The following is a 288,358-nucleotide window of genomic DNA, read 5'->3' as shown; positions in this document are numbered from 1 at the left end:
ATGGACCTCGTTTCCTGATAGTAAATTCAATCTATCTTAGATAAAGTGTGATTTTTTCAATAAATAAAGCTAGAAAACCGTTGTATCCATAACGGTTCATGATTAGAGGAAATCATGCCTGAATGAACTTTTAATTGGGACTTTTACAATTAGAGCCAAGTAAACTGAGCTCTGTAGATTACTATAGTCGCTTTTATTGCTTTTATAAAAGTGGCATGAAAGAGATTTTGAGTCTACATTACAGCCGTACTTATTATTGACTTCTCATTTGGGAAATTATTGTAATAGGTCTGATTTTTTTTCTCTATCTAGCTATAATTCTCCTGAAATCAAAATTTTCCCAACTCAGCAGTTAAGAAAGTTCGCAAAACAAAATTCGTTACGATTATCTTAAAATTTTTTTATTTATCCTTGGTAGTATTCTTAACACATGGGGAAAATTCAAACTCACATTGTGGTGTTCAAATTCAAAATAGGGGTAGGTGGGGTAAAGTGGGATACCAAGAAGAAACGTAAATCAACAAGTTAACTGTTATATTGACAAATGTTAATTATTTTTAATGCAATAGGCGTTTTTAAACTTATTTTAATAAATTAGTAATAAAACTAATTAGTACTAAAATATAAATTCAATCTATGAGAGTTAGTTAATTACTACTTCTAATATTTGATCATGAACACTTTAAAAATATGTTTTCTTTATACCCTGGTCGAAAGTACGTGCTTTCGGCTTCAATTTTGAGGCAGAAAGCCTAACATTTATGCTTCGCTAGAAATACTCGCGCGCCATCTACAACAGCAGGCCGGAAGAAGCTAACAGCGGAACGAAAGAGTTTTCTCGTGCATACTGATACGTAAAACTGCCGCCAGTCAGTAGTAGTTAACAACTGTGATTGCATATAACCTCAAAAGTTATCAGTCTTTTTTTTAATGAAGCTGTAGTTATTATTTAATAAAAAAAAAAAAAGAATGAGAAATTAGAGAAAGATTAATATTTAATAATATGACAATTTTATTACATAACTACTTAATATTAAATAATATTATTCTATTTTATTTATAATGAAAGTAAAGATATATTTGGCAATTAAAAAAGTTATTCTATTCGTTTTTTTATGAATTGATCCCCCCCCCCGACCAGCAACACTTGCTTCGCTCGTGCCACAAATGTCGGGGCAGGGATAAATTTTTTTTAGATGCGATACATATAATTTTTTTTCGACCGGCTATAAAGAAAAGTAGTATACACCACACAAGCAGAAGTTTAAAAGCCTTAAACTGCGTGCCGTTATGTCGCGCAGTGCAGGAACTTCAACTTTCTGCCCTTGTAGTGTAATATACTATTTAATAAACCGCAGCATATTTATATGTTCCAAAAAATAATTATTAACAAAAATAGAAAGTGGTCGGAACTAGGAAAGTGGTCGGAGATAGGTCACTTTACGTTACATTCTTTCGAGCGTTTCACTTTACCCTCCGTTTTCCTATTATTATTTAATCTTTCTATTTCAATATATGATTTTTATAAATTTTATATCGATTATATATATTATATTATAATATATGACGAAAAATAATTTTCTCATGATTTCTCTAAAATGTTAGAAATTAACAAAAAACATTTAAGTAAACGTTTTGAATGTAAAATCGATGAAAAAAGTGGCATTCGTTTTTCTATAAAAAATGTTTAAAATCAGTGAATTTCAGTTTCTTCTTCATAACTTTTTGTTATTTCAAGCTTTCATCTACTTCCTAAAGAGCGTTATTCAACAATACAGAAAAAAAACCTTTACGAAATTCCTTATGCTTATTATACATGTTGTTATATTATACATTAATATCAACTGAATCAAAAAACTTGCATATTAGAATGCAGCCAAGAATGTGTGGACCTTTTAACACATTAGCAATGTCATCATAACACGGTAACTTTAATTTCTAAAACCCCTCTAATATGATACCTTTCTCCGCGTCATAAAGTGGACAGCACCACAGGACATGCTCTGCATAACTTGATTTAAGTGAGGAAAATCTTTTGGTAGGTTAAATACAGCTGATTTCCGGAAAACTCACCAACAAATAGATGGTGCACTTAAAAATTTGGTCAAAAAGTAGAAAATCATTGTAATGTAACAAAATCTGTTAAAAGAACTTGAGGTTTTTTTAATTAACCTGAACTAGTTTATTAATCTCATCTGTAATTCATTTAAAAAAAAAATATCGTACATTCAATAAATAAAATCATTCTTAATTTATAAAAAAAAAGTAAGTCAACTTTGGCTTCATATCTTGAAGAAATTTATGATGAAGGTTTATCACATAAAAAAAAGCTCAAGCTTTAAAAATTAATTTCTTAGGGCGATAATCCTCTTTTGATTATGACTCCAATATAAAAACAAATGTCTTACTTTGTCTGAATAATACGAATATCTGATAACTTATTCCGTCTCATGTTTTTGTTATAAAAAAATAATGAAGCACAATATTTTGATTTACCCAAGATATGAAAGATTTACTTTATCGCTTGCGAAATTATGTATGAATATATGATACGCAACAATATTTCAAAAGAGATTTAATGTATATTTTTTAATATTGTGAGCATAATGAAATTGTCAATAACCTTTAGTGGTTACACAAAATGATAAGGAAATATCTCCGTTAAAAATATGGCACAAATAATCCAAATGTATAGATCTTTCTGCAGCGTTTGTCTTACAGTATTTTACACTTGATAGTTGTTTGCTCATGGAATTATCACACTATTTCATTTTATTCAATTTCGTAGCTTTAAATTCTCTCAAGAGAAACTGAAATACTTTTTCGAGTATTCTCCAACAGTTGATAAAATGAGAAAAGCTTTAAATCTTAAATGACTCGTTGGACAACTTACGGGAATTAAATTATAGAAATCGGTCACAGGAGCTAAATTGAAATTGACTTTTTGTTACACATTCTGTGATATTGGAATTTCCCTCTAGTATAACTATTCTATTTTTATTTATCTATTATTGTAAAATTAACAGATATCATAAAGTATTTAATAATTTTTTTTTACTTTTCTACTTCAATCAAAAATTAATGACTCCAAATAACCTGAAAAGTATTTCGAAGAGGAAGGTCTAAACTTCAAAAGTTCATACTTGACTTCATTCCAGGAATTTTGTTACGCCAGAGGGCTCTTCCAAACTTGGAAAACAACTCAGGTGTTAATTTTGTTCTTTTTCAATTTCTTGCTAAAGAATAGATAATTAAATCAATTTTTTTACGGTAGGTATTAATAATAGGTATTAGAAAACAGAATCTTTATTTTGTTATCTTGTCAATTTTATATGATGTAAAAGTTATTGATTAATTGCAACTTATTTAAATTTCTCCTATAATAAACATAATATGATAAAGAGCTATTCTAAAATACTTTCACAGATAAGCCATAGATTAATCGTCTGTTTATGACTAAATTATAATGTGACCATAAAGATAAAAATTATTTGACAATATAAATATAATTCTCTGAAAAATTCAGTCATATTAGACAATGGTTGGTAATTAAAAATTTTATAAGAGTAAGAATTGTGACTTTGTCAAACTGTTATTACTTTAGAAAAAAAACTCTCTTTTAACTGTATTCAAATGAAATTATCTGATATTAAAAGAGGTAATTGAATTAAATAATGTTTATGTATTTTCACAATCTATTCGTTAACAAGAGAGAAATTCATTGTTTACACTTTAGTTTCTCTAGAAGGAAACACAACTGATTATTTTTAGCCCAAAATGTGGCCACGGTTCATTTAGAGTATCTCAGTGTAGAACCGAAAATCGCTAATTGTGCTTTCCTGAGCGTTGCTGGTCTGATGCTAGGGTCTTCGTACAAAAATCAATAGATAGATTATTAACTAATAATTAGTTTATTGTACATTTTTTAAAACTTGTGAAAAATTTACTATTAGTTTATAATGAATTCATATTGTTGATTGATATATTGACCATTGTTGGAGTGTATTACGATAATTCTAAAGCAGTTTTGAAGCAATTTTATAAACAATATGTCATGGCACTTAACTGCCCTAAAAGTTTCTTGTAGTTTTTTTTTTATAAATGTCTAGATATTAATCAACTAGAAATATTGTTACAAACCAATTTACCAATAGTCGATTAATCACAGGTTTAAAAAATTTATTATCAACAGAGAATTTGTCAAAAATTCATTTTTGTATAGGTGATCCTAAAATTTGAATATGTATCTTCAATATATGTACATGCATTTCATAGTGATAATAAAAATAACAAAGTTTAGACATCAAATTGATTGATTATTTGTTATAAATTTACTAATATAATAAACGAATTCACTAAATTATCAAAAGTCAATTATCAAAGCTCTTCTTGTTTTAGAAATACGCAAGGTAAACCAATGAGTATAAAATGAATTTTAAAACTAAAATTGGGAACGGAAATTAATTTTATGAACTACTTACTATTTACTTATTAAACCTATGATTCAGAAACAATCACTTTAACGAAGCATTTAATGATTGTTAATATCCTGGAGGGTTTTACCAATTATAGATGAGGATCGTATTTCTCATTAATCTTCGAATCATGAACAACAATGAATAATACTACTCAACTATATGCATGGATGTAATAAATTCGTATCACAACTAAATTGAAAATTATAACTAGTGTCATTAATAATTCGCCAATAGAAACATTTATATGATTCATATTATAATTGTGTCAAGCCAACAATGTCTAGATAATTGTCTAAATAAATAGAATTTCATAGTCAAATCGAAATAAATAGAGCTTTTTCATGACATTTGACACATTAATAATATAGACGGGTCGCTCGTCGTGAAATTACTATAATTTCATGTCAACCTCGTAAAAAAGACTCTGTATAACGTGCTAAAACTTGGGGAATGTAGTATATAAATATTGATTTTGGAGCATTGGACTGGTTGTTATTCTTTTGTCTATTTAGTAATGAGTTGAAATAACATGGATTTTTACTATGTTAAGTTTCATGAAATGAATCTTCATCTTTTCTTGTCTCTCGTTTTAAAAGCTTTTTCTCATTGTCAGTTTTTTACTCCAAAACGTACGCGAACTTTAGAGTATCTAGTATTTTTTATAACTCCATATTAGTTTACTCACTATAATAAATTTCTATCAATTGTTAATTCATCTGTTGTTGAATGATGCATCATTCCAAAATATGTATAAAATATCATATATTTGTGAAAAATAATCGGTGCTTTTTAGTAAAATATTGAAAAGGAGATAAAAAATTGGAATTTGATCATTTTCTGGAGTTTAGAATATCTTCAAGCTATAGAAAATCTAAAAGGTCTAGAATAAGTACAGGAGAAGTATCTGAAACTTCAATTTAAAAGCAAAAATTTCGAACAAAAAATTTTTTTTTATAAATTCATTAAAAGTTCACATGTATATGTAAAATAATCATACAATAGAGAACAAATGGAGGCTTTTAGAACGGATTTTTTTAATCTCCATAAAGTAAACTAGAATAAACTATTAACAAAAGTTCAGAGCTCGTGAATTTATAACCGCATAATGGCTATACTAATGTCATTCAAAAATTTTTGTTTTAAATCAAATCCATCAATTATTCAATAATAAAAAAACTCCATACTGCTATTTTAGTTTAACAATTAATATCATTCTAACTGGTTTTTTAATCAATTATCAACTTTTTTTTATTTTAAGCAAAATGTAATTAAATTTAAACGCTTTTCGATAAAAAATGATTTCAATATTACAAAATATTTTTTTATCTTTTTTTTATTCTAAAATTTTTATGAAAATTCATAAATATGTCTTAAAAATAAGTATTAAAATATTTTGTAAATAAAATTTTCATTTAAAAATATATTGATATTAAACTCAATATGCCATCAAAACTATCAGTCAAATTTTCTGGAAATTTTTAATAAGCGAAGCGTCAAAGAAAAATCTGAAATATTAAATAAACTGCTTGAAATCTCCTGAATGATAACTTGAAAAATCCGAAGCAAAAGAAATGATATTGATGGGTCACGAACTTCGTCAAACACTCGGTCACGTGAGTATTAAAATAAGCATGGCGTGATGAAAATTACTTTTGGTATAATGTTTTTTCCTGCCTAACGTGTAGCTACTGAGTAGTTTTGTTTGCGAAAAGTTCTCAATTGTGTAACAACCAGTATAGGGTTGCTCTAGGGCTTGTCACTAATGTATGAGTGCATTTCACAGAACCACTTAAATGCCACTCTGGCGTGCTACTTATATAGGCCTACGTGTGTACTTTTTTGACTTATAATGTTTACTTTTGCAACTTTGCCATTTTTTCATATCTTCAACGTTACTTACTCCATCCCTCTTGTGTATTAAAGACATTATATTTTTCTTCAATACATCAAATGTCACTTTGGATAAGTTATAAAAAATATTAAGTGAATCATAAAATCATTTATCAAACTTTTCTGACAAGTCTTATGTATTGTAAAAACTTCGTTATGACGTATGATATATTAAATGGTACTCTTATCGAAACGATCAAATCATATGTATTAATTATAAAATAAAAAATAATAAGTATGTCAGCAATGAAAAAAATTTATTATAAAAAAATATTGGAATTTATTTTTTCACAGATATTTATAAAGATTAAAAAAATTCAACACAATATATTACTTTATTAATACCGATTTTTGACAAAATATATCGAATCATTATGTAGGTAACTTAACTCAATGTGTAAAAGTGCAATACCTACTCTAAATTGTCAGTTTGCAATAATTACCATTCGAAAACGCCACTCATATATTCACAAGTCTTAAAATTAAATAGTGAATTTTATTATTTCATAAAAATCATAATTTAAATTCCAATGATATTATAATAATGCTGTTATCGCTCATTTTTACACCGTTTATGAGAATATGTGAGATCGTGACAGCTTCAGTAAAGTTTTCTGTTAGATCAATAAGGATTATGATTAAAATTTGATTCGTTCGTTCATTATGCATTAGTAGTGTTTATGAGGCGTTAGACTCCGAAGTAATGGAATGAAAACATTAAGTAACGTAATAAAGTAATACTTAAGTAGTGTCTAAACTGGAGAAGAGGATAATAAATATCCGAAAAATATTATCAATCTGTAATCGTTTATCATTCAAAGATCTTCCTTTAAAAAAGACCACTCAGGTATACCTCATTTTATGAATATACTCAAAGATATATAAAATTAGGATTAAAATGGAAAACTTACCTTTATTTACTTCTTAGCTATATTTATATATTTTTATCACATTTCATTGCAATTATCATATTTTTATTGTGATGTATCTTAAAAATTTTTATCGTCCCCTAAGTCATTTTACTTTGTGCTTTTTCATCCTTAAATGTTTACACTTTAGATACTCTATATTATTTTGAAGGGATCAGGAGACTATCCAACAAAAGTGTGTGTACAAAAGTAGATCAGCTAGTCACTCTGTGTTGATAATGTTATGATTTATTATAAATTTTTTAATAGAATTTTACTGCATTTAAATTAAGTAATAGAACTAAAATATTAATAAATATATAGATATATTTAACATGAAGAAATAAGGGAATATGGGGCAAGACGGCTTTTTCGATTTTAGGTAACCTAGTGAGGCAAAATAGATCCTCCGAAACTGTTAATACGAAAGTTAACATTAATTTTAAAGTATGCTTATCACTCAAATTATATTATTATACATGTAAGTCATTTTGAAATTCGAAAAGCCGTCTTGCTCCGTATTCCCTTATTAGTTAATCATTCATTAGAGCAAATACCGATTGCCATATATTTTTTTGACAATGATCTGAGTCTTGTTGAAGAAATTTTCCGTTGTATTCATAAAGATGTAATTATTTCATCAATTTTTTTCAAGAATGTCACGCTATACATCAGCTCAGAATCAAGACATTATGAAATGTAATAAAATAATATCGAAATATAAGCATCTAGTTTTAGATTTTATTTTCAACATTTAATCCATAATATTTCAAAACGTTTTATTAAATGCTATAAAAGTCAAATAATATTTATTCAGCAGCTTTTATATTGCTTTCAATACTTTTATAAGATCTGGAAAATTTCAGTTTATTTTATTTTACTTTTTTTTTTAATTTCAAGCATTGGGATTTAAAGTTTTTTCATTCATACAAAGTTCAAACAAGTGTAATTTCGTAAATTTTCCTACTGTTTTTTGATATTATGTAAATATTATTTTTGATGATTCGTGATAAATCACAGTACCCTTCACTTAGATGATATTCAAACTACTTGCTATGGCAGATATCTGATCATACCCTGGTTTGTGTTTTGATGAGAAGTAACCACAAATGTTTCAATTAACTCCGTATTCCTCATTAATTTGCATATAAAATGCCAATAAATGATGAGTGTTCTTTTGTTTCTTTCTAACAAATACTAAGTTATTAATTGAATTCTCAACTAAAGTAGATAACAATCGAAATGTAATAATAGATCATAAATATAACTCTTTTAAAATGTTTTGCATTAATTCTTTCGTTTACTAAAAAAAATCATAGGTACAAAAAAAATTCTTACTAAAAGATATTATTTCAATTAAAAAGATAGAAAAGATTGACACTGATTGATTCAAATAACAATTTTTCTTCAAAAATTGTAGCAGATAGTTGTCATTTTGTAAAAGCTCCTTGTACATTGTAACACATAATAACCATGATAGCTTGTCTATTGTGTCAAAATCTAACGGGTTTAAAACCTGGCAATCATTATTTGGGATCATATTATAAATTCTTATTTGTGAATGATCAATTTTATCATAAAAAACTGATTAAGCGCAATCTGCCAACAATTAACAAATTCTTTACAGTCAATTTTATCTTGAGACGTAACTTGGCTTTAATAAAAAAAATTATATTGAGACTTTCAGAGTATGAGTTTAATAACTAACAGGCTTGATATGACTAATCATCATAATTCGAAATCCGGTCGAGCTTATTAATATAATAAAATACCAATATTCGATTTACAACAAACTGTGATTAGTAATTATGAGTTTAAGAATAAATTGCAATAGCTAGTTAGGGTCTTATCATACCAAAATGACTCTAGCGATCTCGAATGTGCTAGAAGGATTACGGCAGCGGGGTCAAGTCGAGCTTCCTAAAAAATCAGAGTGGCCCGGAGCATACTCACTCGCACAATCCATGTAACGTGGACCACATCGTTACCGACCTGGAACTGTTTCTCTACGAGAAATTCGTCGCTACCAAAAAAGTACTGAGTTACTCATTCGTAAATTGTCATTCCAACGGCTCGTTCGTGAAATCGCTCAGGACTTTTTGAAGATACCAACTTGTGTGCCATTCACGCTAAACAGGTGACCATCATGCCCAAAGACATTCAACTTGCTCGTCGTATTCGGGGAGAGCGAGCTTAAGCTGCTTCAAAGACCAATTCCACGGCGCACACACACATCCAATAATAAATATAAAATGATCAATACAATTAACTCATACGCTATAATGACTAATACAAATTAGGCGAGACCAGTACAAAAAGAACTTAGCTCATGGTATCCCACATTGGGTCAGCTGAACTGGAGAGTTCTGCTTGGCTTCGTTGACAATATGACGGCTGCATAAGTGTAAACTGCCGTTGAAACTTTGCAATCCTTGACTTGGAGCGCCACTCAGCTTCTACTTGGACTGCTAGAGGACACAGTTGAAGATCGCCACGTCTTCGAACAATAACGAGACGATAGACGCCGTCGGAAGAATCAGCTGACAATGTTGAGTAATTGGTTATGGCTGATTATCCTGCCCAAATGACACGAAAAACTTCAGCTGACATTGTCGAAGCATTGTTGACTGACTCTATTTCACTGAGTAACTGTTAGTAGCCCACTTGCTGACTGATTGTTGTCTTACTGACTAACTCACTTAGTAATGTAATGTAGTGTCTGACTGAATGGCGTCGATGGTCTTATATCTAGTGCGATCCCAATAAATGACCAATAAAATTCATCTATTAAAGTGATTGAAAAATTTTGGTGGAATGAATTGCAATTTTTAACGTTCACAGTGTTCCTGTAGCTCACGTAGAAGGCTATAGAATTCGAATAAAATCGTTGATGAATTATTTAAATGACCTACTACAAGGGAATGTTCAATGGCGAAAATCACCTCGTTACAACATTTTTGATCGAAATTACATTTTGTTGATTGACAGTCTATTAGTAGTGTATTAAAAAAAAAATTGATTTTTTCGATATTCAATTGGAAAATATCAGAAAACATAATTTTACTGAAATCATTATTTTGAATATTGATTGAAAAAAATATAAAACTAAAACTGAAAAAATCAGTAAACATTCAAAATTAAATTTCGAAAAGAATCCCCATGTTCATACTTATGAAATTTAACATAAAAAAATTTTTAATATTTTTGTCCGACTACATTGTTGGCACAAGCAATAAATTTTGATATTTGCCTAATAAAAAATGAATATTTATGTATTTTTATAACAAATAGATTAAACATAGTCTGTAAAGGCTATTTGAGATATTTCTTGTTTATGCACTAAAAGAATAAATTTAAAAAATCATTACTTTTAAATTTGGTATGTATCTTTATTAAGACAATTGCACCTTCCAAATTACTACCAGTATCCTTAAAGTATTTCTTCTCGTTTACAATCATTTCTCCTTCAGTAAGACATTTACTTCAAAGAAGTACACAATCAGATAAAAATTCTTTATTACGTTTCTTTTCGTTAGGTCTCCTTATACAAAATGACTTTGTTGAAAAAAAAACTCACAGATTTGTACGTTATAATTCCCTTCAAATTATTTATCAACCGAATTACAATTTGTTATTCCCTTTACAATCAAAATATTTCAAAGAATATTTGCATAAAATGGTTCTAAACAGAAAGAAAGTATAAAGAAAAAGATTCCCTAGTCGATTGACTGAATTATTTTTCAATCAGAAAATTTTAATCAGCGAATTATTCTTTTATTAATTAGTAAATAATGTTTGTTATTTATTATCAAAATAAAAAATAACTTTAAAAGGGAGGAAATATAGAGAATTCAACGACTGATAAGCACTAAGGTACACATTTTTAAACAAATGCTTTTAAAATTGTATTTGGTAGGTGCTTTGGCTTACGTACTACAAGCTAAATTCACCTGTACTTATCTTTGTACCTTACTAAAAATATACTCATAAAAATACAACATAAGTAATTTAGGTTAAACGATCACTATAAATTCCAATGGTTCAACTAATAAGAACAGATTTTTATTTCATGAACTGAATTTTTGCTGATAAAAAACTTGAAATCTTGCTATTGATTGCGTATTGTAGAATGAATGAAATAAAACTATGGTTCAATAAAAATTAGGTTAATTGAACACATAAAATTTCCACAATTTTCTTATTTAAATATTTATGTCCATGAACTTTTATATTTAATATTGATTATTGGATTAAAGACTTTCTGTCTTAAATGTGGCATTTTTTACTGAGGATATTCAATAAAATAATGCCTGACCAGTACGATAATGTTTCCCGATATTGAAATTTTTATCAATTGAAAATAATTAAAAATTACTATAATTTAATTTATAACTATTTAATATTTTAACAATTCTCCAATATTTGTTCCGGTGGCATGCCGCCGGAGTTCCAAATTTTAATGTCACCGCTGAGATGGAGCGGTACAAATTACGTTCTGACAGTTAAAGTCTGAATAAATATTGTCCCTTTAAACTCAATAAACGCGTAACCAGAGAAACAATACAAATGCGGAAAAAAATGTTTTCAACTGTCATTGAGAAAAAAGTCGAATTATCTGAATTCAAGAAAATTTTCAAGAAAGTCGTCAAATTTTTATTTAGTCAAGTGTAGTGCAATATAAAAACATTTTTTTTACATTAGTTATTGTTAAACTAAACAAAATAGTGATATGTAAAGACAAAAATACTACTTACTACATATAATTACATAAATAATGAAGTCAATTTATTATTATTAACAAATTTATAATAATTAGTTGATATCAATTATAATTAAAATAAAATTTATGACAATGAAAATTTCTTTTTGTGAAAGACAGAATATCATTACATTTCACATCTAAGTGCTATAGTTGTTTTATGATGTTTAAAATTGTAAATACTTGGGTATTCAATTATTCAACCCTTCAAGTGTTTCATTATTAGTTACTTGAATTATTTTAGATTTACCGAGTACAAAAATTTACAGTGAAAAAATTCGTTACTCTGCTCAAGTTATTGTAATTGTATTTATTATATAAAATTTTATATTGTCTGAAAAAAATCACTGCGGATATTAGCAAATTAAAGAAATCAAAAACTTAAATTTTCATAATGAGTTACCGATCTTTGTTTGCCTGTCAGAAGTGTCAAATCAGACATGTAGTAAAAGCTTATTCTGCATGTAACGATGAATTTATTTTAATTATGATAAAGTGGTAGATTAATAAAGCTTACTCTGCGTTAAGCCATTGTTCATCATCATTCTGGAGAAACTTGATGGAAAATTCTAGAAAATCTAGACGTTGTAATATGTAACTTTAGTAAAGAGTAAAGCCGATATTAGCTTTAGTGATTTCATAAAAAGGGTTTTGAATTCAATAAAAATATTTCACATTCGTTTTTTACCGTCATTTCTATGAAGCTACAGGGAAACACTTTTAGAAGTAATTTTGATTTACACGATTTTTTTTCAATTTCAATGAATTTTTAACAACAGTAATAACTCAAAAAATAGTAGATTGATAACCAAGGAAGGAAAGTATGATATTCTGGCTTAGTTGTAAAATTGTATTCCGAATCAAAGGCAAGGGTGGCAAATACCCAAGTTAGAATATCTTACTTTACTCCTTTGATCAACATTCTATCTTTTGTCATATTATCGTCCAAAATTGAAGTTTGTTCTTAGTCTAAAGGTTAGAAAGTTACGTTCTTTCTCTCGTAGAACATGCGCATAGACAATTTTTTAATTTATTTTGTTTAAATGAATTAGTTGAATAGGCAAACTTCTTTACAAGTAAATTTTTTACTAAGAATTTTCGCCTAAAGTAGTCTAGTGCGTAGAAGTGGATTGTATAGACACTTTGAAAAGACCTTCCAAACTGACTGAAAACAGAGTTAAAAAAGGATTATAATTAAAAAATTTTTTTTTTCGAATAACTACTATATAACATAAAAACCTTCTTCCTATTAATTGTTTCAAATCAACGATTAATTTCCGACTGAGTTTTTTAATTTCATCCGTATTTCAACGTAAAATGTGTCATTTTTCAGTTCTTCTTCACAAAATTATCCATAACTACTGGTTATTATATGAAATTTTTGAAAGGATATGTTACAATGAAAAAAATTCTCCATTCGGCTATTGAATAAAAAGGAACTACAAAATGTCTTCAACCCAATTCATTCATACTTATTAGTAAGTATGATTACCACTAAAATTAAAATGTATAGTGAGTTTCTATCTATATTTGGTAAATATGAATTACTTAACTCAAAGAATATCTCTCTTAATTTACATCAATTCTTCAGTCCTTCTCTCTCTGAAAAGCTACGATTCTTTGAACACGATTCTCAGAACTACAACTCCTAATTTTTAGTCTGTTGAAAAATCTACGATTCGCAGTCCCCAGTATTGAAAAGCTACAATTCTCAAAAATTCTCAGAAGCTTTGACTTCTTCGTTAGGGCTACAACTCTGAATTTTATTTTGGGAGTTTCTCTTCCTTTTAATCCTTTCAGCTGAGTGCCTCAGAGACTTCTGATCACCTACTGGAAAATTCCCCAATATATATGGGTTAGTACAACTGAGTGGGGATATTACCATGGCAACAATATCAAATCATTTTGTATCTCATTCTTATTCTTCAACTTTCCTATCTAAACTTTCATTTCTTTCTAACTCATACGATTTTCTCGTTATTCTATTCTTTTTCTCTCTTTATTATATTTTCTTTCTCATTATTGTCTCTCTTTACTTTACTCTTTCCTTTCTTCATTCTGTTATTTTCTATTTTTTTTTTTTTACTTTAGCGCCCTCTACTCTATTAGTAAGTATTTTTTTCTTCATCTGCTTTTGGGGTTCTATTTCAATATATCTTCGGTTGGAATAGATCCTTTTTTTTATATTTGTCTATATCCTTATTTTCTTAAGCTCATTACGGATTAAATTTCATTTTGTTCCCTAACTTTCTATGTTTCATGTTGTTTTCTTACACTTTTAATCCAACTGTATCCTTATTACACACATAAACGTATTAAATATGACGTCACCCATTTGATTAACATTGTAGTCACTCGTTACGCATTCAAAAAAGCATTAAAAGTGATTATAATGTTAATCAAGTGAGTGACGTTATATTTAACACATTCAAATATGTAACAAGAATGCACTTGAATTTATAGTGTAGAAGCAAAAAATTTAGAAAACTTATTGAAACTACAGGTTCTTTTCCATGTTATTGGAGTAATTGATAATAATTAATCAAGTTTAAAAAAAAGACTAGGCTCTGTATTTTTACCAACTCTTACAATATTAATCTCATCAATTATAATAGAAATAGTTCAACTTCAACGTTCATTTTCAATGAATCATCATAAATGCTTAATAAAATATTTAATGCATTTCGAACAAAATAAATTATCCTAAAGTCTATTAAATTATCATCATATTTACTTAATTGTGATTAAGGGTAATAAAAAATCTATTTTCATAATGCCCATAATTTTTATTAAGGAAAGAAAGCTCCTATAAGATATATTATTTTCTCTATACACCAGTGGAAGCCATACAATGAAAAATCGAAATACAATAAAAAAAACCCTCAAAATGTATAACATTGCGTGAGAGAGGACTACCTTAATCTTTTTCGAATTTGACCATTTTCTTCAGTTATTTTGGTATATTTTTATATCTCTAATCATTAGTCAATACGTCAAATCCAGTATTATGTCAAAATAAGGTCAAATAAACACCAAAGTGATTTTTAATATCGTTTTTGGATAAAGTATTTTACAGTGGGATTGAGAAAGAACATATCAGAATCCAGACGATCGATTAATTCATTCCAAGTTTTTAAATAATGGAATTTTTTTTTCTATCATTTATTCTTTTTTTAGTCGGGTTTTTTTAAAAAAAAATATCTAGCTATCGTTTTTCTACTTATATACATGACACTAGACTAGAGCTAGGCGAACTGCAGTCCTACCCTCAAACATATGTTGCATTCTACTATCGTCAGAGAAGAGTGACTCCAAAGTTTCGACAGTCTGGTGGCTTCTACCACACCGATTGTAATAAGGATAATAGGGAACTTTTCTCTCAATTAAACTATTCGTAGAAAAGCCTATCAAGACTGATTTATTATCTTAATCTTTTGCTATTGTTTTAAAGTTTTTTTTTTTTTTTAATCATCCAAACAAATTCGCTAAATTTTTCGATAAATTATAATCGATTCCTATCGTCTGATTATTCAGTTTATTTTCTATTCACTAATTTGGAAAAATTCCTAGAAAATACTGTATTTCCAATTCTTTTTGGTTTTACCGTACTTTTTAAATACCTGCTTTCAAAAATTCTAGAATATTCAACGTTAGATATTTAATTTTATAGAAAAAAATGCTTTCTTTGATTTCTTTGACATATATTTTTCGTTTCAACGTGTGATGTCATCACCAAACTACGTGAGAAGAGTTTGAAAATAGGTAACAATCAAATCAGGTAGTAGAAAAAATTTTATAATACTGAAAGAGAAAAAAACATAATCCACTACATAATACCGGATATCAATGTATTGAATTGCAACAAAGATTCTAGAAGAGATGTTTATTTGATTTGTGCAATACATACCAGATGGCTCACGTAATCTTGATCAGCTATTATTTATCGTTTAAATTCAATCGATCCTAAATCGATTCTAAACTCGTATTTGGTTGTTTCGTTTGAAAATTTTTTATTGAATTAGTCAGAGACACAGCCACCGATACACAGTGTGTCTCTTATCAGATTTAACTGCAAACAAGAATTGAAGGTTTGGAAAAAATTGTTCTGACGCTTACAGAAGACTAGATTCGCTTATTGTTTGAAAATGAAATTATTTTGACGTTTTTCTTCCCTTTTTCATTTATTATAGACCCTCGTGACTTTTCTACAACACACCTATTTATTTTTGTCATCAACCAAAATCCCGGAACACCCTGGTGACAGTGATTAATGTTTGATGAAAGTATTATAACTTCCAAACAACATACAATCAGTCTATTATTTCGACACATACACATTGCGATACAATTCTCTCATGTTAGCTTATCTTTATGACTTTTGATTTTTTTTTCTGTTTTATGGTCATGTTTTCTTTTTGATTTACAAAAAAAAAAAAAAAAATTACTTGCAAATAATTTCTTTTTTTTTTTTTTGGTGGAGGAGTTGTAAGATAAAAAAGCGGATAATTTTGTGTTAAACGTTTAAAAAAACTTTATTTAAATTTCTCTTCGATTTTTTAAAATTGGAACCTTTTCTACATTAAACATGAATCGAAATTTTATTAATCAACAATGAGTTTTAAAATACACTGAGGAAAAAATTTCGTTAAATGAAAGAATTTTTGATTAAATCAATAAAAGGAACTTGAAGTATTTTTAAGATAATATTTTATTCGATTCTATAATATTATTATTAAAAACATATTTTGTCATTTGTTTCAATGTTACAAAAAGCTTGAAAACGAATGAAATTTAATTCATTTGATTAAATAAAATGGTTTTAATAAAATATTCATAATTTCGAAGAAATATTTCATTGCGACTATTAGAAATTTCGATGTTAATAATCGAATGAAATATTTGGTGTATGAAGTAAATTTTATTTCTTAGTATAGTCGTAGGATCTAAAACTACGATTGATACTATCAGCAAATCAGCATGTAAGTACAATCCTGATGACGAAGTATCAATATATCAATGCATAAAAGCTACAATGGGCCAGAAATGAACTAATTTGTGTTTAAACCAGGGTTTTTCAATTTCTTGTGCAAGTACTTTAGGCAATTAAAAAAAAAATTACAAATGCTCGAGTAATAAAAGAAGAAAGAATTGCTAAAAATACTTTTAGCATTCAGAACTATGTCGAAAAGTCTAATTTTTCGCAGAAGGTCTGCAATGTTCAATAAATCGGTCGTTTTTAGTCTTAGTTAACTAATATTCCTACAATTCCGTCTATAAATGTCACGAAAGGCAGACGATGAAATCGGGATTCACTGTGTGAAAAGAATAATGGCAGGGTAACAGCGAAAACGGATGGGTTTTAATATCCCCAAGCGGAAGACTGCTCAGGGTGCCAGTCCGCGTGGACTTGCTAAGCTTTACAGATTGTGGGTTCGAGACTTTGAGGAGTAAATCATGCCACGATGGCCTGTGCTATCCTCTTGGTTGTGTATACTCTTGCTGGAGTAGTTTGTATTTTATGCCAGCTAGCTCGTCGAGTGAGCCAGAGTCCCAGCTGCAACTGGAGGTGGAGAACACCCTCTAGGATTAGCGACATTTTGATACACACCGGCGCCCCAAGCGACAGCCAGTAACCATCCGTGCGTTGTTTTAGAGTACGGATTCACGAAATCTACTAGCGGTTTGTGAGTGGTGGGTTTTCCCTTGAAAAGTTGGATAACATAATCTGTTCTCTTAGACTCTTGTCATTTAAATTTAAAATTATTAGACGTTGAAGGACTTTTTCTTGGTAGACTTTCACGCATAGATTATTCGAATAATTATTTAATGCATTATATATGCGCCTTTTTTGGGATCAAAGAATGCTTTTTTCTCTCTACTGTTGAGAGAATAAGACAACTGGGTTTCACATAATGTTGTTCAGAGGTTCATGCATCCACTTGGTGAGTAAAGTGAGCAGCAAATTAGGGATCTTGCGAATACAAACCACACAAGTACCACAGCCTCAGTCAAAGCCCTATAGAAGTTTGCTCTGGCGGACACGATCAACACATCCAGAGTTGCATCGAGGGTGTAACATTAGCCGTCGAAACAGTAAACATGCTCCTTTACATGCCTAACGCGCTCTCTGTCTATTTGTATCGCTGTCTCGCTCTCCTTTGCCACATTAAATATGTGGTATTTGCGTGGCATAAATTGAATTATTAAATAACTATGCGTATGTATGTTACGAAAAATATGAAGAAAATTATTCCACTCGTTTTCTATAATGACAGTTATAAACTCGTTATTAGTACCTATACGTGTGAATGCTACTTTTTTTTTACTATCATCTGATTTTGTTAGAACTGATTTGACTTTCAATTATCAACATTAAGCGCTTTTATATTGTCAAGACACAACATGAAGTCACACCTTCTATCTGTTCGGTAAATAGGCGGTTCTAGTCTGAGATTTAGGTAACAACTGCACTAGAAATTTGTAGTGTTATCTTACATGTGTTGAACATCCCTAATTAACACTTTGCTTTGAGTTTATATTATAACACTGATACTTTAGTGAAAAGTTCCTTTAATTAAAAGAACAAACATTTAAACTTTGATTATTATTTTCTAGATTAATCATAACATTGTAACTCTATCTATAAGCTGTTGTTAAAGCATCAAATAAGTTAATATTTATTGGGCTGGAAATGGCTACTCTAATTCTTATTGTCTAATTATTGAAAACTATTTTCATCAATATCAAATTTAGAAAATGTTTAAACATTACATTTTAAATTAAATATGATAATTTAGTCATCAACAGTGGAATATTTATTGTTTTATTAACTTCTCATTATAATGAAGTAGATTTCTGAATTTAAAATTCCGTGACATGATATTTCCACGCAAAATTATACTGACAAGTTTGTTAAAAAAATGTCTGTATATGTTTGTATGTCAGGGTTTTTATGTCAACAGATAGAACTACTGACTTATAACACATTTAATTCAACAAACAATGCCATCAGAAACATCGGAAATAATTTTGAACCAATTTGGTTAATGTTGTGAAACGATCACGTCAATATTAACAGAATATCGTTGTTAATGATTACACATGACTATTAATAATTAAAATTTATTATAAACAATTGAAAACCATTTTTCTTGATTAAATGATGAATGTTACGAACAAACTTGGCAAATATTAAGAAGATGTTGTTGAAAATGACTAGACATGTCTCCAAACGATCAGATATTGTTTATAACAATTTTGTTCTTGCTAGTGAAAATGCTCCAATGGGAAGTTCGTCATGTGAGCACTTCAAAGTGTATTCAGGCGTATTGTTTATTTATTTTATTGTCAATTAATGCAATTATTAGTACCTGATAATGATAACGTCTGAATGAATATTGAAATATTAATTTAAATCATTTTAATGCAAATATGTAAATTGAAACATTTTTTAAAAGATTAGAAAGAGCAGGAAATCAAAAGACCAAAAGTGGTAAAATGTCGTAAAGAATTTCCAAAAACATTTGCCAAGACTTTAAATAAATTGGACTTTGAAGAAATTTTCTGTTATAATCAGCAAAGATTTAAAGGGTTGAGAATAAATTAGGAGATTCTGATTTTTAGTAGGAAGAAGGTAAATATACGATAAATGAAGCTTGATTCGGAAGGCTTATTTCCTTAAAATTAAATGAAATAAATTGAACAAAATATATTATAGAGTTAATACTAGATGAAGTTAATAAATTAATTAAGACATAGAACTCTATCTACTCTATTCAATACTTGACCCCAGGGTAATGGATTTATGTATTGCTTTGATAAATTACAATACATACTGAAATTGATTCAATTAATTCCATGTTCAGTGAGAGCACATCGTAGGTCTATGGTGAGCATTTACAGTGATTCAATTTTTTATGAATCGAGTTCACAATGGATCTATTCCATAGATTCCCATATATGAACCAGTTGGTTGAAAGTCAAAGCAAATCTATTTAAATAATTTTAAGTTTTAGGTTTCAAGAGAAAATATTGTTTCAAAATTTATTTACTACGAGCATAAATATTTTGCTTTTATTTCGAATAAATATGATAAAACTTTAATCAAGTATATAACATATAATAAAGTGAAAAAGAGAGTATTTTTCTTATAACTCAATATTTAAATTGAGATATTTGCATACTCTTACCATAACAGTTCTCCAAAAGCACATATTGAATTTCGTAAAAGTTATCAGGTCATTAAATATATTGAACTTGGAATTTATTCAGCATCAGTTACCAAACAGTTTATTTATTAGTAAAGTATATCATAAAAAATACGTCGTCTATTTTATTTCTTGTTTGATCAAAATAAAAAATAAATGGGATATGTTAAAAAAGAATAATTTAAATTTAGATCTCTTTAATGCTAACTTTATAAATATATTTTCAACATTCATGTTAATGACTTTGATAAATATTCTGAAAGAGATCTTACTTAAGTAGAAGAATTGATAGTAGGAATAGCAAGAATTTTTGCAGAATAAATTTTAATTATTTTTATTAAAATAAAACTTTAAGACTTGTTGTTGATAATAAAATAATTGATGATGACTTGGAAAATAATCCATTTATGAAAACCTAGACGATAAGGGTCCAAAGTATCTCAATTTCATTCTAAATAGACTACTATTGTTCTTAATTAAAATAACACGATAACTATGTTGAAAGTAATAATCATTAATTATTTATAATATGGTGCTAAATAGTATGTTGAAACTTCTTCATTAAAAGAGTTTTACCAACAAACAATAAGCAAAGTTCAAATAGCGTTACTACTCACTTTAGATGAGTCGTCAAAATATATGTATACATTTGTGCTCTTTGCCTTCAGAGAAAAGGATTTAAGTAAATACTGTTACTTCGTCTCACTGTACATTTAACATATTTTACAGACAAGTAAATGGTACAAGTTGAATACGATGGAATGAGTAAATAAAACTCTCATTTGATGAATTTGCTAAAAGGGAAACTTACAAAACAAGATCAATAATGGCTTTATTAGTAACGTTTCCTGAAAGAAGTTATCCATCAACTAAGATGTATATAGCTGTCACATGACAATATTAGAAGTATTCAGGATGTTGTTATCATTGTTTCAAAGGAAGCTTATTCCAGAGTTGTATTAATAATCCAACTTCATTAATGCATACTATAAATACTATCCTGGATGTCGTTGGATAATTGGTGCCAATGTAGCTAGAGACGTGCATTATTCTTTCAAGTAAACGATAATTAAACAAGAATATACGCCTGATGTAGTCCAGGTAGTAGACCTAATATGTATTTTCGACAGACAGACAGGCAGACATTTAAGACATAAATGATAGATGGAAGAAATTTAATTTACAGTTGTCGTGATTTTCGTATAAAACAACCCATGTCTTAAAGCGAAAAGTGATTCATGGTTTCAGAAGGGATTTTAAGGGCCTGTTAAGTCATTCTTCAAGAAAAAAATAATACAAGACCAAAGACGATGACACAGTTAGCACGTTATTAAAACTCCCGCTGAGTTTTTTATTAACTAATATATCTTTAATAATCTGAAACAAGAATATTAAAGTATCACTTGAAAAACATTTAATGCAAAAATGAACGACTTAATGATATGAAAGTAATTTCATTGTAGTATAAATATGTCTAATATCAAAAAGTACAATACTTGTAATTGGTTTTTGAAGATTATCCTTAATTTTTAATCAAATAAGAGCTTTCTAGTGATAAACGACCAGTCAACCAATGTATCCGGCGCTTTTACGAATGCTCTTGAGTGCATCCGGTCTAGTTCAATCGTTAATCGAACGGTGTGCAGTTTAAATTGCCCCTATTTTTCTATCCATTTTCTATCCCATTAACTTTTATTTTTTATCCCGTAAATCCATTTACCGATTATTACATGCAGCTTGCATATGAAGTCTAATCAATACTCTTGAACATTATAATTCATAATTGCACATTCTTGCTTAAAAAAAAGAAGCATTAATTTTCCTTTGAAGCTATTTCCTTGTTGGCATATTTAAAATTTTACGTCCAAACATGTTGTTAGCTTTTGCTATTAAAATCAATTATTTATTAATAGCATAATAAGTCTTGAAATTTTTATCATATTGTGTACATGCTATTGCATTTTATGTATCCTCTTTATATACCTGCAGTTTTACCTTATGTTACACTTTCTCTGTGTATATATATATATATATATACATGCATATATATAATATGGCATAGACACAAACTAGATATACTACTCATCTAGTTTACGTTATGCCGTAAACATCAGCTATGTACTTAAATGTCCTTCAAGTTCATAACTAAGTCATGATGCTTTTATCCCCAAACACCCCAACGTAGACCTTACATCTTCTCATCGTATTCCTTTACGACCTTTCTATCTACTTTTTGATTCTGTAATATCTACGTTTCACACTCAATACTCTTACTATTTCCTTTGTTCTCCCTATATTACCACCAACTTTCAGTACACTACCTCTTTGCTTGCTAAAAAAACCTGCCTACTTTTCGTCCCCTCGTGACCGACATATCCAAATACTCGTTTTTATATGCCGTACGCATCGTCGATTTCCTTCTGTTTCCTCTAGGTTTTTTTTATTTATTTTCTTGATGCGGTGAATACTTGTGGATTTGAATTAAGGTCACGACTAAGTTACAGCGTGAGAGTCATCAGAGTATGAAAGTTAACGTTTGATAACAATATCTATATTGTATGGACTCTAAATAGCGTGATAAGTAATGTAAAGAAAAATAATGTAGTCACGAATTGGAGGCATTTTATTCGATGGTAAATATTATAGAAGTTTTATTTTTAAAATGAGAATGAAAAGTTTTATTTTGTAATTTTTTTCATCCTTTTAGGTAAGATGTTGAGAATTGAGTAAAGTACTTTGCAATTTTTGTGCATAAATCTAGTAATTTTTTATATATTAGAATGAAATAACTTGACCTTAGTCTAAAATAAATTGTAAATAAAATTACTGTCTTATCATGAGATAAATAATTTTTATAAACTTTTAAGATATTCAAATTAATAAAATATGGAGTTTTTCTATAAAGTACTTTAAATAAAAACAGAAACTGTAATATTTTGTTCCATTTTACTGAAGTAACTTGGTGCAATTAAAAAGATTCAAATAGCATGGAGATAAATCCAGGCCAAAGATGTTAAAAATATTTCAGATCAATGAAAAAATGTGAATAATACATAAATATTCCGAAATCAGTAAATGGTAAAAATAATCATCACGAGGTGAGTTAAATAGGACAAATGGATTAGTATAAGTATGAATTATATATTACGAAAAGAATAATTAAATTAAAATAAGCGTTTTCTTTTGTATCATTTAAGAGTTATGTTTAATGATAATTGAAGTAATTTTTATTATTACTTTTGCATAAATATTTCAATAAGATGATACTGGCCATACATATAATAAGGTCATTATGTAGTTAAAAGAACAATTTTTTTAGTGCGACTTTGATTATTGTAATACTAGAAATAGTAATACATGAATAATACACCAAGGACTAACTATAATGAATGTTTTTTTGATTCTTGAGTTTTGCTCTAAATCTACTCAGGTTACGATTCTTAAATCATTTTTAGTTCATTAAATATTGTTTTTCGTCATACCCGCGCGGAAAGTTCATCTTTCGACTCGGGTCGTAATTTTACACGTAGTTTCCCTCCCGAGGTCTGAAATATTCTGTTTCTCACACCCCTGCTCAAAGTCAAAGTCTACTCCCTATTTTCAGGCCATAAAAAGACCAAAAATCGTCTGTGCGCATGCCTAGACAGGTGTTATTTTTCTCTGCGAGAGACAACGTCACTTTCCAACCTCAAAACAGACAACAAACTTTAATTTTGGACTATGGTATGATAAAAAAATTATATGTTGGCCATGGGAATAAAGTAAGATATCCTTGCCTGAGTGTTTACCACCCACGTCTTTGTCAAGATGCAATTTTACACCCAGTTCAGAATATCATACTTTGCTCCCTTGGTTAACAATGTACTATTTTTTCAATTTTTTTATCAATCCAAGTGGAAATTAGTCCATTCAATATGCTTTAAAAAAGAAGAGTTAAAATTATGAAAAAACCTTTTGTTATGGCAATTTTTTTTTTAATTTCCTTTCTATTTTTTATTCAAAAAATCAATGATGCATATTTAATGCTGAGTTGTTTTATATATCTGACATAAATGTAGCTTCTGATTACAAGAAAAAAAAGTTTATTTGTTTACGAGCTACGATCAATTGTTTAAAAAACAGTGACACTTTTGATATAAACAATTAAATATTTCGAGAACTATTAATTGTAGAGTTGAGACTGGTCTCATTGTTTTTTTTCGTGAAAAGCTCTAAAAATAATATCTTTCATGTCTCAATATCCGATGCGTTGTCTTCAAGATATTTAATGAAAAAAATGATAAATAATTCAAATTCATAATTCAGTAAAACAGAATTTTATTTCAGTTATAAATTGTTACTGATTCATGATAATAAAAATAATAATTATGACAACTGTTTTTCAAAGAATTTTTAAAAAAGAATGATAGTAAATTCAAATGAAAAATTATTTTTAAAATAATGTATTCAAAATGATACAATAATTTAATTTTAAAAATTACCCCAGTTATATGGATTAACTGAGTAATAAAATCAACAGCCTCTTTTAATGAACAATTGGAAAAATAAACAATTTATAATGCTTGAGTTTTATGAAAATAGCAATGTTAGACATACACAGTAGTAATATAAAAGAGTTGAAAAAATAACATACGATAAGTAATTATTTCAAGTTTCATGCAGTATGAATGTTTTTATTTCGCATTATTCGTACAATACTTTACATACATGTGTGTACCTACTTCATTGGAATGTATGAAGAAATGAACAGTATAACATTTTCACAAACTTGAATTAAATTCTTTTTGCAAAAGTATATTGCCGGTTCTATTGTGTTTTTATTATGTAATATTTTTTCATACTACATTAACAGGTTTTCAGATATTTTTTTCAAATTGATAAATCCACAAAAAATTTATTAGTTGATGAATGTATATTTAATTTGAATTTATATCCGCCAAATAAATTTCTTTTAAATGAATATGGTAAAAGAGAGTTATTAAGATATCAACGAAATTCATTTTATTTAAATCATTCTCCCCTATTGAATAATAAACATAAAGAAAAAAATATAAAATACGAAAAGACTTACAGGATGTGTTGTAGTATTTTTATCCAATAAAAAAATACTATTTATTTCACTAAATATTGTTTTTCTTTTATTACTAAGTATTTTTAAATGATATATTGATTCTATAATTTATTGTTTACTCATAATTGAAAGAAAAAAAAAGTGAAACAATTTTCTGCAAAATAATTTACAGATAAGACAATTTCAATAACAATAATGTAAAATTCACAAATAGTATTGTCAGATTGTTGAGTTTCAGTCTCTAGTGAGCCATATAAGAATATCACTAAGTAAAATACAATATAACATTACAGTTAAAGAACTGAAAGTCGAACAGGGACTCACAAGTTCTTATGTGGAATAGCTTCCAACTTTTCCCATGGTAAATTGTACTTTATTATTACATTAAAGATGCATTATAGTTATAATGCGATTAATAATCCAAAGCTACGTAAAAATTTATTTTCTTTATTAGAATGAATTTATAATGGAATATTATAAACACTGACATTATAAAGAAGAAACACATGAAAAGATGATAACGTTATAAATGTAAAAACTTGAGCTCGTGACCACTAAGAATCACTAAAGCTAAACACTGGTGGGGGAAAAGTGATAAAAGGTGAATTTCACCGTATACTGTGATTTTGCCACTTTCACATCCTACACTCTATCCAACACAGCAGCTTTATAGCATCTGTGCTATAAAATGGATACAAAGAGGCTGTATTACTTGGAGCATAGTGTTGCAAAGTCAAACCAGAGACGTGAATATGCATATGGAATGTGTATTAAATTTCACCTCGTTCAATTTTAATATACTAATAATAAAATATAAGTTTACATCCCGACAATGGAAGCCAATTTGGCCATTATTATTATCTATTTCATGCCTTATATTAAATTCTCGATATATCATGCTTCTTTGTTTCATAAAGGTTTATAATTAAAGCTCGTTAGTCATATAAAATAGTGTCAATTTATGTAATCATTACTTTAGAATATTTATAAATTTTATGAGAAATATATGAATCAAATTTTCAAAATTTTACATCATTTGAATGACTGTAAATGACTATCAATTAATTGCAAATAAAGCTCCAGTGTTAATTGAATCCAATAATTATTTTGCAAACAGAATTTTATTTTCTGGGGTTTTATTATTTATTTGAAAGTAGGGAAGGCATATTTGTCTCATGAGAACACATAATTTCTTGTTGCTTTGAAACTACAAAAATATTTAAAAAAAATGTAGTTTCATGTTTAATTATATGTAATTATCGTCATAATTTATGATGTATCCAAACAATAAAATTAATCAATTTAATAGCATTTTTGAGCACAGAGTTTCAAATCATGTTTAATTACATTAGAAATTGAAATTTTGAATATTTCTAACGTTAAGGCTTTCGATTTAAATTAAAAATTACTTTTTTTCATTGCAAGCTCATTATTAATATTTTTTAGAATTAAACTTTCAAAGTTTTTTCTTAAACAATTAACTATATACAAATTATTCTGACATAAAAAGTTTTCAACTTCTTTTTCACAAAAAATTCCAAATTCACTTTTCTCTCATTATTATTTGATGTTTTTAACGAATCGAAAGAATTCTAGCGCAAAAGAATAAAGTAAGGTTAAAATTATAAACAATGACCTACAATTTGGTTCAATATTGGTTACAAATCTCTCATTATCAAATCTTCCTTACTAATCGATTTTTTCAGTCCTTTAAGAAACTTTATCCTGAAGTATTCCAAAGTACAGTAGAGTTCCCATAATTTGGACAGCTTGAGGCTCTGAATTCGGATATCGACCATTTTACAGAAAACCCTACTCTCATTACCGAAAGCGGCCAAGTGAACGTTTATTTCCTTAACTGTCTATTTAATGGAAGACTAAATTATGAAGACACTACTGTAATTAAAAAAACTATATTATTTAAATGTTTAACAAATAATATCTCTGAACTTTCAAAATATTCCGATTATTAAAAGAGAAGGTAAGATTATGGATCATCCTTTATTTTACTAAATCGTATTTTACTCAATTAAATTATCACCAATCTCGTCTCGAGTGTTCTGTTTATTTCCAAGAAGTTATTTTCCAATTTGAGAATTAACCGTATTACTAACTCAACCATAGTACTATCTTCTCCTTCACATCCCCCATGGAAATTTGTATATATATAAAATATATATAGCCCATATGTGAATATATATTGAAAATAAGTTCATTATATAATTTTATGTGTGAAATGTATGAAACTTGTAACAGACATATGGTGGACACACACAAATTGGTCATATTTAGAATGATAAAAATGTAGGCAAAATCTATAGCATTTATATGTTTTGTATAAAAGATACATAATAAATAAATATTTACCTATATGTACTAAAAATGAATATTTAAAGTAATGGAGCTGTTTTTACTATGAATAAAAAAACATTCATAAAAGTTTTAATCCCCTTTAGCTAATTTGGAGCGACTATGTACCTGTAGAGGGACGAGAATAAATAAAAGAAAGTAACTCTAAATAGTTAATAATTCCTGATTATAGTGAAAAATCCAATTTTTTGTTTTTTTATACGTGTTCCGTGTAGTTAAAAACGGATAATGGTACCAATTTGTCGATATAAGAATATGAATTTTTATTCAATGGAGAAAATAAGAAAAATAGTAGTTGAAAGAGAGTCTGAGAGCTTACGATAGTTGGTATTACGTAGTTCAGTCGGAGAATACGTATGTTTTTTTTATGAACGTCAAGTGTGATTGTTACGGGGGATGATGTTTCTAACATTGTTAGAAAAGTGTACTTACAAATGCCACAAAGTCTGTCGGTATTCATGGAAGCTTGTTTACTTGTAAGGAAAGAAAGTGCAAGAAAGGTTACATTTCTTCGTTATTTACCGTGACAGCGAAAAAAAATTGGTTCTGGCTCTTCATTCAAACTATACGGGGAATGATGTGCAAAGAATACATTGAATTAAAGAAAAAAAAATAGATATTCCATTAACTATGTACTTTTTTTTACTGATAAAAATGTTTTAAAATGAAATAAATTTTCTCGATGAACAATTCAGTAACGTTGAATGAAATCTGCAATTGATTTAAATCTAAGTTGGATTATTAAGTTTTTAATTAATTTAAAAGATAAATACGACAAAAAGTGAATAAACAAATCAAAAAGTGAAAAAAAAGTCGATTGCTATCATGTGTTGATAAAGGAGATCAAGAGTAAATTTTCAAACAGACTTTCGTTTTTTAAAATATATTTTTTCGACCTTTTAGCTGTGTGATCGGCGTCAATTCCCCACTAAAATAGTTAATTTAGCCGTTAAAAGCATGTCAAAGGTCGCTTTGTGAATTTACAGTGCGGATAAGTAGGTGGTACCCCACTTTCAGAATATCACTTTCGATTTTTGATCAATTAAACACTTATTAAACTTTTTCTTCTACACTTCTTTAATATCGTTTGTCAGTTATTAGAAAAGTGATTAAAAATTATTATTCATTTAAAAAAATTGTTTTTAAACCAAAATCCCACTTCAAAGGTAAATGTTAACATTACATTAAAAAGTCTATCTTTCCAATAGAACGGGTTAAATAGATCAAACTAATAGGCTTTCTAAAAATAATACTAAGAGCTCGTTAGACTGCGGTCGATTAATCAACTCGTACTACTAATTCCCAAAAAATTATTTGATACTCGAACTTGCACTATTCGATTTTACTTGCCTGAGTCGAACCAAAGCTATGAAAAAGTGTTCGGTATTAAGGTAGTTATCCCTCGAGAGTTCGTATGAAAATTCGTTGTGCCTCTGCCAAGTGGAAATAGTAATATGTGAAAAAAATATCCAAACTTCTGTAAATGTATATTCAAAAATTATTTATAATACGATATAAGTAATATTCAATAGTAACTAAAAAGTATTGTTAATCGTTTATTTTCTACAATTTGAAACAAGTTTTTGTACGGACCTGTACCAATACATCGACATTACTTATACGTATGTATCATTACATTACTATTCTTCCATTCGGTGTCGAAAAATTTATTTTAATAATTTTTTGTTCATTAACTGAACGTTAAATTTCTAAGATAAAAAGGTTCATTTTTGGTTACTTTATAAAAATAATGTGATTGGAAAAAAATATTGAGTAAAAATGTCAACTATTTCGGAATAGTTGAGGTGTTTTATTGCAATTCGACTTTGGAGATGACGTTGATCGTCTCCACCATTTTTCAATCTTTTCATTATAAATGTCTTATTAAAAGTATCTACGCCCACATAAGAGGTCGGTTTGAGAATACTTTCAAAGAAACTCCATCTTCTAATATCTTATGATTTAGTGTTCCTGATGCAGGTACCTTTAAACACTGTAATATAACACCAAAGTCGATGCACCAGTGCAAAATTAAACTTCCCTGGGTACTTTTACGACCGTTAATTTTCTTAGTTTTTACCCATTATCTTGGTGTTTTAATATTTTTTTTCTTCTTTTCTAAGGCAGATCAACTTTTTCTCGCCTTAGATTGAAAAGTTTTTTATTTTTTTAAGTCTCATAAAACTCGTTAAAAAGAAGCACATTAATAATCATCATTATTAATATTATAAAATATCATATTACATAATAACAAATAAAATATACCGACTAAATATCGATATTCTTGAAAAGTCTACCGACAAAAGGGAAATGCGAGTGCCAAAAAAAAAGAGAGAAATGAAAAAAATCGGATAGCATCGTTTGTCAGGACGCTCGCGTCCATTACACTGAAAAATCGAGTGGCGGACCAACCATAAACAAACAGAATTATACGGCGAGCGGCTTGCTTCATCCTCTTCGTATCGCATTTGGTATACACCCTAGTGAGGATATACGAAAGTACACCTATATGCTGAACAAATTTTTGTTTCTCTCTGGAAAGTACGTATATGCGTGAACTACCTCTTTTTTTCTTTTTCTGCCTCGTTTGTATATCCAGTTTGTGACCGCGTCTCTTGTAAACTAGAACATTTGCCACCTGACTGAGAACATTTTATTTCCGGTTCTAAGCGTAAAATCACTCGTTCTCAAGATTGACGAGACCCTAGCAACGCGTTCGATTTCCCGTCAATCGCACTGCACCATTAAGAGCTCTCTACTCACGCATTTATCCATGAAATATCCTATTTCCATTACAGAAATTCACCGCATTTGATAACTCTTTTCCATGCTTGCAAATATTTTTTTTGAGCTTGGCATAAACAAAATTATTTGGAATAATAATACCTTATTGTTTATATTGAATATATTTTTCACGTTTATTTTATGTATGTTGCTCTTTTAACAGTTTTTATATTGAATATGTAGTTTACACTCATCCTTTTTACTTTAGAAAGATAACTTTCCCAGGGATACCCTATATTTATTGAGTCTTTTATATTAAAAGTTACTTTCAACCTTTACATCATCGCACACTGGTAAATCATACCTCGCTCTGGAAACATTGACTATTTATAAGACCCTGGTTATTACGTGCGTTCTGTTTTTTAGTGGAAAAATTTTTTTTGCAGAATATCACGTTTTTATTAATTTTTAAACGCTTAAGTTATGATTTTACCACGTACGATACAACGTATTGGATTTTTTTTTAATCATCGTATAAATATAAAAATGTTTGTGAGTAGAAAAGATCAATGTCAACTATAAATAAATTGCAACTTTGTATCGAGTCGAAAATTTAATCCAACTTATGGTATTTGTTTGAAAAATCTATTGGAAGCTATTCGACAGAGATCTCTATTTTTCCAATAATAATTATCATACTTATCAAAACGATTTAAGGTTTGAGCTTTTTTGGATTTAGAAAATTTTATTGCAAAAATCAAAATTTATTCCTTCGATTCAGTAATAATTGTTTGATTTTATTTTTAAAAAATTGTCAGAAATATTTATAACAGAAAAATATTACCGCCAAGTATTCAAAAATAAATGAGAGCACCTTTGATTTTAAAAAACTTTTTTCAAATTATTTATCAAATAAAAATTGCTCTTTTCTTTAACAGTCGACAGCTCAATTTAATAGAATAGAGTCGGTTTGAAAATTTAATTTTTTCAGTTTTAATTTCTGTTTACATTGAGAAATAGATAAAAGAACAATATTTCTTGGATGTCTATTTTTCCTGTCGATGTAAAAAGAGAAAAGCTCCAAAATATTTGCAATGGAAAAACTTATTACGAATTCTATGTATTAAAGATACTTCTTATTCCATTGTACAAACTATGACAGGAATAGATAAGTACAAATATAAATTTGCATGCACATTTATTGTATTCATGCTGGTGGATAAAATATTCGTCATGCATAAACTCGAAATAACTTATTACTATTCAAAATTTAATATCTCTTTAAAAATAAATTTTTTAGAATTTTTATTCAAGTTTTGAGTTGGAAGTATAAAATTACAAAATGGATCTAGTAACGGAATTTTGAATTTTTACATAATTTATTAAATTACTTATCTATATTTAATCAGTAAAAATCATCAAATAAACATTTCTAAAGCATTATTATAAAGGTTATTTCAATGTTAACAATAATACTGCAGTAATGTTGTATATTGTTATTTTATTTTTCTATAAAATACACAGCAATACATTTAAGAACAGTTTCTTTGAAGATAAAAGATCTCACAGAGAGTAATAAACTAGCAGACTACATTATTGTGCCATTAAAAGAGAAAAAGAGAGTGAAAATGAAATAAAGAAAATTGTGACATTATTTTTCATTTGGTAAAGAATACTTGAAAGATTAGAGGCTAGTATATTGTCAACACAAATGTTGTCAAGGTGACGTGTAATAAAAATATACAGTGAAAAAAGTAATAAAAAGCCGAGAAGGAAAACAAATCGTCTTCAAGTGTTGTGGGGAAGAAAATTACTAACGGAAGAAAAGAGTTGAATACGTGAAAAGAGCAAGAGGGATTTTATACTCCTAACCACAAACAGTGTCGATCGATCATCGCCAATCAAAAATGGATTACGCACTGAATATTATTGCTACGAATACAGAAGCTGTGCTTTCGAATTTATTTTAGCGATTACAATTTTTCATTTGACTTCCTTCCAGATGCCAAGAAAAGCGTTTGATAACCGTTCAAAAATAAATTTATTTACCGTTTTTAGACGGGTTTTAACGTATATATCGTCAATACTTATTTTTAACAAATTAAAAAAAACAACAAATGATTTTATTATTTTTCCAATGAAATGTAAAATAAAATAAATATTGGCAGTCCAGTTAAACCTATTCTTGAAGAGCTCGCACTAATTCCCGAAGTCATTTTTCCAACTCTATCTTGTAGAAAATTTTGAAAAAAATAACATTTAATTTTTGATTAAAAATAATTTACAGTTGAATTGTTTATTCATAAATAAACATTTCAACGTCAATTTTCAGATAGATTATAAATTTGTTATCCAAAATTCTTTACATATCGTCAAAGCTCGGAAAAAAACGATTTAAATGATACTATTTTGAAGTATCTTACAATATTTTGAATATTCTTAATTTATTTTTTTAATATATGTATATATACTATATTATACTATATACTAATATATAAATTTCAAGTGTCTGTCTGTCGGTCTGTTTGTGCTAATCTCTAACACGGTCAATCCGATCGCCACGAAATTTTGCAGATGTATAGAAGGTTGTTTGGAAGATTATAGGCTACTTTTTTGTTTAAGTAAATTGTTTATAACAAATCCGACTGTTATAAACTATGGAAAATGGGATTTATGCAGTGTATTTAAATTTTAAGTTGAGTTAAGTTTATTTAAATTAGGGTACTGACTATGTAACATGAATGAAAACGAACTTTCTTTTTTTAACAATGAAATCGTTTTTGAATGAGCTGAAATTAAATCTCACAATAAAATTCAAATTTTTTTCCGTTCGTTAATAATACCCACAATTCATTTTTTTTTAATATCATTACAAAGTAATACGTATTCAGAATTGGCTCATTCAAATTACAAAGTACTATTTTAATACTTTGTTCGATTAATTTATTACCATTTCATGTAATTGTATACATTACACGAACGAAGTCGTGAGAATCAGCTAGTATGTATATAATATCTGATAAAACATTTATTATTCATCTGAAAATCGACATTGAAATATTTATTTATAAATGAACAATTGAGCTGTAAATTATTTTTAATTAAAAATTGAATGTCATTCTCCTTAAAATTCTCTATTCTCTTAAACTGAATCAGTGAAAACTACTGCGAATCAGTGAATATTCACTGATATCCAGTGCCAATCCAATGACTGATTTTTGATTGACACTGACAATGAGTGAATATTCACTGAATCACAGTAGTTTTCACTGATTCAGTTTAAGAGAGTACAAAATAGAGTTGGAAAAATGACCCCGAGAATTAATGCGAGCTATTCAAGAATAAGCTTGACTGGGCTAAAAGTAATTCTATAGCAATCCATCTGAAATAAAAAGTATTTTGCGAAATTTTAAGAGATCCTTATTCTGGAGCAAAAGCTAAACAGACATACCTACGTCCTAAAAATAAAACGACGATAATCATTGACAATTACACCGAAATAGTAAAATACAGTCATATCTTGACTTACGCTACCCCGTTTTACGTAAATTCGGAAATACACGGTTTTTTATCTGCCTTTTGATGGTATAATTGAAGAAGTGGTTGATATTGCCAAACAATTGAACCCTGACTTACACGGCTACACATAAAGAATTTGTCACTGCTCGGAAGTAAAAAGAATGAGAAGTACACGATTTGAAGTTCAAAAGTAAAATGTGTGTACACAGAAGTAAACTTTGACTTACTGTAAGTAAAATTCACTTCTGGATACACACATTTTTACTTCTAAACGTCGAATCGTGTACTTCTCATTGTTTTTACTTCCGAGCAGTGAAAAATCCTCTCCGTGTATCGCTTAGTTCCACCTATCGCGTAAGTTCATTACTGTATAACTGTTTCAAACAGTTGAATTATTATAACTACAGAGTCAGTAAATATTTATTATTTCCCAGTTATTTTCTATGATTTTTATTGTATCATTGTAAGAAAGTAGAAAAGATGTAAAAAGATTGGTTATCATAGATTGATACCTGTGTTTATCCTTGTCTCTGTGGTATCATAGTTCCTCAACAGATAAATTAATTCCAATATGATATTTTATTAGTAAGACTTAATTTAATCGAGATAATTCCTAGCTATGTCTGATGATAATCACTTGAACCATTTCAAGATCATTTGTTCATAACATGGTTAGTGCAGGGATCTTAATTAATAACACTTAAGGATCTACCTAAGATCGTTGTGTCACGGATTTAAAATTTGATGTTATACATTGATGGGTATCAAATGTTGAGCAAGTTTGAATGTAATCAGCGTTTAAATCAAATAGCGCATTTAGTTTTAGATCAGGACATCAACAAGTAATATTACTTCAAATTCATAAAAAATCTATGTGCATCAGAATAAAACACAAAGTGCATTCATGATGAAAATTTCATGCAATAACTACAGTATATTGTAGTCAATTGTTTAAGACTTGAAACTGAATTAAACTTTATAATTTTTCTGAGTCCTAAAACAGAAATTTAACATTGAAACCTCTAGAAATGAATGACGACTATTTCAATTGTCAATTGGAATTTTTTTTAACATTAAAGACTCAAAATTTTGGTATAATGGTCGATTTAATTATAGAATATATTTCACAAATATCTAAAATATTTCTAAAATAATAATTATAATATCTACTCATTTATTTCTCATTCACTCAACAAGTATACTTCACATAATCCACGCAATCTCATTATATAAATAAGTTCTTAAAAACGTAATTAAAAAACTCTCAAAATAAGTTTTGAGGTTAAAATTTATTCCTACATTCATCAAATTTTTCACCTTAGCAGAGATAACATTTGTTTTTTTGAACAGTATATTTTTTTTTCAATTTCCACTTTTATGTATACTTAATAACCAAGTATAAGTGAAAAGTTAGTTTTTATATGAACATAATGTAACTTCTTAGAATTTTACTGGTTTTTACGATGTCTCACTGTTACTTTCACCTTGCATTTAATTAACCATGAGTTCTAAATCACGCAACGACGTTATGAACTCCCTTGGCGCGCAACGATCCCTATTACAGGAATTTCACCCTATTACACTACTACCCCCGTCTACTCGTACGCGCCCATCTTTCTTCTGCTTTTAAGCCCGTTAAATGACTATTGTTCACTAAAGCATACTGTATACGACATCTTACGTAATAATGGAAGGTACAAAATATTTCAAATTCGAGAAGAATCTCATTAATCATCATTTATCAGTCACTAGTATAATTAATGGTTGCTAATGATACACTTCATCAAATAATCTCGCAAAAAACACAACAAAGAGCATCGGAAATTGGTTGTGCCATGATGATTTATTTCGTCGTGTCTAGGAAGAATTAAGCTAAACTCTCCCTAAAATATACGTATCCTAACTGAGCAACAGGCTGTCGTGACATACAAATTCTTATACTACTAGTCAATGGTGAAAATACAATGAAACAAAAGCTAACGATAACATTTTAAGTGTAGATGTTATGGATGTTAGATATGTTCGCTGTCACTTGAAGAATCGAAATATCTACTACCAGTATAGTTTGTGCTATGTTCGTTGAAAGATAACTGAGGATTTATAGTAAAAAAAACTTTAGCAAAAAATTATCACAAAAGTAAACAAAAGAAAAACTGAACGAAAACTTTTCCACAGATTTATTGTTAATTCCAGTTTCGATAACTCTGCACAAAACTGTCTCTTTGGAGGAAGGAATTGGTGGAGGAGTTGGGTTGAAGTAGGAATCATTTTTTCCTGCTACGACGTTATATTATTGACTAACGTTCGACACATTTTATATCTTGCTAAAGAAACGGTTTGATGGAGAAATAAAATTAATGCAGACTACTTGGAAACATTTGATGGATATTGAAATTGGCTAGATACATTGTCACTGATTTTATTTTGTTTTTTTTTCCTTGTTGTCATTTTAAAAAAATGTATAGACCAATTTTCATCAAAAAAAAATTGATTATGATTTTTTTCAATTTAAGTGATTGATAAAATTTACATTTTAAATATCATTAGCTACTATTTTTAAAGAATTTTATCAGCCAACATTTCATCAAACATCATAGTTTGAATGTGAAAGAAATGGATATCAGAGAGGAATAGTTTTCAATGAATTTTCATCAGATTGAAAAAAACAAAGTAAAAAAACTTTTTTTCGTTGAAGAATAAATAAAATGGTTCAGTAGAACTATTTCATAAGAGAATTTTTTTTTAATGAGGTATATAAATTCAATATGATGTTTTTTAAATAATAAAATCTTCATTATACGACTAGATAATTTTTCTTTTTTTATAAAAAAAAAAATTCAAAACGAACTTTGTTGATGTTAACGAACATCATTATAAGTACGATTAATGTTAAAGTAAAAAAAAAATTCAATGGTTTAAATTTTACTTCATTTTAGTGAATTTTTAATATTTTATCTTCCAATCCTAGTGAGAGGTAAGTTTGGCTCGTTTCTGGCCTCATATAAGGTCAAAAATGATCAGACTGGTTCAATGATGGGTCAAGAAGAAAACAACTTTACTTCTTACTAGGAGAATTATCAGAAATGAATTTAAAAAAAATTATTTCTTGATTTTTTTTTATTAATTTAATTTTCTAAATTTGATTCGACGTCATTTAGAAATTTTAAAAATTTTTCATTCCGAGCTCTAGCAATTCATTTTCTTGCATACAATGATACATTAATTGTAAATGTCATTTTTCCAATAATCTGCTGTTAAACACAATGTGAACACTTATCAGAGGCAGAGCTCGAGTGAAATTCATTACCTTTCGTACCAACAGCTAACATTTACGCGAATTTTTTGATTAATAAATAAGGTAGTATTCTTCTTCTACAATGTCATGGTTCTACAGTTAATCACATCGGTAATTAATGTTGGTAGTATATCAGATTTAAAGACTTTCATGTAAAATATCGTTATATTAAGAAAGCTTCACTATCGCTCCGCAAAAGAATCACTTAACATAAATTTTTCCCTTTATGAAATCAGTCACGCAGTTAACTTTACTCTTTCATATTTTTTAATTTTTATTTTCATAATTAATAGTTGCGTTTAAAGAGAAAAAAATGCCACATTATTCAGTACATTCAATGTTGTCATATTCCTCCGCAATATCTAATTTATCGTTCAAATGAAAGTGACGTTGCATCAGTTATTTATACACGATGATGAAAAGAGCAAGAAAAGATAATATGTGTTCACATCTTCCGTGTCTCTCATGTCATTCTGGTGAAAGCTTATCCCCCTGTCCATCTACTTTGCCACGTTGACGTTGTTGTCTTGCTCAAGATCCTCTTTTTTATAAATTATTCATTGTCGGTATAGGCAAAGAACACCAGATGAGAAAAGAACAGGCTGCACAAGTTGCTTTTAGAGTAGCGAACGTTTTTCATGGACCAGAATGAAAAAGAAACGAACGAGAGAGGTCTTTTCACTGTTGTCTTACCCACAAATCTGGTTGCTAAGTTGAAGTTTCATTGTGTGTAAAAAAAAGACCACCAAATGACTAGGAAAAGTGTCACGCAAGAATTATTCGCTATAAGTACATGTCGCGTTGAGATACAATGTCACCATACAACAGCCCAACAAGAATATCATTCTGTTTTCTTTCGTGTCGTTTGTTCATGTGAACCACAGAATATATTTTACTCAATATGATGGTGGAATGTGAGAATAATCTTGTTGAATTTTAACTTTTCTAGTTCAATGAAAAAATGGGAAAAACGAATTTAGAGTATCATAGAAAGCGGTAGTTGAAATTAAATTTTGTAAAGTTTTTACATTTTACTGACTTACATCGCGAGTTTGAATTAATCATTGGTTTTAAAAAGAAGATAAAAATACTTGATCACTTTTAATGAATCTTTGAATTAAAAAAAAAAATTTAGAAACTTTGTTTTTAAGTTTGTAACTCTGTGAAAATAAATAAGTAAAAGCCAGTGAAAAATCTTGCTAAATAGTAAGAATATTCAATTTTAAAAAACATGATCCGATGTCATCTATTTTCTCGGGATAAATCAGTGAGAATGATTTAAAATTAGTGACTATTGTCAGTGCTGAGTTTACCATTGATGGAATTAGTAATTGAATTAGTGCTGGGAATCAACGTGTTGTCACTGGTTTACAGTGGTTTTTGCTGATTCAATTCAAGAGAATAAAATCATCTTTTCATCAGTCTATTCTCTATTTTTTTTTTTGTTCTAAAGAACAAAAAATTAAATAATCTTTTATACTCACGATAGGATCATATTTGGATAATCAACTCTATATAATTATTAATAATAGAAAAAATATTTCTATGTTTTGCAAGTTATTAAATAAAAAATACCACTCACATAGAGTATTCCTGGTATTCATCCAGTCATGACCCCCAACTAGGTCAGCATTGATTGCCATGCACAATGATGGTTCAGTCATGGGACATGACAATGTGATGACACCATACCAGGAATGTCCTATATGGATATAGCAGCTAGGGTAAATCCGAAACAAGTCAAGAGTTGAGATGAAAATTAGCTACTATAGCTGAATGATTGATCACTATAAATGCAGACAAATGATTTAAATGAAGTAGTTTTTCTGAACCTAACATTTGTTTCTTTCAGTGTAGTTTTTGGAAACTTTTTATTACAATTCTTGGCTTATCTTGGATTTACTGAAGATGCTATAGTAATTTTTACTCAATAATTGTTTCAATTATCACTCAAAATAGTTCTCACCAGAAATAAGACTGTCCCTTTTCTGGTTTAACTTTAGAGTAATCTGATCAATCTTAGTCAAGAGCTGGGCCAGAAATGAATCCATCTTGCTTTTCTCTGGAGAATAATTAATTAATTAAACTAAAATCTGTAGATTTTATGTCATCCTGAAGCGATTTTAAATAAATCTTCAATCACATAAAGCTTGTCAAGATTTTTGTGCCAAAGGTCTGAAAAATATAAAAAAGGAAAAAGTCAGAGTCCTGGAGGGTCAGCAAGCTTAAAAATTGTTTACATCAGCTGTTTTCTTTGTTCTTATTGCTTTAGTTTACTCACAAACAATTTTCAAAGAATTATTTTTCATACATCAATAGAAAAATCTCCTTGCTGATCGGAGCAAGTATATTAAAAACAAAACCAAGATTTGTTTTGGTAGAATCAATAATTTATCTAAATATTTGGAGGCCAAATCGTTGAATATTCGGAATGAAGGAAAACAAACGAACATATTGAGGTAACAAAACGACCATGATATACATATCTATTCAGTCTGGCCGTCAAAATTTTAACCACGCGAATGTTCCACCGATCGATGACGATTCATTGTGACATTCAAGTTTGAACTAGTTGTTCGTGAAATGAAAAAAAAAAAAGGCAATGAAGCAAGAAAAACAAACAAACCCAAAAGAAACAAAAAATTAATAAGAATAAAAGTTGGAAAAAAATTTAAAAACGATATGAGTAAAGCGATAAGTAAAGCGAATATGGTGAATAACGTGCGAAATAATAGTAACATAAAACGTGAGATTGATAATTATTCGTTGTATTTTATCTTTCTTATCATTTACTTTTCTATTTCACATAACTATTTTTACTCATTCTCACTCTCATTAAGCTATTCCATTCAACTATGTAGAGCACATCATTCACCGTTAATTCACTTCTTACTTCCAGTCTCCGTAAGAATTTAATTGCTACGATTCTGCATCATCATTATCCCTAACTATCATCTGTGAGGTGAGTTTACTATCGTCAATCGTCCTATTTTTATCTTTCACTTTAACAAAAAATGTGAGTTGTCCCTATTCAAATTTCTTATTTCCCGTACCTCTTGCTCGTATGACAAAAGAATTAATGGTTGTGAGAGTCTGTGGATCAGTAAATTTGAATAAAATTAAATTCTGCTACACGATATTACTACTTTACATAAAATGAACTAAATCACTACTGAATTTTCGAATTTTTTGTTGCCTTCTTCTTTAATTTATTCAAAAGAATTATTCCTTTTTTTTTTAAATAATTCTATTTCTAATGAAATTATTTATAAAACCTACTCTTTCATTTAGTTTATTAGCAATAATCACTGTTGATGATTAATTATCAATAAATATTATTGATGGATAATTTGATTGTATTGATTAAATAAATTGTTGATGAGTAACCTAATTATTCATACAATAAGGTTTAAATTTTAAATAATTGGATATTTAGCAAAATTTAATAAAACTAGTTCAGTTAAAATTAGACAGTTTAATTACACAATATAGAACACAAGTGTAAACTTTAATATATATATTTTCTCATTTACAGCTTGACATAGTTCTCGTATATATTTAAATAAAATAGTTAATAAAACAATGAAAATCATATCAATGGTAATTTTGTCATACTTATGAGAATAAGAGTAAGAAAGTTAATTTAAAAATTTTTACCAATCAATTAGAACTTTTGTTAATTAATATATTCAAATTCTGTGAGTTTTCTTTAAAACTTTAATTACTTCGTAGAATACATTTTATCTTTAACCGATAGAAGTGACAAAAAAATTATTTTTAATTCCATATCATTAATGTCTGACCAAATATTGAGTTGCTCTACTTAAAATTGATTTTCTTCGATTAGTAGGTAAAAAGCAACCATTGGAATAATTTCAAAAATAACAGTGCATCCCATATACAATACGTCAGAATGATTTTATTTTTTTTTTAATTAAAAATGTAACCGTGGTGAAAAAACCTTCTGTTGAAATAATGAATAATTTCAATAGAATATAGAAATGAATGTATGAAAATTATAGCTATTGACTTTTCTGCAATAATTAAATTTGTTCAATTCATGAAAAAATGTCTGAATATAAAAAATACTTAATTTCAACTCTGGAAAACATAAAATTAAAATTAACACAGTATATATTTTTTTATATTCCGTTTTTGAGTTTTAAAAAATAGCGAAAATATTTTTTAAACTGGGAATTTTTGTTTTTCCCTGAAAAACAATAAAATTTATGAAATTCGCGTGTCAGCAATTGTGACCGGAACAATTTGTTGGTTGATATATAAAATAAATTCACTAAGAAAAGAAAGAGACAAAGTTCTAGCAAAGTGGTCGACAAATCAGATTGACAACCGTCGTACAATAAGACTGCTTTTTGAGCAAGAAAAAAGAGACGAAATGCTCTCTTCTCCTTCATCAACGTTTTCGATGTCGGTTTTCATCCCAGGAGACGAGAGTACTGTCGCAATATTCCGACAAGTGGTCGACCACAGGGAACGAGAAATAATAGGTAGCGCCACGACTTCCTGTTTGATTCAGGTGGGCTTAGCGTCAATTATAGAAGTTGTGACAATTTCATTTGAAGAACATTGCCGGTTTTACTGCTAACATTTTCTCTACTATTTCCTTATTATATTATCTTTTGAGATTATTGATATCACATTGTGAAGAAATTTTATTAAATTAAACAAGCGTAAATTATATAAATTGTTTTGTTTTGATTATTTGAAATGTAAAAGTTTAAAGTAAACTAAAAAAAAATTTTAACCGATTTCTACATGGAAATTTTTTTTTTCAACTATAACTGAAAATAAAACAAGTACACATTTTGAAACATGACAGTAAAAGTATTTCTGATTGAAAATGGATTTGAAGTAAGTAAGTAAACTCAATTGGCTACGAACGAATTCAATTATTTTAGACTGCAAAAAAAAGACCAAAATAGTCGAATTTTCAATGTAATATTCATTTTCTATTAAAAATTCCATCATTCAGGGTTTAAAAAAAAAGATTTCACTATGAGCTATTATGTAAATACGAAATTACCATATCATAATAAGTTCAACTATTTCGATTTTATCCAGTGAACCTTTTTCTTTCAAACAATTTTAATTCGTTTATATTAGTTATAAGAATAATTACCACGAACATTCCTGTCGTGTAATAATCATGTGTATCCGAACACTGTAAATAGTGGTATCTTATTTTAACGCACTAAAAATGTTTGAATATGAAGTTACTCATTTAATAAACATTATAGTCATGTTTAATACATTTGATCGTGATTAATACCTTTGATTATGATTAAAAAGTGACTAAAATGCTAATCAAATTGGTAATGTCATTTTTAACACACTTAGATGTAAAAAACAACACGTGTTTAAAAATCAAGAATTGTAGTGCAGGAAAACAATACACATTCGGAATAACATTGACTTGAAATTATTTTTAATTTTCTAAATTCTTTTTTGAAATTGATTTTATTCTAATCCCCCCTCCCCTATTCCAAATGTCTTATTCTTTCACGGGATTCATTTTGGCTCAACAAATTTTCTTCCTTGCACTGCAAATCCAATTGCATTCTTGTCACACATCTAAACGTGTTAAATATGACGTCATCCATTTGATTAACATTGTAGTCACTTTTAATGCGTTTTTAAGTGTGTAAAAAGTATGTGTAACAAGAATGCACTTGGATTTACAGCGTACACACATTGATTTAAACACTTACACGCAGAAAAATGTGTAATAAAAATTATCGTAAATTTTATGGTAATTTGGTGACATTGGAGTGTGAGGGTAAAAATTACTATACAGGTTAGTAATTTTTATCATGTGTATAGTAATTTTTACCCTCACACTACAGTGTCACCAAATTACCATAAAATTTACGATAATTTTCACTATACATTTCTCTGAATGTATCATTTTTAATTTATTAACAGAAAGAAATAACTTTTCTCTACATTTGTTGTATTTTTTCTTTATTTAAGAAAAAAACATTAAAAAATTGATGATTGTTTTACTATTTTAAACGAACTTGAAACTAAGTTTCTTAAAATAAAAAATGACTGAAAGTTTCATAGAATTATGTAACGTTCACATGCAAACTATGTGAATTAAGTATGTTAATACTTCCTGTTGCAGTGATAAACCTGTTGCAGTTATTTATACATCCTCATAATTATGAAATTTGCCAAATACCAATTATAGAAGAATAAAATTACATTATTTTGGTTGATGTTAACTTTAGTTGATGATTCAAATATTTTGTACTATTTAGATCATTTCATGCACACGAATTGCTAACTAGTAATTTATGATGAAATAACTTTTAGCTCGTAAACATTCTTTTTATTTATCTCATGAAATTTAAGTAATTGTTTCAATATTTAGTTATCAAATTCAATCACCGGAAAGACTACTTCGTTTGCATAAGTAAAATTATCATTTTTTCATAGTACTTGAAAAAAACTCGATCTCTATAATGAACAATTTTTTTAATAAAACAAAAAATTTCCAAAAAACTAAGTCATTTGCCTATTTAATAATTTATAAGATTCAATTGAATCATCATAATTGAATTTTTTTATGTTTTAAAATAGTCTAAAACGCTATTACATCCAATACCAAATAGAAATACTGCTGAAGCAGACAAAATATTCAGATGATACAATTTAGATAGCTTTTCTCTGTATCAAAATGTCACATTGAAATCCTCAATCTGTTATCGGTCTTATATAAACTCTTTTTGTTGTTGTAATAAAAGTTGACAGAAAATTATTGATGGATAAAAGATATTTAATGACATTTCTGGTGTGAAGTTGGAAATGTGACTGTGACTTTCATTAAATTTAAATATTGGAAAAAGAAATAAAAATTGAAACAATTGCAAGAGAAAAAATTCAATAGCAATTTCCAGCTTCGACATCTGAAATCCCTATTCCTTTTGTCTTTTCATTATTTATTAACATCTCAGTCTTTACTGACATTAAAGAGAGTTTATTGTTTTACATTGAATAGTCTTTATCACAAAACTGATTTTAATTTTTTATTGTTTACTAAGTAGATTAATGATATTTTTAATAAATAAAGAACGTAGTAATGTTAAATTAAATTCAAAGGTATAATGGATGTACAACCATCTCGAGAGTGCTATAAACTGGAAGCAAGAGTGTAATTTTGTGAATAATATTGTGGTTTTAATATAAGTAGATGATATGTTTCATCAGTAAAAATAAATGAAGATAAGTGTGCTAGTGGTGTAATACAAGTTCTGTCTAGTATTCACACCATTCATAAATAACTATCCGTTTTTTGTTGCGTTGGCTAGTTAATAATTACACAGAGAGAATTTTTTCATTAAATGTAAGTACAAAAATGATAAGTGCACGTTTCGAAATTTATAAGTAAAAATATTTATATTCAACAGTAAATTTTGGATTATCGTAAGCAATTTGTAAGTTATCCTAAGTAATTATTTTACTAAGACACCTTTTAAGTATCAAGTTTACTTACGACAACCCAAAATTCACTAATGGACATAAACATTTTTTTTTTCTAAATTTCGAAATGTAGACTTGTTACTTTTGGCACTTACATTTAGTGAAAAAATTCTTTCCGTGTAGGATTTCAACTAAATTGGACATTTCCTAACATATGAGAGTAAAAATATGCCTGGAATCATGGAAACTCTTCTTGATTAGAAAAATTAGCAAAGTGAAATTAACATATGATTTTATGAATAACCATTTTAAGTTATTCCAGCAAGAAGCAAGAGTATCATGACTCATTTCTATTATAACTCAAGTTCACTAAACAAATTCTTAAAGAAAATATGCAAAATGTTTACACAAATTGTATTATATCTATTAAATAGCTAGCATTCCAGAAGATTTTATTCGTTTCGTATAGAAAATGCACAGTAACGAAAATGAAATGAAAACAACTTTCAAATAGGAAGTTTAAAAAATTCTCATTAATCTTCAGTACTTTTAAATTGGAGTGAATTTCAAAATTAATATTAAATACTCCATAAAGTTATGTTACTGATAATTGTGAATATTTTATTTTTACACTTAAATTTACGAAATTATTTTATGATGGTTTTCATGTAGAACTAATTTGCAGTTGATTAAAATTATAATAATTTCCAACAAGTTTTGAATAATTTGAACATTAATTGGCTTTTAATTAAAAAGATACATCTGAATTATTTGTGTAAATGTGAAGTTATATCTACTGACATGAGTTGATGAAGAGTCTATTAAAAATATCAACAGTATCAATCTGCCAGTAATAGTTTAGTTATCTTTATCAAGTGCTCATCATTTAATATTTGTTTAAACTCAATATTTTTTAATTAAGCCAAAAAAAAAACTTCAAACATTAGATTACGTGTTTAATCTGACTAATCTACATGCATATATAAACTTAGGTTGAAGGTTCACATATAAACTTGAATGAAATAACTGTATGGAAAGTTGATTAAACCCAAAATATATGAATTAATTAACCCACTAAGTCTTATTATAGCCTTCAACAGTGACATTTTTAACTCTATTATCTCTTAATACAAAAAATTAACTTTTATTTAAACTAATTTTCTTTTTTTTTTTACAAAATGTATTGTTTGTAAACTAGAAAGAGATGAATAAATGAACAGAAACTTAATAATTCAGTTAAACTTTCCACTAAGAACCAATAAAATAGATTGCTGTGTAAAATTTCTATTCACTTTCTCATTCTTTACTCTATACTGTTATTTTTGAACTTCTAAGCTGTGTACATAAGGCAATGGATTTTTCAACTAGTAAAAAAGTTACAAGAAATCCGCAAAAGTTTCTTAAACTTTTTCTTTCTTTTGAAATTCAATGACAATAGATGCCAAAAATAATTGATTAGTTGTTATTACTGAAGATAAGTTACTTATAAGCTCAACAGTTGAAAAATCATCTGGACTTGATTGATGCATCACCATGAGAGTGCTATTAAATATTAAAGAGACTAGAATGTTATGGTGAACCTGTCAAGATTATCCGAGACAAGTACTTGTTTAATTGATTAATTTTCACAGATACTAAAACAATTCAACTGTTTAAGGTTGTTGATGAATCAATTAATTTTGAAAATGAAGATTAGAATTGGTTGATATTGAAAAAACCTACATGAAGACGTCAACTCCCAATTTAACTTTCCTTTAAAGAATAAAGTATCCAATAGATGAATTAATTTGATAAATGTCATGTTCGACATCTATTTCTTCTCTTTCACTCATTTAATTCTTTTACACTTTAGCTTCTGTTACTTTCAGTCTTAAATAATCCATGAAACGTGGATTTACGTGCTCCAACTATTCCTTCTGTATATACTCGTAATATTCGGTTCACGTGACTGAGTCAGTATCACGAAATCCTGAACACAATACTTCCGTCTTCAAGATCGCTAGAAGGTACTTCTTCTCAACTTGTGCAAACTCTTTCTGTCCTCATTTCGCATCTTTTTCTATGGTTTCTGACAATTGAATTTCCTATGTTACTCTGAAAGAGTTACAGATTTTTCCTTCCCTTTTCCTTAGTGTGTTTCAAATTTCTTTCAAGTTCTTGCACTTCAATTCATGCTTTTATTTTTATTTTTACAGCTTTTTTCAACTTTATACTTTCTCTTAACTATTTAATCAATTACTCGTTTGTGCGATTGTATTATTTATTGACAGATCAATTTTTGATGTTAATTAGTGGAAGTTACATTATTTTCTTCATTGGAGAGAAAAGAATTAAAAGACAGTAAATTGGCTTTAAAGTTTTAAAATATTGAAAAATACTATTCTGTGTAGAAAAGATTACAAGTCGTTATGAAGAAAAATGTTTATTTTCTACAAAGGAATATTGATAATAGCGTTCAAGGAATCCATTCCAATTTCAGAGCCAGAATTTCGAAAAGTGACATTATAATACCTAGTGTTGGAAAAAAAATAATTTCAGTTCAAGACAGTCCAAAATATTGAATCTAAAATGAAAAGTACTCCAAAATTCTTATACTTTTTCAAAGTTTTTTTGAAAATTAGAGTCAATAAATTGATATTGAATGAAAGTCTACTGAATTTAAAATAAACAAAATAAAATTAGCTTACATCAACCTAAATGATTCTAAATTTTTTCAAAGAAAGTAGAAGTGATTCCTTTATCACTAGCCTAACATTGGACTAGCGTCTCCAAGCTTGGTCGAATGTTGAACAGGAATAAGTCAGTCACTCTTGTTCTCTATTAGACTTTTCAAATTTATTTGAACATTATAATAATTGACCACTCATATTTAATAGACTTAATACTTAATTATTTAAACATAATTATGTTTAAGTAAGACCAACATAAGTTTGACATTTTGACTGAAATTATTATTACTTTTTAAATAAATAATTAAAAGTAAGGTTTTATGTTTTTATAACAAGTGAAATTTTCTACTATAATTAAAGTTTACAACAAATAGATCGATATAAATTTATACATGTATATTTCATTTGTGAGAAAGTTAGGAGGGTAGTTATAAGGTCGCGTGTCGTCGATATTAATCGGCCAGTCGAGACGCGGTTCTCGTTATGGTAAACGATGCATTTCATCGAAAGAGCAAAAAAGAGAGTTAAAGTGTGCAGTAAATACAGTAAAGAATGCTTCTTTATATTACTTTATAACGAATATCTGTAAAATACAATTAGTTTCTGAAAAAATTTTGAAAAAAGAATACAAATTTCCGTGTATTTTGGTTGAAATAAGCTTATTGATATGAGAAAAAGTTTGTTTCAAGTGTGTATTACTCAGTTATAGCTGCACCTTGATTTCAAACGACTTTCGTGATCAAGACCATTAAAAAGAGTAAAGTAGAACGAGAAATCATAGTCTAAATAAAGGATACAAATGTATTTAGTAGCATAAGTTGAACACCACTGTTTGAATTGCCAGAGGGCTCGCGAGTCTCGTGAGCTTCACATTAACTCCCCGACCTAGCGATCAATCAAATGGTCCGATTGATTAAGTTTTTATTTCAGACGTGCTTGTACGTCTTTCTGGCTTTGTCTGTATGTTTTTTACAGTTTCGGATAAGAGTTTGGAAATGCCTGGTTTAATTGATTTAATTACAACCGCATTTCATGGAGAAAAAACTTTCGGGTTGAAAAATAAATAGATTTTACTGATAGCTACAGATAATTATTTCTTTGCTAAATTATCGGATAGTAATAAAAATAATTTTTGATAGCCAATGAATTATTTTTTAAAAAAATTGTTAATAATTTGAAGATATTTTTTTTTCGATATTGTAATTTATAATTATTTTTAAAGTATACGAAGAAAATAACCAAATATGAATAGAAACAGTATCCTTCATGAGCTTATTCTACTATTTATTAATATGGAAAACCCCTTTCTTTTTTGTTCAAATATTTTTTCAGTGAATCGAAGCATTTTGTTTATTTTGTTTATGAAATAATCCAATGTATTCATTTTTTTTTGTAATTTCAATTATGCAGTAATCCTGCTAGTGGTTTTGGCTCTTATATACTTAAATAAATAAACTGACATGGCGCTTCATTATTCAAGATACTCAAACATTGTATATTTGATCATTGATATCGATACATATTTATCTTGGAATTTTTCTGTTTTTAATTTCTAAGCTTGCAACTTTTTATTTACAATACGTTGAAATGTCCTATCAATAACGATCATCCATAAAATAACCAATACATAAAATGTTTTTAATTACAAACTTCTAAGTTCATTCATTGTTTATGTTTGCAATATTAACTGTTTTTCTCATTTTCGTCAACACTAAATAATCAATAATAAACTTAGAATCTTATCATTAATAATATTTTATGTATGGATCATTTATTAGACAATAATGGCTATTTAAAGAGAGCATTTTTCCTTACTCCATTTGAAATTTAAATTTCCAATAAAATCGATATATTTTGGTCTATTTTTGTTTACTCTACAACGTACTTCTTTTAATAATTAAAGAATATCAGTTTGGAAATTTATTTCAATAATAACTGGTGAATTCTAAGTTCGTTTTGGTATAATGACTTATTTAATATTTATTTTTACACTCCAATACACATTCTATTAATCAAAAAAAAAAAAAAAACCTTTTTATTAAAAATGAATATTTTATGAGCTTATTTTCGTCATCGAATAAAAAATTACATGAAATGTAATTTTTTAAAATTTTTCACAATTCATCATTCTTTAACAATTTTTGAATCATAAGTGAACAACACATAATGCTTGAAAGAACTTAACTGAAAGTGATTTCAAATTTTCATTTTCAATTATTAACTACAATATTATTCAAGTAAGAAATTTATTCGAGTAGTTGCGATAACAATCTTTACGTTCTGTTGGTTTTATTTATTTATACCTCGAGACCAAGACGCAAGTAATTAATCACGGTCTATTTTGATTAATGACTTTATTCAAAAAAACCTCCCTACACTAAGTGATTAAATGTTACAACATATTCGGTTGACCATTTGATGTTTGTTTGAGAAGAGAAAAAAAAGCTTACTAATTCATTACTGCTAATTTAAACTATATACCACTAAACATTATTATTATTATATCGTTTCTGTGTACTCTTAATAAACAAAATTGAAAGGGTGCGATAGACATCAAAGAATGTAAATGGATAAATCAATTAATTAGAAGTCCAGAGGTTATTTTCGAAAGTATTTCTGATTGTACCATTAAAGTCAATGAAAAAAATAAACCTTAAGATATGAAATGGTTTATCAATAAATTAATATTTATGTCTCACTTGGGAAAATATTAAGAATAGATTGAGACTATTAAGAATATTACGTTTTTAAATCATTTTTCGAATCAAAAGGGAATTTTCAGATTAAAATCTATTTTTCCCATGATTCTTTATAGAAACGAAAAAGTTTAACTTTTTTAATACAGAGTATATGTTATCCTTTAAAAAAGGTTAATAAAAAAATTATTGTTAATTGAAGGTATTCATAAATTAAGATGAAAAAAAAAGTATATATTCTTGTTGTTAAGTTAATGAGTTTTGATAACTGTTCAACAACACCGATTAAAAACATTCCAAACTTCAAGTCTTTCTGTCATAAAAGTATCATCTCTAATAGTTGTACTTTTTTTTAACTTCTAGAAACAAATCTAAGTTGAAAAAGTTTACTATCACGAACTCCAAAAGAATCTTAAATGTTATTTTTACGTGTTTCAAAAAAATTCAATATTTCCTGCTTTCTATGGCAAGTAATTCATATAACAGAAGCTCCCTAAAATATATCTCCATATCATTTACTCCAACTCGAAGACAAGAGAAATGTGTAAGAAATTTTTTTAAGCCACCATATGAATGGAAATAGTAATGTTTGCCAAAGTACGATTTGATAGATATAGTGATAGAGTGTGCAAACACACGACTTAACTGGGAATTGGTAAGTTTTATTGATAGAATTAGGATTTGAGACTAAGAGTTGCAATGCGGATTCACTCTGAGCACAGAGAAAAGAGGTTTAACAAGTATTACATCTTGATGAGAGTCATAATCGACTGGATTTAGGATGGCATCAATTAAAATTTCATCTAATTATTTAACAGAAAATCTAATCTTCAATTTTACCGTAAAATATCAATTTCTAAAGTAATTAACCCTAGAAGAATAACCTTAAAAAATTATAGTTATAATAAACTGATAATATTATTTTTTTTCAGTAGAAAAATTAATCACTAAAAATATATTTATTCTTTTAGTTTTATAACAGATTATAGACTAAAGATCAAAGTAATAGATAAAGATCATTTGAAAAGTGAGCAAATTTTTAAAATAAAAAAAAAATAACAACAGGTAAAAGTAGCAAATACCGACCACCTAAGTTTCCTGAAAATAAATTTAATTAAACTAAGACAATGGTAGAACAAAATAAAAATTGGCCAATGCTTTTAAAATCCAAAAAGGTCTTTGAATCATGATTTATCATTTTATATGACATATATCTATTTATAACATTGAAAGATTAATTTTTAAAAAAAACCAAAACGTTCACTTGACTACGACTCTATTAACGACCACCAAACTTTCGAATTAGTCTTTAGAGTAAAGTTTAATGAATAAAAAAAATGAAACTTTTTCTTCATTTTTTAGGTTTAGTTATCTATTTATTTTCATGTTAACCTTATCGATATTTTTTCTAGGGTGAATTGAATAAAACATTTATTTAAAATATCATTTAATAACTTTTTCCGACCATCGACATTAATTTTTCAATAAAAATTAAAAGTTAAAGTTTATCTATCAGTTTTATTAACTAGAAGCATTATAGACCAAAATAATTAGTTGGAAAATAAAATGGATTAATATCCTAAAAAGCACAAACATCCGGCCGATGAGCTTTTCACAATGACATTTTGTGTAACCAAACAAAATAAAAAAATAGCAGATAAATAGTACGAGATAAGCAAAGTCTTAGCAAAGTTTTATAAATGATGTTCTGGAGTAGGAATAGATAAGAGAGAATTTTTTAGAGCGTTTAGAAAGCAGTCAAGTTGAGAAATCCCATAAAAATAATAATGACTTTATGAAGAAAAGAAAATACAAAGTGCGTCCACTATGACCTGTCGGGTTTTTGTATTTTTACGAGTAATTTTCCGCCAGTTTATTCTAGAAAATGTTTATTCATATCGCTTGAATGTACTGCAGCACACTATAGTCCTACTATACATGCCCAACAGGCTGATTTTTTTTTATCTCTTTTAAGCGTTAATCTGACGATAACACTAGAAAAGGGTTTTCCTTGTAATATTGACAGAAAAACAATACTTTCATTCTAAAAATTTTCTATTTATTTAAAATTTCACTAAAATATTCCACGAAGAAGAAATTTTTTTTTTAAACTTTTACGGTGTAGTTTTTTTAAATATCAGTACGTATATGTAATTTGTATAAAAGCCTCCTATTTTTTTTATTAAATGATAAAAGTAGCTATATATCATATTACTGACCTACTCTAATTATAAAAACTGCTTAAATTTTTAAAAGTACAAAAAAATTAAAAAACAACACAACAAAACAGTCTAAAAGTAGATGAATTTTTAACTCACTGTTCTTTTACTGTTTTAGTTCAACATTTCACGTCAATCCTTCTGAGTTTCACAACTTACTGATTTATTAATTTAAGTATTTGATAACTAAATTATTTTCCCTATTTTATTAACCAATTCGAGAACCTTTTTGTGACGTAACGTTCAATTATTTATAAGTCACGAATCCGAGAAAAAATAACTACACAACACAATATTGAAAGATGTATCTCATCAAAGAACTGGATCACTTTTTAATTTGTTTATGTTTGAAAAATTATCTGAATGAAATAATTTTCGTGCAAACACTCATGATAATAGATAAATAAAAACCTACATATATATAAGTTACAATAAATATCGTGCAAACATATGTGAACTCACCGTTAAAAATTCTTCGATTTTCTTTACAAGTCTAGAAACACGATGAAGAACTTTCGCAGAAGTTGATGTTTGCACCCCCGTATAAGTGCAACTTGTCGGAAGAGTGCGCGCGACCTCGTGCACACCTCAATTGGGAGTGTCGTCCCTGCGCGTTGGACACGGACAAACATCAGACCAGAAACTGCGATACTACGACCGACGAGCGCACCCCAGATACCCTACTACGTAATTGAACGCATGCGCTTCATTTAAGCGCCGAAATTAGTCTTCCCATTGTGGATCACTTCATTAATAATTTTCGAAATATTTATTCTTATACATTTAATCAAAAGTTGCTTTTTTCCCTTAATTTTATAAATTTTCTTCAGCAAGGAAAAAAATGTCTAGAAATGATTTTTATTTCTGTTAGTAGCAAGTTATAAATTGGTAATAAAAGAATAAAAAATAATTGACATGGAATTTAACGAATGAATTGAATCACCGAAATTTTTAATTAAATTCATAAATATATATTAAGATAAAAAAAAAATAGAATGAAATAAGAGGGCGCATGCGCTAGGGTCAAGCTATGGAATGGTGGCGGCAGCCAAGGGGTGCACGGGGGTGTGAGTCAGTCAGGCCGCAGCGCGCGCTCAGAAAACTACCCGTATGGGAGTCTACGATAACGCTAGTCGCTTGTTTTTTTCTTCCTTATACGATTCTCGTTTATTAATATGATTTTTGATTGTACGATTTTTGACATCAACCAATTATGAAAAGACAATTAGTGTGTGAAATTATTGTTACGCATTTGGTGGATTTAATTAGTTTTCTTCAATTGTTTGGATCATTTGTGACATCTGACTGATTTTAAAATAGTGACTAGCGATCTTTAAAAACGTGTAGTGACGAAATAATTTATTTAAACTCAAGTTTAGTTTTAAAAAGTTACATTTTACGTGGAATATAAAACAAAAAAAATGATTTTCGAAAATAAGTCAATAGTGAGACAGTTGTAATTCACAAGTACAGGAAATGTTATTTAGTAAATTTATTGAAAAGCTTACAGTAAAGTAAACATTTTTATTTTTATTCTGTAAAAAATGAGGATCCAGAAAATTTCACGCTTGCATGGTAATCCTACGGATTGACGTGAAAAGCCATCTGTATCTATCGTGAGTGGCCATTGTAAAAAGTTTGCGTTAGCGAGAAAAGCTCGTGACCTCGTAAACCTGTCGATACATTCTTTCTTGAAACTCGTGAGTGAAAGAGGCTTTCGATAAAAAGCCTGCTTGGTCCGTGCGGACCCACAATTTTCTGACTTTGTGGAGGTCGAAAGACCAAGTCGATGGGTTAAAGCTCTGAACACTCTGACGTTAGAAGGTGCAGACCATTAACAGCGTGCACAGACAGCTAACCATCGACGAACAAAAAAAAATATCAACTAAAGAACTGAAGCAAACGTGTTACAAAAAAATAAAACTTGAAAAAGTTTGAAAAAATAAAAAAACACTTGCGAATTTTTTTCTGACCAGTGGAAAATGAAAATTTGTATCATTCGTTATAGCAATCATACAAGAGTTTTACACTATTTCTCCTACCGTCTTAAGCGTATGTGATGTAACTAGGTAGTCACAATTTATATATATAGTTGCGGATTTAACCGAAGAAGTAAGAAAAAAGACTGGTACGCTATTGAAATTTTTAAGTGTTGGAACGAATTTGTAAAAGTTCACAGAAATATGGGATGGTCGTGGAATCACAGGAAGAAAGCTGAGTCGTGATAGCATCAATGCGAATGAGGTGACGCTTGTCAGTGGGAATGCGGGTCCGTTAAAAAGGAACGAATGAATCTTACGATAACAAATATTTAACAAAAAACAAAAAGTATTGTTATTAAAATACAAAGAATAAATTTAAAAAAAAGACTGCAACAGACTATTTATCTACAAAAAAAAACAAATTGCCAGTGACAATATTTATTAAGTTATTAACTATCATCACCATATCAACGACATCAATTCAAATTCATATCTTCGTTAACAAAAAATTCTTTATCTCAAACAAAGAATAAATGTGCAGTGTAATTAAAGTTTCATAGTATATATGGTAGATTTGTAAATAACTGAAAAAAATTCATTAAACTATTTGAGTAGTTATAATATTTGTTGTGTTGATGAAAACAAAAACAAATAGAGCAATTGATGATCGTATTTCTACAGAGTTTCCTAATTTTCAGTATTCAGCCATAAAACCTTTGTTTTAGTAAATAATTATCATTTCAGCGATGCACGTGATTTGTAGTTGAGTAATTGAGCGTATTCGAACATTCCTTGCATTCGCTACCAGTGATTTTCTCTATAGAAATGTTTTTTTGTAAATAATACTGAAAGCTATATGTATATATATATATATATACATATTATGAATAATCAACTTATTTTTGTATTTATTCAATAAACTGTGAAAACATTGAACTAGAGTAATTGAGACTTTAGTGATTAATTTGATATTTATCAAATTCAACATCAGTTTCTTTTCATCTCTACTTTTCCTTTATATTCTTCTGCAACGAAAAAAACGGATCATAATATTGAGTGGCTCATCGTTTTATTGAAGAAAATCCCGATTTTAATAATAATTGAGTGGTGGCATGCTTCTGATAAAGGTGAATTTGCTTATTTCTTAGGTGCTGAAATACCACGAGGGAAAGGTGGTAATTTGTGCAGTGAAGCAATCGAGGCGGGAAAGAGAAGGTGGTCAATATGACTCCTATCTTCCTCGTCTTATTGGTGGCGATCGACACGATTATCGCGCAGAATCATGGTGGTGAGTAAAAATAAAAAGTTTTAGTGTTAAAAGAATCTACAGACTATGGAAGAAATCAACCCATCTTTTGAGGACGTGTCAACGAAACATGGGTGTTGTGATAACATTCTAAACTGCCGGACACTTGAGCACTAATTAAAGAAATGACTGTTTTTCAAGTGATGGCATAAAGACAATATTTAGAAAAAAAAGCTCATTTAAAAATTTTCATTATTTTTTTTGTTAAGTTTTTAAATTTAATTTTTTTTCGGTTTTATTGGTGGGAATTTTTTTTATTGCGGAGTAAGAAAAGTATTTGAAATTGGAGCGGCAGACTATTGATAGCTGAAGAGTATTTGTTTTAATTTATTAAGTTGGCAGTCAATTAAATTAACACACGAATGTGTTCGCGTTTGTGATGGACTTTAGGACATGTAAAGCAGACGGACCAGTCTATCACTGTCATTCTTCTGACGATTTTATATTTTTATAGCGAATACTGTGATTTTTTTTTCTTTTAATTATTATCCATTTGTCACAGTTCGATTAAACCTGTTATCTTTTCTATCACAAGCAAGCATTATTTATTGTTATTGTAACAATGCAATCTTAAATTTGAAACTTCTCGATATTTCTATGTACTCACTGATTTAATTGATCCCATTGAAAAGTACTGCTGTAATTCCTGATGAATTTTCTAGTAAAATAGAAATGTAAATTATTGGGATGAAATGAGACTCAGAAAAGTTAATAGACTTTTTAAAGAAAAAAAAACAAGTACTTTATTTTTTTTTTATTATCAACATTACTGCAAAGCAGACATACATTAGTGTTACAATATCTTTTATGAGGATAATTAAATGAATTTTAATATTTTTAATTTAACTAATTAAATTTTTTCCTTTTATTACCATCACCGTTATTAAAATTATAATAGTAACTACAAACGAAACGAAACTTTTCTGTAATAAAAATATTTTCTGGTTAATCAATGCAATTAATAAATATTTCATCACAACTTATTTTCTATAAATGAAATTCATTGATTAGAATAAAATTGTTTTTTACAATACATTTGAAAAAATGAATCTTTATAATTTTCAAAAGACCATGAGACTTCAGTATTTTAAATTCAAAAAAATTTTTTAATTATGGATAATGACAGTAAGAGAAAAATAATTATTATTTACAATTGAGGATCCAACTCTGAGCTACTTCGAAATTTTTTCTTATTTAGGATAAGAATTTTACGTTCAAACATAACTTAGATAGATACTATAAAAAAGTTTGCAACATGCGGAAGAATGTTGATAGCAGTTTAAAGCTAGACCCCTAATTTTAAATGATTCTATAAATGAATCATTTTTACCGTTAGTATAGAAAAGACACAAAACCAAACATCTTTATATTATTATCATTATGTAATGGCTGCAATCAAAGGTATATAACTCATCGTCTGAAGGCTTTTAGGCATACATCTTCATATTTGTCATCTCGAACAGCTCGAGAATGTTTTAAAATCATTTAAAAATCGAGCTAAATGATATTCCATTTGTGAATTTACGTCCTAAATCTATTAAATGGTGAAAATATATTGATGCTTTGTCAGCTTTTGTTGGTACTCTGTGACTAAAATTAACGAATAATTAAATTAAATTTCCTATAATAAGTGTAAATCTACCAGAGAATATACTTACTATCAAATAACAATTAGTGGTATAAAATGAAATCTATTAATTTTGATAAATAACGCGGTGAATAATTAATAGGATGATTTGAAACGCATGGATCGAGATGATTTGTTCACGCAAATATGGTTTTATTAAATCGAAATTCGGGTTTATTGGCCTGTGATGGTACCGATATTACACTCGGGACAGTAATCCATCGAGCTTTGCGCTGACTCTGTCATAATGACAATACGTCCCAACTGAATTTCAGTTAGTTAATTATGGAAGGACGTAATCCTGATATGGGAGCCGTAGAAATTCTCAATGGACTTAGGAGCTGATAATTTAGGTGTGAGGTGCACGACAAAGGTCCTATATAATGCATATTATCGGTAGTCAGCCTATGAATTTTTTATTTTATTGGATGCTTCTTATTATGACCTGCTTACTTCTTCATAGCAGAAAATACATTAGGAGCTTTTATTCTTAGTTAAGGCTCTAAAAAACTTTTCTTATTGTTTCGGAAAATTTGTCCACTTAGATGTCTAGGGAAGTAGAAGAGAGAAGTAAGAAAAAAAACTGGAAAATTTTTCTGGTTTATATTTTCTAGGGATTTTTTTGTTTTAAACAAAATATTCAACTTATTCTAGGAAACTTTGTTTTTTTTTCTTACCGGTAGTCTAGGGTAGTTTTGAAGCATCTCTTTGGTGAAAAGAATTACCCAGGACTTGTTATTTTATTATTATTATTATCATCATCAATGTTTAATACACCTAACGCGTCGAGTTATTGAAAGTCAAGATGAATGTTGTCACATCAGCTTTACCATCGTAGAGAGTGACTATCAATATTTTACACCGTGTCTTGATTTCATTTTGGTTACGTCAAACTCATAAGCGATGCAAATTTGTCTACGTTCGATCAATACCAAATTTACTTCATGATTGTGATCAACTTTAAATATATTTTTTCAATACTTTACTAAAACGGTATTGGGAAGAAGTTAATTGAAAGACATCAAATGAATTGGTACAAAAAATTCAACTAATAAGAATAAAAATGATGAATAAATGTTGAAAGTACATAAAAGTGTTGTCATATAATCGCTTTAAACAAGATGCCTTTGAACGACATTTTCGTTCTTTAATCTTCTTGAAAGCAAGAAGAATTTTTTATTTGATTTATAAATAAAACTTTTTCATTCAAATTAAAGATGTAATTAAAAGTTCACGACGATATGATGTAGCTACCAATAATTGACATTCAATATAAATCAATATATATATATTTGAAGTTTGTCTGGTTGTCAGTAAGTAAATAAGATACATCGAGACCAATTAAATTAAAATATTTTTAATTTAATGGAATTTTTAATTTAAACAATGGAATTACTTTTAAACATTTATTCATTTTAGTGTAATTATTATTTGATGAAATATTTCAAGTAAAACTGGAATTATGATTGGAGTAATAAAAATAGTTATAAGTCATGGTTATAATCCAGCTTCGGATAAACACTACCTCCCATTTGACTCAATCCAAAGGGATATAGAGAAAACGCGCAATGGATATAAAATAAAAGAAGTTACTCACATTTTATGGCATCTCCCAACGGACTTTCGTCGTCGTGACTCTCCGCGGGAATTCTAGACACAGTAGTAGTTTTACCAACTAAACTATCGAATGAGCTTTTCTCGTCGTGCTTATTCGTCATCCCTAACTTCTCATGTCATGACGTTTCAACGGGTAAAAATTTTTATGAAAGCTTTGCTACCATCAATAACTTAGTGTTATTTCACATTATCTCTAATTTAGACAGTTATTATGTATATTTCCAATGTAATTTGTCATAATTCATTTGCTTAATTCGACCAGTGCTATTCTGTTGGCAGTTTCGGAGAAGGGAAAATAACTTTGTATACAAAATTAGTTGATCAATTCAAATTTTTTTGTGGAAAAAATCATATTCAAGTTTGATATTAATATCCTGTGGTTAATTGGTCAAATAGATTGAATTTTACCATAGAAAGCTTTTCAGAATTTTTTAGTATATTTTTAGTAACAAATTAATAAAAATAAATATTTTGTTTATTTTATAATTTTATGGAATTTAAATGAAGTTGGAATAATTTTATAAATTAAAAAGAAAAAAATCAAATCAGATTATTGGATTTCTTTATCTAAAAAAGAATCAGTTGGTTGTATTTTTTTTCACACAATCTTATCAAAGGGATTGTACGTGGTTATCATCTACCCCTTGACAAAAAACTAATGAGACCTACATTGTGTTAAAAGCTAACTTGGAATTTTGTCAACAAGTTGAATCAGTCGACTAAAAAAATGACTCAGACCTCAGAGTTGTAATTCACAAAAATCAACAGAAGCTACTATGAAGTATTTGGGAAATAGTTGCAAACTTCTAAAGTTTCTTTTTTTGCTAATCAATTTCCTTAGAACTTCAACTTGTTGGGTGCATACTAATTAAGGTTGTGCTATTTAGGAATTTAAAAAAAAATCAACATAAATTACTGTTTGCTTTTTTTTCTTTAAAAATCAGATTCTATCTAAAAAAATTAATTGTCATTGATAGACTTGAGATTTTATTAAGCTTTAAAACTCAAATGAAATTTTAAATGAACTTTTCTATATTAAAATAATTGTTATTAATAAAACGTAAGTTGCTAATTTGTGTTCACTAGATTAGCATATTCCTTTAGTTAGTTTTATTAGTTAATATTTTAACTACACTCTATTTTATTTAACGAATAATTTACAAGTATTCTGAGTTCCAGAATATTATTAAACTTTGACAAGCTATGTATTTCAATATTTTATTCCGTCATATCATGAAGAAGTCATTCGTTTAAATTTTATACCATGGCTTTAGAATATATTACAAAAAAAAAATAGCAAACTTTGTTCTTCATTTCAACATTTAACTATATTCTATGAAACTGTACGATTTCCAGCCGAATCGTATTAATATTATAAAAGCTCTTAGTCGCAGAGACGTAATTTATGAAGGTCCGGAGTGCAGTTTGCTGTTTTGCCGAGTTCGATTTTCATCAAGTATATACTTGGTGTGTTGTGCACAGGTCGTTGGTGATAGTATAGAAATCTAGGGGAAAAGTACTTATAATTTACGAAACTTGGAGAAATTCCATGACTCCATGTATGTTTTCATTCAGTATTGTAGCTGACATAAAAATTAAATCGTGGAAAATTACTCGAATGCTTGTAGTAAAATTTTAGTAGAGTTCACTTATGACCTTTGCACAGAATTATTGATTGAACCTAAGTTATCCATCTGGGTAACTCATAAAAATTATATATTGGAGAGTTTTTAAATATTCGCTTGCTTTTTTCGTAATTATAAATAATTTATCCAGGAAATCTCCTATTAAAACGAACCATTGAAATGATCCATTTAAAAATTGAAAATTAGTTACTCTTTGTTTATCTTTATAGTTAATATTTATTATGATGAATAAAATTACAATTAAGGTGCATTCTTAAAGGTTGTACTTGATAGTTTATTAATTTACTTTTTCAATGTTTCATGTGATCTTATCACTCCCTAAAAAATTTGAGAAATGTGGAAAAAAATTCTTAACTTTTTATAAAGTTTAAAATCGTCTTTAGAGCAAAGAAAATTTTCAAAAAATTCATCATTTTGAACGTTTAGCTTGAATACATATTGCTCTCTAAAATGCTTCTTTCCAAGTTTTTTAATGTTTTTTTTTATCGATTTAACCACTATTGAAACAAAAGTGTCGATTCGGAATTTTATTATCTTAAAAAAAGTAGAACTATAAATTAAAAGATTATTTGAGAGCTTTAAGGCATTATCCAATTGAAAATGAATAAAAAGAAATACGAAAATTTTTATTAAATATGACACATTAGAGTTTTTGTGTTATTTAACCATTTTTTCCATCTTAAAATCATAATTTCTTAATAAAGTTTGTATCTACGATTAATAAATTAACGCGCATGAATGAGGAAAACAACATTCAAAGACACAATTATCTACAAGCAATCTCTCGTTCGTTCTTATCAAACTTTATTTAATTTCAAAAGACTTACAGAAAGATTATCTTTGTTATTTCTTGTATTCTCGTCTATTTAGCTTTTACCCTAATCTGAACTTCTAAATGCTCTACAATTTTTTCAGATGACTGCGATCATCTCTTTTTTGGTAATAATTTACAAATTGACATCTATTATGATATATATATCTGTTACGAATTATCAGTCTTTATCGATCGTTATTCAATAAGGCTATTTTGGTAGTTGAACAGTACCAAACAATTAATAACAATCTTAAAATAACTGATTAATAATTCACTAACATTGTTTGAAAAACTATGTTTCATCTCAATTGAAAAAGAATCATAAAAAAAAACTTGTTTCCATCTTTATTTTCATATTATTTTTATCGTTGTTCATTATCCAGGGAAGTATAGCTTCAAAATGAGAGTGAGGAAAATTGCATTTATAGTTTAAAAATGAAGAAAAAAAGCTATCCAACCATGTGTGTCACGAGCAAAGATATACAAGAATATACATTCCACTCACATTACTTTTCATTCCATTTTTAAGGACAACGAAAAGCCTGAAAAATCGCTCCAAAAAATTATCTCCATCATAAATTTAAGCATTTTCACGTAAGTAGCTCATTAAAGGAGTTCTAATTTAAGTACTTGATGTTTTTGTTCTAAGTTGATTGCATTAATAGCTTTAGAATTATAGGGCTATTATATTCAGGCCAATTGACAGACAGATAGGTAGATGGAGGAGCAGATAAAAATATGAGAGTCATGTCGGAACCGCAAAAAGAGTTATTGTATCAGTAAAAAATAGGTGAATATAATGTTTTTTTTATTAAACAATTGCTTGTGGTTGAAAAGGTCAAAAATATTCTAGATAAATCAGAATTTCATTCCGAATAATTGATCTTTATCACTTGATATTATCATTTAGAATACTAATCGAGTCAGACATGAGTAAACAGACACTATTGTGAAAACAACCCTGGAATATTGAGTGTTTCTGACTATTTTGCTGTACGAAAGAGAGAAATAACGTTGAAGAATGTTGAATAAGAAAGCGGTTTCATAGAATTTCAATTAGTTTTCATTCATTTATCAATTCATAGAAACTATTGAAAAATAAAACGATTATTGATAAGGACATTGAAAAGCTCCAGGTGTATTATTTCTCAATAATTTCACCTCCACTTCGACATATACGACACGAAAAATTTATTAGAATGGTCATGGCTGAGCTATTTTTTATCGATCAATTGAAATGCTATTTAAATAAAATTGCGCACAGCTCGTGAATTACGTAGACATTAAAATGCAGTAATTGTAATAAATGTAGTCATTTTGTAGGTTGAATGATTTGTTTTACACATCAAAGTATTTTTGTAACTGCTTATAAAAGTGGTTTATAGATACTATGGAATTTATTCTCATATTATCCATCGTATTACTGGAGTAAATGGTTTTTCAATTAATATTATTCCAATTGGAATCGTAATTTTTTGATCATATTCTATTCAATAAAAAAGAATGATTATTTTCAAGATAAGATAGATATATTTGTAAAAGCATTTTGAAGGTTGAGTTTTAAAGTACGCATAATCTTTCGTTGAACATCGTACGGCAACATAACTCGCTATAAATGCGGTAATAACCGTACTTTTTCACCACCAGGAATAATATTGCAATAATTTTTCCGATAAAAATGCCACCTAACTTTCTTTCCTATCTTGCATACCATTGCAAATTTATTTATTTGAGAAAAAATATCAAAAAATCATCGGATTGAATTGTTTAAGTCTTTTCTGATTTCTCTTCGTATTAAAATTTTTAATAAAATTAGTTGCATGAAAAATTACTATGGATTTGTAGTACTAGCACACTATCTCTAAAGTTTTAGTAAATTTAATCAAATACAATTTAAAAAACTCTGGTCATTATGAATTTCTGTTACAGACCATAGTAAATTCTGTTTCGAGTTTGTTGTACAAGAAAGAAAAAGTTTCCCATTGACCTGGGCTTGAAAATACTATCAGCCACAGTAAAAAATCTTACGGTCAAACATACTTTTTTTCATGTATTTGCAATTTTCTTAAAAATTGTTCGAACATGGATTAAACATTCATTATTGATTAAAAAGAACAATAATGCATTTACAAACTTACAATAAAATTCAAACTTTTATTTATTTTTTAAGAACTATTCATTCAATGTGACAAAAGTGACTAATTCTGATCTGGAAAGAATGAGAATAGATTCACTAGTAGCTCATTTTAAGCCTAACATTGGTCTAATAAATCCAGTTTCGATAAAAACCAATTGATCTTCAATCAAGAGAAAAATGAAAATTTTAAATACTATTGAAGACTTCATGTTGCTGATAGTCTTTTTTCTATAAACACACTTGAATTATTTTTAAATTGCTTTTGTCTTTTATTTTTATTCGAAAGCACAAACATTTTTCTATCTAGACATCCTGAGAATTGGTAAGAAAAAAAAGGAGATGATCGTCAGTCGATAGCGAATAACAACGGAAAATCGAATAGCGCAACTCAAGGATGTCGGAGCCTCAAAATCGTCTCGCGTTACGAGAATCCAATCCTGAGGAAGATTAGATTCGAGTTCTAATAGAACGAACGACGAAGAACGGAAGCTCGCACGATTCTCTGCTTTTCGAAACGGTGCGCGTTCTCTTTGTCTATTTTACTGCCTTTTTCCAATGCGTTTCTTAGTATTTCTTTCAAGGCAAGTCTAAATTTTTAACAATGATATTTTTTCTTTTACAAAACTACACTATTTAGAATCAATTACGAATTCGATATTTTGTTGAGTAATAATGAAACTATCTTGTATTGATTTAATGTAACTTTAAGGATTTTTTTTCTTTTATTGTAATTTTGTTGTTTTAAACTACCGAATGATTCAGTTCCAAACTCTCTACACTAGTACACTTTCTTCACTTCCACTTTATTTCTTCTTTGGCCCTGTTTTTTTTCCTGCTTTATCTTTACAACCGATCTACATTGTTTCGGTTGTATTTTATTTCTCTTTGTGGTTTTTGCTAGCCAAAGTATATATCGCAAGATTAAACAATGAACACTCTTTTTATACCCTTGATAACATGAGATACATACTAACCTTACGACTCATGATACAGTTGCCACTTTATGTATATATAGGATAAAGTCCTTGATGCTGGTATTATGATGTTATAATTCTGATTATCATATTTTCTTAAAGCAATATCTTCCATCATAATTAACCGATCGAATGAGCGTGTCAATACATCTGATCGTAATTATGTGAGAGGCTCGTTCAAGGAAATTAACAATATAACACTTTCTGTGTACAGCAGATGTTTTAAAAAAGAAGGCGATAGATAGTGGCAGCATGGGGGCATTTGTATCCTGAGCTATCATAACATAAATCTATTATTATTATTATTAAGATAAGAAAAAAGAAGGGGTAACCTATGGCTGTCATGCCCTCACTCAAGTCATTTTTTTTAAAGTAATTGTACGATATAGAATTGTTCATTTCGCAGGGTAGGAGTATAGCAAAAAAGAATTTTTTGTTGGTGCTTACTTTGGTAACTCACATAGAACTTTTTTAAGTTTTTCAAACTAAAATAAAATTTTTGTTTATTAAAAGAACATCAAACTCCCTTTCACAACTACATATAGAAACACTAAACTCACTACTTTTAAGAAATCTGAAATACTGAGTTTATAAAATTGTTATCATCAACTTGGATAGAGCAATTATATACTCTTGCGAATATCTCTGACCCTTTGGACCAATCTGCAGATTTCCTTATTACTGCTATATTAACTTCTTTAGCACATGCCATTAGAGTTGCAGCATTTCTTGTTGAGTATTAACTGAACATAGTGATGTCAATTTCACTATTCTAAGTATGAATGTAATTAATACTGTTATTTATTTATTGAACAACAATTTAGCTATTGTTAATTTTTATTGTAATAAACATTCTCTGATCTGTTCTACTACTCGTATAGATACTTTTGACCACTTATCACTATCAGATTCATTTTCTTTATTATCCTCTGATGTGACACCACCTTGTTCATCTCCTTCATCAGCTTCCTCATACACATTCAATTGTTCTTACATTTCCTTCGTACGTTTTCGCCTTTCCAATAGAATTTTATCCTTACTTCACTTCGGCATTGTATAAATTTCTTCTAACTCTCCAAATAACCACAAAAAATACTATAAAAATCTATCAATATAAACTGAAAACTATTTACGTCGAAAAAATCGACTTTGAACGTTGTACCATGTACCGTACACGAAAGGTACTACATTGTTAATCTTAAAAACAAGGCTTGAAATATAATTAAATAATAGAAGCATGAAAGAAGTTTTTCACTTAAAAATTCAAATGTTAATTCTAACATTAAAAAAATGAAAAATCAAAATCCATGTCGAATCATTTAGAGTTGGCAATTCATGGATTTACAATTTTCTTCACACTGATTCCAAATACAAAATAAAACTCTTCACCAAAGTATTTCTTTGAAAAAAAAATTTATAAATGTAGGGCAGCTCCAACCAATGCTACCCCATGTTGGATCCAATCAATAGAAATCTGTACCCAATGTCAAATTATTTATCAGTCGAATCTTGATTTAATAACCCTCTATTCTTGGTGGCATACCCTCCTGTCATTAGGACACAACAATAACAATATCTACCGTGAAAAGAAAACATGACGGCTGTCGTCCTGTACCAGGTGTTGGATATATCCGTGCTCTAGTATACTCTACATTGTCACTACTTGGAGGGCGAATCTAGCCATCTATAGATCTATAGATAAAATTTTATACAAATGTTTAAACGGTATTCTTTAATGTAGCAATATTTGAAGTAAAGTGTATTGAAACTTTCTTTTAACTATCAATAAATACTCATGGTTATGAATACTTTAGACATTGTTTTTAGTAGGAAAAAGTTAACATGAGCTGCATACATAACTGTCTTTTCTTTGATCTATATTCTGTAAATTTTTTATAAAATAGCGACAAGTAAAGATATAATGTTTACCTTTATTGTTATAAAAAGATGGAAGTTCTTTATAATAACCTGACAGACTTTTCTTCTTTACCTGTCTGCAAAAATACCAAGGAAAAAGAATTATGTGATTACCTTTTGTGCTGATCCATAACAGTTTATATGTAGGTTTTGGGGTTTTTCATGTTCATAAAATCATTTTGTCAATTACGGCTGTTGGTTATTATTTCTATTTTCCTCTAATATTTCATAAGACGTTATGAAGCTGCTGAAATAAATTCCAAGCTGAGAGATAGAAGTTGTAAAATATTTTTTAGATCATTTTTCGATGAAACATAAATATACTGGCCTGTGTACATTGAACAAATTCTTATCTTGTTTTCATTTGTACCACATTTGTTAAACATTTATAAATCTTTCACACATCCAAAAGTGAAACTGTTAAATCATCATCTTTTTGTGGGATTGACGTTAATGTTACGCCAAGTGAGGATTTTCATTAGCGAATTACGGACCACACAGCCATTAATGTGAGTTAGTTGCGCCACAATCCAAACGTTGGATGATTGGATAATCGATAGTTGAAGCTCACACCGTGGCTGCTGATAAATTCTGTTCATTCATGCTTCAATGGAATGAGCTGACTGGGCGTGCGGACATAACGATATCATTCGCACTCCTGAGCCAGCCCATCAGCATTTATATTGCAGTGAATCTGATATTTCTGACGGCAGTCATATTTTTTACAAATCTACTAGTCAATCATTCTATTAAATATTTACTTTATTCTAAATTTTAATACTCACCAAGTCATCATACCATTTATTATTGAGTTGTCAAGTTTTCCTTTGCACCGTTGATTTCATCAACAACGAATAACTAAATTCATTTAATGGTCAGTGAGAAGTTGATCAGGTAAAGCTTTGATAGACTCTGTCAAGTTTTGGAGATCTATCAAGATCTAGGTAGGGTCAACTTATCCTCATGGGAATCACTGAACCCTCGATAAAAATTTCTTGAAATTCCAAATGTTCGTTTTGGTGATAGTCGTTCTTGTTTTCATCAAGATCACAACCACATGAAAATGACGTTTGAAATGTAAGGCCTGTGTACACAACTTCTTTTTTTCCCCATCACGTTATTTGAAATCCCAAAAGGTCTTCTTATAGTACACCAATTAAATCACCCTGGATCCTTTTTTCTACTTTTCCTTGTACTATTCTACCAAACTGAATTCCCTCTGAGAACCCTCGACGTTAGTATCGGCATACTTATTCATGTTTTACGCATCAATTTTCCTTATTTTCTCTTCCTTCAATGTGTACACCAAGCTTATATGTTTTTCGTAATTGATATTGCATGCTTTATTGCTTTTACCAAGCAGTAACTTGATAACTTGACAAAATAATTGGCTCTCAAGTTGATCATGCTATTTAATAACAAATGTGTATGCCTTCAATTATGTTACTTGATCTTTTAAAGCATTCATTTGTCGTGGTAAGACAAGAAATTGGATTCAAAGCATAACGCAAAGCTTACTTTAACACTAAATTCTACCAGATAATTCTAAGCTTTACTATACCTCCGGGAGATCGTACCAGGATGAACGTTAGGAGTAGTTTAGATTGGCGACAATAATAACATTAATAATGGGTTACCACTAAAGCAGTATATTGTAATTTCGAGTTTCCTCTCCGGCGTTTCGATGTTTGTGTATATATATACGTTCACTGAAGACACTACAATACTTGCTTGTAACTCGAATGCTTTCTAAGGTGGTGAGAATACTAGTGTTTGCATTCGACCAAGACGGGAAAACATGTGGGGTATGTGGTTGACCTCGTACAAGGTGTTAGAAGGGAGCTACTTAAAAGCTAGTGGAGAAGACTGAGAAACATAAGATGCAGCTTCAAGCACAAGGTAATGGTAACATAATTGCTAGGAGGCACGTTATTACTCATAACTTCCTAACTTGGATATTCAAGCCTCATTTTTTCCAAGCACCTACATCTGACCTGTTTACATTTTAATCTTCGTGTTAATAAGTAATGGGTTAACTGTAATGTGACATGCATACATACGTATTAATTTATATTCAAATGTGATACTGGTTTTGTTTGATGAAAAAAAAAATCAATGGAGAATAAACAATTTTGCTTTTGTTTTTAAAGTTGTAGGGAATCGATCCAGGTCTAGAAAATTGTTGGTTAATGTTGGTATCAGTGGAATGATCTTTTTATCAGCAGAGTACAATAAATGGTAGGTTTATTGATCAACAAGGAGATTTTGCTGAAAAGATGTTGAAATATATTTACTGAATAATAATTGTTTTTGGCAAATTATGCTAGGAAATTGAATAATTTAGTGATCAATTGAATCATGACCTCAATAAATTACAGGAAGTTAATTTAGAGATAAAAGGGTAGAATAAAAAGATTATTAACATTGTAATTATACCTCAAAAATTTAAAGATCTTATCTTGACATGTGCGTGTTTTTCATATTTTTTAAAATCAGATATATTTGGAATATTTTTGATATTTTCGTTCCAGTTCATAGTTTACAGCTGATAATTATGTACTGTAATTTTTCTTTCATTACTTTCTAGATTTTTTAAAGAATTCCAGTAACATAAACTAAAAAGTGTTGGCTTATTGATGTTAAATTAACCACAGAAACCCGAAGAATTTATGTAAACAAGACTTTCTAATCGTTTGCTGTAAAACTAAAAAGACTGATTATTGGTGCCAAGTGTGAAAAATAAAACAGATTAAAGTACAAGTGGTTCTTGGAGAAATAAGGGTGTTAGTTGTATGTTAGGAAAAAGTCATTAATTTCCACAAAAAAATAGCTGCTTAAATTGTCACTGGAAGATTTTTCTTTTTTTTCTAGATATTATTTTTACAAGTGAATAATCGTCCTGATATGAAACTTTTTTTTTTCTTTTAATTTTATTATTTTCATTCCCTAACTATTTATTAAATCTAATATTTATTCAGAAATGCTTCATTTTGTAAAAATTAGCAACATATTACTCTAAAAAGATGAAAAATAGGTTCCAAAGAACCAAAAAGAACAGTTTAGCCAACTTTTCTCTATGAATTTATCATTTTGATTGAAACAATACATTTTCAAGCATAGAATTTAAATCTATCATACATGAATCATAAGAACACCACTGTTAAAAGCAGTTCCATGTGAAACGTAAAAAAGTTTCCCTTGTCATTGGAAGGAGATATCTCTTGCGTGATATGAATACTATAGTTTCATTTATGAACCAGCAAATATATAACTGGCACAACGCCTCTTTCAACTTGTTTGTAAAATGCGGTCAGAGATATGGTTTTTAGGTCTTGACAACCTTGACCAATATATCTTAAATATATCTCAAATACCTAGCATAAAAAATGACAAAATTGTCTTCATCATTCTATCACTTTTTTATAATTTTTTCTTTCGTTTTCCTTCTCTCGCTTTTTTGTCTGACTTCGATTCCCCAGAGACACTTACAGAAATGTTCAGGCTTAAAATATAGATTTTATTATTCTTCGCTTTCGTGAACGCCCCGTTTTATGATTTATAAAGGGGTCGTTAGTCTTGCTTTACTCTGTCGCGTCATATGTATACAATAATTCATTTCCAATTTCATTTTAGTTAGATCAAACTACGATTCATTGATTTTGTGATCGAAATAGTTTCTCATGAAAAATTTAGCACGATTTATTAGAATAATTGTTGAGGAAAATAGAACACTTTTCAAAGACCACATCTCTGAATTTTTCCATTTTTATTTAATTGCTATATTTAAAAATAGATTTCAGCAGCAATTTATTCAATTGAAGTTTGGCATGATCACCAAAATATTTTTTCAACAAATTCATTTTAATTTATAACTATCAAGTTGATAAATTTATCACTTGGTGAATGAAAAATAATGGAACGAAATACTTTTAGAAATTATTTACAAATCATAGTAACAATTAATTTGTATAAACTTTGAAAATATATTCATATAAATATGTTGTTATTTTTTTTATCTTTATCTTTTAACACAGTAATGAAGAATAAACATACCTTTTTTTTTAGTTATTAACGCATTTAAATCAAAATTTGACAAAATACCTAGTTCTTCTTGTTTCCAATATTAATTTTCAAAGTCTTCAGCAGAGCTGGTGTTGTTGCGAGTGTTTTATGATAATTTATTTCTCTTGATACGTATTTCTATTATCAATAATGAAATTTAGTGACAATTCAGAAAGATACTATCGCTAATATATTTATTCTTCAGAGATTTCATGATCGTTTCTTTACCCAATAGTGTAGAACTTCAACAGACGGGGTTGAGAGAAGCTAGCAAGAAAACTTTGGAAGCCTGTGGATGATCTTGGGCAAGTTAGGAGCATTTACCACGACACTGTTTGCCGGCGGTTATCCCCTTCTCGATTACCGATTTTCGATGTCTCGGGAGAATCACGGGTGAGGAAGATCCGGGAAGTTTCCTTATCTTTTTGTCTCACGTGTATATCAGCCCGTATTTCTCAAAACTCCCCAGGGTTATGGACTGTAGATTCAGTACTCCCTTCTTTTAAACTTTTTTCCCCTTTTTTCACTAAGTCCATTTCCCTTTTTTACACTAGCTATTTATTTGTTATTCTTGTCTTTCTTCATTATGTCCTTGTACATTTGTTAGTTAATTTTTTTTTTCATTTTTCCTCTTTTTATCTAACACATTTTTTCCAAATGCTTTGTCTAGTGGTGGTTACACAGCTTCCAATGCCTTACTGAGAAAATATCATTGTCGTAGATTCTCCAGGTAAAAATAAAGAAGAGTGTGTCTGAAAGGCGACATTCTGGTTTCGTCTCTTGAGTGTATCCTGGACAATAACATCTAAACTTACTGTTAAGAACTGCTACTACGCCAACGTCACCATACAGTATACAAAATTTACGAATTGTGAAAACCAGGGAAAAACGTAATGACTTTCATTTTTTCTAGTTTGCTTTGGTGATGATATGGCATAATACAAATGAAATTCTAATCATAGAGGATGTTTATAGGTGTTAGTGTAGAAATATATGGTATAAAATCAACATTTACATAATAATAGATACGTCAATGAAACTTTTTTTAAAATAAATTTCTAATTAAGTTTCTCTCTGTTTAGAACCAATTGTACCAGTTCATTTTTAACTTAAACATAATTTTTCCACTGCTCCATTAAATACCACTGAGCCACGAGAAAAAAGATTTCTAGGATTCAAAAACTACAATTTGCAATTAAATAATCGTATTAATAAAAATGAGGCATTTTTTCATCAATATCATCAATAAATACTTTTAAAAAAATATTAATTTTTGAATAAATTTTTTTTTTGTTGATAAAAAATAACGAATGACCATGTAGAAATATTTTTTTTTGCTCTTATAATATACTTTACGACAGTTGAAAAATATAGCAAACAACAATTTTACAGTTGACCACGATCTTTGCAAGCTTTGCTATCAGGTACCAGTGGCTTACTTTTATAGTACGCGCAACCACTGACGCGAATATAGAAGGGGTAGAACTCGGTCCTGAACACGCCAAGATCGCGTGTCGAAGGTTACATCGACCGTATACTCTGTGAACGACTTCTCATTGGCTTATATTTCTTCCTCTTTACCATTTGCTCTCCTTGACTAGTTTCATTCTTCGTTATCTTTCACGATGCTTCCGTTATACTCATATTAAACCATCCGCTATTTTTCCACGCTCCATTCTTTTTTGACTTGACGAGAATATGAGCAATTCACCTGCATGCATGGCAAAAGTATCACAAGAGAGAAAGCTTGACTTGGATAAACCAGACGCACCCCAACTCTGGCTTATTATTATGGCGTCCACCGACCTCGTTTTTTTTTTGAGTTCGTTCACTTATTTCTCTCTCTCTTTCTCTCTTACCCTAGGATTGCAGAGAATGCGCAAGTCTCACAAAATCGGATTGAAAAATTACGTCAATTTATGCGCCTTGGAAAATGCTGAGCTCTTCTTCATTTTCTTCCTTTTTACTTCAAAAAAAAACTCCAAGAAGGAAAAACCACCTTCCGGTCGTCGTTTCAAAGACTGTAATACGATCTCCAGCAATTCCTTATAAGTCAGAATGCCTATGTACATTTCATTTTTAGGATTTTATTTTAATTGTTTGTTTTTTATTATTCACTAAATCAACACTAAGACAATTTCGATGCTTATTTCTGTTGAATAGATTTGTGTTTACTTAATTCCGGATTTTTTTTTCCTTAAAGAATTTAGTAGGAGTGTCTATGTAAGAACAATTGAAATGGTATCATTTCTACGTAAATGGTGAACTATAAAACTTTACCTGATTTATTCACTTCTATTACATTAGTAACATAGTCATTACTTTAACGTCTTCTTTCCCTCTATCTTGAAAATGAAGTAGTGTATTATTTGAAGTTTGCAATTCTTTTAGTTGTAGTGGTTTGGAATAATTTTCAGCAGGATATCGAAAATCACGGTGAACTAGAATGGTTTTTGAATACAAAATGGGTTCATTGTTCGATTCAAAAAGTCTTTTCTCAAAAATTCTCAGGAAAGTATCTTGGATAAATTTTTATCTAAAGAAGCCAAGATATTTTTTTGATTTTTTTTTCAATAGCATTTAGCTTTTTACTTTTTTTTGTGTAGAAATATTTTATGAGCTGTGAGTTAGAGATAAAGATATATAGCATAGGATGCATGGAGAATAAATGTATAAATAAAATAACCTCAGAATAAACTTTCTGTAGTTAATTGTTCACGAGATATCGATTTTTCAAGCTAAGCACGTAGACTACAGCATTAATCGCTCATAAACAAATAACTTTATCTTAGTCATAATGTAATTAATTGAGATCAATGAAATTTTAGCTTTAAGAGACTTTGACAAAACTGGAAAAACATTTGTGATTGTTCAATTATTAACTTTGTTTCCTGTCAGCATTCATATTTTTGATAACTTGACTTTATCAACACAGTTTGTTTAATTTTCAACAAACTCATATATTTTTTTCTATAAAAATATCATTATGTCTAACTAAATTATGTTTTCATTTGTTTTTGTGTTTCACTAAATTTTAATAAAAAAAAATTGAAGGAATGCTAGAATAAAAAATTTTTTTATTTGTTAGACTGAAATATCCTGAGGATTAACAATTGGAATTTCTGATAACCTAAAATAGAAGGAAGCCATTCATTCATGAATATTCTAGGGACTAAAAAATCACAACAATTTAATCAATTAATTACATCAAATTGAATCATAATCTACCATCAACTTTATTTGTAATATTCATCGTTCGTTTTCCTAATCATTTCACCATCTCAAATAGACATTAATACATGCAAACTGTTGCCAACACTACCTACACATTACAGATTGTTGGTTGGTACAAATGAAATCCAAAATAAATGAAACACAAAGACAATCTAAAACGTGCGAAATATACAAATAAAAATATTGAGTGTTACAAAAAAGCAGGTCGTTCGAACAGGTTAAAATGATTGGATTCAAACGATACATTCATTGATTGGACTTTAACGACGCTTTTCAGTTAGTCGAGAGCCATTAAAAGACCCTCCAGCCACCATCCGCATGACCCCTACCCTTGGCTAATATAGTTAAAAGTCTACGATTTTATTTGATCGAAATGGTGCGAACGCGAATTCCAACGAAGGTTTCTCTATTGGAAAACATCGAAATGGTTGGGCAAAATGAAAGAGAGTATTTGGCAGCCCTTGAAATAAAAATAAAAGATGCTAGTGTCGAGATCGTATCGTGGTGATGTAGCCATCATACTGTTGAATTTTTTGAAATTGCCTTCAGGCTTAAAACTGTTTTATTTGTAACACTATTATTCATCAATTACTAGAGGAAACTCGCTAAATATTTGATGGTTTTGGGGATGATTGATAAATTAATCAAAATTTTCTTTCACCATAGGATAGGATTATTTATCAGGATATTATAATATTTATTGAATACCACAACATAATTTAATAACTTTATGATAATCTTATATATTCGGGAATCTTCTTAATAGCCTAAAAACGGAAGATGAAATTAATCCAGTGGTTTCCAGGTCTTCGCATCACCACAACATATATAGCCACAGTAAGGTACGGAAGCAACATCACATATCCGAGCTCACTGAACTAAGTTAAACTTCACTCTTTACCTCCCTAGCAACCCTATAGCACTGTCTGCCAACCTCTTGAAGCACTTGGATCACCTTAGGGGATCTTAAGAACCCATGATCGTAATTACCTAACATTAAACGATGTTCAAGTCGCTTCATGGTTTACAAATCCAATTTTCGACATTAAAACAATAATATCGTTGTCTCTTGATATTAAATTTTACACAATACATCCAGTTAAATTTATTGAAAATTGTTGTGTTTTTTGTTTGAAAGGTAGTTTATTTGCATGAGGGTTTATTTAATTACTTTCTGCCTAGATATTTAAATGACCATATTGAACAAACTGCTTAAATTAATGCCTTGTCATGATGGTTGATATATCAAATTTTACCTACTGTTGTTCATTTAAATTTTTAAAACAGCTGAAACATCACGACTTGCAATTTTTTTGAGGGAAGATTATGTAATGGATTTAAAATTTAGGGCATGACTGACTCATTGATAACATACAGGTTGTGTGGTAATATTTTATTCTAAAAAGTCTCTAATGAAAAAAAAGTGAACGTTTTTTTTTTCCTCTTATTAAGATTAATGTTAGATTTAAAATTCTCTTAAAACTAATTATAATTAAATATCAAGTTGTGATAATATTTACTGAAAAATCAATCGTCAATTTTTGATGTAAGAAAAAAAAAGAACAATCATTGTTCTAATGAGGAGCAAGACTGGTTCATTCATAGTTTAACACTAGACCAGTCTGGTCAATCATTATACATGAAAATCAATATTGGTTCAGTCATGGAAAATGGCTGCTTAAAATTATCTGTATTACTATGAAAAGACTTTTCATTAATTTAATTCTTATTTAGCATTTTTTTGTTTTACTTAACTGGTATTATTTATAGGACACCCTGATAATTTCTATTTCACCTGGTACGTTGCTAGTTTTCAACACCATGATTTTTCTATCTCATAAAACTTTGTTTTGGTTTACATTGGCCTCTATTTCATTCGTATTATTACAACTTCAACAATATTATATCAATCACTTCAATAGAGTCACGAATTCGTGGACTAAATGATATTAATGACAGAAGCAGATGATGGACAGCAACCAGTCACGGTTGATGAATCCAGGTAAACTATAAAAACAATGTCTCCACAAATTAGCCAAGACCAATTTAGACTGTAATTAAATACACATTAGGGATAAAGATTGAAACCATTTTTAGCTGATTCATAAGAAAATGATCAAACACAATTTTCAATAATAATAAAAGAAAATTAATCTAAATCCTCCCCATATGTAAAATAATTGGAGAAATAAAAAATGTAAGCATTTTATCAAAATTAAAATTTCCATTTGTGACTGATATCTATTCGTTCCCCTTTTGAAAAAAATCCCAGGAAATTAAATACACATAATAATAATATATCGTTTTTTTATTTAGATTCAAGTTAGACATATATAGCTGACAAAAAAAATTACTGACTAATCGGCAAAGGTTATTAGTTCCGCATCGCACAAACGTTGATAGCAGTTCTCCAATGAATAATAACCCTCAGTAAAACATAAAAAAGTTATCCAAACGATCGAAAGAGAAAAGAAAGAAATAGAGAGAAAGAGTAGCACCTTATATTCCTAAAAAAACTTTCAGGTCGTAACATTTTAATGTCCATCTGGCAATAAAATAATCAAACACTTAAATGTATGCAACTTACTTTACCGGCGTAAAACGATTTTTCTTTGGACTTTCGTGTCACTTACTGACATCTACTCATACATGTTTCTGTATTTTGTTTCCATATCACACCCTGAAATTCGTGCCTGTATTTATTTTCTATGAACATGAGTTGAGTAAATTGTTCTTCGGCGAAGGAATAAAAGAGGGTGGGAGGGGGAGACAAGAGGGTGAAAAGGAGGAGCATTAGAGTATATTCAACCCACATCCGTGACGGTAGACACGAAGTGCGGTCTTGCATTTGTATTGCATAATGCACCTTTAATGAGATTAAATCTACCCTGATCTTGCATCATTAGAATTGTTGATTGTTCCGGCAATAAACCAGTGAACAAAAAATACTGGGGTCAAAATCCTATTGATGTAAACTCATATTATTCGACACTTCTAAATTTTAAGATTTTTGTAGTGCTCTTATTTACTGGGTAATTGTTTTATAAAGAGATAACAAAAGGCTGTAAGAGAATTCATAAATTGGGATGAAAGAAGTTGAGCTTTGGAACAGAGATTTTGGTGGAGATGGAAAGAAGACTGGATATTGATCTAGTGAGTTTATTATTCATCACAATTTCTTTATTTAAAATGCTTCAAAAAATTTTTTAAGCTGAATTTTATGATTAATTAAAAAGTATAATGCTGGATATGATCTGAAAAGAAAACAAAAATAACAAAAAATTTTTTTTGGATCAAAAACAAAAATTATTAAGAATGATAGCACACTTATTGAATAATATAAAAAAATTTTGAAGACCTTCCGAAAAAATTTTCGTCACTTAAAACTTTTTAAATTCAGGAAGAAACTTTTATCAAAACTCAAGCTGAAGTCAAAGTTCAATAAAAATCACCAACAAATTAAATAAAATTCCCCAAAGAATCATAAAAAAATTGATTTAAAATTTTTTTAAAAATACTGTTACTCATATTCTATCCCGTTTCAATAAATATCCAACTCCCCAACATCGCTTCGAGTATCTCCAGCAGAAAATATTAGAAAAATAGGTTCTCTTGTATTTTACTTCAAAATTTCTGGCAATTCAACATCAGATTACATTTGATCATATTTTGTTGTATATATTATAAATAAACGTTAAAAATGGAGAATTTAGATTCGTTTTGGTATATAAATTGCATCTATAAAAAGAGGGGTGACTAGGGATTATCCGACTCTGATCTGATCTGTCTATAATACAATCCTGATTGATGGTATTCTACACAGCTTTTTCGACTCTTGTTTTTTTTATTTTAGATCATTCGAAAGTTAAAATAACTGGAATGAAGTTTACTTCACAATATTTTTAACCATCTATTCTATTGCCAATCACCAATTCTAGTTAGTAATCGTTTTAAAACGATGTAATTTCGAATAGAAACTCATGTAATACGTTGAGGTCCAATAAAATTATTGTTCAATTCAATTCAGAATTGAATAATCTTTCTACTAATTTATTAAAAAAAATCAATAAAGAAATGAACAATTGATGAATACATTCAAAATACCTTCACAAATAAAATTCTAAATAGCTTTTCATGTATTTAAAAAATCAACAAGATTGTAAAGTTGATAGATTTGTTGAACATCAAAGTTCTTCTATATTGGATTCGATTTTGATTTATAAATAAAATGAGATAGTTTCTATAAAAAGGACTGTTATCTGACGTCTTTTACATTCAATCAAACTGCAAGAAATAAGAGAATTTTTGTTTAAATATAACATCAAGTTTTCTAATGAATTTAGAAAAAAAATACTTCATGACAACTGGGATATTTTTTGCGATGTTTTTTAAAAACAATTCAGCTTTATTTGAAAGAATACTATCTCTGATATCACATGATTTGTTGATGGTAGCATACACAAGAAGATCGAATTCAAAGATATTTTTCACTGCATCTAATGTAAATAACAAGTTCGATTCCTTTGAAACAAATACTTCTCTTTATTTATCAACGTACAATAGTATTTTTTTTGCAACCTGGCTATTTCAATATGATGTAACTCACTTGACAGAATGTTACATTCAAAGAACCGCATTAAAAATTGTACAAATATTGATCTGAATACTCGAGATAGCAGTGAAGATACTTTGAGTTATTTTTGAAAATCTTTCTAGCAGGATTTTTTTTATCCCAAAATAACTAGAACAAAAAACGAAGAATATAAAAAAAAAGTAGTACCTCTAAGTAATTAAGTTCAGTGAAACTTTTTGATACTCCAATCAACAATTAATTTAGGAGAAACCACAGAAAGTCCTTCTTGTTAGTGCCCTGAGAGATGAGAACTGATGTTCAAAAAACTCTTGCTTTACTCTGGTCAGAAGCTATTCTAATAAGGCTTCAATCCGGACCTGAGCAAGTTGTGTCGATATAGTTGCATGAAGGTTTAAAGTTGACAACAATATGAAAGGCTTCATCATGTACTTACATACCAAGCAAAGCTTTTTAGCCACACTTTTGGATTAATCTGTCTGCACAAAGACCTCTTGCTCCTCAAATGTTTGTAGAAATTTGGACATTAATAAATCAATATGTTGGTGGATCTCGATGACAAGCAATATTAATTATCTGTGCTTATCTCCTTCCTCAGCTGACCCGCTATGTAGTCTTCGTTCAATCTTGCTGTGCCATCCTTTGCTCTTGGGAATATCCCTCTACTCTCTCTCGGGTTCAGATGACCCCTCTCAACATTCTTGCTCTGTTATCTATGTTCCATGCAGGGGTTGAAGTGCGATTATGCGCCCAAGGCAATAACTTCACCTCCCCCCACCAGGTTTACATTCACCAGCTAAACGACCATTCGTGGTCGGCCAAGCACCATTTTGGAAAGCTGAATTCTAGACGATGTTCGTTACACTCAATAAGAAAATGCGAATACAAGACGTTGATGATGACAAGTCTAGCTCTCTGACATATTATAGAGTTTCACACTCTTGACTTGCAACAAAGTAGCTATCCAACCAACCACTGTCTTCCTTTCTGTGTACACTGTTTTCATCAAGAGAAAAGTCCTCTTGCTTCGTTCGTGAACTCTCAACTTCATACAGCCCTGAAGCTATAAAAGCTTGACATGCCTGCAAGCTACGCTTCATTCAGCTATTCCAAGTTTTCCAGACACTTCTTCACTTCTTTCTGACTATGTTATTGTACAAGAATTTATACGTTTGTACGAATATACATCCGAAAAATACATGTGCATACTTGTTGGAGGCATTAGACATTCTTTTGAGAAAAAAAACTTAAATTGAATGATGTGAAAACAACAAGAAACGAAACTGTGTGGCCGAAAAGAACGACTTTTATCTAATTAAGACATCTCTTCAACCATGTCGAGTGCTTGACACATAAAAAGAAACTTGAAAACACTAGGGATGTGAGAACCCTAGTACTGAGTCAAGTAGTTCCAGTCTGTTCTGGAATAAATTGTTGAATAAGGCTGTTGCACATTAATTTAGCTATTCACTATTTTATTCAAATTGGAGAAGATTTAACGAGTATGGATCGTCGCCAATTTTTGAACCGAGAAAATGCACCATTTCTAGTTATAGCTGAATAAATTCGGGTACTTTTATAGCAATCAAGAAATTCTGATCTTTTTTTATTATTATGAGCATAATTTAATTAAAAGTTTCTTCAAGGAAACATCATATTTCACTGGAAAAAATAGCTACATTTTATGCAATTATTTACTGCTCATATATTTATCATCAACTTCCTATTTCACGTTTTTTTAATAGATAAAGCACTGAAACTTTTTTCATCTAAAAAAAGTAAATAAAATTTTTCCACGTATTTGTTGGTTCATAGCAGCTCAATCCACCCTATTTTCACGTATTCAATATTCACATGACAGCCCTTACAGATTTGCACTTTTATCCAGCTCACCAGACGTTTTTGAATGAATAATATATATATGATCATTCAGTTACACAAATGATTAATGACATCTATACTTTATCAGCTCCACTGGGTAGATATCAGGATATTGCATTTCTGTTCCCAATGATTACAAAATGAGAATTATAACACTCGTGGAATATTTTATGGGTGTTGAAAAAAAAAACAAGATCAAAAATTAATCTGATATACCATGAAACTTATGAATAATAAGTGAATAAGTTGGAAAAGTTTTTATCTAATGAAAAAAATCATCAATCATTCAATTAAAATACTGACACTATTTTTACCTACATTACTTGGTCCAACAGAAGCTGAAAATCAATTTAAACTCGTCACTAACATCAAATGATTGACTGAGAGTAAGTTTAACCCTTACTAAATCATGTACAGCACTTTAGAATACACCGAGTTTCTCTGTATGCAGTGGTTCAGATCTTCCAATTCACTTTAGGTCATGAAGCTTCACAGTTCGAGTTGTACCGGTATTCATTGTACAGTATATCTTGGGAAAAGTCAGTGTGAACTTTGAACTAAAACATTAACAATAGCAAACTGATGTTCACACGATTGATTTATAAATATTTAAGCTCGATGAAACTGGATAATCTGATTAATCAACCATATTTGTGGAGTTTGTAGGATTTTTAAAACCAAAAATATATTTTCCTGTCTAACAGTTTTAGAACAAAGTTTACGAAAACTCCAAGTATTGATTTTTATAAATAAAATCATAAGACTAACCTTAAACAATTTTGAACCGGATAAAAATATCAGGGTTTGATATGATGTTGTTTGAAATTTGCTACGTAACCAGACTATTTTTTGGAGTAAGTTAAAGAATGAAATGTTTCATAAAAATAAATTTAAATGATTAAGAAAGTTTTTTAGTACTTTTTAAATCATTTTTCAAAATGTAACAAATTCAATAATCACACAATACCATTATGAACCTAGAATAAATATTTCCATCCATTAAAACAAGGTCAATAAAAATTGGAATAAATGAATTCATTAATATGATTATCTTAAAAAAATTCCGAAGATTTTTTATCTGACCACTTATTAAATCACATAATAACTCAATAATTAGAGCACGTTTCACTCTCAATATTTTAACTATGAATTTTTTTCCTTATCCATTTCAATATGAATCAAATTCCTTAATTAACTGAGTTTTTTTCCTATTATGCATAGACGAGGGTGGTAAGAACAGTATTTTCACAAGTAGAAGGGATTAAACGTATGAGCGATACCTCGACAGCTCGGAAAGACTTGGTCGGAGGAATGGGTAGCACAAGACGAAAGTAAGGGAGTATGAGAAACCAAGAGAATCCGTACCCTCATAAATATTCACGATGAAATCTACCCCTCGATAATAACCAGCACTGAAATATACCACGGTATCAGACAGCGTGCCAAGCTTTCCAAGGTAGTGACGCAAAGCAAGAGTAGAAAATAGAGAGAAACGACAAGTAAAAGACTAGCTAGATGTAGAAAGCAGTTAAGTACTTTCTTTTATACACTTTATTTCTTCTATTTCTATCATCATTAAATTATTCGATAGTTAATTCCAGTTTAAGTTTCAACGTATACTCCTAATACATACTATTAATTCCTAAATCAGGAGTATTATATAGAGTAAATTGGAAATCTGCCTTCAATCATCTAAGCACCTTGAAGCTATCAGACTATTGTTATTAACAGAAAATATCGACAGCATTAAGGAGGAAGAAAATATAACATGAACATAATTTTTAGATAATTTAGTTAGTCTTTAATATAGTAAACATTGTATTGGTTAATAAAACTTTGATCATTTCTAGTTTTTTGAGATAATTATAAAGTTTCTGACGAGAACCAATTCAAATCTACTAATTAACAGTAAAATTGATCTGATTTCAACAATATAAAAGGTAGCACTGAAAATCATTAAAATTTAATGAAGTGAACCAATAGAGATGGAGCAGATTAAACTTAAATACGCTTTCATAATAAGTAGAGTTCTCCTAGCATTTAATGAGTAAACTACGTTGACTCAATAGTTGATATTTAAATAGTCAAAGCTGATTGAAAGTTAATTTGTTAAAAAAAGTTGTAATCAATGATAGTTATCAATAAGTACAACAACATAAATCTAAGTACTTGGGAAATATCAAATAAGAAGCTATTGCCTTAATGAACCGCAAGTTGATGAAAGTGTAAGGAGAGTTCTATGACTGTAGAGTGGAATATATAAAGTCTGGCATTCAATCAATAACATCCTCTGTGAGACTTGAATTGAAATAAATGTTGGTAAAGTTGTTTGAGGTATGGTAAATACGAGTCAACTGTTTGGTATTGCTTGGTGGAAGTTTTGTATGCATATTCCTTTTAACTAAGGTATCTTTATCTTCTGTACATACCGTATAGTTCTAATTTCATTGGTTTTTTTTTTTAACAAAGTGTTTCACTATCGAGTCAGTCTCATTCTAAAATTACTTGATACCCTTCACGCCAATTGCATTTCCTACTATCTTTCTTTTTTTATTTTTGACTCTCATTCTAGTTTGCTTCTTGGCTTTAGTCCGAGAGAACGTCGCTATTTGGTCGTACCAACTCTCTCACTAAATCGGGAGGGGGTGTATTCAGCCAGGAAATTGAGTGTTCCGTTGAAGTTGAGTGAGAGGCAAGAGGAACAGAGAAAAGTGGGAATAGAGATTGGATGTAGTACAGTGTCCTATGCTATCTCTGACTTTTTTTAGCAGTTGCTAATGACTTTTCGTGGTTTAAATTCCTCAGAAACGGAATCTCTGTCATCTTTTTAATCTACGGCTGCTTTTCAATGAGTGTTACTACTCACATTTCGTGTTATTATTAATTGAATCATTTTATTATCAATTTGGTTTGATTTATTGATTATCTAAACTCTCTTATTCCATCAAACTAATATTGTACAACAATTACACGGAAAAAAATTTCTCGTTATTTTTAGTATCAACATCAAAACTCAGGTAAAAAGTATCACATCCGTCTGTATTTTTTACTCAGCATTTTGTAAAATTCCTGTTCATCTGACAATAATTCTTTTGTTAAAAAATTTGTATTGGAAATACAAACAAAAATGGGAATAAAATTGAAATTAAATATTATTTTATGTATTATTAAAGGAAATAGAGATAAGGAATTCAGAATCAAACAAAATCGTTTTTAAATATTTCATTGATTAAAACAACTTATCAATAATGTATTGTTTGCCATCATTTGTAATTACTTAATACGTAATAGTACAATCATTCAATGATTTTACGTTGATAACTGACCATTACTTTTCATCATTCATAATTACAAAGGTATCAAAAGTTGTATCATAATAAACGTCTTTAAATTTTAAAATATCTTGAAATATAAATATATGTAACAGAAGCTGATCATAAAAAATGCCGACACTTGACAGTATGTGTGATCTTCAGGATGATTCCTTTCATCCGTATCAGCATTGTACACATGTTTGTGATAGACTTATGCAACTTTACTTTACTTTTGGGTAAAAAATATTATGAAATTTAAGTCTTTTTAAATTAATTTTTACTACCGCTTATTGATAAATATTATTATAACGCATAGAACTTTTTACGCTAAAGTTACAATTATATTTACAATTTGAATCGTTACTTTTTGCCTTAAAATGAACTACGGAACGCGATTACCAACGCAGATGTAGTAATTTTTACTAAAAATATTTTTTTCACATACTTATTATTTCCATAGATACAAAAATTAATTGATTGGTTTTATACATTTTTGCTTATTATAAATAATATTTAATTATTTAATAAAGTAAAAACTGAAAAATAATATTTATTCATTGCATTTTTTTACAATCATTGATAAATCTAGATTGAACTTCATGAAAGTCGTCCACAAATTTAGAATAGAAAAATGTCTTTGACTTTTATTGTGAATTACATATTCCGAATGCTCAATTACTATTTAAGTAGACTATTATTGTTTCACAATTTAAATATTGAGTTCATTATGATCTTTATTACTTTATAATGATAAAGTTTGATATCCAATAAGAGTAAATAAGACCAATTCTGAAACTTTGATCTAATTAATTTTTCAAAGATGTATAATACTACCTAGATAGTTTGACATCTTGAAAACCAGTTTTGTGTCGAATTATTGAACATGCTCAACTTTTGACTATGCACAGAACCGATAAAATTCAAAGTTAAAGTTTTTCGTTTGGATAACTGGATCGATACTGTGCAATAAACATGTCACAGTCCACATGCAAATATAATATATTTGAACAAGCAAAAGCCTGTCTCATTTTTTTTCGATTTGCTATTTATGATTTTTAATGGATATACGTATATTTAATATACAACGATATGTTGTTTTCTCCCCCTTGTTCTGTTTTTCTTATAAGTCTGACATTTTTTATTATATCTTTATACTTTTACATTAGGAGAACTCATGGCTCCAGGCAAAGACAATTTTTCCTTTGCTAAGGAAACCTTTTAAGAATGAATAAAATTTCTCGTGGTGAATAAATTGATAGGAAATCCTATATGATATTCTTAAAATTTGAATAATCAGATCAGGTTTATTGTCTAGCTTTTATTAATAGATAAAAAGCTTTTTGACAATAGTGAATTAATTTTGCAAAACAAAAATATTTTAATTTAGGTTTTATTCTGTTAAATGAATTATTCAATCTTACATCTAGAGTCATCAACATCAAGCAAAACTTTTATGTTACAAAACATAGCAAGATCAATATTTATGGAAGAACATAGAATCGGGTTCTCTTTTGCGAGTGGCATTTCAATGCAGATCTCGAGATAATTTTGTGACAGTAGACAAAACCCTATTTAGTCAGACGCAGCAACAAAACGTGCAAGGATAAACGGATCCACAATATGGGTTTCTCTTTCTTGCCAAGAACTATATCGTATAGCTTGGTCGAGCCGCAAAACCACCAACCGTGACAGTATAAATACTGAGTATGCACGTCCAGTGAGTTGCTACTTGCCCCGTTATGGAACCCGTCTTTCTTCTCCCTCGTCTCTGTTCCTTTCCCTTCTACCCTACAATTTCTCCCCTTCTGATACATGACTTTCCGCAAATTATTGCAATGCTATCCTGGACGATATTCCAGCAACCACGTGCTAATTAACTCTTCGATTACAGAATTGCGAAGTAACTCGAGAGTAGGCGTCCACTTCCGTTCGCACTAAATTCAAATCGCCAGCCTCCGGAGAATTTTGGAATCGGCCAACCGCTAACGAGCACGCCGAATCAGCTTGTTCATTCTGACCCTTTCTCTTCATTCTCTATCCCCACCAAAGCTCAACTAAAACCACCGTAATCGCACCAACTACCCCTTGACTTGATTAAACACACTATGTTTCTATCATAGCAAAGTTTTGAATTTCTATACCCCTAGATACGTGGATAAGTCTAGAGAAATCGTTGGGATGAAAAGGATCGGATAAAAGCTGCAGATTTTCCTGAATTCGCGTTCAACCTCTCTGGATCTCTCAATTTCTCTATTTTCCGCTTCTCCCTTAATCGCTCCTCAATGCCTGCCGTTGCCAGCATCTCGACAGGTGCCGCCTTTTCCAGAAATATGTCCGTTAAATTATGCAGGCACATCGAGACGACACTGTCGACCTATCTACGTTTCCAATGTATAACGCCTGGGGTGAACGTCTGCCAATATTACAGCGACACTATTTCCACACTCTTGCACGTTTATCCCGTGAATTTTGCACCAGCTTCTCGCTGTCATGAGGTAACATACCACTAAAGTATCGTAAGTTTTACTCACATGACTCTTGCTGCTTTTACCTTCATGCCTTTAACGATTTTTAGTTACCTACCAACTTTTTATCTGACCATATACATGTCTAGTGATGAATAATGTAGATATGTGGGTATTACTTTTGCATGAATTGCTAGGAAAAATTGTGTTTTAATTAAGCTTTGGATTCCAAGAAATTTTTCTATTTACTAGTTATTTGGATAGAGTTTATTTAACACTTTGTGCTCTGCCACATAAAACGATTTAAGTACTTTAAAATAGCGACAATTGCACTGTATTTCAAGACTCACGAATACCATGGTGTAGTTTATTTATGTAATAGTTTTATTACTACTCCGTTTTATGTTCGTATGCGATTACAAGGTAACTTTAGCTGCCTTCACACGTTTTTACCTTATTTATTTCACCAATTTTGCCATTATTCATCATTATTTTTTTTTTAATTCTCGATAAAAACACGAAAGACATCGTCGAGACATAAATGTTCTTCATTGTTATCAATTTTTACGATATTATCATTGATAAACTGTAAGATAAATAAAAAATCCAATTCAAAGAATTTTAAAATTTAGCAATTTTCGGTAATTAGTTTAATTTTGTAAATTTTATTCATAAAAAAAGAAGAACCAAAAGTAAAAACAATGCGATAAAATGCTTGAATGAATGGAATTAATCCACAAAAACAAGAAAAAACTTTACTCATGAAAAGTTTCAAGTGTGGCTCATTAATCTGTTATAAACATTAGTGGCACAAAGCTTGCATTAAATCAGCAGACAATACTATTGAAAAGAACAAAAAAAGCAAGTTTATTGTGTTTGAATATTTTATCTCAATTTGTCCCTTTTATATAGCATTTCTCTAACGTAAAAAATCTAGCAAATAAAATTATTGTGGTTTTTACAATAATTATCATTGTAATTATTGTATATATGGCCTCTTTTAATTTACATATATCAGTGTTTTCTTTTTTTGCGAATGACTCATGCGGTTTCATAATTAAGACCATCAAGCCACTTAACTTTTATTTGTTTCGCTCTCTGCCAGACTTTTTAGTAAAAATAATTAATTTACATCTCATACCGGCTAGCGTAATTAAAACTCTTCATTTGCATCACTCTATTCGAGCACTCTAGTATACTTGGCACAAACAAATGCGAAATAGAACCTAGCACACTTTTGATCATTATTTTTCTGAATCTTTTCTTACTTACTTGCAATGAAATATTTTTCATCTCAGTAGTTATCGTATCTTCTTGCTTCACTTGAGATCTATATCCAAGTGACATACTGCTTATGAGACGAGCCTTCGCATCACTGAAAAAGTAGAAGGGTTGTTCATTTCATGGGCCGTCAGGTTGCATCGATCTAACGGTTATATACGAAGTGGATTTTTTTCTCGGGAATTCCGGTCAGTTTAATAGAGATACCCCAACAAATCCAAGTAATACCTACAAACTGACAGCTTCGATCTTGTCTACCACTCTTTTTATTCCATTTTTTTTTATCACCTCGTACTTCTCTGCTGTGTATACACTTTTTGCAGAATTAACGAGACTAGAGGGTAAGAGTTTTTTTTTTTTTGGGGATGAGTGATTATAGTCAAATATTTTGAAAGCTTTTAAAGATTTTATCATATTTATTAATATTTTTTTATTAGGAGATAATGAGTTGATGTTTAATTTTTGCACTCCATGAATAAAAGCATGGGCGCTTTTGATTCTTCTTAGAACCTTTGTTTTCTACTGAATCATTATTAATTTTCTGTTTCGGAAGCTGTCACAATGGGTTTGATTTTTCGAATTGAAAATGTTCATATATTTTAATTACACATTTTAGAAGCCATAAATCAAATATCTAAATTAGTCGATGTATTTATTCATTTGTAAACTTTTTTTCATCTCAGATATCTTAAGAACACATAGTAATATTAACTCTGAAATATTTTATCTCTTTTTAAAATTTGCATTTACATCAAATGGGAAGTTGATAACATGAGCAGACCAAGTTTCCACCAAATTTATCATTTTCTAAAATTTTTTTCTTACCCTGTAGAAGATTTACAATTCTATCAGGTAACAATCTGACTTACTATTTAATTATTCATTCATTTATATCAAAAATATCGACACCGAACAACAATAGTTATCCGAAGAACCTCTTTTATATTATGAAGTGATGCAATAATTACAACTATCATTAATTCATATCGTTGGCTTAGAATGTAACCCTAATAACCGTCATGATAGGTAAATTGAATATACATGGAAATATATTTAATTTAAACTGTAAGATGTTATTTTAAATAAACAGCACTCTGAAAGTAGTCTTCACTTGATGAGTTTGGTCAGGAGAATGAACCAAAAATAAAAACTAGAGACTTATCTTGACTAAATATTTTATTGAAACATCTAATTTCTAAAAATGGATTTAGCAGATTTATGTTCGAAACCAACGATATTCTTCAATCCTTTATTTTGATCTTAACACTGCAAATCTCAAATTTGGAAGTGTTTTAAAATGACGTCGTCCATTTAATTACCATTGTGGTCACTTTTTAGATACTTGGAAGTGTATTAAAAGTGACTATAATGTTAATCAAATGGGGGACGTCATTTTAAAACACTTTAAGTGTTTTAAATTGAAACATTATGATTAGCAGTGAATATTTATTCTTCTTCCCATTAGGAAGTTATTGAAATTGGGTCGGTTGTTGATATTTGAATTTTCATCATATCTCCACGTTTCATGGTATTTGCAAGCATACTGACCAATTTTTAGAATGATGTGGGTGTGTACGTACGTATGTATGGACGTCAGTATTTTTTTCGTTTTCGACATCTCAAGAACGGATTAAGATATCGACTTCAACCAAAATTAATACGAATTTGTTATAAACAATTAAAAATTATATTTATTGAATAAGTAATGCATGTTTTCAACAAACATTGATCATAACTATTTAAATTTGTTATAAACAATTACTAATGGGAAGTTCATAGTGTTAGCACAGACAAAGTGTACTTAGACCTATTTTTATTATTAATTATTCAAACACATATGACATGAAAGATAGATATGGTAACGAAATTCAGGAACTAATGTGACGGAATTCTGGACATAGATAATGGATACTTTTAAAAGTGTTTTTAAAAAATGAAAGGACAAATGTCTTGAAAGAATCGTAAATCTTTTTAATGGATTCGAAAACTCGACTTTATTATATATCAACTCGGTTGTTTTTTTTAGTCGCATAAAGTCATCTTAGAATTTGCGATGATAATAAAATTAAGCTTTATTTCAATGTTTGTAACAAAATAATTATTAAAACTAATAAATTGGTTAAGTTTTTCTGATAGTCGATATAAAATAGGTTATTCCAGTCCATATATTTTCCACTTTGACATATTCAAAAAATAATTTAACAAAAAAACAACGTGTGTATTTTTATCACAATAGAAAGTTCTGTTTGATGATATTGATAAAAAAATGATTTTATTTGAAACATATTTCCAAAACATGCAAAAGTAACTTGGAACCAGGAAAATAATGGACGAAATTTCTCTAATAATTTCACAACTAAATCAAAACAATATTTTTGTTATAAAAAATAAAAACAAAACAATTCTGCGGAAATTTTTAAAAAATTATTCCAAGTTTATCTTAAAGCTTAAAACATACCAAGAAATATTGCCGAAAATAAAGTATATCTCGTTATCCCAACGAAAAAGATTCTCGCCCAAAGTCACACTGAAACGACTCACAACTTGAACATATGTAGATAGCCCTGAGGTAGAAATTTACAAGGGATGTAAAATCTCCAAATTCCTTTGTTTCTCCCTGCACGATTCTTCTCTTCTCGTCTCGAACTACAGATGTACGACTTAATCTTTTCGTTACTTTCACCCCTCACAGCATATCCAGCCAATCTATCTTGAAACTCAGACGTATTTAGCCCCTTTATCAGTCCATTTGTTAATAGATATTGCGTTCTGTCAGTCAAGAGTCCGAAGGTGAGTGAAATTAGTGTAGTATTTTCGTTGTAACAGGAAGAGAGTTAAAATGTTTGTTTAACTGAGAAATCGCAAAATATCTATCTGCAATCGACTTGTAAGATAGAAAGGAAATAGAATAAAAGCATTATAGTACTGAGTAGAATAAGAAAAATGTGGGCGTGACGAAGAAAGAAAATTGAAGGCACTTTAAGTGTGGCAGGTACTTCGTGCAAAACTCTACCTCAATGTAGACATTGGAAGAAGGATGGTTTCGTGTAAAGGCACTTTGCTTCCAACTCCAATTTCTTTTATTATTGTATCTTTTCTTTTTCTTTCGCCGTTGTCTTTTATTTTACGTTCCTTTTTGGATTTCAAATTTCCGCAGTCCCTCAACTGATATTCAATCTTTCACGAGATGTATCCTCTACGTTATTTCATATATACGGAGACAAGTGCTTTATCAATCGCAGCCGGTGCATATTGCTTCTCACCGCACAATTACGTTCTAATTATTGCGTTTCTATCGCTGAAGGGTAGAGATGAGGGGTGAGAGAGGTACCACAAGAGATGCATTCGCGGCAATAGTCGCGTGACGGCTGGCAACCGCCACAAAGCTATTGTTTTCTCGACCCTCGTGTGTGCAAGAATAATTAACGTCCATTCGCGTAATCGAGCAGTTCACTATTACACTGTAATCTTAACCGAGCAGTTGATCTATTTTATTGTTTCAATTTTTAATTATGTCTCATAATATTCACAAATATTTTCGTTTTGTTGACCTCGTTTTTATATCCATCTCAATGCTCAGGTTGTATAACAGGAAGGGAGAGAATTACGGATATAAATATTGATTTTATATTTTAAGTATTCCCGAAATTGTAGAGGAGGCTTTTGTAATAAGGGTCAGGTCAGGGATGATAATTAGTTATTTATTACCATCATGAACAGTGATTCATCTGTTTTTATATGAAGAGCAAACTTTAATTGGGTTTTATTCAGTGTTCGGTCAATTGGAGGTGACAATTGGAAATCTATAATTTTCACAAATAAAGTAGATTGATATTAATTTGTGGAATGAAAAATTACCTCTTGTCGATTTAGTTTCTTTTTGACAATTTATTGTGTAATTTGTTTTTTTTTTTTTTAATTGTAATTTTTATCTGGAAATTCTATTAAACATGGAATGTAAAGATTAATAAAAAGCAGCAAAAAAAGAGAAGAAATAATTTTTTAATTTGGTAAAAAAATTTTTTTGGATGAGAAAATTTCATAAAAAAATTCCTGAGGGTTCATTCCTTTGAAAATTATATTTCACAGTGATTATTCTTCTTTAAAGTCATCAACTTGACTTGGAATAATTATGAAACAATAAGTTGAAAAAAAATGATTTAAAACAAAAGTCAACTTTTTAACTAGCTCAGGTTGGTTGAAATATTTGTCTGAGCTCACAGTCATTCTTAAATTTAAAAATGTTATGAATTTGTTTTTAAACATTCTTTCGGTAAGTAAAAAATCATCCAAAATATCATTTGAACCGAAAAAATCTACAAAGTTCCATTCAACCTGATGAGTTCTAAAAAAAATTTCAAATCTTGCACGTTTATTGATATAAATATAAATAACTTTACCCTAATCGTTTAAAATAGTTTATAAGTACATGTAAGTAGATTATTTAATGACCAAAATTTAAAATAGGATTATCTCAGCTCCTGCGCAGTTCATCTTTCTCATAAATGATAACAAAAATACAATTAGTCATGATATGTAAATTTTATTTTTGCCAGTAAAATTACGAGTGAGTTCATAATTATATTACATTTTAAAGAGAACATATTGCAGCAACGCAAAAGATAACTTACTCCATCATGTATTAAAAGTTCTCAAATCGACGTCGCAGTAAAACGAAGAAAAATTGTCGACACCTGCAGCAAGATTTTGTGCCATTACACGTTCTACCATATTCTTGTTCGTGTTCTATTCCTCTATTCCACATTATTCATATTCGCTTTTCGACCGGTGGACTATTTTCTTTGTCTTAAATTTTCACAGACATTTTTCATCTCGTATAATCGACTTTTACCGCGCATATAAAGACTGTGTTTAAACTAAAAATTTTTATAGAATATTTTCAATCTAGAATTTATCATTGTATACAATTTTATTATCAGCACAGAGTGAATAGAATTATTGAATCAATAAATGAAGTAATAAAATAGTAGTTTGATAAGATCACAAGGTACTCTATTTTAGTTCTTCGCTGTAAGAAAAAAAAAGAAAAGTAGATGAATGCTACTATTCAACAGGGAATACTATACCTTGTCTTTATTGCACTTCAACTGGTTCATTTTTCCTCAGTGTCTCGTCTATCCAATTTCAACAACGTCACACAATAACATCAAGTTTCACATTTTACCGCTGTTACCAGGATATTTAATTTTTGTTCAGGGAGTATCTCTATATACTGATCACAAGCTCTTTGTGATAAAAGGAAAGATAAAAATTGCTACAAGACTCTAGTTGTAATTTTCTAAATTCTTTTTATTCGCAGTTAAATTTTATTTTATCCAACAATTAACTGGATATTAACAGTACACTCTCATGTGACTCCCCACTATAAATACGTTGATAAACGAGATAAAATGTACATACCTACTTGTCCGCATTAAATCTGCAGTTGCGGTGACAAGTGTATATGATGTACCTGAGCAAATATGAAAACGCTAGGAATTTACATTATTCATGAAAGACAAAATATCCTTGCAGTCGTTCTGCTATTTTCTACATAGCCTTTAAACCAGGAAAATGTTGATGTTATGAAGTCCTTTTTATCCAAGCAATCTTTTTTGCCTTTATCTGAGTAAAAAAGGGAAGAGGGGAAAAAAATCGCTCCATTCAAGGAATTTCTCACTTATTCGGAAAAAGGAATTGCGACAAATCTTTGGGTAGAAAAGCGATACCACAACTGCCGGACATTGCGGTCCAAATTACAGTAGTTGCTAGTTTGCCAATTGAAACTAAAACAAAAAAGAAAGGCGTCTGAAAAGGGGAAAGGAAAAAAATGCTTTGCGGATTTCGAAACGACAGGATAGAAATTGTCTTGGGCAAAAGGTGGCCCCGTGAAATAGAGATACTGGGATTCTCAAGTTGTCTTTCGCGTTTCTGCCTTCGTACGTACACTGGGATTTAAGAGACGACGTTGTGACACTCGCAATTTAGTGGCAATCAGTGGTGCGAAGGTTTTGTGGCCACTGTGGGAGACTCCGGATATGCCATTTATTTGGTGTCATACTGGAGATTCATGAGTTTTTACATTCTCTTTTCACCACCTTTTTATTTTTTTTTTTTCATTTTCCCCGTTATATTTCTCTTGAGCTTCATTTTTTCACAAAAAAAAGATTGTGCATTTGCTATTGTATTATTAAATATAATTACATGAAAATGACATACTAAAACATAAATTCCACTTTTATCTTTATAAAAATTTAAATTACTTTGTTGGTAAACCGCAATATCATACATTTCATAAGACGTACCCAAAGAGCTTGCCTGGGAAGAAACTACGAGTATGTTATAGAGGAACTTTTAATATCTTTCAGTGTGACTTCTGATAGCTTCTGGGCGTCCGCTGAGACTGACTAGCTCATATTCCAATCTTTCCTTTCGTTATACCATCTTGTCTCTTCTCTTCAAAATATCTTTATATATTCACCTATCGCCCATTTTCCACCAAAAATTGCCACGATATTTTTACACCACAAAACCGACAGGTTTGAATCATCAAATGCTCCCAATGTTTAAAATAAAAATAATTAGTTTATATGAAATTACCATGGATGGTAATAATACCTATAGTTCTTACAGAACTCTATAAAATTTAATAAATCTTTTCAAGGCCCAACTGAAGTTTTTCTTGGGGTTATTACTCTTTTCCATCAAAAGTTTTGCTTAAAAATAAAAAGACTCAATTAAAAATTCGTAAAATATAAAAAAGAAGGTGAATTGTGAAATATTTCATTTTTTTTCTTCACATACAAATATATACCATTTTTTCCCAAAGAAATATAAACTAATCAATTATTTTATCTTCATTTATTTGAAAAATTCATCATATTTGAGATGAAATTTCTCTGCTAGTAAATTAATAACTCATTGAACGAAATATTTAATTGAGTTCTAGATCACAAAAATACCTGGTTGTTAATAAAAACTGAGTGAAAATTAAACCGAATCAATTCACAACAAAATTAGTGACAGTAGTACTACAATGTTTTTGGGTAGACCTTACGGTGACCTCTTGACGTTTTAATATCTCTATATAAATACTAGCACACGATGATCGAGGTCACATACTGCTCCATTCTATCGATTTATGTCATCGGGGACACGGCACTTTGGCATTCAATATCTCAAACACTTATCGCTCACAGCTTTCTGTTAGATTCAAAAAAAAGAAAAGCAAGAAAGGATTTAGTGATTCGCAACGACTGAGAAAGACGAAGACTAATAGAGGTAGCAGGTCGATCTTTCTACGATGGTGAAATCACCCCTTTTCATCTCAACCCTCTCTTCTGACTTCTTCCTCGTTTCGTATAATAGTCGCATTTATATCATCTCCGGCTCGATGGTTTTGACTTTATAATTTAACGCAGAGCATCTAAAGAGGCTACACCAGAGAAAGATTGTGCAAGAGTTGAATTATGTGAGTATGTATTTGATTTTGGTCATGAAGATTTTCATGAATGAACTCGATATCTTTCATAATATTTTACTAGTCAAGTATTTATAAATCTATACCAGAGAATGTATAACGATTTGAGATTAACGGTGTGTGAGGTATTAATGCGCATATCGTTCATCTTCTAGATGTGACTCATCTTCAACAGTTGAAAATTCGATAACACATTTTCCTCTTCAATCTATGGCAAGCTAAGAATGCAATGAGAAGAGATTTCTCTAGCAAATGTGCTAACGTTTCCCAAAGATTTCTGTATGTATTATATGTATATGTGATACATATGTAGTGTACTTACTGGGGTGACATTATAGGGTACATTGGTACTGTTATACCTGACGATAAGTTATAGATATACTGGAGGCACTAGTTTTCCAGAGAGACTCGTACCGAGACGAACATTGGAAAAACCACATGATACTCTGAAATATATGCAGTGCAACTTACAATTTTTCCTTTTATTTTTTTTTCTTATTTCAATACCGGTGCTGGAAAAGGTTCTATGTTAAAACTTATTTTGTGTAAAGTATGTGAGTGCTAGCTGTAACAGTCTTATTTTACATTTTTTAATTTTTCATTTCTACAAATAAGAACTATGGAAATTTTATTTATTAGCTAAAAGATTGCACTATATATTAGAGTAAGTAAATGGATTGTAGTTTTATAAACATTACATTATTCAAGAATACAGTTAGTGAGTTAGAACTAGAGAATATAAAAGCACAAGAATATATCAATAGAAGCATTATTGTGAAAAAGAATTGCAAATTGAGAAAATTTATTTTCGAGTCTATTTTTTTTAATAAGTTCTTTGAAATGAAATTTTTTAATAAATCTCCTTTTTTAATAAAGAGACAGTTGCTCTTCCTTTGAAACAATCTTTACAGAGTCTTTTTTTGAAAATTTTTCAACTTTTTCATCTACACAAGAATAGTTTCTTTATTAAAAAAAAAAAAAGAAAGAAAACCTTTCTATCACATTTTTTTAAACTGTTGATTCCCAAAATTTATGTGTTAGAAAATGAAATAAAATGTAACATTATTTGTAAAAATCCTCAATCACATTTTTTAGATTTTTCAAATCCAATAAGTAAAAAAAAAAAAAACTCGTAAGTCCTGGACTGCAGGTATTTAAGTAGATTTAGAAAATAAGTTTTTTCTTTTGCAGATGTAATGGTTATATTCACAAATTCAATCAGGCATTTGAAAGAGGTATATTGTGCCTAGAAAGAAATGCTGGAAAGATACGTGTGATCGTGAAAGCGAATTTACTCAAAGGAAAGAGAATTTACCAAAACGAAAAGCGTACTATACTTATATATATATACCCAAGTATATATCAGTACAGTAGACTTGTAAGATTCTTAAGAAACAGATTAACCCTTTAACGTGCAAATCGGATTTATGACAAATCTGCTTCATCTAAACATACGTTATATTTATGGTTGGAAAACGAATTATTTTTGTACAAGCTTTGAAAAGATTTGAACTCAGGAAAGATTCATTGCTTTAATTTCCTATATTTGCTGGAAGCTCATATAAATATATTTATTAAAAAACATGATAAATCTATACATTTCTTGCTTTGATGAATATTTTATAAGATTAATATTTGCCTTGAACGTATTTTCAACGTACACAGTTTCAGTAAGACCGTACTACCGATTACATAGAAGAGATGGTGTATCAAGCAACACGATGCAATATTATTCTGTGTAAGTAAATACTGTTGCAGGCAACCTAACATGTATCTAAGATCCATAGTTTCTATATTTAAATATAAAGGAGAGAAATAAACATATCTACAGATGTTCAAGTTACAGTTTCTAATAATTTTCGTTTAAAGTAAATTCTCATGGACTCTAATATCAACTTGGACTATTTCATTCATACAATACAGATGCTCAGACAATTTAATCTTCTTTGTCATTACGAATCTCTAAGATATCTTAGAATAGTTTTTTGATGCTAGTTTTGATCATAAACCATCAGCTGTTGCTGTGTTTTTATTCCAGAGGCACGAAATATTAATAACAAGTGATTTTATTAATTTTTTTTTATTTTGTTGGATAATTTTTCTTACTCCATCAATACCTAGAAAATTGGGTACTGGGAATATGAATGGTTTCAACTGTTCTTTGTAAATGAAATTAATATCAGGTAAATTTGAACAAATGTCCAATTATGACATTTGACATGGGAATGAAAAAATTTATAAACTTTGGTATTTAATGAAGAATGTTATAAAATTCAATGGTATGAAAAAATTTTGCAAGAATGCAAAGTATTTCTATCCTAAGCTATCATTCCTTGATCTGAATCACCTCTTTTCACCATTACCAATTAAAATGAAATTCATTATAGTTTTTATCAGAGAATGTTTTCCTCTCTTTTTCCAAGTCACATAGCTTTATTACTCCCAAAAAGAACAAGTATCCACTTAGAATTGTTCATTATAGCTAAATCAAATCAAGCTTAATTCTATAATTAAACTTTATTTTTCAATGATTGATGTACGCTTGAATTTTCATTTGCCATTGATCACATTTCTAACTTTCTTTTTTTTATTAAAAAAAAAAAGTTTCTGCAACTTGTTTTTATCAACGTTAATAAAATGTTATACGAGTACGAACGATAGCAAAAGATTTGTTAGTATGGTGAATCTTTTCATAAAATATACTTATATTGGGGAAGGCTTAACACCCTGCAAGCAAACTCATTCGCTTTCATATAGCTTGAAAGAGTAAGCTTGGGTTGCGGCCAGCCGCTCAGCTCTACGCTCTAGATCTTCACTCGTGCATCACACCCTCACAATGCAACAGTATTTACGACCATTTTTACAGCCTACACTGGCTCGTCGTATAATTAGCTCCAGCATTTACCTGCATTTTAAGAGAATAATAAAATGACATGAGCAAGGAAAAATGGTGCAAGTTATATGAGAAAACATTGTACACTCTATGTATAACTGACGTTGCAAACAATGCTTTGCTAATGTTAAACCCAAATAGTTTTGTGCTGTTGTTTGTATAACTATGCAACTGTAAAAACTTAGAAAGAAAATTTCTGGCCTCAAACGGAAATGTAGAACCTGGTAAAACGTTACCTTCTAGCACCTGCCTCATTACCCCCTTTTATGCCATCTATTCTTCTGTCTCATACTTTAAATGTCTACAACTCAAGTAAAGAATATATATATATAGGCAGCAAGAGTAGTCCTTGATAAACTTGGATCTTCTATTCTTCCCGCTCAACTTGGCTAAATAGACGGAATATATTAAATTTCAGTACAAACATAAAAAGCTAAGTTCATTCAACTCTCCATTTTGATTTTAAATTCCATTTAAATATGGATAGTATTAATTGCTTTTAACACAATGTACGGAAAATTTATGTACACTTTGTTACAGTTTCCACTTTCTTCTGCTAAATGAAACGTATTGTACGATTTTATCCATTCTGAATGAACAATTTTCATTGATATCAAGAGCTAATGAAAAATAGATTCATAAATATTATTTCATTAAAAATGTTTCAATTAAAGAATACGAGTATTTTTATTTTTAAATATTTGGTTTTAATATATAATTTAATTTGTAAACTGTACCACTTATGTAACATCAAATAATTCATCCAGATGACACATCTCTCATAGTATTGACATCCCCATTGTGATTAGATGCGATCAAATCAGATGATTCTATTGAGCAAGTTAGGTTTGAAACAATCAGACTATGGCATTTGTCGTGTATGTTAACAACCTAATTAAGCTGATCAAAGTTCAAGAACCAACAAAGTTGGATAACATTTGTGCTTTCCTATCAACTACATTACGAACTGAATACTTTGAGTATTTTGGAATATTCTAGTCTCTTGTTAAAATTACCAATTGTTTGAAATCAGTTTTGATTAGTTTATTAAATCATTCACAAAAACTCCTTTGTAAATTACATATTACAATATTTCATGTAACATCAAAGACTATGATAATAGAGTAATAGAGCATCATTTGATATCATTGATGACTGCTCGTTATTCTTTGATTAACTAGTAACAATATTGATTTTCCAGGTGAATTTGTAATTGTTTATTGAAATAATTGATGTCAACGTTGGTTTAATTATTATTTATTCAATTAAAGAGGTCAAGCATTAGTGTTGGAAACTTGAAAGTATTGAATCATGTTTTGATGCGTTGGAATAAAACTAGGTATATCACCAGCAACTGGTTGAGTATTTTTCTATATAAAACTGCAAGGCATTGTACTATTTTAAAAGAAGCGGAAAGAAAATCGTCATATCTATCGTATAATACATAAAAATATATTCTTCTTATAAGCAGGTTTGTATGAATTTCTCTTTGTAGCTTCTTCCTCTTAGCAAGAACGTGCTATCGATACTTTGTAAAGTGACAGAAGCGCCTGAGAGTTCGCGATATCAACTGGCCAAGAGAGATTTACTTTGAATCGTAAAACTAGTATGAAGAGAGCTTGTTCGGTTTTATTGAAATCTTTCAGCTATAAATTTTATCAGCACTTACATTATTCAAACTGCCTAGTGAATACACTCACTCGTCATTGAATATCTGGAGTGTAAAATAAATTCAAATGTAAAATAAATTGACAGTTTATCTACATATTGAATTACCAATTACTGGAATAAATCAGCATATTTCGTTTATTTCTCTACTGTCTTCACATATAGATCTATTTTATTGACTTAATCATCAACAGCAAATTAATATTTTATATATTGAATTATTCTAATCGCTTGTTCCAGTAATTTCCTTAATGGCTAAACCACATAATTCATTGACTCATAAATGCTTATGCGTTTGGTGTTCTGGTCAAAGCATACACATATAGTCAATGAAAGTATACCAAAGGTATAGTGAACATGCACATAATTTTATTGTTGCCATCATGAATTAATATAATAATAAATTCAATGATTGATTTTCAATTTAGATAACTTCCACGTGTGACTGATTATTATACTAGGGACATGTATGAAATAATGGTGAAGATTAGATTGAACAATTAAGGTGAGTGACCGTAAAAGATCATGTCAGATACCATGAACTGAAACAGTTATCACATTGTAAAGCTTGCGATTCCTGGTTATACGTCGAAGACAATGGAGTCTGGTACACAGACTAGCCTAACGCATATCTCTCAACCCATTCACTCAACCTAGCTTGCATTTCCAACAACTGGCCCCTATACATATATACACATATCTCTGCTATCGTGTCGTCTGAATAATGAGGAATGAGAGAAAGGAATACTACTATTCTATTAGAGGCTCTTTTAACTCAGTTTTGATCTCGATAAAGTTAGGAAGAAGAAGAAGAAGAATAAGTCGAGACGACTTTCAGCAAACGAATAAATTTATTCATATTCAAGAATCTGCATTCATTACTTCCTTCAACTTTGCGTTTTGATCATTCACTCGACGTATCTTTTAAAATTTCATTACTCTGTTGCGTAAATCCAAAATCGCTTTATAATGAATTATGACTATTTTACGAAAAGTAAATGTCGTCTTTGATATTAATAAATGATTTAGTAAAGTACGAGGTAAGAGCATTCATCTCGTGTTGTGCATATAATTTATGTCTACGAGGTCGATTCGATGCAAAGTTGAACGCACACGAAGCACGTTCAGACTTATATATCCGATCGCAAGCAATCACGTACAAGTACGCTAGAGTAAGGTCGCCAAGTTGAAGCTGCAGTGGGTACGAAAGAGGGTGAGCCGGTAGTTTTACGAATAGCGACAGTCTCCGAATGTCCAATAATGGAAGAAACTACGGACAATCTTTCAAAAAGTTTTCTGACTCGGATGAGTCGTGTTTCGTAGTAACTTTTCATGTGGAAGAAATCGAATGAACGTTCAGTGTGCACTTTGCCAAAAGTATCAGTGCAGGAGGCCAAAAAGTATAGATCAGTACAATAAGGCAAATATAAATCTCGAAAAACGGGGCAAATTCGATTAGCCGAGTGTAATTTAACATGTCTGCAAGATCAAGTGGATGGTTGGAGACGCACTTGCTTCTCAACTCTCGTTGGAATTCGTTGAGTTCGATGAAAACAATCACCAATAGGATATAAATTGCGAAACCGTACATCCGAAAATCTCATAGGGATTGTTGGCCTCGTGTACACCACCACCAGAACTGGCCTAGACTCTTGGACCGTTCGATATTACGTTCTCCGAAATGTTCGTGTATTTCCGTTTAATTGAACTCACTCGAAAATTAATCGCAACACGATCGAGAGATTAAAGTGGGCACACTGATTGCTATAGAAATAAGTTTCGACACTTGAATAAAAGAAAGATACACCCGGATAAAGGAAACAGCCAAAGAGAGAAGGAAAAGGAGGAATGAGTTTACGTGGCGACGAGCGCGTCGTCGTACACAATAGCTTGTTACGGGACAATAGTGATAGAGGGGGAAATTTGACCGAATTTAATTATGAGCCGCCTTGGGAAACGTCGACGAGCAATGTGCCGAGGGGTTCCAGTCTACTCCTGCCAAGACGAGCTTCCTACTACCACCACCACTATCATCACCATCACTAGCTAGTAGTTGGCAAGGATGTAGAGAAAGACGATGAGGCAAAGGGAGTTTTTACCTGTGAGAGAAATTGAATACGGACTAATTTTACTTGCAGTTCTATCCTACGATACTAGTGTTGGAAATTTTCTGCGTTAATCTTCTTTTTTGTCATCATTTTTTCATTTATCCACCCCTGTCTCTGTTTTATACCTACATGTTTCAAAGATTCTCTTTTTTCTAGTTTCTCTTCTTGAATCACTAGTCAATTCACGACTATTCAACTTCTTTCGCACTTTATTTCTATTGTTAAATATAATTATTAAATAAATAGATTACAGAGAAGATACTTACCCCGATGGGATACTTGTCCTAGAATCAGTATCTCTGGAATTACTTGGATTATTCTATTATCGTTTGCGCTTAGAGTTCATGTTTTCACTATAAGTTCAAATAATAATAATCATAACAGTGAGTTATATAATCTGTATTTTGATTATTAGAACAATTTCAGTTGAAATAATCATTTTGATTTGTTTTATTAAAAAATGGGGGATATTTATTTTTATTAAAGTTTGTTTACTTAATTAAAAGGGAAGCTGGGTAATGACTGCTATAAATTACACTTGAAGTAATTATGCATTAAAGAAAGGGAGAATTAAGATGAAAAAAGCTAGATGATAATGAAAAGAGGGTGGATTGATAAGCATGATTATTACTCTATTAAGGAAAAATACTATGTATCTAGTACATACAATATTTTCTTTGATATTTAAAAAATTTTTACAAAAAAATGTTTATATTTTTTTTTTTAAATTTAAATGCAAGCGTTAAAAACTTTATGAATTTTTAATTTATCAGAAAATTGAAAAAAAAAAAAAAATCAAAATGATTGATAATCACAGTTTTATTTAGAACATAATGATACTCAACCACTGTTTCCAATATTTTAAATATTTAACTTTATTGGTAATTTTTTATAAAATAAATTAATTTCATATTTTAAAAAAAACTCTATTGTTAAAGATTTTTTAACCACTCGTTATTAGATTTCACAGTAAATTTTCATGTTATCACGAAACAATAGAGTATTGGAGGAATAATAAGGTACACTTAAAAAATTGAATCGCGAAGGGATGCTTAATTAATAATAATTATAGAATCATGAAAGTTTGATCTATTAAATAAATCGTGTAATTATTGGAAAAGAAAGAAAAGTAAATACTTGACCTTAAAAAAATATTTTGAATAATGTATTAATTTCTTATCTAAACGGAGCTATAAAATGTATAGTTGGTGACCAACAATTTATGAACGAGCACTTATTTGCCTGTCTTACAAGATTGTTAAAAGTAACTTTGTAATATTTTTTAGTATTCTCCTTAGAATCCTCACTGGAGAACATCAAGTGGCTTTAAAAATCCGAAAATTAATTAAAAAATTTCTTTTCTCAACTAAAAGTAATATTGAGAAGATCTTTAGAACTATTCGTCATTAAAGAAGAATAACACCATAAACTTAGAAGACAATAAATCAATTATTGTTTAACTATTTTCACTTTTCGGCTATCAGCACAAGAATACTAACTTTCTTTCATAATCAATTTCTTCAAAGCTTACAATAGTGGAAAAATTAAATGAGCTTTCTATTGAAGCGTAAATTTTATAATTCACACTATAAAGAAATCAGGAAAACTCGATTCACTGAGTACAGAGAGTGGACAAGGCTTTACACAAAAAGCGAGATATCCTGTGAAGAAAAAAAAGGTAGAGGAGATTTCACCACAGAATGAGACCGACAAGAATGATTAAGAGAAAGAAAGCAGTGAGTTGGAATCGACAATACCGGAGAAGAATCGGAGACGAGTAGCAGCAGACAGTCGGCAATTCAGTGAAGCAACTTCACAAACTCAACTTCAAGTCGCTCTATTATAGTTGCCAAGTCTGCAGTAATCATGTTAGATATTTTAATAAGCGAGAACCGCACGAGAAAGTCGGATTTCTCATTCCTTCCATTTCTGAGTTAGTTTCGACGGTTGATGCCTTCACTCTATCTCACGTTGTCCGTTTCTTCAGTATCCGCAAACCTACAGCTACATTTACATTGCCAATCTTTTAACTCTGTTACTTTTTACTTGAGACTTGAACTCTCACTACCTTAACAAAAATTTACTTGTTAATTAAACTAATAAAAGTGTCTTTTATTAAAGAGTAATTCAATGAAAATGATGATAGATGATAAAGCCACAAAGTAGAATATTTTTAAAATAAATCAGTTTGGCTGAAGATGAAAGCTTTTTTCAAGTCTCACAGATTCACACCTTTTTATGTATTCAGTATCACTGTATCGTAAATTATACGGTTTGATCCGTTGTATTGGAATATAAATTGGTATCGAATGAGACTCGACTGCAAGCATCGATTCTCAATCTAAAGTTGCATCATGGGTAGAACAAGAAAGAGCTTCACAATTTCCTTCTGGACGAACATTTCCCTATGGACGAATTGTCTTAATAGAAATACTCGTACGGCGCAAGATCGTGACACCTGTCGGAAGATCCAGCCAAGAGTGATGGTTTTTCCAGTCCCTACAAGCCCAATCTTCCCTTGTCTTTACACCCGTTAAATGCCATCGTAAGGTGAATTGTCTCATTTATTTTTTAAAAAATGAACCCAATTCTAAATAAATGAGCTTACACAGTGGTGAATTATTTTGGATTAGAAAGATGAGGCGTAATGAGAAAAATTTCTAGGGTAATGCTGCTATGAATAAGCAAAAATTTTGATACTGAAAAGCTTTTTTTTATTCATTTATGCATTGTTTTTTTTTGGCTGAATTTTGATGACAGGTGAAGTAATGATGATTTATAACACTTTGGAATTTTCTGTTTCATTGAATTACTAAGCTCGAGCTTGTAGTAACTAATCTATTCCAATTTTTAGATTTATTATCAAAATAAATAAATGTGAATATTTTTATGAGCATTTTTAAATGATAGAAAAACACATTTATATTTTATCATAAAACAAAAATTTTTTTCCATTCTTTGTTATAAAAGATTATGAGCATTAAATTTTACTTTTGTTTATAGAAATCAAAACCATTTGCTTAATTAAAATGTAACACTTGGAATTTTAAAATTTCATTGACTTAATAAAATGAAGTAACTTTATTTAATTTCAAAAAATATTGTATACAAAAATATTTAATAATGTTGGGGCTAGAATGTTCGAAGTAAAAAACACAAGATTCATGGTATGTTTATAAATTCTATTCTAATGAAAGATTCGAGATATATGTTTAAAACTACTTATAATACACAGATTTTTGTCGAAAAGTCTTTTCTCTTGGGAGGTTCTTAATTAAACCCTGACGATGAAAAATGGCAATAATGTCTTTTGGAAGTGAACAAACTTTGTTGGCCTCGCTCTCGCTTCACCTTTTACTGCAATTTTTTGCTTTAATCCGTTTAATATGCACAAGCGACATTGAAATACCGAAGCTCAACTAAGCAGAGTTGCCTTTAACTACGAAAACTGAACTAAGTGAGATTACGTTCTTCTAAGATAGAAAAATGAAAAACATGTAACAAAGAAAAATGAATCTCGTGCAGTTTTCATTCTGCTGGATAAACTTGTGAAAATGATTTAAAAAGTTTCCTATATAGAAGTGAAATTTGATTTACTGATATTTATTCAATTACATATAGACGTCCAAATTTAACGTATAATTATAACAGTATTCATTTGAATATACTTGTCATATTTAATTAATTCAGTATGAAGTGTAGACATACTTGACTTAAAGTTATACACTATAGTACTCAGAGATCTAGAACAAACTCCTCAAGCTATATCTTAGTGACAAAGATCACGTGATTATCACAGCAAACAATGAGACACAACATTGAAGGATGTGTACACTTTGGTAACAAAGGGGGTAAGTGAGTACGGTCTTTCAAGCGTTCCACAACACAATAATAGAGATCAAGGTAGACCGGAAATATAATGCGTACAAGACAAAATACTTGACACGTAACGAGCTTGAAATTTAAGCTTCAAATAGACCTAAACAAAAGCTTTCCTTCATTATGGGTTTAAAATTTCTCTACCACGTTTTTTCATTTTTTAAAATGAGTTAATTATTTTCATAAATAGATTGTTGATAATTAATCATTTTTAGTCCACAGAAATTAATTAAATAAAGGTAAAAATTGCTTTGAAAAGATCAATTCAAGCAACTCACACCACTTTCTATTTTCTTAAACAACTGGTAATTTTAAATTCCACTACATATTCGATTTGTCTTTAATTTGGAGTAAAAATTGATTTAAGAAAAAAAAGCCATCATTTTCTATTTGATTGAAGATTATTTTTATAGAATAAATTTCATCTTACTTTCAGTCATATTTGCGAGATGTTTGACTTATTATTAGTTGCTGTAAATATGTCACATTGTCAAAATATTATTTTTCTTATTTATCATGAACAAGAAAAAAATATATCAAGTGAAATTTGAAGTTTTAAAGCTATATGTTATCAATTAGATACATAATAAGAAAAAACTATTTTAGTCGCAAAATGGATAATTTCTCTTGATAAGAACTATTTTTATTCCGAGTATCAGTTACGATAATAGATACCCATTTTCTCTTTCTTTTTTCACTCATTTTAAATGTTGGGAACTTAACAATGGTAGAGATCCTCCGACAGAAAGTCAAATTTATCTCACGTTTTTTTTCCTTTCATGTCAATTGGTCAGGTGGTTCTCTCGATTAGTAATCAAGGTCTAACTAACGATGCGGCTAGGTTACTTAGAGAATGAGGTAGGGGTGAAAGAGAAGATTCCGCTACAAGTACAGTTTTTCGTTGAGCGAATAGGAGGTACCGTCTGTGTGATAAATTAGAGTTAATGGTAGTAAAGTTGAACGAATCACGACTCTTTTCTCTTTTTTCTAGAACTTTCGACCTATTTTCTTCATCATTGCTATTTCATTTCGTATTCAATTATGACTCACATTTATAAATATAAAAATATATTTATTTAATAAATTTTGCTTATTGATTAGGTAATTTAAATTTTTGCAAAGAAAAAAAAAGATATATCACTAAATATAGATAGTTTTTTTTTTTTACCTTAGCTTATGTTAGCTGAGTGAATAGTCTGTATAAGATGATTAATTTGCAGTATCTCAACTAGATGACCCGCTTGAGACTGGTCGGATCGATTATCGATCGATTGTCGTGCTCCAGCCAACTGTAGCCTCAATGACTGAGTGAAGAGACACCGGGGAGTGCTTGACTAATGGACGTTTTATGACATCAATTATTATATACCGTTATAAAATATGGAGAGCCTATTTCATAAACTAAACTATGTTTGAATTTGCTCAGTCAACAGAGCGAATGGATTTTTTGGCTTATTTCAACTTCGAGAGGGCTCTGAGTTAGTACTAGTACAATTTGCACGCACCCTTCTCTTTTCTTCAAAATTTCTCCTCTTCTAATCATATTTAAAGTTATTAGATAGTTACTTCACGAGCACATCAACAGAGAGTACATTACTCTCTAATGACATTCTCAGCTAATCAAATCAATAAGAAATTGAATGGTTCAAGTCTAGCCTTTCTTCTTGGTTGGAGTCGAATTTTGAATTTATACACTTTAAAGTGATTATACGTGATTTGATTGTCTGAAATATTTTCATGAGCTTCTCTAGTAGGGTATACCAGTCTCGCCAATAAATGAAGTTATTATTCAGTCATGGCTGAGTACAGAATCATTGTTGGATGAAAACTTCCTGCCAGTCCTAATACTGGTTCAATAATGGATCTGTCGTATGTTCCTACCAAGGTTATAGAATTTGAGTTTGCTTTCTATCTCGAGTATTCAAATTTTTTTAAAGCCTTCACAGCACACAGTCGGAAATTTTTTTTCTAAAAATTAACTATTTAAATGCTAGCTGATCAGTCATAAATTTGTAGAAAATATTACTTAATGCTCTTTTATAGTTATTTAAATCGAAGTTTTTATTTTTGTGTAGTTTCTATTATTTGAATATTGAATTATTTTAGAGCTTTGATGTATTTTCAAAGCTTGAAAACTTTTGATTGAAAAAAATGTTGGTTGGAAGTTTATTATTTAATTGATCAGTAAATTGCAAAATTTGCCTATGGTAATTTCATTTTGGTCAGCAAAAATTATGTTGTGCTCAGTCGAGTTTTAATATGTCCGGGAAATTCGCCAATAAGGGAATTATTTCACTCTTTATGTAATTAATTTTGAGACAAGAGTCATCAAACCAATTTATAAAAATTGAAAACATGTCAATAATCTTTTAAAAATAATTCAATTTACTCAGTAATTGCATATTTTAAATTGAAAAAAAAAAATATGCCAATTTAATCATGAAATATCTTTCGTTATTCTCAAATAAACGAAAGATTATAAAGTAGATCAAAGCATTATAAAATCGCTAATAAGAATACTTATCCTAACTCTCTTCATTTTCAACTAAAAAAAAAAACAAAGCATTCCACAGCCAATTGCTTAAAGACAGATGAAAAGAGAATTTTTGGCCGTCAAAGCAAAGCTTCAATATAAAAACGTGTTAGATGCGAATTATCTAAGAAAATAAAAAAAAAACTCTACAAAAGCGTATTTATTATCCAGGTTTTTTCTTTTACGTTCATCACGAACAAAATCAACTACACCTACGGAATCCTCTAAAGATAAATTCTAAAGACAGTTCGTTATCTCCTGTTTTCCAATTCTCATTTTCTGCTTCGAGTATACAGGAATGCTATTCTTCCTACAAGAGAGCGTACACTCTCACCCTCCGGGAATTCCAGACTCGACATTCAAACGTGCAGAAATATTTTGTTGTTAGCCCGCGAGTTGATTACATTTTGCTTTATGACGTCATAGTCAGCCAAGCGAGCAGACTAGTACGGCAAAGTTGCAACTTAAAATCTTTGACCCACTGTTTTACTCTTAACGTAAGTTCCTAAACTAACAGATTATCAACTTTTATTCAAGTTTTTTGTTTATTATTTTTTTATATACTACAACTTTTCATAGATATTAACAACAAGATTAAGTCATTTGTATTCAACTATTGAATAAATTTTTTTTTTATTTAAAAATGATTGAATATCATAAAAGAAATTAAAGTTTTAATATATTAAAGGTAATTGACGGATTGAAAAAACGTATGTGTCACGAAAGACTGATCAGTGGTCTCACCACGTTATTCGACAGAAAAATTGCATTCATTGAAATAAAAAAAAAAATGGAGCAAAAGGGAGAAAGAATGACATTTTCATCATCAAAGAGTAATCCACACATGGTATGCTAGTGCATAACATACAAGAACACGAAACGATCTGCAATCAACGAGTTATAAAGCTGATTGAACATTATAGTTATTTTGAGAAATAAAGAAATATTTTCATTTATAGCCAGAGGAGTCTTTTGTGTTAAACTTGTCAATCAGATTGTCATGAAAATCACTATAAAATCGTTCATCAAAGAAACACACAAAAAAAGATAAATATACTAAACCAATTTATTCACAGATCAAAAATAGAAGGTGGAGAAATAAAGATAAATTGATTACAGTATATTTCATGATCTATACATATAATTGACGTTGACAAAACATTTTAGTTGATTATTATCAGCCTAGTTGAATATTATTTGTAAACTAACTGTGACAATTAGCACTGAATAAAAATATTGTTTTGAATAAAAAACTTTTAATTACTAGAGTCTGTCAGCCTGAAGGAAAAAAGTCCATTTTGGATATTCACTGTTTTATTATACACAATGAGATGAATGTGTGAAATCGGATAACAGTTAACATTGGGGTTTGCACTTTGAATAATATGCTATCATTATATCACTTCCATTAACATTGCATTACACTGTCATGCAATAAAACCTCTATGTTTCATGTAAAGCTGTTTTCCATGTATTTTCTGTGCTATTGATTGCAATATACGTTCTTCAGAATGAATGAAATTCAATATTTTATACAAAATTGATGTACCGTCAATCATCATCCAGAGTCTAGTCCATTGAATAGTGAAATTCAATTCAGTCTTATCCTGTAAAAAATACATATATGCTAAAATGTGTCGCAAAATCGTGTTCAGGAATTGGAAGATAAGTAAACGCACAAGTTTGAAATTCCATATTGGTAAATAGATGCTCGTAAGTACTCCTGGGAACGAATTGCTTGCCGCGCTGAGAGACGCGTCTCGTGTACACGCTGTAGCATATTCCCATGAGACTACTACGATCTTATCTCACCGGAAGCTCTTGCGGTTAATCCATTACCCAGGGCAAACATTTCGAAGAGGGCGAACGAGGTCCGCGATTAAATTTCATTTCCATGGAGAGCCCAAGGTAACAGTAAAAGCTCTGATGCTACGTGGTTTCTCTTTTTGAATCTAATGACTTGGAAATGCCATTAGTCGATTGCTAGAAAACTGTTTTTGCCTAGTGGCTTCGTTCAAAACTACCTTGATTAATTGCAGTTACGACATTTAGCCGACAACAATTACCTGCTTACTTAGAACCTACTTTGCATCATTACTTGAATTATTTTCTGTAAAAGTTTTTTTCTTTTACTTTAAAGATAGTTCTATACTGCTGATTAAGAAACTTGGTTGATTCATTAGAAAGGTTTCATGGTTTGATGGTGGATTTAGTTGAAAAATGAGTATTTGAATTGTTGAAGAATGTATTAATTGAAGATATCAATTAAAAAAAATATATTATTGAAATAAATGACGTAAATAAATTAAGCCAATCACTGGATATAATGGAGACTATGTCCTTCGACTCGAAAATAAGAAACTAACATGAGGGTAATTATCAGTTCTCAATAATTATACAAGTACATACTGGAGCCCTGTCTTTCACCCCCTTGAAACAAGATCTTTATAAGTAAACGGTTAAAAATGATAAAATCTTCGAACCTCTATTGAAATTTTATGGAACATTTGCATCGAAAATCCTTTAGGAGTTTTTCATGTTCCATTAAGATCAACGAATTCCTTATGTTTCATTCCAATCGAATGTGTCTTTTCATTGAAATTATACTCTATTTAAAAAACATTTATTTTTACTGACGTATTCTGTCAAGAACTTTTATATTCATGTCAATTTTTTGAAAAGACTCTTCTTAGAATGAATAAGTATCAGCTGTTACAAATTAGTATGCATAAATCTCGGTTTAAGACTAGATCAATCTAGCTAATAATTCTCAATGTAAGATCAGGAATTGACCAATCTTGCTTCCTCCTTGGAAACCATGAAAATCAATCAAACCTATTGAAATAATCAATATTTGAATTTTTTTAATTCTAAATGTTCTTTTTTTCTAATCATGAGAAATCACTTTCTTTTAATGTTCCAGTTAAAGATATACAGACAATATTTCTTATAATGGCACTAAAAATGGTTTTACAAAAACCATAAAACAGCTATAAAGTCAAAACGATTTGAACAGAAATATAAAACATCTTTTATTTCTATTCTCTATCTCATTATGTCTTCTGGAATTGGGTTATCTATGGTAATGTAACGATACTATGTTTGTTAAATTGGTACTGCTATAATATCAATACTGTTTAGTCGAAGTGAGATAGGGAAGAGTGTTGCTAGAATAGTTAGAATTATTGCTCTACAATCAAATATTTTTTTTCTTTTTTTTTTTGATATAGCGTACCGAATTTATGGAATGCCATCATCGATGGATCCTGATAAACGTCATAATTTTAATCTAAATAATCAGTTATCGAAATTATTAAGTGATTCACAACAAAATTAAATAAAAAGAAGTTATTAAAATTTTTTTACATCTTTAAAAAACAATTATGAATTAGTAGAAAGAAAAATAACTGAGTAATATCATATATATGAAAAGTAAATTTAATACGTATCTAAGTACAGTGAGAACTTTCAATGTTTCTCATGTTAGCAAACATTCTTACCCTTTGTGAAAAACCACTTTATTATTCATATAGAATATTTATCGAGTATCATCACCCACTTCTCCTGTATTAAATTACAGAGTGCTACAAACCTTTTAATTAGTATTTGAATTATTTTCATTTACACATGAAAAAAAATTACCCCAACTCAAATTAATCCTCACCTGAACATTTCCAATAAATTACATCAATGTTCAGAGTAGTAACTCTGCAAAAAAATTCTAATTTATTCGACGCAATTTTTTTGTAATAAATGAAATATAGTAATCTGTTAACATAAACTTCATTATTTATAAATTATTCTCATTCCTAATTTTATTTTTCATCGTACAATGTTCTTCGACCTCATATCTACTTTAGATAATGAAATGGGTTTAATTATTCTCTAGTATCGAGTCTTCTTTTTGTGTTGACCACATTGTTAGTATAAGAACTCTTTCATCTTCAAGTATAAAATAATTAAAAATGATAATTCACAAAAGTCTCTTGAAAATTCTTTAATCTTATAGCTATACCATCAACTCCATCAACATTCCAAGTGCTAAAGTTGATATTCGACCAGGATAATAATGTGAAATCGAATCATTACCCTCAACTATATAAACAGCAACTGTTTATACCAAGACTAATATTCCCATAGCTCGATCTCATTTTATGATTTCCTCATTTAATCCATTATTCCACGGAGTAAGCAGGTTTACTCTAGAGAAGGAAGCAGCAAGATACCGATTAAATCTTTCATGTTCTACGTTTTAGCATATCAAAACTATTACTCTGTACTTCCTTTCAGTAATGAGAACTATAACCAATTTTGCTAATGACTTGAAAATCATGATTTATGTGTGATAGTTGGTTTCCAAAAGTTTTTCGTGTAAGTACGAGAGATTTCGAAGCGAGTAGTGTATATAGTATTACAGGATAGTACGAGTAAATTTCATTTGTGTTGCATTCATTCAAATATAAGCGTAAGCAAGGCAAACACTAGGGTGGATGAGAATCCCACGAGAATTGGGGGAGCTACTCCACAAGTTAATTTTATCTCCAACTGGCCGGAAAAGTTTGGGTAGGTCTTCTTTGCGCCGTAATACCTCTCGAGTACTCCTAATTTATCTTTCATAGCTCCGGCACATTGCATCCGCTTGACTTTGTCTTTTTCTTTCTCCATGCATACTTTTTTATTTCCGGACTTACTTTTTCTTAGTGTATATTCCGGACTATTGTTGTGTTTGTGACTTATTTTTCATGCTCTGTCTCTTTTCTTCTATTCGCTAACTTAAATTTTTTTATTCTGAAAATTTCCTATGTTCTCTGTACCACATCTGATCTCTTAATTCGCAGTTCAAAATTGAATTCACGCGGATTACATGAAATCCTATTTATGTTGTTCGCATAGTCTGAGCAATTTGCAAGTCCTACCTGTCCTGTTTCATTGTATGAGGAAAAATTCATGTTGACAAACGTGTGCATGTATGTATATACACGTGATTACAATTAGCTCACTGTAAAAATTTTCCATTAAAAAAAACATACCTTGTTGGTGAATGTGGTATAAACCAATTTTCTCTTGTTTTCTCGCTTTCCCGTTCTCACGCTACCATGTAAATTATCCAATAATAATTAATGTCGGGTACGGAAACTCTTGCAGGATAATAACTCAGTGGAACTGCAAAGAGGATCAGATTTTAGACAGCCGGAAGCTACATACAAACCTGCCAAAAGAGCCGTAGACTATGAGCAGTAGCAAAATAACCCAAAATTTAATTTCAGGTTACAACCGTATCTGAAAATCTATACAGAAATATTATGCAAGTACAATACTACAATGCTCAGAAAAATTAACAGATACCCTCAGAGCATAAATAAGTTTTTAATTATGTTCAGAATATTCTGCTTTGTTGAATGAAAAATCAACTTTTCAAAATATAACAAAAACTTTTGATTTTTATGTCAAATATTTTATTATAAATAGTCTATTCATCTTTATTGTATTGTATAATTAAAAAAGCACACAACAATAGACATTCAATTACTTTTTTTGAAAAATTTTCATATAAAAAAAATTTTTTCGTTCAATAATACTTTTAAAAAGCTTTGCCAAAACAATTAACTATTTTTAAAGATATTCCATGCTATTATGAATTTTGAATAAAATCACTCTTTTCTCCTCTTTAATAATGTTTCAAAAATAAACAGGGAATTGTTTTCAAAAATTTTTCATCTAAGGCAAATAAACTTTTAATACCGTTCTTATTTATTGAAAGTAAAAATAGAAAAACATGAAATCAATTTCAATATTAGAGTTGTTATATTAAAACTTAATCGTGAGTACCAGCAAAAATAATTAGCATAGCCAATAATAACCCCATTGATAAATAAATCACTAAACTCAACTATTTTCCTGATAAAATTCAGCAATATAAATTAAGCTACAGCTGCTACATAGATGTTACTTTCATTAATTCCATAGATTTTATTACAAGTGTAATAGGTCTTTCTGCATTATCATCATCCAGAATTTCTATTTACATTTCCTTTGTGAAGAAAAACACTCTGTATGTAATTTAATTTTAAATAAAGCAGTAAACATTAATTTCAACAAAGCTATAAAATATACATAAAAGATCGAAATTAATAACATCTACGCACTCTGGTATATAAACATACAACTTTTGCCTCGGGCTTAGAAACGTAAAGCGATATTAATATGTAGATGTACATATATTTATACTTTTTATTATAATTTCATCTATATTTATCACATTTTTATATTAATTTTATATTAATATTTAATCAATTGCATACCAATTATATATAAAAATATCAGTGCTCTCTAGTGGTTTAGATGCCACCCGAAAAGTTCACACGACTACACTGCAAACCGAAGTGTTTAGAAACTAAACACTTACGGTGTTTGCAATGTTAAACATAATAAACGAACTATCGTAATTTTGTAGACGATTTATAAACGTTTTTTGCCGTTTATTAATATGCTATAGTTTGTTTGAGGTGTTTAACATTGTAAACACTTAGGTGTTTAATTATTAAACGCTTTGAGTGATTTATCATTAAACACTTGAATTTTTCCAGATTTGCCGTGTAACTTTCTAGTAAAAAGAATGGAAAAATTTTTTTAATTTTTAAAATCAATTGTTATTATTATTATAATTATATGAATTATAATCATTATTAAGAGATCAAGCGTAAAAGTTTTGCATAAATTACAAAATGCAGCTGGTTTACCAGTTTTTTAGTTTTTCAAATCAGTTTCGTATCGTTATCATTTTTTATTCGCGAGATAATCGAAATGAAAAATAATTCCGAACGCACATACCAACATTTGCTATAGATAGTCACTAAAAATCTTAGTGTTTTATTTTAATACATTAAAATTGTTTTAATATGACGTCACCTATTTGATTAATATTGTCTCGTTTTCAAAACACTTGGAAACATTTCAAAAACGAGACAACTTTAATCAAATGGTTGACGTCATATTAAAACACTTTTAATGTATTAAAATAAAACACTAAGATTTGCAGTGGTTATATTAAATTATTTCTCATAAAGTTTTCAGATGTATATTTAAGATGATTTAATTTTTTTCACTGAGAGTTGGCTCTCTCAATTTGAAATAATAAACAGAAGTTATTACAAAACTTGATACTAAACTGTTTAGCAGGTTATTTAGTATATTGACTTACTTTAGTAAATGATTCGTACGTACATAATTTGCTTATGAAGTTAATGCAAAGAGAAATACTTGGAGTGTAGTTGGACTAATTTCTTCCTTACATTTCTGGAATATCGTACACAGTAACATCAACATCCAGTAGTGTTTGATATTTAGGGGATGATTTTTCCTGTAAAATAACTGAGAGACGTAAAATTTGAAACTCTGAAATCCTGAGGATTTCTTGTCTCATTTGTTACGACACTCGATAACCCCAACAAAATACGAGGGAACAAAGTAGACATATAGCATCGGTTGGATTAACGTACAGAGGTGGCTTTAGTGGGTGAAATTCGCAAGCGAGTGGCTAGTGGGACTGAGCAAACTAGCCGCATCTAAATCCGGATATGGCTGTAAGGGATGCACGTTCAACTACCGAGTAAAGGCGCCACAGAAAGAGAACCAGAGGGTGGCTAGTGACCCAGGGCTAGCTCACATCCAGCCCAAAGTTCTATACATATGAGAGATCTATATAAGCATATGGTTATAAATTATAACTAAAATGATCTATTTAAGCTGTGTAAAGTTTAGTTGGCGAAAAGGGAAATGGTACAAATTTATGTATGAAAAAAATTGCTCTTTTGGCGTAGGCTATTAATTAATAGCTAAAGCTGAATAATAAAGTGGTATTAGTTCTTTAAAAAATAACTGTACATTAATTTCAATTATTTTTTACTCAATTACGATTTTTTTTTATATCCTAGTTAAGTCTATCAATAAATATTCATTCCAATCCTATCATTTTATTTTTTTCTTACAAATTTATTTTTCATTATCACCATTTCTTCTTGATAATCACTCTGTACAATAAAAATTATTATTGTTTATCGTCACTATAGTCCTATAGGAAGCAAAACTGCCTCATTTCTAATTTGGCATTGAGTCATAATTGAATCTACTGGTCTTATGTTGAACCAATAATGTGCAAACTTTGTTTCATCTCATTGATCAAATTATTATTTTGTCCCTTCTTACCCTTTCAAGGAAAAACGGATAAAACTGTTTAGATCTATTCAGATTTAATACAATCCAATTATATCTGACTTAATATTTATTTTAGAAAAAAAAAGTTTTTGAGTTATGACCTAATCTACAGAGACCTATAAAAAGGTTCAAAGATCTCTAATGACAAAGTGTAAATATTTTAAATTATCAGACTCCAGATTTTTGAAGATCTACAACAATCTCCAAAGATTATTCAAGACCATTCCAACTAGATGGAAGTTTTTAATTAGAGTAATTTTTCTTCAAAACTTCTCCAATGTACTGTTTCTTATAATTTGTCATTCCATTATAAAATCTTTTCAATACATATAATAATAATTCTAGGATTTTCCTATCAATCATTTCTCTGCTAAAGTTTTATTTAAGCAAAGCAAGGACCCAATTGTGACTACATAGCAGTAAATCAAACGATTTGAAATTATCTCTAAAGAAAATTGTACAAGAAAGTTATTTAAAAATTAGCAGATTTGGCTTACAACTTATGTTTCTGTCCTATTCGACAAACTAAGGATAGAGATCGCGGATGGAATCTATGCGACTTACTCACACTTGGAACGTGAATTTGCGACGTCGCTAATGATTTATCCAGGCAAGCGGTAAAGAGGAAATGGTTTCAGGCAGTAGAGGCGGCAAATTCCAGCGGGATTAGTATGGTTAAATCGGAACTTTGTTTCCTTTATTATAGAGAGAGAGAATATCGAAGGAAAACATGAGAGAACTTGGTGGTAAGCCAAATACTCTTGTTGGCGTGAAACTATTGGACAATCAATGCAAAACGCGTCGGCTAAAATATCTTTTCATCACATTTCTTCTTGCAAAATAACCAATTAATTCAAACAATATAATCCGATCAATGTATAATTAATGCATAAAAAAATATATCAAGTAATAACAGAAGCAAAGTTTGAAGAAGTACGTTAAGAAGCTTAACGGTTTCGCTAACTTCTTTTTCTATCTCACTCTTCTAATTGTATCGGAGCTTCAGCTTTCATCAAATCGTTATTCTCATATGTGTTAATTTTTTCTGCTGTAATTACGTGCTTTAACTATCCAATTAAAAATCCAGTAACCCCATACATCTAATTTTTTTCTCTAAAAAACAATATACTATTCTTTGTGAATATACGAAAGCAATCGATAATTTCTCGTTACCGAAAATACGAGTGGTGGCTGTTGGGAATGAAGCTCTTGAATATGCGCAGCAATGACGAATCGCGTAGGCGTGCGCAACCCCTTAGAACAGCCGTCAACGTAAAACCCCTTATGAAGGGGTATATTTTCTCTTGCTGCACGCCATTGAGTAATTACCTTTCCTCGTTAGGAATATTACTTTCTCCTTAAACCTTTAATCAGTGTATAGGGATCGGCACTGTTTACCAACTATTGTCCACGACCCAATGGTCCTCAATTAATCGATAAGTCGACCTTGCGATTATGATCAAGACATCTCGGCTCTATAGAGAATTACCTAAAATCCTGTCTGATTTTTTTTCTTCCTCTTGTATATCAAATCTCATTAATATTTCCATTTAAATATTCAATGAGATAAATTATGTTGCTACTTTGTGTATAATTATCGTCGGTTTTACGTATCCATTATATGCTAATTTCTCACGAACGAGAAATTATAAAATAATAAAAAAAAAGAGCAAGGCCATTTGCTTGATTATAAATACAACGTTCGGTCAATGTAATAAAAAAAATATTTACGCTTTGCATATAAAACTTAAATATTTTATTATCACTTTTATTGGAGCTACACTTGTGACCGGTTGGAATTATCATATTTGCTGTGGATTGTTTGCATTTTTTTTTTAGAAAATATTCTGATGGTTAGAACTGACTGATCATGAATAAGAAAAACATTTTTAATGATCTTTAAAATGTTACTTTTTTTTTTAATAAAAAGTAAAATATTCAGAATATTTTTAGGATTTTGTACCACAAAATAAAAGAATAGAATCTTTAGAAGATCACTTTGTTGTTTATCTGTCTTTCGAAATTATGACTGATCATTAAAACTTATAAGGTGCATTCAATTGAATTAGATCCTTGAATTGGAAATTAAATATCTAAAGACATTTTCAGTCAGGCTGATTATTAAAAATGGAGTAAGCTAAATTAAAAAATTCATTAAGGCCTACACTATAAATCATAGTGTTTTAACTCAAAACACTTAAAATGTTTTAAAATGACGTCACCCATTTGATTAACATTTTAGTCACTTTTTAGATACTAAAAAATGTCTAAAAAGTCACTCCAATGTTAACCAAACGGGTAACGTCATTTTAAAACATTTTAAGTGTTTTAAATTAAAACGCTTCAAAAATTTGAGATTTGCAGTGTATCAGTTGGGTTGTAATAACTATTCTAATGTTTACTGTCACTCTTTTCCTAATATTAAATAATTATAGAATGGTTTATTAATGTTTTTTATCATTCTAAAAATGGTTTCAACCGGGAATTTGATCCTTTATATGAGTTTCAATACTTTCGACAAAAAATGATGACGCATCACCACTGAAAAGTGATTTAACAGCTGGAAACATTGTCTCAGAAATAGTTTTTACAAAAATTTTTAAAGTTTCAATTCAAAACTCCATTTTCTTCACATTTGAACTTTAATCTAGTAAATTTTCCCTGTTTATCCCTAGAATAATGACAACACACTGTGATATTCATATTTACATATAGTTTTTGACATTTCATCTGTTTTCAGATAAAAAATAATACATTGGCATCTTTATGTGAACATCTGTCGGGTCGACCTCATTCGAATTGCAAATATTTAAATTGACCATTGACGTTTCGCTTTACCGATGTTTCGTCAAATTTTTCCATACAACGAAAAATATGTTTTCCTTCATATTACGGTCCTTCGAATTTTTCTTTTTCCACTTTTACCACAGTACCATGGGTGAAAAACTTGCTAAACTAAATCCCAATACTCGAATGATGCTGTGATTGAAATTAAGTTCATAAATTTTACTTCTTTTTTATTCTGGTTTGGACACTCTTTTCTCTGCTTTCTCCTCATCCCCATATTCTTTTCATACTGTATACGCACTTGCACTCTATTTCTCCGGCTTTTTTTTCTGTTTATTTCCCCAGTGTGTACTCTGGCAAACCTGGTTGCTGGATAAAGTAGTGAGAGGCCGAGTTTTGCTGGTAGCCTCTACTGGCCAATGAATAGCAGTCTAACTAACTATCCGACTGTTAACGGCACGCGTGCGAACTGCGTTATGAATCGCTTAATTTCATTTGATTTTCAAGCCACACCTACCTATTCTCGAGGGTTTTTTGTTATATCTGCGATTTTTTTTCTCCCCAAGACCTGGTTTTAAAATAAAATTCATGCACACCGGAGAGAATAACGAAACTTCCTGCTCGTTAAAAATAAAAAAAAAAAGTCAAATCATCGCAAAAAAAAATTATTTTAAGAATTATTGAAATTTCTCATCCACCTCGAAATAAAACTCAAGTTTTTATTCATGTGCTCGGAAAAATAATAAAAAATGAACTAACGAAAGTATAAAATTTATACCTGCAATCAATCATCATCGTTGTTTCAATATTACTTATGGGCAGCTAACGAAAATAAAATATAAAAATATGTGAATTTAAGAAATATTTTATTTCTCAATACTTATCTCTTTTAAAACAGTTTCTACAATCGATTTTGTACTATAAGTAAACTTTTTCGCTTGCTTACTCAACCGTGTAAATTTGCCAATGAAAAAAAAAGTAACTCCTTTCTTTCTGGATATTCGAGCAGATTTCAACTAGGATGGAAACGTCCAAGTTTTACCGGAAAGCTCGACTAACGAGCCGTAGAAAAATAAGAAGGAAACCAAGATGACTACTAGCAACTAAAAGATTCACCATAGAAAAAAAAAAGATCTGAGAGTTCGTAGGGAGGATCGAGGATAAAATATATATCTATATACACATTCACAGTTGTTACATATACACACACATACAGAGATATCCAGTGAGTAGTGAATTTTAGCACAACTTATTTACTGAGCAGTGGTAATGGATCTGTAAAATGCCTTTGAAATCAAGAGGCCGAAGATAGATACGTAAACGAGTCCCTTTTAACGCAAAACTCACATTTCCGCTAGTACTCCTCAGTTCCGTTAGATACACTTGAACATATGAGGAAACGGACCTTATCATTAATCTCAAACCGTTTTGCGTTTTTATCACACCAACTCCTTTCACCTTCGAGGGAAATAAATTTATGGGTATCTAGGAAAACTTGATACTTTTTTTCCGTTTCTATACGAGTCCACTTCGCCTACCATTATTTCAGTATCCCCCAACCGATCGACTTCTCACGGAAATTTTATCACTCTTCCGCATTCAGATCATCTTATTTTTATCTCCAACTATCATCGAACGTTCGGACTAAAAATATTTACAGATACGACGTCGTTTCCTTTGTGATTTTATCGGAACTTTAATGGCTTAAGGTTCTTTTCTTTCTTCTTAACCATCACACAGATTTCGAATTTTATCGGCCATCTTTAGGTTATAGTTAGAAAAATATTTATTGATATTCAAGCTTTTGAATCCATATAAAATTTCTTGAAAAATACAATTGAATGATGTAGTATTATATAAATTCGCTGGTAGAAATTTTTGATCTGTGAGCGAATTAAATTTTGCCCCAAGCTGCTAGTATCGGATGTGCATCAGAAGATACGTTATTGATGGACGTTGAACATAAACGTATTTTTTTTACCTATTATATTATGGATAAGCCCACGAATAAACTAGAAGTACGAACATTTTATTTACTTTGTACATGTTAAAAAAAAAATATCCGATACTCTTTAATATTTAATTGAAAAAAAAACGTTTAAATATTTTTATTTAATTTCTTATTAACTGTTGAAAATTAAAATGTTACAAGATAAATTTTTTTATTACTTTTAAATTGAAAAAATGGATAACGTTTATTTATAATAGACTTTTGGACTGTTTAATTAAGCTTTTAAAACCATTGAAATTAAATCTGTAGCAAAATAATTGTAAACATATTCTACACATAATAAAGAAGAATCTAGAATGTTCAACATTCATACAATAACAAATAATAAACTAAACTCAACCGCAATTAAATGGAATGCATTTGAAAAAAGCATGTAATTCATTAATTAATTAATTTTTCGAATAAATAAAGTCTCCCTATAAATTGTGAAAGTCAAAATTTTATATTACATTAATAGTACCGAAATAATCCAAACATAAATTAATTTAACTGACCTCAATATTGTATACATTATCAAATATTTAACCAATTTATTAACATTAACATGCACATTTTATCCAATCACCAACTAAATCCATCACCACCCCAAGTACATTCAGTTAGCAATTGGACAAGTGACTTAGTTCCAATTCTTCTTGGGTTGTTACCTTATGTCTATATTGAATTTTTGTGTCTATTGATTTTTTTTCATCAACGACAGATATATAAATTGGACGTGAATTTATGAAAACTATAAAAACTTTTCATTACATGAATAAATTTCAAGTATTGCATTTCACAAAATCTACCCTGTAAGTATATTGATATGAACTGACTCACTGCTATGTGAATACACACATACACAGAAAGAGTTAGTACAGGTGCAAGGCTGATGGTATACAGGGGAATTGCCGCTCCTGGTCCCGCAGGTGCTCTTCGTCATCATAAAGCCTATACTAGCCACGATGTATTGTATCAAACCCAGACTCTGCTCTTGTTTCACCCTTCTCCTCTCTTCACCCTCGACCCATTAGTTATACCACACAGACCTCAACGACCATTTCCACCGGACCGCCAGTCACTATCCATTTAATAATCAGTATTTATGGTAAAAAGTTGCAAAAATATGCACAATGTTAATGACTTTCTACCACCTTTATTCAACGAAATCCGTTGTCCTTTAAATTCAATTTCATTGCAATTAAAAGATAATTCGTAAAGAAGAATCGACCAAGAAATAAAAACTAGGTAAAAAGTTAAATTTAGTTACTTGGGTAAATTTAAACTGCTTGTTACCTATAATCAGACAAAAGGTTTTTCACGTACACGTTGAATTCTCGACACTCGTTGAAAACTATTTGAAAGTTAACTCTTCTTACATTTCTGCTGCTATCTTCTATTGCCTTCTTATTCTTCTTGGTGCTTTGCAGACACGTCGATTAGCTCGATTTCTTTCAAGTCACGATACCGATCTTCTGACCTACAACACGCAACTCTTTCTCGATCCTGTTTACTGCTAAATTCACAAGTATCCCATATTCTCTAGTAGATTGCCGTTTTGCTATTGTGTGTTATGACTTTTACCTTTTGACTCTGTACATAAATCGATGTACTCTTTCTCACGACATAGCCTTTGTTACAAAAAAATGTAATAAGTTTAACGATCCTAAAATCGATGTGAAAATGTTCCAAGTAACTCTCCTTTTTTGTATTTTTAAATAATAATTTAAAGATTAAATTCAGACCTAAGTCATGCACATTAGTATTTGAGTTGATGGTGAATAATGTGGTTGATAGCAACCGAAATTATCATCAATCATGATTTTTTTTTCGGCATCTAGATTGAAATCATTACAACTCAAGTAGTTGATGCTATTTACAAAAGAATTCATCATTGAATTGAATTCAATCAAGTTTATTCATGTTACTAATTAAATTAACAATAAAGTAACTGAAGTTATGAAAAAGTTAAATTAAAGTGTTCTAAAAGCTTTTATTTTTTACCATTTTTTCATTGGTACGTAATAAAAGATATTTTAGTAAAAAAAGTTGCTTGTTACATTTTCAACTACAACATTACTTTTTCAAGAAAGAAATGTAATTTTAAAAACACTTTTTAAAATTTTATCTTCTTTATAATAAATACTTAAATTGTTTTGAGTTTCCACGTGATAAAGTACATCTTGCTGAGATGTTTTAATGCTAAGAATAAAAAGATAAATATTGGTTCTTAACATTAAGTAGAAATATTTCTTATACCCGAAAAGCTCCTCAGATAAATCAATAAAAGTTCAATTTATATCACTTATTCCTTACCAATTCTCGATAAAACTATTTACTCACATCACATCTGAAACTTACAATTGATTGGATACAAAATTGCCAGAGTAAATATCCCAACGATTAACTTGGTAAGGGATTCTCATTTAAGAGAAAATCATTCAACGTGACAGCAAGCAATTTATCCAAGTCAAATGACGATGTTGTGGCCTGGATTAAAAGGTTTCTCTTTGGAAACCCAGTTGTCATCCATAGTCTGGTGGTATAGGGATAATCAAAAGCTCAAATTTATCGCAATTAATATTGTTGTCATTGATGAATTGTCAATTAAGCCAAGTTTCCTACTTCAATCCCCCTTGGAAACTTAAACTTCCTGGAAATGATTTCCTTGTCATTCAAAATGTCGCTTATTTATGAACATACGTTAATAAGAAGATAATAGTTTAAAAATGTAATGAATACAATACCTATCAGTGTCAGTCTAGCTTTCAGTTTTCTCTCCATATAAAATGTTATTCACATTTCTATTGGTGTGGAAAGTCGTAAGGTCTCGATAAAACTACTAACAAAGTAGAAAGCAATTTTGACGTTGCCGGAAAGTGGACTTTGCTTTGAATTAAACTCCTATCTTGTTATTATGAACTTTATCATAGATCATTCCTCAGAGAGTAAACTTTCGAAAATATAAATTCGGTTGTAGGTTACTTTACTTTATTCTCTTGAATTGGTAGTAAATATTTTAAGTAAGGGAAAGTGGAGTAAAATGGAATACCAAGAAAAAAAAGTAAATCAACAAATTAACCATTATATTAATAAATGATAATAATTTTTAATGCATTAATAAAATGGAAAATTGATAAACAAAAAGTGTGATAAGCCCTAAATTTATTTTAATAAATTAAAACATTTTACCCCCGTGTTTCACTTTACCCTCCCTTCCTTTTCTTGAAAATACCTCTTCATCATTATCATCTTTTACACTTGCTATTAGAGAAGATATCCAAACTACGCATACAATATCATTAGAACAAAAATAAGTTTGAAATTGTTTGACCTTATTATGAAGTTGTTTCAATGCAACAAGATATTAAACTGTTTTCGGTCCATCGTATTCATATTTTGAAAGTCAACTCAAATAAACATCATCAACAATTGAAACAAATTTGCATGAAGAACATTGTTTTCAATTCAACCTAGACTAAATTAGATATCATATCCAATCATCCAATTATAAATAAAGTAAAGTAACTAAATTTTAAAAATGCATGTCATTGATTTCATCAATTTTTCCAAGTAAATTATATCACTTTTCCACTATCGACTCAATTGCTAGACGTCGGTATAGCTTGATTCTCGTGGAATAAAATGTAAGTAAACACTTTCACCCAAAGATCAAAGAGCAAAACTTTATTCTCAGTAAAAGTAACTAAAACATTAACGCTTTGTTTTTTCACTTAGCAACGTGACAAGAGCATTTCGAACGTGCTTTATTTCTGTAGACTTGAAATCAATATCTACTCTCATTCACCATTCCCCACATACCACGTTCATTTCGCGCAACAAATAGCGTTGAGACCACCGATCGTAATCGAAAATAGAATATATTCGCACGAATGTTGACATGCTCTTTTTATTTCTCTTTTAATTTTTTTTTTTCCATCAAAACTCTCTTCTCTGTCATTTCTATTATTTTTAGACCGTCTTCGGTGAAGATATTCATTTGTCGATTCGGTATCACAGAAACTGGTGTGGCAAACATATGAAGTATAACTAATGAATTGTATGAAATGTCGTACAAGTTAAAAAGATACTCTGGCTAGTTTTTCCCAATTATTGCTGAATGTGATATTTTTTCAACTTCAAACTTGATACGAAATGACCAATCTATGTCTCTTATCATCACACCTTATCCTGCTATCACAAACCATCCATAATTGCTGCTGGTTAACTGGCAAACAAGCGTCAGAATTTCAAGCCTGCCTTTCAATTTAGAAACAATATCCACAGATGGATGGAGACGTCTACGTGATTTTCTAACTCTATTCTTGAGTAGACCCCAGTTCATGCGTCCCAACTTGGTTAGTATAAGGGCAGCAGGCCTGCACGTACTACCATAAAAATAAAACATAAAGTCGACTGCTGACTCGATTGCTCTCGGTAGAGAGAATATGCGGAGTGTGCGATTTAAATCATAAAACTCGAATAAAAATCCAAGCTTTTTCTCTGCTATGCCATGTAATGACTGCCCGTCATACTCCTCAGATGTTCTCTCATTTCATCTTTCACTCTTTGCCAGTTCCTCTATTTTCTAAATTTCTCAGTATATTATATGGCTAAAATCTTTAATTAAAGAAAATTCCTTTTACTTTGTGGTGGCATGCCATTTTTTAAAATAAGAAAAATCCTTTACTTCGTCAAAATTATTTTATCATTTCTCTATTTCTTTTTATTTTTTATTATAATATACGGTTAAGCTTCAATGCTTTGTCATTTTAAATGAAAAAGTCATTAAAAAACAAAAACTTTCAGTAATGTTTTGTACTATTTTGTTTTTACTTCATTTTTCTTCAAATCACAAATAATTAACTAACGTCAATTCTTCATAATTTTTTGTAGATCAGGATATCAAAAGTAGAAAATCGTGGAAACTTATGACCTGGCATAGTTTTAAAGGTAGTTGCATTCTAAAACAAACATTTTTTTTGAAGTGAAATAAACAAGTTTCAGAAAATAGTTCAGTCCATTGAGTTGTGATAATTTTTTATCAAAAATAGAGCTTTTTTAGAATTAAATAAAATTGCTGATGCCTGAAATCGAATCACTGAAGTTTTAAAATTAAAAACAATCTGAATAATGGTTTCAAAAATATACAAGCCATTCAATCTCGTTTATTAATAATAAAATGCTTTATTTAATAAGAAAATCTTTCGTATCATCGTTATGTTGAGTTTTAAAAAATAAATAAATGAAATTTAAAAGTTTCAGTATCAATATCAACCATATAATTCAATTTCAATTACGCTTAAAATGATACCAACGAAAGTTTGTTTCAAATTCTGTATTCTAGATGTAACATTAACAAAGACAGAGTAATATTTCACCTTATTATGACTATGAATAATAGTTTACCTAAAACTTAGAAATTGAATGAATGATTTTTAACAAAATCTATCATTCTACATCAATGTAGAATCCATTTTAAACTATTACTTTATTATTAATAATGTTCCTAACATTTAATTAAATTTCATGACTATTAATATTGTTTGAATATTCTAAAAACTAACTTTCAAATTATTGATAATAACTTTGCTGAGAATGCTCATCATTAATTTTACTCATTAAACCTTTTTATAGCCAATCTATCCCAAAATTTTCCAGCTTTTAAATCATTCAATAGTATTCATGAAATGGTGAAAAAGTATCTATTTAATATGAAAGAAGGCTCTTTCAGAATGTCATAAATATTCTCATTTATATTATACTTGTCTTAGTAGAATCTCTAAAAAATATCAAGCAGGTCAGAAGTTAAAATTGAAATAGCAGAAAAATGATGACGCGTACAAGTAAAATATCCTCAGGCAAGGAAGACCCGAGAGATAAAATACTAAGCGATAATATTTCATTCACCTGGCACTTCGGGTATCATTTTTCAGTATCTCAGCTTGTCCCGCAGTCACATATCAGATCTCTATATCGTAGTGACATTAAAGCTTCCCTTTATTCACTTTCCTTCTTTTTTTATTCCTATGATATTCTTCTTCTTCTATAGCCAAATATACTAGTCTCGAAATGCATTGCCCAATGTACATTTTCAATGCAAATGAGATTCGCTGATACACGGTGAAATATAAATTTAAAACAGCCAAGGAATATTTACGTCTATTATCAGACGACCTGTACTTTAGCATTTTGCAGAATTTTTACCAAGTTGTAGACTAGGGTAGGTGAAGGGTTAGCTACGGTTATTATCATATTGCATAGAATCTTGGATGTAAAAAGATTTAATCAAACAGTAGATTTTATTATATAAAAAAATCTGTTGAATCATTTTTATAGTTCATAAATTCAACAATTTAGTATGTATCACTAGACTGATGAGTAATATAGACATTTTACTAGTTGGAGCAAAGTTACTGTAAGATATTATTCTTGTACTGAATAAAAAAAATTTTTAAATCTTCTAGATTATTCCAATATCATTTGTAGGTGAACATTAAATACAAGTTAGAAGTAGTCAATGATTGATATCAGTAATAGAAACTCAATCATTACTTGAAGTTAGTGTCAATTCCAAGTGTTGGGAGCTAAATCTTTACAATTGTTTAAAAAAAATTCTTAACACAAAGATTGACACTGTCAGAGAACAATAAATTCTTACTTGATTAAACTGGTGCTCCTTAAACTAATAATTATCCAAAAACAAGTATTAAACCTTATTAACATTTTCATTTTAATTAATCATTCAGTCCTAAGACTTGACTCATCTTATGATAATTCTTCAATGAATTAATTTTTGAAAGTAGCACCAACTGCCAAAAATGATTCTTATATATTTCTTAATCAATTTCAACTCGAGTTTATCTTTCATCTTCTAGCTGACTCAAAGACTCATTGAGCAAAGTTAGAGAGCTAAGAATAAGAGAGTGAGTACTTCTGGTAATACTTGTCTCGACAACCACATTTTCCACTACTCCCAATCAAAGCTATTATTGAGTCGTCTTCCACCTCTTCCCATTCCAACTAGTGCTTTGTCCCAAACGATTGAAGGAGCTGTAGAGGGAAGGATATGTAAGGAGAGAAAGGAGAAGGTAGTTCGCTCTTGATTCTCAACTCTGATGTTGGCCCTGTGCCAGTGTATTCATTCTGGAAACTAGCCCCCAATCTAACGGGCCAATTATTTAATCAATTCCACCCTCTTTAGCGGTCTTGACGGCGTACCGGTTCTCGCTTGCAAGACTGTATGGTGAGAAAGGAGGACAGATACAAGGGAAAGTGGAACCAAAGGAGCCAAGAATAAGACAGAGAGAACTAGAGGGGAAAGGGCAAAAACCAGACGGAGAAGTCGACAATTGAAATCGCTTCTCCCTGTCTGTTTCCCAGTTTGAATCGCTGTCTCCGGTGAATTCCGAATGGTATGCGATTCTCTTTTCCGGCTCTTGTGAATCGATTGAATTGTTGGCACTTTCCGGTTTTTAAGAGTCATTACTCTGTTGTAAAATACATCAGAAATATTTTCCATCAAACACTTATTTTTTTAGATGATATTATGCATATATGTATTAACTACTTGATTTTGCATTTTAAAATGAGCACAGGTTTCTTCTCACGTGCCAAGTCTCAACTACGCTCACATGAATTTGCATTTGGATTATTTTCCATCTGGAGGATTATCTTCCCAAAGACATTTCCGGTCAATTTCCCACTTGAAATTGGGCTAGGGAGCCTCACAGGAAACAAATTTTCCACAGAACCGGTGGACTCCCTTCCGAGTCATTTCCCGCTGTATTCTCAGTTTTATACTCGTCTATTTATTACCTCCAACCTACGTCAGCTACTGCGATTCTATATTTGATTTTTTGCATTAACATAAATTATCAACTGTGCTGTCTAATGAAGTATCTACAATAAAGACAAATTATTTCAAAATATTTTATATCATTAATAGAATGAAAAAATTTTCTCTTCAATACTTCTTTTTCAAAATCATTTTTTTCATTGTTAGTTAAGATTTAATAACTAGACAAAAGGATCCTTATTAGTTATTTATTATAATATAAATGATTTTGTCTTGGTTTTTATAAACTAAATTTATCAATATTTCTTATAATCTCCAACATTAAAACACTTCACTTTGTTTCTTCATTGAATAATTAAATTAAAATCTCCACAATATTTCATTAAATTATGAGTAATTATTAAAACAGCCACAAATCATTAAAAATTCATGAACTAGAACGAGAGTTCTCCGTGATAATTGACCTTCCTCTCCACTTTATATTCCAATTGTCGTCTAGGCATTACAAAATGTCATTGTGAAATTTCTCGAAAATAATAATCTAGTGTGACCCAGAAGTCCAACGAAATGAATGCAAACAATTAGATACAAAGTAGACGATGTGACGTAGCCACTCCCCTTAAATTTAAAGGTTGAGTTCATACATTTAGATATAAAACCGTGTGGTAAAGAGGAAGACCATAAGCATGAAAGAGAAAGAAAGAGCGAGAGGGAAATCCTGCACGACCTAGGAGCAACTCCAGTCCGGGAGCAGTAAATCAGTCGGGTGGCCCACGAGGAATCATCCCCTACCGTGTTATGGATGCTTAACCCCACCGACCCAACATTAGGTGAGATTTTAAACGGAGATTGCGCCGCGTGATATATCTCGCCGATTTCGTTGTCTTTGAGCCTGTCTAAAATTAAGGGTTATCTATTCAGAATCCCTGAGAGAATCGTTTCCCCTTGAATACTCTACACTTTGAAGATTCGAAAGCCAATCCAATGTATTTCGGATAATCGAGGAAATTCGATATTGTCAAGCTAATTACCAAAGGGTATGATGAAGAATACATATTAAATAATCCAATTAGATTCTAACAATCGAGTGTACATGAGCACATGACCTCGTTGAACATTTTGTTGCATCCAATTATTCCTAAATAATGTTATTCCTATTTCTATTTATCTTGCAATAGTTACTGAAGTTGCAACCAAATTATGTTACTCAGTTCTAATCATAAATCCATTAACACAATGAATAGCTTGATGATAAATGCAAATTCTCTGAATAAAGCATCATTTTTGGGGAAACTTTTTAATTATTTTATAGATTCATCAAAAATAATCAATGTACCAATCTACTAAACATCAATCATATTATAACATAGATATGAACTAGACTGTTGCTTGAAAAGTAAACATGCCTATTTTTGGTAATGTTGATGACGTTGATACTGAATATGGCAAAAGAAAGTTTGAAATACTGAGCCAAAAGCTAAATTGAATCACGTCAGTAAATAGAATGATAGAACCTGTAATTAAAAATTTACAATTCTTATTACGATAAATTAATTTATTTTAAATATTCATAGAAAGATAATAATTTCTGCTGTAGTTTCATAATATCAAGATTATTAAATTTTAATACGCACAATAAAAATGAATATTTGTAGACTTTTTCAATACAAATAAGATTAATTTATCATCTCAAATATACTATATCAGTTGTAATGAGGAAGATGGAGATGAAATTGTCTATAACTTGTACTTATATACAATTTAATATTCCAAGATTTGAAAATATTTTTATCTTCTCTACAAAGAGCTTAACATAAATAGAACATTCATCCCTTTGTATTGGAATCGTAAATAATTTTCATTTTATTTATCAATTCAAATTTTAGAAAAAAGAATAAATCATTTTTTCCAAGAGAATACAATAACAGAAATATTATAATAATTATTCTCTTATCGATCATTAATTACTCATTTTCATCCTTTTTCAAAGTTCATGAATTAATAAAACATTTATTACTTCATGAAGAAAAAGAAATGATCATTTCGTAAACATTGTCACAATATGAAACCAAGACTTTCTTGAAACAATATCTCTGATGAACTCCATCAGCTATTGAGTAATTAAATTATTAATTGATGTAGTAACAATATCTCCAGATAGTTAGGACCATAATTCAGATCAGACTTTGGATTTAATTCTTTAAAATATTTTACTCGGATATTAAACTTCACATTACATTTGTAATCAGAGTAAAGCCTAGATATCCAGACCAGAGTCACTATCTCTAAATTTCGATGCCATTTGCACCTAAAGTGCACATTAAAACCGTAACTTGGAGTCACGATAGATCACGTGACTATACATATCCATATTCAACTTAAAAGTGATCAATAATTGATATCGACGAAAAAGTGATTAATTGAGCTTTTAGATCTGAAGCTTTCGAAGTTTGAATTATTGTTGGAGTCGTTTTAGGAATTAATAAGGATTAATTTGTTGAATTTTAATAACTTTAGTGCATCAAATATTTAAGTTTGGAAGAATTTATAGCAGAATGCCATTTATTTCTATTTTTTCAGGTATTTGGAATTAGTTTTTAGGTCAACAGTTGATAACTATTTCAACAAAGGGTATCCAACTTCGTTAGGCAATACTAAGTGTATTTTTAACTGATATTAATCTTTCAAAAAGCCAATTTTGGAAAACAGAAATATTTTGAATTTTATTAAATTTTTAATATTATTTAAAAAATATCTTATCAGAAATATTTCTAGTAAAAATTACCTATGAGTTAATAAGTCTCAACAAGTGTTATTTTTCTTAATTACTGTGAATGTATGATAGGGAAACCGTCTCTAATAAAATTCTAAATCAAACAGATAAAAATACAAATTAAATAATAAAAAAACACAACAAAATATCATAAAAGAAATAAAATGAAACATAAAACTTTTTACAACAATTTTTTTTGTTTCATTCTGAAAAAAAAAATGACTGAATAATTTTGTCTTCATTAAAAAAAGAGATAGGTGTGTGTGGATAAAAAGAAAAATTTAATTAACTCTGTATTTATTATCTAAAAAGCACTAACATGTTTGCAATGTAGTAACGTTAACTGCATTAACTATGACTCAAAAAAAAAGTTTCTTGAAACAGCTTATTCATTTTCAACGTTCCAATTGAATAAAATTATCAAATCCTCGTGAAAGGGAAGGATTAGTAATTACAAATTCAATTACAATATCAACTATTATCGAGAACTTATTCAAAATTTCTTTTTTACTGGTTTTGTCTATCACTGATCACCTTTTTCTTGCTAAAGTCATAGCACTTATTTGTAGCTGCATTAAATTGTCATAGAATAATAAACATATTTAAAAGATTGCTTTTATCACATCTAAATTATGAGAAGTTGGATTAAATTGGCGGTTTTTATGAAACAGCAGTTGATTTCGATACGCGCAGTTCTTTTGCCATATTGTCAGAATTTAAAACCTTAGACGAAAAATATTGGGAAATGGGCTACTAAATAATATTTTAGAATTAATATTTTAATTAATGAACAGTATTTATTTTTATTTAGAACTTTAGAAAGGTGTTGTACAGTAATTTTACCTATTTGCTATGATGTTCTCTCTTGGAGAATCTGCCAGAGACTGATCAACAATTATCCTAAAGTACTTATCCTAACTAGAAATATGAAGTGTAGTCCACTGATGCCAAACAGATTTTTATTACTATTAGAAATTTCCCTGAAGTATTTTTATCATCCTTTATGTTGGGTATTCCCTTAAGTCCTAACATCTTTAGACTATTCGTCAAACTTTCAGTAGAATAATTTTTGATAAATAAATATTTCAATAAAAAAAAAGTTTTAGAGTAAAATTAATAATCATGAACCTTGATGATGTCGTAAAGATTCCAAAAATACAAACCTTGAGATTGATCTTCACTGTCGAAAAGAATGAAGTTGAATACTGGATATGGTGGATATTTTGCGGCGTCCATCTTATTCATTACTACTTCACTATCTCCCAATGTATCAAAATTCTAGCCCTTTAACAATTAAACTTATATTTTAATTCTGTTTAAGATCTGCTTAAAATCAAAAGCAGTCTATTTATTTTTTAACTTTGTTGAGCAAATAGCCTAAACTCGGATGTAGGTCAAGTTCAAGAACTTGAGAAAAGCCAGAAAAACGGAAGTTGCTTGAACATCTATCTTGTGGGATTTATACAATATCTGTGCCTGAATCTCATGAATTATGAGTCAGGTTCGTATTTTCACTTTAATACCATTGTACCATAAAATAAAAGCGGTGTTCAATAAATAAGAAGAATGATAATGTTGTATTTACGTAATAACAACAAAAAATATTTTTCCTCATATTCTTGCCGAAAGTTAACATTTCTCTCCCAGTTTTCGAGCCTACAACTTAAGGAGTAATAACATGCCCAAGTAAAAAGCGCTCTATCTTGTTCTCTAGGTTACAGTATACTATTATTTATTGGCATTTTTACTCAAAGATAAGTTATTTTCATGCAGCTAAAATATACTTCATCAGCAAAATTTTTATTAAATAAACTGATGTACCGAAGTAATTATTGAAGAATATTTGAAAAAAAATAATAATTTTTTATATAAAATATTGAAAACGTTTTTCAAAATTACTTTTTAATTAATCTGAAAACTCTTTATTACAAATTGATTAATTAAAATTTTATCAAAATGTTGTTTTTACACTAACCATCATTTCCCTTCATCCATATTTCAGTCCAGATATTAAATACTGATGAAAAACGGTTTGATATTTTAAGTCGCATGTCGAATAAATTTTTAAATTGATCAGTACTTTCAGATTACATACACGCATTGATAAATATGTAAAGTATTCAATTACTCGTACAACGGAATGAAAGTATAACGATAATCCTCATGGTATTATTCAGTATTAACTAAATCCTCACAAAATTTTAATGAAAATTATTATTGCTAATTTTTAAGCCCATAAAATAGACAGCCGAACTTTTCGAGAGGGTCGACAAAATTGTTTTCTACCACAAGACTTATAGTCAATAGCCTCTCTTGCCAAAGAACCCTCCTTGCGATCACAATCAACTCAGTTTACGAGGCAATCACCGTGGGGATAGATTTCAACACCCTCCTCACTCCTGTACTTTCAGTTTTTTTATCTCCCTCTCACTCTTCAAGAGGTAGACATTACGCGTTCGTACCTCTGACGATAAGTAGGGTCATTTTCACGATTCACGGCAAACTATAGGGAAAAAGAAGAACGTTCACAAGAGTGAAAACAATAATAGTAAAGAAACAAAAAAAGAATGAAAGAAATAAAATTCACTATGGCAATCATAACACAAAGGGATGATGAAACACAAGCGAGAAAGCCTTAAAAATATAAACTCGTACTTCTACAGCTGTAATATTCTTCAGATTATCCGTTCATTCCCTTCATGTTTTTCACTAAGGCAGAGTGAAAAGTCGTCGATGAAAAATCGTCTGAGCTTTCAACAAGACACGTTGGGATTTTACTCTTTTCTTTCCATCTTTTACTTTCACTGGGGATATAAGACCTTACGGTAACTTTGTAGACGGGTTATAGAAATCTCTCTCCTTTGCTTCAGCATCTCCAACACATGCAAATGTATGTATGTATAGCCGATCAAATTGGTGATTCTAGGCTCAATAAACAGGCCTCTGTGTATCAACCCTCACATCATCAAATGTTACTTGAACACTGGTCATCAAGTACACGCAACAATAAAGCTACTCTTGACATTTTACCTATATGTCAATGAATAAAAGTTGAAGTATTTTTGTCTTCCACTTCAAGTCTGTAGGAAAATTACTTCGTAAATATTATTCAGTTTTTATTTGCACATTCTACCAATGGTATGAATGAGTCAATAGCTATTAACGTTTTTTTTCTCTATTGTTTTCAATGATTTTTGTTTAATAAATAAAAGCCAAATTTTTGGAATTATTTGAATTAGTTTGTAAAAAAAAATACATTTTAATTGAAATTGGAAAAAGAAGATGATTAATAAACGTTGGTTACTACTTTTGTTCCATTTTCTCATTCATTACATTAGTAAATAATAATTTCAAAAATGAATGATTAAAAATTAATGAAATAACTAGTTATGAACTGATCTCATCAATTCTAGAAATAACTCATTGAAAGAAGAATATTTACAATTATTGAGTTAATTAAAAAAAAATTTTTTAATTTGATTAGATAAGTTGGTGAAACACTTTAATTAGTTATTTCAATAAAGATTAGTTTATTTAATTAGTTACTTCTTAATTTGCACATCTGAATATGAATTAAAAACAATTAAATTTAATTTTTCCCTTTATTTCAAACTATTAATTGACATGAAATTTTATTATCAGAAAACAATAACAACATCTAGGATAGATTGAATTAAACCTTCAAACTAAGAATGGATTCTAGAGATCTAATTAAATCTGCTTTGATATATTTAATTTAAATTCAAGATTTGATGAGATCTATTCAAATCTCGTCATCTGTTTTCAAACTTTTATCCAGTTCATAGTAGAAACAAATATAATTTCCATTAAAATAATATAATTCATGAGCATCTAGATCTGTTTTCAGAAAACAATTTGCATTATCTTGCATAAGACTGATAAAAATGAGTAACATGTTAACGATAGTTGTAAATGGACAAGATCAATTATTTTAAAGAGCATGATGATAGCAACAGTTATATGTAATGTTGCCATGAGGGGTAAAATGGTGAAGGTTCAAACGTTGGTCATACTCTAGCTGGAAGCCATACACGTACTATGATAATGAAACATATGGGTTGAGTAATAGATTCACATTATGCTACACTAGGGACTCACACGATTCATGACGTATTGCTGAAGCTCGACGAGCTTAAACAGCTTGCACTAATTTAGCATCACTGTTTCCCCGTGTTATGAAAGCTTGTCACCGTAAATGTAAGACGTAGTTTATGCCACTTCGATTCCATCTGGTATGAATTCAACTCAAGAAACTGAATTCACTAAACCACACACGATACAGATAGTACCAGGGTTAATCGTATAGCATGAGCATTGTAAGCATCCATCAGATTCTACCTTGATGGTATATATTTGCTAAGCCGGATCATAATGAAGTACATATGCGATTGACGAACAGCATCATAACGTTCAAGAATCTTGCTAAGCAAAACATCCAAATGAAAGATATTTTGATGCTAAATAAACTACAGATAAGATATTCTAGTTATGTGAATCTCACGTCTTCGCTATTACACAGCAACTTAACGGCAAGATTGTTTCACAAAGTTCATTTGCATTTACGTGCGTAGCTTAAGCCGTTTTACCCAATCCACAACCACCATTTCTCTTTCTTATGTCGGTGAATTCGTACGCGAGTTATATATCTTAGACATAAATACGGTATGAATGTACATCTCTTGATCGACCAAGATACTTGTACATCATTTGCAACATGTGTAATATCTTGTCGTGCAATCACGTCATTCTATCAATTTACTTGAACTCTTGGTTTCAGAGTAATCTGATATTTTGTAAATAATAATAATGATGAATGAATTCATTATTGGCAGAAAATTGGGTAGGGAAAAAGTAGAACAATTACCAATTCTTTAGGGAATTTTTCAGTCAAATGGAAAATTATCTAGAGAATTTTTACATTAGCTTATTATCATTATCTCTTTTTTTTTGTAATTATTTCATGTAATCATGATTGCCTAAAAAACGATAAATAATTAGCTGAAGAAATATTAGTTGAAAATATTTTCTTTCATGAATTGCATTTTTGCTTAATTTATAAATTATTCTTTTTTTTATACATTAAAAAAATAATTTAATTACCTACCTCATCATTTAACGATCGAAAAATGCATAACAATCAAAATTAAATCAGATCTCAACTAAACGTTAACTTCAAATGAAGCTGTCTAATTTGAAATTCAATTGTTAATTATTTTAATCGTTTAATTTTCTTTTGAATCAATGAATTAGAAAAATTGAGCAAAGAATGAAAACTTAAAATATCTACAGCTTCTTCATTTAACACATATCAACAAAATATTCTAACGTGTTCAATAGCATAACATTATTAGTGAGATATGTAAATGTCATAAATATGTATTTAGATAAAACCACTTATATTACGTACAAATATCTGGCAGCTGAGATGCTTCTGATAGAAACCGAAACTGATGCAGTTTGCATGTCAGCATGACACGTTCTGTCGACAGCTAAGAGGTTGAGAGCCACGAAAGTTACAAGAACTCTTGAATTCCTTCATTCAGGAATTTGACTCAATGTCATGATGGTAATGGGCATTAAAGTGTTTGAATTACCTTCACAAATTTTTTCATTTTTTATTCTCCTGAATTTTCAACGTTTTATATATCTTGAAAAGAAATGTCGAGCGTAAGATTGCATTGTAACCATATAACTGTGCACATTTTTCATGAAAAACTATTTGTCTTTCGTTTTATTCACTTTAATATTACATTTGTAATTTATAAATACAGCAATAACCATTAATAAAATAGTATATTCTCACAGTAATCGTTAGAAAAAAAAAAAATTAAATTTAATCAATCGTCAGAAAGAAGACTGTGATAGATATCAACGAACGACGAGACTCAAATATCTTCTTTCAGGAAATATCAGCGACTCAGTTTTCATCACCTACATGACAAGTAAGTGGTAATGACAATGGTGTTGAAGAAATTAATAAAATTATTAAAAATATCATTTTATTTATTTATTCTTTAATATTTTTAACAACTATAAAAATCTTAGTTTTAAAACAAAAAATGCACTCAATGTTTTAATGAATTTTCCATCACTTTTTGAGTTGTTCAGAAAAAAGTAGGGTAAGATGGCCATGCTAGTTTATTATGCCATGTAACTTCTTTTAAATATTGTTACTTCAACATCTAAAAAATACATTTGTAAGAATTAATAATCAAAAAAAGATCTTATTATTAAGATCATTACGTTAAAATGTTTGTTAAAAAAATTTTTGTAAATATTTAAGCACTCAAACACTAGCATGACATCATTCTCCTACTTTCTGCTAATTCTATTTAATTCTCATCGAATTAAACAACAAAAAAACATTCACTGGGAATTAAACTAATTAAATAACTCAGTACAAATCGATCGGATTAATAATAAACTACTAATTATCAGTGATAGACACTACATTGCTTAAATCAATGATTCTCAACTGATTTATTTGGAGTGAGTAAAGAAGAAATAGAACAAAGTGCACATGCATCCATAAATAAATCGATAAATGCATTATCCTCCTTTGTTTAGCTCCATCAAATACTAATGTAAACTTATAAATTAATAAAACAATGGCAAATTTTTCATCCTATTAAATTAGAAATTAATTTAACATTTTTAGTCGTTTTTTGTAGAAATATGTCTTGTTTAACATATTATTTATCATAAATTATTGAAAATACTTAACTTTCCTTGCGACATAAGAACTTTAATCGGTCTGTTTGGGTGAGCGCACAGTTTCGTTTCTCTCACATTCAAGTATAATCGTACTTCTCATCTAAATTTCAAATTTTCTAATGTGTATTTTTGACCTGGCGTTGCTCGTTCTTATCGGCGAGAGTGTAGTTTGAAATTTAAATCTGCAAACCTCCGGTTACGAACTTTCAAATGTTTTCTATACGTTTCAACGCGCACCTCTTTAATTTCCTATGCACACTCTATTGATTTTTTTTCCTTTATTTACACTTCGTCAATTTAAATTCCACAAAAACTAGCCGAAAATATAGCCCCACGGTTATCTATTATATACGGTAATAATATTTGTTGAAATAGTGATTATCTTTTGATAAATTGACCGAATTCTATTTTGTTTTTTTTTTGTGAATTGAAATGAAATAATATTAAAAATATAAAAATATATATGACAAGAAGTGGTGTATATAATTAATCTTTGTGTTGGAATGAAAAATGCATGACCAGAATAAATCAAAGAATTTTATTACCGAAAATTTGTGATGCATCAAATAAATATGAATGAACTAATTCAATTGAGATGCCTTCAGCTATTTTCATGATTTTTTTTTAAATAGATGAAAAGTACCACTTAATAAATTTTTAAATTATTTCTCAACACAAAATGACCTGACAATATATTTCAATCATAATTATTTTTTAATATTTTATCCATTGTAAATCTAAGTGTTTAAACACTCAACACTTAAAGTGTTTATAATGTTAAACGCCATGAACAAACTATTGCAATTTTGCAGACGAATTTTAAACGCTTCTTGCCGTTTACCAAAATACTATAGTTTGCTTATGGTATTCAACATTGTAAACACTTAGGTATTTTATTATTAAACACTTTAAGTGACGTATGACTAAACACTTGAATTTTTCTAGATTTGCAGTGTCCTTTACATTGTTATCTAATAATTTTTAAGGAAGAATTCTTTATGTTATACTCATATAACGTCTGTTCTTTTTTTTTTTTTTTAATTTAAAAAAATAATTATCCATTATTTTTTAGTCAAGAAAAGGTCTTTCCATATCATGATTACAATGTCTCTTCAGTAACTAGTTTATTGATAAATATGACTTTTAGGTAGAGCAGAGATTTCAGAAATATCAAAATGATTTATGAGATTTCATTTATTAACTGTCCATCTTCTCTAACAGAAAATATTCCATGAATGGGAGCAATATTGTATGTTGTATAAATAAAATATCACAGATGATCGTACAACAAATGAAAATAATATGAACCGTACCTCCTTCTATTTTGAATTGAGCTAATGAAATTTTATAACACTTGAGTTCATTTCTTTAATTCAATGTTTTTTATAGAATAAAATGTGATAGAAACGGAAACAAATGCATGACAAAGCGCATTGAGATAAAGAATAAAAATCAAAGTAAAACACAACACAATCAGTATTTCGTACTCTAAAATCCGACCTCAATCATTGTATTTCAAAGAAATGCAGACGCTAATGCAAAGTACTTACTAGTAGTTCTTGCACTCTCGGCATTGCTCTACAACTATATTATCAAGATCTGGATAAAGATTAAATTAGAAAAATTTATGCGGGCCTCCTTTACTGTCCTCACTACTTTCCCGTAATGAATTCTTTCGTACCGTTTCGTTTCTCAAAGAGAAATACTAGGCTTGGTGTCTGCGAACAAAAAGCAGTAATAATTGGGACATGGCTTTATTCGACGACAGAAACAAAGTGGATTGTCCTTATTCTCTTTGTTTCCCCAAGCTTAGTTTTCTCTCTCGGCTGTTTTCAGACGTTGAATTCCTTCAAGTGTATCCAAGAAAACTCGTGCAATAAGAACACCTACTGGTACTCTAGGTCTTTCGCCTCCTCAACGCAAAGACCCGCGGGCTGTTAAATTGCGGGGCGGCGAATCGTAGTGTTGGCTGGTATACAATACTGCCTACTTATTTAGAATATTGCCAGCATACATCTGCATAAATTCAGTGCAGGTTCACCAGTATTCTTGGCCCCGTGTTGTGGCTCCCTTCATACACTGTAAATCTCATGGCATCGTGTATAAAAAAATGGGGGAGTTGCTTTCCAAGTTGATACAGACTGCGCATTTCTACTTCCATTTACCATCACCATCTTCATGAGTCGAAAGAATAATGCTCTTTTTATGTTCTCTTCTTGCCTTTATTATATCGATTCTCTGTAAGAACCAAGCCCATAAAATATCTTTAATACCTGCAAAAACGTCATTGCTCCAATCTATTGATCTTATTATTTATATTATGAAGTATGTGTTGGAGAACATAAGAACCAAAAAAATTTAATGAGTTTATATCAAGGTTGTTGGTTCATGACCGTATTTATATATTACAATAAATATCTTTATTAAAACGTTACAAGCATGTTTAATTTCAGATTTGAGAATAGTTATTTCGATTTAGCTAACAATGGTTAAACAGTAAAGTAAAATAATAATCAACTTTCTCAACTTTCATCTTGGATTTAGAATATTGAACTTTTATTCAGGCATAAAGTTTTCAAGAATACCACCTTTACTTACATGATAAATTTTTCCATTTCAATTCCTGATAGTTTGATGACCCGAAATAGGAACGAAGATTGGTCTATTTCTAATCCAATATTGAATCCAAACTTGAAAATCTTTATTCAATATGAAACCAGAAATAACTCAATCTATGTTACCACTAGGGTGACTATACACCAAATTTTATTTTTTTCTATTTTGAAGTTATACTGACTCACCATCAATCTTCAGATCTTAGACGAATTGGTAGCAATTAACTGAGAAAAAATGTCAATAAATAAATTATTTCTGAACAAAGGAAAGCTTCAAATTTCGGCATTTAAAGAATCAATAAATTAGTGAAACAAGTTTTATATTCAATATTAGGAAACATGAGAGTATTTTTTTATTTGTTTTTTATTCAAGTATAATTATTCCAATGGTTCCATTACATTAATTAGCAGTTGAATTAACAAAAAACATTTTAATTGAAAAGTATTAACTGTCAATTTTAATCAAACAAATGGTAATTAATTAATAATAGCGGGTTTATTAGTTCAGTAAATTGATTAGTGACAGCAAATCATTTTAAACAAAGCGTAAAATTAATTACAAAATTACTTTATTAATTTAAGAGAAAATTGTTACATAAATATTTATAAAAATATTGTTAATAATCTAGTGATAACTTCCCACTCTTGACAAATGAAGTTCGATGAAAATCATCATCAACTATAGTACATATATGTTTGAGAATACAATTTAAGCTATCCAAATACAATATTGATAGAATACAACAAGGGTTGTAATTTGGCTACAAAAATTTTTATCATTTTTGCTCATAGCGTCAACAGAGTTTTTCATTTTTCTTTTTAATTTGTTAAATACTGCCTTTTTTAAAGTATTTGTTTGTAAATTTTTTTTTCAATCAATTCGGTTATTGTTAATTAAAACTTTTAAATTTTTTATTTGTTTTTTTTATATTTTGATTATCCACATTTACCGAAAGTATGATAAAATATTCCATTATTGGTTATACAAAATTGATTTATCAAGAATGAATAAAAATATTTATTAGAAATTTTCAATAAATCACACATCTGAAGGAAACCAAAAAATATCAGTATTTTATGTATTTTATCATCAAATATTTTTAATAAACCACAAAAAGCTTATAATACAATGTAACCATTTTATCTTTTGTTACGTTGAAAATTTTATAAGTTCACAAAGTACTGTTTATTTTCTATAAAGTAATAAAAAAAAACTTCCCGAATAAAAACTAATAATTCTTTCACTGTACCCAAATTTATTATTTCTCCAATCATATTTATTCTGGCCCACATACCAAAAAAAAAATATAATCTCTTCTATTTCACAATCCTTTCATAATTAAAATTAAAAAATGAACTTTAAAAAACGTTTAAATAAAAGTGAGTATTAAGAACCTAAAACTAAAGCTCTAGATTCAGTGCAATAGTAGGTTCCGAGTTAAAATACATATTCAAATTGAATTGTACGCGCTACCAGACACGTTGATTCGAAATCATTCAGTGGCTCAACCAAAACTGCTTTTCGCCTATGATTCCCAAACCTTCTCATCTAACTCTCTCTCTCTATATATATATATATAATTCGTCGCTACGAACCGACTAATCGAAATTCTCGAACGAGAAGTCAATCTAACACGATCACTTTGCATATGTATCAGAATAACGCGTTAGATTATATGCCATTCAAACTGGAATTTAGAATTTTTGTCATTATTTCATTACTCACACTTAGATTACAATAATAATTATTTTATGAGTTTAATTAATTCTTTATTTATCATGTAATAATCTCAAATTGACCGACCTCATGATGAAATATTAATCGTAAAAATAACACCTCTCATTAATTTTGCTGTAATCAAAACGCCGATAAAACCACAGTTCCATTATTGTTGCTGATTCCATTTACACTCAATAATTAAATATGTATATGTATAAATGTATATAGGTGTGGATGTTGATGTAGTGAGAGATATGTTCTCAATGAAATGAAAAGATGAATACAACCCTTTAGCTTCAAAATAGCTACAGAATTAATTTCCTACGTATAAATATATCAATCAATAACATAAATTCGGATCACATTTCAATTACCCATTCAAAATGGTATACTACCATGTTGCTCAATTTTTTACCCACAAAAAATCCGTCTGTGCAATGAAACCTGAAAACTTTCAGTGAATTTTAATTACATGATTGATAAAACAGCAAATAATATTTATTCAAAAATCTATCTGTAGGACGTAATCAACTGGTTTGATCAATTTGAATTTTTTTTCAATTGTGTGAAAAAATATTTTTCACCTTTCAAATTATTTCTCTTTATGCACATTTTCGATATATTTTTTTTTTATTAAATTACCATCATTTAGGTCATACAATAACATTAGAAAGGTAACTAAACTTTTTTTTAAAACCATTCCAAAATAATCTACTCAAACATTTCATCTCTTTTTTACTTCTCTGAAGAACTAAAAATTGAAGCAAATCAAAAATCAATAATAATTTTATTTTTAATAATAGAACTTGTAGTGGTTATTTCCTGAAATGTACCACTTTTGCTGATAATGTAGAGTTTTAATACGAAAATAATATTCACTGAGATGATCAATCTTATATTTACTAAAGTTATTTTTCATCAATTACAAAACAACATTTTATCGAGATGATCCCTTGAAATGAAATTAATATTTGCCAGAAATAGAATACACATCTGTGTATTTCAATATATAGTTGGTTATTCTGTTTTGTTGTGATATTGGACGAATATCAGCATTGCTGCATCAATGTAATTTGTGAGGTAAAATTCGAGTAAGGTCTGTGCAATTATTTATGATGAACGTACGCTCACAGTGTACATATAAAATAGAGTGAGGACGAGCCAGTCATTCGTTGACATGACACCATCATATATGTCCTAACATTTACAATCAATGATGCAGCACATATAGTATCTATATTATTTTCTCCAACTCATACATCTCCTCTTTTCACAATGTGACGTTTGACATAGCTAACTTAGTCTTTCAGTACATCCCTCTATTTAGTTTTACATGCAACTATCGATTACTCAGGATCACAAGTTTGGGTTTACATCCAACAAGTTCATTCCTGTTTTAGACATCACACGTAACAGCACGATTCAATAGACGCATGTGATATCCATTCAATAATTTTTTTTTCCCCCATTCTGCACTATTTATACACTCTTACTGATCAATGTAAATACTTTTTAGTCTCATTTAATGACTACTTTATGCGATAAATAGAATAAACTGAGCGATTATGGACCATTAAAAAAAAGATAAAAATAGAATTACTCGTTGGAAATGTTTTTTTTAAGTATACATATTGAAATAGTTTATTTCACATAGTTCAACATCACTTGTATTCGAGTTCTTTCTCTCAAGCCTAAATGGAAAAATACTTCATTATTTTTAACCCATTAAATATTATTTTTTTTTTGCTAAATCCAACGGATGATGGTTGTGATGTTGAAGATGTAGGTTGGTGATGATGAACACCATCAATTATTTGTCTACAAATATTTCTTTTTCATAAAATTTATATTAGAAGCTACTTGTTTATTTGTTGAAAGCAAATTGTAATTTACTAGGAATGTTCTGTCTCTTCTCGGTGAATGTTTAATGTGGTACGCCAGTTTTGGAACATCCTACGTTTGTGATTTATTCCGAATTTACTCCTGCTTTTCAATTTTCCTCGGTTTAATTGACTGGTTTTGTGTGTTCATACAACAAAATTGTAATTATATTTCCCAGTCTTATTATCACTGTAATAATAAATACAGAACTGGTATCAAACAAAATAAACATGTGGATGTTTATAACAGAAATCAATACCTGTTGAGTAGGGTAAACTTGCCTAAATCGTACTCTTGGAGAACACATGCCTGATAGACAAAAAATAATTGAAAAAATCACATCAAAACAAGAATAATTGATTATTTGCAACAAATACCAATATTTTCACATAGTTGAATAAATGAATCTACAATAAAAATAAACAAAAAATTGAGTTTTATCAACATTCAGGATTTATCAAAAATTAAAGCCATTTTATTGAAAGACATGTTTGTTTTGTTTTTATGAAAATATTGCAGAAAATTAATGTAAAATTGAAAGTGCAATTCATTGAAAATTTAAATGTTTGATTTAAAAAAAAACTAAACTTGAAATTTTTTTGTTGAAAGTGAATAAAAAATTCTGTTCATAATTTCTGCTATAAAAGCATAAACACACTGCCACTTATCTTATTCAAATACTTCAAGAAATAGAGTAAGAAAAATATTTTAATCATATTTCCTTCTTCAATCAATCCTTATCCTTATCAATGAGTATTCATCAAAATTAATCGACTAGGTTTTATATTCTAGTATAGAGAAACTAATAAAGTCATTTCTTTCCATCATTGATTTTTAGTATTATACATTCCAACATTTCATTTGTAAATTTGAAATGTTTACTAAAACTTAAGAGATCTCTTTTATAGCTTAGTAATTCAAGTCTCAATCGAAAATGTGTCTTCTTGAGCCATAAAACTCTCATTTTATTGTTCTAATTACATTCTGTTACATTCATTATGTATATTACAATAATTAGATTTTCATTTATGTTCACAAAATGAGACTAGTACTCTAATAAAAACTAACCCAGTTTCACTAAATTTTTTTTAACTTATCAAATTATAAGGCACGTGTGTCTAATTCACTTAACATGGTTCATGGTAGAAAATAAATAGGTATTTTTCAAATACCCAGTTGTATTATCATTCAATTATCATTCAATTGTTAATAAATTTATTGTTACCAAAATAACTCTTTATCTAATAATTGATTAAAAACATCAACACTATCAATTCATTCACACTATAGAATATACATTCATTTATCATGTAAAAGAAAGCAACACCTTTTTCATCACCAATTGGATGAAAATATTTTCTTAAACTCATATGTTATTGAATGATATGGATACTTTGATTAAAACTAATTTTTCCAGTTTTTCTTCAATATACATTACTTTCACAAACATGGACTTCAAAAAATGTCAAATACAGTTCAGCAATATATTATTTTATTTTTATGTTTGTTTTGTATTTTGTTTGTGCCTTTGATAAAACTTTCTAACTCAGTCAAATGAATATAATTCATATGTTTATTTTATAATATTGATAAACATTGAAGTATTCATATTTTTCCTATCATATATATATATCTCTTTAACTTGACTACAAATTACCTCAGCATATCTCCATATCATGGATGTGGCAGATGTGGCTGATGCTCAGAACGCGCTGTAAATAAATATTCTCTATTTCATATTAAACGAATACAGTGCATTATAAGAATGCCTATAATTTAAAATGGAAACTGTACTTGCTATCAATGCTCATACACTCATGTAAAATGACTCCAGGCCAAATAAAAGGCAGTAGCAAAAAACATCTAATGCCTTCCATTTTTTCTATTAAATCTAACAATTTCATTGGTTGAAAGAGCAGTGATATGCGATTTCATTTATCAACAAATTTCTGCTTTCTTAATTCTGAATCAATTAGATTTATTCATTTTTATTATGTGTATACTTTTCACTAGCTAGTGGGAATTCTAGATGCTTTATATAGCTAAAAAATGAGTGAATAACATTTTTAGCATATTGTTTTAAACTTGAATGATCTAGACTATAGCACAGAAATAGATAACTTTTTTGAATCAACAAACTATGTTGAAATATATCAGTTGAGATCATTGATTAGTGATGGACGAATTTAGCTGAATGATGTACTATTGATGAAATCATATTGGAGATAGTAATCAAGAAAAATACTGACAAAAGAATATTTGGAAATTTCTGTTCACAGGCCCACCTAAGATCCTGATGAAGCCACGCTCACAACACGTAAAAGCTGGAGAGACAGCAAGTTTTTATTGCAGTGCCCAAGGATCTCCAGCACCACAAATCCATTGGCGCAAAAATGGCAAGAAGATTTCATGTAAGTTTGCCACTGCAGGGGCACTCCAACTGATCTTATTGTCTTCTTACTTTTCTTTTCGTTTGTCCTTTCTCGCCTCAGTGATTTCGTCTACTCTTTACTCAGCTCCTTTCTATCTTTCAAAACTCGAATCAGAAACTCTTTGCTCACTTCCGAGTAGAAGGTTTAATGGGCAAAAGAGAATCGGAAAGGATCTACGCTACACTGATTTCCTCTCCAGCTCCTAAAATACTTATAGCTTTTTTGAAAACTTTTTAAAGTGCTTGGAGATGATAGAAATTGATTAGTTGTCTATTCAACAGCAACGGCAACCAGGTATACCACCAAAACATATCTGAATGGATCTGTACTACGAATCGCTCCGGTAAGGTCTCAGAGGGATGACACAACGTGGGAGTGTGTTGCTGAAAATGGTGTTGGTGATGCAGTCACTGCTGAAGCTCAACTTACGGTCTACGATGGTAAGTCTTGACTTTTTGTTCTATTCAAAATAACAATTCAATCTTTTAAAACTGCTGCAGACACGTTAATGTAAAAACATGTCTGCATAATTAATCACCTAATCGCGCCCCTAAGTTAATCCGTAAAAGTTTAAGTTTCTCACAAGTATTCAGCACTTTTTCCGTTTCACTCTTCTTCTGTTTCTTACAATCTTGTCTTTTTCTCCCTCACCTCATTTTTACGGAAGAACGAACAGCTTAATGGCGCCCAGTTCAGTGGCAAAACGGAAGGTACCTTAATGGGAAAGAAGTACTGCATTCCAAGAAGCTCCAAAGTCTCGACGAGATCGCGTGAAATTTCGCGGAGTACCTTAATTGGTTTCTCTTACTTTTAATTTAATTTAAGACGAACAGGCTGAACAGGCGAAAGTACTGTCGTTGAGAAAAAGTGCAATGAGCAAGTGTAATTTTTTTTACGTGAACTAATCTTTAACTTATGATATGCCATTCTTTTTTAATATCTTCTGAAAATTATATCAAACTGTATTTAACTTATGACATCTTTAAAAGTATTTTACTGATTTAACGTCACGATATATTTCATTTCACTTTAAAAATCGTTTTTTTTTATTGATATTGATTCATTTAATTCTTCTGCATAAAACATGCACATATTCAACCGACACACAGATTTTTTTCAATTAAAAAAAAATGTCAACTTAATTTTTATGCAACAAATTTCTCATTTACAATATTTTGTTAACTATTGTAAATTTAAAAAAAAAGAAACAATTGTATCAACAAATTAGTTATACTTTGTAGTTTGAAAAATTTTCAGTATATATTTACACAATTCTTGTTTACTTTCAAAGCTTCCTAAAGCCTTGAATTTTGTAGTTCAAAATCCAGCAGAAGAATAGTTATTACAAAGTTACTTGATCATTTAAATACAAAGTATTATGCTGAGCAAACGATTTTTATCATTCTTGCATCTCTAAGCTGTAAAAAAAACTCAAGTTATGTTTCTGCTTATCCTGCAGCACAATTTTTCCGAAATATCAGCACTTATTCATGAAAAAGAACATTGAAAAATATTCCATTCTTTAAGGTTTCCTTCTAAGAATTTAAGTCTTAAGTTGATGATGCTGATCTAGATAATGTAATGAAAATTTACCAATTTCATTAATTACTCAATACCATTCCTCACATTATCAATATTCAAGCATTCAAAATGCTAAAACTTCTTTAGTAGTTATGACTTGACTACCTGGTAATGAAATAATCTTCTAGTGCAATTAAAAGGAGGACATCATTCACATAAACGTAGTTTCACACGGCCTATTAACTCGTCTATTACTTTATCCAACTTTTTATCTCAAGTAATCAATATTTTTATTTAGCCATTAAAAATTGGGTGAATGTTTCATCGGTGTTTTTTACACCATGAAGTGAATAATTTAGTCATTAAAATGACATTGAACCAACTAGCCTACTAGATTTATCGATATGGAGCATTTATAGAGCTATTAAACCCGACAGGGTGTATAAAGATTCAAAGAGGGAAAGCCATTATGTGGTAACCTCGGACACTTTTACAATTGATTATACTGAATACTTGGCATATTATAAATGTTCTATCATCAATGTAGAATATTACACTTAAGCAACAATTGTAAAGTCAGATAAAATTAAGGAAAATCGAAGAGGCCGAAGGAAATGAACATAAAGAGACTGGAAGAAAAGAAGTGAACAAACGTAAAAGTTGAAATAAACAGTGATAGCATGAAACGATAAAGATAAAAGTTAAATGGTAACGTAAATATCGTAGTACTTCCGAGCACAACTCCATGGTGTAGTGTATACATATCGCGACATTGTACGTATTCATACATAAGAGTAAGAGCGTAGATGAGAGTAATACGAGGACTCTACACACCACACGCTTCGAGTGTGAGTGGAAACGACAAAAATTGTCGACGACCATTACCGGCAACCGCTAGAGTGTCCTCAACATGTTCACCTGACGCGTTCAACGTGCCACTAAAAATCTGAAAACCATTACAGTACCGTATATACGTGGTAGAATGCAACGTTGCAATATCACAGAAAATAGTTAGAATCAAATTCCTTCTTACTGCTGTTATTTCTGATACTGTTTCCTTTGTTATCGTGGCTAGTTTATCGAAACAATTGTATATGCTTGGTGGGTAGCATTGTGAAGAAGATGGGTGGTGATATGAAATGGAAGAAGATGCCTTTGAATACAAGAAAGCTGCCTATTATCAAAACTATTTTGCCATGAATTCGATTACTTGATATTGGTTTGGAGATTTAATTCTATTGCGATGAAATCGCTTGAGAATATTTATAGGATTTCCGATCATCAATTTTCATTCATTCGTTCTGCTAGAGATATGATATTCAAATAACATAAGAACAATTATATTTGATCTATAAGCATGTTGGTAATCATTCTATGGTATGTAAAGTCTCATTGGAACATATAGCATTCTAAATTACCATTGATTGTAGTGATTAATGACACAATGTATTACTCACTTGGTAGTCTATCTATTTATTCAGCATTATACACCTATCGGTGTCTCTATTCATGCCTTTCTTTTACCTGAAATACTACATATTATCCTATTCATCTTTTGCCCCATTTCCCTCTTCGTATTCTGGGTCTTCTGCCCACATGTGATCCACGAGTCGATATCATGCTAGCAACTGAACCTGTTTTAATTAATTCTGATACCACCTGTGATATGAAATAGGCTCTTAATTATGTATTACGTTAATTGGTCGAAATCTAATCTCTCCTGTTACCAATGTCTGATATTATTCTGGGTATCCTATTCTTTCTACATTCGTGGAGGGTTTCATTGTTGGAAAATGAACCTTTCTCGTTGATGATAATTACTGTTGGGTATATAGAAATTAACTTGCAAATTTTCTAGAATAATCATTGAAATTTACTGAAAAAATAAATATTAAATTCATTTTTATTTGACTGATAAAAATATGATATAATATTCATGATATAATATTATTGTAAAATAATAATATTAGAGACAGTAATATTTATTTGAAACCTGATAACCATAGCAAATAACATAAAAATACATTTAAACAATAACTACTTCGTCAATCGATTGAATTTAAAATGGCTTCAATTTATTCTACAAAAAATTTATTTTGTTTTTTTATCATTTTATTGGCGTGAAAATAAAATTTTTTTGAGGAAGATCTGTTTTTTTACTTTAAAGTAAGCTAGGAGTAGACTTTGGATTTAATTGGTATTATCTTATTTTCCTCGACCTTTTTTGAGCATACTAGAATATGGTGAATATGTTTGAAAAAAAAGAGTAAGAAACTGTTGATAAAATTTTTTGTAGAAATGTTCGTGAAAGTAGCATAATTTAACCAACTGTATGACATTTTTTGTCTTCAATTAATGATACATCTAACTTTCAATATTACCTCTAGAAATCTCTATAACAAAAATTTACTTGAAATTATCAGACCTAATGTCTATAAAAAAGTCACCACAAATAAAAAAATTTGACTTTAGAGAAAATTTAATAAAAATCAAGGAACAAAATTCCCATGTGAGAAAACTTACTGAAAAATTACATTTTTATTCCTGGTCCTCGTATTTTCTGAGAAGAAAATTATTTTTTTAAATAAGTTTTTTTGTAGGTTAAATTATTTTCTGCTTATTTATGAGCTTTTTTAATATTTTTAATTTATCTTTAAAAAAGTTTTTTCGATAAAACATCCAACTTTTAGATTACATAAACCCAAAAAAAGTCATTTCATTGCTTGTTATGATTTATTTAGAAAACAAATTCAAATATTAAAATACATCAATGAAAATAAAATAGCAAGATAACTCTTTCAATACACTTTTGCTTCTCATAATTCTTGCTAATCCTTTTTCTGCTTTCCATTTATTCATTTCCATTTTTTATCTTTTTATTGGAATCAGACTCTGTCAGTGTAATTTACAATATTGGCTTATAAGCAACTAGTAATTATTCATCCAACTTCTAATAACTTCCTGATAATTATTATCGAGTAGTAAATAAAAAACAACTAATAACATCTATATGTCAATTCTCACAATGAAACGTCAACTTTTTATTACATTTGGTTTATGTTCATCGAGAAATCGGTAAACTTATTAATTTCCAACACATAAAACATGATCTTAATGTACAGCTATTATCCAAACACTTGGCTTATTGTTTGAAATACCTTCTACGTGGTAAATAGCAGTTTAGATTCGCACACAAAAGGCTGCAAGTAATACTTACTCGTCTAATGTCATAACGCTCAGCTACAACGTTCTACTGTGGCTTATATGAAATACTTAAAATCGATAAAATAACACAGGAAGGAGGATATCATAACCAACGTTACATTATACAGACCATAATTTTTTCAAGAAATTTAATATTGTTTACTGAAAGATATTTACAGTTTATTTATAAAAATAATGAAATATGAAATAAGGAGAATTGGATGCTATTAAGTATTACTATGTCAATTTATAACAAAGACTTTAAAGTGAACATGGCTTGAGAAATTTCAGAAGGCATTATTTTTAATAAACAATTTTCCTTCAATATTAAAAAAAAAAATATATATATACTAAAAAAGAGTCTATTTCAATTTGTTTTGTTACATTTTATACGACATTTTTCATCAAACTAATTCAATCATAAAGAATGAATAATTTTTGATTATGTTGGAGAAATTTTTAAAGGCTCAAATATTGGTTGAGTTAAAAAAGAAAATAATGAAGTTTAATGGGAAATTCTTTTTTTTTTTTTGAAATGATTGTTTTATTGGAGTGATTGACCATGTGAAGTAAATAAAGAATGTGATAGTTTCTCTAAATTAAATTACTTCTGAGTCAACATAAACCAGGACAATACAAATCCATTAAATAATTAAAAGTTTCTATAGAAAAGCTAGAATCTCTTCTACACATATCATCCATTGACAGTTGAGTTATTTTTTTTCACGTCCCCTTTCAAACATCACTCTATATTTTTCTCTTTGTCATATATACTTAATGTTTCTATATTTTAGATTTATAATATGACAAAAAGGACCTAATTTTTTCCAGCAATATTCTGTCAATTTGAAGACTCTTTTGACAGTTAATCACACGACAAATTTCCATTTTCATCCATCATCATTGAATTTCAATTTTGAAGTGTAGTGCACTGCAATTCATCTCAACGGATCACATCCCACATTCATATTAAAGACAAGGAAATCATGTGACATGTTGAAAGGTTCCTGGCATGAAAACGCGAATGAGAATCTAAGGGATGTATTCACGTACAAACAGAGCAGTGAGACTTGATATACGGTGAGTTTAATGCTACACATTCAGCAAATAGTAGTCATACGAATTATAATGGAAGAAGAGCACTGAAAGTGAGAAAAAGAATTGTAGTAAATCCAAAGTTGTAAGAAGATATTTGACAAAATGGCGGATGTTAATGTTAAAGCATTGTGACGTAAAAGAAAACTGTGAATAGCGCAAGCGAACAATATTTATCCGGATGTAGAAAAGGGATGGGATTTCTGTTTCAAGCTTCAACTCTTTTGTTTCACCCGTAGGGTGTTTTCTTTAGCCTGTCGAGTCTTCCACCAAGCCTTATATATTCTCCTAACCCCTCACTCGCGTTATACTATCGCTGAGTCGGCTGTTTGTTTTCTACCTTATTCATCCTTTACCATTGCTCTCAACTTGTACTTCAGACACGCCTTATTTTTCTCGTGCTACTGTTTGGTATCAAACTCATATACCAAAATTTCGTACCAGTGCCCACAACTGAATCAAATTACACCAACTTTGTCTCCAGCTTCTCCAAGGAAAAAATAGGGGAATGAATACAAGTGCCTGCTTCTGAGTTTTATTTCAGATTATTTCAGTTGGAAAGTTAAAAAATATATACATATATATCTATATACTTATATAGTATATACATGAAATACATATATACATTGATACATAACGAAGAACTAAACTACGGAAGTCCGATTAAACACTGATCCAGGATGAAAAAGCAAGACGAAAAGTTTTCATCGTAGCGAAAGAGCCAGTGTCCCCAGCGAATTTTGAAGGAGCTCAAAGATTTCCAAGTTGAGAGAGAAGCGTGGGAAAGAATACGAAGAAAGAAAAACAAAAAATCAGAAGTAAAAAAGGTGATGGTTCTGGCAGTAGAAACGAGTCTAAAGACTCGATGGCGTCAACTTTGTTAGATCTTGAAAGAGAGTAACTGAGAACAGTTCAGCCCTGAAGGAGTTCAAGAAGAAGAAAAAATAAGTTGAAAGTAACAAAGTACGTGTGTTTGGGGAATTTAATTTTCATTCAAAAAACGGAAGCTTAATTAGTAATTAATTGAAACCTAAATTAGCCACAAATTTGCAACTCCTTCTGGATAAAGAAGATTACCCTTTACATCTTTTTTTTTTATCTTCCTTCATTCGTTCCATTGTTACTGTCATCACACTCCACCATGCTTGTGATAAGATCGACTGGGTTGAAAATTTCAACTATTTGGAATATCTAACTTTTGCAAGAAGTTAAAACTTTTGCTTATACTTAATTGCCAAAATATGAACTTTGTTGTCAGTTACTACGAGCAAATAAGGGCCTTTACACGTAATAAACCCTATCTTGTTAAAAGTAACTTTGGATGATGTTAACAAACTTGCTTTTGAACAAATAGAAAAAAAAATTATTTAACTTTTAAAAGTACAGAAGATATCTAATTTTTTTTTGTAGAACAATAATAGTTTTGACATTTGATTTTGGCATAGTCCATTGTAATGACTGATAATTCAATTGAATTATTTATCGGAAAGAGTAATTACCTATAAATTTGATTTTAGCTAGAAGTTAATTAATCCACTCTAATATCAATTATTATCGATATTAATTTATGTAATATATTAGATTATACGGTTAACTGAAGATAATCAAAATTTCTAAAATATTATCAGCGCTGTAACATAATTTAATTATTTAATATATGCATTGTGATCAATAATAGCTCAATACTCCATTTTAATGCACATTAAACAAGATACAATAGATGTTTTATACAACAACTTCTAACTTTTCTAACAGATTTTCATTTAAATAAGTTCAATTTATCAAATCAATTATTTCTCATAATCATTTACGATTATTTAAATCAAAATAAATATTTATTTTCTCTATTAAATTTTTTTTATCCAACTTAATTAACAATAAAAAAATGAATAAAATTTCGTTCTGGTAGCTTCCAACAAGATCATGAAAAATACCCTATATCCGCGAACACTCATTATTTTCAGAACTAAATCAATCGGATCATCAATCAAATTATCTTTTGGACGCAATTTATTTTTCACACCAAAGCTAGACATGATCTTTTACATTTCTTTGAATCCAAATGAATAATCTTGATCCAAAGACGAATGATTGACGAGGCCATCTCAAAGGCTCACAGCTTTATTATTATTATCCTTTGCTATCAGAATATTTTCACAAACCATTTTTTTCACACACATTCAGTTGAACTGAACCTTCGTCAAAAACACGATATCGGTTCTAATGCGATAACACTTTGTAAAGTTAGCTAAGCTATGTAAAGACCAGTCAATGTCTACCAATCTGAAACTAAACAAATTGAAGCTTTTTAAAGTCACCACTGAGGCATTATGAACGTAATCCAGCTTTAATCCAGACAATGGATACTTAATCTCGCTTGACCACTATCAGAAGGATAAGTTTGATCGATGAAAGAAAGAAGCAAACAATAAATGACAGAATAATAAATAGAAGATGAAGCAAACAAAACTATGGTCAACTCAAGTTGTAATTTTATTTCTACAGACAGCTTGGAGATTTTTGCTCTTACACTTCATGAATCAGATCTTTCTCACGTCATTTTTCATTCTATTGATGTGCAATAATATTCCGAGGTTGAAATTCAGCTTTTATTTTACCACTAAGAGAAAATAGTAGCTGATGTAGCAGCCATTTTCACACTATTTTTCTAAGCTGCTCCTTTAAAAGCTATCGAGGAGGTTTATAATTTTATGTTCTCAAGAAAATGTGTGTTTAAATTTAAAAGCTTACAAAACGTAAAATGAACAAAAAAGAAATAAAATTATTAGAATGATAATGAAAGTAATAAATAAAATTAACTCAACTGTCTCATCACAGAGTATATTTGTAAGTTTTATTGTAGAAAGTAAAATTAATCGAATTTGCTGGAGAAATTCAAGGGAAGATCCGTTTACTATTATTTCTAGAGATGGTAAGCGACGTGAAGCTTAAGTTCTATCTCCAAGATATTTATTTTTGTTAGCTAGACAGCGAAAGGTATGTAATAAAGTAAGAAGAAAATTAAAAAAAAAAAGAAGAGAAAACTGAACTTACCACTTAATCGAGGATTCATTGCATTGTGTTGAAGGTATTGTTTTTGATAATTGTAAATTTTTTACATTGCTTCAGTAATCACTTTTTTTATGGCTTAGGATTACCAAGAGATTAGGTCAAAACATATTTTCTAGAGTTATTTAATAAATAAAATTTCATAACAAATAATTCGTGTTTTAACTGTAAATCCAATATGTTTAAACTATACATCATTAGAAGAATCACCACTTTGAATTGAAGAAGAAAGTTAACAACTTACAGAATGAAGAAAACACAATTATGACTGAATGTGAAAAAATCATTCAATGTTAAATTCGTTTCATGCTCATTCATTATTGAACTCTTTAGACTGAATAAATATTCTGAATAGATAATAATCATATTCATGAAAACGAAATATACTCTGTGAAGCAATTTTTAAAATTTATTTTATTTCAGATTAGATTATAAATGTGATATTATAATAGTATATCATAACATAATTGCTAAATTTCAAAAGAGTATTGAAATAAAAAATGTTGTAGCTATCGAAGAGATTGATTTGGTTATTTTTTTTATAAATTAATACAATTAATATATTTAAAATATAATATATCTTGGATTAATGCTGAATATAATCGTAGCCGAATTGAGAATGAAATACAAAATTTTTCAAATATTTGACAAGAAGAAAAATAAGACAAATGACACTAGCATCATATCTTGCTAAAGCTTCCAAGGTAACTTTTAAGAGTAATTAGTCTATCTATTATTGTTATCCAACATAAAAAAGCTTTAGCTGGTCATAATTTTCGACGAGAATAATCTACCGAAGTGACTATTAAAGCAAAGTAGTGTCGAGAATATATTTTTATGAGTATAACATAGCACACGGCCTTAACTTCCATCTCATAAACTTCAAGTACGCAAAAGCAAGTGCAATCCAAAACATAGTCGAGAAAATACCAATATGAACTGTAAGAGCTTAATAATTTGAATATTCATTTGCAAAAGCATTGATATAAAAATAGGCTTATTATGTAATGCTTCTGATGATCAATAAATTAGGAGAATCATATTGGATTATAAGTATCAAATAACGTTGAAATTAATATTATGACATGAGTGGTTATCCAATAGCATAATATGATATGAAGTCTTGCCTCAGAACTGGTTCATGGGGTTGGCAACATTGAAGGAGTTGAGATATCGATGAGAAACTCGTCACTGGAGGTATAATGCCATGACATGCAACGTTCGACCCTTAAGAAATTAGATAGGCAACCCTTGTCAGCTTTAAAGCGAGAGGTGAAGTCATCGAAAAGATTAAAACTCATCTCTTCCTCCCTCTCGACCTTCTTCATGTGCACCGGGAATCTAGAGACTTCCCTTGAGAATCCTAACGATGCTTCTACTCTTTCAAACCACCCTTGCTTTTTAAATTTGCTTTTACTTTATTTTTTGTTTGAATACTAGACTTATAAGTACAAATAATAATGAATACGAATCGTAATCTCGTTGATGTTAACGCATTAATTTCTTCCTGCTTGAAGATGTTGATGACTTTATTTATTTGAGTTGATTACTGTATGGCTTTTAGCAGAATAAAAATGATGAATATGATGAAGTATAACTTCTTCATTATGATCTTGATGATATGTTAAATTTTTATTGAATATAAGTAATTGATGAACACATAATTATATTTAACATTAACAGTAGAGAACACAATTAAAGTAATTAGTTGATTAGAAGTAATAATGACGTTCTTAAAATCGAATTAATGTTATCTCAAAGGGAATATCAAGCAATCTATTCATTCCTAATCATTTGATCAATGTCATCAAAGCCACCCTAGTCTTTGGTCTAGAAATCAATGACGGCCGGCTAGGGCTGTTTGATCTCCATTAAAGCATGTTTATAAACGCTTGTTGGATATGAAAGTATTAATATGAAACTTCAAATCTATAAACAATCCATTAATATACAACCAATTATATTTATGTTTCTGTAAGTGGAGCTTTATTAGATTCGCCACTATTTTATATGTTGTGGTGATTGTTGAAAAAATTTTGGTATCAAAATTAAGACAGAAGTCCAAAAAAGGATAAATATATTCTAGCAATAATAAATTAGTTAAATAAACTTGTGATTTACAGTTAATAAGCTAATGTCAAGATATTTGCTTCAGCAGAGTATTTATCCTGGAGTCGGTATCTCTGGAATTAGTTAAACTATTCCAGTGTCGTATGCACGTAAAGTGCAAGTTACTACGATAACTCAAAGTGGCAGTAGATCATGTGGCTCTGTAAATCTAGATTTACATGGAAAATGATCAATGACCAATATTAATAAAAACTACGAATTGTTTTTAACGTTACTATAATTTATTATCCATTTCAAAATAAATAGCAAATGATTCACTATTTTTTTAAAGTAGAAAATACCCATTATTGAAGTAATTAGTTATAGATTCATTAATTTAATTTTTTTCGTTTGAATTTTTATTCGAAATTGCTCTCATCAACATTCGATTGCATTTATTAATTAGCTTGTAGAATATATTCTCTCGTGAAGAATATAAATGCAAATTTATTCAAGAAAAAAAAGTAAAATATGAAGTTTATTGAGTAAAATCAACACTGTAATGAATAATAAAGACTAATATGATTAAATTGGTCCTTTATTAGTAGTAAATCACCTAAGAGCACTGTTACTTCTAATAAAGCAAATATCTAACTTTGAACAATTAATAAAACAAAAATAATTATTATTAAATTTCTCCCATGTTCGTTTTCCAATCATAATATTGATATTTTAACAAAATATTTACTCCAAAGATAATCAAAATAACTTCAAAAATTAATTAATTATCTATTTAAATGATTAAATAAGAGATAAATAATTGATGCTATTTAATAAATTGAATAAATTTCCTAGAAAAAAGGTTTTGGTATTGCATACACTCCATAAATATTTAATAAAATTACATTAAACTTAACGAAAAATGTTGATTAAATTTTTTCTCTCAACACAATTTGTGGCCTCAAATATTATTCAAATTATCTATTAAATTAATTTATGTAGGCGTAAAAAAATGAGAAAAAGGAACAGAGAAAAAACGAGTCTAAATAAAATGAAAAACCATATGACAAATAGTAAAGATAGTAAATTTTGGAGTAAGATAGGTTTTGAAAGTGGCACAACAGAAAGAAAAAGTACATACAATTTAATGCTTTTAAGTTGAATTTATTTTTATAAAAAATATTCTCTACAAATAAAATAATGAAAATCTCTATTAGCTTTAGATAGACCATCTAATGTGATCCAATGACTTTGGTCACCTCATGAGAAATTTACGTAACTTAGTAATCACTTAGCTCAGGTAATTATTTATTTTTTATTCAGTTGAATTAAGAGAATTAAATTAGAAAATGATATTAGGCTACATTTAATGTAATAAAAACAAAGTTTAAAATCATATGATTTTTTAAATCAATAAATTTTTCTTATTTAATCTGGTATTTATAGCTGAAAAAAATAATTCTCTAGAGAAAATGAATCATTTGAAGCAAGATTATGTTAATTTTATTACTGTCACAAATCCCCGAAAAAACTTAAACGATTTGAAAGCGGTATTAATCAATAAAAGACCGATAAACAGCACAAAAAATCCGGAAACAACATGAATGTGTTCCCCTGAAGCATGTTCAAGCATTCTCTAGTCGTAAAAGTGAATTTGTGAAGTTCTTGGGTGAATAAATTTAACGCTAGATGTGTCACATGAGAACAAGAGGAAAAAAAGAGATAGAGACTGGATCGACCAATCGGCTGGAAAATCGTGTTTTCTCCAGAATTAGACGCAAGCTAGAGAACAAGAAAATAGAAAGGGAAAATAAAAGAATTCTCTGTAGTGAAGTACAATATCTCTTGTTTCTTTTGTTGAGCTGTGACATCACACCTTCGGAAATAAATTCGGCATGAAAGTATCAAGAAGCCGGTGAAGAGAAAGTTTATCCGTTGCACGATTGCTCTTTTCATGACACGATACCAAGCAGGGAATGAAGCGAAAAATAGGGGTAAGCAGTAAAAAGTCACTGTAAATGTTATCGTGAAATACTATCGGAAATCAAGCATACTTTGATAACACTTATGTGATTTATTGAATTCGATTTCCACCTGTAAGATAGAAACTAAATAAAATAACACATTTGTCTTATTAATTACAAATAAACTTAAGAATTTCGATCAGTCTTATAGAGATTTAGAGGCATTTTGGGAGATGTGGTTCTACTTCAATTGTTTTTTATAGATTTCTTGTGATATATTATGATAATATTAAGTGAATTTAATGCTAATAAAATTTTTTTTATTGACGGAATATACTATAAAATGAAAAGCTATGTTTCAAATCAATGTCGAGTGGTTTTGCGGTGATTTAATTTGTATAAAAATGTAGATTACTTTCTATGAATAGCATTGTTATGAATTTTAATAACATGTAATGAATAATGTTTATTAGTTAAGTGATTATGTCAAGTGTCAAATACAAAAGTACAACTTTTAAACAAACTCGAGAAAAAAATTATAAATTTCATGAAAAATCAAATATGAAGCCTCGAATAAATAATGTGTCGCACTAATTATTTAAAATAACATACTTAAAAATTTACGCTGTAAAGTTATCCATTTTATGCAGGTGCTTGTCATTAATTTTTATTCATAAAAACTTTTGTGCTTTTTAGTACGAACTTTTATTATTAGAAACGTTAGATTTTTTTTTGATGTCAGATATATTTTCGGCATAATAGGAATGATATACTATTAACAAATTTTATTTATACAACATCTTTTATTAATATTTTTAAAAAATGTAAATGGTGTTTTCTAGGCTATTAAATTCTTCTGTTTGCTAATAAATGCTTTGGTGGTTACTGTTAAGATTAGTCATGAAAAGAAATACTATTGTACATTAAATAAACCACAATTTAACTTTGATCTATCTATAATGAAATTTCCTTGTTGAAATTACCGTCATAGAGAAATGCTTTAGATCTTTATCAAGTCACTCTTGTTTTGCTATACTTTGGCCCCTTAGAAAAAATCGAATCATCTCCTGTAATTACACGATTGAGGAAACAATTTCAACCCTTGAGTCCCTGAGGCTGCTCAACTTCCGTAGGGTCGCAACTCTTTTTCCTCTTCACTTCGTCTCGCATATTTGGCAAAGTACTGTAGTATCTTCCAAAAGTCACTTTGAAAATCCAAAGAAAATGATGAGATGGATTGTTTCTTCTGTCTTTTGCTTACTCTAAAAAATGAGAATTTGCTTCTTAATGTTTTCATTTCTTACACCAACACGATAAGTAAAATATAGTCTCAAGGAAATAAAAAGAAACAAGAAGGAGAAAACAAAGAAATAAAAGCTCGTCTTTATCTCGTAGACTTTAGGGAAAATGTCTGCTTTAATTCAAGGCTATTACTATACTTTTTCCTTCTAAGTTTTATCAACTTTTATGAATGACATTTATTCCTGAAAAATAATTCTATCATTACACGAACTTATTCAATATTTAATTCATAATATTTTCCGAGTAAAATAATAATTTTCTGAAAAATATACAGAACTCATGGATGGATACTTTTAATCAACTCAAACATTATTATCCGTATTAAACATGCGATCACAGGCTACAAAAAAAATAAAATTACACGGGCTTGTATAAAGTTGATGATAAAATCGCGCTTTTTTTTATTTAATTGAAATATATATTTTATCAAATAAAATAGCTCTATTTCTATTAGTGCGAGCAGATATTTCCTAGTTAATTAAATTTTTTTTTATCTTCATAAAAAAAATTTATTCCTGAATTCTAATGAATATTTCAACTTAAATATTATATTAAGACAATAAATTAATATTATTTCAATAGTTAAAAAGTGAATTCTTGATACTGAATATTAAAATTTTGAAAACTATCATTTAAAGTTGGAAATTATCCGTCATTCAAATAAATATTTCAACATATGTAATTAATTCGCAATAATAAGTAAAAAAAAAACCACTCAAAATAATAGAAACTCTAAATTTAATGAGCCATCTCTCGAAAATTGAAAAAAATAGAATATAACAGAAACTTTAAATTTCTGAGATTGATGTTAAAAAAAAATATTAAAATAGCTAATTAAAACATAAAAGTATTTAATGACCAATAAAATTTTTTTTTTTTAATGAAATTGAATAGATATAGAAAACACAATTAATTCTTCAATCATCAAACAATTTTTTCTTCAATTTAATTCTAATTTCATGCTATGTGAGTAGGTCTTGTGTGAATTGAATGGAAACGTGGAAATCGTTTTTATTTCCCATGAGAAACAGTACCCAAGTTTCTAGTTAACGAAAATGGGATAGCGAAAGGACGAATCTTCAAACCAATGACGAAGTTGAATCATCATATATTCGATTAGGATCATTCTGGTCTTGGAATGCTTTATACAAACAGGAGAATTCAAGAAAGAGAGTGACGAGCAGTCCATGAAGCAAAGCAGAGACATCAGCGTAACGCTTCAATATTCTCTGCAGTAGAAATTCACTCTGAAGTACCTTTTCACTTGGCTCGTTCCTTAACTCACCCTTTCATCTAAATCACGACAGTCTTCATTTCTCTTCAATATTCGTGGTCTTTATCTGATTTTCCTGTACCCTTCGTTACCATTTCATTCCATTTCTCGATTTCTGTGGCAAACAAAGCCATTATAAATTGGCTAATTATAATCCAATTAATGAATCGTTTGCACTAGAGAAACTAAAGAATAAAATGAATGCTTTTCCGTCTTCGGATAAGAAAATTCGCCCATTTATATAGTGCAAAAAGTATGAAAATGATTTAATTAAAAGATATATTCTGATACAAAACTTGCTCTTGATAATATTACAGCTATGATAATAATAATAATAACATTGAAAATGTTTAAATACAAACAGGAATATTTATTCAAATGCTCAGTATTATAACCGATGTATGAAAAGAATTTACATTTAAAGTTTTTATGTCTCATTTTTACCAATCACTGCTTGGAATTCTCGAGATATCTACCGTTTTCCGATAATTATACTAATGGAAATTACGAGAAGTTGAAAAAAGTAAAATCGTCTACGTAGAAATGCCAGTAAAAATAAACAACTTTAAAGTAATGCTGGAAAAAAGAAGTAAAATATCTTATTTTTTACATCATGATTGAATGTTTATACTGTTGAAACTGGTTAAATATCCAATTTTTTTAATAACCTGTAACAATATTTTAAAAGCAATTCAATGTTTCTCTCTTACTACAAAATGAACATAAACTAAAGAGTACACTCACTTTTTCCATTATTTACTTAGCTCTTAATAAATTAGAAATTTTTTTCCTTAAAAACCAATTGTTAGTTTAATAGTAATTTACTGTTAAAAAATATCCTTCAAAATAATTAGATAAAGTCTAAAAGTTTTCATTTTGATCAAAGATAGTTAATGGAAAATAAATCAAAGCAAACTATAAATGTTTAGAAGGTACAAGCTGTTCTTCTCTTATTGATTTCAACAAAATTTTTCAATTTTTAAAATTGATAAAAATTCTGAGTTATTGTTAAATATTAATTGATGAGCGTCGATGCTATTGATCAGACTTGAATTACGTATGATTCAATGAATTCTGAAAGAAAAAAAAAGTGATTATAAAACGAAAGCAAGTTGGGGATCAGTATTGAATGGACTGAAACTGATAAGAAAGAATGATAGCTGTAAGCTGTTTTTATTGATTTATTTTGATCAATTAATAAATATTCATCATTATCTGATATTTTTATTCACTCTTGAATTATTAAAATTCAACATCACAAATGAGTTGACAATGGATGCTTTTCCTAACAACTTAACTTAATTAAAGTAAAGTAAGATTTAATAATTAAGATAATGCATTGTCTTCTTTATTTATTTGCAAAATAAATTTAGCCATCCAACATAAATAGCATACGATCGACAGGAGAGTATCAACTTTGCCCTGGGATGTCAACTGTCAAACGTAGTTGAAGCGTTCAGACGTGCATCACATCAATGTTCTAAGCTGCCCTATAGGAAACTCACCTTTGACTCACTCCACGTGTTACAGGCATGTGTAAATCCTTCACGCGTGTATGCGTCTGGAGTAATGAGCCGGAACAAGCCGTCGCAACGGATGCATGTTTAGTCGCGTTAAAGCTTACTATTGCTTGGTAGAATAGCCACGTACTCACACAACTCTCATTGTTCGAATTTGTATGATAACTAACCACGTATTCAGCCACTCTTTGACCTATACCCTCATCAAACTAAGACCAGAAAGCTTATTGCTTCGGATTTAAATTCTCAAGCTGATCACCCATTACCAACGTCAATCAGTTTAAATCATATTCGCTGGATCACTCGACGACTCCATCACGGATTATAATACCATATATACAATACACTTGATAACGACTTGCAGATAACGTTATACGATAATAGGTACTTGATAACAATGATGTAGAGTCGGTCAACGTTCGAATTGAACGTTGGTGATGATAACCGTGCAAAGCATTTGCTTCATGTGATTCCATGCTGATCAGTTTTACCATAATTGACCGTTCAACCATCATAATCCACAAATAACCATTGAGTTTATGCTTAAATTTTATGAACATTACACGCCAAACGTCTTCATCAACGTGATAAGTAGAGCTGTAGATACTAGGTATATAAAACACAACACTTGGAAGCACAGAAAAAACTGAACTCGTACAGATGGACATCAGCTGACATTTTTTTTGGGAAAGTTGAAAGAAACTCCATCTCGAAAAATTAGAACTTGGAAAATTTGTGGAAAAAAAATCAAACTACACCTAAAAAATGATATAAGGTTTCTAAACTTTTTAGTAAGTAAATCTAAACCTTGAAGACAAACAACACTTTTATTGAATAGTCTTGAAAAGCTCAATTGATTCAGAAGTAAAATATATAGAACATTTTCAGCTAAACTACATTTTTAAAAAATTTTAATTACATTATTGTTGAAATTATCAACAACAAATGTAGTCAATTGACCAAAACAATGATCAATCGATTAGTGAATTAGTAAGTTGATTTAAACTTTCAAAAAAGTCAATATTGATTCAACACTGACCTAAGTTAGTCTAAACTTCCCCAAGATTAGATCAAGCTTGTTTTCTTTGATAATCGTGACAATCCCCACTGGCAAAAGTATTAAAACTAATTATTATCCTAAGCTTAGACCACTAATTTTGATATAATAAGTAAATTAACTTGCAGTTTTGTAAACAAATTTATGTATTTATCCAATCAACTTAAATATAATAAAGTATGAAAAAGTATTGATTAGATTCAAATAGAAAAAAATACAGTATTTCCTAAAAGCCCCAAAGGTTTTTACAGATTTTATTTGACTTTTTCTAGATCTTATTGGATTCAAGGAGATATCATCGGATCAAATAAGCAGACTTAGATTTATTTTGACCAATTTTCAAATCTAATTGAGTCATCCTGGATCTTATAATATTTCTTGAAAATTCGGTTTTAAAAGTTTAAAGTGATGAAAATCGTTGAAATTAATTGGAAGATTAAAGTTCTTACAATCACTTAGCTTTATTACATTTGATAAAAAACTTTTTCTTGGATTCAGCAACATTTATTAATTTAATCAGCCTTACAGAATTTCCATTAGTGTTAAATTAAAAAATTAAATGATGAAAGATGAATTTCCATTCTTTACTGGACTCTAATTTCAATTAATATTAACACTGAGATTTTATCACTCTTACAGTATCCTAATGGTAATCCTATACCTTCCATATATTTCTAATTCACCCAAATAAAACCTTTTTTTAAATAACTAAAAAAAATTTATTTTCGATTTCATTATTTTCAAAAAAAAATTTCAAGTCATAGTGGTTCATAACCGTTCAATTCACTCTCTATGAGCATATCCTGGTCTAGTCTAGGAGCTCGAGTATAAGTCAAAACCTACTCTCGGTAATAGCATATATCCCGATCTCCAACTGGTTCATGTTCTTTCAGCAGAATTGGCTCTGAACTGGATGGAATGCTTCTTGCGGCTTACGTACCAGCCGTGACGTTTTCTCCAATCCTCTTTTCTTCATCTCACCTTTTGCATCTAACTCCAAAATTGCATTTTCAATTGCACCTAGCCATTATTCGCAAAGACAGAAGAATCCTTTTTCCTCTTTTAACTCTATTCTTTTCTCCCAACAAAGCGTGTACGTCACCTGCCACGCCCAAGTATTCGAACCCTCTAGCACACACATGCAGTATATACTATTACACTGACACACATACATGCAACATACACAGGAGGTCTCAATCACAAGAGTCCTTGTGAGGAAAACCACACTGTCTCCTGCCGTATGCAGTGACACGCAATTAACCCTAATGATGGCCATACCAAAGACATCATTACCTAGCTCTCTTTTTACAAAAAGCCTAGCTATTAGCTTTGTAACAGAATTAAGTTAATCAATGCTTGAATATCTCGTTAAAAAATATCTTGTAAGTATTGGAAAATAGTCAAACAAGTTGAAGTTGAAGAAATTTAGAATTCAGTCAACGTCATCATGTGTCAGCTAATGATGCATGACAATGATTTGACGTATCGTCCCGTTTAATAATGATTAGAGAGGACCGGTTTGTTTCGTCGTTTGCATTATAAGCTCTCTCATCGTAGCCCTTTGACATTCTCTCTTTCCCCCAATGCTGTAACACACCCGTGCAATCGTGCCACGCGCAGCCAAACAGTCGAGTAACAACCCGTACACGTATGTCATAATTGCACTACCGCGATTAATAATTAGACGTGCAATTGGGCGTCAACCGCTTGTATGCGTGATTCGATTTATCGTTGTACACGTAGTACTGCTTGGAACCAAATATCGATTTTACCCGTCGTCTTTCTATCCCGTAGGCGTCCAACGGGACGTTTGTGTTCATCTCTCTCTCAACTGTGCTTCAAATCTTCCCCATGTACTCTGACCAATCTCCAAGGGATCTCTAGCACTTCGTATCGTCTCCCCTCGGCTTTTGGTACAACACTTGGAGTCACGTACACGCGAGACCAAACCGGATTCAGTCGTGAGTGACGGGACGTTTGGTTTGCGGATAACCTGTCGCTTCGATACCACATCTAAGCAGTTCATTTCTCAATTGTGTTTTATAAGATGTTTATTCTTGAATCTGAATTTAAGAGAAATGTCGTGTTATACAAGAATACTAATTCTCTATTTTATTTATATCTTTGACTTTATGCTCCCCAAGGAGAAAAGAGCTTTAATGAAGAAAAGAGCTTTTAGAGGAATATTGGTGAATTTGTATTCAATCCTGAACTCTAGTTTCATTATTTTTATTTAATATTTAAATCTCACGGAGTTTCAAGTGGTAAAATTAGAGATAAAACTCTGCTCTATAAAATTCGCAATACAAAGACTTTTCCCAATCAGCTGATTCATGTCATTTTTTAAATAAAATGGAATTTATTTGGCGTTTATTTGTTATTGATAATTCAACAATCATTTATCTTGAAAAATGTATCTTAAGATGTTTAATAAAATGAACATAGTTCTTCCATTCTTGATAAAACTCTAACAATTATAAAAAGATTTAAAAATTGTGATTTTCTAAAATCTTCTGAAAAATGTAGGTTGAAATTTTAGAATATATTTTTATCTGTATATACAAATTGAGAGATAGATTACAATGCTAGTACTGGATCTAGTCACATCATTTAAACAGAAGTACATACATCAAGTATGTATGTACAGCTTTAGAGTGCTAAAATAAATCTTGTAGGAAATGATGAAGAGATAGGAGCAGTTTCTACTAAAGATTTTTATTCTCCAATACGACATTTTTTAAAATATAATAAAGAAGAACATATTATGATTCTTGTGCTATCAATACGAGTAATAAAATTCTTTTAATCAAACTTTAATATTCCTAAACCAAACTCATTTTTTTATTATGTCTCATAAATGTCGTACTATGCAATAAGTTGAAAAAGTCTTTAGTAGACCTCTTACAGAAACTTTTCATCTCAGACTTTTGAGATCTTAAATTTATAAGTAATCAATAATGAATCGAATAAACTTTTAAATAGTAAACCAACAGAACTTGACATTTTTTATTAAAAAGGAAACTGTAAATTTAAGCAAAATGAATCAACTCTTTTCCAGTGAAAAACTTTTAATTCAAGAAATTGTAACAAATTAGTTTCGAGTAGTTTTTACTACTTCTTGACTTCTTCATTTATAATTATTCATGTTAATACTACTGATACAGTCAAGTATTTCTTCTATCTTGTATAACATTTTAGTTACATTTAGAACTTGATTCAATTTTCATAAAGTAAAAAGTTATATTAATTAATAAGAAGATTTTAATGAAGTCAGATTTATCTTGATATTATTAATTACTTTATGTTGTTCAATCATTACTGCAACTTTAATTTTATACACTTCCTGTTCAAATTTATTTGTATTATTCATCTTTTAAGTGATTTATCAATATCATTACCAATTCTTTTAATTTAATTGGTTGAAATATTTATTTAGTTGATGAAGTAAATTTTTCAATTACTGAGTTTGAATTTTTAAAATGCAATATTGAAATAAATTAATACCCACAATTTATTGATCAAAATATGAACTTTTAAATCCAGAAACACACCGAGGAATGTGTTTTTAATTTTCCAATTCCAAAGCTTTGAAAGAAAAATCACTTAATATTAAGATAGGTTTAAATATAAAAGCTATTAAACTCCGTATTGAAAGTCGAATGCAATAAAAAAGTGATTTATTGTCCTCTTTTTTCCTCAAAGTGCTCACTTTCAATAGCTATAGTGTTGGTTCTTCCCTTGATGTTTGCTTTTATTATACTATTGGTATTTCTTCGCAACTTTACTGCATAGCCAACAGTTTTCAAATAATATCTCAAAAGGTAATAAAACTTGACGTGCAAAATAAACATTCAGTCTAAATAATTCAATCAATATAATATTCTGTTGATATAAAAAAATGTTTGGTAGCATAAAAAAGGAAATTATCATTCTGTCTCATCATCAAAAGTCATAGAATTATCGACATCAGTATCCAAGTTCATCAAAAAGCTCTGCTATTATTTTTTATGAATAAAAGAAATTTGTCTTCTATCTTTTTGCGTCAACTTATTCCTAGAGTAAGCATAAACATCAGCCAGTGTCTGGTGTTTAATAATCATAATCATGTCTACATGCTTTGGGCTGATAAAAAGTGTTGAAGCACAATGGGAAAGAAGAAAAAAATAAATTCGCAATTTTTATGCATGACATTTCACTCCAACACGCTTGGTATTACAGCACAAAAATAGTTTTTCTTGGTGTAAACTTGATCATTCATAGAACCGTTCACTATTCCCTTTTCATCTACTTGACTATTTTCCTCTTCCAACATCTCATCGTTTTTCACTTCTTACTTCTTATTGTGCCTCTTTCTTTCTCTTTCTTGCATACTAAAACAAACTTTTAGAATACGAGAGAGCCAACGTTGAATATTTACCAAACTCTATACCTAACCCACTCTTGGCTGATCACCGTTCACAACTCTCCTACGATTCTTCTGTGAATCCTAGTGAAGAGCAAAAACTTTACCGTAACTTTAGTCGCCCCTATATACATTCTCAAGGGAACGTCTGAATAAAGATCGATAGCCTTTGGCTTACCGGGATTCAGTGGCACTCGGTCGACGAAGTCAATCAATGAATCAAATTCTCTTAGGATGTTCTAAAGCCACAAATCCTCGTGATAGTCTTCAACGACTGATAAAAAAAAATTCCAAGTTTTATCAAAGTAGACAACTAGATACATTTCTTTTGAAAACAAAGAATGAAATATAAAAAGAAGATATTAGTTTCTTACGATGGTCTTAAAATGGTCAAAGAGCTATATAAACTCACAGTTACAGGTCACAAGAGGTAAATAATGAATACATGGAGCTTCTTCCAGTTATATTGCTATAAATGTGAAAGAAGAAACGAAGAGATGTTATTGATTTATTTTTTATACCGATATGAAAGCGTTCTTATTCTTTCAGTCTCGATCCAGTTTATTCGACCATCCTCAATATCAGGATTATTCGTAACTCAATCATCCAAGGTACAGTCGTGATATTATTTTCTACATTTCGTGTACGTTACTGTCAGATCTGATAAACAACAAGTCTAGTTATTTCACATTTGATGAGAAAAATCGTGTTACTGTAGAGAAGAAGAAAAGTTCAAAATGAAAAAACAAGTACGGTTTTTTTTTAGTATTTCCCAAGACAGAAATATTTTTGTCTTTTTTAAATGAAATTTACTCACCATCAAAAACTCTCTTCCTGTAGACTCTATAAAGACATTAGAAAAAGTTTAGTACATGAAAATTGAAAAAGTACTTTAAGTAAATTCAATAGAGTTTTTATATATACCTCATTGATGAGTTTTCCTTTTTATTTTAATCTACAACTTTTTCTCCTATTTTATATTCTACAAATTTGTTATTCGCTCTTCAAACACCTTAGAACAAGAGATTAATTTTGAAATAATAGTATCGCTCATATCAAACAAAGAATTATCTTTTATTTACTAAATTTTATTTATTGTATATTAATAAGACAATTATGTTCACAAAAACAACTTTTTCACTGTAAAATACTTTTTAATAAATTGTGTGAAATACTCTTACTTCAAACTAATTAGAATAAACAATAAATTAATATCCATTTCTGAATGAATGAAAACAAATTCAATGACAATTAAATATCACATTTGGAGTAATCAATATTATTTCCAGCCCAAATCTAATTCTTCACAAAAAAATATTAAATGAGATTTGAATAAGGTTTTGAAACTAATTTTGTTAAATAACATAACATCCAACTCAATCGGTTCTGATACTTAATGAAATAAAGTACTAGTCTTAAATATTGGAACATTGGATCTAACCAGATCCATTCAAATTACATTTGATTTAATAGAATATAATCATTTTACTAAAGCCACACCAGGATTTCATTGAATTAAACTTGATCAAATCTTGACTTCTAGATTTTTACAGAATCTCTGATAATGATAAAAGTATCACCTCTCTAGATTTATCTTGTTTGATGAATTCATTTTATGTCTTTGGTTCAAGATGAATCAGGTTTTATTTAGTATTATCCACTGATAGTAATTACTAAGTGGTAATCTGGCTGGATTAATCCGACAAAATGTACTTTATTATTAATGATAAAAGAAACTGTTCGATTACCTGGGTAGGTTTTATAAAAGCCAATTCACCTTGATGGTGAACAATAATGCTTATTTTCTTGGATCTAAGCACTGTTGTTGTACAAGTGTGCATTGTTTACAGTGATTGGGTCATTGACGCTACTCATAGGTAGGAATTAGCGTAGCCGGCATTTGTAAAGTTGGGAGAATGAGTCGCGAGGTAAACGAGGTCGCGAGCATACTATAGCCCACCATCAGTTTTTCCTCTTCCTTTTACTACGTGAAATCGTACGATCTCAATTTCTAGAGGCGCTTGTAGAGCGTTTTGCGAAATAAAATATGAGTCTGAGACTGCTAGGTATGCACCATAGAACTGGCCACGGCTTTCTATTTCTCCCTTACTCCCTTTCAATCCTTATCTCATTCCTCTTGCACTCCCTAGCATTATACCTCCATCTTTTTCTCTCTCTGCATCTCGACAGACCTTTTGCAAAACTCTCTAGACCTCGTTTTCTACCTTCTTCCTCATCGCTCTCTTTATTCCATGGCTTCCAACTCCAGCAATAACCTTTATAATCAGAAGCTTTGCCTTCAAGTCCGCGCATACGCCCATCCTGTTCTCTCCATCCGAGCTTACAGAACTATTCACTCGAGGCTTCTGCCCGTTACAAAACGGCACCGAAACTCGTATCAGTTAAAGTCTTGAATTACGAAAGCTTTGCTGTAAAAAGTTTATCGCTGACTACTCCTGTCCCGTTGATATCATCGTACAGTTTGTTTTATTTCCACTGCACCAATACCACTTTGATTATTTTAATAAATATGCCAATCATCATTTTTAATTGTCAGTTTGCTACTTTTTATTTAAATAGATGAAGAATTTTCATGTTATCATTGAGATCGGAAAATAAAATTCTCGTTGATGCTCTAGATTTCGGAATTGTTAAGCATGTGTAGACAATTCATTCTTGAATAATCCTTGATAAGATCTTCACTTTTTTCCAACTTTATGTTTGAAAAGTCAAGATATTCAAGCATAGTCGATATGAAAACTATTTTTCTTCCAATCAGAGTCTTGAGTTTTTTTATTATGAATTCTGAACTCTTGTTGAAAAAAATGAAGAAACATGGAAGTGTTTGGAAAACGGGATTTCCATTATAATTTCACATTTTAAAGCTTCTAAAATCATTTCAGAAAACTCTCAGTAAAGAGAATCTGTACATGTGCAGAGGTGTATGAATGAAGTTCATGTTTAAATCGCTTTTGATAATATCTTCATTTTTTTCAATTCATATTTGAACAGACTAAAAGTACTAGTATGATATGTGTGGAAACCATTTCTCTTTCAATCAAAATTTCAACTTACTTTCAATATAAATATTAATTTTTTCAGTTTTTATAAAAAATAAACTTACAGTAAAACGTTCTTATTTTCAATCAATCTTTCTAGATGTTGAATTTTGAAGGAATACTTGATTAATAATAAAAAAACTGTTTAATCAATTTCAATTTATTGATTGTGACTTTTAGATAGTAGTCATTTTATCACTTCTTATTAAAATATTTTAATTTTCCATGATTAAAATGCATTTCATTTCCAACTTGGTGGATCTAGTATAAATTCAAGATCTATTCATCACAGTGTTTGGTGGCTAAGTGATGAACACAAAGTTAAAGCTAGAGTTTTCTGGAATTTAGGAAAAGTTATCTTGGTGATTCAGGTATTAAAGAACTTGTAGGAAATGACTAAAGGGATTTTCTTCAAATTTTCCTAGTTTTCAATAAGTGAAATTCAGATGCGATTTTTCCTGATACCTGGAAATATTGTCAAATTAAAGCATCATAAAATTTTCATCTCTATTTAACAAATAATTTAAATAAAACTTCAACATTAAAAATGAAAAAAATTATGTAAAATTGGTACATTTCCAGTACTTCTATTGGCTCTATTATTTTTATAATTGATAAAATGAAAATGATTGAAAAAGTTTCTAAAGTCAAATTTGACTTTACAGTCCTGCGTGGTCAGAATACCTATAGAACATCTGGACGACTATAAATATGTATAGACATCAAGACTAGTGAAGTTATTCATAAAATGCATCAAATATTCAAGGCAAGAAGTCCTAAAACTGGTGCTTAAAAGTCACATGTTAGTAAATAACGATGACAACATTTCATTGTGATTGTCATTGTTCAAAGTGTACTTTTTGAAACTATAAAGTTCATCAACGAGCGAACAGTTTAGTTTGAAATTGATAAAAAATTATTTCAGAGTTGGAATCATAAGGCTATATAATAATAAAAGTGAAATTTGTCAGAAATAAGAAATTAAAGTATAGTACATGTTGAAAGACTTGGTGATAAATTAGTAGATATATCTATTACTTTTACAAAGAGTTCTTGAAGCAACTTAAACAAAGATAAAATGTTATTTCAACAATTTTATTCTTTTTTTGTTTCATTGTATTTACTTTGAAAGCGGCAGTTGAACCTTCAACTGCTTATATTACCGTGATAATTATTTGTTTCGAGGATTGAATAAAAATTCAAATGAGTTCCAACAGAAAAAGTTTTGTGCATATATTTGAAAGTAAAGAATAAGAGAGAAGGAGAAAGTCAGCTTGTGGCAGAGGTGTAGTGGTGATGGTGGTGGTAGCACGAGGGATAGGAAAAGAGTTGAAGCTGATCCATTTTCTATGGCTCAGAGTGCCCGACAGTAGAGAAAACTTTGATCTCGCGTTATTACGGTCTCGAGGAGTTCCAACCAGCAGCACTTTCGTAATCGAATATTGCTGCAAATGAAAGCGATTCTTCCTTGCCAAAAAAATATGAAATTTCTCGAATGAATTTAATAATCCCTAAAGAGAGAAATATAATAAGAAAATTCTATGAGGATCGTTAACTAATTAAAATGTTTCAACAACTTGCTTTTTCTATATTTAGTTTTTTATATTCAAAAAGGTTGCTTTTATTTTATCTCATTGAAAAAGTTGCCATGTATCCTATTCACATGCAGAGTCAATCGTGCACGAATCAACTGAATTCCTCAATTGAAATTCAATACCATAAACAGGTATAAAAAAATACTCATTGATAAACGTTAAAGCTGATATAGACACAGTAAAAACTTGGATATAATCCACATGTTTACTTAATTATGAGTAATCCATTACTGTCACTCCAAGTCGACCCATCATGACATTTGCACACTGGGTGCTGGTGGTAAACTTGTGGTACAATACGACTTCTTTCTCACTTACATGTTTTCATGGAAAAGAGAGCTATTGTTCTCTCTTACTCACTTTCTATCTCTTCTGTTTCTGTTGGGACACTAATAAATTACGTGAGTCATGAAAGAGTGTATCCTCTCCCCTTCATTTTGCGCCTGTTTACCGTTTCGCATCACAGCTCAGCCGGAAACAAGTCAGTCACTTTTTTTTTTTCATGAGACACTTCTCATCGCAAGCTCGTTTCCGTTTACTGAGCAATTAGCCTAGGTGTCGTAGCAAAAATCCGTTTTTACGAAATCATTTGCAAGACGATTAAATAATTCTCTGCTTAAGATAAAAGCACAATAAAAATACATAAATGGTCAACAATTAAAGTTAAATGAAACGTAATGACAATGTTACGAATGAACAAATATCATACTTTTTATTCATTTGAATGTTTAACTTATTGCATTGGATGGAACTAAAATGATTTTCAAAGGAAATTAATGAATGAATGCTTAAAAAAATTTTCTTATCAACATTCAAATTGAATTTTTTTCATTTATCCTGAAATACTTTGTAGAACTTTTAATTAATTAAATATTCTTTTCATAGCTTCAAAGGTACTGTTGAAAAACAGTAAGAGCAAAATATAAATCAATAATTATAAGAGTACTTGATTCAGCTAAAGCCCAAGTATTTTCGTTGAAATAAGTTAAATACTTATGATATCGAGAACAAATGTTTATTTAATACAATCTCTTTATATCTATCTTGCAAAGTGAAATCTCTTTATTGAGATTACTTCACTTTGGTTAAAGCTAAGAATTTATCATTGGACATATAAATGTAAATGAAATCAGATAAACATTATGTAATATTTATCCAAGTAAAAGCTACATTTAAAATAGTTTTAAGAATTGAAAGCATCACATCGTATTTTTGAATTCGATTCATCCAGCGGCTATGTTTTTTAAACAAAATAAAAGGATGTGAAAAAGTAAAGAAGTTTATGAATGCATCGAGGTCGTTTGCGTTGCATAAAGAGGTGAGTGCTTGGCATCTACATACAGTGCACCCCAGTGAATACCAACGACGTCCAATAGCAAGACCTTAGCGACACCTTACCCTCCTACTTCTCGAGGATATCAAGCTCTCCATACCATCAATGGAACGCTGCCTAATGTCCTGGCCAAGTCTTCCTGTTCATGTTACCTTCTCTCGTCTTCGTCCCACCAAATATCCAATTGCATAGCAGTCGATGTGGTGAAGACATTGGCTAAACGACCGGTGAGAGCTTTAGTAGTTTGCTCAAGGATCGAGTATCTCTATTGAATAGCATTCTGTAGGCAATCAGACATTATCAATGAAATACTGCTTTGAGTAATTGGCTTTTACTTTGTTACTAATCATAAAGATTCTCTTATTAATTATTCAATAAATATTGTTGTTTATTATTGGAATAAATATTATCCATGATCTACATGGTAGATTAGATAGTTATCAACCTATAATTTTGATTTAGCACGTTATTTGGATGATTGTGCTATCATCTTGGAAATTGGTGATTAAACTTATAACATTACTTGATCAGTTCCCAAAAATGGATGTAATTCGTGTAAAAATGTTGAATATATTTCTCGGCATAACTAGAAGTATAACTTTTTAAAATAAAACATCATTAAATCTATATGGTAATTTTTAATTATTCTATCTGGAAGCTGCAACCATTGCTTGGGTTTTAGTATTTGTTCACTTGTTGTTCACTAGATTCAGAATAGGATTAGTAAAATAAAGAAGTAAAAGCTTGAAATAAATTTTTTATCATCATTTGAAAGTAGAATGATTATGTACTTCTAAAAAATTAAGATAAAAAATTGAGATTAAATTGAAAATATGTTTCAAACGTTGAAAATAGCAATGACAAATATCTCTGAATTTAACTTGAAACAAAACATCAAAGCATTCATTCAACTGGAGTTTGCTTTATTGAAAAAAATATAAAATATATGCTACAATTTTTCAATTTATTTTCTTGCATTCATTGTATTTGTTTTTTCTTCCGTTTTACTCACTACAGTTCTTTGGTTCTGAATTCACTTTTGACCTATTACAATCTCTTTAACTTGAATTCAGTAGCCGGATCTCTAGCTTCTTGGCTAGTCATACACCACTAAGTTGGCTTTAACTATAACTTCGAGTTTTCTTTCAAATTCGTCCACCCAAGTCCTCTTTTTATTCAGTCAACTCACAAGCTACGAATGTATACCCATGAACATGCAAGATCCTTCTATATCTTTTTCGAGCTTCTCTTCACACAGACTCTTTTCTTCAAACTTACTAGTAAAAATTCAACTGATTTTGCGGTCCTATTTCCTCTTCTCAATAGTGACGATTCAACATTTTTATCTAAAAAGCCCTCTTTTACTCAAACAAGCAGAAAGTCTTAGACAAATTGGAAATATTAAAACGATGAATACATCATAAAATAGACTCAGCAGATTGTTAATCCATATGATCGTAAAGCGAATTAAAAAGTTTTCCATAGCGGTTAGAGGAAAGTGCCAATAAAGATGATTAACGTCGTGGACACGAGCTCGATAGCGATGCATAAATTGGCAAAAGGGTCGAGAGAGTACGAGAAGGGTTGAGGCTTTTGGGTTAGGGAAAGAGGTGTAGTCGTGGGTCGAATGAGCAGAGAGAATCTCGTGGCCTCTGGGTCTTGAATCGATCGACCATTCGTATGGTAATGTAAGCAACTACCGGACCGAGGTGCTTACCAGTCTCTAGAAGACCCCTAACGTATCGCAGAGCCTGTAAGAGAATGTGTATGTGGCTCTCACCGCTACGAGGTTAGTTCCGCTGGCGGAGATGCCGAGCAATTCAGGAAACCAAATCATATGATCTATGAGCCTAACGGTGCGATAATTTAAGCTCACTCCGAAATAAATCAGGCAAATTTGCACAGAGAAAGAGAATCCGGAGCTGGTGATCTGGTCCGGATGAATTAGGGACAGTTGACCGGAGATTCTTGTTACATTTGGAGTATTCCACATTGATATATTACATCCTACATGACAAAAAGCTCTTAATTGGACATGTGATCTTGGTATACCGTTTAATAATCCAGTAAATTGAACCTGCAAATGATTGTGGTGAAAAGAAGATCTCATGCTGGCTGGATAACGTTGATAAATTCCTGACAATGAACCAAGTAACCCAATGGGACTTAGCAAAATGTTGAGATAGTCTCTTGTCATCGCAAACTTTGTGAAAACAATAGGGCTCTTGAGGACACAGCTATATTGTGTGGTTTCGGTCAAGAAGAAAATAGCTATATCAAGTACTATTATCAACAGACCAAACTAAATCTCTGCGTGTAACGTATGGTTGTGTGACTGTAACAAAAGTGTACGCATTTTGGTATACTCTAGCTTATTATCACATCACTGAATTCCATCCCCTTCCATACCCATAAGTGAGTTGTTTCCAAGAACACATTGCTTTCGCTAAAATCTGTGAGACCAAAGTACCAAATCAAGTTATCGTGATAAAGTACACAGTAACATAGTTACTGCTCACAAAGCAACCTGTATCCGCCCACCAACGACCACAACAATCTTCCGGGGGATTGTGTATTACCTTTAGAATTCATATCGACAGCCTTTGTCCTCTCTTCCATATGTCGGGATACTCAATGTATCTGATGCACGTAATTTGAATTTGTTAAGGATGAAAAACAAATAGGATTCGCAGATTGTAGTATTTACAATGGTGAAGAATAACTGCCAAGTGTCATCTCATGTCCATTTGAATCATTGTACTTTTCGAAAGTCACCACGTACGATGAATTAATTTTTAACTTCCCATTAGAAAATCCTGTTGTAATGGGTTCGACTTTTGAAATTAGTAATTTTATCATATCTTTATCTTTTGAGACATTTAAAAGCATATTAGAAGGTTTAAAAATGGATGTTTATATGTACGTATGTGCGTGCGTGCGTATTTATGTACGCACGGTTTTTAAGTTTTTTTTGTTTCCGATATCTCGAGAACCATTGAAGATATCGACTTCGGATAAATTTCATTTGAAAGATAATATAATGAAGAAGATCTGAAAGGAGTTTGAACAAATTCGGTTCAGCCGTTTTATTTTTATAACAAAAAGAGTGTAAAATAAGATCAGTAAAGAAGACATTTAAAATAGATTTTACTCATTAGATGATAAAAATTGTTGAAAGCTGAGCTTTATATCAATACAATATGGTTGTTAATAATTTCATATGACTCTAAACAATTATATATTGTTTATAATAATTTTAATTTGTTATGAACAATTTCAAATGGTTTCAATTTATTGAATTATCATTATTATGAATATGTTCGATAAATATTAATAGAAAGTTGTTATAAATAACTTGCTGTGATAAAACAATTGTATATTGAACTGGAAGGTGATAAAAATATGTATTTTAATGGATGGGAAGTTTGTCATCAGAGTACAAAATAAGCCGAGACGCATTTTTTTAAAAAATGAATTGAATATTTCTCAACAAGTTTACTAAATAGTTAATATTAAAAAAGAATTGAATTGTCTCGGTACAAATCCACTTAAATGTTTTTTTCTGTAGAAGCTAAACTTTCTGAATGCTATGTGGAGTTTTTTGGGATTTTGTTTTGTTTTAATGGGAAAGTTTTATACGATTTGACGTTGTAGTGTAAATGGAATAAATACTCGGTAACAATAACGACTCAAAATGTTATTAAATAGAAAATTAATTTATTAACAAAACTGCTTTTATGTACGTTGGATTGTCGCCTTTGTTCCATAATTCAATCTTTTCACTCTTCCATTAATCGACGGTACAATTATCGTACAATAAGGGTATAACGATACAATTAGTGTTCAATAAAACGTTAACGATCGAAAATTTTAAATAATGGAAAAATGACATTGGAAGTTAAATAATAACATTTTCTAATATTTTTCAATATTAAATTACAAAATTTAATTTCTAAAACCTTTTTAATCATCTATACTCCTGATTACTTCTCTTATTTTTTTTAAAAGCTGAAAGGGGAAAAAAATTCACTTATCAAAGTATTTTCACTTTGTCGAGAATTGAATTTTGTATCAATTTTTTAGATAATTTTTGAAAACTCTTTTAATTGACATGAATATTTTTTAAATTCGTTTAAATCAATTATCACCATTCATATCATGATGCTTTCCAAATGCTTTATAGCTTAAGAACTATTCACACGAGTGTCTGAGCAAACCTAAGCAATTTTAGTGGGAAACCTGATTACGCATAGTATGCTTGCTTGTAAACTGAATCCGTAAAATTAATTATCAGCATGACACCGCGAAGATGCGATGAAATGAGAGGTTTCGAGAATGAAGGCACACACAGTTGATGCTACAAGGAGAATAGAAGATACCGTGCTGTCGGCGTATTGTAGTGATGAGGTCGTCTTGCTCAACGACGAGAGGAATACTGGGCGAGCTAAGTCTAGAAATTATACCAGATAGGGGCTGAATGTAATGTCTTACCATTCCAACGTGACAGCTCGACACAACCGGGTTTTAGCAGCGGTTTCGGCCTAACGATGCAAATATACGGGATAGACACCAGTGAGAAAATTCGCCGGATGACGCCATCCAGATGTTTATGCATTCCTTGTATAGTATATTTCAGAGCTTCTTTTTTTATTCATTTCTATTTTTTCTTTTATTCAATGTTAAGAAATCTACTTATACGATGCATAATAAGAAATTTTATTCACTTTAATTATCATTTTAGTTTCCTCTCAAAATATTTCATTTTTGATATATTTAAATTATAGAAAATAATTTGTCGTGAAAGGACTATTGAAACGTTATATCACTGTAAATTCAAATGTATGAAATAAAAGCCCAAAGTTTATTGTATGTAGAATGACAACATCAAACTACAGATATTCTTTTGTCGATTTTAGAACACTTTAAGGCATATATTGATGGTATTGATCAATGAATATGTTTAGAATGTGTTCCTAAATAGAAATCAATGTACTCATCAGTCATCTGTCATTGTTAATTAGTATATTAGTTATCACTGACCAGTACATTGTTTTCCATTTAGAAACGTTTGAGTGTAACACACTCGAATTTGCAGAAATAAAATATAAAATAAGCTTGATTAAAATATTGATCCAAATATAATTGAAATGGAAAATTTATTGATCCAATATAAAATATTAAATTAAATATTATCAATGAAGCATATATATGATAAGAATTTCCGTCTGCTGATGCAATTTTAGAAAAATATGATTTTCCAAGAATTAAAGAAATAAAAATATTGAGAATTGATCAGTACTACTTGAAAAATTCATTTGCTATATTTTTTTAAAAATAATTTTCTTTTCGTTTTATCTTTATTCCAAGAGAAAACAATAGAATTGTTTGAGACGATCCTCCTTAAATTGTATAATATTGTACTCAGGGCATTTGTATATAAGTTTCTGTTCTTGACTCGAATACATCTTGACAAATCAATACTATAAATTGGACCAATTGTTTATTTTATTGTGTGTTATTAAGTATAATCGAAGTAGCTTGAGCTATTAATAATACTATTAGTAACTAACGTTCTTTAAATTAAATTACTATTTTCCAGTAGATATTTTAACAGTTTCTGCAATTTAATATTATTTTATAATACTTAAATTTTATTGAAAATTCAAACCAAGATTGTTTTTTCAATATTCTTACAATCCTTTTTTTGGAACCTACATTTCAATACTAATATATAAGTAATTATGAATGATTGGTTATTGATAACAATGTTATCGATTCACATTTAAAAATAAATTCTTTTAATTTCCCAAATTGATTCGTTTATTTTTATTTTGAATAATATTCATAAATGACGTTTTTAGAAAGCACCTCACTTAATTAACTAGGATTTTTACTAATACTTGACAAACTATCTTCAATTTTAATGACTTCGCTTTTCATCAATGACCGTTCAAAGGCTGAATGTTATTCCATATGCATATTGTTTCTTTAGTTACCAGCTTATTGAGTTCAAAGGGGCAACAACATTCATTCAGCCTCAAATTGCCATTGAGAAGAAGAAGAGCCATTTAAATAGAGAAAAAAATTAATAGAAACTCTAGTGAATTAATACACGGAGAAAAAATTCCGTTAATTTTTATTTAAAAATCCATACAAAAATTACCGTGCTGCTCAAGAATGTGAGTTCAAACTTACTGAAAAGTAAAAAGTAATGATCAACATACAAAAATTATAAGTTACATAAGAAAATGTATCATTCAGTTTTTTGAAAATTACTTTGGCAGCACCAGAAAATTTAGTGTTCCACAGCACCTGAAAATTTAGTAACGTTAGCTGTGATAACTACGTAACCGACAAACAATTTTATTTAAGTTTAGTGATAACTTTTTTGGTTATATAAACAAATAAATAAATAAATTAGGTTCATTGATAATTAACTTTCTTAACTAATTAATTCGTTGGAATGAAATACGGCACACGTTTTACAATACTGCCCCCCCCTATCCCTACGATCGGGATCTTACGCAGAAAACCTGTGTCGTCGATACAACCACCCGGCTCTCCGAAGAGATCTTCCTCTCCCGCTCACGGTGGCCCGAGAAAAATCATATAAATGACTTTTGTCTCGGCCGGGACTCGAACCCGCGACCCATCGTGTGTCAAGCTGACGCTTACCCATGAGTCCACCGCGTCAATCCGTTTAAGCTTATCATAAATTGTTAAGATATAACGTGTTGCCGCCAATATTGAATCGTAACGAAAAATATGAATGTCATCTTTGTTTACAATATGGAAAAAGTAACTATAGCACTGAGGGTGTTCACACAATCAAAAACAAAAGCCGTAAGATGTACGCATGCGTACAAACCAATTTTTAACTTATTATGATGTTAGTATGCACGCGTACGTCTTAAATTGTACGTTTTACGGCTTATGTTTTTGATTGTGTGAACGGTCTTACAATACAAAGAAAGATTGTGTTGGACCGATAATTCGAAGATTCCCGACCCAGCACGGAAACTCTCGAGAATAGAAAAAATTATAGGAGAGCACCCGAATTTTTCCTACCACACGGATCATAATAAATTATATACAGATTCTCATTTTTTTCTAGTCACTTACTAATTTTTGTTTAAAGTTTGAATAAAAATTAATATTTATCGAATATTACCGTGCTGCATAAGAATTTTTACTTTTACGCTTCTTAATAAATATTGAATCTATAATAAAAATTTTAAAAGGATTACTAATTTTTCTTTGAAGGTTGTCTTAATTTTTTAGGGAATTGACATTTGCGCGTGGATTGTTGTGCTGAGCACGGTAATTTTTATTGGAATTTTTTCTCCGTGTAAATACAGTACTACCTAGACACATCATTTCTAGGCCTTCTCTAAAGTTAAAGCGAATAAACCAGTGGCATGCCTCTGGAACAAACTTTTTCTACTCGGGAATGGATAAATGTTGTTTATTTAAGAATTATATATTTATAAAATTAATTAAATTAAATTATTACAGTTGAATAAACTAAAAAGATATATTATTTATTCATTTTTATTCAACTACTTAAATGATTTCAAATTCAAAAGCTTTTATTTTGAAAAATGAGTGCAAAATGTTCATAATAAATAAAATCATGAATAGTTAAATAAGCTCAAGCTCTTATCAAATTGGAATTATTTTCCTGTCATTTATAAAACATGTAACTCACTTTATATTTAGTTGAATCATAATTTATATTTTATATTCACTTATAATAAATTTATTTGTTCCAAATATTTATTAAATTTAATTCATTAAAAACATAAAACATGTTTTCAGCTTATCTGATCAGTTTAATTATTCATAAATCGAATGAATATTCTTTTCTAAAGCTTCAAGCTAGCCTAAATAATGGTAACTGGAATGTGAATATTTTTAACATTTTATTTTATGTCAAAAGATACATAATCCTGTGAACGAATGAATATTCACTAATAAGCAATGACTTTTACAGATTCATATAAAGAGAATATAGTCATTCAATTGGAGTAATTCAGTATCAGATAAGTCATATACCTTGAAGCATACTTTGCTTTCCGATCCCGTTATATTTTCTCGTATTTGCTGGAATAAAAGCTATGGAGCGGATGTTGAGCCAAACAAAATGAGATAGTAGACAGACGAAAAAAAAGAGCAAAGAAAGATATAGAAAAACATGGTCGACTTGCGTGGTGGGTGGAGTAGTTTCCTAGGAAATCAGAACCAACAGAATAAATCAACATTTCTTTGTCAGAAGTTCCGCTTACATACGAATGTCTGTCTCCAAGATGAGATCTTTTCTTTCCTCGAACTCACGGATGTTAGTCAGCGAATAGGCATCTACACTAGATTTCAATGCTTTATTCGTGGAATGAATACACTAGTTGGATAGAGTAAGGTAGAAAATTTGACAGGTAATAGACTTCAAATAAAAATACTTTCATTGAATTTCCATAATGGAGAAATTAAAATTGCCAAATAACCAAACTGGTGGATAATTTATCTAGGATTTGATGTTGAATTTTCAATTTGCAGTCTTTTTAGTTTGGGAGAAATAAAATTGGAGTAAATTTGAAAAAATGATTTGCAATGTCTTGGAAATTATTAAAATATAGTTATTGTTAATACAGCTCATGCATGGATGCTAAATTGATGTTATCATCCAGTCATTTCTCATGACTAGCTCAGCATTAATTGCTAAGTACAATGATAGCTCAGACATTATTCTTTATTTCGGAAGTCATGCTTTTTTTTAAATAAAATTCTTACATTTGTAGAAAGTAACCATTATTTGCAAAAGAAATTAATTAAAAGATTTAACTGTTTTTCATATTTAAAGCAGGCATGGGCTACATTTTTTAAATCAAAATCCCTTTTAAGATTAAGAGTACACGTACAATAAGATCCACAACGAAATTTATATTAAGTGATCCAGATACTTAGTCACAGGAAGTTCGAGAAGTCCCACTTGCCCATGCCTGATTTGAAGTATATGTCCATATTATATATTTCAAAATCATATGTGATTATTATCGTTTCATTGTTTAGTTTTTTTTTAAAAAATATTTATGATAAAATAAATTCAACCAAATGGAAATAACCAACTAAAAAAAACTATTGTTCATATAGAAAGGTGGTTAAGTCATAGATGCCAAGAAATAATTTACGATTTGTCACTTTTATCGAAAACCACTCCAATATCTTTAAAAATATGGTTTTCTAGAATACGTCTTTTCAGTCCATCAGAGTAATTCTTTTTGCCATTAAAACGACAAAAAAGTTGAAATAAAAAATTAAGTGCAATAAAGATAACATCGGTAACACTAACAGTAAACCATTTTACGACAAGACCATGAAATTTGGACGTGTTTAGAGATTATAGAAAATATATATATATATATATATATATATTTGAAAAACAATAAACTAAATCTAAAACTATTTTCACTCAATGCATCATCATTCGAAGTGCATGAAGAAGATTAGAAGATTAAAAATGTCAAGAATAATTTACTTTATACTCGACTTTCTCTTTTATCCAAGTCTCAAGAAATATTATCAGATGTCGAGTTGAACGGGTGTACCATAGCAAAAAGACAACGTCATTGAGCACAAAAGCACTTTTTTCAAACGTGTATCGCATCGCTGCACAATGCTTCATATTCGAGATACTTTGCTCGGTTTATATCTCTCACCTTTTTATGAATAATAAAAAGGATCGAGTGCTGGACCAACCCTCGCGATCGTTTTTAACTCGACAGCAAAATGTTTTTTTTACAGAAATATGCTAGCCTCAGGCCCGCTGTCGCATGCACTTGAGCAACCCTCAACATAGATCAGATCCGTCAAGCTTTTAAATGAGAGTCATCCCACCCTGCTTTTGCGATCCTTTGAGAAAGGGAGAGAAGCATCGTGCTCTCAGCCCTTTAACTGAAATTCGGATGGATTCCTCACAAATTCGATTTACTCAGTTGACTGACTTGCTATTAGAAATTTTTCAGAGTAATCGATTATTTCAACTTCTCTTTCATGAAAGCTTGTAACTATTTACAGAATCACTATAAATATTATATTGTAAAAATAAGGCTTTTCTACATGTATATATTTTTTAGAGTACGTCTATCATATCATGGAAAGCAGTAGTTCGGCAGTGCTTAAAAAAGGCCTATTTAGATCGACTGAAAACATACATTTTTTATACTTATTTAAAAATATATAATAAATAAAAAAAACTTTGAGAAATTGTTTGTGAGTTTTAACAACAATTTCCAAGTTTAGATGAATTTTTTTCTCAAAATAAATGATTATTACACTTGTTTTGTATGATATCATCATAAGATAGTTCACAGAAGGTATTTCTAAGATTTTATATAAAATTTTGTTTCTATAAATTAAATAAATCAAAGAATAAAGATATTGGAAGTACTATTCTTTCCAATCGATTTTTTATTTATCATTTATTTTTGAAAATTTTTGGCAGCCTGCATTTTTCTCAGTTTTCTCAATTGATTGTTGAAGAACACTTTGTTAAATTATCGATTTTTCTTTTTTGCACTTTTTGATAACGATGCAAATATCTTAAATGTGAATTTTGATGAGAATAAAGTTCATAAACGGTAAAACAAATAGAAAATAATTTATTTCTGTCAAAAAATATGAATTATTGGAGTGATTCAATTTTTTTAGAGCAAACATTATTTATATTATTGAATAATTGAATTGAAATGAAATTGATGTGATTGATTGTGTTCAAAAATTGAACAACGTGATATCTTTGTAAACATTTATTCCTAACTGTTCTTAGGCTTTTAAATTGAATTTATCATTATTCAATACAATTTAATTACTCAATTCAAAATAAAAGTAAAATACTCGCAAGACCAACTTAATATAAAATATTCCATTATCATAATTTGTGAAGACTTGAGACAGAAAAAAATTATTTCCAGTCTAATAACATAACAAAACAATTTAAAATCAGTAAAATGCATTTAATATACATTTACACCGCCAGAGTACAAAAATCCCATCTATTTTAAAATACTTTCAAAACAATTCTCACAAAACATTTATAATTTACTCATAAAAATTTGCAATAATTGTATTTTATGTATTTCTATTTGAAATATTTTCTGTATTTATTTGCAAATATTTGAGTTTACATCGTTAATTACCATTATGCATAAAATAATATGTGAAAGAATTACATTAATAACTATTATTCTCGATATTGAATGAATAACATTGTAACCAACATTCTTCGTATGAATGATTTTTATCCTGCAACTAAATTATATATATCAATGAATAATCATTCTATAAATATTGTACTGAATAGACATCAATACGTTTCTTGATTTATGAAAAAATGTAACATGCGTCACCTTTTTTATAGCTTTTATTCGCTGACATGTTACGAATATATTTTTAGTTGAATTGCTTACGTTGCTTACCCTCTGGGCACTCATTGACGTACTACAGACATTATCTGACATTCTTGAAGTGCTAAGCGACCCTTCGAACTTTTGTTTAATTTATGGTAGGAACCGTGAACATTCTTCACATGCTTTTATCCAACCTTTCCAATAACGTGAATAGGTATACTATCTACATTTATTTTATATCAGGAATTAATCAAAATTTAATTAAATTGAAAGTATTTCTCTTGTAATAATAAATAAAAGGAATATACAAATTACTCTGTTTCATCTGCTTTCATATAATCCAGTGATTAAAAGAAAGCGTGCCCTTTTTTGCTCCGTCATACAGATAAAAGTAATTAACTGAATTTTTTTTCAAGTTTACTCATAATAAAAGATAATTTAAAAACCTCGCTCTCTTTTTTCTCAGAAAGGATAATCAAGATAATTTTAGAATAAAAAAATTTCATTTTCAACTATTAGTTCTTCTCGAGTTTTTTTTTTATTTACATACTGCAGGAAATAGAGGAATTTTTACATGCTTTTAACAATTTTATTACAATTAATACTTAATTTCAAGTTGAGATGTCATTGCTTATATTCCTCGTTGGTTAAATTATTTTGTAGTTTAATATCTACGAACTTTTGACTAAATTTATTCAGTGATACAATGCATGGTGACGGTTACATTAATTAAGTGATATGTTACAAGAGAAAGTTACAACTAATCTTGATAAAATTTAAATTAAATTTACTAGAGAATTTACGCCATATGTCTTCTAGCAATCTATTAAATAATATTGTTAAGAAACTACTTTAAATAAACAATTAAAATTCATTAACTTATTTCATCACTAACTTATTAACACACCTTCGTTCGCATATATACTATTTGACTACTATAAACAGTATGAACTGAAAGAATTAACACTGCAAATCGTAGCGTTTTAATTTAAAACACTTCTAATGTGTAAAAATTCCATCACCCATCTGATTAACATTTCAGTCACTTTTTAGATATTTGGAAGTGTTTAAAAAGCGACTACAATGTTAATCGAATGGGTGACATCATTTTAAAACACTTCCAACAATTTCATAGTTTAAGTGACCTAATACCAGATACGGATTGCTTTGTGATGGAATTAAAATAAAAGTAATAAACTCGTGTGTATTAATAATAGTAGATTTAATTTTTGCTCGTTCATAACAGATACACTTGTTATGAAACAAATTTCCATGTCTGTAAAGTTTTATCGGAATCGGTTCAGCTGTTTCTGGAATTATCCCAGACAGACAGACAAAAATTCTAAAAATGGTCATTTACATTTTAACAGCATGCGAGTAATTCTCTGAGCTTAGTTTGAGGCAGTTTTCTTAAAATCACAGACAGACATTCTAATTTTATTTATATAGATTTGTTTTAATTAATTACCCATGTCGGACCAAAGTCATGTTATACTACTTACTTAATTTCTTTAGTTAAATTGTGAACAGTCAATACATTCAAAATAATATGTAAGTACTATACTTAAATTGAGAAATTAGTTTTTTTATTAATAAATAATGTTTTTTTGATGAACAGAGATGACAGTAGTAAGTTTCTTGAACTGTTGTAAAAATATCTTACAGAAGTCATTATTAGCTTCTAGAACACTGGAGATACATTTGCATTTTAATAGACCTGATATTTTGGTTGTATTCTAAAATTAGCAATGATTATTCGCAATACTATTGCTAATATTGCAGAAAAAAAAAACATTTTAAAAATATATGTATGTTACAATATTCACTTTCTAAGTGGGATTATTTTTAGTTTACCGAAAATGATAATAATATGCATTGTATGCATGCTTTAAATTTCTCCAATTTGAAAAACCCCTATTCGAGAAGTTGATCGAATAAAAAACCTTGAACATGACTCGAATGGGAAATTAATTAAATAACTGGAAAATATGCATCAACATAACTGCATCCACGGTTTTATGTATTTTTACCCGTTCATATCAATAGTTATAAAAATGATTCACTTTTGATTCCACCTAAAATGTCTATTTGTCTATTTACTTAATTGTCAGGTTGCAGCCTTTTAAAAACTAAACTATCTAGCTCAAAAAGTTTGTGTTCATCAATTATTCATCACTTTATTTATAATAAATATTATGCTATTCCTGGTAAATTTCAAAGTTTAATTTTAAAAAATGTTACTTTATGTATAATGTATACCAGAGTGACAGACGACGTACCTGTAGTATCTACTTCAAGGTAATTTTATAGCTCTAACAGTCACTCCTGTTTCAGAAATCTTTCAAGAAGACTTGAAAGTGTCTTTCACATTTTTTGAATTTGATTGTAAAGTCATAAAAATATTATTCTTTTATTTTTGTACGTATTGAAGAAATAAATAAATAATTCAATAGCCGATCATAATTAAAAATATAATTGTTATTTTTTCAAAAAATGATAGACTTTTTTAATAACAACTATATATATTCATTAGCTTGATAGTTCTCGAAAGCAATACCACAATCTATTGATCATAGTTGCTAATTAAAAAATTTGTTTATGAACCAAGTAATTACTTCTCTTGTGTTAATTTACATTATTCTTCTAGATCATATGAAAAAGGTACATTCAATTTAGCAGCTTAGATTATCGGAATAAATCTTCGAAAGCTTCCAATTTTTCAGTCGAATTAACAACATTCTCCAACATCTAGACTTTCTACTATAAATTCCCTGTTCCAAGTATTCTTTAAATACCACTAAAATGCATTGAATATTCTCAACATGATATACAATAGAATCTTCATTTAGCTTTTTAACTGGATTTCGACTTCAAAAAATTCCAGAAATTATTTTCCATTTTGAAATTATGAGTTCTTCACGTAACAGTCTAATAAAAAATCACTTTTTCGATGAATAATTCTATCATTATTTTATATAAGAATTAACGTAAACATTCAGCAATATGAAAATTATTCATTCATTTTCATGGAAACTTTTTAAAGAAAATATATTATTAAATTCTTGTTTTTTTTTCTACTGATACGAGCAGCACGATTATCATCAGTTCTCTTATGGTATTTACAGTAGCGTAAAATGTTACAATGAAGTTCTTTAATATGTAGCTTAATTTCAGTAACTGGAAACGAATTAAACTAATTAAACTATTTTCTCAAACTCATTCAGTATTTCGAGCTGGTTTAATTTACCGCAAAAATAGCCAAAGTACTGAACGTCCATTAGTTGGCAGATGTGCTCGTATCAACAAAGATATGAACGTCCTCCTCTATGTATACGCAGTGGAAAATCCCGTTAACGAGCACCACCACGTTTATCAACGGCATTTTGGATCAATTAACTAATGAACTAATGGATTTATGGGTGAGGAATTAACAGACGCACGGCTGAGCTCTAGCCAGCTTTCCCCAGATGTATGTTTTCAAGCATCAAGTGTTAGTATATTTGTTTTATGCGTGAAATTATGTGGTCAATTGCACGTAAGAAAAGAAACATTTTTTTTTGGTATTTCATGAAATATCAAGAATGTTTTGAAATGCTAGGGTATTATAAATTTATCTGGGAAGTACAATCAACTATGTATTCAACGAATAATGACAGAATTTTGAGGGTAATTTAACTTTATTTGTAAAACCACAAAAATCTCTAGCTTCTATGGGTATAATTATTTATGTACTTCTGGAAAACAAAGGTATATTATTCACTGTTAGTTATATTTATGTCTGTATCTAATTAATTAGTGCTTTCTTTTTAACTCGTTCAAGATAATCAATTTAGTTTTTTTTAACTTCCAACAACATTTCATAGAACATAATTATTATAATTTATTCACTTGACATTTTTGTTTTGATGTCAATCAATTTTGTGTTAACTTGATAAGAAAATAACTTGTTAATGGAAACTAAGCTGTTGTTCTTTTATTTAATACTTGTGTACGTAATTATAACATGACTTTATATAAAAGTCTGACAAACTTACAATCTACAGCTATTTTCTCCACAATATCTTTACCCCTGTTCTTGTCTTTTATGCAACGTAGTATAATACCTGTGCTAAACTATATCACGAAGTCATTCATCTTTGATCAAAGAACAATATAAACTTCTGCAAAAGGAGATAATGAAAATTGGAAAGTATAACTCATCAAGATAATTATTTTCTCCCATGAGCTTTTTTTTTATAATGCAAACCAATAACTGTGCTGTAAAGTTCATCATAAATATTCCAAGGTTGTAAAATATAAGAAAGTATGGTTTGAGTAGTAAAAAAGATACAGTTTAGTGATACAGGTTTCTCTCATCCAAAAAGTTGCTGATATTAACTAGGGTGAATGATATTTTCTAATGTGAAAGCTGAAGAAAGAAATTAATTTGACAAAATTACCAATTAATTCTTCATTGATATTAAATTTTGTTTGCTTGTTGAAGCAATGAAAATCTAATACAAAGAGCTGTTCTTGAACTTTAAGGAATGGTAGCTCAAATGAAATAAATTGTAAAAGCAAATAAAACATTTAGGAAAGAAGATCGGTATTTTCCCCACACTGTACTTGAATTTTTTATATCATTTTTCAAGTTCACCAAAGTTTTTTAATTCCATAAAACATCAAGGGTTTGTCATCCCATCTCAACTAAACAAACTTTTTATCCAAACTCTAGTACATTTTTCCATTAATACCATATTATTTACAAGTTACATCGTTGTAACAATAATTATAGCTCAACTAGTTCTTTCCTTGTGGTAACCTAATATGACAAACTCATCTAGCACATAAAAACTTTTGGGATCTGGTTGATGTGTATTCAAGCGCACATCTTAACAACGTGACTTCCGACCCTAAGAATATCCCAAAGCAAACATCTACAAAGACCAAAGAGCAAGCTAACTTGGAGAGTACCTGCTCCAGTAGAAACTATCAACATGGGTAGTACATGATCAAGTTTTAGATTTAATATGCTTTGTCATTTGGTAGATGCTGAGATCAATTGGATTCCTTTATATTCAATACCATTCAGGTTTTCCAATTCATATTCTACCAACATTTTTGTTATCCATTTTTATTATATTTTTCACCAATTTGTTGAGATTCAAATTTGATTCCATATAAAGGTGAGAAATAGAATTCCATTATACTTCTAGCCTTTATTCCTTCTTCCAGGTATACATAAATATATGTATGGGTGAGCATCATTTTTTATGTAATATCTCTGGAAGATTTTATTATCAATGATAAGGGACGGATGTGTAGATTTATTTGTACAAAAAATACAGCATAGTCAAGTCGAAAGATATGAGAGACGAGAAAAAAGAGATTTTTAGGTCACAAACTGATGTATAGAAGCGGACAATAGTCATATTGTCAGTGTTTTTATATAGGCTTGAGTAAAAGCAGAAGAGTTGTGTAGAAAAATGAGTTACGAAGTGAGATAATTCTAAGGATCTGTTGGTGATTTTTATTGTTGTCTCATAACTCGCTGATATAATTGACATCAAATGATGTACATATCATGAGGATAATGTTAACAATAGACGTCCAAATATTGGAAACTTTAGCAAAATAATTATGACGTAAAAAGTTAATTAATTGGATATCATCCAAGAACTTCATCTCTTTCACGATATATCAATATCAATAAAATCTCAATTATGTTCTCTTTATTTTATAAAAAAAATACACAAACTTGCTTCTAGAACCATTAAAAGTTATTTACATTTCTGTTATAGTATGCAGTAGTACTTTATATAATATTTTTAAGCTGAAACCGTGATATTTTCTGTCCCTCGTGCACTTCACTGCGCCTTCAGGGATGCATACAGTAATCCTTTTCCGTGTTTTTCTTGAAAAAAAACTCGAAACTTTCTGTCCCGGATGCTAATAGAAAAATAAACGGATAAAGTTTTTCTTCACATCAAGTAAATCTTTATAGCAAATTATATGTATATATGCCTAAGTTCACACTGCGATAGGTAAAAGAAAGAAGTATGATGTTTGAAATAATACAATAAATTATTATTTTCTATTTTTAAATTTTCTCGAATGTTCCACTTTGTCTATTCTTTCCCTATAGATAATAATTTTTTAAACCAAATACAACTTAATAATAATTTTATCACATACATATATATATAATGTCTAATACTTGATTAATCTATTTTAATAATCAATTAATGTCTTTACATAATTAATTTTGACTATTTTTTATGAAAGTACATTATGCATAATTAAATAAATTTTTAAGCATTCAATATATTAATAAATATTTATATTGTTTTTAAATATCAGATTTTGAACATCTTGATAGAAAATCATTTCTATAAAATTGTAATGAATAAAATAAAATTTACAAATTTACACAATTAATCTACGGTTTGAATCAGCACGAACTCTTAATAAAAATAATTAATTTTATAATTGCAGATTAAATAATAACATTTTGTATATACCATAACAGAAGAAAATATTGAGTTAAGCATAAAATAACTGTTTTTATTAATGATTTTAATTAAATTGATTAATTGTATGTATATTTTATAATATTAATTAATAATACTACATTCAATATGCTACTAAATAACAACCCATATTTCAAATAGTAGTAATTAATTAAAGTATTATTCTTTTGTATATTATATTCTAGATAATATATTTTACTTACGTGACATTTTGCACGTGTAATTCCCACAATTCAAATAATATCCCAATAAAATGTTATCATTTTTACATTTTTCCCATTCTCTGCTTCGCTCAAAACCTCGGAGCTCATTTATTTTATTATTTTGACTTCAATTGAAAAAATAAAATAAAAAATTGCGTATTTCAGTATCAATTGATGTTATATTAACAAATGGAGCGATTGGTAAAAATTTTTCAAACGTAATATTCTTTCAATATCTATGTGTTTTTCTATTTAATTCATACAATATTCCAGTTTATTTAAAAAAAAAAAATTCATGGTAATAACTTTTTTCCAATTAAAACTACAGAGTTAAAATAAAATTATTGAATCAACCTAAAAATGTAATAGTAAAAAGAACAAACTATTTTATTAATATAATAATACTTTTTTATAAACTAAAATTTTGTTAATAGTCTGTTATTGTGCTGTTTGCATTATTTTGTAGATTTTATATAATTGTAATCAAGTTCATTAGTATTGAAAAAAAAATGTTTTAAGCTTGAAAATTATATTTTTATTTTTTGTTATAATAACTTGAGTGATTATTATCCATTACTTAATTAACTTTATTGTTATTAATACAAAATTAAGTAAATTATAATCTTGATAATAATTAATAAGTTAAACAGAACTAAAATAAAATTCTAAATATTTCATAAACCATCTCTACATCTAAAAGTGTGTTCCAAAAATAGAATAAGCAACAAAAAAAAAATAAGCTAAGAGTATCTTATAAAAATAGAGACAGGATTGTAAGTCAAGGATATAAATATTAATGGCATTAAATAAATCAGTAAATCTGATTCAAATATTATTTATAATATCACTTTATTTAAAAATAAAACATTGAGTAACATTTCTTTAAGATTTATCACCATTTTAAGTTTTTTTTTTAAGGTAGCCCTTAATAGCACATATAAGACACATTTAAGCATTTTTTTTTTTTACCAGAAATTAAAAAATGGCAGGTCTATCATTATAAACTCGTGAAAATTAGAGGAGAAGGTAGAATCATGGTCCAGTCTTTAATATGATCCATTCATTAATTTTGCGAACAAGCTGCGTCTTCCATCAACTAACCCACAAATATATTGAAAATTAACTTCATGACAATAAACAGAAACTCCGAAAAGTGACAATTGGAGATAATTTATTAGAGCAAATGTGATTGAGTAAAAAACCAAAAGTGACCCATAATCCTACCTTCTCTATATATTTTAATTATTATTAATTCAATTTAATCTCTCAAAATTACTGAACTAAATAATTATTTAGATTTTACAGTTATTAATCACTAATACAGTAGCAATTTACCTACAACATTCATTCATAATACATAATATCAATATTCTTAACAAAAGAATTTATTTTATCTAATTTTAATGCATAATCACTGAGCAATAATAATAATAATAATAATAATAATAATAATAATAATAAATGTTGATTTGAATTGTTTATTATAAATATTTATTCAAACTAATTGAATGACGAATAAATTACTCTAACATCAAACATCCATATTTGTTTCAGCGGACAACGTGCCAGCTGGATATCCAGTAATTACACAATCACCAACAACTAAAGTTGTCGAAATGGGTCATAACACATTACTTTTGTGTTCTGCCGTTGGTTCGCCTCCACCAATAATTTCCTGGGTTCGTGACATGATACCTGTCAATACATCTAACCCCCGGTACTCCGTCCTGGAGTCTGGTAAGTGAATTTAAAATATTGTTCATTCATTGACTTTTCCAACTTTTCCTTGAAAAATATGCATGGAGATATTTTGTGGTAAAAATATGTCCTTGGTCTTGGGACCCAGATGCACTTGTTATATTTTCAGTGCGTAAGTCACTGTCATGTTGGAACGGGCGATGATCGAGTGGTCATATGATACTCAGTAACATCCAACATAACTCACTCAATGTACCCATATAACGTATGTGTTTCTCTGTACTTACTTTTCCATGCTTTTTGTACACAAGTGTACAAAGTGCTCTTCATGTCTCGTTGTAATGGACTGGTTAATTACATCCAATAATGTAGTTGGTCGTGTAAATATTCTATTGGAGAAGGTCTCCATTACTAATTAGCTGCAGTTGGAATTCCTTTTTTTTTTTTTTTACATAATTTACTAAAATACTTCATTCATTTATTGCAAGAATAATTAAATTCAATGCTGATTATTGGAAAATTCATTTCAACAAAAAATTTGGCTTTAAAAAATGAACATTAAAAATGAATTGGAGATGATAACAGTGAAGATCAATTATAATTCTAGATAATACCTAAAAAACATCAGAAATAAAAATAAAAGTAGTAATTAAAGTCATAACAGTTAGAATATTGATTTATTCAAAACATATTATAGTTATGTTCTATATTCCAAAAAACTCTTGTTGCTCTCTGCTAATTGACTAATAGCTTGATCTTATAACTGATGAAGCCATTAAAAAGCCTGTTGCTAACTTTAAAAATAAATGGTACATCCACTAGACATTTCATATATGAAAACATTTGTTTCTAATCAAGGATACTCCAAGCTCTAGACATACTATTTGAATTTTCTACCTTCCAGAAGCGAAATACATTCAGGAAAGATACTAAACTAAAAAAAAAGCCTTTGGTGTTAGATATAATATTAAAAATTGAATAGATTGAAATTAAAATCATTGCATTGCTTCAGCTTTTCTAGCAGAAATTGATACAATATTTCAATAAATATGTGAAAAATAATCTTTAAAATAAAATGATGCTTTGTTTTGCATGAAAAATGAATTAAAACTCTTTCTTCTATAGTTTCATAGAATAAAATATTCATTTGTTAAAATCATATTTGTTCATAATTCTAGAGCTATCAGACCGTTGTTAATTTTTTTATCAACCTAAATCTCATTTATTCCTGTTTGGTATTATCCATTATCCATCTTCATATCCATGCACATTGAAAAGTAGAAACATCAAATCCAATTCAACAGTTACGCAATTAAATCGAATAGAAAAAAATCAACAAAAAAACTGAAAAGAAGTTTGAAACTATTCTCCTTTATTACCTCATTTTAAATTTATTTTCAAAATATCAAAACTCATTATCATTTTCTTAAGTACAGTTAATCTCATGAAATCGCTAAAGACTTGGCAATTCTCTGTTGCGAAAACAATCTGCACAATAGAGTCTAGGTTTACACCTGGCTCCATGGTATGGAATGATCAACAGTAGAAAGCTCTTATGAGAAGAGTCATTTATAAATGATGATATGCATTTTTTACCTCAATAATGCCATAACATTCCAACTTCGTTCGATTTTCATTCCTCGTCAAATGAATTCTCGTTCATTTTAATTGTCTGATTATACCAACCAACAGATTTTGCACTTAAACCCCATTTATTCAACAGTGAAATGCTAATTCCAGGATATTTTCCAAACTAATAAATATTCATCGGGTTTACTACCCAATTTGTAATTTATTTACGATCTTCATGCTGTTTATTATTGATATTTGATGATTGGTGAATCATACTGTATAATTATAAAGATCGAAAAGGCAAAAACTGATTGTGAAAAGAATTTAGAGTCACGGTATTTATTATTAACATTCCATTGCTCAATGAAACATTGGAATGAACTATTTACATTGAACTCAATAAAATGTACTGGCTGAGGAAAAAGTTCTTTTGCTGTAAAATAATAATATTGATTTAGTGAAACACTATAAATAATTACACTTTTCGCTACAATTCAAGTGAACCATTTTATTGCATTTTTTTTTTTTTGCTATAAAACTTTTTTTTGTTGATGGTGTATAAGTTTTTTTAACAAAGTTATTAGCTGTCAAGGAAAAAATGTCACTTTCAACTTTGAGTTTTATTAACTCTCTAAAAAAGCATAGTACAACAATGAATGAGGCATCGTTGAAAACCACAACTATTTCCCACCTGATTCTGCTGTTTCTCTTGGTCAAATTCTCTTCAACACTAACATTCTCTAGTCAAAAGATAAATTCCAAAATGACTTTCTCCAACTATCTGTCCAATGGAATTAATCTTATCTTGGAAGTTAACAGTTTTTTATCCTATTTAAAAAAAAATTATAAAGCACACTAAAATTAATTTATATAGAAAGCTTGAATCTTAGTCTAAGTATGCAATTAAATTTATTCGTTCATAAGTCTTATTTATAATCCACATTCACACGCCATTAGTGACATTTAATGTTTATTGATGGTATCAAGTGATGGGTGTCTAGTAGTATCGTCCAAGTCACGACGTGATAGACAGCATGACATGAAAAAATGTGTAACTGAACAGCTCGACATATCGCTACGTGAGCATTCTGCCATGTTTCTAACCGCGTCTCTTTTTCTCTTTTCCTCTCAGCTCATAGTCTAGTCGAAAGTTATCCACAGGTTTACTACATGGAACTTAGTCGTTTTAGCCACCAAAAGACACACGTACGTTCAAACGTATCCGCAACGGCAATTTTCGAGAAAATTGTTGCAAAGAAATGTGACAGGAAAGCTCGTTCATAGCAAGACGTAATCGACTAAAAAACTGGTATAATAGCGCGTGTGCTTGTTATAGAGTTGGAAAGAATAGTACAAAAAATACCAACATAATCTAGGAGTTGAGCAAAGGTTAAGAAAAAAATCTGGGGATTTAATTGGCTTTACATGAAGTCTATCATTGAAAGCAGATAAACTAACTTCCTATGCTTAAGAAAGAGAATATAAATAAAACAAGTGTGGTAAGATAATATGGTAAAATAAAATAATTTCGAGTTTTGGGTTTTTTTAAAGAATTTATCACACTGATAGAAGAGATTTGTAGTAATAAAGGAGGCTTTTTAAATGTTAAAATATTTTGTAATAGTCGTAAAATTATATCTTAACTATTAAACATAGCTTTTTTACAGCACAACAAATATTTTTTTAACAGTTAATAAATCTTCTTAATTATTAAGGAATCTAATGTAAACAATATAATTCATATTTTATTGCAGATTACATGGTTTTTTAAATATAAAATGATATAAAATTCAAATGAGATTAGGATTTGGTTTTATTTCATGCATGTTCCTGTTAATAAAAAATATGCATAAGGCAGAAAGTGAGGTTATAAAAGATGAATTGAAAAATATGACAGTTCTGGTTCTTATAAGGTGAGGTGGCATTATGAACTACGGTTAATTAATTGTTAAAAAATATTTCTTTACAATAAAATGAGATTTATTCATTATAAAGTCACTAATGTGTTCATAACTAAGGCTTTTTTATTGTTATGAAATATTTATAAATAGTTAAAAAACATTAATTTTAATCATTAAAAAAATCGTTTTTTAACATTTATAAATCTTTTCTATCAGTGCATTTTTGTAAAATGAACGGGTTAATAGATGGACACCATTCTGAGTAGGAAATATGATTGAAGCATTACTCATTCAACGTCTTCAGTCTCGATTCAATTTTGGAACAAAAATGAACTATTTTTACTTTCTTCTAGAGATTTATTACATAAACGGATTTTTAAAACTATACTCTCTAAAATTGAATTAGTGGTTTTTACCACTATATACACTTCACTAGTTCATCCAGTGAGCTTCAATTTTTCAGTTAAAATTGTAGCTCCCTGGATGAATCAGTAAAGTCGATATCGATATTTTATAATTATTTATCAATGTGAAGTTTCGAGTGCATATAGTTTAACCAGAAAAATTAAATAATGTCTATGCATTCATTGATTAGTATATGTATATTTTCAATGTGAACAACAAAACAAAAAGTTCTGTGTTATCTCAAATTTTTACAATAGCTTTGAAAAAGTACATGACTCTTTTAACATGAATTGATATTATGTACATAATAATTCCTTATTCTTAATTTACTTTTTTATCTTAAAAATTCATCTGTTAGTATGTTAAACTTTCATAAGTGAATAATCATAAGAAATATTATTCAATGAAATCAAATCATGATTTAATAAAATAAAAAAATACAAAGTTTAAAATCAGAAATATTTTGATTATAACTTGATAACAATTGTGTTGTATTTTTATAATTATTTACAATAAAATAGAAAAATTGATTTTTTTTTGTTAACAAACAATTTCTGTTTATGAATTTCGGAAATCTAAACAAAAGTTTCAATATCAAAATTGAATAAAAAAAATTTCAACTATGATAAAATTTTTGTATTTTTAGAAAATTATTCAATTGAAAAATAGTCCAACTAGATAGAAATTCACATCAAATTTATAACTAAACTAATAATAACTAAACTAAAGTTTAAAATAACCGTAGAAAAAAACATCGTTATTTTACATTCAACGAAATAAAAATTTTAGTTTTTTCATCAATTTATAAAGTTCGACGCTATCAAAATTGAATAAAAAAGTAATTCCAATTGCAATATGTACAATGAAATATAAAATATCGGTCATTTGGTCAAATTTTTCAAGTAAATAAGTTTTGTTGAATAAATAAGTATTTATTTATAGTCGTTATAAAGAATGGAGAAATGGTCACGAAAATTCAACTCGATGACAATTTTTCAGATCCGTTAATCCAATTTTGTCAATTGATAAAACAAAATCATTTTTTAAGTAAAAATAGTTATTTGGGGCAACATCAGAGTAGCTATCAATATTAAAAACAATTTTCATCATAATGATAAAATAAGAAAAATGACAGTTGAAATATCTGAAAGGTTGAAATTTAATAAACCAAGTATATTCAGTTAACATACTATAAATTTAGACATGCATTTTTAAGTTACATTTGTCAGAAGAATAAAGATTTATTTAAAATATCTGTAATTTGGTAAAAATCCAATTTAAAATATGATTAAGAAAAGAAGAATTTACATTATTTTCAATAAAAAGTAGAATTATCCGATTTTAGTCAGACACATGTAAAATTATTCTCATTCATATTCTTAACCAATAATTCTCATTAAAACCCATAAAGTAATTCCATCTACTTGCAAAAATGATTATATTTTCACTATTTATCATATGAAAAAAATTTCTTTTTTTATTTTCATAATACATTTTTGACTTTTATTATATAATAATAATCCACTTTAATCAGTTTTCATGCATATCAAACAGTCAAAGCATAAAGCAGAAACTCTACTCAGTTATTAGAAATTCAGCAGAAAAATAAGAAAAGCATAAAAAAAATGACCTAACGTATTTGTGCATGGCTGATGTTTTTATGATTCAAGCTTTCTTCGTATAATAATAGAGAAACATATTGACGTTGACAAGCATCTCACGCAGCAGCATACACTCAACTCTCTTCGCGTGTCTTCACCGACCTCAAACCTGACCTGTACTTCTTTGCAGCTCTGTTGCTTTTACGTTAGCTATATTCTCTGCCACATCTACTCTCATATCCCATAAAATATCTAATGTAATGTATTACAAAAAAAAAAAGATCAATGCATCTGTTACATGTATATATGACACGCAGCAATGTGCATATACGTGAATAAAACGATGAAAAAGGTGCGAGGAAATGGAACAGGTGCACTTTCCATCCCTTCCATCACTTCTTGTTTTCCTTCCAGTGTATACGTTCGGTTCACTAAAACTAAAGTTTTAGAAAAATTCGTAGAAATGTCCGCACTCGGTTGCTTGAACACCCCCTTTTAGTCTCGATGCCTTGAAAGTTGTCCATCTCCACTTTTATGGTCTCCCAAGAGGGTTATTTTGGTTTCGCTTGATATAATATAAAACTAAAAAAGTATATGAATACCTGAAGATCTAGAACATGAGATTTTTATGGCATACTCGGCATGATATTTTTTAAGGGCATTTTTATTATGCTTAAAACAAAACTAAAGAACTTTTCAAGTACTCAATTCGCATAGAAGAAAGAAAGCTGTTGCATATTTATGGAAGTACTTTTTAAATACTTACCAACTCCTCTGAGATGCATAGACATAAATGTTGTTATGACTGTTCTAATGTACTGTCATCATTGAATTATACATTATTGACACTTACACAGTCCAGCGGTAAAAGTGGTAAAAGTCGTAAAATTATCTCCATTACAAACTAAAGGGAAAGTTGAAAACAAACGAGAAAGCAGTGAAGAAAACTACTTAACCTGAGAGGCCCTGAAATTTGCAGTGTCTTTCAGCTTTCATTGTATTGCTACTGGCTTGTGTTCTCTCTATACATTTACTCAATGTTCGTATTTCTCTTGGGTTGGTACTTTGAACCCCTTACTCGTGCTCTATCTTAACGCATCGAAGCGAGTAGCTTCCTTTCTAGTCTCTCAGAGACCATTAGATCGCTCTAGCCATGGAGCTTGACTCATGAGGACTACGCGATGAGAACTTGAGTAAGTTACTCGTTGAGTAGGAAGAAGAGACGCAGTACAGGTAACTCGATACGAAGTAGACTTTACCATTAAACATGCCCACTACTGTAAAAGTTTTTAGGCGTTACTTGCTCTGGCTAATAATAATTGAACATATTTCGTGTATACTCATGATATACCAGTCTGTCTTATTTTTCTTGAAATTTCCGCTTCGTACAGAATGAGAGAGCGTTTTTTTTCTTATCTTAAACACAAGCTATGTCATCCAAAATGAGAATAGATTTTTCCTTGCACGAAAGACTCTTTCTTATCAGCTATTTGTATCCGTGAAAAGTTTTAGCCATACTCTTACGATAAATCAACATACCTGTCATTACATTGTATTAACCCATATATTTTGTTACTTTTACGCAATAAGATTGATGAGATAGATTGTCTGAGGAGTATGAATTACATTAAATACCTGAAAAAATGAACAGTGCTCTGGTAGAAGGATTATTTTACTATTTTCAATTAGTAATATTTGATGAATTATATCAACTTAAAACATTTCGAATTAATTTAAATTAAACTTGTAATGATGTCTTTTATACGTAACCAAATGTTAGTTTATAGCATTTTTGAATAATAGTAACAATCAAAATATTTATTAAAAAATAACAATGATCAAAATTTATTGAAATGAAATGTTAACTCAATATAATCAAATCGACGTCTGGGTAATTACACACTTTCACGGTCACCTGGTATTTTGAGCATAAAAAATCAAAACTAGATGAATTTTTATCATTTTGGTCTCAAAATGTTCCATTTTACGGCGGATTCATAAAAAAAATTATTAGAAAAAGCTAAAATTAAGATTTATAATAGTTTTATGGCTTTAAATGGTAAAAAAACCGGTTTTGCGAAATAATCCTTCACAAAAAATTCGTCTGATTCTAGTCTCACCCACAAATTAAGATAAACTTGTAAGGCGAGAATTGCTAAGAAGAATTCACAAAGTCAAATATTTTCCAGTATATTAAAAATAATAATAGATTTTCTTACAACTAAAGTTTATAAACTATTTATAATACTATTTTTAATACTAATAAACACCGATAATAATTATTAACAATGATATTTATTACATTGAAATAAATTCTTCTATCAATAAATACAAATTGAAGGTAGAGTTATGAAAAGTTGGAAAGGATATCAGTAAAATACAGTGACAGTTTTGTAATTAGCAGTAATTAATATTGTTGGATACACAAATATATTACTTTAATTACAAACGGAAAAAAAGATACTTTGATGCATTAATAATTTTTTTGTTTAAAATAATTTAATCTAGTTTATAAGATAATTTATATATCACATTTTAATTAAATAATTATAATTAAAAAAGAAAGAAAAGAAAAATAAGAAACTTGTTATTGTGATTATCAGAAAAAAATTGAAATTCTATAATAACTTTTTTTTTCTTCGATATTTCAAAGTTTAAATGAACACAACAAAAACTACTTATATTTACTTACTTTCGGTTTAAAAGATATTTTTTAATCTAATTTTTGAAGTTTTTAAGTACTTTTATTCGAGTGACTCTCTATATTTATAAGAATTCTCTTATACAGATAAAGATAAAGAATAAAAGTTGTACTATATACACATATCCTGTAGATATATTAACCACATGTGTGAAGTGTCGGAGCAAAACCAGGTTGTTCTACTTATAAAAAATTTCAAGGAATAAAAGAGCTGTAAAACTTTTTATAATTTATCAAAAACATATCTGTTAGATGTTATTTGTCTGAAATAAGTACTAATGAATAATGGGAATTAATTTTTATAAAAAAAAATAATTGTTTTAACGTTGTAACAAAAGTGATTAATAATTATTAATTGCTACAAAGATAATTTAAAAAGTATTAAAAAAGTTATAACAAATTCTAACATTATTATCAATGGGGGATATTAAGTAAACATTTGGGGTAATAATAAATAATTTTTTAAAAAAAACAGAGTTCCCTACATATTCTTATCCAGTACCTCACAGTCTTACGAGAGGAACATCACTCATGGGGAACTAAATTTTTTTATACGTGTAATTGAAGGATAAAGTAAAAAAAAAAAAATAAATCTATGTAACTTAACGAACATATTTTTCATAAAGAAATTTATCATCCATTTGATGACACTTTTTAATATGGTGACTAAAAAAAAATATCCTTTTCATAATACTTTTTTGCTATTTGGGGAGTAATTTTGTGGTCTATAAAAAACTTTCACTACAAAATCGATTTGATTGTACAGTTAAAATTTCATAAACGATTTTATGGGTTATTTTAGACACTCCACTGTACAAAATAGTTTTCCTCTTCTATTGTCACACTTTTAACAACGTTGGTACCACAGCTTATAAAATATCGTGAATGTTTTTTTTTGTTTGAACTGTTTGCTACTCAAAAAAGAATGAACGGATCAACCTAAAATGAGAAAAAGCTTTACATTCAATGTAATTTTTAAAATGTCTGACCAAAAAGTAAAAATAGCCTTACTTTATCAGATAATCTTCAAATACAAAAATTTGAAAGTCATTCAGATTAACGAATTTTCAAGAACAATTGGAATATTTTTTAAAAAATCTTTTTGATTTTAAAGTGACTTTTCATTTAACAGTGTATGATGCTTTTTTCAAGGAATTATTAAAGCTTTAAGCTGAAAGTGACGTTTATTCTTTGACAGTTAATAGCTCCGTTAAAAAAAAAGTACACAATATTCACCAGAAAAAGCATTTTGTAAAACGAAAATGAGCTCCAATACATTTAATCTATATATTCTTAAAAAAATTTATCCTTCATCTCAAATAACTGAATATTAAAATAAAAAAAGATTAATTGTTTTTCTAAATTAAATCAATTATTTGAAAAAATATCTTGTAAAAATGAGAATTCAAGCTAACGTTTTCTCCAACATGTATTTTATTTTCCTACATTATTTTACCTATAAAACATTGTGAATAATATTTTTGAAAATGTTGACTAAAAAGTTTATTCAATAGCTAAAAATTATAGTGATGGGAAAATAAATTTACAAATGAAAATCAACAAACGTAGTAGACAGAGAAGTAAAATGCTTTCAAGCATACAAATACAAACACATATTTGAACGTAACTAGTATGTCTTCAATGTAAACATATTCTTTATTTACGTTATATTTGGAAATAATCTACCATCATAGAATCTCGTTCACAATTCAGCCCCTTACCTGAACCCTTCAACTTTACAATCTTCTCCTCGCTTCGTATATAAACTATATACTAGACACAAGGGCAAATACAAGTAAAAGTAAACAGAGTAAATAGTAAAGAAAATAGATACACATATGCAAAGGTTTGTAATGTAATACGGAGACGCTGGCAAAAAGTGGAAGGGAAAAAAGAAGCGAAAAAAAGTAAGAAAAGTCTGGAAAGCACTACATATTTCTTGTATATGTTCCATGTTTACCATCGTCTAAATATGAGGAAGGATATTTCAATATTGGTTTGAAAACATATATTTACAAATATGAGATCTTATGCCAAGTGAAATGTGCAAATTTTGTACCGTTAGCAACGAGAGAAAAATTGCTACGTCTTTTACTGTGTCGTTTATCGATCCTTGCTAACTGATAAGTATCATACATGTGTATAATACACTGCTAGGTAATTTCGTATGTACGCAATGAGTATTTTAGATTAAGATCGTTGTTAAACACGATGGAATAAAGCAATAGTAAACAGTCAAGTATAAAATGATCAACACACGCCAAGTACCTATATGGGTAAATGAATAATGAAATACATTGCGAGTCGTCAGACCCTCTGAGGCCTGACCTACAATTCTCTGCCTTACTTATTTTTTATGTCTCTTTTAATAAGTGAATAACTAGTTGTTCAATTTCACCCGTGTTGAACAAGTTCAATTGTTTCGAAATAAATTCATTCATAAATTAATCACCGGAATTTTCTAAATTGTTTAATGTGGCGTTGAATGGTGAATTTATAAATACTGAAACTTTCATCAGTAACATCTTGATGACTAATTGACCTTTTATCCAATCGAACATCATTCATCAAATTACTTATGGCTTATTATATTTCTAATTATGTCCGAATTATTTTGAAAAATGTGACTGCCGAAATTTATGTAATAATCAGTCAGTTGTAAACTCGGCCAAGATGAATACTCATCTCAGGAAATGCAACTTTTAAAGTCGACTTTGTACTCTTGACATCTTAAGAGTGTTTGAATTACGTCACCGCTTTATAAAGCAACAGAAAGTGTAAAAAAAATTCTTAGTATTTTTTTATGTTCTTCACTTTATACTTCTTTGAGAAAAAATTAAAACTGAGAATTGGAGAATTTGGGTATCAAAAAAAGCAGAAATTGTTACATATGCTGAAAAGGTTGAGAAAGAAACTTCTAATTTAGTTCAAGCAATCATTATTTTTCCTGTAAAAAAAAAATAAGAAACGATAATTGAAGCAAAAAATAATTGAAGAAATTACAATTTTTAGTCACGATAATAATTGTATTTCAAGAACAAGTAGAGCGTGAAAAATGAATAACTATGGTTAGCAGGTTGGATTTAAAGTTAGTTAATTATGATTTCAAAATAGATGAACCGATAACAGGGTCTCAATGCTCTTTTCTACATCCAACCCTCCATCACGTATCCTACTCGTCTCAAGTGGTTAAATTTCACTAGAAAATTTCAAAACACGTGGACGTCGTTTCAAACACACGCCCTCTCTGGGCTGTGAACATGCGCCAACCTCCCGGGAAATTGTAGATGAGGCTCGATTATGTATTCCGATCGCGAGCGATACCGACCCACTTCGCTTGGCGTGAGGCTCGTGATGGAGTGTTTTCTACGCTACAGCGGCCGTTAAGTAACGGGGGGTAACAGTCTCGTACCCCCATACAGCTTACGAGAAAATAGTGAAATGAGAAGATAAATAACAATCGTTTTTCCAAATGCCATTATTTTTAGTCGTTGGCCGTAAATTAATTCACAACATCGAGTAGTAGAATAGATCGAGGGATAAAATTCGATACCGCCATGTCAATTGAATGATTAATGAGAAGGATCAGGGTTGTTTTGGTTGAAATCATGGTGGACAAGAGTCGAGAGACGTTGGTTTAAATTGCGTGTTTTATCGACGAGCAGTGGGCGGACTGCAGTGTCAGTAGGGTGAAAAACATTCCCTCTAGTTGCCTACTACTACCCATTCTATCAGGCAGACTCGTATGTTTGTTTTAGGTTGAGTCTGTCAGATAGAACAGGCAAAGAGGCGAATTCAGTGGGTGGTACAATGGTTAAGCTGAATTATATTGGGGGAATGATGTAGGCTAAGATAAGCACATGCTTTGCAACAGCCAGTTCATCAAACCAGGTATCGTGCAAACGTTGATGATGCATCGGGCAACCAGCTCACGAATGCAAGACCCTTACATTCTTCTCTCCGTCTACCTCCTTTCTTTGTATCTCTCACCCTTACTAAGCTAACCCCAAACGCTAGAACTCTATTAACGTTCTAAAAGTGACTGGAAGGAACACGATCTCCGAGAGAAAGAGCTCTCGAGAAAACTCCAGCTGCTTTCGACAGCTTACTCGAGTTCGGTTGATTGACTTTTCGATTTAATTGTTTTCTAGGTGCTCTGCAAATCGAGGCATCAGAGGTCGAGGATCAGGGACACTATGAGTGTGTTGCAAATAATACTGTCGGTACTGCCTACTCCGAAGCAATACAACTTTACGTGAGAGGTAAGAAGCTTGATATTCTGATTAAAACCTGCTTTCTGTTTTAACGAAACAATCTTTTAATACCTGTACCTTACAGTGAGACGATTGGCGCCAAATTTCTCCATCCGCCCACCAGCTGTCAGTGAAGTTATGATGGGAGCATCGCTCAATTTGACTTGCGTTGCCGTAGGCTCGCCTATGCCTTATGTGAAGTGGAGAAAAGAACCTGCCACAGAAATCACACCAGAGAACTTTTTACCCATCGGCAAGAATGTTCTAATCCTCACGGAAATTAAAGAGTCAGCCAATTACACCTGCATTGCTGCTAGTGATCTTGGTGTTATCGAGACAGTCTCAGTGGTCAAGGTTCAATGTGAGTTTTGTGAAGAAAAGAGCAGTGTAAGCCTCTCGACTACGGTCATTACAAATCTTTATTTCTTTGCTTTCCTCAGCTCTTCCTGGTGCTCCAGAAAATGTCCAAGTCTCAGAAATCACAGCAACTTCAGTGAAACTCACTTGGTCCTATAAGAGGCCTGATGAACTTCAGTATTATGTCATTCAACATAAACCTAAACAAGCCAATCAAGCATTTGCTGAGATATCAGGAATCACCACGATGTATTATCATGTCAGGAGTCTAAGTCCTTACACGGAATATGAATTATACGTGATTGCCGTTAATATTATAGGACGAGGTCCCCGAAGCCACCCTGTTTATGTCACTACTGGAGAAACAAGTCAGTATTCTATTCATTTGTATTCATTACACACTAATGTTATTAATCAGTACAGGATATTAAATAGACACGTTTTTGTTAAATAACTCTAATTTATATTGAGGAAAGCACTTATGATAGAATGGGTTATATTTATGGAGAAAAAATATCGTGTAAAGCGTTATTTGTTTTAATGATGTTTCGTGACTTTTGAAAATTAATCAAAATAGAAACTTGAAAGTATGTTGATTTCTACACAATAATTTTTTAGATTTCACAGTTGATTGAAGACAATTTAGCTTCCTTCATTTTGCAAAAAATTACAATCATTTATTTTCTAAAAAAATATTGTTGGTAATTGCTGATACTAAATTTCGATTATTTGTTCAGTATTTTTTATTTTCAAATTATTTAAAAGTCTAATTTTAAAAAAAACTTAACAATGTTAGCAGAAAATAATTGCTCACTTTACTAGATGGCATATCAATAAATAATTTTCCATCATTTTTAAACAATATAAAAAATGGTGAATACAGTTATTTGTGAAAAAAGTGCTATTTTGAAATGCATATTAAAAACATTTTAATCTAGATTTTGTACTTAATTAACGAAGAATGAGCTATTCATAGCCATGAAATAGAAAAATTAAATAAATGTATTACGTTGGAAAAATAGTAGCTAAAAATGTTGAAAATATTACCACCTCTTACATAAATTAAACTTTTCTCAAGTTAGTGCTTTTCTCAATGAATTTAATTAATATCAAAGTTTCAATTTATTTCTTTTCAGAAAATATTTTTATTCATACTATAATTAGTATAATTTGAATATATCTTACATCACATTAATCTATTTATTCAATGAATATTCATGAAAAATTAATCGTTCTTAGCTTTAGATTTTAATGCATGATGTAAAATGATATTTGAGCAAATATTTTTATGTGAAAAAAAAAATTTTTAAAACTTTATTTTGAGGGAAATTCTGTGTCCTTTATTTTCATGCTGTCCTCCGCGAACACATTTCAATCTGTGTAAGTGACAAGGATTTTTTTACTCATTATCACTGCTCTTTGTTCTCCGTTTTTACATTGCACTTTGATATTTCGTCAACATGAAAACTTTTTGTCGAGTCAGTCTTCCTGTGTAGTCCCTTTGTTCATCGAAAGCCATGTGTATCCAACCGATACTCTGCGGAAATCTTTTAAAGCCATAGCTTTCTATGAATCTATAGTACAATATATAGAAAACATTTTATCACACATGGAGAAAACATAATTGTCATATCACTCATCGAAATAGAAATCATTAAATCTCATTTTTAACATAAAACAACATTAAACAAAATTTCATCTATAATTAATTATGCTCTGGAGTTTAATGCTTAGAGGCCAACGAAGAAAATTATGATTTTTTTAAATTAAATAACTTTTTTTTATTCAAGAAAAATAATCATATTTTCGTTTAAGAAATTGATCTTTATCTTTGTTTGTCTGAAACAATGTAAAAAATTGAAGAAGGAAGTTTCTCTAGCAATAAGAGATTTTTTAAAAGAACAAATTCATGAATTTGTAATTAATTTTTTGTATTTATAGGAAAATCGAGATTCAAAATATGTTCTAATCTAAGAGACATTGAAAAAATGTCATAAAATATTAGTTTTAAATAAAATTTATAATAAATTTTGAAAAGTTATTATTTAGAAAATGAAATAGCAACTGACTTGAAACTCCAGGGTATATCATTATTGTTTTTCTGATGACTATAATCCAGTATCCGATCGTGTTTTCTCCGTGTAACTGCGAATCATTATTTGACAAAAAATGACTAAATCTACCTTTTCTCTCTAGCGGAATCAACACATGGAGGTTCCAGTAAGTCATATAAAGTATTAAGAGTGACAGTAGTAATACACCGTATGATGTTGATTTTTTTTTCGTTTGTCAATGCCTTCACATTTTAAATTAATTCTCACTTTCATACACATCTCTATCTACACATAGATTTAAAAATCACGCAATTTTCAGTAGTAATATTTTCATTCACCATCAACACCATCTATAGTTTCAGTTATCGTCTTCATCTAAAATGAAAATTATCTTCTATAAATTCTATTTTGCACCTTTTCAGTTTATCTATCTTTCTCTTTTTAAACTAAACATAAAGTGCACCCCACGTATTAGTACGTGACTACTAAGCATTGTTTTCACAAATCTCCTATTGGATTTTTATTAGAAGAAGTTTCTCTGTGTGATTACTGATCACAAGTATCTTGTGATTTCAGAGTCCTTACTTTGCTAAACTTGCATATTATTGTTTCCAGGACCTGGTTCAGCACCTCGGAACGTTCAAATCCGACCGCTAAGTTCCAGCACAATGGTTATTCAGTGGGAGGAGCCAGAAACTCCAAATGGTCAAGTGACGGTAAGCCAAAACTATTGGAATTGATTCAGACGTCTCAAAAACTACATAAGTCAAAGATTGCAAATTTCTAAGGACACACTTTCAATTGTTCAATTCAATTGATAAATGACTTTTGAAGTTGGTTTTAGTTATCAACTTCCTAAATCTTTAATTACAGTAATCTTGAATATTTTTTTCAAGTAAAGATTGATATACTCGTTTCAATTTTCTATCTTTTTTAACATGATTTTTTAGCTATACATGTTTGTGTAGATAATAATTATTAATGTTGAATTATTAAAACATATTTGTAATACGTTGCTCATAAGCTGTTTAAATACACCATCAATAGAAAAGTTATTCATATAAGTAAATACGATTAATTTTATGGATCAACTTATTCTTGAAGTAACTTTAGAAATAATATTTCTAAACTAATTAGCTGATTGCAAGTTGTAAGTACTACATTTGAAAACGGCCTTTAAAAAATCAGGAATATATAACTCTAAAAAATATTTGACCTGATTAAAGATGAAAGATTTTAAGTGATTTTCAATGTTCTTCATGACATTAATAGATCATGAACTGATAATGATCGATTACTTTTATGTCTCTAAGTAATTATAGGTATATAACTTGGAATGATAGTTTTAAAACAATGAATATTAATTATCAACCACTGAATAGTCATGAAAATGTCCTATCCAATTATTTTTTTATCTCGTTTTTGCTGGAGATAGTTTAAAATACATTTTCATTAATTTTTGAACTTACCATGAAGATTATAACTCTTTTTGTCATTATTTTCAATATTAAAACTACATTTTACATTTTCATCACTTTGAAGTCTGCTAAAAAATCGTTATAAAAGAAAGCATGAATTTCAAAATAATCCTGTAAAGTATAAAAACTATATTTAGAGATTTAAATTCAGCAAAAGAGTAATTTTAAAACATCCAACTTGCATTGCTTTTAGAATAATGAATTTATATGCATTCTAAATGTAATTTAGGTTGTATTAAAGTACAAGACTATATATTATAATATATTTGCAGGGATATAAAGTCTACTTCACTACCAACCCAAATCAACCAATGTCTTCATGGCAGGCCCAAGTTGTAGATAACAATCAACTAACCACAATATCGGATCTTACACCACACACCATGTACACAATACGAGTGCAAGCACTGACAAGCGTCGGTCCTGGACCACTGAGCCAACCAATACAAATAAAGACGCAACAAGGGGTGCCGAGTCAACCAGAAAATCTTTCGGTGGTTGATGTCGGGGAAACCTCGGTAACGCTCCAATGGAGCAAACCAGCTCATAGTGCTGAAAATATTGTCAGTTATGAGCTTTATTGGAATGATACTTATTCAAAGGTATGCCAATTATTCATGTTCTAATATTATTCTCTGAGTTAAGTCAATATTATTCTCATTCAGAATGTATTAAAACTGGGGATTCGATTCGTTGTGATCAATAAATATTTGTGATGAGTTATAATAATAAATATCTTAGATAAGATATAAATTCATCGTTTTTTCTTGATCGGAAATTTTTTATGAGTTTTATAAAAAGACTTAAAATTTTGTGAATTAAATAAACTTCATTTTTAATAAAAAAAGTTAGTTAATAAAAGTAGCAGTTAATTAAGAATTTTCGTTCTAAAGCATCGTTTCAGAAGGTCGAAAAAGTCCGATAATATTTTCAATTTTTTTAAATTTTCTGGTAGAGAAATTCAGTTAAAAAATATTATGAATATTATATTACATTGTGACTGAGTACAATTTAGATGTAAATATATTTACATGAAATTAAATGCATGAAAAAGTTCAATTTCATAAAACAATTATGTACATCAGTCAAATTAAAATTCCATAAAATATTTGATATAATAAATAAATAATGATTATTTGAGTAGTAATTAAATTTTAATTTAACTAAAAATTGTACGATCAAACGAGCTCGCCGAAGGCGAGCGAAGTTCGATCGAAATTATATAAAGTCTCGTTCGAAAGGATTACAAACGTAGTATCGCCTTCGTACTACAACACAACCACACATTCAGAGATAGAAAAAGAGAGCCCTCTATGACTCTCTACCAGCTTCCGGGTAACTCTCATAATTTTTACAGATATGAAAAATAAATAAACTTGGGGTGGGACTTTTATATTATATTATATATAATTAAAACTTAAGGGGTTGGGATGTAATCCTTTCGAACGAGACTTTATATAATTTCGATCGAACTTCGCTCGCCTTCGGCGAGCTCGTTTGATCGTACAATTATAGTCGTCTCGTTCTCAGGATTACAAACGTAGATGTTTAGAGTCCTAATTTTTTGGGTAAAAAATTTTTTATTTATTTATTTTTCCAATTACATATTTTCTTACAGCATTACTTTACTTAGATTATAACTGAAGGCAGAGTATTTCAACTTAATAACTTATTATATTAGCTTGAAGACAAACTGTTTCAGCGAATATGCTTTTCGATACTTTAATTGGTCTATTGTAAAATCTTGCGAAAACCTCTGACGATTTCGTCCAACCAGCCGTTGACTTAATTGTGTTTATGTCAATTCCTTTTTTATATGCAGTTGATGTGGATGCATGTCGCGTTGAATATGCGGTAAATTCTTCTGGAACACCACTTTCTGTTAACACTGACTTAACCCAACGACTGATTGTTTGAGTAGACGCTTCTTTGTAAGGTTTCTTAAAAGTGATTAGCAGTTTGTCAACATTATTTCTTAATGAATTAGTAGCCTCAATATATTTTTCTACTGTGCTTGCAATACATAGTTGAGGTTTGTCTTTAAAATAGGGTAAAAACAGCAATGGTTGATTTACACCTTTTTTAGATGTTTTTGTAAAATCTTCAATTTCTATTTCTAATCCTCCTTCTACTTTTTTGATTTTACTTACTTTAATTAGTGCCAACGTTTGTATTCTATGAGCAGTGCCTAATGCTAACAAGGTTGCTACTTTTAACGTTAACCTTGACAACTTTAAACTTTCCAAGGGAAACCAAGTTTCTAACACATCTAAGACTATCTTTGGATCCCAGGTTTTATCATACTTCGGCCTTAGAGGACGATTTCGATAGACACCTTTGAAAAATCTATTTAATAATAGACTAGATGATAGGCTTTTTTCTGATAATAGGGATATTGCTGCTCTCATTGAATTTAGGGAGCCATAAGCTGCTCCTGCTTGAAACTTGTGAGATAAAAATTCTAATAACTTATTTTCTGTGATATTATATGGATCTTGCTTCTTTTCTTCGCAAAATCCAAACCATTCTTTTATTGGACCAGCATATTGTTTTATTGTTCCTTCTGCAAGCGATAGTATTACAATCTCTACGGCTGATGACGGAAGTCCTCTTTTTTCGAACGCTGTCCGGATAGCTTGCCGACAATCAAAAACATTTTTTGATGCAAGGGATGATTTAATGATCTGCAAGGTGATAACAAAAGTTTTTTAGATGGTTTGAAAACGATAGGTTTTTCTACTAAAAGAGTCTCGAAAACTGGAAACCAAGCCTGAGTGGTCCAATAAGGGACTACTAATATACCCCGTGCTCTGTCAGATACAATTCTCTGAATGACCCTAGGAATCATAGCAAACGGAGGGAACGCATAGAAAAACCAGTTATGCCAGTTGATTGTAAACGCATCTACGATGAAACTTTCTGGGTCTTGAAACCAGGAACAGAAAACCTCGCATTTTTTATTAATTCTGTTCGCGAAAAGATCTATTTCCGGTGTACCATATTTTCTAACTATTTTACGAAAATATTCGTTTCCAATCTCCCATTCAGTGTCGACATTGTTTTTTCTTGATTCTCGATCGGCATCTTCATTTTCTTGAGAGGGGATATACGATGCAAAGATCCAATTGTTTTTCTGTTCACACCACTGCCAAATTTCTCTAGCAAGAATATTTAAATTCTGATGTTGAATACCACCCATTCGATTTATGTAAGAGATTGCAGTCGTATTATCAACTCTCAAGAGAATGTTACAATTGTAAAGATCCGAAGCGAATGATTTTAAAGCGAAGAATATTGCAAGCAACTCTAAATAATTTATATGGTGTTTTTTCTCTTCTACAGACCATGACCCGTGAGTACCAGTACCTTCACAATAAGCTCCCCAACCTGATAGAGAGGCGTCAGTAAAAATAACCCTTTTATAACTAGGTAATTTAAAGGAGTTTCTAGAGTTCATAATATTTATTTTCCACCATTCAAAATCCTCTCTCAAATGCTCTGGCAACCTCATGACGCAGTCATATTTACCATCCTTCTTCAACAGCGACAGAAACTTCTCTCTCTCTAACTTCTTTGTATAGAGCCAACCATATTTTATTGCTGGACAAGCTGCCACTAAACTTCCAATAAGTTGAGCTAATAATCTGATTTTTACTTTTTCCTTATACATTATTTTTTGAATCTTTTCTAATAAATTATGTTTCTTTGACTCTGGCAATTCTAACGTCATACTACTTGAGTTTATCAAAAACCCTAAAAACTTACACTCTCTATCAGGTATTAATTGACTTTTTCCCTTATTTACGATGAATCCTAAAGACTCAAGAAGCTGCACTGTTGACTCTACATTCTTTGTACATTCTTCATAAGTGTTTCCTACACACAAAATATCATCTAGATATGCAATTAATAGTGAACCCCTCTTTCGTGCAACATTAAGTGCAGATCTTAAAACCTTAGTAAAAATGAATGGGGCTGTGGATAAACCAAATGGTAAACAAACAAATTCGTACAGTTTATTTTCGAACCTAAATCTAAGATATTTTCTACTCTCCTGATGCATTGGTATAAGAAAGTATGCATCCTTTAAATCAATTACAGCCAAGTAGTCTCCCTGTGATATAAGTTTTGAAGCTATTTTTATATCTTCTAGCTTAAAATGACTAGTGTCTATGAATTCATTGAGATTTTTTAAGTTTATTATAAATCTCTTTGTTCCATCTGGTTTATCCACTAGAAAATAGGAAGATATAAACTGTCCTTGAATGTCAGAACAAAGTCTGACAGCTCCTACTTCCAATAACTTATTTACTGCTATTTTATAATTTGTCAAGTTATCCAACTTAATAAGGTTAGGACTCGCAGGTTCCTTAGACTGATAAGGAGTTTCTCTAAACTCGATCTTATAACCCTCTATATAACCTATGATAGTTTCATTGGCAGTGACCAGTTTCCACGACTCCAGAAAGGATCCTAACCTCCCAGCATGGTGGGTTACCTCTATTTGTGACGACGATCCGATGACCGGTGAGTTGTTTTGGTTCTGCTGTGAGAGCTCGCATATCTCGAGTCTCTCTTGGACGTCATTCTCTGAGTTTGGGGATTGTACATCTTCTGTCCCATCCTCGAATATCCCAGATTCTTCGAAGATGGGTTCTTCCAGTTTAAATGATTCTGTGATTTCGAGGGAAATTTTTTCATTATTTGCTTAGGCTTAAGTTCGGAAGCCGCCTTTTCAATTGTTTTCGTTGTTTGGATTTTTTCCGCTAATTTTTCACCAAACAGATATTTGTCGAGTTGACATCTTTCGAGAGCATCTTTCCTGGATTTTTCTAATCCTGGCAGAATAAATGCTCTTCTGTTAATAGCCATTTGATGATGAGTTTCAGCCATTAGCATCCCTGCGTCACTTACATATTCTAACAACAGATTCCTGTGCTCATCTTTAATGACCTTTTCCTTCAATATTAAGGAAATCCCCAGGCCTAGGGCTATCATAGCTGAACCTAATGATTTCTGTGTTTCGACAGCATGTTCATCTCGCTTCTTTGCCGCTGGTTGCATTATTACGGCGACTTCTTCATTCAGAATCTGGGGTTCTAACAGAACGTTTTCAGCTCGTGGATAAGCTGCAATGAGATTCTCCTTGATCTCTTTTTCAAGACCCTCTGGAATCCATGACGACCATCTCGCTGCAACTTCTGGGTGTATTGAAGCTATATTTGTATTTTTAAGTCTTGGGTCCTTTCCTAAAATATGTTGAGTCTCCTCATCTACCTCGGTTGATGAATCGACCTTCTCTGTTTCCGCCATATTTCTTTCCTCAGTGTCCATTAGCGTACCCTGTCGCGTGAGATTTGAATTATCTTGCGGTTCAGGGTGGGTCGGTAAGCTATCGGCTGGATTATTGATTAGCTGATCTCCAGTACCATTTCCCTCGCTTGCACTCTCTGCAACAAGCCATGTAGACCCCAAATTACACCTTGCCACTCGTGCAAGTATTACTCGAAATGAACAATCTGTCCCACCACTCGTGTGGGCACATTGTTTTGAATTTTCTATTGAAATTCTTGAGCGATCTGTCCCACCACTCGTGTGGGCACATCGTCATTAAGCAACCACTCTTCTTTTTACACTCACCTGAATTCGAAGATTGTTCGTTAGCAGAGTGGTTTTGCTCGCTTACTATTGTCCCTGTAATTTTATGTAAAAGCGATTCTAATCCTTTTAACTTCTTCCAAATCTTTTCCCGTTCTTCTCTTTCTTCCTCTCGCTCACGTTTTCTTTTACTTTTTCCCATTTTTTCCTCTTTTTTGATTAAAATTTCTTACTTGAATCTCTGAACGTGTGACCGTGCCGCGCACAAAAAACGTTATGAGAGTTACCCGGAAGCTGGTAGAGAGTCATAGAGGGCTCTCTTTTTCTATCTCTGAATGTGTGGTTGTGTTGTAGTACGAAGGCGATACTACGTTTGTAATCCTGAGAACGAGACGACTATAATTCAATTATTTATAAAATTTATTATCCTATTGATTATTCACAGTTAACAATATGTAATGAATAATGTTTTTTATTCTGAAATAAAAATTATTTTTTATTAATTCAATGAGTAACATCATGCTGTTTATTATATTCATTCTCAAAATAAGTCACATTTTATTCATAAAATCATTTTTTTTTTAAATTCTTTGCATCATTTATTCTATTCTTTGTGGAAATTTTTATTCTGTAATTTATGAAAAATTAAAAAGTTTCATTCGAGAATTGTAATATCCATGAATTTTTAATAATATCCTTTGTAATTCTTTGCATAAAATATCTCAACGATGACTCTAAAAGCTAGAAAAAAAAGTCAATAATTTTTATTTTACTTATTCTTCTACCAAGTTCACAACTTTCTCAACAGATGATAACAATGAATCTACAGTTAAAACAAAAAAGCTAAAAGCTAATTTGATATTTCAGGAAAAATATCATCGAAGCATTGGCGTTGTACAGAATTACACGCTCACGAATTTGTATCCCAATACACTATACTACGTTTGGCTTGCCGCAAGGAGTCAGAGGGGTGAGGGAGCAACAACTACGCCATACGAAGTTCGCACCAAGCAGTACGGTAAGCAAAGTCGATACCAAACCACTCTCAAGCAGCAAGGAGTGCCACAAGTACAAACATTTCAATCTACTCCAGCATCAGAGTGGACTCAAATGGAATTTACAATGTCTATAGATGTATGTAATACTCTGATGCTGGAGAAGTGAACAGTCGTGGTGGCCCAGCAGGTAGGAGGTACTCAAGCGCTGGACGCTCCCTTAAGTAGCGTAAGCTAAAAAGTGCCAATTCTTTCCTCCAAAAAGTATCTTATTTTCATTTGATCGACAAAAAAAAAGAAAAACGGAGAGAAAGATTCAGACAGAAATAAAAGTACAAACAAATCGGGAATTATAAATAGATCAGTAGAATGAGGCGTAAAATCATGAAGTGTGGGAGAGTGAGAATGATTGCATGCGTTACAAAAAATGCCGTTTTTGAATGCTACTATATATATTTATCTATATAATCGTATATATATCATACATTATCAATTGCACTAAGCACTGCATCGATATATGTGTGCATTTTGAGCACCTCTATTTTCATTCTTGATAATCTATTATTTAAATCAGTTATTATAACTTTAGTTAATTCGTTACTCGAACAATTTTAAATGTATTCAGAGTGCTCTGTAATAGAGCTACGAATTCTCTTATATTTCTCAGGCTGTATTTAATCTTGCATTAATCACGTACTTTCGATTGTTCAAGGAATTTATTATACCCTTGTTAATTATTATTCTTATTCTTATTATTAATTAATTACTTATTAGTAATTATTAATTAATTATTTGTTACACTCCACGCAAAAATGATTTTTGGTCCTACAGCCATCATCAAGGATTCATCATCAATCTCTTTTAGAGAAATCAATCGTGTAACATTGCTTAAATTTATCTCATTTTTAAAATGGTATTTTTTTTATTTAATGATTTTTATTGATTAAAAAAATATTTGATAACTTTAATTTATTATGGGTTTTTCTTTAATAACTTTTTAATAATCAATAATGATTTCTTTTAAAACTTGAGTTAGCATGAGTTATACCAATTTTATATTCAATTCATTGGAATAAAATAAATTAGTTCAAAAATATTCTAAAATATTGATCAACCAATTCATGGAAATGATCAATATTTGCTTCAAAAGGATATGGTTATTTAAATGATCATTGAAATTCTAAAATATATTTCAAAATTTAATTATTGGTTTGAAAAGAAAAGCTCATTAACAGAGTTAATTATACAAAAAATTGAGTAATAATGAGCTTTCAATATGAAATTATTTAGAGAAAAAATTTGAACACGTCTACATCACTGATTTCTTTAACATAACATTCAAGTTAAGCCGAAAGCAATCACAATTTGAAATCTGAAGCAAAAAACTCGGCTTTTCTTGAATGGACTACTCCAAAGCTGATTGAAAATGATCTATCAATGGCTGTAGCACCCAATATCTTCGTTCCCTATTTTTTTGTTTTTTTCCCTCCTACATCTGAGTGTTATACAGTACCCGGGGCTCCGCCTCGGAATGTAACCGGCCGAGCCATCTCACCAACCGCCATAGAGGTATCATGGGAACCACCACCAACTGAGAGTGCTAATGGAAGGATCACTTACTACAAACTTCAAGTTGTCGAGCACGACCAGCCTGACTCAGAGGCAAGAATTATCAAACTCTCCGACACCAAATTCACTTTGGACGAACTGAAAAGGTGGACAATATACCGCATCTGGGTATTAGCAGGGACCAGCGTAGGTGATGGACCTCCAAGTTATCCTATCAGTGTCAGAACCTGGGAGGACGGTATGTATCTGAGATTTGAACGACATTTTTTGTGTGGCTAACCCATCGTAAGAGCTAGTCTAAGAAACTAATGAATAATTTGAGCTTCGACATAACAACTGATGAAAGCAATTTCTTGGTTTTAAAGAACGAAATCTTAATCAATGTTTCTTTGACTAATTGTTACGAACAATTAACTAATTAAAAGCGTCAAATGTCTATCTCCAGTGAGCCAAAAATATAAAAGCCCGCCACACGATTTCGGATATGTGTAAATAGCTTCAAAGACTGTTCGATTAAAGGTTAGGGCTTTCATGATAAATCCGTGAAAAAAATGAATTTTAACAAAAATGGAAAATAATATTGTTTTGTAAATTTCAGATCTCCTATTTTCCTGAAATTCCATTTACCTTAACACACATCCCTAATTATTCATTAAATCAAAAACGTTACGTGTACACGTAGATATATATTACTTTCGGTCTTTTATCCATTATTATGAAACGTATATAAAACTGGACGGTTTGTTCATGTATATAAAATATGATTTTTTTTTCTTTTGACGTGCACGAGACAGCAAAACATGACGAAAAAAAAACAGCCTGCAATATCATTGACACATCGAAAATAATATTTTCTTAACTCGTTAATAAAAGCCAAGTTTGCTGATATTTTTTAATTCTCAATTGGGATGTTTCAAAATTGATTAAATATTTTATTTAGTTGACCGGTTATATTAATGATGTGCACGATATAATCATATATTGTAAATGGAATGAAATCGGTTTAAGTCGGCCCAATATTTTTGGCTGGCGAGATTTTATATTTTTGGATTTTTCCCGTCTAAATCACGAAAACAAGGATCGGGTTGTTTTTTAAGCTCGTTCCTTGGTATGAATCGGAGTTTATTTTTTGTTGGAATGCTTGCGTCGAAGCCACAAGGACGAGGAACGGGTTTTTGAATTCTTACAGCCTCGTCCCTTGGTATGCATCAGATTTTTTTCCAGGTGCAACCAGAGCCACGGATTTTTCAGATGCTGAACATAACAAACTTTTTCAAGTCAATAATAATAATCATACCTAATACTAATTATTAATTGTAGTAATAATAATAACATTAATTTAAAGAGAGAGACCTGTTTCTAATAATTTTTTACAGGTACTCAAAGCTCTCTCATTTGTGTTCGTGTCGTTATTATTAATTATTTTTATTTATTTCGTTGTTTAATAACTAGGATATACCGATTTTGAACACGCTAATGAATGCTCACGTGTTTTTTATCTTTCCTTAAAGCATTTGCAGGAGGATGTGCCCAGGTTTTCATACATCTAGTACTTAAGATTTTATACACTACCTAAAACTATGACCTGATAATGTGTAATACATCATACTCTGTGTTTTTTCTTTAACATAAACAATTATTTCTTTTATTTATTCACTCATTCTTGCCACTTAAAATGACAATAACATTAACAGCATTTGTCATTTCAGACGTAAAATTATCTTCAATATTTTGCCATCAATATTGAAATTATTGATAAATGTGAGTAATTCATAAGAATCCTTTTTGACAAACCAATGATAATTTTACCAAAGAATGATACAATGCTAGAATGAATACGACACACGACATAAAAACTCAGATTCACTACACGGGAATGCAACTCTTATATACAAATAAAAAACAATAATTAATTTCTCTTTTTTAAAATATTATCAAACACAATAAATATTTCTTAAATCTCTGATAATAAGGCTCTGCTGTTTTTAGTTAAAAAATTTAGTTTTATCGTTTGCACATGTTAGAGCATGCATTCGTTTGTTTAAACTCCCTCGGATCACCCATACCTCGATTATCGAACTCCGTCACGGATAAACCGTTGTCCTCTGACCCCAGACACAAGCCCCCGACCATGATCCCACAACCTCTCGACGTCAAACTGGGCCGAGTCTGCCGGACATCCCTTGCCTATCGATTCTACTTGAATTTATTTCTTTTTTCATCCTCTGAATGGCATGCCGATGCATGAGACATTTTTATTTTTCAACTCCTTATCTCCATCCTTTTTATCCGAGCCGCATGTCAGTCGGATATGTCCTGAGATTTTTTCAAACGCGAATTTAAATCCATGCACGGCCATGTGAATAAATGATAAAGACTTTCGCGAAGCTAAAATAACTTATCATTCATCTTTATATACACATCTGACAATATATTTCCTTCTTATCTCAAATGATTCTCATCGTCAATAAACCAAATGACACGAACAAAGGATCAATCCAAATCCTCTTATACTTTATCCTCTTGTTATCCTGTTCCAAATAATAATCTTCCAACTTATCATGTTTCTAATTTGAATATCCAGGAAAATATTTTTAGATCAGATTTAACCTGATCAGATCAGTATTTTGAAACATCTAGATCTAAAGATCAGATTCAATAGCATCCAATGCCGATCAATCAATTACATCCGATCGAGTTCGAAACGACTTTATTTCAAAAACATCAGACTTTTTCAAGTAGTTCAATCACGGTGCAAATTAAATACGAACAAAAAACTCAAGTTCTTGGATTAATTAATATTGACAACTATTAAAAAATGTTCTAAAGATAAAATAATTCATTACTAGAGTTGTAACTTTGAAAAATAATTTAAACAAAAAATTAGCAATGACATGGACATTGATTGTTGCTTGCAAAGATATATTTTATTTTCTATAAAGTCTCTTTTCAACTGCACCGTGACGAGATTAAAGCTCAGATCATGATTGGTCAAATTGGATTGGATGAAAAAAAATATAGTTCTGGAAATTAACAAATAATATTCCTAAATAATCGACAACTGCTGCAGACTCGGCAAAGGAAGACGAATCTAAAATAATAAAGCATTGCTGCAGAAAGCACTCCGCCATATAAATTCGCACTTTGTGAAGCACTCAATGAATACCGCAATATATCTATATATATATAGCGTACGCTCACTTTAATCACTTTTTTGGGGGGCACTATTGCACCGTTTTCACATATGTATAAACACAGATCCGTAACTCTACTCCAATCATATATGTTTCAATGAAAGACTATTCAACTGAACATAACGTATATACATTTTGTTTATAATTATTCCAAAGTATTCAATAGAACATTAAATACTTAAATCTCTTCAAATAAAATCCATTCACCTTTGTATAATAAACTCTAGATGTGTGTTTATACATACTGTAGTACGTTTTCCGGTTGATAGACGCACTTTTTTAAATATCGTGTCGAGCACCAAAAGCACCGTAAAAGCACCCTAATATCGTTTGTGACGAAACCCAAGTCTCGGTCTAATATTCTCAGGATTAAAAGTATTTTAAAAATTTATTTTTTTACTTTAAAAAAAAAATCCTGAGATTTAATTAGACGTGAGGTGGGGCGTATGAATGTGTGCGTGTGTGTATAGAATAAGAGGTCAGATATGAAAAGCGAAATTCAATGAGGCAGAAGGGGTTTGCGAAGTATATCACTTGGAAAAAAAAAATATCGAGAGATGGAATAAAAAATATATTGGAGGAGAATAATAAATGTGGGGAATGATGGCAAAAAGGGGAAGATTCATCATATTCATTGTAAATGGGACATAGGTATACGTATGTATAATACAAATATACGTCATGGAGACAAAGAGTAGAGAGAAAAAAAAAAGAAAACGTGATATGATTACTGTAGGTACATTTGAATACCAATACAATCGATTTCCTCGCTTTTGACTTCTTTGAGATACCACGACACCGGCGTTTGTATCATTATACAACGTCTATGGTATTAATAATATTCAAGAGGATAAATGTAAGGGTGAAACAACGTCTTTCAAGTTTGTATAAAAAGTAAAAAAAAAAAATGGGAAGAGGACATGATGGTATTTTTTTCACGCAAGCCATCGCACCTACAGTTAATGCAGATTTTTATGTAAAGAACGATCATTATATATTAACGTAAGCACCTTGGACGATGAAATTGTTTATCGTTTTCACTTGTATACCACTTTCAAAGCTTCGTTTTCACATTATCAAATTCGTTGGAATGTATACTACACCTTGTAAAAGGTCGTTTAATTAATATATACTTTTTCGTACGCTCTATGCATGGAAATCGACCAGTTTTCATCATGTGTCTGTAAGTTATCAGATTTTATATACTCGATCGTACGTATATATAAATGCCTACTTCACACATTTATTACCTTATGCACTCATATAAATATGTATAAACAAATTTCTATATATACTTAATATATATATATTGTACAATTATTCTTATTATTATTATTAATTATATTAACACAATGTTGAACATATCGAGCAAGTGCGCATTCGTATTTTCATCGTCTTGCGCGATTATTATTATATATATATATATTTCTAGAGTAACAGTTTTTTGTTTGCTCTTTATTATTACAAGGTATTGTATTAAAATATATTGGACTGGCAGTTTTTAGTAGCTGCAAAAATTTTCCCCGAGGGCTGCGGCTTTCGATTATTATCATATATTTTTTACTTTTTATCAACGTATCATATCCTTACAAGTACAAGCATGGTACTGTTTGCCCGATTATTTTATAGTTACGCAAATGGTATAAATTTAATACAAATATGTGGACCACTAGTCAATGCTAGCCATCACGGAATATCGCGATGTACAGACGTTCAATAATTATTTCCCTAGTAGAAATTTTAGTCAGGGTCAGACAATCTACTGTCAATCTCAGCTTTTAAAAGTGTTTTATTTCAGCACAGCTCAAGTGTGTGAATATATGATGTCATTCATAAGATCAGAATGGTTGACACTTCTAATACACTTCGAAGTGTGTTGAAAATGCTTCTAATGTTGATCTCGTGAGTGACTTTATATTTACACGCTTTAGTCGTGTTGAAATAAAGTACTTCAAGAGAAGCGGAAGATTTACAGTGTGGCTTGCTTTCTTTTCAATAAGTTTTCTTCATAAAGCTCTTTAAAGGGAACTCCTAAATTTGATAATAAAAATAAAAATTAATTTTCGTCTAATAATAATTGGTTATAATTAACGTCAAAAATTTATCCTTTATAAAATTATTTGAATAATTCCAAGAGTGCTTTTTTAATGATGCTCTAACGTATTTAGGAAATTTAAAAAAAAAATTTGTTATTTATCTAATATAAAAAGAATAAGTTCAACAAAGAGAATAGTCCATAAATTGTTGCTATTAAGAAAATCTATTTATTTATTCATCATCTCATTGTAATTATATTAATAATAATTTTTTAATGATAATTTTTTCTTATTACATAGTTAGTTTTTGTTGTAATTATACCGTATTATATATGAGATAGACATCCAGCTTGTCACTTCATATTGTTTCTATTCTCTTTAAACAATAAATATAAATAAAATTTTTCTTAAATGTCGAAAATTATTATGATAAATATTTTTAAAACTATTTGAAAATAAAATTTGTTTTACATGGATAACATTTTAAATTGTTAATAAAAATAATTATCTAAATCTAGGGTTAATTTTTAGAATGTAAATAAAATTTTCTAATTGTCTATTGTATATAGTACAAGCTAATAATAAGATCACCTTTAAAGAGCTTTTAAAAGATTAAGGGAATGCTAGGAGATTTTCTACTAGGGTTGCATCTTTTTTACCAATATATATATATACATACATATCATTGTTTTTCTAAAAAAAAATTTATTATCGAGTGAGTGAACACGAGTGTTGTAATGAATGATGGAATAAGAGTGAGGGGTGCAAAGTCCGTATAAAGTAGATACATACAAATCTAACAGCTCATTTTTTTAAGACTCGACGAAATAAAAAAAATGTAAAATGGAGCTCGTTCTGTATACGGTTCTTCGGGTTATCGTGCCTGCTATTATTTCTTTTGAATTTTATACAACCTTTTTTTCCCTTTTCCGTGTATGTATACTCGAATTCTAAGCTACAGAAATTCATAATTACCGTTGATTTAATTACGTGCGGAAAGTACCCACATGCTCGAGTTATTAATGTTTTCATGCATCTATTCTATTCCCACCATATTCATAGATCTTACCTTTCTTTCATTCTCCTAGTATTTTTAAATTTCCTCATTTTCATTTTTCGTAAGCATTATATAGGTCTTCCTTTAATGCACCTGGAATTATCAGAGAACTCAAATGAAAAAGTTTTCACTCCATTATATTCATCTGTATAATATTATTAAATAATAATAAATATTCATTTGGAAGCTGAGAAAAAAGAAAAGTTCTCTAATTATTACAGATGCACGGACATGAGCCTTTAGTTAATTCATATTTGGAGTAGTGACTGCGCATGCTAAAAAAAAATAAATAAAATATTCTCACGTCTCCCGCCTCTCTGTGACCAGCCGAGAAGACCAAGCGAATAATAACAATCGATAGAATAAATTTTTTTACGTCGGCAAATTGTCATTTTTTGTCTATGCGAGAATGAGATGAAGCACGAAAGTGTATGAATGATGATACTAAAAGTTGAGAATGCGAGCACAAGGACGACTGGATGACCGGCCATGTAGGAGAAGAATAATCCACTAAGTTGCATGAGTATGAAAGAAAATTATATACATATCAGAGTGAATATTTTTCTCTAGTGTGAATGGTGAAAATGATGTTTGTAAATTTTTCTATAGTAGATGTTATTTACCCATGTTATTTAATATACCTTTTAAATTTAATTAAATTTTGTAAATTAATTGATGTACGTGAGAAATTGATACGAAATTTCACGAGTTTTTTTCCCACTTTTTTGGCGACTATTGGGGCGCAGATAACAAAAGTGAGTATCAAATACTACCTTGAAATCATCGAGTACTTAATAATTTATTAATTTTTTTTATTCTTTATAATAATAAATTACTTAATAATATATAAATTATTATTTTTACATAATGCTAATAATGATGATAATATTGATAATAACAAATAATTATTACTTAATGTACGTCTATAATCGCTAGGACAAACCTTTTTTGCATACTTCCGAAGAGGCAGCAACAAACAAGTTCGGCCACTGTACAGCTAAAGCTCGCGATTTTTGGACTTCTTATTTTGGAAATTATTTATTTAGCTATAGTCAGACTATTTTGCCATTCGGCTCGTTTGTGTGTGTACAAAGTATCATAATGTCAAACAGCAAAGATTGTTATTTAATTCTTTATTTTATCCCACATGTTTGTTGCCGTAATTACGCCACTTTTTGTTTCTGCTAAATTACTATTGAAATATTTTTTATTTCTGTTCATTTGTTACGTATACGGCAGAATTCGTTTGATATCGTAGTAGCTGTGTTTTATATTAATGCTCGCGACAAATGTAGGTAGGCAGTGGCAGTGCTGACTTTATTATTTCATTTGTTATTTTATTTATTATAAATATAATGATTTTTTTACTTTTTCATATAAATCGTTTATAATTTGTGTAAAGTAACGGTGTAATTATTATCATTCGTCGGATACTGGACTGTCCATGACGGGCATTTATTCAGGATCACAATTAAATAACTAATAACAATATTTATTAGAAACGCATGAGTTATATTATATAGAACACACACTTGAATATTTGAGTCAATGACGCACAATTGCAATATCTTAATTTTGTCATTTTTTGGCACAGCTTTTGCAATGTTATGAAGCACACATTTTATTATTCACATTTTAATATATATATATATATATATTATATATTATATATACTTTCGTCCTGTAGTTCATACTAACATCATTTTTGTTCTCATCATGGACTCTCCAACTACCGTCGGTGAGAATATAATCGTCCATTTGCATTAATTAATTATGTAAATTGAACGTGAATAGCAAAATGGATATTAAAAAAATTTTTCAAAATAGAACCAAGTTCAGTTAAAAAAAATTATTGGTATTCAAATGGGGGGACTTAGCGATAGGAGTTTATTATTGAAAATATTTGGGAAGGTGTGCGATCTACTTTATTATTGTCTATTGATCGGAAAGGAGCTGTGTGATTGGTGACGGGTTTTCTTTCTTTTTTATTTTTTATCCTCAATTGTTTCAAACCTCACCGGTTTTTTAACCAGCAATCAATAACTTAGTTATTCTTATTTTATTAAGTTCTTTATCATCATATAATAATTCATTAGTTTTCATTAAAACCTAAATATGATTTATTATTATTGAATTATTTTTATCTATTTGTAGTAATCTTATTTATATTTTATTTCAGATTTATTCTTAATATGTTGATGTTATCCAGATTTAATTATTATTATTATTTTCGAGGATGAAAGACAGCATAGATGTTAGTGGGAATGAATGTGTGTGACTATGACATCAGCAAGTTTTCATATTAATATTGAGTTGCGTTGCAGTGCCGGGAAAACCTCAGGATGTTAACGCGACAGCTATAAATTCGACAGCTATCACCGTTAGATGGAAACCACCGAGAGTCCAAGACCAAAACGGCGTAATCAGAGGATATCAAATTAATGTACAAGAAGTTAGTGATGAGGTAAAACAAAGATAAAAGATAAATATTTCCATTTGCACAAGATACCTCAATGAAACATGAATTTTCATCTTCGACAATTTATAAAATGGTTTATCTCAAAATTTATATAATAAAAAGATGTTAAAGTAAGACATAAAGATATGTAATAAAAATTTTTAAAACTTCAAAATATTTTTAAATACTTTTCAGTTAATTATTTTAAAAATTATTAGATTCATAAAAATAATAATTTATTTGTTTGTAGCCAAATAAATATGATTTTTAATTCAGTTTAATTCAATTTTAAAATAAATTTGAGTCCAATTACTCATTTGTTATTATTTATTAAATAAAAATTTATATTTTATCAAGTTATTCTATTTTTTATATTATTTCTATATATTATATTATATTAAGTTATTATTGGCTACAATCAATTGAAACTGTTTGTTTTTTAAATATTTAGTTTAAAATATTTATTAAATGAAGATCAATAATATAATTCTACTCTTAAATGTATAGAATCATTTCTAAATTTAATAAAATCAATCACTTTTATCTAAAAACTTAGTTACCATCTTGTATTATCATACATATACACTTGACTTACATCGTTTATTTTAATTCCAAGAGTGACGATTTGTTGAACGAGCCCATCTGTCGAGATGTCCTGCACGACGTTCTGGAGATCAACGTGACCGATTTACAACCAAATACGAAGTATCAAATTCAAGTTGCTGCTTTAACTAGGAAAGGTGATGGAGATCGGTCATTCCCTATTCACATCAGAACCCCGGGTGGTGTGCCGAATAAACCACCAGTCAACACCAAGTAAGATATCTTAGTGGTAGGGATAAAATTCCAACTATTGAAATAATAAATACTTTTGCAGAATACTTAACAAAGATCCAATAGTTCTTGAACTCGAATGGACTAAACCGAGTGATATCGGGGGTGAGTTATTGGGGTACCGTGTTAAATATGGTTTAAAAAATCAACCACTGAAGGAAGAATTCATCTCAGATATTAATCAGTACAAATTTAAAATCGAAGATGTTGGTATGTAAAAAGTATTTTAGGTTAAATTTATTCTTTAAATATCTTTGAATGTATTTTTGGAGAGTAGATGTGAAACAATTGGGCTAAAATTTTTTTAATTACGTTAGTGGTAAATAATATAAAAGTTTAACTAACAATAATATTGCATAATTGAAAAACTGCATTTACTTTTTCTGCTTTTCTCTACAAGTTGTAATATTAAACTTCAAACTATTGAAACTACTTAATCAACAGTTTGTTATACAGAGTACTTACTACTCATTAAGTAAATAAAAAATCTTTGACGAGTCTTAGTTTATAAATTAATATTTGCTATTGTGTAATTAGAAAAATAATATCAGTCTCATTGTTGTATTCATTCGTAAATTAATAATATTAGTTTTTCAAACAATATTTAAAATTATTTTTAATTAAAATTTATTTCTATAAAATAAATCGTTAAATTTTCTAGAACGAGGTGTCCATTACGAGTTCCGAGTAGCAGCCGAAAATCAGAATGGTATTGGTCAAGAAAATGTAATATTCTGGGAAAGTCCAGAAGGAGAGCCATCTGGTCCACCTACTAATCTGACTTACAGCTTCCAAACTCAAGATACTGTATGTGTTAAATGGGATGAGCCTAGTCGACAGCATCGTAATGGTCAAATAATTCGATATGATGTGGAATTCAATAAGAAGAATGATCATAGTACTATTGAAGCAAGAAATACTACCAAAAAAAGAGCAGTATTTACGAATTTAGAAGAAGCAACTGAATATGTATTCCACGTGAGAGCTCACACGAGTAGAGGCGCCGGTCCCTACTCAGAAAAAATTACGATTGTCACAGATAGAGATATTGGACGTGCTCCAATGTTCGTAAAAGCAGTAGCTACCTCAGAATCTAGTGTTGAAGTTTGGTGGGAACCTGTGCCTAATCGAGACAAGATTATCGGCTACAAAATCTTTTATACAATGACAGCTGTAGAGGATCTAGATGAGTGGAAACAAAAACTCATAGATTTAACTGAATCAGCTGATTTGGAAAATCTAGAACGAGATACTGCTTATGCAATAGCAGTGGCAGCAAGATATAAAAATGATACTCTTGGAAGACTAAGTCAAAAAGTTACGGTTAAAGTTAAACCAGAAGATGTACCTATCAACCTTCGTGCTTCAGATACATCCACTCATTCGATGACCTTATCGTGGAGCTCACCTATAAGACTGAACCCATCAAGTTATAATGTATCCTTCGATGCTGTTAAAGACTTTCTCGATTCCCAAGGAATTACTCAAATACAAATTATACCCAAGAAAACAATTGTTTTAGAACCATCTGTAACACTGGCTGTTATCGATGAATTACAGCCATTTACTACTTACAATGTTAATGTTACTGCTGTTCCGCCTGACGGTTCTTATAACCCGCCTGCTAAAATTAAAGTCACAACACAAATGGCAGCTCCTAAACCTATGGTTAAACCTGATTTTTACGGTGTAGTTAGAAAGGAAGGAATTCAAGTCATTTTACCACAAGCGTCTGAAGAATATGGTCCAATTGCTTATTATTATTTAATTGTTGTGCCTGAGGATAAAGCTACTGCTCATAAACATCCAGATGAATTTACGGAAGATATGATTACTGGAAAAAATCCTAAAGTAGATCCTAAAAATGCACCCTACATTACTGCTAAATTCTTTCAACGAAACATTCCATACTCATTCCAATTAGGAACCGGCGAAATGTATGAAGAATTTGAAAATAGAAAACTAGATCCCAATAAACGTTATAGGATATTTGTGAGAGCTGTCGTTGATACTACTAAAACGGTAAATTTAATGATTTATAATATGTATGTGTGGAATGTTGAAGTAAACTCTGGTTGCACTACTTGTAAGAATTTTTAACCAACGAGAGATAATTGAAAATTTCATTATTAGTTAACAAAAAAGAAAACAAATTAATGTAGATAAAAAGTCAAATTATCCAGATTTATTCTAATGCTTCTCATTGAATTATTTGAAAAAAACATATTTATTTCCCCAATTTAGTTAAAAATCTCTTAATGAGTTTGGCTTAAAATCCTTTTTGCTTTAAACTACACAGAGATGCTCTAAAAGGCAGACTCCAAAGTAAAATCAACTCTACCTCAAATTATAAAGACGTTATATAAATTTAATGATGTTTTCTTTTATTATATTAATTTCTTCTACTTTTTTATTATTTAAAAAAATTCTAAAAAAGTTAATGATGTATTCTACAGATGTTTAACCATTGATTAATCCCTAATTATTATTGTTTGCAGCATCTTTATACTTCATCACCATTCTCCGAATATCTCTCATTGGATATGAGAGAAGTACCTCCAGGCGATCCACCAAGCCGCCCAAATCCTGATAATCCCCCAGATGGAAATCCCGAAGTTTCTGTAACGAACAGTGGTCAAGAGCCAGGAATGGTTTGGGTAGTCGGGCCAATTATAGCGGCTCTCATGGTTAGCGTATGTTTAGTATTGTTGTTTGTGATAAGGAAGTGAGTATTACTTAAACATATGGCTTTGTTAAAATTATAAGAAACTATTATTTTATGATTTGTTTAATTTTGGCATCCCCCCAGACGAAGGCAGCCTTGTAAAGCTCCAGATCAAGCAGCTGTGACGAGACCACTAATGGCTGCAGATATAAGCTCCAATCACGCACCGTCAGATCCAGTAGAGATGCGGAGGTTAAACTTCCAAACACCTGGCATGATATCTCATCCACCCATCCCTATCACTGAACTTGGTAACCACATCGAGCGTCTCAAGGCCAATGATAATTTGAAGTTTAGTCAAGAATATGAGTCAATTGAACCAGGCCAACAATTCACTTGGGATCATTCTAATATGGAAGTTAATACCTCAAAGAATCGTTACGCGAATGTAATTGCATACGACCATTCTCGTGTGATTCTACAAACTATTGATGGGATTCCAGGATCAGACTATATAAATGCAAATTACTGTGATGGGTATAGAAAACAAAACGCCTATGTTGCGACCCAAGGGCCATTGCAGGAAACTTTTGCCGATTTTTGGCGAATGTGTTGGGAACTTCGAACAAGTACAATTGTTATGATGACGAAACTTGAAGAGCGAACGAGAATTAAGTGCGATCAATACTGGCCGACTCGTGGTACTGAAACTTATGGACAGATGACTGTCACAATCAGTGATATTCAAGAATTGGCAACCTACTGTATAAGAACTTTTCAAGTGTGTAGAAGTGGTTATTCTGAACGACGTGAAATTAAACAACTCCAATTTACCGCTTGGCCAGATCATGGAGTGCCTGAACATCCTGCACCATTCCTTCAATTTTTACGTCGCGTTAAAACACTCAATGTACCTGATTCTGGTCCTCTCGTTGTTCATTGTAGTGCAGGTGTTGGTAGAACTGGTTGTTTTATTGTCATTGACTCAATGCTTGAACGAATTAAACATGAAAAGATGATTGATATATATGGACATGTAACGTGTCTTCGTGCTCAACGTAATTATATGGTTCAAACTGAAGATCAGTACATATTCATTCATGATGCTCTTCTCGAAGCTGTTATATGTGGTAATACTGAAGTACCCGCTCGCAACTTACACTCTCACATTCAAAAGTTAATGCAACCTGAGCTTGATAACATCACCGGTATGGAACTTGAGTTCAAAAAACTTTCCAACATCAAAGCCGATTCAACAAGATTTATATCAGCAAATTTACCTTGCAATAAACACAAAAATCGATTGGTCCACATATTACCATATGAATGTACTCGGGTTTGTCTTCAGCCTCAACGAAGTATAGAAGGATCAGACTATATTAATGCCAGTTTTATTGATGGATATCGTTATCGTTGTGCTTATATTGCTACTCAAGGTCCACTTAATGAAACAACTGACGATTTTTGGAGAATGTTATGGGAACATAATTCCACTATCGTTGTGATGCTTACTAAGCTCAAAGAAATGGGTAGGGAGAAGTGCCATCAATACTGGCCATCGGATAGGTCTATTCGATACCAGTGCTTCGTCGTTGATCCTATTGCAGAGTATAACATGCCTCAATATATTCTCCGAGAGTTTAAGGTGACGGACGCACGAGATGGTGCAAGTCGTACTGTAAGACAGTTCCAGTTTATCGACTGGCCTGAACAAGGAGTTCCTAAGTCTGGTGATGGGTTTATTGACTTTATTGGACAAGTACATAAGACGAAAGAACAGTTTGGACAAGACGGCCCCATTACAGTGCATTGCAGTGCTGGCGTTGGTCGTACTGGCGTTTTCATTACTCTCAGTATTGTATTGGAACGTATGCAATATGAAGGTGTTGTTGACATTTTCCAGACTGTAAGAATATTACGTACACAACGTCCAGCTATGGTCCAAACTGAGGTAAATATTTTCTTGTTGCTAATACAAATAACGTTATTAATTTAAGTCAAACTCGTTAAGATTATAAGATACCTTACAAGAGGGTCCTCTTTCTTTCCTCTGAAACCTTGATATCTTAACATAGATTTATTGTAAAGGTAGTGGTGATTTAAATATTAAGTACAAATTTAATTTTTGAATTTCTTATTAAAAATATTTTAAGAGAATAAACAACACAAAAATGATGTGTTTCAAAAATTTAAATACATCTAAATTCACTTATTGAAAAATAAAACTTCAATTAAATTCTAAGACTTAAATGAATAATTTACTAAAAAATGATAATAAAATAATTTTATTATCAAAATAATATATATAAAAATGAAAATTGCACAGTGTTGTCATTTTATGCACGTGTTCTAGATAAATATTGATATAACAAATTTTTCAAATTTTTTAGAACTTTCTTATCCTGTTCACAGATAAATTAATAAAATAGAGTCATTTTTTTCCAAACATTTAAAAACCAGTCCATGATAAAATCACAATAATCATTGGTCAACTATATTTTAATATATTGATTAAACAATATGTATTAAAATAACTGAAATGAAAAATAAATCTTTAAATTTAAAACAATAAATATCAAAACTAAAGAAAAATCTCAGTCTTTTTTAATGTAAAAAAATATTTTTTATCTGAATATGATATGACAAAAAGTTATTGCACTCGAGGGCATTGTTATGTTTTGTATTCCCTTAATAAAAAAATTGAAAATCCATACTACTTCCATCAATTTTTATTTCACTATCCAAGTAATAGATTTATGTTTAGGTAAAGATATGTCTATTTTAAGAGGAAATATAAGAAGCTAATACTTATAATGTTTTTTAGGATCAATATCAATTCTGCTATCGAGCCAGTTTGGAATACTTGGGTTCATTTGATCACTACGCCAACTGACAAGAAGAAATACGCGAGCCAAGGGAACCAACACGGGACCGAGGAGAACGTCACATCAGAAGCCGTGAGAGTACTGGAGAAAGAGCGAAAATACGTCGTGTTTAAGTTGGTGGAAAGGAAAAAGCTTATTGATAGTACGGTACGGTTGTTGTGTTACAAGCTCGTAAGGACAAGTTTTCAAAATAGTTTTGTGACTAAATGTAAACCAAAAGTTGGGACATATAGAGCACTTTGATGACGAAAATGTACTTTGATCAAGTATTTATAGAAGGAAATTTTCATTCCCATTAAATGTCTAGTTGGCGCTGTTCAATCATTTTTCTATCGATCAGAGAATTTTTTAAATATAGAACTATTAAATATTACGTTCGGTTAAAGAACGTCAATTCAAGACTGCCATTTAGGCGCGTGAAAATCGGTCTGACACAGTTAAATAATCAATAAATAATTATATTATATGTAATACCGGTGACACGTGATGTCTCTCATGAAACAGAGCCTTAATGAGTTTCAATGAGATAAAGAAATAATAATTGTCCAAAAGTTTTAAAAAGCCCTCCGTCTAGATTCTGCTCGGTTAATAGTTTATTAGTATAATAATTATAAGCGCGGATTGAAGTTTAAGCAGTAGCAGTAAAATATTTTGAAAAATGTTCATTAAATCGAAACATATCGAAGTATGGAAATAATTATTTCAACTCATGCTCCTCTAATAATCAACTTTTCTATTATTTAATCATCTAATCTAACTCTAGAATTTTTGAATCAATTTGTTTTTCTAAAGTAGACTGATGATACGTAATTTTAAAAAATAAAATAACTGTTTTATCAGATAGTTAAATCTATTATGAAATCCCTTTACCATTTTTACAAAAAATAAAATGAAACAGAAACGAATTTTATTTAAAGATAACTAATAATCGTTACTCGTTTGTAAAATAATAACATATTAAACTTTTTACAATAGTTAATATAATATGTTTAAAAAAGAAGAAGGAATAATGCATTTTAAAGACACAATAATTAATTTCATGCTCGCGATATTGAGTCATATGAAAATAATCTACTTAAATAATATACGAATAAAATTGTGAATAAATGAAAAATTAAAAAAAGGGTAATGAAAATTTCCGCTCACTTAAAAAAAAACAAGTAAAAATTAATATACTGCCAAAATCGACAATTATTAATACTATTACCAATCGTGCATGATTGGAGTTTCTGATTACATTACCGTAAATCTAAGTAGCTGATAAGAGAATCGTTATAAGTTTAGCTATTAAATTTAAATGCCATTAGGTCACAATAACGAAATGTGTGAGAGATGTATGAGCGTAAACGGTGCCTATATGTATGTAGTATAATGACTATATATTGAGCGTTGCACTTCTTCGTGGAAGAATAATATGGATAAGAGCACTGTATGTTAATTGCACGCTACGTTATTCCGAGTCGTTTAAATCTGTATGTATAAAATTCCGATTATCATCGTCCAAAGAATCTCAACTTCCTTGAAAATTCATTTTTTATATTGCTCAAACGATTTACTTAAAATGTTGCATTTATAGAAGATAAAGAAACATTATTTTATTACTTTTTTGTTCAAATCACATTATTTATTTATAAAAAAGTGATGATTAAAAATTTAATTGTTATACAAGTCAATATGTTCAGTCCTACTATAATTTATGTTAATTAATTATTCATATAATTGTTGACATTATTTGTTAAAGTTTCAAAAATTCTCTAAATAATTAATTAATAATATAAATTATTGTAGGGGAAAACATTTAAAATTATTTAAAGTTATTGTTTGCGGAATGTTTAAATACTTCCTGCTGTATAATGTAAAGTGACAGAGAGATAATTTGATGATAAAATAGTTTTTTATATTTTTCTTTCTATTAAAAAATTATTATTTTTTTATTAAGCTTCTATTTGTGTGAGTATTTTGAACTAGAATTCTTTAATAGACATATATTCGAGATATTTTTCACGAGAAATGATGTGATCATGATATTATATACCAAAACTGATTCATTACCTTAACCCTTTGTTATTGTTCCGATGATTCTTTTTAATCTCATGACCTGAAAAAATTCATAGAAAATTTTGAACGTAAGAATTTCAATCACTTAGTTGAGTTTTGATTTTTTTTCTGTCTGTTGACCCAAATAAATTCGCGGAAAATACTCGACACAAAAAATTTATAAAGTCACAGAATGTTTTAAAAGGACACAATAAAATAAAATAATATTTTCCCTTTCTTTATTTTAACTCTCATCGCTTTTTAACACTCATGAAAAAATGTAGTTTTTTCATGAAACAATTTTGACAACGAAAATTTCAATAAAATCAGAAGGATAATATTTCTGAAATCTTTAAATGATGTATGTTATCATTTTCTCTTTGTTGCTTTGAATTAAATGGCTGAATGTATTTATAATTATAAAAATAATTTTAAATTAAAAAATTTTTTTTTTTAAATCCAAAACTAATAAATAGAAAACAATATTTTAGCCTTTGCGGACAATAAATAATTGATTTATTTGTTCATCGTATTTTAAACTACTTGTACGTAATTCAAGATAAGAAAGAAATTTTGAAAATTATCGTGCCATTTGTAATTTTACAAGCATATATTGAATACGACTATTACGTACTTAGTAAAATATCCCATATTGTCTGTAAAAAGCAGAAGAAGGCTCGGAAGTAACAATAATGTGTACATAAATGCACCGTCTATTACAATTAGTAAAATCGCAGTATATATAAATATACATATGAATATATATTTATAAAGTGTGAATAATATATATTTACATATTATACAAATGTATAAATATGTATTATTTGCAAAGTGGAAAAAGATGAAATTAATATAAATAGTGAATTTATGGATATTTTATAGTTATCCAATTAATGATAAATGTAGCGATAACGATCTGTCAGATAAAAACGCACTTTTCGATTTTACTCGTGAGATTTAGCTTATTTAATACATTTTTTACATTGCGTACCATCATAACTTTTTATATATTTTTTACGAACCAATGTAACATGCTCTACATGACTTAAAATGATTTAATTGTTGAATTATGCAAACTCTTGCGCGAGTTAGAGATGTAATCGTTAATTAATTCAGAATGTCTCTTTAGTCTTTTTTATGGTTAATATTTAAATACTTCCCAGGTAAAAATTTTTATCTGAACTCTCTTGTCAAATTTATTTAGGATTAGTACTCATTTTTTATTCAAATTATAATTTTCATATGATATCTATGGTTCGAGACATTTTATTTTAAAGACAAATTTGAATAAAAAAATTCAAAATTCAAGAGTTGAATTGAATTATTCAATTTAAATTCAACTACAAATTCATATTCAAGATAAAATTAAAATTTTAATCATAATGACAGTCTAATGTGAGTTGAATAAATTTTCAAAATTTAATTAAATAATTAATTACATAATATTTTTGCCTGGGTTGCATTTAAAATGTGATGTGAGGCATCAACTCTAATGGTAAAATTAGAAAAATACTTACTATTAATTTGAAGCTATATTTAATCAATTTTTTTACACCCATAGCCAAAAGAGTGTATCAGGGTAGCTAAAATTATTATTATTTTTTAAATTCAATCATTTGTTATTAATCATAATTTTCATGTATAATCTAGTCGAATTCCATTAATCAATAAATACATTAAATTATTATTCATCATTTTTTGGCTTAGGGTGTAATAGTTGTAATCTATCGAGCTATGCCACATTACTACTTTTAGTTACTGACGTAAAAAACATTTCCATTCTTTGTTATATATATATAAATTAAAACTAATGCTATAAATTCGGCTATTTAAATCTCTCTAACCATTCCAATGAATTGTAAAGAAAATATTATAATTTTGTATTAATAATACTGCGTAGTAGTTATAATCATTTGATGAATTTATTTATGTAATTAAGTAATTTGTGAACCGATAGTATAAATGTCTATCAGTATACATTCTGAATATTCTGGCTGTTCCATTTCTCAACGGAATGATCTACTCATAGATAATGAAAATGAAATTGACTCCATTTATAATTATTGTTTTATTAACAATCGAAAACCTATAAAATGTTGATAGGCACTTAATGTATTCGATATAAAATACTATATATCACGTATTCATGCATTGTATATACATCTATTTTATGTTTTAAATATACTTATTATACATCTAGTACATTTTTGTCGTAAAAAATTAAGATTAACTTGATTTTTATATTATAAGAAAATCATTTCGATAAATTATATTTTAGATGAGTGATCTGTATCAATCTACGAAAATTTTGGTTAGTGGTCGATTAGATGTAGAATGTGGTTTGTTGTATTCTCTTTCACGGAATCACATAGTTATATTATAATCATCCTGGTTGCGATTCTAGTGATTAAATGTTATTTTACAGGACATTAAGTCCACATAAACCATTTTATCGCTGTCAGAGTACTATTACCCGAGTAAAACTGTAATATACTAATACAAATAATTTGGAAATATAACTTAAAAAAGTAATAATAATAATAACCTGGTGATTATATCAAATACTAAATAACGTTGAGATAATGGAAAATTATTTTGTGATACTTTCTTGCCAGAAAGAATACAACAGGCTGAGACAAATATAGTAAATATAATGTTACTGATGAAAAAATAATACAAAATTGATTGTGTACTAGAAAAATTCTGTAAACAAGATGAAATACCATGTACATTATGTATTGCCTTACGGCATCAATAGAATAGAAATTAACAATGTAAATAATTGATTATTTATTTCAATCCTTTCCTATAGAATATTTATTTATATTCATTATTTCATAGTCTCATTGTTCTCAAAGCAATTTACGCACATAAATTAAAAATCAATCATCGTAATGTTATATACAAATGTTGTAATAATTACATACAAATAAAAAACTTACAAATTATTTTTTACATTCTGGGTAGATCGTAAAATTAAATCATATTCGTTGGCTGACTAGATGTTGTTGGAGGACTTTTAGTCATCATCGAACTCATGACCTGTATTACACAATTCATAATTATATATTAATAATAATTTATAATTGGATACTATTGTTGTGGTTATTTGAAAAATCCTCTACTTACGTTCTGCATTACTTGTTTTCTCAAAAAATCACTTGTAGCAGCAGAGATGTTCTTGTCTTTACCCATTTTACATTTTACATATCCGTAAAGATTTGCTCCATTTAATACAAAGGCAATACAAACAAGTAGTAACCATTTAAATTTAAAACTAAATAAGGCTGCAATGAAGAATATACCCCAGAGTAAAGGATAAATGATTAATCCTAGCCAAAATATTCGGGCTTCTGTTGGATTTATTCGGCTTAATTGTTGTTCCTAGAGAAAAAAAAACAATTTACTTAATAATAAAACAAATTTGAAAACGAAGATTCATTATATTTTCGCAAATATGATAAATTTAAAATGTACAATAAATTATTTGTACAAACCTTTTTAGACTCAAAAATCCAATGGCTTTTCCCATCATCATCAATGTAATTCCACCATCTAAGACCAACCATCAATCTCCCAGTAATATTTTTAACTGTCCAAAAGTCCATGGATAATAAGAGCATTATTGTAACAAAACTACCTATAAACCCATCAGTAAACCATGAGCAGAACATATAAACAACTATAGCTAATGTGCGGAATGCTAGATGAAAAAGCGTCACGTATGGATGTCTGTAATAAAAAGACATTAATTAACCATATAAATAGCAATGATAATCCTATTTCTATAATAATCAGTACTTGAGTTTTCCGGATTGGACCTCGTCCTCCTCACCAAATGCAATTGTATCGTCATCCATCAGTAGTGGAACCTGGAAATAACACAGCATTATCCAGGAAAAAAGAATATTTTACCACCAATTGGAAGTAATTGAATAATATTAATAAAACACGAATAATGATTTATTTTATTGGACATTTAATTACATTTTCCACATAATTATTAAATGGGTATAAACGTGCAATACTAAAAACGTGTAGTTTAGTTTACCAGGTAACCTTAACTCCAAAGTACAATAAATGATAACGAATGACTATAAAAAGATCGTAAAACTTATAGTGAGAGAAAAAGAATATTCTACATATATTATTTTTATAAAAAATGCTTAAATAGAAAAACACTTACCGAAGCTGATGCCATAATCAACAATATTCAGCCATACGTCAACTCCAATTGCTTACATCAGCTGTCCCGCATTATGTTGACAGAAGAACTTCATTCATAATCAAACCAATAGATGGCATATGTGAACAATTCTCATATATATATCATAAATATGTATCTATGAAAAATTCAAAAAAAAAACAACTTTCATCAGAAACTATTTTTCAATACAAAATGTATTAATTTAAAATCATTTTTAACTTTTTTAAATGAATTTTGAATGAAAAAGATGAATATTTTTATTTCTATCTTATTCTTTTTTCTCAAATTTCTTTGCAGAAAAACAGTCAGCTAAATTTTCATTTTCTCAAAGAGAAAACAAAGATTTCAAATAAATAAATGGAATAGTTTTTGTGACGAATTATTTTAATTTAAATAAATGAAATTGAAAATGATTTTGTAGAGGTTATCAGTATAATCAAAAATGTGATTTAACAGCTTAAGAATTCTAGTGTACACAGTAAAATTATTTATTTAACATAAACAAATGTTATCACGTGCCACTATTGAAAACTATAGATTGGAATGCTCAATATTGATCAACGTGATAATAAAAATTATTTTCGAACAAATAAAATTAATAGTCTGTACATTTTATACTTTAACAATGTGAATAACATTGGTATTCACAAGTGTGTTCTTATCCAAAACAAGTGTACTAGTAAGTATTTGGATAAAAATGTTCGAATACTTACTGATCATCGAATTTTAATATCACACATTCTTTTTATAGTTCAAGGTCTTTAATTTGTCCTTTATATTACAATAATTGGGTAAATTATATTAATAATATAAATTTCAATAAATTGATCACACGATTTGACTTTATTTATTTCAATAAAAAATATTCCTTCTTAATTGAAAGAATGAATTACTTGGTATTTAATAAATGAAACTTAAGGAATTAAATATTTTTTGTCTTGAGATCTTGAAATTTCTGAGTTATAATACTACAACGATAACCTTTAAAACTTTGGATATGGTAACACGTAAATTAACATAATTGATTTATATTGCATACAGTGGTAATTGAATAACTGTAATGATACACACCCACATTTTAACATTTCGTACTAATTTTTATAAATAATATTTTAAAATAATAGTAATTAATTACTATCAAATGACATAATAATTAAAGGCAAAATGAACGAATAATGAACTATAAAAAATATGTTCATATTATCGATAAATTGAAAATTTTTCATGGAGCATGAAACAAACGGAGATGTCACCGTGAGCGAATTCTGTGTGTAACCATCGTGGAATATAATGGCTATTAAAATAATTAGTATGACGGCATTATGTTGATAATAAAAAAATATGTTCACTGACGTCAATTTAACTCGTTAATAAAACTACGTCAAGGTGATATTTTATAGCTAAAAAAATGATCAAATAACCGCTAAAAGAGAAACTGATTTATGTGAAACTTCGAGTCACCCCCAGGTTAATGGGTGGGGAATAAATACGTTACTCAGGAGCCATGTGTATATAAATACAACCGGTGTACACATACAAGGTTAATGTGCTTCTACAAGCAAAGAATTGGTGTCGACGCATGCAACTTGACAGGGTGTAGGACAGGACGACGACGGAAGAGTCAGATAGTATTGGTAATGAAAAGCAACAGCTCACAAACAGGTTGAGAGCGTGGGTATTGTGTTGTATTAGTGGTGATAGTCGTTGTCAGTAGAGTGGCGGGTTGAGATAAGCGCGGGGGACTAAGTGAAACTGAAACCGGTGAGATTTTGAATATCACTAAACAGTTTATTGAAGAGCAGACAGTTTGTAATACGTATGTTGAATCAACGAAGAAACGGTGTTTTACAAAAGCGATAATAAGTCAAGGAAAGATGCTCAAAGGTTATGCTCCAATAACTCAAGCCCTCTTGGGTACACTTTTTACGTGGGCTTTGACTGCAGCTGGTGCTGCCCTTGTTATAATTATTCAAGGAAAACAGGTGAAATTTTTTTTTATGACGTTTTTTAATCCTGCTGACATTGATCTTTTGGAGTTTTTATTGTTTCATTAATAGTTATGTTAAAAATCTTGCTCAATTTATTTGAATTGATAGGGTTATTTTCTAACCTTATCAAGTTTACATTTGATATTTTATCCTGTTAATGACTATATCATATTTTTAATTTGGCTATTTAAATATAAGAATTATGTATAATAAATGTCCCATTCTGTTCTAGATAATAAATTTGTGATAATGATTTTTGTTATTGCGGGTTTTAGAGAAAATTGCTGGATATAAGCCTGGGATTTGCTGCTGGAGTGATGATTGCAGCAAGTTACTGGTCTCTTTTGGCTCCAGCAATAGAAATGGCTGAAAACAGTAAAATTTATGGCGAAAACGGGGAATTTGCATTTATACCAGTCGCAGCTGGATTTCTTATAGGTGCTGGATTCGTTTATGGGACTGACGTGTTGATATCATCACTTGGAATTCAATCCCCAAATGTGCTTTTAGCTATGCAATCAGTTGGTACGAAACAAAGACGCAAAATCCATGAAAAATTAAAAAGTGACGACGACTTAGACGATAATAATGTAATTAGTGGCGTACAAATTTCCAGTGGCAAAATTCACTCTAACGAGTCGACCACAATTGATGGTATTGCAACTTTTTTTTACGTTAAAGACAAATTAAATTATTCTGTAGGTCTGGAAAATGGGATCAGTTCACGTAAACATTAATTAATACTTGCTTCCTATTACTTTTAATCTTTTGTCTGTAACAATTAAAATGTCATTAAAATAATAATCTTGCATGCCTGTAAATAACTCATCAAGTGAAATAATTCATGTCTAAATGTTTATGCACATGTAATCGCTTTACTAATAACTGTACTATTTTTTGTTGCTTTATAATTCTCTATCGTTATTAATATGGTAATGAAAATAATACATAATTTTTTTATCTATAAATGGACAGTATGAATTGAATCATTTCACGGATACTATGCATAATTCGAAAGCATAGCCTTGGTGGTGCATTTAAGAAAAGAAAGGAAAACTAGACATACATTAAGAGAAACTTATCTTATTGTTTAAAATAACAAATGTTTGATTTTTATAATACGCTGATTCCCCAAGACTATGCATAAAACCATATTTTAACGAGCTCTTAAACTGATCTTATTGACCTTGCCTGCAGATCTACATGTTTTCCTATGGATTTGAATTTATTTAAGTATGTCACTGTTACAATTTAATCTTATTTCTGATTTTTGTATCGAAATAAGCACACAAACAACTAGCACCATACTAACATTAATACATTTGTTACAGTAATAAACTGTTACAGGTTTTTATGAACAAAATACACGAAGAAGACAACCAGGACCTGTTTCAAGAGGTTCTGAAGTAGCTGACTTAGGATCTGTTTATGAAGATCCCGGGAATGAAGCTAAAAATAACCAATGGAGAAGAATATTATTATTAGTTGTTGCTATTACGGTACACCATCATTATTCAAAAAACCTATTAGCTCTAACAAAGTTGTTTTTTTAATTAAAAATTATCTTCTTAGGTGCATAATATCCCTGAAGGTCTAGCAGTTGGTGTTGCCTTTGGAGCAGTCGGAAGTAGTGCATCAGCAACATTCGAAAATGCAAGGTAAGCACTTTACATCATTATTTCAACTTAAAATGATCATTAATCACAGATAAATATTGCGCATCAATTAGTACTCAACAACAAATGATTCAGTTACGTGACTTTTCTCATTTTCCTTCGTGATAGTAGAAAATTGATATTGAAGATAAAGATAACGGTATTATCAAGTGCTTTTGAGAATTCAACTACAATTTTGTTGAAAAATAAGTTTTGTATGAAAAAAAGAATATGATAACGTAAATTGTGGTACTCTTTGTTATCGGCTTCTCAGAAATACGAAGCGAGAGTTTGTTTGGACCAACAAGATATCACAGGATGGCAGCACAATGCAATAAACCAGTAAATTGAGTGGAACACGAAGAGATTCGTGGTAGGAGGTCCCCATGAATGAGTTCCATGGTGGTCGTAAGCGGCGGTCGGCCGGAGGCAAAGTTTATTGGCACGACTGAGGCGAGGGGACAGGGACAAGGGGCACGTGTGGCCCTGGAATCCAACAAGCCCTAGGCGCCGCGCATTCCATCCCTCCCATCCGTGCTTTGAAGGCCTATCTTCGAGCTTGCTTTCTTTAGCGCACATTTAGTTCTGAAGCACGACTATATACTCTGCCGTCCCCCTCGCTGCAACGCTTCGAACTCTCTTCCCTTTGATCAAATCGCCATCCACTGAGAAGCCGTCGGTTTGGCCTCTGATTTAGCCTGGCCCACGGCCTAAATTTTGCCATTCCTTTGTTTAGAAAGTTTCATCAGACTCAAACTGTGGGTGAACATTACGTTCAAAGATCTCAATAGCGATTAGACGTCACGAAAAACATTGCAAAAATTTTCTTGTCAAATGTTTTTTAATCTTTTTTATTCTTTTAAATATTTTATTTCTTCTATTTACTATCAGTATAATAGAAAAATATTTTTGATAAATGATTGATGAAAAGTTGGAATGTTATTTAAATCTATAAAAAGTTTTTGATGAGTTATAAATAGTTTTGTTGAAAACTATGAATATTTTTGTAGAATATGCTTTTAAATCAACATGAAGGGATGTAGTAATCAACTTGACCGTTGTGGCCCTTTGGCGCCACCTTGGACCAGACGTATATCTGATGGTATAGTTCTTGGAAGCATCTTTTTCTTCTGCTTTATTAGGGTGTACCAGAGGACCATTTTAGTTCGAGTTCTAAAATACCGTATCATACTCATTTAACTAACCAAAAATTTATTCTTTAGCTTTTTTTACTTTTAATACACCAACTTATTATTTATTTATTTGCACACATTGTCTGATACTCTAACATTAATATCTGCTGGTATTTTATCTCTTCTAAATTATAATATAACAATCTCCTAGCAAAAGTTGGGAAATTAACCTTCCCTAATAAATTTGTATCATTCCGGAAATTTCTATCTTGTTAAAAAGCTCTAATTAAGTCTCGTCAGTACTTAAATCTCACTTTGAAAGGACTTGGAGCTGATTGCTATCTAATTTCTCTGAATTAACGATGTATGTACAGTGCGTAGTAGAGTGTAGACAGTTAGAGGCGTAAGAAAAAGGTATATGAACAAGTGCGAGACTGAAACGAGGGACTTAATATCTAGACGCTTTGAAGCCGTACCTGGCAGAGTCTCAGTGGGCTCTCGGTTGAAATGTTTACGTGGTGTGTAGGTTGAACAGGCTCACCTAACTACACTTCAAATGTACCGCCACGATTCGGCATTCCAGCGCATTCAAATGACACATTGGACGTTCAAGTTTGGCCCACTAGAAACGATGGGCTATTAAGAATCCTTGGAATGAATGGACTGCGCGTTTCACTGCTCTCTTGTGATAATTAAGAAATATTGAAAGAAATTTAAAGAATCCACTTGGAGTCTTATACCTGTTTTTTACACAACCGTTATATTTCGTTAAAGTTCTCATTAATCGCGATTATACTTTTTTATTTATTTATTTAATTAGCTGTAAATATAAATATCTACTTATCAACTATGTTCAATTTATTACAATTTTCTAATGCATGATTAAGTTCGAACGATATATAAACATTTTTTAGCACTTAATGTGCCAATCGACGATTGATCATTCTCGTAATTAACGTGGTCATTGCTAAAGCGATCAGTGTGGATATATATGTGAACGATTGACAAAGATAGCTGAAGAATAAGGATAGAAGAGCTTAGCAGGCTTGGCAACATTGGTTGATGATACGGGTTATCATTCCCCCGTTACTCACACGACAAAAGAAGTTACCATTAGCAACTATCGCGTCAGCTGCTTCCTTCCCTTCCTCCCTCCCATCAGTTTGCTGCTTCGACCCTGTCAAACCCCACTGCGACACTCTGTACTTGTTACGTGTCGATCATCGTATGTAATGCCCCAAATGGGCCGTGTGCATAGAGAAATAAAAGTCATGAGTGTGTCTCTTCATAAGATTTTCTTTCGCGACTGTTCGCCATATATAAAACCTACTCACACACCGGGTGACCGATACGACAACTGACACCAACTACAGTCCAATCATGATAAATCCACACACTATAAATTATTTTATATCAATTCTTTCAATAAAATTCCATTCACTGTTTTATCGTTTTACTCTATTTCCATTTTTCATGCACATAATAATTTTATGAAATAATGAATGTAGAATTTCAACCTACACTCATCCCTTATAGTAACAGCAGGTAGGAAGTACTGTAATATTAACTTTAATATTTTATATATTCTGACTTGGTTGAACTGTCTAAGCTTTTTTATTTACAGTTTTCTTTCCGCTGGAATAAAACACAATGTCTGAATGTTTGTTAGAGAGTCTACGCGTTCAGGGTAATTTTAGAAACTAGTGGAGCGATTCCTGTCTAGTCTTCAACATTGTATGTAATATTATTCCTAGCTTGAGGTTTGATGCTAGTTAGGATATGGAAAGAGAAAATATAAGAAAAGCATGGTAATTTGATCCTCGTTGAAAGTTTTTCTAGTATTTTTGGAGTTTATCCAGGTACTTAGTATTTATCAAACAATACCATATTCCTTAGATTAACTATCTAATCTTTAACATCCATAGTATTGCTAATATAGCAATACTTCATTAGTTCATATTATTAAAATAGTTGTGGCAGCTATCTAGATAGTTATAATAATCATCCATATAATTAAAGTAGGCATAAGAATTACTGTGACAGCAATCTACTTCATCTATACTTTGAATCTTTTTTACTATAAATTTTTTTCTGTATGATGTTGATTAGGTACCATGTTTGAAAATTAGATCAATGCCACTACTCATCATAACTATGACATTTGTTCTTCTAGAATATATTATGTATCTATTACCAAGCAATTTCTAACTGTAAACTAAGTCATTATTACCAAGAACATTCAGACATTTTTTAATGATATTAATTTGTTGATGATATTTATCAGTTTTAATTGAAACAAAACAATGTTCATTAATAACAATAATTTGATAAAGAATTCAACTACTTACCACATCAATTAATCAATGAAATGCTGCTTTAAAAGTCAAATAATTATTTTTTATGAATTTTCAAAATGACATATTTAGTAAATCAAGTTTATCGTTAACTCGGTTATCACCGAGTCGATTGTAAGACCCGGGAATGAACGACAAACGCGATATCCGGTCTGTTTGAAATGCGAACAAGTGATAAAAGCTGTTGGCCCGACCTGACACAAGAGAGATAAAGAGGGAGATCCCGGATGAAGACGAGCCAAAGTACGTTAACTGAGTTACTCGGTTATGAATGAATCGGAGTTCGGGCGCAAAGATAACCCCAACAGATACGAGTGTCACCGTATATACGCAACACTGACTGACTTTAGATTGTTGGCTCCTCAGATGTGTGCATATGTACAAAGTGCGTTGTTCAAGTATACACGAGTGTATTACTTGATTCTTGAATGTTTGCACGTACCATCCGCTGCTTGAGTCCAACATAAGCACATATAGCCACATTTGCCTGGCACTTATAACCACGTCTCGACATTTTGCATTGCACTAAAGCTCATGTACACTTTCTAGATATTCCTCATGTATACGTGGAGAGAAAAAAGAAAAGCACAAATACACTGTGTGTGGTCATCGGTGCGTATTATGTATGTGTAATTTTCAGAGTTATTATTACAAGAAAACGGTAAAAATAATTTCTTTAAATTGATTTAAATCGCAAGAGATCAAGTATAGTGCAGTAGAATTGGAATTCAGCCAATTAATATTATAATTAAAATGTGTCGATCTTTGGATTTGGAAAGCTGAAAGCCTTGGCTTTCTCAAGACTGCTTGCCAGATTTGTCGTCTCGCGTTCCAGTCTCCACGATGCCCTTCTGACTCTGCCACTTGGTACGGTAGACTCTCGAGATAATTACAAACGTGACTGAATTAATTAAATTTACCGAGTTTGTAGGAAAGTCCACTCGCAGACGAGTGTGAACGTTCATTAAAAACTTTACTCATTTATAAATAATTTTCATGAAACTTGAAAATTGTCAGGACAATAATAGTCATGTCTATGTTGAAGAAACTATAAAAAAGGTCTATAACAACCGATCTATATAATGATTAGATTTTTTTATTACGCAACAGTGCAACGGCCGTACTCGCGTGTCCTTTCCAAGGAAACGGGGACTGTAAGGCCGAGTGGTGGGTTTCACGAGTTCCGGCCGTATAGTGAGAAAGAATCATGAATGAACATTTAATAGGTTCTGCACTGGCAATTGCAACAAGCTGACGTCAAATGGCAGACGCAGCGGGAGATGAGTGAGAAGGAAATGAGATGAGTGAAAGCAAAGGAGAGAGAAGGAATCCAGAACGAGAGGTGTAGTTGTGGGTAGGAAGGTGGAAAGGCAGCAGATAGGAATATTGAAGGTGTGCACTCGGCTCGGTGCTCCAAGTAAACGCTCAAGGAGATCTGGTACTGAGTCACTCGAAGCTATGCGGATTTTTCGCAGAATCTGGGTCTGCGATTTTTTCATATCTCGCTTGCTCTTTTTTCACATCCCATCCCTTTTCTCTTCAAGCCCTTTTTTCCTTTTTTTCACTCTGGCGGCCTCTTCCCTCCATCAGCGGCAAGACGAAAGGTGATAACGTTGTACCTCTCACCCCCTGGGGGGTTCTCGCGCCGTTTCAAGCTGTACATTTCGCTTCACTTCTCAGTCAACTTCTTTCGGCCTAGATCAGATATAGAGATTGAATTTGCTAGATCGAATAACCATTTATAAGCATTCATCGATATATATATTTTTTTTTTATTGATTTTATATACTTTTATGAATATATATGTGAAATAGTACATTTTCTAATTCTGTTTTTTAATACACAGTATATAACTTTATTTATGCTTGGATGTTTTGCTGATGTTATTGTTATTGGTGTTTCTTTCGTGTACTTCGTAGATATAGACGTTAGTAACTTCAATATTCGTATCTATAAAATATCTTATTCTTGCAGTATTTTAGAACTTTGTGTAAAAAAAATTAACGCCTATTTATCTGAATGCATAACTTATGATTCCTGTAGAAATACAGGTAGAATATCAGAAACTTTATCTAGAGTATTCTAGAAGTAATATCTTGACCCAAGAGATAAATATTCTGGCTGAAAAATGTTGGAGCTATGAAATCAATAGTTATGTTTTGCTGGCATAATAAATAGATATTACTTTGATATATAAACAAATTGTTATTGAGATTGATACAAATATTGATTTTATTTATAGAACATGAAAAATGAGATTTATCTGTAAAATTGAATGAATCATTTAGAATGCTACATGAGCTGCATGATTTATAAAATCATTGTTTTTCTTGGAATCACTCTTTCAACATACTTGAGTTTCTTATAACAAACTAAAGAAATTTTATAGCATCAAAAATTAATAATAATTAATTTTTTTTCAAATTTTATTATGCATTGTAATTTCTGGATAAAAATCATACAATGTGCAATTGGTTTTATTGATTCCCTAATTTTGTAGAGTTGAATTCCAATATTCATTTGTAAAAGTTGCTTTTTCCAGATGATTTGATTCAAGTATTTGAATTGAAGTAGAGATTAAAAAGCCAAGTTGAAGAAGACTTGACTAAAAAGCTAAAAGTTGTGACAGTTGATACTTTTACTTTAATATATTGAAAAATCATTTAATAATTATTTCATTTTTATTCCACAGTAGTTTATTTTTACTTATTGAGTGATTGAGTGAATTAAGTTGATAAAAAAGATGAATTTAATTTTAATATGGTTGAGTACCATAGAAAAACTTGATATATTTTTTGATGTTATTGAAATTATTATTCTAAATGATTACTAGCCAGTTGTAGAATTTTCTTTGTCTTCCTATCTGTTGATTCCCGTTAACATTGGAAATTATTGAACCGATTTGAATGAAACTTTCACCATTAAAAAGGTGGATATCATGAATGTGCAATAAGGTATACATCATCACGATTCGATATGCAGAAGCAGAACAATGAGCAAAAACTAAGAAGATGAAGCAGGCATGGAATTAACTGTACAATTTTGTATTTAATTAAAGTAAACATTAAAATTATTATGTGAGAAATGAAACTGATTAATTATAAATATTATGTAAAAATATATTTTTAAAGCTGTTGAAAGCAAAATATGTGATCATGAAGAAAACGAGGATCTGATTTGTATATATACATTCTGATAAGAGCAACAAGAGTAAGCAAAATGAGAGGAAAAAAGAAGGTAAATAAAAAAAGAAGAATAAGCGGAGGTGAAGAGGCGAGTATATAAAAAGAGAAAAATCTCTAAGATCCTTCTTCACAGTGTAGCACGTAGATGAGGTGGTACTACGGTAAACATGGCGCCTTACAAAGCTGCCGACGAGACCATCTCATTTCACCACTATCCTTTCGTCCGCCTTATTATATGCCGACTAAATTGGTATTCTGTTAAATTCGGCTTCATGTCCGCTTTAAATTCTCTCTATTTGAATCCTTATACTTTTTTTCATTCTCAACCTTAAAATATTTTCTTCATTATAATTGGATCTTTGGTATGAGTAATTATATCTCTTCAAAGTCATGTCTTGCATGCAACTTCAGTGCTTTGAAGCATTTCAACTAGATGCCTTCAAGTCAAACTCTCTTCATACTACCATTTTTATTTATCTGATTTTTATTATTTTATACAATTTTACAATATTTTTGCCATACACTCCCGCGTTATTATAAGAAAATGTGAAGATAGAGGATTGAAGCGGATGCTGTCAGATATGAGCAGAGAAAATACGCGAAGGAATGCAAAAGCTGTGATGCACAGTAAAGACCTACCTACCTTCATCGGGAGTGGAAAGAAGCGGCAAAGTTAGATTATAGAATGAAGAATCTGCGTTAAGTTCTCTCGAATGGCCGCGGCTTGGCTCGAAAATGTCAGGAAAGAGAAGGGAATCGATAAGCCGAGAGCAATGTCCCGAGGAATGCAGCGTGGAGGGACTCTTTCATGCTCCTGCTGCGGGTGCTGCGAGTGTATACCTACAATCGACGGGGGAAGTGCCATGATGTCGTTTTCGGATGGATCATTGACTTTTTGTGAGTGGCGTCCATACCATCAAGAATCTACCCATCAAGTAGTGATGCTCATCACCACCGCTACCACCACCACCATCATCATCATCATTATCATCATCATCATCATCAGCATTATCATCATCTTTACAATTAGTTCCCTAAATTCAATATCTTGGAACCATTACCATTTTGGTCCAACATAGCTTTGGGAAGAATTACTGACTGTAATAAGCGAATTCTTCACCAACTTTTCATTGGTGTGATAAAGAATTCGTTAATATTTCACAAGTACATACTCTTCCAATTCTTTCAATAGTCTTCGGTTATTAATGGTAAGTCGTAACCTCTTGGTACCTATTCTATTTTATGCCTGACGCGTACAAACTCAGCGAACTCGCGCGGCGCCGTTGTTCGCTTCCGATTGCCTCATTATTCCACGAAGCATGATTACAACGATAAACATCTTCCCGTGTTGCCCGTGCACTTTATAATCATTCAGCCGGAGAGCCGTTCTCGAGGAGAGAAGTTCTGAGAACTGGACCCGCGAGACGTTCTCTAAGTTAGTGACATTCCACGCCGATACTTTTCTCGTCTCGTATTTCGCGCTTGTTTCCACTTCTTTACCACTCTCCACTTTTATTTAAACTTTTTTTCTACTTTGATGCTTTTGGTTGCAATAATACCATAATAAACATATAAGCTTAGCATTAGAGAAGTCTAGTATAAATTGAGAATCTTTATTTTCATTTACTTCAAAATCTCCTCTTCATCACCAAGTTTCCATTTCTATATCTTTTCCATTTAATTGTTGAAACAAAAACTTGTACAAGCTTTAAGCTATCTGATTCTGCAAATACCATCTTGTATTTTACCTGCGCTTACAATCAGGAATGTGTTAATCATTCAATTTTATCCATCCAGTATGCATAGAGACAAAAGATGAAGCAGCTACAAGTAGCAGATGGTTGACTCGAAAAAGACATCAACTGACAGAGTCATCGTTGGATGTGCGACTAACACAGCTGGATGTTGATGGATCTTCATAGTTAGCTGGTGTATCAGGATGACGAAGAAGAAGGTACTTTTAGCACTGCAAGAGGAACGACAATGTCGTTACAGCGGTCATCAGAACGATGGTTGGAATGTGGCTGGCATTACGCATGCGCGTCGCGTATCTTACTTGGAACAGACGAACGGACCAAAGCCGTTATGTCTCTCGATGCCGACCTCGCGCGTCTACATGAGAGTCATCTGCGAGAAAAGAAAACAGGGACTCAAACGGGATGTTCTTCTCGTGGATTAAGAGCAAGTCTTTGTTTCTACCTTGGTTACCATGTTGATGGAATTTTTACTATCTGTGCTTGTTCTTCTAGGTGGTAAAGTCGAGAGAATCAAAGAATGTACATACAAGTTTTGTCGCTTCATTCTTCATAGTGTGATGGCAAGGCCGGCTGGTGACCCCGTCAGAATTCCTTTCGCAGCTTACCAAGCACACCATTGCACAGTCAATACTTAGTTTCTACAATCCAATGAGATGATGCTACATACCTTCATGCGTAAAAGAAGAATATTATCAGTGTCTCTTTATTCTTTGAAATGATTGAATACTAAAGCAACAAATGCTCTTCATAAATTGTTCCTGAACAGAAGAATTCCCACCAGATAAGCAACAATAATAAATATGGTACAATTTGCTTAAAAAGAATTAGATATCCAGAAAGATGGTCCAAAGGAAGCTAAATAAAAAGAGAGAGTAGGCAGCGAAGCAATCCAGTCGCGGCTGCTGTTAGTGCTGCCGGTGCCTCTTCGCGCGATAGGAAGGACGAAGGCACAACGAAGAGGGATCTGGAGAAGCAAGTGGTGGAGGAGACGGTCGGCAGCCAGCGCGGGGAGTACAGGCAGACGAGCTACGGTGGGGGTAAGGAATGCATGGGAACGAGGCGCAAGCGGGCCGACCGCGATTTGCCCGTCCCGCATTCCACCAACGCCGTGGCGAGCAACTTCGAGTCCCGGGGCCACCGGCCACGGCACCGTAAGATCAACCCCGTGCCGCGCGTACCCAGGATGAAATATCTGTGCATGGTAGAGCTAAACCACGTTGTCTTCGCGGGAGATTAACCATCGCTACATCAGGACAGTTTCTCAAAGGTTGTTTGCACGATTCTATCATCGTTTCAATTTTACTTTTTTATGGTACTTCATGAAATTTCGAAAAATTATCCAACGTGAGAAAGTTAAAGAGACTCTACAAGACATTGAATATAAATATATGTATACATTGACTTTAATTCTTAATTCACTGGAATATAAAGGAATTTATTTCAGGAGTTTAAATCAATGTTGTCTTTTCTATTTATAGACTGCTATTGTTTAAGTATTGAGAGATTTGCGTCTCAAAGTATTTACACAGAGCTCCATGGAGAGGAAGAAAAAAGCCACACGTATATAACAAGTCTTCGAATCTTCGTGTATATGTGTTGTATATATATGAGTTACCATGTAGACGAAATTACATGCGCAACCAGTTTGAGATTTTTTTTAGTCAAGAGAAATCTTTTCAGACTGCACGACGCCCGGAATTGATTGAAAAGAATTAACTATGAATTTTTTGTTCATAGACTATGAATTGGCAATACAGAGACAAATATAGTTATTATGGAATTATTAAAAATGCATAGAAATCAGAACAAGAAAGCAGCGGAAATAATTATGACAATCAACCGGTTGTTGACCGACCATAATTTTGTTTGCATTCCAAGATTCTTAGAAGTTGAAAAGAAAATTTTCATGAATGAATGCGCTTCCTTTGCTATTCAATATCCAGTGTCAGGTAGAGGATAAGGATGCAGTAGAAATGTTGTTCAAAACAGTCATTTTATTACAAACCTCTTTGGTGGATATGACTTCAAAGTTTTGTGGTAGAGAGCCAACTTGATAGATTATTGAAGGCTAGAAAATAACCAAGGCAAAATTTTTTTAATTTCGCTGCTGAACCTGGAATCATTTTATTTACTCCAATTGGGAAAATAATAGTAAATATTTTAATTCATAGCAAAATTTTCTGAATGACTCCATTTTTTACACCTTCACTGACAAAATATTCAAAACGAATTCAGGTGGTTTAGCAAAAAAATAACTCTAAAGATTTTGTGGGATATGTGATTCAGAGGGTTTAACGAAAAAGCCTAAATTTGAATTAAATATATATGTACATATTTAAAGCAGTCACTCATCTAAGCATGAACTACAAGAAATTTTGTAGGACTTTGAAGACTGTATGCAGGTCTCTGTATTTAATGTGCTACCTTTAAATTATAAATTTTTTTTTGTCTCACATACTTAACTGTTTAACGATTAATTCAACATATTGAATATCGTTAATAACAATCAAATTTTATTATTTAAAATTAGCTAAAAGTTAAAAATACGAAGAGATAATTCAAATTTCGAATGCTATGCAAACTAGTAATTTTCACTCTTCAATATGTATGAAAATGTGTGTAATAGACATAAAAGTAAACGTAAATATTTCAAATATATTATAAAAAATTTAGATGACAACTTAATGATAAAATAAATTATAAAATCTCAAGTTTAGTAAATTAAAGAATTATTCAACAGAAAATTATTAAACAAATACGAAATGTTTTTATTTGTAGTTTAAACAAAAACTAACTGCTAAAAATAATATGTAATGATTTTGAATTATGTCGATAGTTGTTAATAATAAGAAAATAATCTTTTATAATGATGCATAAATGCGTTCAATATGATTAATTATAATAATCATAATTATTAATAAATATTTACGGTGAAAAATTATGTTGAATTTCTACCAACATTTAGTGATTGTTAATAACAATTTTTTAATTTATCTTTTTATATTTTAACTAATATTTAATGATAAAATCCCATTATTATTAATAATAGATATAGAAAACACGTAGATATTATAAATAAAGATAATATTTAATATTAAAATTTTGTCAGTGGGTTAAACCACAGAGTATATTATTTCAAGGGTCAAAAACACCATTACTCAGCCACTTCCAAGACACAATAATGTTTTCAGGAGGTTTAATAGGAAAATAAAAGAAAAATTCTACTTGGAGCTTTACATATAAAGCTAGATAAGAAACTGTCGAGAAAAATACTAAAATGGCATAAAGGAGTAAAGAACAAATTAACAGAGGAGCCGATGAGTCTGTGAAACATGATACTTGGTGACACCATACGGCTTTGCGGTAGTCAAGCTGTTCATCTATAAATTCTAAACTTTATGATCATACAATTATGAAATACAGCTCTTTTTTTTCTTTAAATAACAAATTAATTTTATCTAATTGAATTTGTATCCTCAAGTATATAATTAACGATTTATCTTGGATTTTATTGAATAAAAGTGGATGAAGAATCACATGGATCAATATCATAAAATATTACAGATAAAAAAGAAGCAAAATAAGGAGGCGAAAAAAAAATGATTATGAATAGATTATTCTGGTGGTTCGTGAGAAAGACTTCAATTCAAGAATCTTTGAAAAGGTTGTGCTTTCTCCCGGATACCTTCACACCGTTTCCTCTCTTCCGATAATCTTCTTGGAGCGCACACGTTAGTTTAGTCAGCACCTGCAAAATTCCTCCACGACCGAAAGGAAAAAGTTGTTCTAAGAATCAGAGTGACCTCGCCTGACAGAACTTGTCGACTGGTTAACTGTATGCTTCCTACCTAGATAATGCGAACAGACTTCAAGACAACTCACGAAACATCGTATTGATTGCTGACACGAAAGGTCTTAGACATCATCAAGCTTCTCTATGAGACAGAATGTTCAACTATTAAGCAGTTTATTTATCTTATACGTATGTGAATGTTGGCTAAATGGTGTATGCGATGTTGTCCATTGTTAATCGTTAATCCTTAACCGTGCGGACGAATGACCAAGACGTTCGTTGACATTCATTATGCTGGAGTCTTGTGACTTGTCTTGGTGCATCGAACGAAGACGAAGATGCAGTGGCCAGTGGGTGGAGCAGGAGCAGCTTCAGTGGAAGTAGGAGCTGCACAAGAAAGAAAACGACATGCTCTGTTGGTTTTTTTTTACTTGACTACTCGAAAAGAATGTAATCTCGTCGAGTCATTCATTCATCAACTGCCTTAGAGAATCACTTGAAGAGGAAACGTTGGTGGATATTTTCTTATACACTGCAACGGCATTTTATACAGGAATCTGGTGTAAAGAGCATCATTATAGACTAAAAGACTCGGTCAGATGATTTTATGAATCATTCAGTTTTCTTTTATTCCACTATGACGATCATTCGAAACACTTAAAGGTGTTTGCAAAGATTTTATAGCTTACTTAACATTGTTTATTGGTGAATCATCACCAAGGGCAATTTCCTCTGTCACACAAACTCGATCGCTCTTTCTTTTTCTTTCAGTCGAGAGAGTGGTCGAGTACGTATATACGATCGTTCATTCACCTGCTTGTAGATCTTCTCTTCTCTCCTCGTCACTATTCTCTGCCACATGTTCTTCACCTTTAACCAAATCCCCTCTTCTACTTTTGACTCATGATCCTGGCTATTAGTTTAGCTATAGATCACGTTAACAGTGGAAAGGATTTCCAGCACTTAGTTTTAACTTGTTCTATAATCTAAATGTATAATGTTACTAAACTTCTGCTCATGATAAGAGCACTTGAAGACATGTTTTGCTCAACATTTATGTTCGTTTTATGGAAATATTACTATGAGAAGTGGCTTAGTAACTTAATAATGATGAGATGAAATGATTGATTGGATTAAATATAATATATAATATCACTTTTAACTCAAATACTCGAGTTAAGTTTGTTAAAAGTAAAATTAAACTTACATCAAGATATATTATGAAAAAAACTACATACTGAAAGTTATTTTATAATTTACAGTAACTTTAAAATTATACTCTTAGAATCTTCAGATTACTTTTCAGGAAACATTGAAAATTTAATTGAATATAATTTCCATACTTTTTATTCCATTGTTTATTAAATTATTACTAGAGTTAACGAGGGATGAAAATTTAATTGAGCTTATACAACTAAGAAATTAACTAATTGAATACACACTGTTTTTCATTTTCTTCTCATTCAGTTCGTTGTAGTGTCGTTAATAAAATACTAAAATTCCTGTTTCAAGTGCAGGACTTTTGAAGGTCATTCAATTCAGTCTATTTTTAGTTATTGCATATGTACAATATTTATTGTTACAATTGAAATAATTTCTAATTAATATTAGGTATTTTATCACTTGACACTGATTTTACTTCTTCATTTACAGCTATTAATTGAATTAAAGTCATAAAATGGACATTGTTGCTAGAAAATATTTGAAAATATTGAAAAAAATTAATAAATTCTTTACTGAAGGCCTTCAAACGATGGACGCCTGTACTTTTGGTTTCAGTCATTCCATTAAATGTGTATGAATAAATTTTACAAATAAAAATTTTTAAAATAATTTTTATATAAATTCCTGAATCCAATTTTTCTGTAATTATCTATTTAGAGTATAGCTAATTTTTGAACCTAATTCTTCTTTTTCTATTTTAATTACTTTTACTCAAAATATTCAGTATAAATAAGTCGACTCCCTATTCAAATATTTTATTCATAATCATTTTTATTTAAACATGAGCCTGAAAACGACAACAATAAAAATTCAAAATAAAATACAGGGTATAAAGTCTGCCCTATTGTTCTCAAATAAAGACGATGCTTAGAAAGAACGAATGAAAATGAAAAAGCTGAATTAATGAATTTCTCATTCCTTTATTAAATGATTATTATTCCACATTTATATTCAAATTACCACTAACATCAAATAATACATCGTGGTATCCATATTGCTATGTAGCTTTTCATCATTGCAAACAGGATTCAAGACTGAGTCACCTATACCTTGCCTGGTAGCAAGCAAAGATGAAGATGGATTACGGTAAATGCGCCGATGAGCCTTGCTACTGTACCGCCATGCCATCACTTAAAGCTCTCAACCATGGCTTCCTTGCATATGCGATGATCGTTCAGCATAGATTTGCGCTTTAGACACATAGACACAGCTTCAGGGAACTCCCGAAGTGTATAGAACTGTGTACAGTGTTCTCCCAGAGGCATGAGGTAGATACCGGTCTGGCTCATCCAGTTCGAAGCCTCGAGCGCTACTCCTGTGAAGAAGGGGGCTGTCGAGGAATCCTGGGAATGTGGATGCCACCGACGACTCTTTGCCGTTCTAAACGCCAGTTTCACAACAGACCCACATGTTCAACATTATTGCCACTCTCTTTATAATTTATTTAACAGATTGGGTACAAAGAAATATTGAATTTTTCGCTAGATTTGGTCATAAAAATTTCCTAGTCCTAATCAGAGATCTAGTAGATGCTAAAAACCTAGATTATGCTATGAATTACTTTCTAAAATCCTTTTATATATTTAATTATTTTTGATGTATTATCACCATAATTTCCAAATGTATTAAACTAGTTCATGGCTAAAATTGTTTAAATGATTAAACTGATGTTAAGGTCTAGGTTTAGCTCAATTGAGTTGATGTTGATCATCATCTAGCTTTGATGTAGGTTTAAGTTGACCCAAGATGATGCTTTAACTAATGAAAAAATTGTCTTCTTGTTACAGGAATCTTGCCATCGGAATTGGTATTCAAAATTTCCCTGAGGGCCTAGCAGTATCGTTACCACTGCAGGCCGCAGGCTTTAGTACTTTAAAAAGTTTCTGGTATGGTCAACTCTCAGGGATGGTTGAACCAATCGCTGGAATCCTGGGTGCTGCTGGTGTCTCTCTTGCAAGTCCAGTGCTTCCTTATGCTCTAGCATTCGCCGCGGGTGCTATGATTTATGTCGTTGTAGACGACATTATCCCGGAAGCACATCAGAGGTTAGTATAAACTTTGTGGCATGTGTCACGATCGTAAACCCTCATCAACAATTGATATACATTAGTTAGCTGGTAATTTCATTTTTTCTTGTATAATTTTCATTACACATTTTAACATATTCATATTCAAAATTGATATTCTTGTAAGTAAACAAAATATCAGCAGGTATTATTACACTAAGTAACAAAAAGAATTTTTTCTGGTGCAAGACAAAAATAATATCGTGAGATATAATGTAAAAAGAAGAGGGTTAGCTAGCCTATGAACAGGAAGGAGGCTTCGCGAAGCTTGTTCTCTTAACTGGTTCAGTCTTTTTTCTTTATCCATTTTTTTATCGCTCTCATCTTTGCTTTATTTTGTCTTTCTCTCTCGTTCATTTTTTTTAACAATCGACATCTTCCAACAGTAGTAGCATGACAGTGCACTTGCACCCGTTTCCGTCTCAAGTTTCACCCTTAGTTCTCTCTATTCACAAAGAATTAGAATCCATGGTTGGATCGAGAGTCAGACGTGTAGAAGGTGCTTTTCCCACCGGCACAAAGAGGTCTTTCCATTCATAAAAGTCCTTTTTGGGCACACCACTATCATGAGGTCAAGCGCAAAACAACCATTGGCATGAATTTAAATATCGCTCTAGAAAGTATCTCATCAATTATTTAAACAATTGTTTTTGGCATGATAGCTGTAACTTTTTTTTCAATTTTTTAACCTTGTGTTTATTAAAACAAATACAAAGTTTTTAAAAATATTAAATATATTTCAAAATGAATAATAAATAAATCTGATAATGTTCTTTTTAATAAAAGTATTTATAGTGATGTTGGAAAAACATGAATGTTAAGCAACACTCAATTAAATTTACTGAATCATCGATTAAATTGTTTGCATTGAAATATTTTATGAGCACGTTAGATGTAAAATTGAAAAAAAAATCCTCAGTTGATTGGAAACAAGGATTCTTGTTCGTTATGGGTCATTAATTTTTATTATGATTCAATAAACTTTATTAACTGCAATTCAATATTATTCGTTGAATAACTGAGATTTTCGTTAATTTTCTCATAAACATTATTTTCTACGCAAGTACTAAATTGTACAAGATTCATATGTACATGAAGAGCATTAATTTATTAACCATTACTGCTCTATTTTATGTACAAGTTGAAGTCAAAGTAAAGTAAGACACTAGGACAAGGTCTAATACCCATAAACTTATCACTAAACCTTCTAAAAACAATGTAAGATACTTTTTATTATAGAAAATAATTTATTTCTGTCACAAATCTTTTCTTCATTATAGTTCTAATATTCTCTGAAACTTTTTTAACATCACATTAATTAGAAAAAATTATTTTTATGACTTCTTTTCAATAATTAAATCTTTCCAATATTTTTACACTTACAATTCCGATTTGTATTCTCTTTAATGTTTCCAATTAACAATTTTATTTTTCACAATAATACCAATTTATAAAGAATAGTAAAATTACATAAAATGTTTTCTTTAACATTTGAAAAATGCTTACAAATAACTTTTTTGTGAAAATAATTTTTTTTTTGTTCTGAAAATGATAAATTTCCAGTTATTTTATTTTTCTCTGATTTCCCTCGTCACCAAGACCAAACGAAACATTCTAAAAAATTAATCAGATCACATGTAGGCAGTTCAAATATTTTTTTATTAATCTACAAAGTGGCTTTTTTGCTCGTGATAGCATCCATCATCATCAATAATTAAATATATTCCAACAAAGGATTCCAGAAGTTTAGTAATTGCAATTACTAAATTATTTTCCAATATGTGATTGAAGAAAACAAACTTTGTCCCCACTGTTTGAATATTATTAAAAGTATTTCAGTCTCTATTGTATTAAAGAATGAAACGACCTTTTATGAAAATCACACGAATCTCAGACTTCCACTTTAGTTTCATGATCAATGAGGTAGAACGACGACTCTCAAGCTGTGTCTTATAAGATTCGCAACGATTAGAGAATATAATAGTCAGTGACGTCGTGCGTCAAATCTTCGCACGTATAGCGGACAAGACGGACGTGGCGAATTTCTTTCCCAGGGCCCGCTAGACGAGCATTGTCATTGTAATTGGCTTCTTTTGTGTTCCGCGTGCGATCTAACTTCTCTTGATCCTAGTTTCTCTTTCTCTCTCACTTTATTCTCAGAGTATGTATCCAATGATGATCTAGACAAGTCCTGAGACACTAACTGGTCGTGCACTCCCTCGGGAATTCCATCAGAATCAACCGCGAGAAAACGTAAAAATTTAAAATGTAATCCATTTCCGGGAACAAACTTTGATTTCACTATATATATATATATATATATATATATATATATATATATATGTACAATGTATGTTTTGGGACCCAACGAGATAAAATCAGTAAAATATCGGAAAAAACCTTCTAAACCTGGAATACAGTCAATTTTAGAGTATAAACAATTAAATGAATAATTATAACGAATTAATTATTAAATGTATGTTTTACGGACTCATCAATAATCCGTATGCATTGGAGACTGTCGCTAGAATAAACATTTAATACATAATTGGAGACTGTCCCCGAAATATACATGCATAGATTGGGGACAGTCCTCGAAGTATACACTTAAGTAATTACAAACAAATGCTATGAACGGATTCAATATATCTTTTGGAGACTGTCTCCAAAATAACATTTGTCTGTATACAGTACAGGCTAATACTATGATTGGATTGAATGTATATTTCAGAGTCTGTCTCCAAAATATACAAGTATAGATTGGGGACAGTCCTCGAAGTATACACTTAAGTAATTACAAACAAATGCTATGAACGGATTCAATATATCTTTTGGAGACTGTCTCCAAAATAACATTTGTCTGTATACAGTACAGGCTAATACTATGATTGGATTGAATGTATATTTCAGAGTCTGTCTCCAAAATATACAAGTATAGATTGGGGACAGTCCTCGAAGTATACACTTGAGTAATTACAAACAAATGCTATGAACGGATTTAATGTATCCCTTGGAGACTGTCTCCAAAATAACATTTGTCTGTATACAGTACAGGCTAATACTATGATTGGATTGAATGTATATTTCAGAGTCTGTCTCCAAAATATACAAGTATAGATTGGGGACAGTCCTCGAAGTATACACTTAAGTAATTACAAACAAATGCTATGAACGGATTCAATATATCTTTTGGAGACTGTCTCCAAAATAACATTTGTCTGTATACAGTACAGGCTAATACTATGATTGGATTGAATGTATATTTCAGAGTCTGTCTCCAAAATATACAAGTATAGATTGGGGACAGTCCTCGAAGTATACACTTAAGTAATTACAAACAAATGCTATGAACGGATTCAATATATCTTTTGGAGACTGTCTCCAAAATAACATTTGTCTGTATACAGTACAGGCTAATACTATGATTGGATTGAATGTATATTTCAGAGTCTGTCTCCAAAATATACAAGTATAGATTGGGGACAGTCCTCGAAGTATACACTTAAGTAATTACAAACAAATGCTATGAACGGATTCAATATATCTTTTGGAGACTGTCTCCAAAATAACATTTGTCTGTATACAGTACAGGCTAATACTATGATTGGATTGAATGTATATTTCAGAGTCTGTCTCCAAAATATACAAGTATAGATTGGGGACAGTCCTCGAAGTATACACTTAAGTAATTACAAACAAATGCTATGAACGGATTCAATATATCTTTTGGAGACTGTCTCCAAAATAACATTTGTCTGTATACGATCCAAGCTAACGTTATAATTGGATTAAATGTATATTTAGGAGACTGTCTCCAAAATATACAAGTATAGATTGGGGACAGTCCTCGAAGTATACACTTGAGTAATTACAAACAAATGCTATGAACGGATTCAATATATCTTTTGGAGACTGTCTCCAAAATAACATTTGTCTGTATACGATCCAAGCTAACGTTATAATTGGATTAAATGTATATTTAGGAGACTGTCTCCAAAATATACAAGTATAGATTGGGGACAGTCCTCGAAGTATACACTTGAGTAATTACAAACAAATGCTATGAACGGATTCAATATATCTTTTGGAGACTGTCTCCAAAATAACATTTGTCTGTATACAGTACAGGCTAATACTATGATTGGATTGAATGTATATTTCAGAGTCTGTCTCCAAAATATACAAGTATAGATTGGGGACAGTCCTCGAAGTATACACTTAAGTAATTACAAACAAATGCTATGAACGGATTTAATGTATCCCTTGGAGACTGTCTCCAAAATAACATTTGTCTGTATACAGTACAGGCTAATACTATGATTGGATTGAATGTATATTTCAGAGTCTGTCTCCAAAATATACAAGTATAGATTGGGGACAGTCCTCGAAGTATACACTTAAGTAATTACAAACAAATGCTATGAACGGATTTAATGTATCCCTTGGAGACTGTCTCCAAAATAACATTTGTCTGTATACAGTACAGGCTAATACTATGATTGGATTGAATGTATATTTCAGAGTCTGTCTCCAAAATATACAAGTATAGATTGGGGGACAGTCCTCGAAGTATACACTTAAGTAATTACAAACAAATGCTATGAACGGATTTAATGTATCCCTTGGAGACTGTCTCCAAAATAACATTTGTCTGTATACAGTACAGGCTAATACTATGATTGGATTGAATGTATATTTCAGAGTCTGTCTCCAAAATATACAAGTATAGATTGGGGACAGTCCTCGAAGTATACACTTAAGTAATTACAAACAAATGCTATGAACGGATTTAATGTATCCCTTGGAGACTGTCTCCAAAATAACATTTGTCTGTATACAGTACAGGCTAATACTATGATTGGATTGAATGTATATTTCAGAGTCTGTCTCCAAAATATACAAGTATAGATTGGAGACAGTCCTCGAAGTATACACTTGAGTAATTACAAACAAATGCTATGAACGGATTCAATATATCTTTTGGAGACTGTCTCCAAAATAACATTTGTCTGTATACAGTACAGGCTAATACTATGATTGGATTGAATGTATATTTCAGAGTCTGTCTCCAAAATATACAAGTATAGATTGGGGACAGTCCTCGAAGTATACACTTAAGTAATTACAAACAAATGCTATGAACGGATTCAATATATCTTTTGGAGACTGTCTCCAAAATAACATTTGTCTGTATACAGTACAGGCTAATACTATGATTGGATTGAATGTATATTTCAGAGTCTGTCTCCAAAATATACAAGTATAGATTGGGGACAGTCCTCGAAGTATACACTTAAGTAATTACAAACAAATGCTATGAACGGATTCAATATATCTTTTGGAGACTGTCTCCAAAATAACATTTGTCTGTATACAGTACAGGCTAATACTATGATTGGATTGAATGTATATTTCAGAGTCTGTCTCCAAAATATACAAGTATAGATTGGAGACAGTCCTCGAAGTATACACTTGAGTAATTACAAACAAATGCTATGAACGGATTTAATGTATCCCTTGGAGACTGTCTCCAAAATAACATTTGTCTGTATACAGTACAGGCTAATACTATGATTGGATTGAATGTATATTTCAGAGTCTGTCTCCAAAATATACAAGTATAGATTGGGGACAGTCCTCGAAGTATACACTTAAGTAATTACAAACAAATGCTATGAACGGATTTAATGTATCCCTTGGAGACTGTCTCCAAAATAACATTTGTCTGTATACGATCCAAGCTAACGTTATAATTGGATTAAATGTATATTTCGGAGACTGTCTCCAAAATATAACTTTTATATCTGTATTAATTTTGTAAGTTCAATTCATGTATAGATTAGGGACAGTCTCTGAAATAAATTAATCTATCGCGGGCAAATACCTTACACAAATTCATCACGTAAAATGGGTTTCCGTAGGATCTTCTATAAAGATAATTAATAAAAAAATTATGAGTATTGCGGATTGTTTAAATCGAAACCTCTTATAAAAAAATAAATAAATTTGATCGAAGTTTTCAAATTACATAAATTTATAATTCGTACAATTAGCAACACTGTAGTCGCCCATGTGTATCTGATTTTTTTTTATAATTGACCGCAATATTAACAATTCTGTACCGTCATCTTATATACGGTATATAAAATTCTTGACATGAAGATATACTAGTAAAATTTTTATGACGGCACTAATGCCACCTATTGCTGCGTCTGTCGAATTTGAGCAGGCGTCAAAGCATACGTTTAATATATTTTCGAAATGTCCCCTAAACATACATTTAATATAAAGATATTTTGGGGACCGTCCTCAAAGTGTACAAATGTCCCCAAACTATTCGTCCGCTCGAAAATATGTCTCCGAAACATACTTTGTGCATACATATATATATATATATATATATATATATATATATATTCTATCAAACATTGGAATTTCAACTTGCACGAGGACAGAGACACGATCAACGGGACTTACGCACGCAACAGCATATACCTTTTAAGTGACAAGAAAACCAGGAATTTAGTCTTTTGTATAACGGAAACAAAAGAGTCGTGATATTTCGCAATAGAAAATAAAAGGGGTATAAATAATCCATGAATTTTTTTTTTTTTGATGGAGTACTAACTCTAAGAGGCTATTATTTAGCTGATATATATAATGATATAATGATTGATGTGGCAGAACGCCCATGACACGGTCAAAATATACAACCGACCGCGGTATTTTACAGTGGTCACGTAAAACTGACTGTGTGGCAATTTACACAATCAACTAGCCGTGACAAAGGAGATATGCGCCATTACTCAATTAACAAATTTTTCACTCCAAATATTTTGCTTCTTTTATTATTGCAACCTATTATCAAATATTAATGTATGCTGCTGATTGGTATCACATTAATAGGCATACTCAGCAAATCCGGAAAACAGAATTTTTATCCTGATCAATTTTATGCTTAAATTTTAAAACACTCATCTTTATTGAGATTATAATGAGGGACCAGAGATGTGAAATGGATCAAGTATTTGCGTAGTAATATTGAAATGCATTATGTTCAGGTGTATTCGATGTGTCAACATCGACATCCGCATTGAAAAAAAGGTTTCATTGTTTTAACAAAAATAGAGTTACAACCTGTTTTTTCAATGCAGATATTCATAAAAATGTGCTCTTCTATCTAATGAGAAAAATTTTATTCGGATGAAAAAAAAATATCAAAGCTTTTTATTATTGAGTTATTTGTTTATTAAAATAGTTGAATTAAACACAAGAATAATAAAAAAAATTTTTTTTAAATTAGGAAAAGAAATTAACATTCATTTGTTTGAAAAAAATAGCTTTGGAATTTTTACAAAAAAAAAAAACTTTTTCTTGATGATAAAAGTCAGTACGACTTGACAAATAATTTTTTTTATCAATTTAAATAAAAAGAAAAAACGTCCTTATTTCTATGTCGAAATTGAAAAACAAAAAAAAAATAAATTAAGACTATAAGGAAACGAATTTGAGTCATTTCGAAAATATCTCTTATTTATGTCACGAAAAGTACCCTCATAATTTAGACTGTGTGATTATGAGATATTGACAACTTCTCGAGGATTTTTGTTTCTATGCCTAGAGAATTTAGGTAAACTGAACCTTACAACACACTCTCACTCAAAGAGAAATTTCATCGTAGGCCATAATAAATTTGTTAATACTAAAAAAAAAAGAAATCAAAATTTGCAATATAAATAATTTTTTATTTTTTTTCAATATTAAGCTGTAATATCAACAATTTTTTGCATAATAAAGTTGTTATAGTAAATATAAAGTATGCAAATATTAGCTATGTAATGATTCTACATAAGAAAGTATTTAAAATTCTCTATTGAATAGACAATGGATATCAAAAAAGTACAAATAAGTTGACGTAACAAATTTAACAACAATCGTAGAATATTAAATTCAAACTAATCTGAAATTTGCATGTAAAAAGTGATACAACATAAAAAACAAACACGTAAATTACACATAAGATCATGAGTTGTTAACCCATGTTCCTGTAATAATAAAAAAATTAGATACCTGTTATTTCGCAAATTTCGAAATAAATAAATCAGTTAGAATCGTTAGAATTCTAGGAATAAATACTTCTTGACCCCAGAAAGACCTGTACGGTTTACTATTTCCAAATCGTCTTTCATCGCTGTTGCCTTTATACATAAATTCGATTGCTTTCGTTATTTGTTATTAGTTCCTCGCACTGTTTCTCGACTTTAACTTCAACATTAGTTGTTGTCTATTATCAGATAGAATTAACTATCAAAGTATTTCGAGTTTCTAATTAAACCTTGTAAATTATTGTAACTTATGTTGCTTGTAAAGTTCATATTGATTGCAAATAGGCTAATATTATATGTCTATGTTCATTATTTATGTTATTAGTAAATCTTGAACATTTAATGTTTAATGGTTGTTAAACAATTAACTACACTTTCTGATATTTCACGACTTTTCATTGTGATTGCTCCAAAACAAATTTCAAAAGCAAAAGAACATCTTAATTCATGAAGTTAGATCAATAATTATTATTTCATCAAATGATTTAAACGAATATTTAAATAGATTACTGCAAATAAATATTTAGATATAATAAATTGTGGTTTATAGATAATTGGAAAATTTCCAGTTAAACGATTAGCTTTCGATAATAATAGATTACGACAACCTAGAAATGTCATATTATTTTGCATGATTTGCGTCATAGAAGTAATTCTGTTTTTTTTTATACAAAATTACTTCACTGCTGCGTTGAATAATTTAATTATAGGCTTTTATTTACTTCAGAGAGAAGAATTTAATTTTTTCCTCACTCTCTAAGAATGAAAGTATAAGTGCTTATTAATTTTTTAGTGATTTTTGCTGTTGTATTATTTAAAAAATAACTACACTGCAAATCCAAGTGCATTCTTATTACACATCTAAACGTGTAACATATGACGTCACCCATTTGATTAACATTGTAGTCACTTTTAATGTATTTCTGAATGTGTACAAAAGGGCTACAATGCTAATCTCAGAGTGACGTCATAGTTAACACGTTTAGATGTGTAACAAGAATGCACTTGGATTTGCAGTGTACCATGTTATGTGGTTTCTTTCGTAGATTTTTGATTTATTATTCAACCTATGAGATCATATTTTGGTGCTATTTTCCACAATTAGTTTGCATGATTGTTTTATCCTAATTGCATTACTTTCATGTCACTACAAGCTATTTATTTTTATAAAAATACCCCGACAAATTCATTCCACATATCACTGGCGACTACACTGCAAATCCACGATTTTCAAAGTATATTAAAATAACTCACATAAAATGTGTTCGATATTTAATTTTTATAAACAAATTGTAGAATTTAACATACTCTAAAATGAGTACAAAGTGACTACAGAATGCAATAGTTTGTATACAAATTCCAGTGAATTAAAATAATGCACATTAAGTGTATTTAATGTGCATTATTTTAATTCACTGGAATTTGCAGTGTGCAGAGAACGAATTTTTTCACTAATCCTAAATAAAAATGTTTAGTACACTTTTTGAATTCTTGAAGTACAAATTTTTCTATTCACCAGTAAAAATTGAGCTTTCGTAAGTAATCGTTGTATTGCGCATCTTGTCAGTAATTAAATTCACTCCTTATTGACAGTTAAACAGTAATATTTTACATGTAAATTTCAAAATGTCTATTTATCATTTTTTACAATTACGGTTAGTGAAAAAATATTCTCCATCATATTATCAGTCTTCTCCAGTCTTGAAATCGTTTAATACACCTACGTTTTGCATTGAAAAATTTTGATTTGTTAATATTGTAATAACTGTAAAAATGTGTTTTATGATATTTAATTAACTTTCAGAATAAATTTTGAATCAAGTATATACTAGCAATAGTTAACTTAATTCAATTTATTTTAAGTATACACAAGTATATGTCTTTAATTCATCTGAACTTAGTAGGCTACGTATAATCAGCTTTAAGTATGTTAATTTAAGAATGTTGTAATTCTAGTTTTCAATCAACAAAATTACCAATTTTAAATTGAATATTGATGCTTAGAATTTTAATACTATTTAATATTTCTATTGACACATTAATTTTCAAATGCTTTATCAAACTCTCAAAGAATGAATTTGATTCGATTTATTGATATTAATTTTTTAAAGAAGTTTGTTATTAAATATCAAATTGATACTTTTAATTAAATACTTATGAGAATCAAAGACTTATTATATTTGTTTGGTAATTCTGTTTTGGAGTAAATTTATTTCACTTAACCACGCATATGACTGAATAGAAGAACATTTAAGCCATTTTGGTTTCAAAAACTATAATGACGAGTATTTGGATATACAGAAAGATTCTATAGAAGGTTTCTTAGTACCTCCTTGAAAATCCCTAGCGACGTGGCACTTCCTCGCACATTCGCCTTGCCATCAGGTTGATAAAATCTTTTCGTCGAGTGATTTAAGGTTCTTCGAAAGTGCACGGTCGGTAGTGAAAGAGATAAATCAGCAAGTGAATTGATTCTACATCCTTTCTTATTATGCTTCTTCTTTTTCCTCAACATCATTTTAATTCCTTCCCTTACAAAGGTTTCCCGACGCTCATCGTTAACGCTAAATTATTTAAGTAATGTCTTTGATCTTATGATATCTTTGCAGTGGCAACGGCAAATTGGCCAGCTGGGGTGCAATGGTTGGCTTCTTGATCATGATGTCTCTTGACGTCGGACTGGGTTAAAAGTCATTTACCATCAGCCACGCATATCGTTTAACATCCACTTCGTCGACGAAATTCAAGGATTAAGCAGTATTTAAAAAAAAAAAATTTCATTTCCAAGATTGATTAGATCCATGAATCTTTGCTGGAACTGATTCTGAGCAAAGTGCAATTACAGATCGCGTGTTGGTTATTCATTCTGTCTTATGGATTGAAAACATCGACATTTATTGATTGATAAAAGTAGTTAATTAAGAAGAAAGGTTCATCTCTTAAACATTTATAACTAATGAGTCTACGTGATGTATTTCAACCTAAGTCTTTCTCTAGATCCATAGCTAATTTATATGCGTAGCCGCAATTATTTTTATTCATTCACACCGATCAATCTCTCCTTACCAGTTAAACTATATCCTTTAAGTACTAGGAATAGGGTCGCTCTAATATACCCTATGCTCAACTGATATCAATTAATAGCATAACCAATTGCAACTCGATAACTTAATATTTATTTTATTTTAATTTTATCGAGTTTGACTTAATAAATTACACGGTAATGTGACTAAATATCTTCAACAATAATAATATTGGAATTAATTTTTTAAAAATAATCTAGTATTGATATATGTGTATATACTTGTTATAGATTATTGATGATAAAAACAAACGGTGACAATAAAACTAAGATAAAAGTTTTTATGGCACTATTTGACTAAAAATCACTGATTATTTCATCATTCGAAATTTTTTTTTATTAAAATATCTAATAAAAAGTGTACACAATAGACACGAATTTTCTATGTCACAAATAATGTAGGTTTTGAATTCAATTTTAATTTAAATCATAAAATTTTCATGTATATAAATATTAATAAAAAAATTATTTCCTTCAGAATTGCACTTCAGTAAAAAAATAGGTTAACAAATTTGTTGCTAAAAAAGAGCAAGATTTGATATTTTAACAAAAAAAATATTCAAAGTCAAAGATATTTAGACACCACACCAAGCAATCATAATATAGTTCACAGTATTGATACATTTTATAAAATTTATACGCCATTTTATGATTCCTTAAAAACTCTAAATACTAATCGACTTCACATGTATTCACACCTGATCAATTCTATAGCCAATTATAATAAAGTGAAATCACTGAATTGAAATAAATCTATCAACAGTTCCAGATTAATGATATCAACAGAAACATAAATAATTACTTAATAAAAAATAGAGGAAAAAAATGTATAAAATAATATCAAATGTTTGTAAAATACAAGAAAGTGTGTAGTCATGTAAAAATGACACAAATCATATTTTGATACTTGCCACAATCATGACATTGACAAAAAATTTAACATAACAAAAATGCAAATTATATATATTGTTACTAATTGGAGACTACAGTGTATTTTAGTTGAAAATAAGATCGAATGGAAGAGAGTTGTTTAATTTTGTATGATAATAACCAACACAATGTATAGGGTACACATGTAATTAACACATTTGATGTTTATAAAGTGTGAAGAAGAGAATTCTTATGAATCACATAGTTTATATTAAACCAGTGAAGATAATTAAGATTGGAATAATTAAATGACTAATTTATAGACAATTAACTTTCAAGATATCATCGTGATTGACATGGCTCCAATATCAGCTCTACAGAAAATTGTATAGTATGTAAATTCATTTTATGAAACTATATTTCAACTAAAAAAATCAAGATCGAAAGGTAAAGTAACTTGTTGGAGCAAAAAACAGTTTTAATAAAAGTGCCGGACACGTTTATCTAATTTGCAATTGAATGTTCAAACTTGTATGGTTTTTTAATGTAAACAAAAGTAAATAGTGGTATCAAATCATACAGTCAATTTAAATATTTTGGAAACATTGTTGAGTAGATAGGATGGATTTTAAATTTGATTTGATGGAATGTTTTATAATTGAATTTACTTTATTTATTTTCTGATTCTTACACCGAAAGAATATTTTTTTCCAACTTATCCTCTATAAAAAACTTGTTAGATATGGAAAATGTTTGTTAATAAATTATTATGATTAGAATGACTAGAAAAATGATGACATTATATTTTCAGTGTATAGATAGATTCTGATAAGTGTTTGTAAAGTTATACATTTATTGTGGATGGAATTTTAACCTTTTCAAGTCATAGGAACATGTTTAGATTATTTTTAATATGATTTTTTTTCGCAATATTATAACGTAGATAGATTTGAAGTCAATTTATTTAATCAGATTTTCTAATTATTTTAATTCATTTTCTAATATTGTGTTTATTTTGATGAACGAATGATGTAACTGCAATATTGAAAATGTGATGAAGACATCTTAATAAGATTATACTTAATTGTATTGATAGTGAAGTTGGTCAATTTTTTCAATTATTTTAATAAAAGAAAGATTAAATTCTTATGAATTTCATCAGAAACAGTGTTTTTTTTTATCAAAGTATTATTTTATTTAACAGGTTATTATGTTAATGATTGACTCATACCCTTACATCTCCTCAACCCTATAATTTATCCCTATTTGTAACAGAATTGGAGAAAAAAGACAAGAATTTTCCTTTGAATGAATCAAAAAAGTAAAAAAAAACTTTTTATTTTAGTAATAAGTTTTTCCTTGAGTAGAAACCGATCCAATCAAATTGATAAGATCATGATAAGGTTTTTCTTTAGGTTCAACTTAGCAGGGTCAATATGATTGGATTATAAATGAAGCTGAGTAAAAATTTTATTCCTGTAGAAACTGATATTTATTCCATTGGGACAAAATGAGATAATTTAAATACTCATCTAATTAGGAAATGGTTATTAGTTCCTGAACAACCCTTAAGAAGATACTTTCTTTCATTCATTCATAAATATCAAATGCAAATTATTATACAATAATTATGAAGAACTTTTTCAAAGAAAAATTATTTCCACCAACCTATTCAACACTGAATACTGAAAAAAAATTCAAATAAATATTAACAATCATTTCAATCTGAATTTATTTCAAAATAATAATTGTACTGATAGCAATTGTGATTTATAAAAAGTAATGTTTATTATTTTTTTCTGAAATATGTTGAAAAATAACACAGAATCAATATGAAATATTCTTTTTCAGCAAGAGTATAGGTAAAACTTAATTAAATTCCTAAGTCAGCTCCAACCCATGGCATTGAGGCTCGACCAGATCTACTTCTCAGATCTCAATAACCAAGAAATGCCTGATCGGCTTTGGGCTGGGGTTCTGGAGCAATTTCTACTTGGGAAGTAAAGAATAGAGAAAGCTTTAGGATAGCAAGTGAGTGAGAGAGGAATTGCACGTATGTGAAAGAAGAGAGTAATGGTTTTGCCTAAGGGATGTAGAGACGTTAGTGGGGTGGGGTGTATCGAAAAGTCTACTGAGTCAACGAGCCTGGTGCTGCAAGCAGTCTTCCAATGCACTTGGACTTGATCGTTCCGTCACGTGCTTATGTTCTTATTCCTTTTTCTGTGGTATGTGCTGTGCGGGGGCAGCGATCACCAGTAATCACAGTGATTGTAGAGCAGTCCTGGTGTATATATATATCGAATGACGAGAGGGGTTCAGATGCTTCTATACACCAACGTGAACAAGAAATCTAGAAGTTCCCTGTTGTTACTAAACACGTCACGATTTTGACCCCAGGGTAAATTATCTTTTTTTCTTACATTTAAATAGTATCACCAGGTGTAACTATATGGCAACTCGAGTGCAAATCCTCTGGAATTAAGGAGTGAATTTATTTGAGTCGATTAGAACTCTTGATACGTATGTACACCTCTCGGTTCTTCTTGCATTGGATTAGTGGCCTTACGTCACCTTCGGTGCATCGACATCTGCGCGAGTCGTTTTATTTAGAGGTACTGAGTGAGAAAGACCAGCTGAGAGAGAAAGATAGATCCTCAAAGAGAAAGACAAAAGGATAAGTTAAGAGAGTGTTTTACTAGAAGAGAATGTTTGTGGCTTGTGCCAACATTGACTCCACCCCTAGACCACACTGTTTCGTCTCTTGTTTTTTTTTCTTCCGTATCTCCTTGCATATTTTACTCCTTGATAAAACTCGCGGTCTACGTCCCTCAAGCGTGTCACGCTCATGATGATTACGTAATCGTCGGTGCAGTACTTACTATACAAGGGTCAGAATGCTTGCATTTCTTATACTTTCTTCAGACTTTATACCTCTCTTATCCACTTGTCGTCGTGCATTCCATTCGTTTGAGCTGTTTGCGTAATTTTATCATGGGATTTAATTCACGTAGAAAAAAAAATACTTTGAAAAAAAAAAAGATGAAAAATTAATGATGTTAATTTGTAATAATGATGTTGATGATGTGTCATAAGATCAGTTCATTTTCTCGATTCACAGTAGCCTAGCTTTTGACGAGAAATAATCAACGGCCTCAAGCGAAAAACGGAAGTCGTAGGAAGCAGTCAATTGTATACCCGTTCTGTCCACTGACGCGAAAAAAGAAAGGGTAAAGAGGAGAAGACGAACCGTTTGACGGACGTAACATTTTAAAAATGTTTTATTTATAAACGTTTCGATATACGTTAGCAACTTTATCGCTGATTCTCATTTATGTTAGCTTGTTTATGTTGATAATTTTTGTTAAAATATCAGCTTTTTTTTGTGTACTAGATAAATTACAATCTTTGGTTCATTTTTACAATATTGTACTTTAATACCATGCAGTTTTACTACCGTGGGAAAGCTGAGGCTTAGAAAAGTTCCGAGAAAATTTTGGATTCTATACCTATTTGAGTTTCTGGGGAACATCAGGAGGTACCTAGAGCACAGGAGACCAACGCTGAATACGTAAGTACATATAAAGCTGCCATCTGAGCTATTATTTCTCTTTACTATATCCATAAAAATGAGCTAAATTATTCATAAAGTTTATGTAAAATAACTTATCTTGTAATGAAGTAATAGAAGGGAGAAGGGAATTTCATATAGGGGAATATATGTTAAAAATTTTTAGTGATTTTTAAAAATAAATTTATTGACCCTAAATACAAATTTCCATGGATGGAATGCATGGAGTTATCGGGTAGACTTTCATGTTTCTCTTTCTTTCCTCCCCCTCTCCCCTTATTATTGGTATTCAGCCCTTTTTCCTCTCATTCCCCGAAAGTCAGTGCCACATTCCGTAAAGGGCAATCGATCGTTCGCTTCGGTCCAAGTTACGACAAAAAACAAGCCAGCAATGATAGCGATCGTGAAGTAAATGGAAACAAAGTAAAGATGCTCTTTTTCCATTTTGCAATCAGTATTTTTATTAAATTATATTTGAGTAAATATTTGAAAGTTATCAATATTGTTTGTGTTACTTTTTATTTATTTAAAAAATAATTTAAAAATGTCATTTAATGGAAAAATAATAAACTTTTTCATTAAATGTCATTAATAAACATAAAGTTCAGAATTATGTAGAAAGTAATTGATAATAAGAAAATTTTTTTTATCAATATTATTCGAAATAAATATTTTTTTAATATCATTCAAGCAATAAATTTTCTAAATATCATTAAAAATTGCTGGATGAAAGTTTTCTGACTAGAAATTCCAGTCAGGGCATTCTTAAAAACAAATTGAAAGCAAACTTATATGGGATAATATATATCGTGTCCTGTAGGGATCTAACTAAAATTTCTACTTAGGTTATACGCTATTGCAATACATAAGATATTGAATTCTGAAACATTAAACAACATTCTGATGTTTAGAAATTCTTTAACAAATTTTTTGCAATAAATATTATTCAGTAATTCTAAGAAAAGTATTTGTAAAATACTTTTTGCATAGCGAAAATAATTTTATTTATTAGAAAGAAAAATTATCGTTGCTAATTTGATTATTTCTTTCTAATTAGAAAAATTTATTAGTTGATAAAAAAAGTTGTAGAACAGTTGGTAAAACAAAATAATTTATTTAAAAAAGTTAATGGAATATAATTTTTTTCTAACATCAAATAAATAAATGTAGTTTGATGTTATGTAAATAAAAGTAAAGGATACCACTTTCTAATTTTATATCATATAAATAAAATGAATAATATTAATAGTTGTATGCTATTCAAGTACTCTACTGATGATACGATTTCTGGCGCTATCTAAATTTATATATCCTGTATAAAAATTTTTTTTTGATAAAAAAAATGTTCATCTTTCCCAAGCCTTATTAATAATTTTTTTTTACAAAAATAATACTTATCATGAACATGCAACCATGGAGAGTTAATATGCAAAAGATAAACTATTTAATATTATAAAAAGCTTTTTATATTAGATACAAACGAATGTAATTTTTATTTACCTCTTTTTAAAAAATAATAAAGTAAATTTTTTTTTTTTAAAACAAGAAGTTAAATAATCATTTGCTTCTTATACTTGATAAAACATTAAGTGAATTACGAAGTAATTTTTAATCATTAAAACAATTTATCTGAGTTTATAAATTATTAAAAATTCTGAATTCGTCTGTACTCATAAAAAATTACATCTTCTTTTAACTTCTTCTCCAGTTGATCTCTGAGGAACTTGATTGATAATGTAATGTACAGCTTCGTAGATAATTTTTTTCTCGAACAAAACTTTAATTAATTAATGACAACATAATTAATAAGTTGAAAAATCGGTTATTATCACATTATTGACTCATCTTTGTGTTAGTGAATAAATATATAATGGAATGGTTATTAATTAATCAATCATATAAACAGAGAGTCTCATATCAATTTTGTTTTGATTGATATTAATATTTTTATTAAACTTGAATAAATACATTAATGATAAGAATATACTATATATTAAAGGTACTTTATGTACCTCACATACATTGAGATATGTTTGTTGGTCGATGATGCATAGTAAGGGTAACAAAAGAGGATGCGCAAACGTGTGCAGTCGATATGCATTTGGCGGTGAACACACATTCATTCTCCTTCAAAGCCCACAAGATTCTCTGTATGGGCTTATATATACAGAAATAGTCGCAGCGGAACAGCACCGGAAGTGAAGGAGTTCCGCCCAGGGCTCGAGGGTCACCGTCCTTTGAAATCTTAGATTCACGTAAAGTACAACACTATCCGATTCTATATACATTATACTACTTTATTCGTAATTATTTTAAGGTTTATAGAGGGACGAATTATATTATGGGAATTCAAGGCAGGTTTTTTTAACGGAAACGTTTGATATTTCTTTACAATGAACTGATGGACAAATATTTTAAATATGGATTTGGAATGAATTATATTTATTCAAAATACTCAACATTCATTTGTAATGGATAAAAATGTATTATTAATAAATTATTCAATGTATTCTTCATTATTACATTAAAAAAAAAACTGATCAATGGAAACTAATATTACATATACAAGTATTTTTTAAGAATGATAATAGACATTTTATAATACACACTGTAATCAATCATAGACTTTTGATAAATATATTGTTAAATAAATAAAATAAATAATAAATCTTTATGATTATTATTGTCAAAATTCGTTAATAAACAACAAATTTCAGAGAATATTTTTATGTTTTCAATATTAATTATTAATAATAAATCTAATTAGAACATTTTCTTTTATCATGTAATGACATTATTCATAATAAAGTTTCTTTTTAAAACATAAATTTATCATTTAAATAATTTATTAACTTATCTTGTTCTTACATTTAATTTTGTAATTTATTTTTTATTTATGATTTGCTATCGTTTAATTGTAAAGTTTGTTTTCAAAGCTTACTATTTACCCTATTGTGAGAATAAAGAGTTTCCTTATCAGAAAATAAATAAATAATACTAGAGAATTTATTGAACCGATGTAATTGAATACAAAGTCCTAAAAAAGAGTATAATAACTATTCCAACGATACTTTATCTTTATTATAAAAAAACAAAATACTTATATAATGAAATTAGTATAAAAATAATTAAATTAGCATTCCAACTAAAATAATTCAATTAAACAAAATAATCAAATTAGCTTGTAAAATATACAAAAAACAAAAATACTTAAAAGAATAACTTAAAATATATATTTTAATCCATTCATCAATACATTTTAATTCCTTTCAATCCCGAATCGGAATTGAATTTACGATAATACACTACAACAATATGGCATCATCGGATGACATACCTAGCAGCTTTATCTATTACAACTGTACTGAATGATGATTAATTCGGCTATTGAACGTGCAGTTTTCACGTACCTCCAGAAGCATGTAATACAGAGTGTGTTTTATGAATGAAACTACCACTACTACTACTATGTGATAATATGCATGTTAGTTCTCTTGTGTGTAGTAATATGTATATAGTACAAAGTTGAAGCGAACGAGAAAGAAAGGAAGAGATAGGAAGAAAGAGAGTAGTATGTGTGAGTATGTACATGCATAACAACATGAGTGAGAAAAAGAGAGAAGGAGAGAGTGAGAGAGAGCAGGAACTTGCTAGCACAGTATTCGCGTCTACTCGGTTGTTTCATACCGCGAAGGAAGGAAGTGCCCAGTACAGCAAGTATTGTCTCGCCATCTACAGGGTGCCCTCTAATCGCAACGATGCATCGTGCATTATTCATCGTTCAATTAAATCGATCCACCCGTACACCCGTGCGATTGTCTTCGCCACTCAATTTTGGGTAACGAATATTGTGAGTGGGACGTCGACCTCTTGCTCCCTGGATTCCATAGTCACTTTACACTTTGCTCCAGTCGAGCATACTAGACTTTACAATACATTCTTTAAGACCAGCCTGAAGCAGAGAATATTATTAGAATTAAGTTGGAGGTTTCTTTTAGTTACAATTATCTACGAGTTCAGATTCATTTGAAAATTAGGTTTCATTATTTTTGAAGTGGGTGATGAATTTTATGCACTTGGGAAGCTGAAGAAAAATTATTCATTTGAAATAAATATATTTAAAAAAAAAGAAATTTTATTAAAGATTATTATTATAATGAATATTTTAGAGCTCATTTTACTGACGTTTTTTTATTAAGACCTTTCCTCTAACTTCACTTTTTTTATTCAAACATTTTTAAATAAAGGAAGTGATTAATTTTGTTTTTTTTCTTTTCTTCTTCTAGGGGAATGCTAATGGCATACATTAAAAAAAAAATGTATTAAAAAAAATTCTAAAGATTTATTTTTTCTAATAAAATCCTTTTTTAATTGGTCTTCCGCATCTTTTTTCCAATAGAATTATTGACTGTGAGAAAAATTTCAATTTCAAACTTCAATAGATACAGAAAAAAATTATAGTGCAATAATATCGAGATAATAGAAAAGCTTCATCTGAATATCTCCTTAAAAATGAAGCAAAACAAAAATGTGCTCACTCGAAAAAATTATCCTTATTTATTTTTAATCTCTTTCCGAGCCTTAAATGGTAAAAATTATAGCTATTTTACTTTTGATGTTGTTTAAGATGATCATTTTCTGCATAAAATAAATGTAAAGGACCACTAACAATCTTTTGATGCGATAAAAAATACCAACTTCATTTTCGAAAGAATTTCTTACTTCTCTTAAGATAATCTTGTTTTTATCTTCTGCTTCATTTTAGGCCTCCTGCTTATAAATATTTTTGTATTTTTAATAATTGCAACATAGAATTGAAGCATATACTATTGAGTTTATCTGCTTTTGAACTTCTCTTATCATTCTTTTAATATGTACAAGTTTTATCAACTTGATGGACTGAGTGAATTTTACAAAATGCTGCTTCATTGCTACATGAGTGTGTGTAGATGGATAATAACATTAAGTTTGTTAAATTGTGATAAATTTTATCATTCATAGTTTGACTATACTTTTGTTGAAGAATGCCAATTATTTTTTTTCATATGCCAAACAGTATTCAATAAACTTCTGGGTCTTCGACCACCATCTCTTATTCGCTCTATTTCTAAATCCATTTTCTATTTTCTATTTTCATGCGCTAGCATTGCCTGCACGACCATTTTATTCGTCTGCGATATTTCGAGACGTCAGGGTGGCTTGCTATGATCGTTCTCCCTTCGTCTCATCCTTTCTATATCCTACAAACGTTACTAGTTCACTGGTCAAACTGATGAAATACTGCTGTATAAGTATGTACATCTGCTAATTTACTCGAAATATAAGTCAAATGTATTTCTTCATCAATGTAGTAATTTTCCTCTACCTTCTTTTGGAAAAAAAAATTATTAACTTTGAAAAAAACTATTGTTTATCATTCAATAAATTTATCTATTAAAAATATAACTAAACAATGTTTGAAATATTTCAATATTTTTTATTTATTATATTCATCTACTTATTGTTAATTAACCTGAATATGGGAGGTTCATTGTTGACCTTAAACAGACTTCAAACTGACAGAAAGTGTACTTTTAAACTATTTTAAACTGTTAAAATTTACATATCATGACAGGTTAAAGTCTATTGGCTAAAATTCTTTTTAATTTAATCTGCCTTTGTTTAGAATATTAAAATTTTAGTTCCAATTAAATAATTCAAAATTGTACTCTTAGTCTGATTAAAGCCTACTTAAGAATAAAAATGGATTAACATCTTTCAAAAATAATGAACTTAATTTTACATAAATTATTACACTATTATCAATACAAAAAAATTATTTAGATCAAACATTTTTTTCCTTTGTGATAAATTTTTTTTGTACATTTTTATTTTATATAATAATTAATTATTTAGATTTTTATTTAAATTTTAAAGCCAGATTTTCACTTCAATATTTTATTACAAGATTCTGACAATAATAATTGACATTTTCAAGGCTTGTTTAATTTTAATTTTACATTTAACAAAATATGTTTTATTGTATATTTTACTTCAATATTTTCAATTAGACAACAAAGTTCACAATTTACTTCAATCGTTGATCACTATTCAATGCTAGAAGCCCTAATAATACATATGGAATATCATTTCAGCAGAAAAAATTAGAAACTAACTGTTAGACCAAAAGAAAATAATTATTAAGTGCATTCATAGATATCTTTATCTATGACATTGACACCCGCATCGGAAAAGCCTCTATCATTGTATCAAAAAAGTAAAGCTACAACTTTTTTCAATGTGGGTATTTATATATAAATGATTATTTAACAATAAAAAATTAAAAATAAATATAACATAATTCAAGAAACTGTCAACGGCATAAACTCTTGTGCGAAGTTTAAAATCATCTGAACAAAGTTCAACAAATTGATAATAAATTAACGATTTGTTGCAATTATCAGTTGTTTAGATAGATAATTAGTTCAATTACAACAGTTTCAATAAATTATTTGCTTCATTTAATAAATTTTCCATTGGTATTAATTTTTTTTTTTATAAAATTTATTAAGATCATGGACTAATTAATTTGTTCATGTCTTTTGTACGTTTTATTTAGATAGTTGACAATTATATATAATCAAGATAAATTGATAAAATCTACATTATTAATAATCATATTCAGATTTAAGGAAGACCTTTCATTAGAGATTATAAAAATAATTAATTCGAAACAACTAAAAACTTGCATTTTTGAAGTTTCAATGAACATTTTTAAATATAACTCAGAAGTGATTTCGATTAAAGGATGAATTGTATACAATAATTTATGAATAAATTATAGTCTTGAAATATGAGAAAAATGTTATAAAAATTTTCTGTGAGTATCACTTTTATTATAATGCTGGGATTTTTCTCGATGACTCACAAAAATTTCCCGGATAGAAAGTTGACTATCACATATTTGATTACTAGTTTGATGACAAGAGTTTTTTATATTGGAAATTATTTATTATTTATTTCATTACAAATTTATTTATAGAAAAAATGAACCAAGGTTTTAGAAATCCAGATGAAATTGGAGAGCTTTTGAATCTGAAAATTATTCATAGTTTATAATTTTTGCAATGGAACCTGAGTAGAATTTATTCTTGAGAAAGAGTTAGCACCCAATTCAAATTTCCTAAATTCAAGTTAGGCGCCAAGTGCACTGATAGAAGAATATATTTGGTGGGACTAAATGAATTCATTAAAATTATTTTTCAGCATTTATTTGATACAAATAAAGATTTATTTGTAGGTAATAAATCTTCTTTGCTTAGTTTAGTTTCAGTAATTCTAAGTTGGTCTTAATAAGTAATTCCTAATCAATGCCTAACTTTAAAGTTCGGAAAGTTAATAAGTTTATGATTAGAAAGTTATTAGGCAAAGCGAAATTGAGCAAATCTTTGGCTGTCCCGATAACACCTAAATAACAAATTCATTAGGCATAAGTTGGGAATGCCTAATTTAGGCTGATCCAAACAATTCCCAATAGAGGCCTAATGAAACTTTAGGCATGCCCAAGATAAATTCTACTCGGAAATTAACAGAGTTATTGAATAATAAGATAGATCGATTAATGAAGACCCGATAAACGAAAAATTTTTATTTTTGAATGGTTTTTTAAGATTCATATAATTTTCTTCCATTTTTTCTTTTTTGATTTTATTTGATCATAAAGACCATAATTTTATTAATTAATTTTGATTAGTTTGTGTTACTTAATTAATTACCTAGAAGAGGTAAAATTAGTCCAGTCAATCTAATCAACGATAGACCAATATTAAGCTGACAATGGGTCAACCTTACTTCATGTTAAAGCTATCATTAGTTTAACTTTTAGTTTATTATCAGACAATATTAATATAATAATAATAATAATGAATGTTCGTAAATCAAAAGTACAATCAGTGTCTAGAACATTACTGTATAAATGTTCACATCCACTACAAATCTTAAATTTGGAAGTGTTTTGATTCAAAAAACTTTAAGTGTCTTAAAATGACGTCATCCATTTGATTAACATTGTAGTCACGTTTTAGATACTTGAAAGTGTTTAAAAAGTGACTACAATGTTAATCAAATGGATGACGTCATTTTAAGACACTTAAAGTGTTTTGAATCAAAACACTACGATTTGCAGTGTCATCACTTTACCATTTCCAGTTTCAGAATAGGTTAAGACAGATTTTTTGGTAAAAATAGTACATCTTATAAGACCCAAACTGAATGATTCTGAATTAATATTCCACAAACTTTGCATGAAAAACTATTTAATTCTTTTTTCAAATCAATTTATATATCAATGAGTATGCTTTTAAAAAAGATGCCTCCTCAATCATAATTATGGAATCAAAGATCACTTTGTCATGTGAAAAATCACAAGACATTGTTGAGAAATATGAAAATCTTACTTAACAGAAATAACTTGCTTTTAATTTTTGTCAAAAGTTTCTGTTATAGATGTAAATTTTATCTTAATCTGAATGATTCAAAGAACAATGTAGATGACACTTTGCAAATTGTTAGCTGTTCAGTATTCTCGTCTAAATATTTTTCAGTAATTTACAGTTCAATTTTCAACTTTCAGACACCTTCATGTTATCCTGCTCTATTGTATAATTTCTACTCTATTTTTCAAATTAAATTTGACTTTACTATGCTCTCCAAGTATTTAAATAGTTTACAGTTGACGAAATTCCAAATACTTTCTTTTTATTCTATATGGAAATGATCACAAGGTGAGTATTTTGCTATATTGCCCTCAATAATTCATTGAATGTTTTTTATGTTATTTTGTTCTAGACCACATACTCCCGAATATTTGTCTACGTCTGAACTGCAAATCAATGAATTTGGTTAACCCACCATCAGTAATACATAAATATTATAAGCCACGCGATTTCTCGATAGACATCTCCAAGAATTACTTGGTAGAAAAAGTTCTTATTCGAAGGTCAAGGATCCCGAGTCGAAATAATGGGCCTGGTTTGAATCTCCAAAGCCTCTTTGATAATAAACATGAAATTATGTTTCTTCGTTTTTGTTTGTTTATAAATTTTTTAAAACTTAATCAAATTCACTGAGGAATGCAGTAAAATTTACTAGACTGCTCAGTACAATGCAAAAAAATTTTTTCACAGTATAGATATTTAACAGTGTTTCAAAAACCTACTTTAAGTCTTTGCAAGAAAAAAAAGAACATTCATGACGAATTGAAGATTAAACCAGGCTTTTAATTTTATACGAATAAATTACTCCAAGTACTGATTTCATTCTTTTAAGTCTAGATGTAGAGGTTTAGTTGATTTGCGCCAGGTTGTCATTTTTGACTCGAGATACGACATGCTTTCCAACTTACAGATAACAATAAAAAAATTTGAAGAAAAAAATACAATATAATTCATCAATATACTTTTCAATAGTATATTTAAATATATTCTTATCAGTAATTATTAGTGCTCTTTATAATAAGGCTACAATTATTGATAATTTCTTGAACAATTTCCCTCAACTTAAATTTTTACCTGTTAATGATAAAATGACATAATGTCTCCATTTATCAAACTATTAAGATATTTTTGTCAACGAGTTAACTAATGTTCAACCAACATACGTATCTCTTAATTTCTATTAATTTACATGTTAACAATTGAAACCAGTCATATACGTGTTACTATTTACTATCATTAGCTTATACAGATGTGAATAATACACGAAATCATTACCAAATTGCGCGTCATTTTTTAGAGATTTCGAGGTCGAATGGTTTTGTGTAGTTTTTAACATAAAAAAAAGGGCACAGAAAAAAATTGAAGTCTAAAAACAGAAAAATACAACGTTCCGGATGAACAAAAAACACACTCTCATAATATAAAAACAAAGCTGTTTATAAAACGCTTAAAACTTGTTTTAAACTCTTTCCCTTATTTCCATGTAAAAATAGAACTTTTTTATATTAATGTTTTTTAGCAGTTAATAAAATTTTTTTAGAATCATCGATCAGAAGTTTCTTAGCTTTTTGTTGTGACTCAATGTTGTCATAGTTAAAGAATTCAATTTTTTTTGCAAGTAAACGCCAATGAAGCTGAGAATATTATTTAACATCAATAACAAAATAAGTGAAGCGGAGAAGGTCGCATTCATATGTAAATTGAGCCACTTCATTGATCTTTAGTAAAGACTATACACGTATATAAATGCAAAAAATTCTTTTACATGTGCTGATAACAAAAATATATTGACTCGTTATTTTAAACATTCATTGTTAAAAATTGTTACATTATTCAAGTGATAATGTATTTAAATATTTGAATGTTAGCAGAAATTTGCATAAAAAAGTGTTCGAGTGAAAATCTTTTTTTATTGATGTCTTTAAGCTGAAATTAATCTTCATTAAAACTTGAAGTGTGATTGAAATTCCTGCACTCTAGATGATATGATAAGAAATGCATCAAATGAAATGACTGTCAGAGTTCTAATTGAAATTCTATTGATGGTTTTAAAGATTTAATTGTTTGTATTTTTACATTTTTAACGATTAACTTGAATGAAGTTTCAATGTCATCGATGTTATCGACAAGTTCGAACATCCTACTTCAATTTTCAAGGAAATTTTTCGCCAACGTTTCAATTAATAGACCTGTCTTTGCATTAGCGACAACTGAAAAATTAAAAAAAATGTCATTAAAGTATCTCTATCTTTAGTTATTGACGACAAAATTCAATATAGTGTCAACAACAGGTACATAATATTATTAAATCTTTTTGAAATCATTTTGTTTCTAAAAAATTATAAGAAAAAGAATTGAATAATCATCATTTCTATCAATCTCAAAAATTCATTTCTTTTTCTTTGGAAAAATTTTTCTCTATAATGGATTTTTCTTTAAAAATTGTGAGAAGTCATTTTTAATTTAAGGTATATTGCAAATCTTCCTTCACTGACGAAAGAGCCAAGATATCAAGAAAGATTCGGTTGTAGTTAACAAATCCGATACTTGAATATGGCGAAATGAATATTTAGTTACTAAAAATCAATTATATATTTGAGCTTTCTAGTTGAAACAAGTATTTATTTGATTATAATCATCAAATCATTTTTTCAGATGGATTAAATGCTTTGTTAAGTTAAAAAAAAATATTAGTTTGGTTAAGTAATTATGAATTTGAATGAGCATTACATAAATTGATAATTGTATCATATTATACTCGAAAAAAAAAATTAAGAAATTTTAAATCATTTACACATTTAATTTGATTTTATATTATTCTCATATATTGTATGAGTTTTAGTTCGATCTTCTCATTTTTTTTTGTCTAAATAAAATTTGTTGTTTGAGAGATTTGAACCTACGACCCCTAAAACGCGCTCGCGACCTAATCTACCGCTTTAACCCGCACGGTTATTTCGGTGACCATTTTGTGTTGCAAATATATGTATTTATTTACATACATGTTTGTTATAGTTAGTATTTGAGTATTTACTCCACATATATATGTATAGGTATTACTTTAGTTGAAAATGGAAGTGCAAGTAAAAAATAATAAAAGTAATTACAATATCAATTGTTTAATTCGATTGTTGTCTCAACTAAAATTTGGTAATCATGAAACAGCATTTAGAGAGAATTAAATTTTTTTGTACGGACCACATATTATATTTAATGGAATATTTGAAAACTTGTACCCAGCAATATCTTCTTTTAAGAAATAACCAGTATTGTTCAATTGAATGAATTATTAGCTCTCTTAAGATATGATGTAGTCATTATTACTAAATTTTTATTAATTATTACTAAACCGAAAATAGTGAATAATAATGTACATCATAGCAATATCTGTTTATGCCAACTAAATGCTTTCATATAAATACACTGCAAATCCAAGTGTGTTATTCTTGTAGACACTTTTAACACACTAAGCCTCTTCAATGTTAAATAACATAAACAAACAATAGATTTTTCACATACTATAAAATGTGTAAAATGTATCTACAAATCATGAATAGCTTATTTATGAACATTTTACATTAAACACACTTTATGCGTGTTATTTCAATACGTTTGTGAAATCTTGGGATTTGCAGTGTACTTGCTTTGATTTAAGATATACGAATTTAATGGGCTATGATTACATTTGGTAATATTTACTGAAATTTGTTAATAAGTGTTGTTGAAAAATGTATGTTAAATCGGAATTATGCAATTTATTATTTATTCCATAGGGTCTCTACAATTTTCATTTGTAATCAACGTTTTATAATAAAGATCTGTAACGTCTTTTAAATAAAAATGACTCTACGTAATTTTCGATCTGAAACAATAGACGACTGTGCATTAGAATGAAATTTACAGTTTCTTTTTCTCTGTGTACTCTCTAAAAATGAATCAGTGAATATTCACTGATTTACTGATTCATGTTTAGAGAGTAGAGAGTAGATTAAAAATTTCTAATGTTTCAAATATTAGAACGCCCGTTAGTTGATGCTGAAAATTATAAAAAAATTTAAAAAATTCTATTGTTGTAGAAGAATTCCAAGCAACGAAAGCTTTATTTTTTCCCGCTATTTAAATCGATCTCTCACACCAAGTGCCCATTATTTACAATCCATCGTCCATCACATAGCTCCATTAGTATAGCCTGAAACATTTAACAGGGTAATTCTGGTTAGATCAAAACTTCAAATAGTGTACTTTATTCAAAAGCATAACAGCCATTTTGTTTAATCAAAGAAGTGCGCGCGCCAACCACAAGAGAGCGCGTTATTCAAAGCACGATTCGTGTTGCAAAAATAGAATGATTTTCATGATTTTCTCTTTTTTTATCATTTTTATATCTCAG

The 288,358-nt window shown here is 29.8% G+C and overlaps 4 protein-coding genes across 11 annotated transcripts; 2 read left to right on the top strand and 2 right to left on the bottom strand.

The window, feature by feature from the left end:
- Positions 1-55,380: 55,380 nt before the first annotated feature.
- Lar (tyrosine-protein phosphatase Lar) lies at positions 55,381-239,286 on the top strand. Of its 4 annotated transcripts, XM_035083180.1 has the most exons (20): positions 55,381-55,518; positions 137,144-137,182; positions 146,450-146,581; positions 146,884-147,042; positions 194,714-194,896; positions 207,189-207,299; positions 207,376-207,651; positions 207,731-208,015; positions 209,862-209,867; positions 210,317-210,417; positions 211,452-211,781; positions 217,645-217,795; positions 219,283-219,579; positions 227,953-228,092; positions 228,703-228,902; positions 228,964-229,130; positions 229,582-230,942; positions 231,419-231,645; positions 231,730-233,536; positions 234,410-239,286. In XM_035083180.1, the coding sequence occupies exons 1-20, from the start codon at positions 55,455-55,457 to the stop codon at positions 234,476-234,478; spliced, it is 6,105 nt and encodes a 2,034-aa protein (XP_034939071.1). In that variant the 5' UTR covers positions 55,381-55,454; the 3' UTR covers positions 234,479-239,286. The 4 variants fall into 4 exon arrangements, with proteins under 4 accessions (XP_034939071.1, XP_034939073.1, XP_034939072.1 ...); XM_035083182.1 differs by lacking the exon at positions 137,144-137,182; XM_035083181.1 differs by lacking the exon at positions 209,862-209,867.
- LOC118066838 (uncharacterized) lies at positions 213,626-217,129 on the bottom strand. The gene is made up of 3 exons (XM_035083184.1): positions 216,820-217,129; positions 215,678-216,629; positions 213,626-213,863 (listed from the first exon to the last, which is right to left on the bottom strand). Exons 1-2 carry the CDS (start codon positions 216,977-216,979, stop codon positions 215,680-215,682), a joined length of 1,110 nt encoding a protein of 369 aa, XP_034939075.1. The 5' UTR covers positions 216,980-217,129; the 3' UTR covers positions 213,626-213,863; positions 215,678-215,679.
- Positions 239,287-239,462: 176 nt separating the features above from the next.
- LOC118066840 (uncharacterized Golgi apparatus membrane protein-like protein CG5021) lies at positions 239,463-248,015 on the bottom strand. Of its 4 annotated transcripts, none has more exons than XM_035083189.1 (6): positions 247,839-248,015; positions 240,694-240,850; positions 240,309-240,379; positions 240,005-240,147; positions 239,637-239,891; positions 239,463-239,549 (listed from the first exon to the last, which is right to left on the bottom strand). In XM_035083189.1, exons 3-6 carry the CDS (start codon positions 240,361-240,363, stop codon positions 239,484-239,486), a joined length of 519 nt encoding a protein of 172 aa, XP_034939080.1. In that variant the 5' UTR covers positions 240,364-240,379; positions 240,694-240,850; positions 247,839-248,015; the 3' UTR covers positions 239,463-239,483. The 4 variants fall into 4 exon arrangements, with proteins under 4 accessions (XP_034939080.1, XP_034939081.1, XP_034939079.1 ...); XM_035083190.1 differs by having other exon boundaries at positions 240,309-240,367; positions 247,839-248,014; XM_035083188.1 differs by having other exon boundaries at positions 240,005-240,239; positions 240,309-240,367; positions 247,839-248,013.
- On the top strand, positions 242,003-273,084 carry Zip48C (Zinc/iron regulated transporter-related protein 48C). 2 transcript variants are annotated; one of them, XM_035083185.1, is made up of 6 exons: positions 242,003-242,696; positions 242,978-243,356; positions 244,050-244,201; positions 244,275-244,360; positions 259,591-259,848; positions 270,584-273,084. In XM_035083185.1, exons 1-6 carry the CDS (start codon positions 242,589-242,591, stop codon positions 270,660-270,662), a joined length of 1,062 nt encoding a protein of 353 aa, XP_034939076.1. In that variant the 5' UTR covers positions 242,003-242,588; the 3' UTR covers positions 270,663-273,084. The 2 variants fall into 2 exon arrangements, with proteins under 2 accessions (XP_034939076.1, XP_034939077.1); XM_035083186.1 differs by having other exon boundaries at positions 242,004-242,696; positions 242,978-243,227.
- Positions 273,085-288,358: the final 15,274 nt, after the last annotated feature.

Source organism: Chelonus insularis, unplaced genomic scaffold, assembly GCF_013357705.1.
Source record: "Chelonus insularis isolate UGA/USDA-ARS -01 unplaced genomic scaffold, ASM1335770v1 contig_356_pilon, whole genome shotgun sequence".
Lineage (NCBI taxonomy): Eukaryota > Metazoa > Arthropoda > Insecta > Hymenoptera > Braconidae > Chelonus > Chelonus insularis.
This window is presented reverse-complemented; position numbering and strand designations above follow the sequence as displayed.

Coding starts and splice junctions, on each gene's coding strand:
- Lar (XM_035083180.1), top strand. CDS start 55,455: ATGACTCCTATCTTCCTCGTCTTATTGGTGGCGATCGACACGATTATC. Junction 228,903..228,963: donor AAACCACCAGTCAACACCAA/GTAAGATATCTT, acceptor ATACTTTTGCAG/AATACTTAACAAAGATCCAA. Junction 233,537..234,409: donor CAGCTATGGTCCAAACTGAG/GTAAATATTTTC, acceptor AATGTTTTTTAG/GATCAATATCAATTCTGCTA.
- LOC118066838 (XM_035083184.1), bottom strand. CDS start 216,979: ATGGGAAAAAGTAAAAGAAAACGTGAGCGAGAGGAAGAAAGAGAAGAA. Junction 216,630..216,819: donor CGAACAATCTTCGAATTCAG/GTGAGTGTAAAA, acceptor GGCTTGTTGCAG/AGAGTGCAAGCGAGGGAAAT.
- LOC118066840 (XM_035083187.1), bottom strand. Junction 239,892..240,004: donor GGATTTTTGAGTCTAAAAAG/GTTTGTACAAAT, acceptor TTTTTTCTCTAG/GAACAACAATTAAGCCGAAT. Junction 239,550..239,636: donor GAAAACAAGTAATGCAGAAC/GTAAGTAGAGGA, acceptor TGTGTAATACAG/GTCATGAGTTCGATGATGAC.
- Zip48C (XM_035083185.1), top strand. CDS start 242,589: ATGCTCAAAGGTTATGCTCCAATAACTCAAGCCCTCTTGGGTACACTT. Junction 242,697..242,977: donor TAATTATTCAAGGAAAACAG/GTGAAATTTTTT, acceptor TGCGGGTTTTAG/AGAAAATTGCTGGATATAAG. Junction 244,361..259,590: donor GCAACATTCGAAAATGCAAG/GTAAGCACTTTA, acceptor TTCTTGTTACAG/GAATCTTGCCATCGGAATTG.